Below are 283,004 nucleotides of genomic sequence, written 5' to 3' on the forward strand. Positions count from 1 at the left end.
GTTGAATCCCTGTCTTCCAATTAGACATGGCAGTTGGATTCTCATGTGTGCATTGAATTACAGAGAGATGAACATTGCATCACTAATATAATTGCTCGGGTAGGTAGTATGCATATAAACATGAAGGAATTTTTAAATATAGATAGAGGAATAAATTATACAGTCCTGGGATTTCGGGCTGGAAGGAAATATGGAGAAAGAGGATATTTGTTCCATGCCTCACCTTATAACAAACTAGCGGCCTGATGCACAAAATTCGTGCAAGAGGCTCGGTCCCCGCCGCAGTGGTGACTGCCTCTGCCTCAGCTCCCGCCGCCACAGCTTCGTCCGGAAGATCGTCTGGTCTAATTAGTATATTACACTTTTATTATTATAGATATGGAATCAAGCCTACAGAAGCAGCACTAGCTGGACAGCCTGGCTACTTATAACAGAACCAGACGTAAACACCAGGGCTCCAGGCTGTTCTCCTCCCACCATAGTACTGCTTTTTGTAATTCAGGGAGTTCTGACCACTTAGGGATCCAGGCAGCCCTCATTTTGTTGCTGTTGCTCCCTGAACCTCTGGTGTTTGCCACACCTGCTTGATTTGATCCCCCTGGCTGCCACTTGCATTTTGTTTTATTTTTAAAGCTGAGAAAAATGAGGGTGACTTGTATACAGGCCATGGTTACCCCTAGTTAACTTATTTCTGTAGTGACATTCTTTTTTACTTCCATGGATGAATATGTGAATAAGAATAATTCTGGTATAAACAAAAGTGCTGGCTTGCTTCATATGGAGGGAGGCCCATTCCCAGCAGTTTTGTTTTATTTAGTCAGTGAAGTCCTCAGATGTGTTACTGGAGATGTGAGGACCTGGGGGAACACACCCCAAAAAATGTTAGGGGAAAAATGAAAAACTCCTCAAGATATTTTTTTAAAACAAATGGGGGAAAAACGTCTTATGGAAAATGTTTAGAGTGAATGCAGTATATAAGATATAAAGTATTCACATGCTGCCATGTGGCCTTTGACTCTTCAAAATGATTTCTAAAAACCATGTGATTGGAGGGTGTTAATATGAAATACTGTTTACAGTGTCAATTTAGTACAATCTCTATGTCCCAAAGACAAGTGGAATCCTATATAATAAAAAGCTAATATGCAAATAGACCGAATGGCAGAACAACCGGAACAACCAAACAACCGGTCACTATGATGTGCGCTGACCACCAGGGGGTGTGTGCGGAACATGGCAGGTGTTGGCCACGGTGAGATGGTGGAGCAGGTGAGTGGGGGCACCAGACCAAGGTGGGGCACTGGTCACTGTCATCGGGGCGAGCCTCTGGTGGTTACTGGAAATTCTTTGCTCCCGCGTGCTGCGGTCCTGCCCAGCACTCACACCTGCTGCTGGCGTCTGCCCCACTTGCACCCACTACCAGTGCCGGCCCCACTCACACCCGCAGCCAGCACTGGAGCCGCTGTTCGCACCCGGCACTGGTCCCGATCACTCGGCGCCATCAACGAGTGCAAGCAGCAGCTGCTGGCCCTGATCGCCCCTGAGGGCTTCTCTGCCTCCCCCTGCTCCTGAGGGGCAATCGGGGCAGCAGCTGCCACTTGCACCCGCTGATGGCGCCAGCCCCGCTCACACCCGATGCTGGCACCGGCCTCAATTGCTCCGCATCATCAGCGGGTGCGCGCGGGGCCAGCGCCGTCAGCGCACGGGATTGATGGCAGCGGGAGCGGGGCTGCCGGCAGGCGGGGACCCGGGGCCATGGCGGGAGGAGCTGGGCGAGGGCACAGAGGATGGGCCGAGACCTGCCCTTGTGCCCACCACAGCTTCACAGCCCACAGTTCCTTTCAGGGTGCATGAATTTGTGCACTGGGCCCCTAGTAATAATAATAACAACAACAACAGCAGCAGCAGCAACAGCAGCTAACACTCTGTGCACTTATGAGGTGCCAGGAACTATTCTGCATGGCTTGTAAGGAATCATTCATTTAATACTCAGTACAACCCTATGAGGAAAATGCCATTATTATTACTTCATTTGGTGGGGGGAACCTGAGGTTCAAAGAGGTGGCTTTACTTGCCCGAATACCACCCATTTAATAAGTTGAGGAGCTGGGATGCAAATCGAGAGCTGACTGCTTTCTAGCTTACTCTCCTGGTAGAAATGAAGGGAAAAGCTAGACACACCTGCCTCAGTCATGCCTCTCTCTTGAGGCAGCTCACAGCATCCCTCCAAGCAGTTTTGTTATCCAGTAAAGGGGAATAAAAAAAAAAAATACATGATTTTCTTTCTCACAGATTTGTTGTTATAATCTAAGAAGACAGGGAAGGGAAGTAGTGTTCAATGCACTATCTATGATGAGCCAGGGATTATAGCAGATATATTTCACATAGCATCACTAGTTTTTGCTGTCCCTGCTCTTAAAATTATTTGAGAATTATTGTGTAATTCTCAAAATCACTGTTGCCAACAGAGCCACTGCCATTTTCAGAAGATGGGTTAACTGCCATCTGTTCTCATGTGTGGGTTATTCTTGTTTTCTCTATTGCTTGACTTGTTCAACTGATTTCAGTGCAGGGGGTGGGAGATTATTTTTAAGTAATACATGTTATTTGTAGAAAATTTGGGTAAAGGGTTTGAAAAGGTAGTTTACGAGGTGGAAACTCAAAAGGCCATCAAGCATTGGAAAAGATACTCCAAGTCACTAGTAATAAGAGAAATGAAATAATGATATATTATGTATAGCATTTTAGAGAACTCAGTTATATCAAGTGTTTCAGGGACTGTGAGGACTGTCATGCGTTGCAAATAGAAGCAAAACTGACCTACCATTTTGAAGGGGCATTTGGCACATTAGTTCAAATTAGGGTACTCATACACCCAGGACCCAGCTGTACATTCTTGGCGATGTATAGGATATATAAAACAAATATCCGTAAGACATTTTCCCCCCAATTGTTTTATATATCCTATATAATAAAAGCCTAATGTGCTAAGTGTCCAGTCGTCTGGTGGGCTGTTCATCCAATCAAAGCGTAATATGCTAATGATATGCTAAGGTCACTCAACTGCTTGCTATGACGTGTACTGACCACCAGGGGACAGATGCTCCAACCGGTAGGTTAGCTTGCTGCTGGGGTCCGACCGATCGGGACTGAGTGAGACAGGCCAGACACGCCTTGGAGCCCTCCTGCGGTCCCTCCTGGGCTGGTCAACCTCCCGTGTCCCTCCCCGGCCCCAACCATGAACCAGTGGGGTCCCTCAGCCTGGCCTGCACCCTCTCGCAATCCGGGACCCCTTGGGGGGATGTCAGAGAGCCGGTTTCAATCCGACAGCAGAACAACCGGTTGCTATGATGTGCACTGACCACCAGGAGGCAGACGCTCAACGCAGGAGCTGCCCCGTGGTGGTCAGTGCGCTCCCACAGGGGGAGGCCGCTCAACCAGAAGCCAAGCTTACAGCTGGCGAGCTTAGCGGTGGTGGCTGGAGCCTCTCCCACCTCCTTGGCAGTGCTGAGGATGTCCGACTGACGGCTTAGGCCTAAGCCATCAGTCGGACATCCCCCCAAGAGCTCCCAGACTGCGAGAGGGCACAGGCTGGACTGAGGGACCCCCCCGAGTGTACGAATTTCATGCACTGGGCCTCTAGTATTCATATGTATACACACACACACACACACACACACACGTTTACATAAATACATGTGTATGTATGTATGTACTACTACTACTACTACTAATAGTAATAATAAAAATAGCAACAGCAGCGGCAGCAGCTAACACTCACTGGGCACTTACCAGATGCCAGGCACTATTCTGTATTGCTTATAGGGAATCATTTATTTATTCCTCATTACATTAATATTATTAATATAAAACACACCATAATAGTACATAAGTGGATATTCACACAGGATTATTGCAGTGATAAGAGGGAGTTTCACAGGCTGGTAGATTACTCTAAGAATGGATCAGAGCATTGGGTATTGGTCCCAAATGGAACAAGTGAAGTTGGAACTTGGTCTCTTGTACCAGGGAACCATCCCATGTGAGGGAGTGAATGGCTTTTAATAGGCCAGAGCTGAGCAGTTTCTGATGACTATTCAAAAAACAAGTAAATCAGTGAATGATAGAGTTCTGAACCTTTATCCCTTGTTTTGTATCTGGACTGTGAACAACCTTTAAGAAAGAGTGCATTCCTTTCTGCCAGAGACAAAAAAAGAGCTTCCCGATGGAAGACAGCAAGTCTCTCTAGGCCTCTTACAAAAGCCAAACTTCCCAAGGGAAACGCAGGTCTCAAATCGTTGCACTTGGAGATGAAAATGACAGCATGCTATTGGCTGTTGTTACCATGGTAATCATTGCTGACCTCACAGGTCCTCCCTAATGATTTTCTCAACCTGTTCACTTGTACTGCATAGGCCGTGTGTGTGAGTGTGTGTGTGTGTGTGTGTGTGTGTGTGTGTGTGTGTGTGTCTAGGTCTGTTTGTTTGCTTGGGGCTGGCTAAGTTGTCATGTTTTACTCTGAATCCAGAGTCAGAAGGCACCAATGCCTTGAAGACTGGTGGGGTTGGATTGGGTCCACTGGGTTTGGAAAAAAATCAAAGGCATGAGGAATTCTACAAATCTCTGCAGCTCTCAAAATGTAGCCCTTGAAACCCCTGTTGCTGGCTACTTTGTCTCTTCAGCAGCTCCAGCTGCTCTTTAGAGTAATCAGCCAGTGAGTGATGTTTGCAACTCTCCAACCCACCAAACCCCACCAGCTGGTCAGGAGGGGGTAGCTATTTTAAACTACCCTTCTTTAGGGTTTATTATTAAGCTTTTCTGGGGGAGGGAGCAGCATGGACTTGACTCACCAGGTTGTCTGGTCTCTGGGGGTTGGTTGATCAGTGGTTCTCACACTCAGCTGAATATAAGCCCCTGTTTGGGATTCTGATACCTGTTGTCCAGGTGTGGGAATCACTCAATGGTATAATTTCAAAACTGTCTTAAGACTTTCCAATCCTGAGATTTCCCCAAACCTAAACTGATATTAAAATTTTATCAGATTTTTGCTATGTCTCTAATGAAAACAGTCTCCCCTACATTAATGTATTACTTATGGTCATAGAATGTCATGAGCCTTTACATGGGATTATTCTTCCCAAAAAGAAGGTAAAGAGAACATCTAAAGTGTTGGAGTTAATTTAAGTAAGCATTTATATTAAGTTTTGTGTTTGCAAAATACTTTTTAGTTGCCTCTCATTTATCCTTATAAGACTATCCACTCCTTCTCCCAATGCGCACCTCAAATTTGCTGAGAAATAAGAATTCAGACCAATAGGTAATCTTCCTTGGGCATTGCCCCCAAACCATGTTTTTCACTAGTAGAAGAGCTGATACAGATAAGAGGTATTTTACATCTGAAAAGCAGCTCTTCCAGAACCCACTATGTTCCTTGTGAAATTATAGTGAGACTCCTCCATCCAGGGGCCTGCTTCCCATGGATACAATGGACCGGATGCCAGGGGTTGTCAACTCACCTTAGGGGTGTTTAAAAAGCCTTGTTATGTATTGAGGCAGTACGGTGTGGGGACATCTCCACGGACCACAAGTGGGATGATTGGACTCAGTGCTGGCTCTATCATTTCCTAACAGTGGCCTTGATCATGTCAGTAACCTTTCGCGTAAAATGAAGACAACTGCCGTCCTGTCTCACAGGTGGCTGTATTAAAGGGTAGCATTGATCATTCTTTGCAGCTTCTGAAGGCTTTGGAAATGTGCTAGCTTTATTCACTAAAGTCTGGAGATCCTTCATAGGCTGGAAAAATTGTGTGCATGTGTGTTTTTCCTGAGTCTAGGTGGTCAGGTGTTTCTTTCTCAGACTTCTCAGTCTGAACAAGCTGTCAGTGTGTATCCCAGAATACCAGATAAGAGGAAAAAGAAAAAATAACATAGAAAAGGAAGGCGGGGGAAAGGCAGGTACTCCGCTCCACCTACTCTCCTGCTCCATTCAGCACACTGACTTCATTCAGCAGTTCTTTCCTGCTTTGTATGCAGGGACAGAGCCTCTTGTGATAATGCGCATGAGCAGTGGAGTAAGTATAACTTAAAATAAATTCAGATGTAGTTGGCTGCAGCTGTCTGACAGAGCCCTGGATTTCTCTTCAGCAATGCCATCCATTAGTACCCCGTTAATTTATGGTCCTTAATAATTTCTTCAGGGTAAACCTGAAGTTTACTTAGTTTTATCTATGAAGAAAGGACCCACAGAGCAGATGAATAGTGTAAATATGTTTGCTAGGAAACCTATCAACCTGCTTGGCATGCATCTATTTGCATCCTAACTACATACTGATTATGAGTGATTCTAGTCATTAAGTAGTCCTACAGGGATTTCCACTTGGTAATATTTTATTGTTATTTAATTTGAATTACTTTAACAAAATTCCACTTCTTAAAAGCGTGTCCATAATTCAATATGTGACACATCTCTTCCTTCCATCAGTATGAATTTGTTGTAAGGTATTATTGTAATTAATTACATACCTCACATCCCTTGGATACCATCTGGTATTGTTATATCCTTTGAACAAGACTTTTTAAAAATATATGTATTTTTATTGATTTCAGAGAGGAAGGGAGAGGGGGAGAGAGAGATAGAAACATCAATGATGAGAGAGAATCATTGATTGGCTGCCTCCTACATGTTCCACCCTGTGGATCGAGCCCACAACCTGGGTTTGTGCCCTGACCGGGACTCGAACCGTGGCCTCATGGTTCATGGGGTGACGCTCAATCACTGAGCCACACCAGCTGGGCATGACTTTTAATTTTCCCTTGGTTTCTTAAGATTAAAAATATCTTGATACTTAAATGGTATCTCTAAGATTCAGATGCAGAGAAGATGTGCCTGTAAGAAGCCAACTAGGGAAGTAGGTAATTCATTATCTTCTCTATGACTAGATTCCAGTCCAAGGCAGAGGCCAACTTCTTCCCCTAAAACAGTGATGGCGAACCTATGACACACGTGTCAGCACTGACACGCGTAGCCATTTCTGATGACACGTGGCCGCTGAGGCGGCCGCATGCCGAGGATGAAACAGTTGCTGCTCCTGAGGATGAAACATTTGCGAAATAATGTTTTTTCCTCAAAGTGACACACTACCCGAGTTATGCTCAGTTTTTTGGCCAAGTTTGACACACCAAGCTTAAAAGGTTGCCCATCACTGCCCTAAAAACTTGCTTATATTTCTATAATTGCATCAACAAACCTTTATTCATAAAACTTCTGCACTGTGCTTGACCTATAGTGAACATTGATTAAATACTTAATGAATGCAGGTATGAGAGTACACACACCTTTGGGATTTTCCCTTGTCTTCCATATATACTGTCTTTTAATATGGAGAAGTCTGAATTATGATAGGAACTCTGCAAGAGGATTGTGTTGAAAGCACTACCTATGTTCATCCCATCCGTCTACCTGCCCATCTTTCAAATATTTTGGGGAAACCTATTCCAGACATAGAGAAGAGACAGACCGAGTCCTTGCCACTATGCATGTCCTATTTAGTGTACAGCCACTCAACTTTTAGTAGCGCGATTGGTACAGCCGTTTGCCTCTCACTATACTCAGAGTAGCTATGTGTTTGGTCTAAGCCCTATCCCAGGCATACTCCTGTGGTTATTACTTTGTGCCTGATTGGGCCACTAGTTACAACAAGGCAGGTGCTGTGGGCATAGCTGATCCCTGCTTTATGTTCCTGTCTTTGGTTTTTCACTTTATGCTACAATTGTGCAACAACGGGGGACTCTCCATTAATAGGGATCCACAGTTATCAGTAAATAAAGTAGCTTTGTACTAAACGTAATAGCTAATATTTTTGAGCATTTGCTCTGTTCATGCCAGACACTCTTCTAAGAACATTTCATATATTCTCTTATTTAATCCTTACAGTATCCATGGAGTGTTATTATTATTTCCATTTTACAGATAGGGAAACTGAGTCACACAGGAATACATTTGCATAAGATAAGTTCACAAAAGCAAACTCTTACTCTTCTTAACAGTAAGGCCATTTGGCATCCCATTTTTTTTCAAGTTGTTTCCATATATTATTTTACTAAATCTGACACAGCCATGTCCATTTGTTTACATGGGAGAAGTGAGGCAAATGAGAGTGAGTCTTTGCTTTCGATGGCTCCACAGGTTAAGGGCTATCCAGTCCTTGAACCCAGGCTTCTAAATCCTGGCCCATGACTCTTCCTCCAGAAACATACTGCCTTCTTCCTGCTCATCTGACTAGATCTCTGCTGAAGACTGAGCTGCTCAGTCCGTCTGGGAGACTTGGAATGTGGTGACTTTCAGCAGTTATTGGAAGAACATTAGAAATGTACAGGTTTCATATTCCATTTAGTCTGAGATGTAGAGTATTCTCAGTAAGCACCAACTCTTAACTTTTTCTTTCTGCTCCTTTGTTGGATTAATATCTGGAATCTGCCCGTAATGGCTCTAGAGTGAAAAGCCAGTTCTTTGAACAAAGAATAGGTACTAATTGCAAAATAAATCACATGGTTTTCTATAACTAAACGGGAAAAGCTCACATAAATTTATGTGTCATTTTGATTCATTCTTTCTCCCTTTACAGTACATTTTCAAGGTCTCAGAGACGCTCCTGTCTGTGAAGATGCTCATAGAATCATCTTGTTTTACATACAATGAAAATGGAGAGAGCACTTCTTTTGACAGGAAATTTCACTTCTTGTTACTGAAAACCGTGACAACAGTCATTACGTCTGGCTTTTGGAGGTTTCCTGGAGTTAGGGGAACAATAGACAGTTAAAATGGCAATGTCAAGAGAATTCTGGGGTTTTATAATGAATAACATGGGAAATTTTTTTTCTTTAGTTTGTAACAAAAAAACTAAGAATATTTGAGAGGCCAAAAATAATGAGGCAATGAACTTTAATGCTTTTAAAAATGGAGGGTTCTTTCTAATCTTTGGAAGTTGAAAAAATTTAATTTTATGCCATAGTTCCCATTTTCTTGTTACTGAATTAAAAAGGACTAAGGGAAATTTCTCTTCAGCTGCCCCTGCCTGCATGTCAAGTAATGTACCCCAAGAGACACATTCACCGTTTTCTGTATTTTTAGTTGATTAAATATCATTTCCAGTTCTTGGATCCAGTTTATTGTTTTAATTATTTTATGTGTATGGGGCTTCTGAGGCTTGTGATTTCTAGTTTAGCAGCAATAGTTATTTCTCTGCTTCCTCCACCTCCCAAAAACCCCCAAAATAAAAAAATCTCAAGCATTAGGAAGAGGTGTTTATTTTCTGAATATTGAAAAGTGTGTTTTCACATTTTTAACCTTAATTTATAGGCTCGAATATTATTTCTTAATTTCTAATAAAATTTTGATATCTTTACCGTGTCCAGCCTATTAAAAGTACAAGCTTTATAAAGAATAGGTGTGGCTTGATTATGTTGTCAGCTGATTTTAGGAGCTAGCATTCGCTGTTGGTCTCTGTTCTGAAGGGGCACGAGGCAAGCATGGAATCCTATCAGCAGAACAGCCCCAGGGCTGGAAAAACTCAGTTTATTCCTTGGTCAAGCCCCTCCACCTCTGTGGATTTTCAGACAAAGTGTTTCATTTTAGGGCACCCAAATTATATTATAGATTTTTTAAAATATATTTTATTGATTTTTTACAGAGAGGAAGGGAGAGGGATAGAAAGCTAGAAACATCGATGAGAGAGAAACATCGACCAGCTGCCTCCTGCACACCCCCTACCGGGGATGTGCCCGCAACCAAGGTACATGCCCTTGACCGGAATCGAACCTGGGACCCTTCAGTCCGCAGACCGACGCTCTATCCACTGAGCCAAACCGGTTTTGACATATTATAGATATTATGAGTATTTATTTAGAATTTTTTAAGGAGGTAAAAATGTGGATAGCAGCATCATCCATTCAGGACCATGTTGGTTCTTGATACAAAAATTACCTAAATGAGTAGGACTGTAAGTTAACATATCTGGTTGCTAGCCTGTTCAATAAATCAGTAAATCAATAGGAGGATCCTAAATACACAGCATAATGGATGGGTAAACCTGATTTTCTGAATGGAGGTAGATATACTGATAATTGGACTCTTATAGGTGAGGATGAATGAGATATGAGGTTCCCTAGGAATTGTAATTTTCCTTGAGTTAACCCAGAATGAGTACCTTAGAGCTATCTACCCTTGGGTCATTGTCTTGAACCAGGGATATATATATTTTTTTTTACCTTGGGCAAGAAGAGGCTTCAGTTTGCCCAATAGCTGTGCATGCTACATGCCAGTGTCCTGGGAGGCTGACTTGGCAGCTGCCCTTTTCACAGCCAGCCAGCTCCTGGGTGTGTTTTAAAAGATAAAGCGAAAAAAGCTTAGCCCCTTTAGAGGGGCTGGAACAGGTAGTCGTTGCTAGGCAAGTTAAAGTAATTCAGTGTCCTTGCCAAACTGTCTGCCATGCAAACAGGGAACTTTCAGGGAAGGGGCGTGAGATGGTGGTGAATGTTGGTTGCCATAGAAATGTCTCCCTGATTGGAACAAGACCACAGAGTGGAGAAAGAAAAACGGCTGCATCTGTGGTTCTTTCTGCTTGGCAAAGGGAGCCCAGAATGGGCGGTGGAGCAGAGGTAAGCCATGGGGAGGAAGAAGCGAATCCCAAGGTTCTCTCTAGCGTGTGAATTCTCTGAAGGGAGGACGGGACTCAGCAGATGAGATCCTGGATGCCCTTGAAACTAACTGTTTCTGAAGCTAAAACGGAAGAAAGACTAGGTTAACTCAGGAAAGTTACCTGATGAACTCTCATGCTATTCAGAAGACCTAGGATTTGTTGGAGAAATTACAATCCAGAGTTAAGTCAGGGAGAATTCCAATTAGACTCTGAAATAAACCCAAATTGAAATTAGATGGAGATTTAAAACAGTGACATTTAGTGGGAAAGGATTCTTAATTTGAAGGTGGGCATTTTTTAATGTAAATATGTGCTAAATTATGTCTATTTTAATTCATAAAACCAAGATAGTGATTAAAGATTTGTTAATGGATTATACTGCTGCATTATCGAGTTCTGCTTTTATAAGGAAAAGAAAACACAGTTGACCAACTGCGTGCTGCCAGGATCAAACCTTGGAGACCCTCTGAGCTGGGCTTACTGCCCCATTAATAAGCACCTTACACGTCTGGTGGCAGCTTGCAGAATGACGACAGCTCAGGGCCCAAGCAGAAATAAGCAGCTGTTAGCAAATGTTAAACGTTGGGTGTGCTGTTGAACTTCTCTATGATTAATCGATTCTAAGCTCCTAAGATGGAGGTGATAGCTAACTCTTGCCTCTCTGGGATGCTGTGACCATGGATGCTGCCCTCACTATATATAATTTCTGGGGTGGTATCAAATCTCAAGGTACCTGTGATGACAATGACAGGCTTAGTTTGTCTTCCAGTAGTGATTTAGGTCAAAGGTTTTCTGCTTGTCACGTTACAATCTGAAGAGGACCTTTCTTTAGCTGATAGAGTTTTACTTGTACATATGAAGTATATATAACTTTATTATCATTTGCCATAAATTTGATACAGGTTTATTTCCAGTTGTTTCTTCTTTAGAGCATATACATATATTTATATTTACTTATATTTGGACTACATGTAACTGCTTCTTTACTTTATATGTGGTTTCTTTTTATGGTTCATGTAAAAGAAGACTACCAGAATGTGATATTTATTCTCAAATATTCGAATTCTGGTGACATATTAATACAAAGGATGCCACAGGACCTAGATTAGGGGTCACTGTGTTCTATTTCAGGGCTCTCTCTCATGGTCACTTTCTTTGGTCTAGAACTTCAGTATCATTTTTACTTTAGAACTAATGTTGGGTTGTTGACACAATGAACTGATCTGAGGCAAATTTGTCAACCAAATGCCAAATTTTAATTTATTGGAAGAGTGTAATTAGAAAGACTATTTGGACTCTTCAGATGATATACTTTCCCTAGTTTGATTTTGACAGAGAAGCCAAAATATATACTACCTATAATGTTCTTTAAAAAAAAAAGTAATATTCTTATCTAGACTTCTAGAATCTATAGTAGTGCTGTTCATTGAAAATGTTGTGTGAACCTAAAAGATGAGCCTTGAATGTAATTTTAAATTTTGTAGTAGCCACTGAAAAAAGTAAAAGGAAATAGGTGAAATTAATTTTAATATATTTTATTTAACCCAATATCTAAAAAATTATCATTTTAACAGTAATATAACTACTTATTGAGATTTTGCATTCTTTTTCCTATTAAGATTTGAAATCCAGTGTAACTTTTACATTTATGGCGCATCTCAGTTTGGGCACTAAGTTTTCACAAAAAAACACATGATCTGTATTTAGATTAAAATTTACAGTTGAAAAAATTGATTTATATACCTGAGTTGTTCCAAACATGCATATCCGTTTTTCAATAACTGAATCAGTGTCTATTTCTAAATTTAAATTTAACTGTAACTAAAGTTAAATAAAATTTGAAATAAGATAAAACTCAGTTCCTCAGTCATACTAGCCATGTTTCAAACACTCAGGAACCACATCGGCTAGTAGCGGCTTCCATATTGGGCAGCATAGAGAGGCCTGCTTTTCTCTGGCTTCTTTCCTTCACTTCCACAAACCTTAGATTGGGAGAGCTGTCTGCTAAATCTAAGGGGGAGACGATCTCGCCTTATAAGCCTGGAATTGTAAGTTTACACTCTTAAAAGGAAATTTCCATTCGAGCTGTGTTAGAGCCTGCCTGGAAAGGAGTTATCTATCTGGTTGACGGTACTGTCTCCACCCTTGCTCCCAACCGCACCCCCTCATTGTCTTCCCAGCAGATAGACACAGGCCTACACTGACATTTGCCTCCCTGGGCTCCTCCAGTCCCTGCTCCAGGCTGGTTCATTTCCATTACATCAGTGCATTTCCTGGCTGTCGGCCCCCTTTTATCTTTCTCATTGTTTCATTTTCCACATTGGCTCTAACTTCTGTTTTACCACAGTGAGGGATTCAAATGTCCACATTCCACTTTAGTTCTCAATTAAGGTCATCTTATCAAGTTCCATGTGGTTGATTTATGTTAATTTGAATAACAAAATTTTCCTCCTTTGCCCCTTGACTCCAGATTTGTAGAGCTGGCAGGTCTAGGAAACCTTACGCTCCCCTTTGCCCGTGGAAGTTTCTTTTTGTGGGCAAATCAGGGTTCTTAAATATAGTCACGTGTGGTTAGGACTGTTAACCTTAAAGAACCTCTCTTTTCCTAGGATAGAAGGAATTAAGAAATACTTGGGTAGGTAGGCACATGGGTAAAGAATCCTCTTAGCCTTGCCAGAATGTTTTTGCCCTGCACCTTGCTTTGGTCTGAAACTTGTTTGGTGCATAGTATAATAGAGACTCCATCACCAGGAGATTATAGAGACAGAAGTTCATCAGTTCCAGTTGGGTAGCTGCCACTTTTGAGGGACATCACCAACGAGAGTGTTGAAATTTACTCTTCATGTTGGAACAGATGAAGTGAAAAAAAGAACTTTTCCAGGCCTAGAGAATGGTATGTTATCCAAGACAGTAACAAGTCCTCCTTTGGAAAAAAAAAAAAAAAAAGCTAGTTTAGAAATTAGGAAACATTCTACCTGTTGAATAATTTTAAGGGAATCTGGTTAAGAATACTTATTGTGCCCCTTCCCTCATTGCCATGAGAATCAGGTCATTTTGAATAGGGCTTTGTGGAATGAGTATCTGTGACAGGTAGGAAACCCTGGATGCCAATTCCTGTTCTATCAGCTGTGAGGACTGTGACATCAGGAAAGCCATCAAATTGCTCTGGGCCACACGTCCTACCTATCAAGTGAGAGTGCTACACCAGGTGGTCTTGAGGCCCCTCTCAGTCATCATATGTTTTGGTCATCTAGTCTGATCCCGTGGCTTCTCAGATGAAGAATTCAGAGCCTGCAAAGTCACTTCCTGAGATCACGTAGCAAGCGGGAGGCGGGTCTCTGGTTCTCACAGTCATGTGCTTTGTCCACCCCAAGTAGCGTCATCATGTACTTAGAGGCTGAGCTTGAACCAAATGAAGATATCCAGAACAAGGGCTGGTAATTTTTGCCCCCATAACATTCTTCATTTTTGTCTGTTCCTATTTTGAGGTTGCTGGCCAGGACCTCTAAAACCTCTGAGTTACCTGTTTTTTGCCTCCTTCATATAACTGGTCAGTAATTCAGTTCAGACAGCTCTATGGCATAAAATCCCCAATGACATCTAAATGGGGAGGTATATATATATATATATATATATATATATATATATATATATATACACACACACACACACACACATATATATACATATATATATTAGAGGCCCAGCGCGCGAAATCACGTGAGACCCAGTGTCCTGCTATACTGTGGGACCCAGAGTCCCGGGACCCATCAGTGTACTTCCTGGTGACCAGTTGTTTGGTCGTTCCAGCGTTCTGGCTACTGGCTTTTTATTATATACTAGAGGCCCGGTGCATGAAATTCCTGTCCCCCAGCCTGGCCTGTGCCCTCTCACAGTACGGGAGCCCTGTGATGGATCACCTCAAAGAGCCCTGCCCACCCATCCAGGGCTCCTCGTGGATTGCCCCAAAGAGGTAGACCAGAGCTGGGGGTCCCACCTCCACGGCGGGCACGCAGGTGTGCGGAGCCATCTTGTGACAACATGAGGGCATCACATGTGAGGGTGTGACGACTACTTAGCCTTTTATTAGTAAGGATATCACCAATGACAGTGTTGAAATATATATCCTACCTAATAAAAGAGTAATATGCTAATTGACCATACCTTTGCTATGCCCACAGCCAATCAGGGCGCTAAGCAAATTAACCCAGCAAAGATGGCGGCCCCCACACGCTGCCCCGCCCCCAATCGCACGAGTCCCGCCCCCCGCGCCTCTCGCCGGCCGAATCGGTCGCTGCTGAGGGGGGACCGATCGGGCCAGTGGGTGGCGCGGGCGGTGGGACTCATGAATCCCGCCACCCGCGCCTCCCACCGCTCCAGTTGGCGGGTGGCCAGAGCCAAGGCCTGGGTCCCCGGTGCCGGAGGAAAACTGGTGCCGGCAGCCAGGTGAAGGAAGGTCTATTGCACAAATCTTCGTGCAACGGGCCTCTGGTATATATATATATTACATATGGGTATATATGGCAATTCTTTGCTGCTGAAAGTGCATGATAACAAAGGAAAAAGTAGAATATAGAATTAAATTTGTTCAAATATTTACCATTTAAACAAAAAACAAAGCAAAGAGAACCGAGGGTCCCAGTGGGCTCTTATTGAAGCTTCCAGTGTTGGAGGCCCACTTCCACGTGTTGGAGCAACACTACAGGAAGCTAGACTGACTGTCTCTGCAGGGCCTCTTTCAGCCGGGCAAACCCCACGGCCCTTCATAATCCTTTCGCCTGTCATTCAATTAAAAAAAAAAATCACGAGAGAAACCAAGATGGCGGCATAGGTTAAACACCTAACCTGCAGCCGGGCACAACAATTTCAAAAATACAACTAGAGGTCAGAACGGACATCGTCCAGAACCACAGGAGAGCTGGCGGACTGAATTGCCCACAGCTGGGGGGAAGGAGAAGGCCACGGGGACAGTCGGGGAAGCCGTAAAAGCCTGAGGTATGGAGAAACGGGCGGAGACACGAGCACACGCGCCTGCGGGGAGGATGGAGCCGGAGAGGAGGGGGCGGCTGACGGCCTGGCCGGAGTTCACTGGCAGGAAGGAGATAAAGGCTCCGGAGTGCGCTGAGCACCGGCTCCGATTGCACTGAACCCCATTCCGGGCGAAACCCTGGGAAACTCACTCACTTTCGCAACTCCGCCGCCCCCGCAGGCCGCCCGGCCCGGGACGCTGGGGACGCCGCCGCAGCGGCGGCGCCCGGAGCCCGGCGGCCTCCCAGCACCCGTCCCCGCCGCGCAGCCCCCGCGCGCCTGGTCCCGCGGGCCGCGCGCCCCGCACACCGGACGGAGGCCCGGGCGCCCTCTCCGTGCACCTCCCGGCGGCGCTAGACTTCAGTAGAGTTGACTGAATTCAAGGGATTAAAAAGTATAAATTGGGGGGACGCCGCGGCGGCGACGTCCGGAACACGGTGATGGCGGTGCCTGGAGCTCGGCGGCCGCCCAGCGCCCGTCCCAGCCGCGCAGCCCTCGCGCGCCTGGTTCCGCGGGACGCGCGCACCGCGCACCGGACGGAGGCCCGGGCGCCCTTTCCGTGCACCTCCCGGCGGCGCTAGTCTTCAGTAGAGTTGACTGAAATGAAGGGATTAAGAAGTACAAATTGAGAAGTTTGAAAAAGATGGCGGCGGAGGTTAAAGGCTGTTCTGTTGCCTCGCACCCAGCGAAATCGGAGGGGATGAGGTGTGGAGGTGCGTGGGTCTGGCTGGTGGCGGGGGAAAGGGGCTTTTGTTCCAAACCTAAGGGAGATTAGCTCTCCATCACCCTGAAACCCATCTTCTGGCGAACCGCGGGAGACCCAGATGCCTGCGGGGAGAGGCGGGACTCTTGCAGAGGTGCGCCCAGCAATCAGTGTTTGCTGCGCTGGAGTGCGAAACGAGGGGACTTAGATACATGGAAGGCAGAAGGACCAGACTCACAGCCATCGAGGCTCGCCACACCATGGCCTGTTGGCGCCCTGAGACCCCGCCCCGCCCTGGGACCCGCCCCGCATGTTTTGAAGACCTGCCCCGCAAGTCTTGCAGGCACACCTGCGCCCCAAGCAACGGCTTATGCATGTGGGTGGCCTGCCCTCTGGCAGCGGACCAGATGATCTGCTGTTCTAGTCGGACTGCTCCAGGGCCACTCAGACAGGAGGAAGAAACTACAGTTTTTGCTGTAATCCTTGCTGAGTGCCTAAGGCAGTAGCTGATCTACACCCCACTGGAGACCCAGAAACGAGGGCATCTAGTGGTCTGTGGGAGATGACACCAGATTTCAACCACGTGCATAAGGGACACATTCAACGGGAATATTCAGTGAGCGCCAAAGCTTTGCTGCACCAAGACCCGGCCCATAAACGTGTCTCCTGCACAGCAACTCTTCCTTTATAGACAAAGAGAGCCCCCCCAGTGACACCAACAACAATCAAGACTTAACTATACAAAGGAGGACCAAGATGGAGGCATAGGGCGGAAGCCTGATTGTTGCCTACCACAACAACTTTGAGACTACGACAAGAGAGCAGAGCAGACACCATCCAAGACCACCATAGGGCTGGCTGAGTAGATGCTCTACAACTAGAATAAAAGAGGGGTATGTGGGATGATGCTGATGCCGGTGACCCAAAGACCACACTTTAAGAACTACAGCTCAGGCGACACAAAAGAACTATGGCTCAGGCGATACAACAGCGGCCTGGAACGTGCTCGGCGCAGTTCCCCCGGCGGTCTCCGGCTGAGGGGACGGCTCCACTGGCAGCCAAGCACGGACAGACGAGCCCCTATGAGACATGGGGTGGGAGACTCCGCGCTTGCTGACCTCTGAGTCCGTTAAGAATCTCAACGCCCCGGAAGCGGCCAGGTGCGCATGCTCGGCGACCGGCCACCTATGCAGACCCAAGGGCTGACCCAGCGACGCCAGACTGGCCCACCGCCATGCACCGGGTGCACCGGAGCTTCGCCGAGCTGCCGCCCGACGAGTTCTGCAGCAGCCATACTGGAGCTCTGGAAGGATGGACAGGGGAATTGCTGAGGGGGGATTGACCGGCAGGAATTGGGATCGGGAAGACGGGGCCCCGCTGAGACCCGGGTGCGGGCGGGGTTGCGCGCCTCTGGACTCGGGTGTGGTCACACGCCTCTGGGTATAAGTGAGGCCTCACGTCCCTGGGTCTAGGTGAGGCCACATGCCCCTGGGCCCAGGTGAGGCCGGACTCCGGGTCCGGGTGAGGCCAAGTGCCCCTGGACCCGGATGACGCTGGACCCCATGCCCGGGTGAGGCCAAGCGCCCCTGGGTCTGGGAGAGCCCACACACCCCTGGGTCCAGGCGAGACCATGTGTCCCTGGATCCGGGTGAGGCTGCGTGCACCTAGGCCCGGGTGAGGCCACGTGCCCCTGGGTCTGGGAGAGGCCAAGCGTCCCTGGGTCCGGGCGAGACCATGCGTCCCTGGATCCGGATGAGGCCTCGTGCACCTAGGCCCGGGTGAGCCCAAGTGGCCCTGGGTCGGGGAGAGGCCAAGCGTCCCTGGGTCCGGGTGAGACCATGTGTCCCTGGATCCGGGTGATGCCTTGTGCACCTAGGCCCGGGTGAGCCCAAGTGGCCCTGGGTGTGGGAGAGGCCAAGCGTCCCTGGGTCCGGGTGAGACCATGCGTCCCTGGATCCGGGTGAGGCCTCGTGCACCTAGGCCCGGGTGAGCCCAAGTGGCCCTGGGTCTGGGAGAGGCCAAGCGTCCCTGGGTCCGGGTGAGACCATGCGTCCCTGGATCCGGATGAGGCCTCGTGCACCTAGGCCCGGGTGAGCCCAAGTGGCCCTGGGTCGGGGAGAGGCCAAGCGTCCCTGGGTCCGGGTGAGACCATGTGTCTCAGGATCCGGGTGAGGCCTCGTGCACCTAGGCCCGGGTGAGCCCAAGTGGCCCTGGGTCGGGGAGAGGCCAAGCGTCCCTGGGTCCGGGTGAGACCATGTGTCCCTGGATCCGGGTGAGGCCTCGTGCACCTAGGCCCGGGTGAGCCCAAGTGGCCCTGGGTCTGGGAGAGGCCAAGCATCCCTGGGTCCGGGTGAGACCATGTGTCCCAGGATCCGGGTGAGGCCTCGTGCACCTAGGCCCGGGTGAGCCCAAGTGGCCCTGGGTTGGGAGAGGCCAAGCATCCCTGGGTCCGGGTGAGACCATGTGTCCCTGGATCCGGGTGAGGCCTTGTGCACCTAGGCCCGGGTGAGCCCAAGTGGCCCTGGGTCTGGGAGAGGCCAAGCGTCCCTGGGTCCGGGTGAGACCATGTGTCCCAGGATCCGGGTGAGGCCTCGTGCACCTAGGCCCGGGTGAGCCCAAGAGGCCCTGGGTCTGGGAGAGGCCAAGCGTCCCTGGGTCCGGGTGAGACCATGTGTCCCTGGATCCGGATGAGGCCTCGTGCACCTAGGCCCGGGTGAGCCCAAGTGGCCCTGGGTCTGGGAGAGGCCAAACGTTCCTGGGTCTGGGTGTGACCATGTGTCCCTGGATCCGAGTGAGGCCTCGTGAACCTAGGCCCGGGTGAGGCCACGTGCCCCTGGGTCTGGGAGAGGGCAAGCGTCCCTGGGTCCGGGTGAGACCATGCATCCCTGGATCCGGATGAGGCCTCGTGCACCTAGGCCCGGGTGAGCCCAAGAGGCCCTGGGTCTGGGAGAGGCCAAGCGTCCCTGGGTCCGGGAGAGACCATGCGTCCCTGGATCCAGGTGAGGCCTTGTGCAACTAAGCCCGGGTGAGGCCACGTGCCCCTGGGTCTGGGAGAGGCCAAGTGTCCTTGGGTACGGGTGAAGCCAGATCCTGGGTCCGGGTGAGGCCGTGCGCCCCTGGATCCATCCGGGTGAGGCTGGGTCCCAGGCCCGGGTGAGACCACGCGCCCCTTGGGTATGGGTGAGGCCACGTGCCCCTTAGTCCAGGTGACGCCGTGCCCCTGGGATCGGCCGAGACCAAACCAGAGGGAGTCAGACCTCCATTACCACCATTTGTCCACCATCCAGAGCTGAGGGGTCAGTGCTGACATGTACACATAAGGAACTACTGGACATCGAAATTGGGTCTCAAAAGAACTGTTGGTCCAGGGGGAAGCTCGCTACAGATTGATTCATTTGCCTGTCAGCATAAATATTATTGCTCGTCTCACATTCAGTTCTTATTAGTATATATCTAGTGACATTTGATCTCGTTCATCTAGAGGAAATGATGAACAACATAGACTGAGGAACAAGAACAGAACCAGAAGCAAGGAGGCATCGATCGGACTATCGGGCCTCAGAGGGAGGATACGGGAGGGTAGGGGGAGGGTGGGGGGAGGGGGAGAGTTCAACCAAAGGACCTGTATGCATGCATATAAGCCTATCCAACGGTTAAGTTCAACAGGGGATTGGGGCATGGGTGGGGAGAGGGGTGGGATGGGAATGGGGGGATGAGGACAAATATGTGACACCTTAATCAATAAAGAAATTAAAAAAAAAAAAAAAATCACAACACAGAGGTGCCAAGGAAAGGAAACATATATATGCTTATTTATCTTTATAACCACTGTGCAAGGTAGATAGGTATTCTTTCCATCTTGCAGATCAATAAAAATAAAAGTGCTCAGCAAAGTTATGTAGCTTGCCTTGGGTCACATAGTAAGTGAGCAGGGATTTTATTTGGCTTAAAAATATGATTACTGTCTATTAAGATCCAATAGTAGATGGGCATATGTAAACCTCAGGGATTTCATTTTGGTTCCACTGAATTTGAGGAGGACACCTGATATCACACATAAAATAAAGGTAGATGCAATAATGGAGTAAATTTTATTTATAAGCAGAGGTTGTTAATCTGTATCTCTGGGGTCCTTTGAAGATATTAAAAGCAAAACCATAAAGTATTTTTGGCAAATAATATGTTTATAAACATACCCACTAATCAGCATCATTAATAGTGGCAAAAGGTGTAAAGAATCTTAAATCAAATTTAAATTTCAGGAGTAGTACTTGCTGCCTTTTGGGTGACATAGAGTATCATTGTCTTGTTATTTTAAGAAACCATGTTGTTTGGTTTGGTGGTTCTCAGTCTTTTATTTTTGGGGTACAGGAGAGGATGACATTTGCATTTAATGTCCTTCTCATAGATATGACAACTGTTCCAGACACCTAATGCTGCACAAGAAACTTAGTGTCTTACAGTAATAACCATATTTGTTTTGCTCACAATTCTGTAATTTGGGCAGGACTCAATGGTGACAGTTCATCTCTGTTCTATTCAGCATCAGCTTGGTTGGCTTGGAGGCTGGGGGCTGTAACCTGAAGCTCGCTCACCCACACATCTGGAGCCTGACTAAACAGCTGGGTTCCTCAGGCATCTCGTTTCTTTGTGGTCTCTCCAGCATGACAACTTCAGGGTAGCCAGACTTCTATGCTCCTCTGTGCTCTCAAAGCACATGACCCAAGAGAGAGAAAGTCAGGCAGGAATCTTATCTTTTCTGTCCCACCCTAGGAAATTACATAGCATCCCTACACCGCATTCTGTTTATTGAAGCAGTTACAAAGGCCACTTTGCTTCAATAGCTGTGGAAATAGATTCCATTTCTTGATAGGGAAGTGGAAAGTTTCTGGAAGAGCACGTGGGCTGGAAATATTGCACTGACCACTTTTGGGACATACAATCTGCTTCACAGATGAGTCAGACTATGGATTCTGGTACTCACGCCAGATGTATCTCTGGGCACTTCTCTTTCACACAAGGAAACATATTGGCATGCAAATGAGATGTAATTTATTTCCTTATAATTTAACCCACCATAATTTAACCTTTCAAAAAAGTAAATTATCTGCAAATTTTTGGCCATCTACCATTAGAAACAAATCATTTGTGAAACACTAGTGGATTAGTCCAATGAGGGAGATAGTTGAGACTCTCCCTAAATTTCCCACCATTGTTGAGCTGAAGCCTGTTTAATGTTCCTGAATTGTCCTCTTACCGCTGCTTTTCTACCTTATGTGCAGAGGTAAACAGCTGAATATTTATGTAAACATATATGCATAGAAACCTTTCCATTTGAAACTAAAAAGTGAAGATAATTGCACTTAAAATTGAATGTTTCCTAAAGGGGTTTGTTCTAGCGTTTTACAGCAGCTGCCGCCTCCTCTTTTGGAAATGAAATTATTATTCAAGACAGATCTCTCAAAGTTTACAAAATTAGTATCTTCTCTCAAGCTCTGCGTGTAAAATGTGGGAATCCTGTGGCATGGTACACAACAGACCTATGTACTTAAAAAAAACTGTAAAACATTTCATTCATATAAAAGAATATAAAACCCAAAGTACAGTTGAAAGCATTAAAAACATTAATATCCATGTACATACCATCCAAGTTAAGAAGTTACCATCGCCTTCACTATCCCTAGAGGTCAAATACTACCATCTATACAGTAAAATCCTTCATTTGTTTGGATCTTCCATACAATGTTTTTCATTTCAATTAAAAATACTTTACATAAAGGACTTGTACATTTTTGTTAGATTTTTCCTGGGTACTTTATATTTGTGTTGCTGTTGTTAATGATGTCATTCTGGTTGTTGCTGAATATAACATTCAGTCAATTTCTGCATATTGGTTTTGTGAAAATCAGATTTACTAAATCTTACGAATGATAATTTATTTTTTCATTCTTTTGGGATTTCAACATAAACATCATAACATTTTTTAGCTTCCTGTCTAATTTTCAAATCTTTTGTTTATTTTTCTTATCTTTTTGCCGTCTTGAATAGGGATGATAATAACTGGCACCTGGCCTTTGTTTCTGATTTTTAAAAGAAATTTTTTATTATTTTCATTATGAAGTTTTTAATATTTATTATGGGTTTTGATTGTGGGTGTTGTTTTTTTGGTATGTATCCTTTATCAGATTAAGGAATTGTTTTCTGTTCTTAGTTTGATGAGTTTTAAAAATTGTGAATGAATATTGAATTTTATCAATTTTTCTCTAGCTAATGATTTGATCATATGCTTTTTCTCCTTTACATTGTCATTGGGATGGATGACATTAACCAGGTTTCTAATAATTAATCAACTTTGCATTCCTGTGATAAACAGAATTTGGTCATCATCAGTTTTGTTTACTAGTAATTTTTTTTTTTTTACAACTTTTCACCTTGGTGAAATTGAGCTATAGTGCTTTTTTCTCATTCTATTTCTATCTTAGTTTGGAATCAAGATTATGAGTTGGGGAATGTTCCCTCTTTTCCTATCCTCTGGAAGATTGGAAGAGTAAGATTGGAGTTATTGTTTTATGAATGTCTCATGGAACTTAATCTGGTAAAGAAGCTGTCTGAGCCTAGTGGTTTCTTTGCTGGAAGATTTTTAATTACCACTTCAATTTATTCAAAGGTTATATAGAATTATTCAAGTTTTCTACTTTTTAAGCCCTGTTTGGTAAGTTGTATTTTTCAATAGATTTGTCTACTTAACCTAAGTTTTCAAGTGCATTGGGTTAAAGTTATTTAGAATATCTTTCTGTTTATTAGTTGTAGCATTTGTGGTTATCTTTTTCTTTTCAGCACTAGGATTATTTATGTATTCCTTCTGGGTGTTTTTCCCCTCCTTGATTAATCATGCCAGAGGCTTCTCTGTTTTCTTAGTTTTTACCAAAACCCAATATTTGGCTTTGTTGATAGTTACTGTACTTCTTGTATTTTTCATTAATTTCTTATTATACTTATTTTCTTCTTTACCTTCTTAAGCTGGATGCCTCCCACATTAATTTTGAGCTTTACTTCTTTTCTAATATAAGGTTATAAACTCCCCTGTAAGTATTGATTTGTCTCCATTCCTTAAGTTTTGATATGACAGCTTACAAAGAATTTTTTAGTTTCCACTTTTATTTCTTTGGTTGTGAGTTGTTTAGAAATAATGTTTTTGAGGAATTTTCTAGTTATTTTTTAAATGTATTTCTAATATTTAATTGTATTAGAGTAAAAAAATCTTGAAATTTATTGAAGCTATCATTATAACTTAGTCAATTTTTAGAATTGTTGAATATATCACTAATTATTGCACTCAACATTCTCTATTATTAAAAAGCTTCTTATTTATGCTGTTTAAATCTTCTCTTTCCTTACTGATTTTTTATCTGCTAAAGCTGTCAATTACTAGCAGAGTTATATTACAATTTCTCCCTGTTGATGGGTTTGTCGATTTCTTCTATTACCATATCAATATTTGCTTTGCATATTTTGAAGTAATATTAATAGGTACATACAGATTATAATTCTTGCATGTGTGTCTTGTTCCAAGTTTTAGATGTGTCTTTTACAAGCAAAACATATGGCTAGTTTTTTGCTTATTCATTCGAAAAATGTTTACCTTTAATTGGAAAATTGAGTCCATTTGCATTTATTACAATTAGTGATATATTTACTTTTATTTCTATCACTGTTTTATGTATTTCTATTTATTAATGTTTTCTCTTTTATCTCCCTCTCATCTTGCCTTCTTTTGAATTGATAATTCTTTTTTTCATCCCAATTTCATCCCAAGTTACATATGCTTTATGTCTACTCCCTTAGTAGCTGTTCTTGCTGTTTTAACAGGCATACTTCAGAGTTTCTATTTAATGAGTATATTACCACTCATGCTCCAAAATTTAGACTTTTATCAACTTCTCTATTTTTCCTCCACAAATTACACGTTTTCCTTATAGTTTTAAATAACGTTTGCTTAGTTTCATCCATCTATTTACCAATATCTTCCCTCATTGTTACTTTCTTCCATTTCAGGGTTTGCAATTATTTTCCTTCTTTCTGAAGTATATTCTTCAGAATTTTTTTTGAATGAGTCTTTTTAATAGCAAACTTCATACTCCGTATCAGTGATAGAGATGACTAAGATAGATACCCTCCATATATGGATACCCTCCATATAATTGCAGTGTAAACTAAGTACGGAATCAGAGATCAGGACAAAGTGCTGAGAGCACAGAGAGGAAAGGCTCAGTGTAGGGAGCGTGGAGGGGCATCTCGGGAGGGGCTATAAGTGTATGAGATGGGAAGTTATGGAGGGCATGGGTGTGTTAGTGGAACATTCATCAGCTTGGCGGGCTGGAGCTTAGAGACTGGTTGGTGCCAGATGGAGCTGGAGAGGTTAGCTAAGCTGCTAGCTAGTGGGTTGTGAAGAGTCTTAGATGCCAAACTGAAGGCAATGGAGAGTTGGGGGAGGTTTAAAACAGTGGAATGACATGGATTAGATGCATATTTAGGAGTGAAGTGCGTGACTGCAAGGAGGGCCGTGAGTTGTAATAGTCACCCGGGAGGACTGTGTGACTAAATCAAGGCACAGCAAAGGTAAGGAAGAGAAGAGATGAAATTTTAAAAGATATAGACAAGGTAAAATCTTAATAGCAGATTTAAAGCAGAGCGGATTGGCAAATGTACTCCAAGGACTCTAATTTATAGGTCTGGCAAATTGAGACCAGAAGAGGGGTGGTGTGCGTGTTTGGGGTTGGGGGGAAGGTGCCATTGGGGAAAGAGAATGAGTTCAGTTTGTTACATAAACCCTTGGGCGAATTTTTTAGGACAAATAGTGGGTTGGTTTTAGAAGAATCAATATTTAAGGTATTAGGAATATGTGTATGCTGAGAACTCAACAACATTTTCTGATCATATCTGGCTGTCTTGTTTTTACTTCTTTTGCTTTCTGAGTTAAAATATAGATCTCTGCTTTAGGAATCCAAGGGTCTGTTTTCACCAATAACTAAAGTATTAATTAACAGTTGGATTTCAATTACATTTTAGGTGAGTAATTTGAAATGTTGAACCATCTTCACTGCTCTTTGCAAAATTGTTACTACTGCGCCACGATTGCTCTTGGCTGGTGGGACCTCTTGTTTTGGGTCTATTTTGACCTTGTTTCGGGTCTGTTCACAGGCTCGCAGATGTGACACAGTGTCTAAGAGCATCTGGTAAGACAGGAGAGAAAGAAGACAGAAGCAGAGCTAGGGGGGAGAGGAGGGGGGAAATCCTCCACTTAATTAAAAAAGTATTTGCAGGGCTTATGCTTCCTACCTGCTGTTTTAGCTAGGAAGATCAGGTTCTCCCCTGGAGGTTGCCGCCTGGCCTCCAAACCCAGGTGAGGGCTGGGGCTCTCTTTTTCATGTGAGTCATCCTGGTGATTCAAAGACGTGTCACTCATGTAGTAATTGCAGCGGGCACTGCTGAGAGGAGCTTCTCCCTGCCAGGGCGTGAAGTAGCTCTGACAGCAGGTGTGGTATGTCAGCCTGAAACCCGAGCAGCTCTCATCTTCTGCCAGGGGCCATCACGGCATACGCTAGACTCGGGCATGCAGAGGGCCCCATCACATCCAGGCAATTCTTGACAGAGGAAGGAATTGGCCAGGGAGTTTTGGGGGAAACATTTATGCGCTATGTTTTCTTTGGGGAGTTGTACTCTATCTGGCAGACTCATGATCTAAAATAATCCTTGCCTTTCTGTGTTGTTGTTAGTGGCTGACCCAAGGGATCCTGCTGCGTGGGTCAGCTGCTATTAAAATATCTTATCTTTTAGAAGTGATTCAGTAGGAAAAGTACCAAGTAAAAGTCAATCATTTCATCCTGGCCCAAAAAATTATAAGAAAAAACTTTGAGTTGTTACATTTCAGAATGAGTCCTATAATTTTTTGTGTTACCTGAAATACAATCATGACAAGAAAATGTATTGCTGTATCTGCAAAGATAGGTTTGTCACTCTGAGCACCTACCTCTGGATGGCTTTGATAAGGCAGAAAAAGAGGGGTGGCTAGTGACACATATGAGAGTATCTGAACAGGGTTGGGAGTTTTATACCTGCGTTATCTCATTTAGTCAATTGTGCCTATACGGAAACTCCGAGAAGCTCAGAGAGCTGTCTGTGGTTATTGAGCAGGTACATGGTGGCCACAGTTTAAATCCAGGTATAGTTGGTGGCAAAATTCATGCCACACTCTCTCCAGGCATATTTTTGTATTTTTTTCTCAATTAACAGAACAGATGTGGTTTCTATGAATTAGTCTCAACCCAGCGTTTTCCCTTGATAGAGACACCACCCTTCCATGCCTGCCCCAGGTTCCAGCCTCCTATCCCCAAATGCAGTCTTCAAGTAACAAACAAAAATTTTAAATAAATGAAACCTGAAGAAGGGGCTCACTCCAATGTGCAGCAGCCAGTCCTACTCCATTCCTTGCTTTGTCCTCTTTCCCGAATGCTGGTTAGGCTGTACGTCAGTGATGTTTTTAAGCTATTAAAATGTCTGCTGTTCTTCTCACAAAGACAGATTATACAAGATTCTGCGCAGCAAATACGTCAGCTGTATAAATAGAGGGATTTGTCCCTTATTTTTCCTAGCGATTTAAAATCGACTAAATGCCAAGGATGAGCCAAATGTCAAGCCATCAAGGAAGGCAGGAACATATGAAGGTTGTCGTGGGAGCAGGTTTCCTTGGTGCCAACCTGAAGTAGCTTTTGCATTGTACCAATCTTAGAGAAAACAGCCTTCAATTCACATGGAATATTCTGTTGCCTTCAAGAGTAGTTATAATTACTTGCTTGAACAAGCAGAATTTATAACAATGGGGCTTGAAGACATGCATGGATAGCCTTTTATTATGGAAAGAAGCTGTGTTGTAAAGGTGAAAATGTTAATACTTAATAGTTTTTAATAGCAATTGGAACTGGAGCGTATATCTATGTCATGGTCATTTTCCCTGGGAATTATAGATACCCAATCAAAAGACTAGAGTATTTTTAGCATAAGTTGTCGCCCACAAAGCACATAAAGTGAAGGGCTAGAACCAGAAGTTAGAAGTTATGAAAAAACGAAACAGAAGGTAAGAGGATCACTTAAAAGCAATGACTGTCACATAGCTGTCATTCTTGGGACAGGTGTGATCCCCTCTCCAGTGTAGTATATCACCTGTTTGAGAACCCATAAGGAGTGACTTCCTGAAGAGCCCTTATTATTTTCTCTCCGTTTAACAAAATTCCCAGGAGGGAAGAGGAAAAGAGAGGGACGGGGGAGAATAAATGTGGGACCAAGATTGAGGAAGATCTTTTTGTACATTTGGTATAGGTACTCAAAACTTTCCTGACCAGTTTTTATTTGTTAATTCTTATGCCACCTTGTTGCAGGTCAATGAATTTTGGCAAAGCCCTGAGACCCATTTGTACTAACTTCTAATGGTTTTCTACTAACTTTTTAGAAATGTATGTTCTTAAATTACTCAAGGGCTTTGATTTCCCACCTGTGTAATAAAAGAGGCAGTGTAGGCGGTCTGTTATGTTGTATGACCTGTGACTACAGCAGGTAGGTATAAATGCATTTTATTATCATTTTATGTGCTAGACACACACAATGACTCAGGGAGAATCAGCCAAGGACAGTAGCAAGTAGCTCATTAGAGCTCTGTCTGATCTCTGCTGAGCATGCACAGCCTTCCAGACCCCCAGAAATAAGGGGGATCTTAGCCAGATTCTCTAGTTGTTTCCTTCCCTGATCTCCCTATTAAATTTCTGGCTGGTCTGCCTTTTTGTGCTTGTCTCAACGAGTATCAACATGTCAGGCTACCCACGATGTTAGCCTTTCCTGATGGTTTGCCACTGAGATTACTATTGTTTCTTGCAGTGCTCAGGCAGGAATTTTTCCATGCTCTGCTCCAAATACAGTCAGCCCCCTGCAGCAGGGAAGCAGAACTGCCAGTTCTCACATCCCTCCCCATCTGCTGAGGCTGGGGTAGAATTTCCAGGTGATGGAGCTGAGGTGAAAGGGGCTTAGGGATGGGGGCAACTCTAGCTAAAATGTCACAGACTCCCACTGTTCTTATTGAGATCCAGTAGGTTTTCTTGAATAAATCCTCAATTTGTTATATGCCTTTGGTCAATATCCAGAATATTTAGATGTCTTTTCATTTTTATTTCTTTATTGAGATATAACATTGTAGTAATTGCAGGTGTTCAACATAAAGATTTGATATAAATATATATCATGAAATGATCACAACAAATTTAGATAGAATCTATCACCACACATAGTTACAATTTTTTTCTTGAAATAAGAACTTTTAATAATTTTCTTTGTTATTTTCAAATATACAATACAGTTCCATTGATCTTGTGTCTGTTAACTAGAGTTGTTATGCTGTGCATTATATCCCCAGGATTACTTATGTTATAACTGGAAGTTTGTACCTTTTTAAATTTTGTCCATCACCCACCACCACCACCAGCCTCATCACCGCCTGCCCCTGGTAACCACAAATCTTTTCTCTGTATATATGAGTTTGGTGTGTGTGTGTGTGTGTGTGTGTGTGTGTGTGTGTGTGTGTTTAGATTTGTCTTTCTCTGTTTGACTTATTTCACTTAGCATACTGCCCTCAAGGTCCATCCCTGTTGTGACAATTAGCAAGATTTCCTTCTTTTTTATGGCTGAGTTATATTTATACACACCACATTTTCTTTATCCATTCATTCATTCATTGATGTATGCTTAGATTGTTTCCAGGTCTTGGCTATTTATAAGTAGTGCTGCAGTGAACATGGGGGTGCAGATATGTTTTCAAGATAGTAATTTCATTTTCTTTGGATAAATACCCAGAAGTGGAATTGTTCTATTGTATGGTTGTTCTATTTTTAATTTTTTGAGGAAGCTCCATACTCTTTTCCATAATGGCTGCACCAATTTACATTCCCACCATCAGTGCATGAGTGTTACCTTTTCTCCACATTCTTGCCAACATTTGTTATTTCTTGTCCTTTTTATACAATAGCCATTCTGACAAGTGTGAGCTGATACTCATTGTGGTTTTGATTTCCATTTTCCTGATCAGTAGTAATGTTGAGCACCTTTCATGTACCTGTGGCCATTTGTATGTCTTTTTTGAAAAATTTATATTCAGATCTTTTGCCCCTTTTAAAATATTATTTGGTGTGGGTTATTTTTTGTTTTTTGTTTTTTTGCTATTCAGTTGTATGAGTTCTTTATATATTCTGTACATTAACCCCTAGTTAGATAAATTATATCTAATTTTTTTTTTCCATTCTCTAGGTTACCTTTTAATTTTGCTGATCCTTTGCTATGCAGACGCCTTTTGGTTTGATGTAGTCCCACTTTTGCTTTTGTTGCCTTTGCTTTTGCTAATAAATTTAAAAAATCATTGCCAAGACTGATGTCTAGGAACTTACCCACCTATGTTTTCTTCTAGGAGTTTTATGGTTTCAGGTTTTACATTTAAATCTTTAGGCCATTTTGAGTTGATTTTTATGATGATATAAGATGGTGATCCAGTTTCATTCTTTTGCATGTGGCTGTGTAGTTTTCCCAACACCATTTATCCAAGAGTCTGTTCGTCACTGTTTATTTTTGGCTTCTTTGTCAGAATTAATTGACCATATAGGCATGGGTTTATTTCTGGGCTCTCTATTCTGTTCCATTGATCTTTGTGTCTGTTTCTAGGCCAATGCCATATTGTTTTGATTACTACAGCTTTGTAATATAGTTTAAAATTAGGAAGTGTTATGCCTCCAGCTTTGTTGTTCTTTCCCAAAATTGCTTTGACCAATAAGAGTCTTTTGGTGTTTCATTCCAATTTTAAGATTATTCTATTTCTGTGAAAAATGCCATTGGAATTTTTATAGGGGTTGCGTTGTTCCTGTAGATTGTTTTGGGTAGTATGGACATTTTAACAATATTCTTTCAATACATGAATATGGACTGTCTTTTCATTTATTTGTGTCTTCAATGTCATAGTTTTTGATATAAAGGTCAATTACCTTAATAAATTCATTCTTAGTTCTTTTTTGATGCAAAGTAAATGGGATTAATTTCTCTTTCTGATAGTTATTACTATACTAGAGGCCCAGTGCATGAGATTCGTACACTCAGAGGGCAGGGGTCCCTCAGTCCGGCCTGCATCCTCTGGTAGTCCAGGAGCCCTCAGGGGATGTACGACTGACAGCTGTCATAGGGAGCAGGCCTAAGCTGTCAGTTGGACATCCTTAGCGCTGCTATGGAGATGGGAGAGGCTCCTGCCACCACACAGGCTTCTGGCTGAGCAGCACTCCTCCTGTGGGACCACACTGACCACCAGGAGGCAGCTCCTGCATTAAGCATCTGCCCCCTGGTTGTCAGTGCGCATCATAGCGACCAGACATTCCACCGTTTGGTCGATTTGCATATTAGCCTTTTATTATATAGGATAGAAACACAACTGATATTTTAGTATTGATTTTTGTATCCTATAACTTTACTGAATTTGTTTATTAGCTCCCACAGTTTTTTGTTTGAGACTTTAGGGATTTCTGTATGTAATATATTATCTGCAAATAGAGATGGTTTTACTTTTTTCTTTCTTATTTGAATGCCTTTATTTCTTTTTCTTGCCTGTTTGCTCTGACTAGGACTTCCAATATTATGTTGAATAAAAGTGGCAAGAGTGGACATCCTTGTCTTGTTCCTGATCTTACAAGGAAAAGCTTTCAACTTTTCACCTTTGAGTATTTTGTTAGCTGTGGGCTTGTTGTATAGTGCCTTTGTTATGTTAAGTTAGTCTCCCTCTATACCCACTTTGTTAAGAGTTTTTTTTTTATCATGAATGGATATTGAATTCATCAAATGCTTTTTCTGCAGCTATTGAGGTGATCATACAATTTTTATTCATTTGTTAATGTAGTGTATCACATTGATTGATTGTGGATATTGAGTTATCCTTCTATCCCTGGAATAAATGCCACTTGATCATGGTTTATGATCCATTAAATGTGTTGTTGAATTTGGTTTGCTAATATTTGGTGAGGAGTTTTTAATCTATATTCATCAGAAATATAGGCCTGTAATTTTCTTTTCTTATAGGGTCCTTGTCTGGCTTGGCATCAGGGTAATGCTGGCCTCATAAAATGAATTTGGATTTGTTTCCTCCTCTTTCATTTTTTGGAATAGTTTGAGGATTGGTATTAATAGTTAATACCAATTAATTAATCTTCTTTAAATGTTTGGTAGAATTCACCAGAAAATCCATCTGGTTTGTTGCGATACTTGCATTATTGCAGTGGTCTGGAAATGAAACCACAGTATCTCTGAGGTATGCCTGAATCATTTTCCAATAAAATGACCCAGTACCCCTTGGAGAAATGGCTGAGTCTAGGGCTGGGAAAGGAAAATACCCAATGAGCCTAGAGAATATTTTAGTGCCAGAAAGTAATGAACTGCTCAAGGAAAAAAAAAAAAAGAAAACATGTTAAAAAGACACAGAAGCTAATCTACAAAACCCTTCAGTGGCCAAAGCTGGAGCAATTTTAGCAACAAAATAAATCAGTAATAGTATCATCCAAAAAAAATATCAATGATACCATATTGGTGATTACCAAAGGGAAAGGGGGTGATGGGAGGTAGAAGAGGGTAAAGGGGGAATAAATGGTGATGGAAGGAGACTTGGGGTAGTAAACACACAATACAATACACAGATGATGTATTTTAGAATTGTACACCTGAAACCTATGTAATTTTATTAACCAATGTTACCCCTAATAAATTCAATGAAAGTATAAAAAATTATATCATACTAATATAAATAAATGGTCACAAGGAATAAATATTTCTTACAAAAAATTTCAATTATTAAATATAGAAGAGACAAGGGAAATAGAAAATCATCATTAGAAGACCACAGTAAATTGTTGAAGGCAAGATTCATCAATGAATTCTAAAATCAGGGCAAAACTTTGAGAAGTGGTATGTTGGCATAGATTCAAAATATCGCTCCCAAAATAGTTATTACTATGATAACTGTTGACAAATTCTTTGAGACTTCTTCCTCTAGTAAGTGAAGCTTAATTCCTCTCCCCTTGAATGTAGGTTGGATTTAGTGACTCACTTCAAATGAATAGAGAATGGAAAGGCAACATTAGTAAATTTACAGTGGTGAAACCTGACAAACACCCCCTTAACCAAGTGATCCAGGTGAATATCACCAGTAATAAGCCATGTTGACCTCATGTACACCCTGATACAGTGTGATGAGAAGAATACTTCACCTCTGTGGTCTTCTTCCCTAAAATTCACAACTCCAAATCAAGGGGCGTTCTACAAAATGTCTGACCAGTATTCTTCAAAAGTATCAAGGTCATAAAAGAGTGAGACAAGGAAACACCAAGAAACTGTTAATTGATAGATGGAGACAACTAAATGCAACGTGGGATCCTGGACTTGAGCCAGGAACAGAAAAAGGATGTAGGAGAGGAAAACTTATCCTTTACTGTCTTAAGATCTCTGGCTGGGCTTAAGAATTACACTGACATAAGACTATTAACAAAAGAAAAGCATCTGAGTTTTATTGAATTTCTGGGGTATTTGGATGCCTTCACAAGAGAAAAAAGACCTGAAGAAGTGACCAGAGCCAAAAGCATTTAGACCTCTTAGACAAAGAACTGATAGATTTGTGAAGAAATGACAAGACAGAGGGCTTTGGGCTGGGGGCAATAAACTGTGGGGGAGTAACTAGGAGACATATGGGGTGGGAGAGAAACTAGTAGAAGATAAGGCTTATTTTAGGAAGTTGTTTGTACAGACCCATTTAAGCATCGATTCCCAGTCTCCAGTGATAAAGATGCTCTCTTCCTGGTACAGGGAGGACACCTTCTCCTGGGAGATTTTATGGCCTGTTTTTAGGTGGAAAAGGGGAAGTCAGCCTTTCCTGCATCTGCTGTTTCCCAAGTGCCCTCAGCTCAACATAATCCATAGGCCAAAGTAGCATATTTTGGGGTGGCATGTTCTGAACTCCTTCAGGAACATTTGTGGGGGAAATGAGGAAATCCAAATGAAGTTGTAGTTTAGATAATATCATCCTAATGTTAATTTCTTAGTTTATAATTACACCATGGTTATATAAAATGTTAGCATTGGGGAAGCTGGGTGAAGAGTATACAAGATCTCCATACTGTCTTTGCAACTCCTTTGTAAATCTAAAATTATCTCAAAACTAGGGGCCCAGGTCGTGAATTCCTGCACCTTGAAGGGAACTGTGGGCCATGAGGCTGCAGTGGGCACCGGGGCGGGTCTTGGCCCATCCTCTGCGCTCCTGCCCAGCCCTCCCACAGCGGCCCCCAGTCCCCTGTCTGCAGGCAGCCCCACTCCCACTGCCGCCACTCCCACACACTGACGGTGCTGGCCCCACTCGCACCCGCTGATGGTGCAGAGTGAGTGGGGCCAACGCCGGCAGCGGGTGCAAGAGGCGGCTGCTGGCCCCCATCCCCCTCAGGAGCAGGGCAAGGTGGAGAAGCCCTGAGGGGCAACCGGGGCCGGCAGCCACCTCTCACACCCGCTGACAGCACCAAGAGATCGGGGCTAGTGCCAGGAGCCGGCAGTGGGTGTGAGTGCGGTGCATGGGAGCAAAGAACTTTCAGTAACCACCAGAGGCTTGCCCCAATGACAGCAACCAGCACCCAGCCTTGGTCTGGCACCCCCGCTCACCTGCTCCACCATCCCGCCACGGCCAACGCCCACCATGTTCCGTGCTCTGCCGCCTGCTGCTGACACCAGCCATGTTCCACACATGCCCCCTTGTGGTCAGTGCACATCATAGTGACCGGTTGTTTGGTTGTTCCGCTGTTCGATCTACTTGCATATTAGGGTTTTATGTATATAGATAATTTTAACAGCTTTTCTCCTGCATTTTTCTTGCTTTACATTTTTCAGTACTTGCATTTACAGATTTCACAAGGCCACAATGCACCTACTTATAATCTTAGTTAGGAATTATGGTTTTTCAAATATATATGCTGCCCCAGTTATTATGTAAGCATTACAAAAAAAATTAACTTTTTTTGTAACCTCCTTGGTTCCATACATAATTCTCTTAAAATGTATTCCTTTTTAATGAAAGGATAAGCTAATAGAAATTGATTGAGAAAATGAAAATTATTGAAATATACCTGGTAAATATTCAGTACATGCAGGTTTGTTAGGTTTTTCTTAAGATATTTTTTAACTGTGTCTTCCTTTGAGGGTGAGCTAGGCTCTTTAGTAAATGATTTTTAAGGCAATACAGCACCATTTTCTCAACTATGCTCATATGGTAAACTGTAGAACAATGCCCTCAAGGACTGGATTTTAGAAAGATATGTGCCATAGTTTATATGTATTACTACAGATAAAAATGAGATTGAACATTTGCCTATGTTTTCTAATTTTAAAAATATTTAGGGTTTTTAAGTTAGCAGAAGCCATTACATGGCTGCTTGAATTCCCAGCCAACTGCTTCCCAGGTTATAAAGCTCAACCTCCTATGCTGTAATTAAATTGTGATGGTAGGACGTACATTACCTGAAAAGTTTATGGTTACTACTTTAGTTTTCAGGGAATCCTTAAAAGCAGAATTAAAGTCTGTATAATAGCTGTTTTTCTAGACACAGTTGGGAAATGTGTAGGATAACTTTGGAGCCAGAGAGCCCATTTTTGTTGAGGTTGTGATATTATTGTCTTTTTGTTTCTTGGGGTATTTTTTTAAATTATCCTCAATGAAGGATAATTTAAAAAAATACCCCAAGAAACAAAAAGACAATAATATCACAACCTCAACAAAAATGAGGATACTGGTTAAATCATTATGATTATGGCTTTATTTAGATGATGCTAAGACTAGAAAAAGCCTTGAGGTTTCATTTAAAGGTCTTCTATGCACTTGCAATATAAGTCTACATTATGAACAGGGTTCCATTATAATATTTCTTATATTACATTCCTGATGGAGATCAGGAGAGCTCCTTAGCTTTCAAATATACTGGTAAGTTAAAAAAAATATTTTAACCCAGCATATATGATAAGAGAAGAAAAATGTCTAAATCAAATTAGATTTCACTCTCCGATATTGCTACAGAGAGCAATGACCAACAGGAACATGGGTTTTAGGCCTTTCGTAGTCTTCAGCACCCAAAGGCCCTCAGAAAAAATAGTTCACCTTTCTTAATCTTGGTTTCTTTACCCAAAAAGTGAGATGAGTTAGAATATCTGATCTTTAAAGTACCTTCTAGATCAAGAACATGATCAACTGTTAGCTTAGCCTTTTTATTTTAACAAAGTTGTTATTTTATACAAAAAAAGAGTCACTCCGTGGCTATGAAATGTCTGTAATAGTTTTTAAAGTGGGATGGGGCCGAGGGGTATTATCTATGAGAAGAAGTGGTCTGATGGCACAGACTGTCATCCCTCCAACCGGTTCTGAGATGGCGGGAGGCCACAGTCCAGGAACATTCCCACCTTCCTCTCTAAAGCTGTAATGCCTCCCCTGTATTCCTACAATAAAGCCAAACACCTTCACTTGGCTTTTACAACCTTTCATAATCTGGCCCCGGTTTGCCTCTTTAGACCTCATTATTCCAAACCAACTGTATCAACAGTGAATTTCTCTCCATTTCTTTCACTTGCCGTGTCCTCTCTCTTCCTGGTCTGTGTACCTGATACTCCTTCTTCCCAGAATGCTTTTCTACTGCTTCTTCACCTCTTCTATTTCATTGCCATTTTCCCCAAGATAGTCTTTCTTGAATCCCCTGTGGATCTGGGTAAGGGTACCTTGCTAGGTGCTCCTTTAGCATTGATCCTCCTCTAGCATTAGCACTTGACATGCTGCATTGCACGTGGCTGCTAATTTTCTGTCGCCCTCTTGGGACGGAGGGCAATGGACACTTTTATTTTGCTCACATCCCTAGTACCTAAGACAGTTCCTGGCACCTAGATGCTCAGTAAACACTGGTTGAATGAATGAATGATGAATTGAATGAATGAATTGAGTAATATTAAAGCTGAACTAGGTTACTGAGGAGACTTTCCAAAAACCACTACATAGATGTTCAGTGGGAAAACCACCATGGAAATCAAATTATAATCCACCTTTGAAGCATAAATGTGCTTTGTAGGATCATTTTATCACTTATATTCCAAGAAGAGTCTAACAGAAACTTGGCGGGAGGAAGGATCATTGCCATTAAACCCAGGATTTTAATCAGTGGAAATAAATATTAGCAACAAAGAACCTATTGTACTGCAGTAAAATTAGTCATAATTTGACTAATTTAATGAAGTTAGTTGAGTGACAGATCTTTCTTTTGTATTTATGTTTGAATAGCAATAGAGCAACATAGCAGTTCCTAAATATTTTTTAATTGCAGACTGTCATTAAATGTTGTTAACCAAAGCAGTCTCTGATTTCTCAACTTTGTCAGTTGAGTAATTCCAAGATGCCATTAGAGCATTCATTTTAATTAGAGTCTCAAGTTACAGTTCAGATACAAGAGACTGAAGAAGGTACTTAGCTTACTTGGCCATTCACAGAGCCTTGGTTGAAGGACAGCATTGATTGCTAAGGAACAGCGGTATGATATTCTCATGCAAGCAATTGGTTTGCTGGGAATTCACATTATTCTTCAATCAGATTCTCTCCCCAGAAGGAGCCAGTCCCTCTTTTTTGTTTCCCAATGTAATGACAACATACTGACTTTAGTTTACTTCATCTACTTTGGTTCAGAGTTATCTCAAGCGAACCTTCTTAGGGGCAGAAGAGAAGCTAGGATGGCACACCAGCTTTGATCTTGGAAAGAAAGAATAAAAAGAGGACATCCACCTTTGCAGTTGTTTTGGAAATTGCCACCACCTCTTTGGGCAATGCCTTTGTCACACCGTTCCTCTATATCTCCCCTCAGTTACAAGGGTCATGATTTCTATTTCACAGACAAAGAATTGTAATAGCTGACTTGGGAGGAATGAGAATTTTCTTTTTCAGGGCCTGGAAACTTGCAGGAATTTCCAGACTCTCATTACCTAGGAAAACACTTTGAAGCTGTTTTCTGAAATGCCCTTATCTCAACCTTTAAAAGAGTACCACTTCGAATTATTTCACTATAAAGTGCATGGGGAACACAGCAAGCATTTCCGTTAGCTCTTAAAATTCGTGCAGTGTAGCAGTGAAGGGTAACTTAATTAAAAAACAACTGACAGTGCCATTAAGCTGGTGAGCAAACTAGAACTAATTTCACATGAGTCCTACCTCCAGGCTGCAGAGAACTTCGATTTAATATTTGGTCTTGTTACCTTTTGTACCCAGGACAGAATTTAACAGTGATGAGGGTTTATAGTGTTGTTTGTACTTAAGTAATAGGTGGAATTTCAGAAGAAATTAAAACTAACCAAAGTTTGATTCATGCGGGATCAAGTAAACAACTTCTTCACTGTGTCAAACACCATTCCAAACAAGATGTTCCAACTAGACATAAAATTACAGTCAGGCGACCCAGATTCTATCTTGGCTCCATCATACACTATGTGATCCCAGGTCATGCTCTTCCGTTTCTCTGGAGCAGGTGGATCCCAAAGTCCCTTCTAGTCCTACATTTCATTATATGTTAATATCTGAGCTCAACTGGCTCAAGTAGAAGCATTTGGCAAAATTCACAGGAAAGCAATAACATTAAGTGATTGCCCACCGTGTTTTAAGCATGTTCTAAGTGGGGTTTTTTTCATTATCTCATTTAATCCCCACAACAACCCGATATAGTAAGTACCATTATTATGTATATTACTTAACTTTTACAAATGAAGAAATTGAAGAAAGTTAAGTAGCATGTCCTCCGTGAGTTCAGTCTGTAGTTATATTCAGGCAAATTAGACAAGCTATTAGAGAACTGCTTCCGCCACTATCACCTCTGCTTTTATTCAGACTCGGGTGCTAAACAAGCACTTGCTTTTTGAGTCTTATAATCTTGCCCTTTTGCAGGAGCACTACATTCATTCCAGTGTTTTCAGAAGGAACTCTGCCTCTGGCGGTCTATGGAAATGACAATATCATGGCAAAATGACTTTTAGTGACTTCACAGAGAGAGGAACTTTCAGTGTTGAAACAAAGGCAAATGGAAGTCTGAACCAATGTGTGGAGGCTATTGGAAGCTTGATGCATTGCCATTGGGGTGTGGTGTGATTTGATTTGATGAAAAAGGGGAGCACGGGCATGTGAAGCCTCACACCTGTGAAACATTGCATCTCCAAATGGAGCAGCCTTCAGTTCTCCTCAACAATAAAGTAGTTGATTTAATTTATCTACTTGGCTTCTTTCTCCTGAGATGTTCAAAGCACAGCCTTGGCGTTCAGAAAATAGTGATTCTAAAACGTTACTACAACAAAATAATACCTGAGTCTTATTTAAGGCAAAGTAAACTCTTACTCGGATTTTAAGTCCTTACTCTACTTGACATACTTTTCCACTTGGTGAAAGAAAATTGGACCCATATTAGACCATGTGACTGTGAGCCTGTGCTAGAGACCCATGCAAATAATGGCATTTGAATAAAAGTAAAACTTCAGGATGGCAAGTCCTCTTGGATGGTGCCTAAGAAAGAACTGGTTGATGTTGAACTCATTTTCTTTTCATTAAGGAATGCAGGTGTATGTGAGTCAGGTGAATGAGGCCCCTCTTTGTTCTAGGATGAACGATTAGCCCATCCCTGGGCAGTGGGAGTCTGCTGGAAGGGTAGACAGTGCCAGCGCTGGAGGCAGTGACATGGACCTTTAGAATGTGTAGTCTCTTTAGACTGAGCAGATGAATCCATCTTTGGGGAGCAAATCCTACAATGCCATATGCCAGATACTGGCACTTTCAAATGAGCTTCTTCCTTTAATCCTCTTAACACTTCCTTTATAGATTACAACGGAAAAAGAACAGAGGTGAGTTCCACCCTCCACATTTATCTCTGTTGAACTTCATATATCTTAGAGATTGGTTAGATGTGAAGTAAGTTGGCCTAAGGAAGCAATCTCTTTAGTTCTTTGTTTAACATCAAAAGGTGCCGCATTTTTCATACATAACTTGAAAAATGCTGAAGAGTCGATAGGAGAGAAATTGCCGATAATTCAACCATGCATGGGTGAACCAGTGCTGATGCTTAAGCAAGCCATCCTCTTCCTAAGCCTAAGCGTGTCCTGGAAGGAAATGTGAGAGCACTGTCCCTCTTCCAGCAGTACTTGGAGAACTGAGTTCTCTAGAATGAGGGGCAGGAAAATTAACTCAGTAAATAGGCAGTCGTGAGAGAGGCTATCAGAGTCTGGTGTCCCTGGTTACTGTCCGCTGTTGACCTTTCTGCTAGCTTATAATATCAGCCAGCTACTAATCAAGGCTGGTGAAAAGTTGGCTAACACACAGAGTAGAGCTCAGCCTGTAGGTGTATTTATCAGGCTGTGAACATGGCCAGCCTCACCTGTACAGGGAGAGTGTTGTGGTCATACTGTATCTGGTGGAGTAAGTGATGAGTCACCTGGAAAAGCAAAGCAACAATGCAGGCTTCTAGTGCACTGCTGGTGGGATGCAGACTGGTGCAGCCTCTATGGAAAACAGTATGGAGTTCCCTCAAAAAATTAAAAATGGAATTTCCATTTGACCCAGCAATCCTACTTCTGGAAATATATCCTAAAAACCCCAAAACAGCATTCAGAAAGAATAAATGTACCCCTATGTTCATAGCAGCATAATTTATAATAGCTAATATTTGGAAACAGCCCAAATGCCCATGAGTGGAACATTTACACTATGGAATACTATGCAGCTATAAAAAAGAGGGATCTCTTACCCTATGGGTCAGTATGGATGGACCTGAAAATACTATGCTAAGTGAAAGAACTTTTTTTTGTCAATCTGAGAAAGACAAATATCACATGATCTCACTTATTTGTGGAATCTACTGAACAAAATGAATTTACCAACAAAATAAGACCCGAAGCATAGAGGCATGGAACATAGAAGAGATAAACCAAAGAACTTATATACTGCCCTTGAGAGTGGGTGGGGGCTGGGAGGAAGGTGATAAAGGCGGGGGGGAAGGATGGGAGATATCTGTAATACTATCAACAATAAAAAATAAAATAAATAATAAATCATCAAGATACAAAAAAGGATGCAGACTTGCCATACACAAAGGCAGAACATACATTTTTCCCCAGATTGCATTCATCTCCTCCCCAGATCATCACTGTGACACCCCGTTGTTCCTAATAGATTGTCTTCTGTGATTTTCTCGATCTAAACCAGGTGGTAAGGTGTTCTGCATGTCACTTACTGTACCAGTTGACAATGATGAGTTTTCTTAATTAAGTTAGATAAATCCCCACAGCCCATTTCCTGGAATTTAGATATTCTAGAGCATTTATACACCTGTGCAATTCTCTCAGTTCTCCTCGGCTGCATTTATCCATGCTCTAAATAACTGTCTTATTTTCCTCCAACTGCTCAAGGGGACACACCCCTTTGACTACTTAATCTTTGAGGGTCCTTGTACCTTCCTTGGTATAATTCTTCCCAAGAGTAGAACCACAGGTTTACATTCAGTTTTAAGAAACCCACCATGATAATGATGAACACCTACATAGCTCTAACTCTGGGCCAGACACGATTCCACATGTTCTTGTTAACATTCTCAACGGCCCTATGAGTGGGTGCTATCTCTATTCCCATTTTACAGATGAGGGAACTGAGTCACAGAGAGTTTAAATAATTTACCCAAAATCAAAAAGCTAAAATTGGCACAGCTGGGGTTCAGACTTAGGTAGTATGTCTCTAGGGCCTCTTTCCTTTAACTACTACTCTGGACCCTTTCATTCTGCTTCCACGTATCCCTTTCTTCTGAATTCATCCTCAATCCGTGTGAGGCCTCTTTCTGTTCTATTTAATTTAAGAGGATCCAATGAAGACACAGAGAGAATGCAATGGTTTTGCTCCTGATATCACTGCAAGTAAGAATACATGTTGAGAAGCCTGGGGAGGGCCAGGAATGAAGCAGGAAATTCCTGATTCACAGTCACCTGCTTTATTGGTAGTTGCCCAGGACAGCAGTGATCTCCTAGGGTACTCTTATGAGCAGGGCTGGCTGCTCCCTGGCCATCCTGAGGCCGAAGGCACCCTCCCCGGCAGGTGGGCTTGCCTTAGGGCCCACTTCACCAAGGGTGGGTCACTCGGCTTCAGGTTCAAGTCCTCAACCTCATGAGGATCTAATACGCAGGTTAGGAGTTCCTAGCACTCCCTGGTGAAGGAGAAGCTGGTTCTGGAAGTGGAGCTGGTGTGAGAAGAAGAACTGGCCCCATTCAGTGGACTCATATGAAACAGCTATGTTTGCATGGTTAGTGGGTCTGTGCACGAGACTGTGTAAGCATGTGTGATTCTAGTTCTGAAACCGTAGCCAACACCTGAGAGTTGGACTTGGGTTCAGAACAATATTCCATTTTTATTCTAGATTGTTTCTATAGTCTTAGCAAACAAGAAAGCATTTTTGCTAAGTGGTTTAGTATCTTTTCATTTCCATTATTTAAATCCCTGGTACTTGTAGGGCAAGAGGGTGTAGGTACTGACCAACTTGCAGTGCATGTGGACTTGCAGGTTCCATCCCTGGCCCTGGTTGGGGCACATTTGGGAGGCAACCAATCGATATGTCTCTCTCACGTCAATGTCTCTCTCTCTCTCCCCCCCCCAACTTCCTCTCCCCCTCCCTGCCTTCCTTCCACTCTCTCTAAAATCAATGAAAAAAATATCCTCAGGTGAGGATTAACAGAAAAATAATCTATATATATAAAAGCCTAAGTGGCTGAATGACCAGTTGACTGGTCGCTATGATGCACAGTGACCACCAGGGGCAGACATTCAACGCAAGAGCTGTGGCCTGGTGGTCAGTGCGTTCCCACAGCCAACCTCCCACAGTCCCTCCCTCGGGCCAGCTGGCCCCAATCGGCCCCGATCACCAGCCAGGCCGAGGGACCCCCCCACCTGTGCACAAATTCATGCACCGGGCCTCTAGTAATAAAATAAAATCCTCCAGTGACTTCTTGATTTTCACACACTGAGTAAAATGCAGGCTTCTCCCCCATACCTGCTTATCCCTGCATGGTCTTGTCCTAGCCTCTGCTTGGTGTCATTTTGTGCAGTTTTGCTGTTCTGATTGAACCACACTGACCTTTTTCCTTTTTGAGCACTCAGAGTGCCTGCTGACATTGACACTTGCGTACAAGCTGTTTCTGCTTCCCAAAATGCTCGTCCACTGATCTTCACTTGACTGGCTCCTTCACAGCGTCAGATCCCAAAGTCACATCCGCAGGGAGGCATTCTTTCATTGCCTGGGCTAAAGTGGCCACTCTATGTCTCTCGTTCATTTATTTGTTCATTATCTCTCTGCTCTAAGCTTCGTGAAGACACAGACCATTTATGTCCTGTTCTTGGTTGTTTATTCAGTGCCTAAATAGTGCCTAGAACATAATAGGTGTTCAGTTAATATTTCTTGAATAAATGAATGACACATGGTAAGTGCTCAATAAATGTTAGCTGTTAATTAATTTTAATATTAGAGAAAAACAAGAAGGTGAAACCTTAATATAATAGGGATTCCATTTGATCCCTATACTGTGACATATTCAGAGAAATAGCTGTCCAGCAGAAAAATAAGACTGAAAATAACTAAAATCTTTATTCCCTCAAAATAATGCCTAAGGTGAAGGGTGTATTTTTCACCTATAACAAAATTTGTTAAAATCTTGTCTTGCCATCTTTCTCTCTCTCACAATAGCCAGCACGCATGGCAGCCAGTCCACCAATTTCATCTTCCTGTCTCCCTGCCAACTCCCATCCTAAGAACTCTCCTCCAATACCTGAGGCCTGCTGGGCTCCTCCAGGTGTTGGACCCATTTTCTTAATCAGCGTAACAAAGGTCGGGAGCCAAGCACGCACACTTAGAACCTGGGGTGGGGGTGAGATTGGGGATACTCTTAGGTTAACAGCTTTGTACCTACTACATATACAGCAAAAAAAAGGGAAACTGGGTGACCATTTTAGTGAATTCTAAGCAGAGTGGTATTTCAGAAAGGCTGAACTTACTAGCTCTACTTGGGAACTTTTTATTAGAAACCATACACACAGAGGTAAATCTCTTCGTTGTTGGTTTCCTGCTACAGAGCCGTGACCCAGGACAGGAGGAAATGTCCACCGTCACGGAGTTCCTCCTCGCTTAGAACCATATGGACTCTGATAAGATGTAGTTTTAACTGGCTTTGTTATTTTGTTTTTAACTAGTGTGGGTTAGAGACCAAACCTAGAAGGGAAGGGAGCTGTTCGAGGCAGAGAAAAGAATGAGAAACCAGACAGCCTGACGCTGTAAGGAGACCAACATGAAGAATGACCTCACTACACAGCCATAACAATGACCCTGATCCCTAAGGTGGGAGTCAGGTCCCGTTTTGTCCCTGACTTTTCTCCACTAGTTGGTCTGGCTTATAGAGCCATCCATGCTCTCCTCCATTAGGCTCCGTACGTCTATCACGTGTTGGCAAGACAGACCCTGAGGACACTGGATGTGTCTGGGGGTGCAGGGCAGCACTCTGCAGCGTGGCAGGACTGCCAGAGCAGCTCTCCTGAGCCCTTGGCTTCCTTAACATGCAGCTCCAACCACCTGACCTCAGCTGACTCATCAGGTTATAAGAGGAGTTGGGAAGAGAGATTGTTTCCCCGGGGGGAATCCCGGCTGTATAATAGCTATCATTTGTATGCAGTTAAATGATTTGCACAGCTCAGAGCTCCCAGCTGCATTCCATCTATTTCTGGAAGCGTCTGAAACAGTTTGCTGGGAATGCGGTTACCAAAAGGTGATGTGAGCATTTCAGTAACATCTGGGGCTGGCATTTTCTCCCATCCCATCTAGATTTTGGTTGGAACTCTGCATTCAGGGAACCTAGGTATAATGGCCACTGCCCATTTACTGATCATGTGCCTGTGGATTCTCCCGTTTCTGCCTTCCACAGAATTGAGACTCTCAGCTGCCATTCCCCAGAGAGTGCCAAGGAAAGGGGTTATGCATAAACAGTCAAGAGAGAAAGAGACTCAGAAGGCAGAGGTCGGGAACCCTTTTTCCGAGATGGGCTGCTGGCTGCTTGCCTTGCTTTCCTTTTCCCCCCACCCATCCTCTTAGAATACATTGACATGTAACATGGCCATTACCTTCTCCATCCAGTGGGGGAGAGGCAGGACAGCATGGAAGGCAGCAGGCAGGAGAGTGTGGGAACCACACGTGATTGCCTAGGTTGGCATAGTGTTTCCCAGCCCAGCTTTCACCGATAATGGGTAAATTGCCCCCAAATTCCTCATACACTCCAGGAGTCAAGGAGGTGGGATAAGGAGAGCAGAGAATTACACGTAGTGATGGGTGTCGTGGGTGACCGGGAGGGGTGAGGGAAGGAAAGGCTATTCTGTTTGCCCTAGCCAGACCATCAGGGTCTCTGTCCTGGGGACAGACACTGCCACCTCCTGTGATCTCCCCCAAAATTTTCCCCCAAAACCAGAAAAATCTGATTAAAAGGAATGGCAGCTGCAGACTTGAAGGCTGTAGAGAGGGAGGATATTCCAGACCTTTGCCTCCCTAAGAGGTGGGAGGGGTGATGTTCAGTGCCGGGATCTGTGAGTCTTTGGAGAATTTTGCCATCAACTCTCACCTCTCTCCTCCCTGTGAGTCAGATTAGCCTGGCCACCTGGTCTGCAAAGCTCGGGCTGCTAAAGGCCCTAGTCTGTTCCACACCCAGGATTTGTTCTCTGACCGCTGTGTGTTTGTCAAAGTTCCTGATTTTCAATATCCTCATTATTCCAGGTTAGGATCTGGCCTGTTTCTAGTTACCCTTACCTAGGTTTCATCTTGTAACTTCCAATCAGAGATGCAGTTTATCTGTTCATAGCGCTCTTTTTCCTCTCCTTGCATTAGACTTCGTCTTTTAAATCAGATTGATTTATAGAGCAGATATTGCAGCCATCTTTATGTGTCTGCTTTTGCAAGAACTCTATTTTCTACTGTGTGGCAAGAACAATTTTATTAATCTCTGCAGACAATACCAAGTGTCAAGTCACAGCAAGGACAGTGGGGGCCAGGGTTTCTCCCTGGCTTGACCTAGCACCTGAAGTTCTTTTGGCTCCTCTAAAGGCTAGTTTTGCAGGTCATGGACCACACCAATGATTTAACACAGCCCTTAGCCCTGCCAGACTCATGAGCCACGTATGGAAAGCCTAACACCTTGAACAACTGGATGAGTCCCTAAGAGAAACAGTGCAGACCCATTGGTGAGAATGAATGAAAAGCTTTGTCTTGGAGCTTAAGAGGCCAGCAGGAGGCAGCGGAAGGAACACTGAACTTGTAGTGAGAGCCCTGGGTTTGGGAGCATCCTCACTCTGCCAACTTCTTGGCCACATGATGTGGTTAAGACCTTTTCCTGATACTGTTCAGGTGCCAGTGACTGCTCTGTACCAGCACTATGCTTGGCATTGCTGATACAGTCGCGAATGGTGGTTTTGCAGGTGTGTGTGACAGCCCTGGCTATGTTAGGGGGTTCTTGTGAGAGTCCCTTCTTTTGTTAACTTTAAGAGTTATTTGCACAAGTATTAGTTGCACTGAAAATAAAGTTAGTAACAAATATGTTTTAAAGTCCACATGGGAGAACATTAATGTGCCCAACCAGGGTGCCATGTTGAAGAAAAGAACACAGAGCAGTGTGGTAGGGAGCGCACATTAACCTGGGGAAAAGATTTTTTTTATGTATTTATATCCATGTAATAGCAAAGCGTACAGGCACTACTGCCACTGATACTAGAGATACAAGGTGTTTATTAAGAATAAATTTTGTGACATGCCCCTTGATTCTCTTAAAAGCCATTTTGTCTGTGTTCTCATTAAGCCCCTGGGGGGACTACAGGCTTATAAAGTCTCGGTTCACATAGCATATTTCCTTATCAGTCCTACAGGGGTCAGAAGCAGCGGAACAGAGTGGTTTGAAGGGATGGGTTGAGATCTGTCTTTAGGTCACCCTTTCATAGAGACGAAGAGGCTTTATGCAGGTTTATTTGCTCATTTGGAGCTTGAAAGACAGCCCTTGGGAGTCCTCCTGAGAGGAGAAATACCAAAGGGGAATTAGACCGGGGCAGACTTAGACGCAGTACACATTGGATGATTCAGAGCAACTGAGAAGAACATTTAAAAATCATTAGCTATAGAGAGAGTTTACAAATCAATAAAAAGACAATGTCCATTAAAAGCTCTTTATGTCATATTGATAAGTGAAAAAATAAAAAGACTAGAGTTAGCCTAGTACATATAATCTTCCTTTTGGGAAAAAGAAGCATTTGTGAGTGTATGTATAGAATATTAATTGTGGTTATCATTGGATGATATCATTCTGGGCTTATCTTTTTACCCAGAAAAATAATGATTATAAACAAAACCCTAAAATATCTATGCAGGGAAGGTTCTGTGTGCTGCTCACTATTTTACCCCCAATGTCTGGACTGTACGTCAGAATCTCCCAAGAGAATTTATGAGTTATACGGTTTTCTGAGACTCGCCCCTGGAGATGCTGACTCAGCTGAACTGGTAGGAGACGAGGCTACCAAGGACGGTGGAAGCAGATTCTGACGAAGTCATACTAAAGAGTGTTATCAAAACCATCATTTCCTATATAAACTCCAGGTTCCTTGTATCATGGGGCAAAAATCTGTACTCCAGTTGAAAATTATCCCTCCAAACCTTCCTCCGAGCTCGGCTCGAGTAGTTGCTCTATCTGGGAAGAGTGTATTTAGTTCAGTTTCCCCTAGATGCCTCAGGGGCTCCTGGGACTTGGAAAAGGCAATTATCTATCAAATGCCAGCTGGCTGCGTGTATTAGCCCTGATGAGTAAAAACACAGGGATGAGAACAAAAGCTGTGATTAGCTGGCTGAATAACAACAGGCCATCTCAGCACAGATGTACTGGAAACAGGAGTGGGATACTGGTGGTTGTATTTTCTTGGGTTCATTAACAATGCATTCATTATTTCTGAGGAGACATGGACAGAGGGCTAACATACACCACAGCATTCTCATTTTTATTAAAATAATTCTCCTTAAAATTTCATGGGAAGAGATGTCAATGCTGTTTTCCATCCACTTGTAAAGACTGGTAATATGTGTTTCCTGATTTTTTAAGAATTTCAAACTAATTTTAAACTCCGTTTATGACTGCTATGAAAAACTAATATTCACACTGCCCACCTTTGAATATTAGGGCTATGTGGTATAAAAAAGAAAAAGACAGTGAAGGCCGCCCAAATGTTTTAGGCCACCATTCCATTATTGCTTAGTTAAAGCAGACAAACTGAAAGTTTCTAAAATGCTGCCTGTTGAAACCCTGCTATAGACTCCAGGAACTGGCTGTCAGTTAACTAAGGTATAAAGTGGGAGAGGAGAGATCGCAGATAATTTAAAGCATGATAAAACCAAAACTAGTCAAAAATGTGGTACCAAAATTTTAACTGTAAACATATTTAGTTCAAAATGTATCCAATATTCAGGAACACATTAAGATTTTAAAACATCATCCAAAATCATAAATAATTTAGCTATTGATGGTGTGCAAGCAACTAAACATCATTTTACTTCCTCAATAAGAAAATGGTAAAAATATTAAAATCATAGAGTTTTGAAAGATTGTCTTTTAAAATATACTACTGGTTTGGGGTTTTTGTTTGTTTGTTTTTATGGAGAGATGAAATCCCCAAGATATGATAAGGGATAATACCTAGTTACTAAAATATATTCCCAATACTAAACATTCAAAGATATATATTCGTGCTGAATTGTGGTGATTTTATTTTTTGACAAATGCATTGTCTATGCATAGGTGTGGTTAGGTTAATCTTCAGGCTAATTTATCCACTCCAGATAATCAACAGGTAAACCTGGCTCATGTTCCTAACATTTAGGTAAGTGATAAAGATTAGGCAACTAAAAGAAGTGGTGTTATTAGCAAGTTGCAGCTCTGTGAGGTGAGTTGGTCACCAATTAATTTTTTTTTTCATTATTTTACTCACTCATTTGTGAGCCTAAGGTTCTGACTTTCTCCCTTCTCTGACATCTAGGTAATTCACCACCAGATAGTAGGCAATGGTGATAGCTGGCTTTCCATTCATCTGTGCCTTCACGCATAATCTGTTCACATGTACTAGGTACATGAAGGAAGTTAGCAAAGCTTTGAACAGATACATGTGATGTGCTTTTAGAAAGTAACAATTTTATTTGAGGATGTTGGGGTGGGAAATAATGTAAACCCTTATTAATGGTCAATAATTTAAAAATTATTTTATATTGATATAAAAATACTTTTATATTGAAGTGATATGTATCATGAAATATAAAGCTAAGTGTGCATGGTGTTTAAAGACAAAACTAGAGATTTCGAGGAAATTTCCTGCATAAAGAGGCCACTTTCCATTATACCCAGAAAGTGGGATTGGGGTCAGGTAGGGGGTAGTATATTCACTCTAATTTTCTATTAGATGTTCTTCTGTGATGAGATTGATAAGCAATGCATGGGGACACAAGAAAAATAGCATGGAATTCGATTAAATAGATGCCCATTTAGTGATAGTTATAAAGGAACTCCACTCAGTTATACTTTATTTGAAAAAGCCTAACTCTTAAGTGAGCCAAGCATAAATCACTAATTATCCTGTTTTTGAGGAATCAACGTGAGAATAGTGTAAAGAAAATCAAATGGCTAGATACTCACAATTTCCTGATAGAGAACCATTAGTTTTCTCACTTACCTAGTTTAGTGTCTCATTTACCACTTGGGTGTCAAAAGTTTCCATGACTTAGGCAAACTTGGAATCTTCTGCTAAAGATGCTCTACAGACTTTTTTTTTTAAATATATTTTATTGATTTTTTACAGAGAGGAAGAGAGAGGGATAGAGAGTCAGAAACATCGATGAGAGAGAAACATCAATCAGCTGCCTCTTGCACACCCCCTACTGGGGATGTGCCCGCAACCAAGGTACATGCCCTTGACCGGAATAGAACCTGGGACCCTTGAGTCCGCAGGCCGACGCTCTATCCACTGAGCCAAACCGGTTTCGGCGCTCTACAGACTTTGATGATGATGATGATGATGTTGATGATGACGACGATAATCAACACCTATATAGTGTTTACTGTATGCCAGGCAGTGCTCTAAGTGCTTGCATTTAACCCTCACAACAATCCTATATGATGTAATTATCCCCATTTTCCCATTTTACAGATGAGGAAACTGAGGCACAGAGAGTTCAGTAATTTTCCAAGAGCATGTGGCTTAGAAATGGCAGTACCAAGATTGGACCCTGGGCCATCTGGTTCCAGAGTCCTGCTTTTACACCTTACTTTTTCCAGCTTCTCGTCATAAAAATTATTAAACATTTGCTGTTTACAGGGTTAGAATTCATGAAGTTGTTGGCAGTAATATTGCAGAACTGCTTGGATCACATGAATGGCATTAACAAACGAGAATCTGATAGAATTAGACAACCAGCTACTGTAGGTACTTCCAAAGAGAATTATTTGGCGAACAAAGAAAATAAAATGAAGCCCTGAAATAGAATATTTTATAATTACTTTCATTTTAATTGTGCTATGAATGTCCTGTGTGAAATAAAGCATGTTGTATGGTACTGTTGGGCAGTTCTTTCCCCAAAAAAACAATGCACTCAAAAAAAACAACAAAAAACCATTAAATTTATTCTTTATTCCGAGGCATTTACTTGGCATAGTTCGCAAGATTCCATAGATTCTGAAAACAATTTTCCAATTGTTTTCTGATAAAGACAATCTGTATTAGATAAAGTGCATGCTTGCAAGTTATCTTCAGTTTAGTATTGACACAGGATACTAGACAACCGTAGGACGTTGATGGTGCCAAGGGTCAGTAAAGGCTTAGAGGAGTCTCATCTGCAATCAGTTATTCTATCCCAGAAAAGAGCCCTAGTGGCCTTACCTGTGCCTCTTCACTCCGTATTTCTTTATCATAAGCAGAGAGAACCCTTCTTCTCTTAGTAACATTGGGGCTACATTGTTCCTTATGGCTGCTCTGAACTTGGAAAAGATGTGTGTTTAATTTCACTCTAGTTGACAGCTTCCTTCCTTAGTTCTGTGCCCGGGCAAAATATTGTTGCCAAATAACTAATGCTTAGGGTCACTTCTCCATCACTAAAATTGCCCCTCCCACAGCCTGGTCTCAGAGATTATCCTCTTATGAAGAGACCCCGTTGCAAATTTAAGTGTAGCATTTAATTCATGCACACTTAAACGGAACATATAAAGATTTTCAAGGAGTGATTTTGCTCCAAGAATATTAAGCTTTCAGCAGACTAAATTCAGAAGCACAAATTTCAGTCAAACAGTGGAGGGGGAGATTATTCATTATCACCATACTAATCTTGTACATTGATAACTGGAATAGAGATTAACTGGCTAGCCAACTCAAAGCAGTTTTGAGTCCACTCTTGAGAAGGTCTGCTATCAAGTAGTTTGACAGTGATCAAAATTAAACTTCAGTTTTTATACTTCAGGTCCTGAAAATTTGGAGATGATTGATATTGAGACAGAATCTAAATATTCACAAGTACTTTTGCACATAGCATTGAGTCAAAGATAGTTTTAGCCACAGTGAACCTATGGCAACAGTCTTTACTTCAGATCCCCAGATCTTCCCAACCTAGTATTTCGCCTAGTAGATCTCACCCTGGTCTTGACATCCTCACCTGGCTTATTCTGCCACCGGCCTGCCATTTATTTGTCAGATGTGTCCAGGCCCAATCCTTTCTGCATGTACTTGACTGCTGCCTTTTCCTTTCAGTCTCAATGGAAGCAGAGTCCTTTCTTCCTAATTGGTAGATTGAGTAATCAGGCTGCATAGAGGCTGGGGAAGATTAACTCTTTCTTCAGGACTAATAGTCCTGGAAATATAAAAGATTAAATTTTGCTTTTATCTAGGAAAAAGCATAGGTTTAATTTCTTCCCTGTGAGCTTAACACGTTAAGTGCCATGTCAGTCGCCGGTGACTGACACTATACTTTCCATCGGACCAGTCACTGGTGCCGCCAGCATATCCATGAAATTGGATATCGTGGGCTAAACGGAAAGGAAGACAAAACAGGCTTAGCGCTTAACGTGTTAATTAAAAGTGAATGAGCTCTTTAAAAAGACCTGTTTGGGATGACCCTTTGAAGGAAACTGCCTGAGATTCCAATATGGCTTTATCACTAGACACATTTATGCATTAGCAGACCTTGAGAGGGGAACCCTAGGAATCCCAGGGTCATCCAGTGGTGGCATGCTGTAGTCATGTTGTGGTTTTTATGTCTGCATGTTTGAGAATTCATGGTAAGGCCTTTTCTTTCCATGTTTAAATAGTCTTGTAGCCTTATACACAAGGCCCTATGCTTTTATTTGCCTGTCTGTGCTGGAGAAACTGCCTCAGCCAGCAAACCGCATTCTTCCCTGTGCCAGGAGCATAGAGCCCAGCTGAAGTGTGCTGAATACACCTGTCTTCTCAGTGATGCCTTCTGGAGTCCAGGGAAGATATGTGTCACAGCACCCAGACAGCGTATGTCTTCATTAGATGGCTTTTCTGTAGAGATGCCCCTAATTCAGTTTTGTCCTCTCTGGCACTGGCATCCTCACTGTACTGCCTAGTCCAGACATCTATATATAGCAACAGCAGGTGTTAATCTTTGGCTGGAGGTAGGGGATCCTTTATAATACTAGTTGGTAATGTTTGACCACTCACTCTGGAATGATAAATAAGTAAATATATTAAATAAAAACAGCCCTAGCCAGTTTGGCTCAGTGGATAGAGAGTTGGCCTGAGGACTGAAGGGTCACAGGTTTGATTCTGGTCAAGGGCACATGCCCAGATTGCATGCTCGATCCCAGTAGGGGCATGCACGAGGCAGCCAATCAATGATTCTCTCTCATTGTTGATGTTTTTATCTCCCTCTCTCTCTCCCTCTCTAAAATCAATAAAAAAAATACATAAAAACAAACAAAAAACACAGATAAATGTATGTTTTCAAAGATATGAAGCCAATACATCTTTTCCTCCTCCCCTTAAAGTCTTGTCTCATTGCAGCACCTCATTGTTAAGGCACAGTGAACTTGTGGCTGCAGTGTACGAGACTGGCAAGATGGTGGTCTTGAAAGGGGGCATTGAGGATCAAGAAGCCCTGTTAAATTCCTTTATCCTCCTGAGGTATAGAGAAGGCTACCTGCAGGGCCGAGCTCACAGATTCTTCTGCAGGATGAAGAAGATGTAAAGGAAATAAAAGAAGGTCTGCCTCTGTCCTGGGTAAAGATGGGAAGGAGGAGAATGGAAAGAAGGAGGGAGACAGAGTGGGCACAAGAGGGGCATCTCCAGAGTGCTCTCTGAGCTTTGGTGTTGGGAGACTGAGGAATTGTGGGAAGTGCCGTGGGCACAGGATTCTCTCCCTGTGCTCCTGTTGGGACTGGGAATGGGGAGAGGCCCTTCAGGTCAGTACGGAGCAGCTCAGTGACCACACAGCAAGGATGCTAAGGTGAGAAGCAAAAGCACCAAAACAGATGTTGGGGATGACCATTGGGCTGGGGCCTGAATGCTGTTGGGGCACACTCTGGGGTCTTCAGCCAGAGCTGAGGGTGCACTGAACAGCAAAGGGAGTTGGACAGACCTACCTGGGAGCATTGCTGGAGATGAAAGAAGGGGCCAGGCTGGTACTTTACCATCAGAGGCCAGAAAAGCCCAGGTGACAGGAAACAAGAGGCATTAATGCAGACCAGTGGGTGCCAGGCAGTGCCTAGGAAAGGGCTGACACAATGCTCAGTGACTGCCGCCACCCCCACCAGACACTAGGAGGGCCAGGAGGAGGGGGAAGCGGTCAGGAAATCTGAATATTGTCTAAGGGACTGTTTAAATGACTGGATTGAACATGTAAATTTAAGCTGGATTGGACATTTAGTTACACTAAAAGGTATTACATCAGATGTGATCAGCATTGATTTTTTTTCAAAGTAGTTAAAAATAGAATCATAAATAGTTATTTATGAACATATCTTAAACATTTGGTTTTAATTTAATGTAAATGTACATTCATACAGCAGAGCCAAGACCTTCGCTTTGCATATGGGTCTTCCAATTAGAGTTCTTCTTATTTCTGGCATAAATCTCCTCCATAATGCTTCATCTACAGTTTCCAGTGGTATTTTCATTACCAGATCAATAACTCTTTAGGACACTTGCAAAGAAATTTGAACGTAGAATCTTAGATTTTTTACAATTTTTTAAAAAATGTCCTACAGTTGCCATGACATGTAATTGAAAGCATTGTTAAAGGAAGCTTGCCTTAATTAAGTCTATTCAAAGCATTTGATTTAGTTTTCATACAGACAACTCTCTCTTCACATTAACTTTTTTCTCATTTTGCACTACAGTATATTTAACTAGAAGCCCGATGCACAAAGATTCGTGCAAGAATGGGCCTTCCTTTCTCTAGCTGCCGGTACAGGCTTCGCTCCGGCCCTGAAGCTGCCTCTTTTCTCTCTGGCCCCGCCTTCCCACGCTGCCCAGAGGCCCTAAGCAGCTGGGGTGGTGCGGAATGCCTGCATCATCGCCATGGTGATGACGCAAGTGTCCCGCCCCCAGCCGCTCGGTGCCTGCATATGCAAATTAACCTGCCATCTTTGTTGGGTTAATTTGCATACTCACTCCTAATTGGCTGGTGGGTGTCGCGAAGGTACAGTCAATTTGCATCTTTCTCTTTTATTAGTGTAGATTACATTACATAGCTGAAATAACGCATAGATTTGGGGACACAACTGACTCTTGAAAGCAAACGACATAGAGACACCTCAGAGGGAAACCTGTTACCTACGAGTTATGAGTGTTCCGAGGGAATTGGTCAGCATGAAGTGGAGAAGGAGCGGAGGCTGCTGTTGGTTGGTTACATGGCGATTGGTTAAGAGTGTGACTAGTGTAACGTTTTCTCTCCAACAGCAGATGAGGGCTCACAAGGAAGGCCAGCTCAGTTACATTTTTTAAATTGCATTTTCCCCTGCACTTCTAAGTTGCACGCACTGTGGGTTAAACTTTGAAACCCTACTACATACACCCTGCAATAAATTAATTAAACCATAAATGTTTATCGCTAATTTGTGAAAGGATATTTAGTGGAACATTGATGTTTCTGCTGAAGCTTTTTCATGATCTTTCTGATTGTATGGGGTAAACCAGTAGGGGTTTTCTTCTTATCGATAGTTTATCCTAATTTCTGCTTACACGCCTCCTCAGAGGTCTTTTAAAATTTGATCTTCATGCTGTATGTGTAAGGAAATTTGCTTCCTGCCCCCAATTCTCCAGAATCACAGCTGCCTGCTCTACCACTGAACCCAGGCCTGGCCTGGCTTTGTTGCTCTGGCTCTGTCTATATTTCTCTAATCTGCGTCCTCTCTCAATGCAATGAATGGCCTCTTTGCTTTGACTATAGACTAAATAGGAGGCTATGTTTTATGCTACTTTTGTTGGGAAAGTAACTTTCTAACTGGAGGTCTAAGCTCCAAAAGTTGTTTCTCCATTGAATGGATATATATAACTATCATATTTCCCTCTGCCCTTTACCCTACCTTCACTTCTGCCACTCTCCACAGGTGTTCCTGATTAACTGTACCATGCCCAGTGCCATACCAGCTTCTCCTGTTTCATGCTCAGGCACTATTTACTTATGCAGTAGCCTAATCCCAGCTACCTATGGCCCCCTGAACCTGCAATAGAGTCAGTTGAAGGGAGAATTGGTAAACTCTTCCTTGACATTCCATCCCTATGTGTGTGTGTTCCCCTTCTTGTCTGAGAGCCAGAGGGCCTACTGGTTAACTCCTTACCATGGGTCAGGGGGCAGAACTTTGATGAGTGCTCATTGAGTTCTCCAGCTATGGGAAAACTCTCACCCAATAAAGAGCACATCTCCACTGCTTTTGGCAAATGAATTGTGAACCATTCCAATCTGCCGTGGTTCTTGTTCCGGCATTAAGAAGGGTTCAGCAATCTGGAGAAAGGCTGTATGTAACTGAAGTAAGAATCCAGAGATGAAAGATAATTTTGAAAGGCATTGGGGGTCAGAGGAGCTTTAGCTAAAGGAACTAAGTTCTCCTTGTCTCAGGACCCCTTGCTTTTTATTAACACAAATTGTCCTAAGGCAAGGTGGAGATACACTTCAAAGGGCAGGGTTTCATCTAAGGAGTCCATTGTCAGGTTGGGGAATAGCCTTCGGCTGTTCAGGTGTTTGGCCAGTAAGAGGCAATAACATGTAGATTAAGATGCCCTGAGCTGTCTGGCAGTAAACAATCATCCTATTCAGGTTTGGGGGAAATGCCTTTAGCCATTCCCAGCAGGTGACAACATATGTGACTCAGCCCTTGTTGAGTCCCCAAATTCCATCGACCTTTTGATGAAACTCTTGCAATTATGACATGCTGGAACTGGCTTCCGGCACCAATCTGTCAGAGGATGTCGTCTCTAAAACAGTGTTGACAGCTTTCTCAGGCTAGAGGATCAAGAGGAATAACTCACTTTTTTTGTTGTTTTATTTGGGTGTCATTTTCTCTAGACCCAACACTGATCACTTTATTAGGAACTGTTAAGGGTTTCAACTGTTAGTTACTGTTTGTGATCCATTTGGGGCACATTTCTAAATCATACTTCCAAATCATTGGAGGTAGGAGTTGGTTAACTTCCCTCACATCACTTGAACTGATACTGCTGTTCTGTACCTACTATAAACATAGCTCATAATTTATTTTTTACTGTCCCAGCTCTGAACCACACCTGCAAAGCCATGGCACGTAAAGGTATAGTAACAACCAATGTGCTAGGGTCCATTTTTACTACTTAAAAAAGGTGTAGGCATCAAAGCTCAGTTTAAAACTTAGTCTGCCCTATTTGTAACTAGATACAGAAATATTAGTTGAGAACATGTTGTGTCAAATCTGTGGGAATTGCGTCCTCCGTTGATTTGTGCTATTATCCCTGGAAAGAGCACATAAGGAAATAAGTCTTCCCAATCCAAATTTCCTTTTGATAAAACCTTGGCAGAAGCTTCTCTAATCCTAAGTTTCAAGTCTTTAAGAATAATTTTGCTGGGTGATGCATGCTTTGATATAATGTTTTAAATAACATCATATTACTTCAATACGTCTGAGGATTTAACATGCGAATTACTGTATCATTTCCCCTCTCTCTCCATGTGGGGTGTGTGTGTGTGTGTGTGTGTGTGTGTGTGTGTGTGTGTGTAGAGAGAGATCATATCAAATCAGTTGTCCATGTCAGAGTACCAGACCTTGGGCAAGTCAGTTAACCTCTCTCGGCTATCTTCTCAAATTGTAATGTAAAGGGATAGCACTAAGTTTAGAAGCATTTCATGGTTATACATTCTTTTATTCTAATGGGAGTTTTGGGTTTTTTTACATTATAGTTGACACACATTATATGAGTTTCAGGTGAACTACACAGTGATTCAACATTTATATACCTTACAAAGTGGTCACCACGATAAGTCTTGTAACCATCCTGACACCATACATATTTATTACAGTATTATTGACTATATTCTCTATGCTGTACATTACATCCCATGGCTCACTTATTTTATTATTTTATAATTGTACCTCTTAATCTTCTTTACTTTTTGAGATCATGTGCTTATATGTGCCCTGTACATGCAGACAAATTGGCTAACGTGTATCTCTGAGAGCCTGGGATAATGTAAGTCACATATGTACAAGGACTGTTCTCTTAATGTTTGTTTCATAATTTAAAATATGGAAACTGAGAGGGTGGGTTAAAAGAAGATTAAAATATTTTTTGACTAAATATGGGATCCACACACCTAAACCCAGCTTGCAATGTATTCCTTACTGACCCAGCTAAATCCAGTCCTCACCATCACCCCACCAGTACAACTCTGAGTTGGCAGTTATATAATAGCATGGTGGTGCACAGAGCTACTGCAGGTTAAGAGGTGGAGGAGGAATTCTGGGCCGAGTCTCCCAAGATAAGTAGTAGGATTGAATGGGAACTAACAGGACAGCAAGTTTCCCAGCAGTTTCCTATCCACATTCAGGGCAGTGTCCTGCCAGCTCCCTTTAAGTTTTTTGTACATCAGGGCACCAGCTCTGGAGAAAGAAAAGCACAGGAACAAATAATCACGCACTTTTAAAAAATACACCTCTTGTGCCACTTCTTTCTCGGAGCCAATACAGGCCGTTGTTGAAACATAGTTCTCTGTTTCTAACCTGCTAAGGTGAGAACCAGAGCTAGTCTTTGCCTCCTTTCTCGATTCTCATACCCCATTAAGATTGAAGCTAATTTGTCACATTGACAATGAGGAATGTAATCATTCAAAGCTGAATTAAAAAGGGAATTTATACAGAACAAAACCAATAAGCCAGGCAGCCTTGACATTTAATTTTCTTGGAAACCTTTCCCATTGAACCAGGAAAGTCTGCGCACCACACATTTGCAAAATGAAAAGTGGTGTGGTCGGAGGATAATCTCTGTATAAACGATGGGTGAATAATTTGAAAGAGATTGGCTGTTACAGATGGTCCTTTCTCCTTCCCATGTCCTTCCCCCCACCACCCAACACACACACACTCTGCAATGGCATTTGTGTGTTCCAGCTTTTAAAGGCACTTCTATTTATTTCATTCCCCTTTTCAGAGGTACAGAAGGTTTGAGTTGAGGAATGAATGAGGAGAATTTCTATTTGTTTTTGGCTATTAATTCCAAGTTTGCACTAACTATTAAGAATATTGTTGTTTCTTGGCCTTTAAGCTCACAGGCTCAATAAACAGTATCTGTCCATCTACCAAGAGTTGCCTCAAAATCCTAATGTGAATTATTTAAGACTAAGAGGCCCGGTGCACAAATTCGTGCATGGGTGGGATCCCTCGGGTTGGCCTGCAGGATTGGGCCCCAACTCGGGGCCCATCAGGGCTGGCAGCGCCACATTACCTGCCATGTTCCCCTGGTGGTCAGTTCATGTCATAGTGAGCGGTCGAACTCCCGAGGGGACAATTTGAATATTAGGCTTTTATTATATAGGACTAGTAGCCCGTTTGCACGAAGATTCGTGCAATAGACCTTCATTCACCTGGCTGCCTGCACCAGTTTTCTGCCGGCACTGGGGACCCAGGCCTTGGCTGTGGCCACCGCCTTCTGCCTTCTTTCAGAGTCCGGGCTTGGCCCTGGGCGGTGGCCTTGGGCTCTGCTGCACCCAGCGTCCCTGCGATCCGATCGCAGGCACCCCGCTGGCGCCCAAGGCCGGGAAAGCCTCGGGCGGCTTTCCCGGCCTTGGGCTCCGCCACACCCCAGCTTCCCTGCAACGGTTTCCTAGTGGGCGTGGTTGATGGGCGTGGCTTGGTTGGTGGGCGTAGCTTGGGCGTAGCGAAGGTGCGGTCAATTTGCATATTTGTCTATTATAAGGTAAGATTAGTTCAAGACACTGGTTCTTTAATCTTTAAGGTGAGCTGAGCATATAGAAGAATGGTATTTCAGGATCCATTTAGCTTTCTTGCTTTAGTCAAGATAGGTAATGCTAGTTGTTTCAACAAAAAGTCAAAATCTCAGTGGTTTGACATAAATTTATTGATTACTCACATCCTGATTCAATGTAGATTGGTGGGAGGTGAGATGGGAGAAGGTCCTGTTCCATATGGTCACTTAGGGACCTAGAATTTCTCTATAACGTGAGTCTGCTATCTTCTCAGATTCACCCCTCCACTGGCTTCTCTGTATCTTACAGGAAATGGCGAAGGGATGTGAGAAAGAGAGCAGAGGATCCTACAGGATAGAGATGGGTAGGTCTGTATCCAGGCTATTGACCAGAACTCAGTCACATGGCCACACCTAACTTCAGGGGAACCTTGGAAATGTAATTCAGCTCTGTGACCTGCAGAAGGGAGAAACGAGTTTGGTGAATCCATTGTTTTGACTCTACCTTGGTTTCCTTTCCTCTTGCTACCCACCCATATCTGTCTGTGCACACAGTCCTAGTCCTAGGGTAGTCTTCCTGTGATGGTACCAAGGCATTTAATTTTACTTCTGTAGTGGTTAGGCATATATGCTTTGGCTCCCTCTTTATTCCATTTGCTTTTCTCTGGAAGGAGATGTCCTTTACCCATAGAGGAGGACGTTTCTACTGTCAGGGGTAAACGTGTATAAATACAGACCCTGCTTGAATCACCATATCCTCAAAGTGGAATTCCATAGGGAGTGGATGCTGACTATTCAAAAAATACACATTGGAAGTAAGAGGGGAGCTCATTTATTTATCTATTATATTGGGAAAAGCTTTAAATGATCGTTTCCTCTCTACCACGCTGCTTCTCCGTAGGGAAGAAGAGAAAATTACAGGGCTTCAAGAGACCAAATGATCAAAAGAAAAACAAAGCCAGAGAGATTTCAGCCAAAATGATAAAGGATTAAAGTGTCACCAAGACATCTAGTAACAGAAGATTACTTGGCACAATTTGAGATACAGTGTTCTAGAGAGTTTTATTTATGCTCTCTAACCTTACTCCAAAATTCGGGATCTAAGGAATTCTCAACTCAAGTTGGTTCTTAATTAAGAAGGAATTCTAACATATGAAGGACTTCTTAGATGGGGCCAAAAGAGAGAAACACAAGGAACTGATATGAATCAGGGATTGGCATGTATACTTCAACTTTAGTGAGTCCTTCAGCAAAGCATGGTGAAGGCATAGATTGGCATTTTATTGGGCATGCTAATGTTTCACAGGGGAAATTTCTATCCACAGACATTTAGGGCCCATCAAATATGGTCCTCTTTGCTTTTTCTTGGAATTCTATCTTCAGGAAGGCTGTGGAAAATGAAGTACTGCTTTCTTATTGATTATAATACTGGCTTCAGCTTCCAGCAAGAGAGGCCAGCATTGCAAGAAAAATCCCATCTCCATGGCAACAACGATCTCAACTTTTAACTTGATATCGCATGACAAATTATTTTTTCTCTAGCTTGAAAGATTGCAGATTTGTGAGTGTGGGTGTGCCCTTTAGCTCATCTGGGCCAGAGGGCTAATATCCAGGCTGAAGGCCACCAGGACTTTTAATATGTCAACCTTGATTTTATTTACATTAGGGCAAGAAGTGACACTTAAACCATGTAAGACATAATTTTCTTACCCAGGAACAATAATCTTTTTTTTTTTAATTCCAGAGGTACCTCATGAGTAGAAGAATAGGAAATTTAATTTGTTTAACATCCCAGAATATTGCAAGACGCCCCCCCGAAATGGAGCTAATCCAGTTAATCTGTTAGACATTACCTTTTTTCCCTAAATTCTCCTTCTGCTGTCATTAAGCTCCTTAAAACAGTGTAGCCAGTCCTGTAAGGGACACCTGACCTCATGGTCTAGATAACTGAGCTTCTCTAGAAGCTGTGCTGTGTAGAAATGTCCTGCCATCTATTTTAAAACCTTAAGGTGGCAGCAAGTCTGATCAGCCAGATATCTGCAATAAAGAAGCAAGGACGAGTCTGGGGATGGGAGATTTGACATTTACTGATCACCTGTGCTGTGCGGGCAACTGTGTTGGCTGCTTGAAATACTCAGAGACCATAAAGAAAATTAATCCCACTGTGTGGGAGAACATATTTGCCAATAATATATCTGATAAGGGGTTTATATCCAAAATATATAAAGAGGAGACATAGTAATGAACTGAGAAGAATATGGAGTGAGGAGAAATGAACCAGGCAAGGGTGATGATGCCACAGAAGCTTAGAGTCTGTTTTATATCTACAGGTAGAATCGAGGCCTCCATGCACAATGATGCAGTCCATTGTGACAAAGTTCACATAGACTTGAAAACATCTCCATAGATTTACTTCTACTCTGTGTCATATGGCGAGATAGTGAAATACTTTTTGCTACATATCTTTTGAATTGTGTATTCCTAACCAGGGCAATTTTGCCCCAAAGAAATGGAAATTGGTTCTTGGGAAGGAAGAAAGGTAAAGCAGCTTGAGTCTTAAACATTGCAATAGTTTGTGGCCCTCCAAAACTCAATCCTTTCTAACAAAGTCTTATTCCTCAGTATTTAATTTCTCTTGCTGTGTTCTCTTCGGTATCATACAGGCAGCATTGACACTGAGTTCATGGAAGATACACAGAATATATGCAGTACTACAGAACTATGACAAATGGGTGAGATTGTAATTGGAGGACTTTCTGCCAATCAGCTCCTCAATCTCAGAGTAATAACTTGAGAGGTAGTTGGTGTGTGCCTCTTGGATGCTTTGTGGATGTTGCTTGTGGCTGATTGTCAGTGCTTTTGTGATTTGGGCCTTCAGAATGAAATAAAATTAGTTTACAGTTTACTATTCTATACGTTATTCATCATTAATTTTATAAATAAAAGAAAAATATCGACAATATATAGCAGATAGCTAAGTTAAAAATCATTTACTCCCATCAGGCAAAGTTAAAAATTGAGTTTACTAAAAATAATATGTAATAAATTAGTTTTCTCAAATGATTTGTTTTTTAAAGAAAAATCGTTTTGAATGATTTTTTGAAAATTGATTACATTGCTATTATATTATTATATATTATTAATTTGCATATTTTGTTTCATACATTTTTGCTTATATAAATAAATTATGTTAGAATCAGCAAGTACATTCATATAATTAAGTTAAATGTTAATAACTTTTAATTTAACTTTCAACTTAAAATGTTTATTTAGTCATCTTTAAGCCTTCATTAAATAAAAATAGTAAGCTTTGTACTATCTCTGTTTTTGTATAAAACAGATCTACATGGGACAACATTTCTGCCTTTTCAGAATCACATTTTCATTTAGAAGGCCTCATCCAAATGTCAGTGTGTATCAAGAGCTTGAGGGTGGACAGCACTGGGACACCGGTGGCTAATTGTTTTCTAAGATCCTGGCTCTTCCCCAGTTTGTCTTTTTTGAAGTACTGCTCCGTTTTCTTCAGCTCTTAGACTTCTGAATTTTAGACTTCTGATTTGGGTTGATTTGCAAGGCACAGATGGCTTACAGGTTTGGTTTACCTTTAAGCATTGGCTGTCATTGTAAAGTCTTTTAGGTTCTGGGTGAGAGGTTTATTTGAAAGTAGTTGTTCTAGGATTTAATCAAGTCAACTCTGGCTGCCTGTGTTTAAAATTGTAATTCTGTGAAAGGTCTAGTTCTTACTGGTTGTGTATAACCACAGCATAAACAAGATACGCACTGCAATTATTTTGTTGGTTTCCCTGTCACATAGCCCATTTTTTAATACACCCTCCACATAAGGGGTTACACATACAGCATTAATATTACTAGTCTAAAAAGCTGAATAATGGAACTGTGTTATATTTCTAAATCAACCATTAGAATTCAGATATACCTTACTAAGCTCTCAATAATAGCTGGGAATGCTAACACCAACAATCTGTTTGCACTAATGAACTGTAAACATTTTCCCTACTGGAAATCAATGAATTATAGTAAGTTGGAAGAGACCTTGGTTATGGCTCTTTCTGCCCCAGCTCCCTCTTTCCTCATTTATTGGTCCTTTGAAGATGAAAATGACTTATCCAAGATAACATTTGTAAAATCCTGCCATAACATATTAAATGGATTCGGAAATTCACTTGTATGAAGCAGGGGTTCTCAAAATCTAGTATTTTGGCACCCTGGAGGACTTACTAAAGTACAGATTACTAGGCCCCACCCCCAGAGATTCCGATTCACTGAGTCTAGGGTGGAGTCTGGTAATTAGATTCTCTAACAAGTTCCTGGATGCTTGGTGGTCTGAGGACCACATGTTGAGAACCACTGGTGTAAACCATGTAGTTACATATTGTGATGTCATTGACATGACGAGAGTGAGCCCACGTAGCTAGCTAGCCTAGAGATCAGAGGATCCAACTGTACGATCCAGATCTATCAAGTACCAACTTGGGTTAGGCACCACCTACTGGTGGTTGTCTAATGCTGTGTAAACATCAGTGGGCATGACTTTGGGTCTGGTAGCTGTCGGTGACTTCAAGGACAGTGACATTCCAGCTATCTCATGATTAGTAGGCATTTATTTTGTTGTTCTGATTTGGAAAGATTGAACCATGGGAACCCAGCCTCCACCTCTCTGCTTCCCAACTACTGCCGGCTGCTTCCCTATCAGCCTTGTCCTCAGGATCCTGCATATATCCGTCCCTTCCCCAGAAGATGAGAACATTGGCCCAACCTTGTTTGAGATGCTGGAGAGCCAGTCACATTATATCCAAAATTGTATTGGTTAGGGCCGTGGTCGGCAAACTGCGGCTTGCGAGCCACATGCGGCTCTTTGGCCCCTTGAGTGTGGCTCTTCCACATAATACCACGTGTGGATGTGCACGTACAGTGCAATTGAAACTTCGTGGCCCATGCGCAGAAGTCGGTTTTCAGCTCTCAAAAGAAATTTCAATCATTGTACTGTTAATATTTGGCTCTGTTGACTAATGAGTTTGCCAACCACTGGGTTAGGGGGTTTAAAGCAGCTAATGGTAGATCTTCTGTTGTTTAATGTACTTCTCCTGAAACTCCTGCCTCACTGTCTTCATTCAGCACCATTGCACCTTCCTACCTTTACCCTTTTCTTCTCAAAATCCTTCTTAACCTTGAGCGTTTAGCTGAGATTCTATCTCCTTCAAAAACCTTGCACTACTACTATCCAGGAAACAAAGTTTTTTCTTCCTCTGCTCAATGTCATTTCATGCTCAAACAGCCCAGCCTGTGTGGTTCAGTGGTTTGATCATCAACCTGTGAACCAGGAGGTCACAGTTTGATTTCAGTTAGGGCACATGCCTATGTTGCCCAGTAGGGGGCTCGCATGAGGCAGCCAATCAGTGATTCTCTCTCATTGATGTTTCTATCTCTCCTTCTCCCTTCTTCTCTGGAATCCATAAAAAATATATATATATTTAAAAACAACCTTGCAGTATAGGTGTGATGCCTGTTATACAGGTAGGGTACTGACTCAAGAAGGGTAATATATTCTCTGATTTGTTATAATTTGCTATAATGTAATAATGTGTCTCATACAGCTGGTAAGGACAAAACTGGCTAATGAGTGGTTTTGACATGATGTTCTCTCCCTCTGCTGAAGTGCAAACTCCTTGAGGGTAAGGATCATGTCCCATTTGCTTATATTCCCAGCCCCTGCGACTGACACTCAATTCTTTCCAAAGAAATAAAAGTCCAGGCTCCCTGCTCCTTGTGCTCCATCTTCCTGCCCTGCTTCTCTCTGAGCTGTTGGCTGTGGTCCCCAATGGGAAAAGGGGCCCCTTCTCTTTGGCCTCGCCCCCTGCTACCACTGAGAATTTGCAGCCTTGGCTGCTCACGGTGTTCCCCTCTGAATGCAGTCAGGACAAGGGACATCACTCTGCCTTGGGAACGAGCGATTTAGAGGTGGAAGTGCTTTCAGCTTTATGCCAGGTTCCTAGTCTGCACGTGGCTTCCACACACCCCTAACTTCACTGAACCTCAGTCTCCTCCCTCTCAATCAGTGTCTTCTTGACCTTGGACATCCCTCTGAAGCAAGTGGCAGGGGCAAGTGAGAGGTTTACCAAAGAGAAATTGGGTAAAAGATCACAAAGAGCCCATGTTACATGAGAGGCTATGGATCTAAATATTTAAGAAGTTTTGAATCACTCATTTTCTGTTTCGAATATAACTTGCAAATGTGGTTTCATTTACCATCCCACTTCCTCTGTCCCTCTTAAAACTGCCAGTTTCAGGAATGAGAACCAGAGGGACTGGCTTCACCGTAACTCTTGTTCTCTCTTAGGCCGGGGCAAGGATCCCCTGGGAGTGTCCCCCGGTCCCTCGGGGAGTCTGTTCTAGTATGTTCCTTCAGGGTTCTAATGTGCAGTCAGAGTTAAGAACTGCTAGATTAGGTTCTTGGTTTCCATCCTGGCTTATCATGAGAGCCATCTTGGGTGCCTTTTGAAAACGCCCCATCTAAGAATGTGGGTATTAGGATTCCTAAGAACAAGACCTAGAAGTCTATTTTAAAAATAGGTTCTGACCATCAGCTGGTTTGGGGAGCACCAGTCTTGGTATTTCTTCTAACCCTTCCAGTCATCAGAGCAAAGTAGAAAGAGTTAAGTGAATTATTTAAGGTCCTCACAGGTGAGGTCAAATGGCCTTCATCTATATTCTGCACCTATTTCATATTGACCCACCCTACTCTTGCCCACATATTTTTTTATTTCATTGTAATTTTTATTCAAGCTGTACATTGAACAGATTTTACCTGTCCCATGGAATCGCTTGACATAAATTACATTCATGATTTGAAAGATTAAATCGGAACCACAGATTAAATCTGTCTTCATACAGCTCAAGAATTATCTAAACCCTTATGTGGATTGGAAGGGAAAGGGGAAAAGAGAGTCTGAGGTCAAAAAATAAAAATTAGCAGTACTTTGATATTGTGAATAATTTCACATACTGAAATATATTGCATGTTCAAAGCATATGTGTGGGTTCAAATGTTATTTCTACTTGTAAAACATTCTGATAAGAGTTTTGCCTACATCCAATGGCCTTGCCTCCCCTTCCATTGTAAAAGCTTGGCACATTTTTCAGAAGAAATGTGTGCTGCCCAAAGGAAATACACATATTTTTAGATCCCCAAATTCAATTTCTGACGATGTTTTTCAGGCACTGCAAAAGAAAAGAAAAATGAGTTTGCTGTGGACAAGAAATAATCTTTTTCATAAGCAGTGCAGTGAAAATGATAGAACATGCTCCTTTAGTATTTGGCATTGCTACAGTATCATTTCATTCCCTGACCTCAATGCTCCGTCTTTAATAGCAAAACCATAACAGGGGAAGTGTGGTATGTATTCTTCATCTTGCACTAGAACCTTTCTGTCTCCTGAAATGAGATAAATGGTCTTAATACACCGTTATGCCAGAACAAGGAGGTCTGTATCGTTCTAATAATCCTCAAGTTCCCCATCCTAGTTTTACCCCTTTGCTGACTTCTGTGACTGTGGAAAGCATAACACCCTCCCCCAACAAATGCAAATAAACTCCAGCCGGTCCAGAGGAATAATGAGGCAATTACTTCTCAGTCCTCTAAGCACAATCCACATGACAGTCATACCTCAGAGATATTGCGGATTCCGTTCCAGACCACCGCAATGAAGTGAGTATGGCAATAAAGTGAATCATAATCTTTTTGCTGGTGGGGGGAGGGAGTCTTGTCTTCCATTTGTAAAATACATTTGTGAAGCAAAGTGCAGTAAGATTAGATCTGCCTATAATTGATTCCCTTTTGTAGGCTTCTCCTTAGCATGAGATGAACAATTTTTATAATTCAGTATATCAGTGAATTTGACAACTTAACCACCAATATTTTATTTTTCAAAGAAGTAAATATTAAAGGGCAGAGAGGAGAGGCATTCTACTGAAGGCTCAATTGGTTGAGTGTGAACCTATGGACCAGGAGGTCACGGTTTGATTCCTAGACAGGGCACATGCCTGGGTTGCGGGCTTGATCTCCGGTAGGGGGCATGCAGGAGGTAGCTGATCAATGATTCCCTCTCATCATTGATGTTCCTATCTCTCCCTCTCCCTTTCTCTCTTAAATCAATAAAAAAAAAATAATAATTAATTAATTAATTAATTTAAAAAACAGGGATGGGTAATGTCTGGCCCGGGGGCCATATAAGGCTCACAAAATCATTTGGTCTGGCCCTGCCCAGGCATTAGGGATGAATTAATTAAATGTTTGACCAAATATAGCAGGCTGATTTTTAAGTTGATAATTTTGTGTGGCCCGCAAATCATGTTGTAAAGGTTCCCCACCCCTGCTTTAAAAGTTTACTGAGTGAGAGCCGGGAGCCCAGGCTGCTGGAGGACTGGCCAAAGGAAGCCCAGGTAGAGGGTGGATCTGACCTGCTTCCTCCATCAGTGTTTCTCTCCATAGACGGACACTCTACTCAGTTTGCAAGAAAAGTGCTCATGCAGGTTCTGCATCAGGAAAGCCTTACACACCAGAAATTGCGCAGCCCTAGTCTTGGCCTACATGAACTCATTACTAGTATTTTAAAATAGGAAGAGTCTATGTTTGGCTTCTCTGGAAAATTTAGAGAAAACATTTTTAGAGGACTTTGAGTTTCTTTAAGAAAAACAAAACAAATACCCATTTTGCTGCTGACAGTTGGCTGGAGCAAAAAACCCACTATTCCCTTATTCTTTCTTGTTCACCATCGTCCCAGGACTCCCAGACCTGAGACAGTGGCAGTCACTGTAATTGTGCTCACACTGTTGAGCACCAGTTCAAAGGAAAGTGAAATATATCTTGCACAAAAGTGAGAAAATTTGGAAGATAGGCTAGAAGAGCCATAAGTTTCAAGAAAAAAAAATGAGAGAGAACATCTAGTTATGTATGGAACTGAAGGATATTCCTTTGTTTACAAGGCAAAGCATCTGTATCAAAAGAATTTGACTAAACACTCCATTACAACCCAAACCCAGCCCTGTGGGCACGTGCATCTCTTCGTGACTTAGGGAATAAGTGAGCCTGAGAAACCTTCACATTTGCCTTCGGGAAGTGAACCAACACTCCTGATGCTCAAGCCCTGGGCGGACCTGCTGAATATCAGTGTGTTCCTTCTGTTCTCCCAGTTCTCTTTATCCACAAATGACCAAAAATAGTATATTTGTACACCATTAGCTCAGGAGGAAGGGAGAGACACATACAGTGTGCCAGGCACACAGTAGGTGCTTTACTGTATTTAATTCTCTCAGCAATTCTGTGATTTAGGTAGGTATCAGCTCCATTTACAAATGAGAAAGCTGAGACTCAGAGAAGTTAAGTAACTCACCTAAGATCACATAGCAAAGCTACTTAGTGGCAAGCCTACCTGATTCTTTCCCCTACAGCGTGATGCTCCTGCTACTTACTAAAATGCTTTCCCTGAATTACCACTTAACACAATGACCTTCGCTTGCATTGTGGGTTGATAAGGAGCAACCATATGATAAGAATATTCTGTTTCTACTCTATAAAACTGCTATTGAGGATGCTAATGCTTATCAAAAGATGATCTGTCTAATGATCTTTTCTCAGATTGAGAGCAGAATAGTTTTGTTTTTCTAAACAAAATAAAAAAAATCTACTTCTGTGTTTGCATCCGGAAAAAAAAAAAATGATGCTAGCTATTCTTTTTGCCTTTATTTTCAGGACGCTCTAAGGGAAATGTACTATCCCATTACGTCTGATAGTAAAATTAATCCCCCCTTTCCTCCACATAACTTTGAGTCTCTCTTTCTGATGTCATTAAGGTACTTTGACATGTTAATAATTCCATTGTATAGGGTGCATCTAGGGGTAAGCCTACTCAGATCCTTTTTAAGGAAGATGAAGGTATCCGATATAATAAAAGGGTAATATGTAAATTGACTGAACAGCGGAATGACCAGAATGCCCGTGGCCCCTCGTCCCAGCTGGCCCACCCCTGATGGCCCCCATTGGCTAGGCTGGCTGGACCCCTCCAGTGCACGAATTCGTGCACCAGGCCTCTAGTAAATTATAAATAAGAACCTTAAAGTTCAATGTATACCCCTAAGAGTAATTTCTAAATCAAATTTAAATATGTCATCATCTTGCCTTCTGCTATTGGGAAAGGGTTGCTGACTCGTGCTGAGCGTTTTCTGTGTTGCATGCATTGTCTCAGGCTTGCAGCAAGTATATCTAGTGTTCTTCTACTCTTTTTACAAATAAGGAACCCACAGATCAGAGAAGTCAAGCAACAAGGTCTTGCAGTTTGATCTTGAGCAAAGACCTTGACTTCTTAGTTTCTCTATCCGCGCCTGTAAAATGGAGGCATATACTCCTTTCCAGATTTTTTTGCAGGCTTGTGATGTTGGCTGATATGTCAATTCGCCTGCTCCTCTCCCCCCTCATTTTCTTGGTGGGCAACGCTAACGTATATTGGCCATCAGGTTAATCAGATCTTCTTTTGTCCTAGGGAGATGATAGCCATTGTTCTGTTTTGTTCAAGCTCTACTGTTGGTCATATTTTTGTCAACAGATCAATACATAACCTTGTTTCATATGTTTCTGTTTAAAGATATATTATTTAATATATATTTTGATTTAGTAACTTTGAACTCCAGGCCAACAGCATTATATCATGCCTGAACAAAGGTTATCTAAGATATGCATTTTGGCTAAGGCCCATCACCGTCTTCTGACACTTTTAAACACTAAACAGCACTTCAGCACTGTGCTTGGGGGCCATTTCAAAAAGCACAAAAATGCTGAAAACATGGCACTCAAGAGCCTGGAGAAAGGATACTTGTTCACAGTATAAAATCTGAAACAAGAAGATAACATTGCCTTGTTTGACCTCAACTGGGAACATGGCACGTTGGACAACTCAAATTTTCTCCACTCTGCATCTGTCTGCAAATGATTGCTAAAGTACCAGGAGTATTGATTTGAGGGTTACAGAAAATTAGGGATATTAACTCTTTGCTTGTTATACCTTGAACATTTTTCTAGTTTTTTTATTTGTATTTTTACTTAATTATATTTTTTACTTCTGTAACATTTTATGTAATAGAGTTTATCATTTTCCTTATTGCTTCAAACTTTGATTCCAAGTTAGCAAAGGTTCTCTATTCCCAAGTAATAGAAGAATTTACCCATACGTTTTTCTTCACTGTTTTTTCATTTAAATGTCTGGCCCATTTGGAACTTATGTTGGTGCCTGGTATTTGGAATGAGCACAATTATCTTTTTTTCACATTACTCTGCCATTCTCTCAACAACGTGTATTTAAAGGTTTATCTTTTGCCCACTGATTTGATATGCTGCCTTTATCATATCCTAAATTTCCATATAAAATTGGGTCTATTCATGTGTCAGCATCAAATTGTTTTAATTATAGAGGTTTTAGAGTATGTTATGTCTGGTAGGGCTGGCAGCTCTTTCCTCCCCTCACCCCACCTTGTTGCAAGTTTTTTTGGTTTTGTTTTCCAGGATTTTTTTAGCTATTCTTTCATACTTTTTCTCGATAAACGTCATTTCAAGTCAATTTGTTAGTCAAATATCAGACTTTTGTTTTGGCTTTCTACTGCTTTTTTCTTGCTAAATGGACGTTTTTAATTGGAACATTTTCAGTGGCCTACAAAAGATAAATTTTCTCCCTAGCCAATGGAATGGATATAATGTCCCACTGAAGCCAATGGGAGAGGCAGCCTTCTATTAGGCTCACGCTCTTTAGGGAGGGAGGGGTTCAGGTTACTTGCACCCCCTTGTTTCTCCTGAGCTAATAATCAGCGAGTTCCCCACCTATGCTACTGTCTTTGCGTGTTTAGTCAGATGTTTTCATCACCTTCCTCTTTCTTTTTGCTTTTATTCAGCCTTTTGGCTGTAAAACTCAGTACTTTCTTAAGATTTCATTCCAGAAATTAGTTGTCATCCTCGAAGCTCCTAAATTATTCCCTGAGGCACTCGATACAATTAATGTTTTCAACTACACAGTTAAAAAGAGGCTTTTGATGGGATCTCATTGTGGCTCTCATCCATCCAAGGCAGCACAATTGACCCAAGAGAATCAGCCGAGAAACCATCATTATAACAGTAAGTGAGTTCAGTTAGGTCATAAAATGAATATATAAAAACTCAGTCATTTTCATGTAGAGGCAATTAGGAAATATAATGGAACACAAATACCATTACAGAGGCAAAATGAATAAATACAAAATGCCTAGGAATTAACTCAACAAGACCATAGAGCTTAAATGAAGGAAAAACACTGCAAAACTCCACAGAAAGGCCTAAATAAACATAGTTTTGAATGTATCCAAGGCCATGTGGTGCTTATAGTTGGGCTAGCCCTATGTAACCCAGATGATCCCAAGTGTCCCAGATATATGGGCTCAGTCTTCTCTTGACATGTGAATAAAATGGCTCTAGGCCACACCTTGTAGAAAGTCGAACAGTTTCTCGAAAATCTCTTAAGAACTTCCAGAAATGATCGAGGGGCGTATGTTCTCCTTGATCAATACAAACTAAACTATTTATCTGCTCTCCTGTTACTTGGTCATTCATTTATTCATTTATTTAATCACTGTATGTTTATGAGTACTTAGCATGTCCTAAGCCCTCCGTATATGTCTACTAACCACTGCTTGGACGCCAGTGGCTCCTACCTCTGTTCCTGGTCACCCTAGTTTTGGGCCATGGTGTCTTTTCTTTCATGCCCAGCTGAACACCACCAATACAAGGCTATTTTATATAAGACTTTTGCTGAAGTTTTAAGGGTGCTAATGGTGAATAAGCATTGTGGGGGAGAAGGAAGACAGAGTACATAAATACAAAAAGCATTAAAAAAAAAAAGATGCAAGGAAAAATTAAGTATTACATGTCTTAAAATTTGTGGGTCATTTCCTGTGGAGAAATTCTCACTTTATTCTTAGCTCCCACCTGCTGCTGTTTTCTAGAATTGCCTTTTTTTCTGCCTCTTAACATCTTTTGTCATCTCAGCCTCTCTGATTTCTGAATCACTTAACCCCTCCTTCATAGCCTTTGGGAACTCAAACCTCCTGTTATTTTATAATGGAGAGGAGCTTAACTATCTCTTTCTCTCCTCTTACTCATCCAGATGACACCAGGGGCTCTGGGAACTTCAGTTTTCCTAAGCAAAGAAGTCATTGAACTATACCACCTCCCCCTCCAAAATAATAGCACTTCTCATCTCTGAGAAGAATTCTGGTCTCTGGAGCAACAGTCTAAAATATCATTTCTTTTTCTCCTTACCACACTCCGATTTTGAAGAGATCAGGTCTCTCTTAAAGTAATAAAGCAAGTAGAAGATAATTCCAACTACAATCCTAATGATTATTTTTCTGGAATGTAGTAAAATGATTTAGAAATTAATTTGGGGGGATAAATAAGCTCAAAGAACTAGGGAAATCTTAAAAAGAAGAGTAAAAATGAAGGACTAATTCTACCAAGAGTAATTTAAACACTTATTGTTAGGGTGGAAGAATGAGCAAACAAAGAAGTAAAACCTGATACAAAGTCCAGAAACAGATCTAAAAGAAGTAAAAACAATACCGGAAGAAAGTACAGTCAACTATTTATGTAATCCTGGACTAAAACTTTCTAACCATAGTAGTGTGGTTGTGTGTGTGTGTGTGTGTGTGTGTGTGTGTGTGTGATTCTTACAATAAATAAATAAGGAAAAAGTAGCTTGCTTTATAACATGAATGAACCCTGAAAACATTATGCTAAGTGAAAGAGCCAGACACAAAAGGCCATGTATTGTATGATTCGATTTATGTGAAATGTACAGAATAGGCAAAGCCATAGTAGATTAGTGGTTGACAGGGATTGGGGTCAGGAGATGATGGGAAATGCCTGCTAATGAACATGCGAGTTTCTTTTTAGAGTGATAAAAATTTTCTGGAATTAGGTACTGGTGATAGTTGCTTGACTTTTGAATACACTGACAACTACTGAATTGTATACTTTAAAGAAGAAACAATATCTCAATTCAAAATCTTGAAGATAAATCAATTCTACTTGGGGTACCATGAACATAAAATCCCAGCATGCCAGTAGAGAATGGTTAAAGACTGTGTTAAAGAAGAAAGTATTTAATGACACTGTTAACCCTTTGCACTCGCTTGCTTTTTTCTCGAGCTGCTAACCGTGTCGAGTCATACTCGACATCCGAGTGCAAAAGGTTAAAGTTAGTAAGGCAGACTTTATTCTGGATCATTGAAATAGGTTTAGGGACCACTGCAATGGGATTTTACAGTGGGGATGAGAGATTGGGCTCAAACCCTAATACATTGTGGGCAAGTGAGAATTTAGAAAGGAACAGGGGTCAGGATCGTTGGATGGAAAATACTAAGATAAAACATCAAGACGTTCTGGCTAAACTGACTTGTCAGGATTCTTGCTGAAGACAAGCCAGGGTGATCATCCCCTGCGGGTAGTGGAGGATGAGGGACCTGATCATATATTGAGGGTGATTAGATATTGATTGGGGGGTGGGGGCGGGGGCTCTGGTTAAACTGACTTAGCAGGGTTCTTGCTTAGCAGGAACTAGGTTTGACAAGAAAGTGCAGGGAAGGGCCTATGAAGAAGTTTCAGGAGGAGCCTGACTAAAGCATCTTTGTCAAATGTGAATTAAAATAATTTTTAAAGACAAATGACTACTCCTATATAATAAAAGGCTAAAATGCAAATCGACCTAACAGCAAAAGGACCAGGTGCTATGATGCGCACTGACCACTAGGGGGCAGATGCTCAATGCAGGAACTGCCCCCTGATGATCAGTGCACTCCACAGGGCGAGCTCCGTTCAGCCAGAAGCCAGGCTCACAGCTGGTGAGCATAGCGGCAGTGGCGGGAGCCTCTCCCACATCCCACATCCACAGTAGCACTAAGGATGTCTGACTGACAGCTCCCAGACTGTGAGAGGGTGCAGACCAGGCTGAGGGGACCCCCCCCCCCGAAGTGCATGAATTTCATGCACCAGGCCTCTAATCTACACTAATAAAAGAAAAACATGCAAATTGACCATACCTCTGCCACACCCACAAGCCACGCCCACCAGCCAATCAGGAGCAAGTATGCAAATTAACCCAACCAAGATGGCTGCAGCCACAGAGCGAGCAGGAGGCTTGGGTTTCCCCAGCAACGGAGGAAGCCAAGTTTCCTGCCCGCTCTGGCCGGCCCTGGCCTCCGCTCAAGGCTACAAAGTTTCAATTATAGGAGATAAATAAATCCCAACAAAAATGGCTTCGGCCATGGAGTGAGCAGGAGGCTTGGGTTTCTCCAGCGATGGAGGAAGCCAAGCTTCCTGGCCTGCCCTGGCCTCTACTCAAGGCTACAAATTTTCAACTATAGAAGATAAATAAATCCCAGATACCAGGGCCTCCGCTTGGGTCATCGGGGGCGTGACCGGCCTGCAAACCACCACAGGCCCCTCACCCAGGCTGCCCCACGCCTCAAGGGGACCCCCATCCTGATCCGGGACACCCTTCTGGGAAAACCAGCTGGCCTCCACCTGTGTACCAGGCCTCTATCCTATCTAATAAAAGAATAATATGCAAATTGACCATCACTCCAACACACAAGATGGCTGCCCCTATGTGGTCAAAGATGGCTGCCCCCATGTGGACACAAGATGGCTGCCACAAGATGGCCAGCAGGGGAGGGCAGTTGGGAGGGACCAGGTCTGCAAGGGAGGGCAGTTTGGGGCAATCAAGCCTGCAGGGGAGGGCAGTTGGGAGGGACCAGGCCTGCAAGGGAGGGCAGTTTGGGGCGATCAAGCCTGCAGGGGAGGGCAGTTAGGGGTGACCAGGCCAGCTGGGGAGGGCAGTTAGGGGCAAACAGGCTGGCAGGGGAACAGTTAGGCATCAATCAGGCTGGCAGGGGAGTGGTTAGGGGGTGATCAGGCTGGCAGGCAGAAGTGGTTAGGGGCAATCAGGAAGGAAGGCAGGCGAGCAGTTGGGATTCAGCAGTCCTGGATTGTGAGAGGGATGTCCAACTGCCATTTAGGCCCGATCCTAATGGGCCTAAATGGGCAGTTGGACATCCCTCAAGGGGTCCCAGATTGGAGAGGGTGCAGGCTGGGCTGAGGGACACACACACCGCCCCCGTGCACAAATTTCGTGCACTGGGCCTCTAGTAAATACATAAAATGCAAACTAAAGCAATGCGACAGAACATTTGCCTATTTCCTTGGCAAAGATGGAGAAAAGTTATAAATTTTTCTCATTGGGTAGGTTGTAGTCTAATGGATATTCTCAGATACTGATATTGATGAAGGTCAATTTGGCAACATATTTCAAAAGCTGTAAGTTGTGTCCTTGTGATTCCATTTCTAGGAATTTACTTAAAGTAATGCTGTGTGCCATTTAAAATAAAGTAGTAAAGTAATAGTTACGGGGAGATAAATTTGGCATGTACAGTATAATACATAAATGGAACTGGCCAATAGAAGGGCACAGGAAAGGCTGGAGAGATAGATCATTTGTATGTTCTTGTATCTTCTTACTTATATTTTCTGTTTAGCTATATTTTCCAAATATTCTGTATTAGAGGTATCTTTTGTAACAGAAAATAACAGAAAAGTTGTTTAATATACAATTTCAACCCAAAGATTTTTGGGTTGTTTGTTTGGTGAGCACCATAGTAGAAATGAGATTAGAAATTTCTTGTTTCTCCCAGCCTGTGTGGCTCAATGGTTGAGCGCCAACCTATGAACAAGGAGGTCACCATTCAATTCCAGGTCAGGGCACATGCCCCGGTTGCAGTTGTGCACTCAATCCCCAGTAGGGGGTGTGCAGGAAGCAGCAATCACTAATTCTCTCAACATTGATGTTTCTATCTCTCTCTACCTCTCATTTCCTCTCTGAAATCAATAAAAATATTTTTTAAAAGAGATTTCTTGTTTCTCTTGTTTCAGGAGATTCAGGGGAGATTAATTGGAAGCCTTGAAAGCTCCAAAATCTGATTCTTACTCTCTAGTTACCCATATAATTTTCCTTCAATGGTGTGCATAGTTTTAGGATTTGACCAATTGGCTAACTGGGAGTTTTATAACATACACTGCTGTCAATTAAACTATGGTGTATCCAGTCCGAGAATGTGTCCTCTTCAGAGGCAGGTGTTTTAGCCTTTACAACTAGGATCATGTTAAGTGGAGTTCTTTCCGCTTATTGACTTGATGTAACAGTTGTCTTCTCCCAATTTCCCAGACAGAATCATGAATAAACTGGAGGACAAGAAGGACCAGATGATACCATGAAGAGAAGTTTACAGGCCCTCTATTGCCAACTGTTAAGTAAGTTGATGTCGCCTTCCTTCTCTCCTAGAATATACCAATGTTATTTATTGTTTGTCCAGTGCCAGAAACTTATATACTTTCTGGAGGAAGACCAGGGTTTGGTCAATGGGAGAGGACAGTGAATTTTCCCTCTGCTTCATCTAAGTTACTCTATTGCCTTGGGTATCCATTGTAATGTAGATTCTGTTACAATAATTCTAAATTAACATGTTCAGCATAGTTAGTTCAAGAATGAGTGTCAAAAACACTATTGCTCCTGTTTTTTTGTGGCAGAATAAAGGGTGTTCCAGTGTGACCCTCTGTAAGTTTCCCATGGAGAGGGAATGGTAGGCTGTGTTTTATGGACTTTGTTACTTGGAACCCATTACCATTCAGTATCTGCACAGCCTTTGGCTTGGAATGTTTTGCATAGTTATGCATGTTCTTAAATAATGAGTGTTGAAAATGTAATTTCTTTAAGTTTGGTGACAGAGTGAAAAGTATTCAATTATGACTTTCTGCATGTTGCTCATGTGTTTTGTGGGTTGTGCTACAAAGTGCCAGGTGCTACTTAGTGCCTATATAGCCTTTGAGACTGGAATTGTTAATGAATGAATGTAAAAACCAATACCAGTTGGTGGGTTTGAGGTTCAGACTGACCCACTCCGGGTCAGACAAAAGCCATTGAGTTGGGAAAAGCTGGAATTCATTGTGTTTGTCTGGTTCTTGCCGAGGTAAATAGAGGGCCTATCTTTCTTAGGCTGAGTGGCTCCTTATTAACTTTTTGCCAAGAAAATAGCATGAAAAGAGATTGAGATGCAAATCACCAGTCGGCCCTTAGAATTTAGCAATTCAGGTTATATTGCACCCCAGTTCAAAGCACTTTATCTACAGACAGCATTCTGGATGGTATTCTAATCAACTCATTTCTGCTGCTGAATTATAATCCCTGAAACACAGATCACGTCAACCCGTTTTCAGCCTGGTGGAATGTCGCCAAGAGTTATAGGGACTCTTACGTCCTTTCTCCATGTATTCCATAGGACTGTGGGTTTATTGTTGCTTCTCTTTATTTTTAATGATAAGCTTTCTTGTTAAAGAAAAGGCTTTACAGATTGAAGACGCAATGTCATCAAGGAATGATTAATTCTGCCTTGCTGGGAGAGAGGACATCTGAAGGGCAAATAAGATTACACACACACACACACACACACACACACACACACACACCCTCAAGAAGGGGAGACAGGCTTTGCAGGCAGAAGAACCAGGAAATGAAAAAGAGCACAGTCAATTTGGGAGGCAGCAAAATGTTTTTCACCTATGCTGATTATATGCCCCAAAGTTTGCATAATATTATAAGGCCCAATATTGTTTGAAAGGCATCAGGTGAGTATTCTGTGGTTCAGAGTCAAGTCTTAGGCTATCACAAGGCCCTTTCAAAGTGGAGCATATGCAAAACCTGGAGGGGTTTTCTCAAAGATTATTTGGATCACTTCATAAATCTACTCTGCCTTAACACTTTCCTTGCGAACTCGCCTAGCAATGCAAGCAGCCCAGAGTAGGCAGTTTCCTACTGGTTAGGGGGAAGGTAGATAGTGGCCTTCGATAAACTGCTCTGATTACTAGGTGGCTGGTTGTGGGCTAGAGCCCAGCTTTGTACAGAGCTGGGAGGGTGGAACACTCAGGCATTAGATTCAATTAGTATGACTTCAGAGCAGGATTTTCACAAGCTCATTGAGATGAAGGACTGTTAATTGTAGCATTTTTTTCTCATGAGAGGAATTGGATATTTAGAAAAGTATCTGCCATGCATGCACACACATACACACATAATAGCTCCATATATCATTGGTCAACCAATTAATAAGTTATGCCTAGATTAACAATGTCCACAAACAAAATGTTTTTCAGTGTCTAAAATAGACTTGAGAACTACAGAACCAACATAAATTTAATATGTGACTTAATATAACTCAGCAAACTGATGTTTTTAATTTTGAGTGTGTGTGTGTGGGGGGGGAACCTGATAAAGAGAGTGTTCTGATTATCTTTTGTTGCATCACAAACCACCTCAAAACTTTGTAGCTTAAAGCAATAACAGTCATTTATTTTGCTCACGAATGTGCAATTTGGGCAGGGATTGGCAGAGACTCCAGTGTCTGGGATCTGGGCTGGAATAACTCCAGCAGCTGGAGACTGGAACAGCTGGGGCTGGCCCGACATTTATTTTTCCCTGAGGCCTTTTCACATGACACAGTGGGGCTTCCTCACAGCACAGTGGCCTCAGGGTGTACAGACTTCCTACATGGCAGCTCACGGCTATGAGGCCAGGGCAAAACCTGCAAGGCTTCATACGAATTAGGCTTAGAAATCCCAAGACAGGGCTTCAGCCACATTGTGTTGGCCAAGGAAGTCACTAAGACCAACCCTGATTCAAGGGTGAGGGATTGGACTCCACCTCTCAACGGGGAAATTAGTAAGAATTTGTAGTCACCGTTCGTTTACCGTAGAGAGTGTCTGTTAAAAACAAACAAACAAGCAGTTACTTACTAGTGGACATGAGCCAGTTCATGAGTCATAATCGCCAGAGAATCAGCGCCCTCTTGAGTATCTGCTGTGTTCACAGACATCTGCGGATCAGTTTCCCTGCATCCTCTCTTTTATTTTAAAGGTCCCTGTTTTCATATGAAGAAGTGTTACCATTGAGTAGGTTAAGGACTGGTTCATGTGACCCAGTAGTGAGTGATGGAGCTGGAATTCACACACAGGTCTTTCTGACCTCCTTGTTCATGCCTGTCTTTTCTTCCTGCCTGGCACCTCATCTCTCGCCACTTCTCTCCTTTATGCCCCTACCCCCTACCACACCCCACTTTACCCAGTGGATGCCCACAGTGTGCTCCAGCCACCACAACAGGCATTTCATCCCCCACGAAATATTTAGCTCTGGGTCTGCATGTACTTGTTTCCCTGTCTTCCAGCTGCTTGGGTTTAGGGACTCCATTTCATTCATTCCCCTATCTCTAGCCTAATCTAGACCTTGAACTATAGTGGGATTCAATATGTTTAATGGAATTACCATATTTCATCAAATCTACAATTTCATTCATTGTAAGATATACTGTTATTTATGAACCACTGAAAAAGAAAAAAAAATGCTGCTTGAACTATAAAACTATCACATACCATCAATTACATCTTACAATGTGGAGACACATATATGGATAAAATAGAGAATTACTAGGATGGATTATGGCTAACTGGGTTACATAGTCCCTGAGCTCCTGCCACAAAATTCTGCTTTAGGGCCAAGTTTCAGCAAACCCATCTGTATTCCCAGCTCCCACCCCAGGAAGGCCCTGTGTTACAAGAGAGCTTCCCGTTGGAAGCTGGAGAGAGAGCCGAGTAGCTGGGCTGTCACTAACTAAAGTGGGCTCATGTAGTCTGTCGTCGCGGTTGGTTTCTCCCGATAAGTGAGAGGACATTTTCTCTGAGGTTAAGGAGGAAGGGTTGTTATAAATCGTAACTGACATAGTAGTTAGGTCTAAACAAATTGTTGACTTCAGAAATGTAGGTTCTTGCCCTCGCTGGTTTGGCTCAACAGGTAGAGCATTTGTCCAAGACAGTCAAGGGCACGTACCTCGGTGCCAGTCAGGGTGCTTTGCAGGAGGCAACCAATTGGTGTGTGTCTCTCATCCAGGTTTATCTCTGTGTGTCTCTCCCCCGCTGCCACTCTCTCTGAATACCAATGGAGAAAATATCCCCCGGTGAGGATTAACAAAACTAAACAAAACAAAAATAAATGTGGGTTCTTTTAGATGTTACAGGCAATCATAAAGATACTGCCTTGTGTGTGTATGTGAAATGAGCGCTCTTCACCTCCTCCTCCTCTGGCATGAAGGTGACTTCCCTTCCCTTGTACACTGCCGGGTCCTAACCTCCATGGAGGGGACCGTGTGGCAGCCACAGTTAAGGGCTTGGATTCTGGATTGAGATTGCATGGGTTCATATCCTGGCTGACCACTAATTCTTTCCAAATGATTTTCACCCTTTTCCATACAAAGCATACCAATGGAGGGGGCCTCCCCGGTTAAGCAGCTGTTGGACTGCCTATGCACCACCCCTTGCAGATCCATCGCTCCTGATGCTACTCACAGCGCTGCTCTTGAGAAAATAAAGGAGCTTTCTGCTCCATTTAGTAGCAGAGAGCAGTTCATCCGCCTGCAGTTCTCTCTTGGAACCACCAATGGCTATAATAATGGTAATGACACGTTGGTCTTCTGTCAGATTATGGAAATGGAAGCATCCATTTCATCGACAGTGCAATTTAGTGTTTTAGACTGGATTACACTGATTGGCTTTCATCAGTGTTTCTCAAACCTGCCTGTACACCAGAATCCCCTGGGAGCTTTTAGCAAATCCCCTTGCCTGGCCAGACCCCAACCCAGATCAGTTAAATCAGAATCTTGGGGGGAGATGGGGAGTGTGTGGCCTGGGCATCAGATGATTCTAATGTGCAACCAGTGTTGAGAATCACTGGCTTAGAGCAGTGGTTTAAAGCTTCATCATCCCACAGAATCACCTGGAAGGCTTGTTTAAATACAGATTGCTGGGCCCTGCCCCAGAGTTTCCAATTCAGTAGATATGGGATGGGGCAGTCACTTGCCTTTCTGAGTTTCCACTGATGCTTTAGTCCAGGAACCACACTTTGAGAATCACTGTCTTGGACTTATGAAGGACTACTCTGTGTCAGGAGATGCTCTCAGCATCCCTGAATCCCTTGAGTGCCTGGTGATGAAGTGGATCTTGGAACAAAACCAGGTTGACTTAGGAAGTTAGAGGATGGATGTCAGGGAGGAAACCTACAGAATCACATTGTTGTAGGTTAAAAACTATTGGAACTTGAAGTTTCATGTTACTGGAACGTAGTTTTTACTCTGTTTTAAGGATGAGAAGAGTGCTAGGCATGGACTAGCTAGGGTTATAAAGCAAAGAGAAAACAAGAGTGTGGCCCTTGGCTAGTCACTGCACTGGGCCCCCTTAGGTTTTGATTTTATCTGACTATTTCTTTCTCACTTTATGCTGGGTAATTCTTTTGCAAATCAAGAATTTGTGGCTGGATTTTTTGTTCATTATGAAAAGATTTGCAAATGTTCTCTAGGGAGAACAGGTCTCTGGTTCTGAAGGATAAGTCATTCACACAGAAAAATTGAGGAAGTGACACTTTGAAATGTGACATTAACCCAGGAAGTTTAGGCGTGTTGATTTAATGTCTTTTACATTTTAAATTGTAATTTTTTAATTTGTATGAGTCAACAACTCTTATGCAGATTAAACAAACCTTAATAAGACATTGAAGCAATGCCAGTGAAGACTGAAGAATAAAATATTTTAAAGAAACTCAGTTTTATGACTTCCGGGTACATTTGGAGGGTAGTCATGCTCACACTTAGGAGAGCTGTTGACTAAAGCAAATTTAAATGTTAACTCTTAATGAGTAACTTCCAATGTCTATAGGAATATACTTTTGCTAAGACATGTGGTGTTTGGATTTAAAGGATGCACTTTGAGATCTCACTTCTTCTCTTAATAGTTATGTGACTGTACAGAGTCCTTGACCTCCCAGAACTGCTTCATCTTCCTTAACTCCAGTGCACAGATGATGAGTATAAACATCTACCTTGAGGATTGTTGAGAATTAAGTCAGAAGGGTATGAAAACATTTTATAAGTTGTAAAATGCCTTCCAATCATGGTTGTTGTTTCACTACTGTCCTCAGTTAACTTATTTCTTTTGTTGTTCTATTAGCAAATCCTGCTTAAAAGTTAAAAAATAAAAGAAATGTGAAAGACAGTCTAGCATGTCCTCACCCAGGTTTCAGTTCAGTGGAACCCCCATTAATGCACTTAAACCTCATCCCATGGGGACTGATCTAACATGGAGATTTCTAGCTTATTAGGATCTGGTAAAACTCTGAAGATTGTTCTGAATAAGAGAAGTTTGAGCAGAGTTTTTTAAATGAAGAAAAGGGATTTTTTCCAGAAACTTCATGTTGGCTTTATAATAAGACTTCTCTGAGAGTTTTCTGAAACACTTAATCATTGCCTTTACAAATGAGATGGATACTGGAGATTCTTCAGGCCAGAATCCAAGAAGAACCCAAGAGCTCCCAGCCTTCACACAGAGACTAGAGTACAAACATGATTAATCGTGTGGTTGTCAGGCACTGTGGAAAATTCTGGGGATACAAAGAGATGGAAAGCATAATCTCTGCTTTCTAGAAGCTTCTAGTATAATCAAGAAGACAGGTACAGAAGATGAAAAGAAGATAGTTTGTTACAGGCTATAGTAAGAAGCAACAGGTCAAGCCAGGTTCTTGAATCCAACGTCACTAGTAATAATGATGACTTTTGATCCAACTTCTGATTCTTCTATGTACATTTTAATTGGTCCCAAAGTCGGAGAGAGGTCGTGATTAGTCCCCGTAACCAGCACTACAACCAAAGGAGACTGGTGAAAATGAGCCTTTGTACTTCATAAAGTGTTTTCACATCTCAAATGCGATTTAGTTATCCCGACAACCCTGTCGACAGGCGTAATTTTATAACCATGTTACCATTAAGGAAATGGAAACCCAGGGAAGACAAATCCTACAAGGAACTTGGATCCAGGTCTTTTTACTCCAAGTCTAATGTCCTTTCCAGAGTCCCACCACCCCCATATTTTACCTGAGTCACAGTCCTTGTGACCTACTAGCTAGGCTGGTTGTGCCATCCGATTGTGTGTTTCTTCTTGTAGTTTTTCACCTTCAGTCAGTGAACTTGTCCAGCCTTGCTCTTGCAATATGTCTCATCTGGTTTTAGCAGCTCTGGTGGTTGGTATTTTTGTCCTCCCTGCCCCCACCCCTATGTCTGTTTAAAGAAATAAAACCAGTAGCAGGATAAAGAGAAGGTTTGCCCAGCTGGTGTGGCTCAATAATTGAGCACCAACCTATGAACCAGGAGGTCATGGTTCTTCCCAGTCAGGGCATATGCCGAGGTTGCAGGCTTGATCCCCATTGTGGGGCATGAAGGAGGCAGCCAATCAATGATTCTCATCATTGATGTTCCTATCTCTGTCCCTCTTCTTTCCTCTGAAATCAATAAAAGTATTTTTTTTTTTAAAGAGAGGGTTTTTCTCCCAAGTCAGATATAGGCTGTGGAATATTTGTGAAAAGAAATGTTACAACCCATTAAGGCGATGGGCCATTCCTTTCATAAGCCGACGAATCTGTAGTTCATTTAGCCTCATTATTTTTGAGTTAGCAAGCTCTGGTTGTGCCATCCTTATGGCTATATTTTTAGAAGTCTTAGATTATTATAGCAACTGTGAAAAAGGATGGGAAAAGAAATCTGGCTCCCAGTATACATCCCGCTTGTTTCTTGAATTAAATTTGTCTTTATCTAGCCCTCAAAAAATTCTGCGCCCACCCCTCTGCAGATTGAAGGCTGCTACCCTTGGGTGGCTGCTAACCAGGCCACCAGATGATAAGAGAGGTTCCAGGCCCCTGGCGGCCCTCCTCCGCGTCCAGTTGTTTATTCTGGGTACCAGCTGGATGTGGGAGGGTAGAGGTGGAAAAGGCCAGATAGGAAACATGGATAACAGTGACATCTCCTTCACACTGCCAAGTGAAACATGAACAATTTGTGTCAAGTCTGATATTCTAGTCACGGCACTTAAACCTCGTTCCAGCCAATGTGACAGGAGGCAGAGACAGTCATGGGCCAGCCTGCATCGGAGGAATTCGGGAGGTAAATAAATACGTCAAACAATGGGGCAGCATCAGAGCAGCGAAGGGCAGGGAGTGTTGGCCCTTAAACGGTTTCTCTCACACTCGGTTAATTATAGAAAAGCTTTGAAGGAGTTGGAGTGGGAAATGAGAGTAGGGAATACTCTGAGTATGAAGGACGGAAACTGATGCTTTACTGCCACCTCCTGGGTTCTACAGCAGCCAGCTGTCCCCCTCATGCCTTGCTGTGTCCTCCCCGACCCCGCCTCGGACCTCTGCCTTGATTTCTCCCCCTGGCACTCGTTTCCTGTGAACGAGAGCCCTGTGGGCATGAGAGCCCTGCCAGAAATCCACCTCAGGATTGCCTACTGCACACCCGTCAGCGTCTTCCACTAGGGAACTGGATTCTGTTTTCTGTAAGTCCTCAGCACTGAGGGCCTGCCCTTGACAGGCTGGTCACCCAGTGCTGTGACAGGGAAGCTGACCTAGTCTGTAGCCGTTGGGTATTTCCCAAGCTGCACTAATGAGCTCTCATTACCTGTCCCGGTGAAGGCCAGGTGGCTTTATACACCCCATTGGACTTCCTAGGTTGTCAGCAGCAGTGCTGTTTGCAGCTGGCTTCTTTTCTCCAGCTCCTGCTCCTGCTCCTGCCCCATCTTGGTTTTCTTTCACATCCTCACTGGTTCATTGCTCAGGGGCTACTATGCCTTACTGCCAAGCTCATTCAACATAGATCATTTCCTTCTACAGTTACAGTATTTCAAGAGAAAAAAAAAATGCAAGTTATGGTCATGGGACCAATGAAATATCTGTTGCTTCCTAATTTCTAATGTCAAATCTGGATGATATGACCCAATGAGGGAGCCCAGAAGAGAGGTGATAAAAATATGTTGAAAAAGCTTAGGGTCTCAGAGTAGCACAGAATTAAGAAATGCAGATAAAGGAGTATAAGGAATTAGAACAGGGATCCTAGTGGCTGTACCAATTTGCGTTATCACCAACAGTGCCCAAGGGTTCTCTTTTCTCCACACCCTTGCCAACACTTATTTCTTATCTTTTTTATGATAGCCATTCTGAGATGATATCTCATTAAAACATTATGACCTCTAACTGTAGATGTAGGGACACCTTTTAAAATTCTCAATTCTCTAATTTGTTCCTATTTTTCTTCCTCTTTCCTCTCTCATCTCACAAAGCAGAATTCTTTGGCATTGATCCACTTGTCTAAAATCATATACAGTGCGGGGCAGAAGTGGGATTACAGTTGTGAGTATGAGAAATGCAGACTTTATTCTTGTATTATTTTTTAATCGTTATATTATTTCATACGAACCACAGTAAACCTACTTTTGCCCCATCCTATATCATATCACTGAAACAAGAATCCCTTTGTTTGTCTCACTTCATTTGATGTCTAGTCTTTGATTTGTATAGTCCTGCTGGCATGTCTGATGGGTTAGTGAGCTTCCTAGGATCTCAGTCAGTCCATAGCCAGCCATTCTGTAACCCAAACGGGCACTGAATGAGATTAATAGGTAAATATATGCACTAGTTTTATTTATTCAACAAATATTTGAGTGTCTGTTATTCCATTCCACACACTGTGCTGGATCTTGATGTAACCCTTAAAAAGCAAACAAATAAAATCTTAAAAATCTGAAACTCCCTGAGAAAGATATCTAAAAATTATCTTTTTCTAAGGCAGAGTTTCATGGACATTTATTAAGCACTTAATTTCAATGCACTACAGAGGATATAATGTATAAAGATCACATTTCTTCTCTAAAAGAATTTCATACAACCAACTAACTGATAGTTATTATTTCATCAATATATGCCATCTGCTATAACAAACAACCCCAAGATCACAATGAGTTAACATAAAAATGAAACTAGACCCCCAACTTACACCATACACAAGAATAAGTTCAAAATGAATAAAAAACTTAAATGTAAATCACGAAACTATGAAAATCCTAGAAGAAAATATAAGCAGTGTAAAATTGCAGACATCTCTGGTAGCAATATTTTTGCTGATATATCTCCTAGGACAAGGGAAACAAAGGGAAAAATAAACAAATGGGGCTATATAAAACTAAAAAACTTCTGTACAGCCAAAGAAACCATCAACAAAATGAAAGGGGAGCCCACTGTATAGGAGAACATATTCGCCAATGATACATCTGATAAGGGGTTAATTTCCAAAATATATAAAGAACTCATACAACTCAACACCAGGAAGACAAACAATCCAATTTTTTAAATAGGCTAAGGACCTGAATAGACACTTCTCCAAAGAGTACATACTGATGGCCAATAGACATACTAAAAAAAAAATGCTCAACAGCAGAGAGATGCGCATTAAAACCGCAATGAGATATCACCTCACACCTGCCAGAATGGCTACCATCAATAAATCAACAAACAACAAGTACTGGCGAGGATGTGGAGAAAAATGGAACCCTAGTTCACTGTTGGTGGAAAATAGTTTTTAAAATAGAACTTCCATTTGACCCAGTAATCCCACTTCTGTGAATATATCCTAAGAATCCTGAAATACCAATCATAAAGAATATATGCACCCCTAGGTTCATAGCAGTATTATTTATAATAGCCAAGATCTGGAAACAGCCCAAGTGCCCATCACTAATAGATGAGTGGATTTAAAAAGCTGTGGTATATTTACCCAATAGAATACTACTCAGCCATAAAAAAAAGGAATGTTTACCTTTTGGGGCATCATAGATGAGCCTGGAGATTATTATGCTATGTGAAATAAGCCAGTCAGAGAAATACAGGTACCATATGATCTCACTTGTATGTGGAATCTAATGAACAAAATAGATGATGAATAAAATAGAACCAGAGGCATGGATAAATGGAATAGACTGACAGCTGTCAGAGGGGAGGAGTGAGGGAGGGATTGGTTGAAAGAAGGTGAAGAGATTCGCTAAAGAACACATATGCATAATCCATAGACACCAACAGCAGTATGGTGATGCCAGGGTGCTAGGTGGAAATGGGCAAAGTAGGGGGAAATGGGGACATCTGTAATAGTATCAACAATCAAAATAAATATTTTTAAAAGAAAGGTTTATTTTTCATTCACCCAAAATTTCCAAGCAAATGTTTCTGGTTGGGTGGCTTTCTTCTAAGGTCTGACCAGAAACCCAGGGTTCTCCCATCTTATGATCCCACTATCTTCAGTGCTGGCCTCCAAGACTGTCACAGAAGGGAGATAAATATTGGATTTATTCTCCTCTGCCTGGAAGTAATACGCATAAATTTCTGCTTCCATCCCATTAGCTAGAACTAGTCATATGGCTCCATCTAGATGCAAGGGGACTGGGAAGTATTCTCCATGGGGAGGGAAACCTGAATCTTGGATAGTCATCTAGTCATCTCTGTGTTCTTGGCTGTAAGCATAAAACTCTAGACAGAAGGGTAACTCATGAAACAAGAGAGCCTGCCAAGCAATCAATTCTTCAGAGTAAAATAAAGGCAATAGGAATGCTTCTTAGAAATGACTAGTTCTAACCACTGCTGCTATGGGACTCCTACAGCATTGTGCTCACTAACAGTTTTCTATTTTGGAGTTCTGTTATCATCACTGCCATTATCACCACATCTGTTGACATGAGTACCCTTGAAATAAATGAGTGACCAGAACCACATTCATTTCAAGTTTTGATAGACTCATGGGAATAAATATTGCTGTTCACAGATTAAGAAGGATGAAAGGAAAGTAAAACATGATTCATTTCAACTCCCTGCTATGGTAGTATTAAAAGAGCTGAAACTGTCTGGGTATGTGAGATGAATGGAAACAGGGCCATCATCTGAGGTTATTCAAGTTGTGAGCTACACGACTGTACACATTGTAGGCTGTGTTAATAGGTTCCTCCTTGAGTTATGTGGCTATTCTGTAGAGGACTGAATGGAAATTTTAGCAAGGGAATGGTTAGGAAGACAGTAGTGTTTTAAACAGTATTTATGATACTATCAGAAAACTCTAAAAGGAAAGTTATTTCCTGGGTCCCAGGGATAATATAACTTTTCTTTTAGATTTTTCTGATATAAGTTCCCACCAAGTTTTTCTTTACACAGTATTTAAGGAAGTATTTCCTAAGCAGATATTTCATGTTTCTATGAAGAAATGCAGAGTAAAATCAAGAGGAAGAAAGCTGAGAGTATAATGAGAAACAAAAGATGAAAGGGTTGGGGGCTATGACATTTTGAGAACTAAATGAGCAGATGGGGAGATCTCTCTGGACCTCTGATCATGTATCTGTACGATGGGAGGCTCAGACTAGGAGGTCTCTGACATCCATTATTCAGTGTTCAGAGAAACAATATCAAGCAGCCTACGTTGCAATAGTTGCTGTTTTACCCAAGACATATCGTGTCAGACAGAAGAGGAGTTCTGTGGCAGAAACATTTGAGAGTCAAAAAAGTTGGGTTCTAATACTGCTCTTGCTGTCATTGATTTCATCTTTCTGAGCCTCAGTTTACCCATTTCTAAGGAGTCTCTGTTTATCTACCTATAAAAAGGACATTAAAAAAGAACATCAAGTGGTTTATAAGGTTGTTCCTACTCTTAATATCCTTTGATTCTACACTTTTAAAACAGGTGAATGTTCTTGCTCTAAAACAAAGAAAAGGCCCCTGATTGTCACTAGATCCCCATACCCGAGGCAGGTAGCCTGGGACAAGCTCACCAAAGAAGAAGCACAAGCAAGGGCAGTATGTGGTCTTTTCAGTTAGTGCATCCAGTTATTACTGCTTGTTAAACGTATATTAAACTCTTTAACTTTTTAGCTATAATCAGATTTGCACAGAAAACGGAAGCATATGCCACCCTTCTGATAGGCGTTTTGAATTCTAAATCTATCCATAGGAAGATTTCATTTCACCAGGTTTCACTGTCTACCAAGCTTCCCTTGGTTGGCTGATAGTCATCTTCAAAATGTGTTTTGTATACTTGAAATTTTCTAAAAGAATAGGTCTGAAATATTCTCACCACCAGAAAAAGGTGACTCTGTGAGGTAATGGATAGGTCAATTAGCTTGATTGTAGTCATCATTTCACAGTACGGTATATATGTATATTAAAATTTATCATGGTATACATCTTAAATATATATAACTTTTTTGTCAGTTATACTTCAGTAAAGCTGGGGGGAGAACAAAAAGAAAAAATGTATTCTGAGCATTTTCTGTGCGTACTGGACTGTTGTAGTCATGTGTGATGCCAGCATATCTCATTTTGTTGCTCTTAGCTTTACTGCACTTCACAGGTGTTGCGTTTTTCCAAACAAAAGGCAAGACCCTCCATCAACAGAAAGATTATGACTTGAGTTATTGGAATAGTCACTTCATTACAGTGTTCTGAAACCGAACCTGCAATATCTCTGACATTTGCCTGAATTAAAGAAAACAAAGGAAAAGATAATAGGCCTGATCTCACAGAATTTCTGGTTAATTCCAGTAGGTGTGGGAAGTAGGTAATTGGAAGGGTCATGTAAACTTGGATGCAGCACTATTTGGGATCCTAAACATGTCATGTAAAGAAACACAAGTCATATTCCTATAAAGGAACAAACAGAAGACATTCATTAAATATTTGTAGGTTGAATGAATGTGCCTAAGAAAAATCCACCTGCAAAAAGGCGGCCAATGAATAAACTTATCAGTCATTGTTATGGCTGTTAGTGGAGAAAAAATAGTAAAATATTATGTAGAAGTAAGAAAGTAAAAAATTTAAAAGTGTGATTGAGACATAGAAGATAGTATGAGAAGGCCTAACATAGGTGTAGTTGGGGATTCAAGGAGAGAATAGAGATAATGAGGTAGAAGAAATATTTGAAAACATAATAGCTCAGAATATTTCCTAGGATTTACGAAAAATATTAATACTCAGATTCTAGGAGTACTGCGAGTCTGAAGAAAAAAATAAAAAGAACTCCACACGTGCATATAGAAACAATGAGATGGCCGATAAAGAGATGATCTTAAAAGCAGCCAGAAGAAAAGGTTAGTTATTAAGGAACAATATGTAAAGCGACAGTTGATTTCTCAACAGCCACTATGGCATCCAGGAGACAGTTCAATAATATCTTTAAAATGCTCATAGTTGATAACTGTAAACTTAGAATTATGGACCCAATGAAACTATCTTTAAAGCATGAGAGAAAAATAAAGACATTTTTGTATTTTTTAATCAAGCATTTTTACAGGTAGACCCTCATTTTACAGAACTTCTAAAAGACATGCTTCAGGGAAAAAATAAAATTTTTTTCTCAGAAGGAAGGTCTTAAATGTAAGAAAAAACAAACATCAAAGACATTGGCAAATGATTTTCTGTATTAAACAATATAATGTCTAATTTGTAGGGTTAAATAAAAAAAACAATAAACATACTAGGCAAGAATAGCATTTGAGTTGGGAGGGTTGAACAGAATCAAATTATTCCTTACGGTGTGAGAGGAAGGAAAATATATCAATTAACTTAGATGTCAAGTTAAGTAGGCATGGCAAAATTTCAAGTGAATCATTAAAAGAATAGAAATAACTTCCAAGTAAGTAGAGCACAAAAGCTATTGGAATAAGAAAAGGGGGGGGGGGGAGGAAACAATCCAAAAGAGGCCACTACAGAGGGGGAAATGGGCATGGAAAAAGTTGGGTAAATAGGACAAGGTAGACATAAATATAAATGTCAGTAAACACAATAAATGTCAATGGACTAACCTAACCAGTTAAATGCTTCACAACTCACTTTAAAAGATTACTATAATCTTAATGCAAACGCCAGAAAAGTATAATATGAGAAAGGAAAATTACTGGGTCAATCTTACCCACAAACATAACTGTAAAATCATGGCTTTGTGGGGGGTGATGCCCATCATGAAAGCTACAAAGGACACAGTGCTCGCACCTGTCACACCTGCAAGGACATCATGCCTTCTCCTGGTTTATTTCTCGGGTAAATGTTGGCAGGAGATCTTTATTGATATCAACCCATTTGCAGCTGTCTCTCAATATTCATGACCTGAGGCTGCTACACAGCGCCTGTGTTATATAACAGCACCTCTGTTATGACCCAAGATGTCACAGCCTGATGAGTAATGAGGTGCTTGTGGGAGTTATTGAAGGATTAACTGTAGACTCTTAACCAATCCAAGAGTTGCAGGAGATGAGGTGACATCATAAAGAATTTATCAAAGTGATCCGTCTCTGCCGCTGTGGACAGATTACATTCTCGTTCTGTCCCTGAAAGTTTATAACCAGTCACTGAAGTAGTTACAAATGTATTCTTCATAATCCTTAGAACACCAGTACATTTTTGCATGGTTTAAGTATTGATCTTATCAAGAAATTTGCAATAGTTGGACCTGACCTCATAATATCACTGCCCCTTAAAACTTAACACCCCTCCCTTCAGAACAAAACCTAAAGCTGTATTCTGTTATTTCCTTTAACTGCATCAGCTCTGCCTGTCCTCTATTCAGTGGTGTCTTACAGCTTGAGCTGGCAAATTTAAGTTCAAAAGCTTAGATTTGCCTCTCCTCCTTCCCCTCTCTGTGTGAGCTGTTACTGAGTAAAGAGTACAGGAAGTAGCTAAGTGCTGTGACCATAAAAGGGTGAGTTAGAGCTACCTAGGAGGGTCACACTCTTGTGTCCCTGTGGGAATCTTCACGAACAGCCCACCTAAAAGTTACGTTTTGAGACGGAGATCGCTGTGGATACCAAGTCAGCTAATGTCAGTAATAGACACAGCAGCCCTTTGATTTCTGCGTTGTCCGTGGTCTTTCTGTAGCAGGGACAATTTAGACCTTTTCCTTAATGCTGGCATCTCCACTCTTCGGATCTGTGAATCAGTGAGAGCTTCATGCTCTAACTTACCTCTTCTGCCTCCTCACTCCTGAGACTTCCTAGTGTGCAATGGCAGAGAAATTACTCTTTCCCTGGGGGATTATAAAGGGTGCCCAGAGCACTCTGTTTTCCCATCTCACAAGGTCCAAGCTGCATTAATTTATCATTGAATATTTCCATTTTAAGAAGCTGATAATTCCAATTAATGTTGATGGAGGTTTGAAGCCCAAATATTTTAATGAAGTCATAAATCAAGAAGCCCTCACAGTTTTCTTCAAATGTCCTCACGCAAAATTGTCTTGCAGGATAGGTTTCCTATGGTGCTGTAGCGCCTGCTTCAGGCAGGCAGGAGCACTCCCAGCGTGGGTTTTAGTAAGCTCCACAGGGCACAAGCGGAGTGGAGAAACTTGACTTTGTGGTTCAGGTGTCAAGACACTGCATGCCCTCTTCTCCTCCCATCTCAGACTCTAGCTTCAGCTTTGGCCATGCCTGGCCTTAATTTGCACACATCAGAGGGCCTGTATCACTAACAGATGCCTTTGTTTCATTAGTCTGTCCCTGCCCTTTGTACTTGCAGTAACCAGTTCACCATTCAGATCAGGTCCCAGGTTAATGCCCGGCCTCCACTTACCATAGCCTCATGTACTCATCATTGGAATTCCACAGCTGTTACCTTTATGTGTTGAAATGAAAAAGTGTCTTTTCTGTGGACTAAACTCCCTATGGTATATTTTCAAATGTCTTAAAATATTTACGTACCTATAATCTCAGACTTAATGCAGTTTTCCTGGACTCAATTGATCTCAGTTTCAGCGTATCTGTATCTATTCTATATATTGTCATGTATTATTTAAATGCACTTATTATAAAATGGGACAAGGACAAGCTTTGCAGATTGCCAAAGAGGTTGCCCTCTGGGCAGATATTTCTGTGAACTGCATCACTCATGATCGCCTCCTCCTTCCCACTTTCATTTACAGAGCATTCTGGTACCAGGCGTTACTATAGTAACATGGAAATATTGTTCAAACAAAAATGGAAGAGAGCACTGAGCTTTCATCTTCACTGCATTAGGTTTCTGTGATCTCATCAACCAGGATAGAGGGTCTGGAGAAAACAGGGAGCTCCATCCCGAAAGTTATTGACCGTTATTAGAGATGAGAGCGTTGTAATACTTGGGGATACTGAGAACTCAGTTCATCAGATATTTAGAAAGAACCCACTGTGTGTCATGCCCCATTGGCTGCTGGGGATACCAGGAGGGGAAGATATGGTTGATGCCTTCAAAGAATTGCAGTCTAATAATCAAACTCATTTCACACAAAAGGGCTATTTTGCAAAATTCTTGACATAAATCCCAAATAGAATCCCTTTACTACCAGGCACCCTATTTTTTCCACGTCTCTTGAGAATGGGCTGTTGGCTTATGACTATAAAACAAATGTTTGTCCTGAATGCCCTGCCAATGGGATGAAATGAGAGCCTCCATCTGAAATACCTAAATAGACTTCCATGTTTTGGGAAGTTCTCTACTGTTACAGATCATGGTGATGGTTGATAAAACTTTGCCAACCTATTACTTTGTTCCCTTACAAAGATCCTGACCTGTTGACAATACCCCAGGTGAGATGGGGAGCACAGGTGTTACAAAAATCCCAGACAGTGGTGAAGTGGAAATATATTTTATTGGAGAGAAATAATCAAAATACACTGGTAGTAAATTACAGGGAATGAATTGGAGTGACAAGTGAGAAATTAGTTGAATTCCATTTTCTGCATAAGCAAGTAAGTAGCAAGAGACATTTATGTCACCTGAAGCTAAGTTATTGCTTGAATGTGTGCTCCTTCTGAAAGCCCTATCAGTTTTTCTGGTGTGCTACATATGGTGCTGTTTACTACATTGTTGTCTGTCCTAATTATGGGTAAAGTAAATCATTTCAGTGCTTGGAGAATCTAACTTACAAGTGTACTAGTGAAATTTCTTCATGGATCTAAAGTGTCCTGGTTCATAAATGAGCTCACAATTATCCTGAGTTATTAAAAGGTTAACAATAAAGATTATTTGCTGATAATAACAGATAGCTGATTTATTGGTTTAAGTGAGTAGCTTATAATCTTGTGTTTTCCTCTCTTAAAGGATTTCTGTGTAATAGTTTCTTACACTTACATTAAAAAATGACTCAATTCTACGTATTATTTTTGTGGTGAATAAGAAAAAGCCAAACAAAAATAAGATGTTATAAATTCTTAAAATTTGACCTCACCCCAATCCCTGATGATTGCATCTTTGTTGTTTGACTTATTGGGAGGATGGAATGAAGCTCTGGATGTTACCACTTAGAGATTCTAATTATACTGATTCACTGGCTTGAGTTTAAGTTCTCACCATGAATTCCAGCCTCTGGAAGGATGGACTTTTAAACTGTCAAGTGGCCCAAAGAGTGAGAAGGATAATCCCAAAGCTGAAATGAAAGCTCGCAGGCAGCATTGGGCGAAGCCGAAAAGCCAGTCTGTCCTGCTGTCCTTCTCCAGAACACATGACCGCTGCTAGAGGGTGAGGGGCGGGCGCTCTGCAAACATCATGGCCAGTTAAGAAATGATTGTTTTCTTCCTCTCAAGCCTGACACAAACTACTTCAGAGCAGTTACTTGGTGTGTCCATGGAATAGTCAGTGTCTTATTCTACAAAGAGGAAAACCATGTGAGCTATGAAGTACTGGGGGTCTCAAGGTGAGAATTCTTAGAGTTTAGATAAATAGATAACAGTATTGATGCACCCAAAGAAAGTTATTTTTTAGGTTGGTCTCCCAGTTGGTAATAGGCCACTGCAGCCATTCACATTCTCTTGTCCAAATGACTCAGGAGCAAGACCCTCATTTGTCACTGCTTGTCTATGGTTAGAGATTCATTTTATGAACTTGAAATTGTGACTTTCTCAGCAGGAAGCCAGCTAGTTTGGGATTGAATTTATGTCCACAGATGACAACATCATTTTCTACCAAAGATAACACCATTTCCTCTGCAACTTGCCATTACATTCTGTTTCTTTCTGCTTCGGGTACAAATTTATCACAAAAAGAAGCATCCATGTTCTAAACACATGCCCTGGCTTTTGAAACTTGGAGGAAAAGATAAGACCATGAATTGCAAAATGCCACAAACAGAAGTGGACTTGATGGTTATCTGTAAAACAGGCAATGGAGAAATTACCTACCCTAGAGAAGCGGTTGCTGAGGGGACTAAAAGGTAACGCAGGTGGGCCAGTCAGGAAAACAGGGCAGATATTTCAAGCAGCAAGCAATTGCATGTAAGGAAGTAAGTACTTACAAAATCATTGGAAAGGCTGGGACAGTAGAGGTCGGGGACTGTAAGGTCCAAGGACACAGCACGGTTGCAGCATCCAGAGGTCAGGAACTGTTCCTGCCCGGCCCCAGGGGCCACCAGGGCAACCACCTCAGAGCTCTCTAAGCACCAGCAAAGCAGTGGCCAGGATTCTGAAACACCGAGTACAGCCGCCTCGCTGCTCCTTCTGAACAAGAGCTGACTGCAGCGGCTGTGGAAGCGGGACTGGGGCCTCTGATTCGTGTCTGCCTTTCAGATGCCCACGGCAGGCAGCACACACCCGGGGCACTGCTGCACATGGGAGGCTAGGAACCAGGATTTTAATTTCCAACCTCTTCAGCTGGGAGGGTGGGATAGAGGTTGGAAAAATCAAGTCACATTATTTCCCACAGCAGGAAAGTACTTAACACGGTGCCTGCTAAAGTCTAGTTATTTTCTTGCTTTTGATATTTGTGAGGTAGTACTTTAAACCCTGGTGTCCCAGCCCTCATTGCCAAGGGCTCTTTTGACAAGTTGATTTTTAATGGCACCCAGAGACCCAAAATGACGGAGGGGTTGCTCTCCCCGAGGCTTCCAGTTGGCACTAGCTTGGGGAGACCCTGTTGATTTGGCCGAGAGTGCTGCCGAAGCTCTCGCGGCACAGGTCATGACGGGGTTGCCCTTGGAACACACAGCTTTACTTGGGGGTTCTCCTTCCCAGCTGGGGAAGTCAGGATCTGCAGTTAGCAGTTCCAGGAGAGGCAGTTTGTCCATACCCTGTGGAATTGTGTTGTGCAGTATGATAGCCGCATGTAACCAGTACCAGTGGCCACATGAATTGAACAGCACAGATATACTAGTAAAACATTTTCATCATTGCAACAAGTTCTGTTAGAGCACGGTTAAAGCATCCCTTCACGTGTGAATCAGAACTTGTAGGCCCATCTCTAAACTCTGTGCAACCTTTGCAAGTTTGCTGGAGTATTAATGGCATCGAGCTTTATTCAAGGGCCCCCAGTCCTCTTCCAGTCTACACCTATAGTCCTAGGGCTTTTCCGTGACCTCCAAAGCCACCCTTTGTGGTTGGCAAGAAAAGCCAGGAATATGATGGTGACTGTTGGATACCTCTCTGACCCGTTGACCATTAACCAGAGGTTGGATATCCTTGGATGGAGTCCTTTGGCGGACACCCACTAGGAATCGTCACATCCAGATAGGCGAGGCAGGATCCTTTGATTGTGTGTTCCCTTTTTTTTTTAGCTTATTCCCTTCAGACAGCTGCTACTTCTTGCCTTTAACAGTCTGTGTGTCTGTGGTTTGATGTTCTACCTTGAAGCTTTGAAATAATTCACTTAAAAGTTGCCCTTGAGCTTCCAACATGCTGGAGACAAAGCTACAAGGCAGCACTCCCTTGCAGATAAAATATACCTGTCCTTGGCATCCCTTGCTGAGGCTACAGTGCTGTGATTCCGAGCCCTGCGTGGGGGGAGCCTTTGTGAACCAGTGTTTCTAGCACTCATCCACGCCCACAAGCTTCTGTCTCCACCTTCTGTCCTTGGCAAGCACAGCTGCAATGGGAGAATATCCCAGGTTTGGGCTGCCAAGTAAGGAGGTGGAGTGGAGAGATGTCTACTGTTGGTTGAGCTTCTGCAAAAAGCCTGAATGAGACCATTGAAAATGAATGGACTATTCATACTATTTTCTCTTCCAGTTTCTATAATTCTTTTATATCAAGACAGATGACAAGGAAGGTACATACTTTATTATTTGCCTCCCCATAGAAATGCCTTCACCAGCCTAGAATTTAACATACTTTTGGCATTCCTTGAAAGTGGCTATATATAAAAGTTTCTTGTAATTTTTGTTTTTTAAAAAAGTACCAAAGACATCATTGATTGTGTTGTTTAATGCCTCTTACATAAAGCCTTGTGAGAAAAATTCCCCTTATAATTTAATACTAGGGCAAAAGTTGTCACTAATATGCTACCTCTTTCAAATGTTGAAAGTTGTATAATTCACTCAAATCTCCTTGATCCTTGCCTCCAAGGAAGCTCTTAAAAAAAATGTTTTTGTAACATGCAGTAGTTTCCCTAACCTGGGTTTTTTGGTATAATATCCACCACACAGTATTATCATCACTTGTCCTTATTATTTTACTTTACTATACTTAAGAGTTTTAGTTTTTTATTGTAGTTGTTTTGTTTTAGTAATTATGTGTTCTTGGGGGGAAAACCCTATTCTTCTTGGACATAAATATCAATAAATCAATGGCTATCAACTAGGATAAGAATAGTCACCTATGGAGACTTTTTAAATATGCATGTCTGGAATTCACCTCACATCTAGTGAATCAGAACTGGACTATGTATACATTTTCTTAAATCTCCACAAGTGATTCTGATGTGTTCTCCTAAATAAAACCACTGAAATAACTCCGTGAATGAGTGGTATGATTTAAAACAAAACTGGACATTAAGCAGGCAGTGGATTGAGTCATAGCTGTGTCATGTGAGACACTAGGTTAAGCATGTAGTGGCAAGTACTTAAAGAACTTCCTATGTAAAGGGATATAGTTACTGCGAAGTCATGATTCCATGGAAGTTTCCTTTATTCATTTGTTCATTCCAACACATGTGAGTGCCTACCATGTGCCAGGTACTATAGTTGGCACTGAGGATACCAAGATGGTACTGTCCCTGCCTCTAAGGAGCTCACAGTCAACTGGGACTGTCAGGCATATAGATAATGACTAGACACTGTGATAAATATGGGGATAGAACATGCCCAGGTCATTATGGCAGCCCACAGAACAGGCATCCGGCCAAATCTTGAGGGAAGTCAATAAAGGCTTGCTGGAGGGAACATCTGGAGATCTGGGTTTCAAAGGATGAATAGGAGTTACCCAGATGAGAGGTAGTCTCAGAAGAGGGGCCAGCACGGTGTGGGAAACTGCATACTGTGTACAGAAGTCATCTATTTCTGTACAACAAATAACCCCAAATTAGTGGCTTAAAATAATAAATACTTATTATCTCACAGTTTCTATGGGTGAGAGATTTTGGAGTGGCTTAGCTGAAGGGTTTTAGCTCAAGGTCTCTCATTAGGTTGCAGTCATCTGAAGGTTGACTGGGGCTGGAGGATCTGCTTCTGAAATGTTTCACTCACGTGGCTGTTGGCAGGAGACTTCAGTTCCTACCACGTGGGTTTCTTGATAGGCCTGCCATGAGTCCTCATGAAATGACAGCTGGCTTCTCCCAGGTTGATCCAAGAGAGGGCAAGGCTAACTCCAAAATATATTTTATGACATAATGTTAGAACTCCCACAAAATTCTAGTGGTTGCACAAGTCAGCCCTGTGCAGTGTGAGAGGGGATTACACAGAGCTGTGAATCCCGGATCATTGAGATCTTGAAAGCTGGCTACCACACAAGGACATCAGCTTATGATAGGGAGTAATGGAGGAAGCTGGTAAGGTACAGGGCCAAATCATGAAGTGGCCCAAAGACCATCAGTAACGATGAGACTTCCTCTATAGGCAACACAGAGCCCCTGAAGAAATGATAAGAAGAAAGTTGATATCAGAATTACATGTTAGGAAGGACTCTTGGACAGAATGAAGAAAGGGCCAGTAAGCTGGCACAAAATTCCAACGAGATGATGTGGGCCCAGGTCAGGACAGTTGTGGTATGGAAATGTTGACCTTTGCTACTCACGGTGTCTATGGGCAGGTAGCACTGGCACCACCTAAAAGCCTGCAGCAGTGCAGGCTTCACCTTACACATACTGAATAGAATCTAATTCACATGGACCTAAATGTTTGAGAAATACTGTTGTAGAAGATGCAGTAGCAATAATTAGGAATTGCATGTTGGGGGTTGGGGAACAGGAGAGAAGACTGACTCCCAAGTCAAAGCTGGAAAGCAGATTGTACCAGTAAACATTTTTGCCTCAATCCACAGAAGGAGTCCGGAGTGCTATGGGTATTCACAGTGTCACTAATGTGATATAATCTAATAACAAGAAGGCTTTCTCTTTTATTATAAACTGTAATCATGTAAATGGTGCCAGCAGAGGAAACTTACTGAATTCTTCCTGTTGTAAAGCTTTGAATTATTTTCCAACCAGTTTATTTGTTTCATCTCAGAGTCTGAAGAGCAGATAACCTACGTTTTGAGAAAAGAGGCCACAAAGAACAGAATAATGTGATAAACAGGGATTTGGAAAGCTACGAGATAATGTGCATTCTGGAAAATGTCCCGATTTCCAGATGACCTTTCCAAGCATTGTCTTTCTGGGATCAGATGTGGGAGCCAGCTGACTCCTGGGCCTTGCACAGTGAACGTCTGCCAGGAAATCCATTATTGCATTATGGTCAAGAGGAGCCACCACCATGGTCTCTGCACTTAAATACAAGTGCACTGTGTGACGCTCTCCTGGTCTGCAGGATGGCAAGTGCCAACTGCCATCATGTGCCATGTGTCAACCTTTGCTTTTCCTCCTTTTTTCTACCCAACTGTTTGTAATTAGGAAAATTACGTAAATCCGTTCATTCTGGATCTTAGAACTCATATAAATATGTTAGCCAGTACTGGGAGGAGTGGGGGAAGAAGGGATGGTGGGAAACCTCCAAAAGCTTATAAACAAGCACCGGTACAGTGAGAATACTTGATTCATGGAGGAGGGTGAGCTTCTTCTTGCAACACATTCAACTGCTTTGGTGGCTAATGATTTAATAGCTAGCAGAGCCTTAGTCTCATTGTTCAGACATGAACTGTTGTCCTTGCTAATGAGGAGATAGTTGAGGTAAATCCTTCAAAGAGCACTGAGGTTACAGGCTCCAGGGCAGTGGTCGGCAAACTCATTTGTCAACAGAGCCAAATATCAACAGTACACGATTGAAATTTCTTTTGAGAGCCAAATTTTTTAAACTTAAACTTCTTCTAATGCCACTTCTTCAAAAATAGACTTACCCAGGCCGTGGTATTTTGTGGAAGAGCCACACTCAAGGGGCCAAAGAGCCGCATGTGGCTCGCGAGCCACAGTTTGCCGACCACGGCTCCAGGGGATGGTAGAGATTAAATGGCTGCACCGGGATGCGATGCAGGATGTGTCTACATAGAAGAGGAGCCAAAGAATCTGGTGCTTTCAGCTTGGCCCCTCAGCCTTACTTCCTTCTGCGTTCAGGCCCCTGAGTCTGGTTTCCAGTGGGTCATTGATCACTTACCGAGTCATTTTCAGTTCACTTCTCACAGTGATTTGAAGTTATTTGTTGCCTTTACAGTGATTAGGCAGGTCAATGAGCAGTAAACCTACTGGTAATTACAGAGCCTTGATCGTAGATCTCTAAGCTGCTTGCACCTGTAAACTGCTGCTCTGGGATTGCCAAGGGTCCCTCAGTGTGAGGAGGAAGAGAAGTTCTCAACAGTGCCACACCCCTCCTGAGCTTCAGGGATTTTCATGTCACTGTGCCCACCAAAACGCCTCAGTGAGTGTTGAAAATAAGATCCACCTTCTCTTCATGGAGATTAATTGGAAATAATTCCTTACACAATCTTAAGTCTCTAGAGAAAAACTTAGATGGTCTTTCTGCCCTTTAGATACTAATCACAAGAGAGAGGGAAGCAGGACTTAACAGAATGGTTCCGTTGGCCTCACAGGACCGTCTAGCAAGTGTGTGAGTGCAGGAAGTGTCTCATTTGCAGGGAGAGAGTGATTAACACACCAGCAGCTCCTCCGACTCTCCTGGGAGTGAGCAGAGACAAAGCTTGAAGCTAAATTTACAGAAATCACAAGCAGCCTCACCTAGAAGCAAGCGGAGCTTGTTTTTAGCTCTTCATTCCTCTCTAGCCCATTGGCCAGTCTCGTTCCTGCCTTCTTGCAAATGGGATCTGAATCCCTCCTGCATGCCAGGCTGTATGCTAGGCATGCGCTAGGTCTGAGATGAGTCCTACTCTGCCTCTGTCTTTGAAGACCCCAGATGCTTGCTAAAGATTTAAGTAGGTAAGCAAATAATCAACAGTTAGTGGCAAAATTAATGCATCATAAAAATACATTGACATTAGGTTAGAGCAGGGCTCCGAGAGGAGTTTCCATCTGAGTTTAGTGCCTCACAGTTTCTCAGATTTTCATCAATAAGGCCAACCAGGATATTCCCTCCCCTAGAACTTCTTTTTTTCTTTATTGGAATTCTGATTTGTGTGCTCAGACACTTAGGGCATTGAAGAAGTGTGCTGGGCCTCAGACTGTAAGAACACCAGACATGTTTTAATATCTGAAAGGAGACTTGTAGGAACTTCCCAAGGTGCCGGAAATCCCATAGACGTTCCTCTCGTTGCCGCATAGAATAATCCAACTTTAGACCTGAACTGAACTTCCAGATCAACTCATCCTATTTCTGGCGGATAGGCATCAAAGCTAGGGAGGCTAAAGGACTTACCCAAGCCACATAGCTAACTACAAGCAGAACCGAGTCTCGGACCTGGTCACAGGCGAATAGGAACAAGCTTTACACTCAGAGAGGGGGTGCTGTGTATGAGAAGCACAGAGCTGGGAGGAACCCTAGAGGTCATCTCATCCACCTCCCTCAGCTTCCTGATAAAGATGGAGAAGCCAGAAAAGGTGAACTTCATTTTTTCAACCACCAGAGTCACTGCTCTTCAGGGGTGGGGGGCTTGGAATTGTCTTTGATCGTTTTTTATTGTCACATGACAAGGGAATAATACTGCTAATATTGGTTTCATTGGTGCCAAGTTAGTGCTTGATTTAATGGGCCGGTGCAAAGGATGCTAAACTTATTGGATGAGGGAAACAGTCCTACCCAATGAGGACTCAGCCAGCCTCAGGTGGCAGCAGCACGTTGAGAATCATAGGGTTAATGTGACTTTGCTAAAAGCAAAAGAATCCACCAGGAGCGACGAGGGGACTAGTTCTGGAGTAGTTTACAAAGCAGTAGTTCATCATTGTGTGTATTTGGAGGTGGGTTACAAACACCTCTGAAAATTTATTTAAAACCATTTTTTCCTGGAATCCTTCATGTGCACTCAAATTTTGCACTTAACTTTAATGGGCTTTGAGCCCCTTTAAGTCTCTCCATGACCCCCAAGTTAATATCTCTGGTCTAGAAAGACATAAAGGTAGAAGAAATTAAATGTGTCTATTTCCTTGTGGCTAAAAGAGTGTCTGCCTAATGAAATGAATAATAAATGTGTCTTTTATCCAGACAGACTGTCTTTTGTTCATTCATTAGAAGCTATGAACTTTATCCATCACTTAAGAAGTATAGCTAATAATTCCTAATGAAAGCCAAGTGAACACTGAATCTGCTTCCAGCACCTTCCTTCCCCTTCTTGCTCCCAAATTAAGTGCCGGGAGCAGGACAGAGGTGAGAGTGGGCACTTGCTTCAAAGGATCCTTCGCCCTGAGCGGTGGAGAGTGTCTTCTGAAATAGGGTGTGTCCAGGCTGAGTGTTAGGAGGACTGCGGGGTTTAATTACTAGTTAAGCTATAAATCAAATGTTGTACTTTTTTTACATTTTTAAGTGGGCAATTTCTGGCTCATTATATCAGTTACATGGTGAAATGCTCCATTTCAGGATGCTTGCTGCTTTCCATTTGCAACAGGTAGTGAATTATCAAGTCTCTGGTGCTATTTTGGGGAGGAGAGATGGGGAAGGGTGAGGGCAGGGGTGGAGAGGAGGGACAGGGTGAGGGCAGAGGAGAAGGGAGGAATGAGGAGAGGAGAAGAAAGATGGATAGTTCACTAACACTCGGTGACAAAGGACTTAGGGTCAGGCGTAAAAGTAGGGCCAGCAGACTTTTTGAATAGTTAGTCTTCAGGAGCTCTACCCCAAGTCTCATTTACCCCTGACAGAACCCTCTGGGCATATTTTCTTGTCTATTTTACTAATGAAGAAACTTCATCTCAGAAAGATTAAGTAACTTGTTCACAGTCAAGTCAAAATTCAAGCCCAACCCTGCGTGACCCCCTCAGTCACGGTCGTTCGTCCCACCCCAGTGCCTCCCCAGCACCTAGCTAGTTTAGGTAAATGAGGGAACGCAGTTGATGATGCTCTCAAACAGCCAAAATTATCGACGCAGCAGGCGCCTCCATAGCTTCAAATTACAGCAGCCTCTCCAGCAGAGGACCTTCTCCGCGGCTCCGGGTCCTTCCGGGTCCTTCCGGGATGCTGAGGGCTGCTGACTTTCATTTAGCGTTTGTGATGGTCGTGCTTTCATCAAGGCCAAACAGCATGTGTTCAAGACCGCATCTCATAGGCTTCTTTCCCTCCTCTTGACTTTGGACCTTTCCGTGGAGACTAATGGGGAGACTGAGCCTGTTCAGTGTAGTCATGTGGCTAATGGCTATTATATTGGCAAATGCAGTTTTCTAAAGTCTTTTCTGGCTGTAACTTTTTAAATCTCCCACAGTTCTGTATTTGAAACTCTTGAGGTCCGGTACAGAACTCAGAATTTTTCACTTTTTAATAAATAGAATATTTTTCATATATTATGTAATACCCCCAGGGGGTCTGGAGCAGCACTCTATGAACAAATAGATATCCGTACAGCAAAAATTGTGACACTGCACACTGAGATAAAGACAATACATAGCATCACATAAGTTGAATGTTGCTACCACCTCGCCTTTCCGTTTTCCTGGGTTTTTTCCTTTTGACATTACAGATAAAGGATTGTGGATCTGTACCATGAAAATGGCATATGCTTAGGTTCAGTATTTACTTAGTTGTTTTGTTTATCAGACATCAGCCCAGCTTTAGTGTGGTCATGCAGCCATGGACTTGGCTTAATGGTTGAGTCTTCTCCCTTACTTTGAATCTGAGTAGTGACAGCTATCTCCAGCAAGTTCAAAAGGTGGTCCATGGGGCCTAGGATTGCCAGACAAAAGAGGGATGCTTCAGTTAAATCTGAATTTCAGATAAACAATAAACAATTTTTGTTAGTGTAAGTGTATCTCACACATATTTGAATTTCGGGTAAAGTTTACCTGAAATTCGGGTTTACCTGGGCATGCAGTGTTCTTATGCACTAACTCTGGCAGGTTACAGGCTGCTTCGGCAAGTCAGCGGCCCCTGCTTCTTGCGGGCCGGCTAAGACAGTGCGAGAGAAGACTTCCTTCCTCAACATGTCACATTTGCTCAGACAAAACACACAGAGCAGCCTGGATGGTTAAGGAGACTAGAAATCAAGTGTTTAATTCCAGAATCCAAATCAAGAATGACTAGGAACTTAGTTCCAAGTGTGGCGTTTGCCATCCTCATGGCCTAGGTCCGTGGTCGGCAAACTGCAGCCTCGGTTTGCCACTCTGTTGACTAATGAGTTTGCCAACCACTGCCTTAGGGAAAAACACTTAAAAAACATTTTAATAATGTACTAATGTCTTTAACCTGAAGTCAAAACTTCTGGGTAAGGGTAATGCCTTACGCAGTGGTCGGCAAACTCATTAGTCAACAGAGCGGCAAACCATGGCTCGCGAGCCGCAGTTTGCTGACCACTGGCCTAGGTCATTGCAGGGGCGACAAAGGCTAATCAGACAGACACTCTTTATTGGCTGTCTTAAAGCCCATAGGAACCTTGTCAGCTCATCAGCCAGACCCTACTCATGCAGCCCCTGATTTGTGGGCTTCTTCATTTCCACCAAGGATTCCAGAAAGAAGACCAAGGAGGGTGAATTAGGAATAATCTCTGGGTTTTGGGGGGGGTGTTTTTTTTCTTTAATAAGACATTGACAGTGGCAGGTGTTTGTTGAGAGCATAGCTCCCTCTCTAAATGCCTCAGAAACTAAGGTGCCAAGAGGAAGTGCTGCTTTAAGAACCACCCTCGCCCAGATGCAAGGACGTGGAGACTTGAAACCTGCGTCGAAGGTGTGCTTCCACGCCTGGCTCCTGTAAACAGCATTGCCCCCAGCACTCCCCGCCCAGCTGGGGGCTTCCTCTCTCAGAGAGTCAGCAGAAGCAGGTGGCAGATGTGACAGACTAGGGAGAGGACAGCATGGCATCCCCTCATTCAGTGGGGTACATGCAGGATCCCTGGAACTTTAGTGACATCCTTTCCAGTGACTTGTGAATGTGCTGGGGCAACGGCCGTGGCCTGACAGGAGCAGTTCCAGGTTGAAGGAGACTCAGGGGACATGACGAGTAAGTGCACTGCATGATCTTAGATGGAACCGTGGGTGAGAAAGAGAAAAAAAAAAAAAGAGTTGCTAGGAAGGACATTGTTGAGAAAGCTGGTGAAATTTGAATAGAAGTCATTTTTAGACAGTAATTCTGTCATTGTTGTAACCTGATCATTATTGTACTGTGGATATGTAAGAGAGTGCCTTTATTTCCTCAGTCTTTAAGAATAAAGGTTATTTTTATGGTTTCAAGTCATTCAGAAAAAAATAAAACTCCTCTCTCACATGTACACAGAAATGTGGCAAAAGGTAACTATTGGTAAATCTGTGCAAAGGGTACAGAAGTTCATTGTACTATTCTTATAACTTTTCAGTGAGAATTTTTTTTAATAAAAAGAAAGAAAATTTGGCAGCCTAACACAATCTAAAACCAGATGTTCCAAAGGAGTAACCATGGGAGAGGGTCCCTGACTCCCTAAATCAGAAGCTATAGGTCTGTCTGGCCTTTAACTTCACTTTCAATGTCAGGGATAGTGTGGTATAGTGGTAAGAGCCCACAAATCTAACACACTCAGCCCAGGTGTTCATTAGGGCCCTGCCGTTCCTTAGCTGTTTAACCTTGCTGAGCCTCAGTTTCCTACCCTGTACAATGGGGTACGGTAACTTACCTCACCACTTTGCTGTTAGGATTGGAGGTGATGTTTGCAAAGCCCTTGGCTGAGTATCTGGCATGTAATAGATACACCCCCAAAATTAAATATATTTTTGTTTCCACAGAAAGACCATGGCTTGCTAGCTGCACAGCCTTTCATGTTAGTCAGGAACAGAAAGCAGCAGTCTGTCCCCAGGTCTGTGGACCCGGGACTCAGGCTCTGGCCCACTTGAAACCCTCTAATTGAAAAGCCCAATGGAGAGCCTATTCATGTAACGGCTCTGAGCCGTGTTTCCTAGCAGGCATAATCACTTCGGACACAACCACTGCACGCCCTTTTTAGAAAGCCTTTGAAAATCTCTTCTTCCCCAGCTGCCGCGCAGCGTGAGAAGCGAGATCAGGTTATCAGCACAAAGGTTTGAAAAGGATGAAATTAACTCTGGACTTTAACCTTGAGACAAATGACCTCACAAGACATGGGAGGTAAAGTAAAAAGAAAAGATGTCTGGGGCTGTGAGTGAATGGCATAGACACCAAACTAGGAATCAAAGGTCTGGGATTAGGATGCTGGCTCTGTCATTCACAGGCTGGCGGTTCGAAGGCAAGGCACTCAGCCTATGGCTTCACTGGTGCGGTGAGGATGCTAATGCTCCATTTGTTTGGTGAATTAATCAAGTGAGACAGTATGTGAAGGCTCTTGGTAAACTGTAAAGGGCTATAGAACAGAAAGCCTTGCTCAACGTATGGTCAGCATCCAGGTCATGGGAGAGGGAAATGCGGTCTCTCAGGTCCACCCCAGGCCCGATGAATCAGAATCGACATTTTAGCAACCTTCCCCCAGGGCATGCATCTGCACAGGAAAGTTTGAGACGCTGAAGTAAAACACCACCCTTGAGCTGATTCTTAAGGTGGTACAATTAAAAATGCCTGTTGGGGCTTGCTTAAATCTAGACCTTCTGAATGGCCTCATGATTGCTGGAACCACGGGAGCCACCTGGATGTTCAGTGTTTTGCCTATCCTATATAATAAAAGCCTAATATGCTACTAGTAAGTGTCCAACCACTCGACAGTTTGACCAGTCACTGTGACATGCACTGACCACCAGGGGACAGACGCTCTGACCGGTAGGTTAGCTTGCTGCTGGGGTCCGCCCATCAGGACTGGGTGAGAGGGCCAGACACGCCCTGGAGCCCTCCCAGGGTCCCTCCCCAGCCCGGATCGTGCACCGGTGGGGTCTCTTGGCCTGGCCTACACCCTCTTGCAATCCAGGACCCCTCGGGGGATGTCGGAGAGCCAGTTTCAGCCCAGTCCCCACAGGCCAGGCCGAGGGACCCCACTGGTGCACAATTCGTGCACCAGGTCTCTAGTTTAGACTATAAAGTTGTCTTTCAAGGGTTGGGCAAACCAGCATAGTCTCTAATGAACAGTAAAACACTCCGGGCATTCTAACACAGCTTTTGCCTCAGCACACGTCCAAGTTCCTGGAGTGAGTTTTCTGTACCACCCCCACCATCACCTTATGAGTCAGCTCTAAGTTTTGGGACACCTATTCCTCTCAAGTCCTGCCCTTGGCCTGGAGACCACCATGTCCATCATGAGACCATCCTTAGCTAGGGAACAAATGTAGGACTTAACCCAAGGTCAGCTACAAGTGGGAATTAGGACTGTTTTGTCCAGTCTCCCTTCATTGCTAGAGGTAGAAGGTGGTGATGACCCCCAGTGACCTCTGCTCACCATTATGGTAGATTAAAGGAAAGTCCCGGAGGCAAATCCACAGTTCTTTTCACTTGCTTTACAAGGCTTGGCCAACTCAGAGCCCTCAAGGACAGGAACTCGGGCCTCTATCATGGTTCTCGGCACTTCGCTTAGTTAGTGGGTGTGGTAAATGGCTGCCCAATAAAGGGCTTTGATGAGGACTTCAGCACAATGTTCTATAGATATTAGATGCTCAATAAATAGCCATTGGTTGATTGATAAGGTCAGGGCAAGTATCCTGGTATGCACCTATAGAGGCTCAGAGTCCAGAACCTGTGAGCTCTTCAAGGGCTTATGAAAATGTTCCAGATATGACGATCAACAACAAAATTAACAACTCCAGAATACAGAAAGAAGACTGCAAAGTGAATATTAAAATATGTAACTAGCTGATTGTAATATAATATGTTTTAGAGTTCTGTATAAACTATTTTATACTAGAGGCCCAGTGCACAAATTCATGCACAGGTAGGGTCAGGCCGGCCCGCCCTGATCAGGGGTGGGGAGGCGATGGGGGCGAGCTGGCGGCAGGGAAGGGCCACAGGCGGTTGGTCAACCGGCCCCGCCCCCTGGTCAAACTCCCAGTTGAACTCACAGTTGAATTCCTGGTTGAGGGGACAATTTGCATATTAGCCTTTTATTATATAGGATTGTGGGATGAGAGACTATCTTAACATGTTAAATGTAGCATGGATAGAGCCTCTAAAAATTAGTGTCTAGGGCCTAGAAAGGACTAGTCATAGCAGTCCCGCACCCTACCCCTGCTGCTTTCTGGGGGGACTGAGGCCAACTCACAGGTAAGATCCTAAGAGTAGCAAAGAAATGGCTCAGCAAAAATCAGGGAAGCCAAGATGTTTGAAAATTACAGGGTTTTCACCCTGTCCCTGGGTTATGTTTCTGGTATATTTTTGTACAATCTTTTGTAAGGAGAAAATTTTCTGCTGCTTGTCTTACTATCCTTGTATTGACTAATGGCATGCCCTACATTTTGTGGATTTCTGTTTATTTCCTTAATCACAGGCTGTTGAAGTTGGAGTGGGCTGAGTATAGGAAGGAAGTGGGAATCACATTTTCATCAGTCTTTCCCATTGCCCTATTCCCCTCAAGAAAATAATTCTGTTCTAAATTTCCATTCAGTTACTCTTCTGGGTAATGTACAGAACCAAATGGGAAACATCCCTTTCCTCAGAGAGGCCCAATTTAATAAACATTCCTGCAGACAAGGAGTAAAGGGACCTATGTCAATTCACTTTAGCTCCCCCCTTAAAAAAAAATCTTAGTAGCTTAACACAACCATTTTTTATTTAGCTTACAATTCTGCAGGTCAGCTATGTGTACTGGACTCGGCTAGTGGTTCTTCTAGTGTTAGCTGGACTCTCATGCCTTTATGCTCAATTGGAGGACTGGCTGATCTGGGATGGCCTCACTTGGCCTTCTCTTCCCAGCTTCCTGTGGTCTCCCATGCTCTAGCTGGCTGGCTCAGGCTTATTCATGGAGGCTGAGCAGATGTCCAAAAAAACCAGCAGAAAACACAAGACCTCTTGAAGTCCACCCTCAGCTCGTGCACTGTTACTTCTATCTCTTCTGTTGGCCAAAGCAAGTCCCACAGCAGCCCAGGGTGGGGAAACAACGTCACCTCTTGATGGGAAAAGCTTCCAAGTCACATGCAAGGGGCATAAATACTGTGAAGGAAAGAACTGCCCCCATTTTCGCCACCTACCAGAAATAGAACCCTGAGTGAACTCGGTAACTAAGGTTTAAACTGCCAGGGCAAAAGGGGAGAAGATGCAGGGCAGAGGAGTCACATATTTAAATGCTGTCAGACCGAGGGGGTCGGGGGAGGAATGAGAGCCAGAGCCTGATCAGTCTACTGGAGTTTGGAAAATTGATGATGATGGGACCATGAATGACCAGGTTGGGAAAGGTGTATGGGGTGTCATTTCTCCAGACAGTTATGCTTCAGGCTACGCAGAGGCACAGCATCCAATAAAAATTAACCTTGCAGTAGACACCACAGACAGCTGGGAACAACCACGGCCGCCTGGTGTCTTTTCTCTGTGCACTGTCACCAAAAACAGAGAGGTCTAAACAAAAGGGGGAAAGTCACGTGGCTAAGATAGTGGCAAGCAGAGGTGGCCCTGGCCGTGCTTCTTGTTCATGGGGTGGTGATGGAGAGGGATGCTCTGGTGCAGGGTGTCTCTGCTCCTGATCCTGGCTCTGACGCTAACCAGTTCTGTAACATTGCCCGAGTCACCTTCACTCTCTAGGCTTCGGTTACCTTCTGTACCAGACATGAAAGTGGGTTTAATCATCTCCATGGTTCCTTCCAATAACAGGATTCGGTTTATTGGGCTGAATACCTTAACACATAATTGTTTATCCTAAAAAAAAAAAAAAAATACAAGGGAAAAGTGTATTTTAGACCATTTTAATTCTGGGCTCTAGTGGAGTTTTCCTGCACATAGGCCGCTCTGTCAAATCCAATTTCTTTGAATTAAAAAAAAGTAATTATGCAAATAAGAATCAGAAGGGGCTCTGCACAGAATGAGAAGGCTCTTTCTTTCCTGGTTTTCCCAGTGGCATTTTAGGTGACACAGGCCTCCCTGTTGGAGTCCAGAGATTCCAAATTCTGTCCTCCCCACCCCCACGGCACATCTGCACTTCTTAACAGCCATCTTGTTACTTACATCTGTGCATAATCCCTTCATATCTGACATGCTTAGAAAATGTCATTTGGCTTGGCATTTTAATTCCCTAAGGATTTAGATCACCAAGAAATCTTCTTGAGGGTCACAAGGAAGGCTCGCCTGTGCCTGGCACAGGTTAAGCAACATACCTTTGCTCCGCAGTTGTGCGTTTCCATTGGCCCATTGTAGTTTCATTTCTCTCTCTCTCTGCTGGATGTGAAGTTAAGAATATGTTTACTGTCCCCATCTCCATTCAGCCTTTTGATAAATTGTGAGGTTCATTGCAGCATTGTTTATGACTAGAGGCCCAGTGCACAAAATTTGTGTACTCGGGGGAGTCCCTCAGCCCAGCCTGTGCCCTCTTGCAGGCTGGGAGCCCTCAGGGGATGTCTGACTGCCATGGAGGCAGGAGAGGCTCCTACCACTGCCGCTGCACTCACCAGCAGTGAGCCCAGCTTCTGGCTGAGTGGCACTCCCCCTGTGGGAGGACACTGACCACCAGGGAACAGCTCCTGCATTGAGCATCTGCCCCCTGGTGGTCAGTGCACGTCATAGCAACCCGTCGTTCCGCCATTTGGTCGATTTGCATATTGGCCTTTTATTATACAAGATAGTGAAAAGTGGAATGAACCTAAGTGCCCAGCGGAAGGAACAGTTTAATAACATAGGGCCATGCAAGGGAATACTCATGCAGCAGTTAAAAGGAGCAAGGTTCATTAACCTGGAATATTTTTCAAAAGGTATTGACAAATGAAAAACCCAGAACAATGTGTCTAGTAAGGTATTATTTATGGAAAGGTTAACTTACGTGATGTAGTTCAGGGTAGGTGTACATGCGTGTAACAAGGCGAGATCGCTCAGGAAGGACACACAAACAGGGAACAGTGGCTTTCTCGCGGCAGCAGAATAGATGAGGGTCGGGAGAGTAATGGAATATTTGCCTTATCTGCATTACTTATATTTTTAATAAGAATGTAATCATATGTGTGCAATTTTTAAAAATTTAAGCAAGACTTTTGTAAAGAGTTCAGTGGTGATGGTTTATATTCACCTCTGGGTGTCAGAAAATAAACAAAATGTAGAGAAAAATTGCTTGCTCTTTCTCAGATTAATAACCCAGCTCCCTGGGCATGGAGGTGTTACCATCTTTCTGACGCACTAGCGTGAGGGAAATGAGAAACCAGTATATTCTAACCTGGACAAGAGCCATTGGAAAATGTCTGCATTTCAGGTTGTAATTACTCTGTCATGTCACTCTTGTCCTCAGAGCTAATTCCAAGAAGTGACAGCTTTTCTTAAATACTGTGCAATTTAATTACAATTAACTCCTTACTATTTAATTACAGGTGAGTACTATTTCTTCAGAATCTGGGCAGCCAGGAAGCTTATATAATCAACAGCTTTCCTCTCTACCCTGCTTTTTGAAAATGAGACAGATAAGAGGCTGAGTTCAGGGAACTCATCCAAAAACACCTTTCAGGTTCTGTGATAGGGTCAGTCCAAGTGACTTAATTCTTTACACCTCCAGCGATTACAGCATTGCTGATTACTGATATTTATGACTGGCAATGAGATACTGCAAGTTCCTCATGCAACATTGGAAATTTCAAAGAAAATTAAAATGGTGGTGGCATCTCGTGTTGCTTTCTGTGATTTTGAAAATTATAATCCATATGCCATGTCTTTGGTGCCTCTCAGGTGCCCAGAATAGTGCCTCGTGGCTGCCATTCTGCACAGCACGATTCTAGAGCACCTGACAGGCGGTCTTCCTGGCCAGGGGGCTGTTGAGGGTTGCATCATCCTCCAGGGTCAGAGGAGGAACTTGCTTGCCCTCAGCCAGCCATGTCTTTCTCATCCTCCCAGCGGGTCTCCTGTGTTAGTCCTCAGCTCCCAGGCAGCGAAGAGGCCTCACCGAGTCCCTGCAGAGCATCCCAGGTCTGTCATCCAGTTCCTCCGGCAGCATCATCAGCCTCTATTCCCAGATTGGATTCGTGCTCCACTCACAGAGTTAGCCCTTTCCTCCACCCTCCCACCTCCGGTGGCTCTCCTGGTTCCCAGCATTTCCCAGAGTCCTGTTAGTGTCAGCACAGAAGGACTGTCCTGGGGGGCCACATGGCTTAGGCCTCCGCCTCGGGGTCCTTTTCCTCCCTCTCTCGGGAAACCGTTTTCTAAGCACTAGCAGCAGATCGCCTTGGTCCTTCAGTCCACCCTGAACTGGCTGCCCTCACTGGGCATGACTGACGTTCCCCCTTCACCTTCTTACAGGGCAGGTGTTGATGCCTTCAGCTCCAACCGCCTGGAGGGTCACGGCTTCCGTAGCTACTGAGAGCAGCGACTGGCTGGATGAATTGAGTTGACTTTTTTCCAAAAAAAAAGTGGTTTTTGTCTCTCAGACCATCCCAGGTGAATGCCACGTGGTGTCCCCTCCAAAAGCAGTTCTAATCATAGCACACAGACTCTGTCACTAGTAACGGAGAGAGCTTCTCTTAGCAGGAAACGGGCTGAATATGAGATGGATTGGATGTTCTTCACGTAGACTCTGTTCTCTGCTTCCCTGACCCAGTGTTTTTCTTAGATTTTCGCCTCGTTGATCCCCCTCATTGAGTAGTCTCTCTTTATCTAGTCCCAGCATTGATTCCTGTGCTCCTCTTCATGTAGAAGTAGGCACGGAGGCCGGACAAATAGGAGACTGAGCACACGGAGTGCTGCCTCACTGCCGCTGGAGTTGAGAGTATAGCTGCCGAGATGGTACATGGTTTCTTAATAACGCACCTGCTCTACACAGTTTTATGTGGGGAGGTTCAGGAGCTAATGAGCATGTCACTGATAAAGAGTATGGATTAAAATTCCCCCAAAATCTTATTTATAAAGCCTTTTTTAGAAAGAGATCAAGCCTGAGTATATCTATGGGCATGAGTGACTCAGTCAATGATTCCATTAACCTAGTAAGAACTGTTTAAACAAAGCACCACGAGTATTCAAGTCTATAATCCAAGTTCTCACATGCATTTACTCCCTGAACAAGCTACTGACAAATGTGATTTTACTGAGTCCCTGCCTCCTAAGTTGCATGGAGGTTAATAGAGTTACTTCTCGCACGTCCCTCTGTCTGGCAGAATGTTTTATTTGCTCCTTTGTATGAGATTGCTGGTCGTCTTTGGGTGGAGCTAGGTTGACTTTATGATGTGTCATTGATAGCAGATTACAATACAATGAATGGTGTGAGAGTATGCTGGTAAGATTTCAGAACTTCCCAGTCTAAAATATGCTCTTTGCCTAAAAGAAATAGATGCTAGCTGTAGGTGGTTTAATTGTAAATTTTGTCTTTGAGCTAAATGAAACGCAAAGAATTTTAGGGCTTCTCTCAGATCAGTAAACCAGACAGACTGTAAATCAAAAGATCAATAATGTGTTCAACTTTGTTGAACACGGATAATCATTTAGATTCCATAGCAAACATTCAGGAGAGCTGAGCGGAGACTTTTGCTGTTGTGGCATAAACATCAGCGGAGTGCTTGATGTTCCTGTCATCCTCCCTCACTCCCTGGGGAGCCTCAGGCCGGGCTCAGGGTGATGGACCAGGAGACCCTGAGAGGGAGCAATTTAAGTTACGGTCTAATCAAGCCCCAGAAGGGAAGGGAGAATTATGTGAAGTCCTAAGTGGAAAATAGCCATTGTTTCTTGCCCTCATAATCATCTGTACGCCTCATGCCTGAACAGCTGGATAAATCAACAGCTGTGCCCTCCCCATCAAATGTGTGTGTTCAGGGCAGCTACATGGATGTTGGACCTCTCTCCCTAACCTGATTTTCCTAGTTCTTCCAAAAGTGTGCTGTAACAGATCCACAGCATTCTCATCCACTTCCCTCAGCAAAACTCCACCACAGCCTGTGTGCCCTCCAAGGTGGCTCACAGAAGCTCCCTGTGACCGCAGGTGTTCCTTTATGTGGGGGCTTATCCCTGGAGGGGAGCCCTGAGTGCTCCCTATAGTAGAGCTGCTGGCGCCTGACCCTTCGGGGTGCTCAGCACTCTGCTAAATGCTCTCCATATATTAACCCATTCAATTCTCATGAAAAGAAAACTACGAGGTGCCGAAATATTTACAGACAAACTCTGGGGTTTATGTCCCAGTTAGGGGAACAGAGAATACGGGGTGTGGTGGGGGTACGGTTGGCCATAATTGAATGGTTCTTGGGGCCTTATGATGGGATAATAGGTTCATTGTTTTATTCTGTGTACTTTTACATAGGTTTGAACTTTCTCCATAATAAAAACAAAACTATGAGGTAGCCCTGGCAAGGTAAGGTAGCTCAGTGGGTTAGAGTGTCGTCCTGATACACCAAGGTTGCAGGTTCCATCCCCGGCCAGGGCACATACAAGAAGCAACCAATGAATGAATAAATAAGTGGAGCAACAAATTGATCTCTCTCTCTCTCTCTCTCTCTCTCTCTCTCTCTCTCTCTCCCTCTCTCTCCTCCCTCCCTCTCTCTCCCTCTCCCCTCTCTCCTCTCCCCTCTCCCCTCTCTCCTCTCTCCTCTCTCCTCTCTCCTTTCCTCTCTCCTCTCTCCCTCTCCTTCTCCCCCTCCCTCTTTCTCTCCCTCTCCTTCTCCCTTCCCCTCTCCCTCCACCTCCCCCTCTCCCCCTTCTCCTCTCCCTCTCCCTCTGTCCCCCCTCTCTAAAATCAATAAACACTTTTTTATCCTAGGAGGTAGACACTGTTACTTTGTCTTTCTTGTAGATGGGAAACCTTGCCCTGGTTCACACAGCCCCAGGGGTATGCATCTAGCTGCTGTACCTGTGGTTCTGGGTGCAGCCGTGAGCAGCACTGGATGCTGCAGGATATTTTACATTGTGGGTGGAGGGAAGCATAACAATGCTCTGTCCAAGACCATCTGAACTACTAGCTCAGAGTGGCCGTTTCCACCTTAGATTGAACTACATTCCTATGATTATAGCATATCTTTGGTGAAGCTGGCTTTTCAGCACTTGAGATAAAAAGCAAGTACGTTACCATGTGAAAATCAATGTAGGTGGAACAAAAATTAAGGGTGTTTGTGTCCAGTATGATTCCGAGGTTTGAAACGTCTTACAGTCCCTAATATGTGCACACATCCCATTAAGAAATAAATAATCTGGATTATAGAATAAAATTAAAATATTTTTCTCTCCTGTATATGTATTTCTTTTAAAATAGCCACCAAGTGGTTAGGACATAAATGCGTCTTAAGTTGTCTGGGCCTAAATAAGTGCCCTGCGAACCAAAGTTTTGGGAGTCACTGCACAATACGATGCTGGTAATAGAGCATCTAAATGTTGGTCCCCTGTGCCAGCTCGGCCTCATCACTAAAGGCAAGACAGGATCATTCACGTATCCATTCAGCCAGTACTGAAGAAACACCTCCTGTTTGCCAGGTGCTGTGCTAGACCCAGAGATACAGCAGTGAGCAAGACACAAAATCCCTGCCCTGATGGGGCTGAAATGCCGCTGGGGAAACAGAGAAGAATCGGAATTAACAATAAACATGCATTACCTTAGAGTGTGATAAGTACTAGAAGGGCGCAGAAGCAGTGCAGTGGTGGGGCAGGGAGGTGGTGGGATGTTAGACAAGGTTGCCAGGCAGGGCCTCATCACTAAGGTGGCAGTTTGGTAAAGACCTTAAAGAAATAAGAGAGAACTATCAGCCACTTAGTTATCCCTTAGTGAAAAATAATAATAATGCAGAAACAGAGCCCTGGAGCTAAGTTGCACAGCAAATAGAAAATTAATGGCAACTGGCCTACATCAGATAAATTAATGGAAAAGCAAGAGAAAAACAGTGTATAACTTCTCTTTTCTGTGGATTACCTGACTTTGCTGTTTTCAGTGGAACCCGAACTTGGAGGGTGAGGGGACAAAGGATGTAAGTAATCACACGTGCCGAACCAGTGTGACTCAGTAGCTGAGCATCAACCTATGAACCAGGAGGTCATGGTTCGATTCCCGGTCAGGGCATGTGCCCAGGTTGCAGGCTTGATCCTCAGGGGGTGTGCGGGAGGCAGCCGATCAATGATCCTCTCTCATCATTGATGTTTCTCTCTCTCTCTTCCTCTCCCTTCCTCTCTGAAATTAAAAAAAAAAAAAATCACACCATCTCAGTACCCCCCCTCCCTTACAATGGGAAATGCAGAAGGGCCTGGAGATTTTATGCAAATAAGTCATGTTATCATGATTTGAGATGCTAAATGGCACTAGCTAAAATGCTTAGAGGTTTTAATGGAATCTACACTATACTAACACCAGCTGCTCATATAATAACAACAATATTTTGCTTTTGTATGGAGATGTTTTATGAAGATGGAAGTGGAGGGCCATGCGGGGATTTATTTTTTACTTGAAGGATGAGTAACACACAGAAGTCAGTACTGAAATGTTAATAGCAATTAGAACCATCAGTCAAACAAGCAGTGGGTTGTTTTCCTTATGGTACTCTTTAAGAGCCCTGTAAATGGAAATATCAGAATTTTTTAAAAGTTTAAATCACTACTGCTGAATTTTTTATGGGACCTTCATGGAGCTGTGGAATTTCCCTGAGCCTCACTCAAGAGAAAATGAAAGCCTCCTCCATCATAAGCCCGCCGGATGTCCCACCTCCTTCAGCTGGCTGTTGTCTTGCTCTGTGTCCCTGACGAAGCCGTCAAACTCGAGGGCGGGCTCCTGAGGGGTCTGGAGTCGTGTGGGCACCTTTGCTTTCCATCTTGGCCTTTCTCAGCTCCAACTCTCAGCAAGTTCCAGACCCAGATGACCACTCTACCACCTTCTCCCCTTCCCAGAAGGCTTGGAGTTAATCCCACTGCAGATCATCGTATGTTAAAAGCGTTTCACAAAGCATGATCTGTAGCAGCTCCTTCCCAATCCTGACTGCACAGCGAGTGCCGCCCCCAGGAGCTTGACAGCAACAGAAATCTGTGTTGGGTGCATTTGGGATGAGGCCCAGGAATGTGTGTGTTTAACAGGTGCCTCGGATGATTCTGTTAGAAAGCAATTCGTGGGCATCTTGAAGGGCAAGTAGAAGTTAACAGACTGGCCAAGGGAAGAAGAGAAATTTTGTACACATGGATATAACACTCCATGTGTACATGTGGGTGACGGAGGGTGTGTAGCAAGTTCAACAAAGTGCAGGTTTTCCAGCCGTGCTCCAAAAAAGTGCTCGATTGGGAAGGAAGCTATTTTATACATATCACAGGGTTCTTAATAAGGATTCTTCTACTAAAGGTTTCTTGGCTAAGCGCCTTTCAGGTTCTGCTGCTTCCACCTCACCGGGTGGTGTGTTCCTTGCCCAGTCCTCATCAGGCCCAGCGCCAGCGCCAGCGCCAGCGTCGGGGCTGATCGCAAGCTTTCCTTTGATCTCACCAAGGCGACCTGTTGTTTGTTCTTCGCTTTGGCACCGATTGGCAACATAGCTGGAACTTGGTCCCGGTCTGCTGATGCAATGTGTCAGGCAGGAGCCACCCAGCCCCAGTGCTCTGTGGTTGGCAGGGAGTTTGCATGGTTTTGAGCCTGCCCACGGTGAAACCTGGGGACAGTTTGCATCAAGTTTTTTCAAGCATCTATCCCATTACTCTCCAGCACCAAGGTCCTCTCCTCTTCTGCTCAGAGGGACAGATGCCCTAGCCATAACTCCCCTGTTGGAGAATTCCGAATGTTTTATCAACCTGATCAAACAAAGCTCTGTGGAGAGCTCTGGGCTTGAGCGGTCTTGGCTCCCAGTTCTGTGTCATATGCCACGTGCTTGTTTAACTTAAGCCAAATCACCTGGCCACGTGGGACATTCTCCTCATCTCAGTTTCCCTTTCTATATACTGGCAAAGCAGCATGCTTCACTCTCTGCAGCCAGGAATGATGGGTGAGATCTATGTGAGTGAACTTTGGGAAAGGAGATGTCTACTACAAATGTGGTACTATAGCTTAAGGACCATAAGGAGCAGAACCTTGTGTAATTTAACCTTGTAAGACAAGTTGCTTTTTCTGAGACACAAGAATCTATTTACCAGCAGGCCTTTCAGGAAATGTTAACTCTCATTGAAAGCGTTTATATCTAGACCGCCCGCCATTCATCAAAGGATCTGGCCCCCAGCTTTCTTCCACACCAGATCCAGAGAGGGAGTCAGTCGTGCCTGCCTTTGAATTCCCATTGACGTTAGCACTTCTTTCCATGACAACCTTTATCCCATTCCTCAAAGGCAGAAACCTTCTTTGTATCTGTCCCCAAGCCTAACACAGGACCTGGCACATAGTAAGCCTTTAACCATGTTGGCTATTAAAGAATGAATTTGGACACTGTCCAGCATTAGATTTGATGCACTTTGGGCCAAAGTTTAACACAATACACACTCCTGAATTGGAATGGATTATAAGGATTCATCTTGCCAACTTCCTGCCCTTCTCCAGAGCCAACTTTTAAGCACCTAACAAATTAGGACTCTAATTTTAGCTCCTTCCTGAGAAGGACGTTGAGTGGCTTTGCTGGCTAACTCATCCAGCATGAGCATCCTTTGTGCAGCCGAAGTCCATTTCCTCTTTCTCCGCTTAAATGCAATGGGAGTAGAACAGACCCACATCTTAGGTATAAAAGGATTTTATTTTTTTTTTTACATAATTGAAGTGTCTTCTTATAGAGTCTGATGTAGTTTAGGTTGGAAGCAGGGACAGTCATCTCAATTAGAGTACAACAGAAGAGCGAAGAAACTGTCAACTTGAATTTTAGAGTGACTTCCAATGGCAGCTGGGAAAAGAAATCAGCTCCCGCACGCTGAAGGCGGTTGCTTCAGATTGGAGCACTGCCATCCTTTTGCCAAAGATAGACCAGACTGGTACACAAAAGATCTTGGATTTGTTATGTCTGAATATTAATTTTCTCCTCTGTGCCATGTCTGATGTGATTCGAGTGAATTTAATTAACTGGTAGTGCTTTTTTGGGTAATAAGCATTTGTATTTCTCCTCTTTATAAAAATACAGGACTCATCAGGCAGAAGGAAACTGACAGCATTAAGCGTAAGGAAGAAAACGTTAATGTCCAGTAAAAAATCTTCCAACACTAGAACTGTTTTGAGCTGATAGAAACATGGCTCCTGAATTCTTTGAACCTCTCAGAAAAATGTGGTAATAAAATGGGAGCCACCATTTTTCTGTTATTTGTTTTGTTTTTACCAAAAAAAAAAAAATTTACTTTAGAGTTGAGAAGCCAAATAAAACTATAAAACCACAGAAATGCACAGCACTGTGTCACAGAGCCATCGCCCATGATGACTCATCACAGGATGTTTTCTCTGTTTCCTTCCAATGTGATTATTTCTGGACAATTTAATTTAAATACTGGTATAAGGGTTATTTCTGAAGATTTGCCTCCTGTGATAATTCTCTGCAAAAAGATAGAACCAATTTATTTCCCGAGTACCAATATTGAGATGTATTTTTATTGGTTTGCTTGATTATTTTTTAAACTTCATTCACTACTGATGGAAACTAATAAAAACTAAATGTACATCAACTTTTATTATATGGCTACTCCTGAGATGGCGAAGTCCAGGAAATGGTAGGCCAGCCCATTCCCTTTAATGATGTTGTCTGATTCCCAATTGGGGTAACTTCAGATTTATGAGATTTCAAGCATCCATATGTCCTTACTATTTCCTGAGGAATTGTTTTTAAAGAAGTAAACGTATGTGTCATTTCAATCCAATGAATAATATACACTCCTTTCCTGAAATCAAATTTCACTGACGTTAAGAGTTACTGTGGGCAAAATGGATTTGTAGTTTTTCAAGTTAATTAAAGGCTGTGTTTTCATCTACTTCCCACTATGAACTTTTGTAATAATAAACCATGTGGGAAATTATTAATTTAGATAAAACTTGTAGTGCTAAGGTTACATATTATTAACATATAGGTCATAAGCACTTTTCTCGTGTTTGTTTCATAAAACAGGACAAGGCTGGAGGTGGGTGTAAGTTATCCAAAAGTTTTGACACCGAAAATAGGCACAGTTTGCCCTGAACCCTGAGAATCACAGCTTTCAAGATCTAGAAAGAGGCTTTGGGAGCAACTGCTCTAGAGAAGGGATGGAGAAGTGGGCAGGGCAGAGCCTGCTGGCCTTTGTCTAGTCATGTGATCTGGGGCCCTTTGGCCCAGTTTCCTTATCTGTACACAGAAATGGTGATAACACATATGCCACCTGGCAAGTTGTGAGCATGAAATAAAATCTGAAAGCATTATGTGAGCTATCATATCAAGGCCACTGTCAGGGTCAGTGGTTATTATATTTTATCGAGAAAACCCCCTCACTTTTTCGATGAAGAGCAGAAGTGTCCAGTGACTTGCTCAAGAGCATTTTTTGGCAAAACCAAGCCTGGAATTTAGGATGTCCCAACATCCAGTCCAAGCTCTTCCTATCTCTGAGGGACACCGAGAGCCAGGAGGGAGACAATGAGCCCAAGGCTAGGGCCACCACTGGCTGCTGAGAACTTGGCTGTACTCCTTTGCCTCAGTGGCTGCAGAGGCATAAGCAGTTACAGGCCAGAGGAGACGCTGTTGAATAAGCAACACCAGCACTGGCGTGGGGCCCACTGAAGAAAACAGAGCCACGTGGTGTGGGCACACAGTTCACCAGGCCCCCTGAATGAAAGCAACCCTCTTCTAGCCAACCAAGCAGAATAGAGCTGACTGTAGGAGAACAATCTCTCTTTCTAAAATGAAAGACGAGACAGAGCGTTTTAAGATAGAGAAGGGCTCTGGTCCAAACTCGCCCTTGTCTTCAAAATCCCCCCTTATCTTATTTTCATTCCTGCTGCTCCTAACATGTCTAACGTCCAAGTGTGTGTCTGCCCTTCACACTCTAGCTCAGACATTAACAAACGTTCCTTTTTTTTTTCTTAGTCATGTTTGCTTGCAAACGAATTTTACTAAATATTGAAGGCAGGCAAAAAAAAACAAAAACACAAAAAAACTGAACCCAGTAACAAAAAAAAAATTAAAGCATCAAATCAGAGAAGTTGGGATTTAAATCTCAGGGTATCTAGTAGCCATTACATCATTAAAACAGGAATTGCACATGCACACAGGAGGCAAGGAAGGTACCTAGAGCTCTCATGGGGATTTGCACTTATAGCGTGCGTGAAGTTTCTGCCTGTATTTCCAGAACTCAAAATATCCAGTAGCCAAGCTACCCAGGAAGTATCCTGTAAGTATTAAGCTATTAATACCAGGTTGCTAGGCTGCCAACACACACACACACACACATACACATACACACACACACACACACACACACACACACACACTCTAATAAAAAGCAATAATTTAGCCTTGCATTTGTTCAGCTCTCTGTCCCCTTCCTTGTGGTGAGGTGGACAGGTTGGAGGAGGGACCTGCCTGAGCCAAGGCCACCCAAGTGGCAAGAGCCGGTGGAGCAGGACATTGGTTTTGGGGGCTCTTGGTGGGCAGAGGGGCTGAGGGCCAGCACAGAAAGATCAGGGAAACATGGGAGGGGATGTGTCAGAATGACTGCTAGAAACAAGGTTAGGATGAAAGTACATCCAACTGATCCAAAGGCATCGAATCTCAGCAGCTTTCTCATTAAGTGAGGGGAACAATGATGGACCCCTGGTGATTTCAGCCGTCCCCACTCTCTCGAGGAGCCTAGTCTTTAGCTCTCCAGTTGAGACAATACAACAAGGCCCAGGTCTGAGCTGAAACTCTCAGATCCTCTTGGTCTCTGAAGGAGGTCAGAACACTATCAGGCTAACAGTTGCTTTTTCTTAAGTGCATGCAAATACACTAATAATGCTCATTAGGCCCACAGCTCACTCGAATTTAATTGAGAGTGTTTCATTTGTGTGCCCGCGTAGCTGCCAGGACAGATGTGTGCATGGCTCAGGCATACTTCTCTCTGCCTGAGACAGATGTCAGGGGACTGGGCCATGCTGGAAAAACGCCAGGGTTTATTAGTGACAATAGATTGTCAGCCTCCCTCCCCCCAGTTGGAATTTTCATTTCTGTGGTTAAAATACCATTCCCAGCTCAGAAAAAGAGAGAAAGGTTTTGAGAGAGGTAGAGGAAGACAGAGTGGGGTGAAGGCGGAGGAAAAGTAGAAAGTGACCACGCAGTAGAGGAAAGAGGGAAAGCTTCGGGTCCCTTGTTTCTATTGCTAAAATGACCTAGGTTACTTATGATTCCCCACAGGACTGGGAATCACTGGGGATGGGGAAAGATGAAAAAAGCAGAATCCTGGGGCTGGGGGAAGGGGACATCTATAATACTTTCAACAATAAAGATAAATTAAAAAGAAGGGGGGGAAAAGCAGAATCCTGGGCCCCACCCCAAAGCTACTACGTCTTAAGGCCCAGGGACCTATATATATTTTTAAACTCCCCAGGAGTAGGCTGTAAGAGCCACTGGTTGGGGCCAGCTCTGAGGTTTTTTTTCTAGACTCGAGAATCTTTGCTAATGAGATGGGAGGTGAAGACAGAGGGCAGAACTGTGGTAACCATGTCCCTTTATCCTGGGAAGAAGCTGCCCTCCTGGGAGAGGGGATGAGAAGGAAGGATGCTTGGTGTCGGTGTTTATTCCTTTTGTCAGTTATTTCCCTGATGTGGACAAGTGCCTGGCAAATGAGGGTATTCTATTCCTACCTCATGAGTCTCAAATGCTTTGATTGTTTTCATGTTTTTGTCCATCTAACCTGCCAAGATGCTCTGCGCTCCTGCCCTCTCCTGATGGACCACACCACTGGCAGATCAGAGAGGGGGGAGGAAGGAAGTGCCAAGCCGCTGAGTTTAGTCCCTCTTCCTGGCCCCTGGCTGCTGAGACCTCTCTTTTCCCCTTTATCTTCCACTTTGGGGATATTCTTATGAATAGGTTTCTATTCACTCTGTGCAGAGCAGACAGTTCTGCCAGAAGAAGCAGGTGATCCATTCCAACCAGAGGCCCAGGAGGAATTTTACTCCCACCCCTCTCACCGCCCCTCACCAAAACTTATCAAAACTTTCTTAAAACTTACAAAAGCTAGCCTGGCTGCAGTGGCTCAGGTGGTTGAATGTCATCCTGTGCACCAAAAGGTTGCCAGTTAGATTCCCAGTCAGGGCATGTATGGAAGACAGCTGATGGATATTTCTCTCTCTCTCTCTCTCTCTCTCTCTCTCTCTCTTCTCTCTCTCTCTCTCTCTCTCTCTCCCTTCCTCCCTCCCTCTCTTCCCTCTCCCCCTCTTTCCTCTCTCTAAGCATGTCCTCAGGTGAGGACTTAAAAAAAAAAAGACAACCCATTCATTTATTTATTCACAGCCTTTACTTTCCTTGCCAAAATAAAAAGCTGATACACAGCAAAAGAAACTGACAACAAAACAAAGAGGCAACCAACCAAATGGGAGATGATATTTGCAAACAGTAGCTCCAACAAAGGTTTAATTTTCAAAATATATAAAGAATTCATAAAACTCAACACCAAACAAACAGCCCAGTCAAAGAATGGGCAGAGGACATAAACAGACACCTCTCCCAAGAAGACATACAAACAGCCAATGGATATATGAAAAGATGTTCAACCTCACTAGCAATTAGTGAACTGCAAATCAAAACTTCAGTGAGATACCACCTCACACCTGTTAGAATGACTATTATCTACAAGACAAGTAATAACAAGTGTTGGAGAGGTAGTGAAGAAAAGGGAACCCTTGTTCACTGCTGGTGGGAATGTAGACTGGTACAACTACTATGGAAAACAGTCTGGCGATTCCTAAAAAAAAAAGTAAGAATAGAACTATCATACGACCCAGCAATCCCTCTCCTGGGTATATATCTGAAATGTTCAAAAACATGTATTTACAAAGATATATTCATTGTAGCATTATTCACAGTGGCCAAGACATGGAAACAACTAAAGTGTCCTGTGATAGAGGACTGGATAAAGAAGATGTGGTACATATACACAGTGGAATACTACTCAGCCATAAGAAAGGATGAAATACTGCCATTTGCAACAACATGGATGGACCTTGAGAATATTGTGCTAAGTGAAATAAGTCAGTCAGAAAAAGCTAAGAACCATGTGATTTCCCTCATATGTGGGATATAAAACTGAAACTCATGAACACAAACAACAGTGTGGTGGTTGCCGGAGGGAAGGGGATGGGCTGGGGGTGAAGGGGGTCCTAATATATGGTGATAGGAAAAGATTTGACTTTGGGTGGTGGGTGCACAGTGCAATATACAGATCTTGTAGCATAGAAACCCACGTCTGAAACCTGTATGATAATATTAACCAGTGCCACCCCAATAAATTTAAGTTTTTTAAAAATAGAAGAAACTTACAAAAGCTATACAAAATTACTGGAATGCAAAAGATCCCCGCATTCCCAATACAACTGTTTTCATTGTATGTAGGCCCTGGATAAATTTTCGTATTCATATTTTACATTGAGTACTAAATTATTTTCATGGGACCTTTTCTATGATAAGCATTTTCCTCACTGCTGTATAGCCTCATTCGTGATCTTTGTCAAAACTGCAAAATTCTCCATCTAGAACAGATACCACTTTGTTTATCAAATGCCTTACATAGTTAGTGCTTCTCACACTCTAGGTACATAAATATTACAACATATATAACTCACTTCATCCTCATAATATTTATAAATATTAACTCATTTCACACTCCTCACAGGGGCTAGGCGCAGGTTATTGGAGGCCCAGAGAGGTTAGGTAACCTGCCCAAGATCACACAGTGAGTAAGCGGCAGAGACAGGCATACACTCTTCTGTGCTCATAACCACTGTGCAATGCTGACATTTTATTTAACTACCTTTCTACTGCTTAACACCTAAGGCTGCACATGGTGTTTTAGAATTATAAATAACCGCACCGAACTTCCTGTTACTCGTGGCTTTTTCCTTCTTTCAGTTTATTTGTTTAGGGTAGGTTTCCAGGAGAGCTGCCTGCCCCATGCTATTGGGGAAATCTGAACTGAGGGGATGAAGGACACTCTCCTGTGAGGTTGTTAGTGCTTGGTCATGGCCAGTGTAATCTGGGAACAATGAAGGGAATTATAAAGCTCTCAGCTAGTAAAGGGGAAGGCTTCGGTACTGGATGATTCCTTGCAGCCTGCTGTTGCTCAGTGCCTCCTGAGTGACCTGAGAGCCATACAGCCACTCTTTAAACAAGAGAAACAAATTGTCTTTATTTATGTTGGGGGGAGAGAAGGGGGGGTAAAAACAGAATAACTTAATGGCAGGTAGATTAACCAACCAGTTGGTGGGTTTAGCCCTTCTCCTTTAATCTGGATGTTTTGACGTAGACAGAAGTTGATTTGGAGGTAAAACCAAATTCTCCAGAATTTCTGTTACAGGTGGAGATGGGGTCAGCAGTCTTTTTGGATTGGGTGTTAAGGGGACTTGTCTTGGAGCTGCATTTGCATAGCAACCACGGATTTTTCCTTCTGCGGTACGTTTGTTTAGAGGATGACTTGGAACTCATGGAAATTGTGCCCCCTCCACTGCTTGCCCCACCACTGGGTCAGTCAAGTCAGTCAAGTTATGTGTAAGGTTTTTGGATGACATTGGACCAAAACCATCAGAAAGCTTAGTGGATCTAGGGCTTTCTTTTTTTTGCTTTTTTTTTTTTTTTTTTTTTTTTTTTTTTTTGCTTTTTCTCATTTACGGTACATGTTCTTCTTTGCCTACAGTGGTATCACAAATAGCAAAAATTGAATATGGTTCCCATTCCTCCAGGCCAACATACATCTCCTGGACCATCCCAATATTAGCAATCATACATCTGTTCCCCATTCTCCCCAAATATAAATGTAATTATCACGTATTATTAGCACGTTTTTTTTAAACGGTCTTCCTGTCACATAGAAGTGATCAATCTGAAAACCAGATCTGAAAAAGGTGGAATGTCAGAGTGAGAAGAAAATAGGAAGAGCTGATTTTCCCCAAGTTTCCAGGAAATTGTAATGGGCCAATGAAGCCTTAGTGGAGTGTGTTAATGGCATGGTTAGCATCCATAGGCACCTCACAGGCCTGTACCTTCCCTTGCTCCATAGCTCACTGTATCATTTATCAAGTCACTGAAAGCTTCAGAAGTGTTTGTTCAAGATAGGGAATGTTCTTTTGTGGGGGGAGAGGAGGAGGAAGTTGGTCCTCACCACATTTTAGGAACATAAAATAAACACCTAAGTAAATAAGACCTGAAAGAGAGTGATTAAGGTCCAGGGCTGTATGCAGCACACCTGATGGTGTTGCTTGGCAACCTACAACCAGCCCTGGAGCAACAGAGTACCAGATCAGCAAAGGGAAATTGGGGATGTGTTTAGAAGAGCAATTTACCACCTCTACTGTTTGATGACTATGAATACAACTGGATAAGGGACTCTATATTAAATTATACCCAGAATTTGCCCAGCCGATGTGGTTCAGTGGTTGAGCATCAACCTATGAACCAGGAGGTCACGGTTCAATTCCAGTTAGGGCACATGCCTGGGTTTCGGGCTCAATCTTCTGTAGGGGGTGTACAGGAGGCAGACAATCAATGATTCTCTCTCATCACTGATGTTTCTATCTCTCCCTCTCCCTTCCTCTCTCTGAAACCAATAAAAACATTTAATATATATAAATATATATATAAACATTTAATATATATAAAAAGGCATTATCTGGGAAGACCGCATTATGCTAAACCAAATTCTGGATATATATCATGTAAATGACTGCCATGAAAGAAGACATTTATACTCACAGACCTATAGAAACAGGGCATGGCATGCCACACATGGGCAGTCAGGAGCAAGGAGAAGCATAAGTGAGAATCTTTATAGGGTTTTCATGGGGAAGGATAGGTAAGCAGGGTAGACAGGCTTAGGATTGGCTAGTTTAGATCATTTTACCGGGCTCTGGCCTGTAAGAGTGGTTCCTAGTTGCCTAGACCTGCCTCTGGGGAGATTAGAGCAGAGGGACAGTGTCCTCTACTACGAGGGCCTGATAAATAGAAGTGAATGGGAGTGTGGCTCAGCCTCTCCAAGGCAGACGCCAGGCAAGTGTACTATCTCTAAGAATTCGCTGACCCTGGGAAGGGAAGCTCTTCCTCAGTTCTAAAGGCCCCAGATGCCAGAGTGTAAGAAAACAGAAAATGAGAAAATGTAGTTTATACAGACCCTGACACACACACACACACACACACACAAGCAGAGAGTCTGCTGTCTGTTGTGACGTGAGAGGCATCAGTGTTTCAGGGGCTGGTTTTACAGAGCATGTCAGGAACCTTAAAGAGCAACACTAGAAAGATTTCCCATTGCCTGTCCCTTTGACGCCTAAGGACGCAGTGAGCAAGCCTGCAGTCAGTTCTCACGCCAAGCCAGGTGCCTCAAGAACAGCCGTCCTTCTTTCAGGATCTGCGCGTGGGACCCAAAGAACACGGAAGCACTTTCTGCAGTAGCAGCGTGTGGTCCACGAGACACAGGCTGGAAAGGATAGCTCCAGCAGTGCAGGACTCTTGTCCGATTGTTTCGATTGTCACACAGAAAAGAGGAAAATGCATTTCCCCAGCTCACCCTGCAGGTTGAACCTGAGTTCAGGCCTGGGCTGTATCGTTTCCTATCACGCACAGAGAGCATTGCTAAAAGGCATTATCTGGGAAGACCGCATTATGCTTTGGTGAATTAGCTTCAGGAATGAGAATAAACATTTACAGAGTCTTTTGTGCTTGTCAAATGGTTTACAAGCACTGGCTGGCTCACTTGTTAATAATTACTTTGGAGGATTCTTAACAATGCATATTTAGGAGATAAAAGTGATTATTTGGATGGGATTCGAGGAAAAGACAAGTAACAGGAAAGCATTTAGCACAGTCGTGTTCAGCTCCGTAGTCTCGGCAAGCCTGTACTGACTAACCATCATTTTCACTGCATTTGGTTCCACGTTCCTAATATTCAAAGCACAAATACATACACATTTAGCAAAACCATGTTTGAAGCTTGACATTACTCACTCTTCCTCCTTGTCCTTTTGTGTCCTGATTTGCACATAATGTGGCCGCAACTCAGGAAGCACTCTGTGAGTGCAGCCACCCACCCACCCCCGAGGGGCAGGAGGCCGGGCTCCCTGTCCTGCTGCTGCTGCCATGGATGGCCCAGGACCCGTGCTGCGTCTCCAGCCTCAGTGCTCCTGGCTGTGGAAGGCTGCAGGAGGAAGGTGCAGAGGAAGCATGGGACCCGTAAGGTCCTACCTCTTACATCCAATGAACCCACGGACTTGCCACCCTGTCTGGAGCTAGATTGTGTTATCTCACTAAAAACAGACTGACACGTCACTGTGGGACCACAAAAGCATGTGCACGCACACACACACATGCACACACACACACACACCAGACTTTACACCCTTGGTGGACATGAGACATATTCCAAAGCCACGAATTCAAAATATAAGATTTCATACATCTTCTGAATCTTTTATTCTAATCCACATTTATTATTAGAAACAGATGTTTAGAGCCAACAGTGGTAGAAAATATCTCAAGAATAATTACTTTATTTAAGGTTGTCATTTTGAATGCACGGTTATGTTTTCATGCTAACCATCATTTTGGGGGTACGTACATACTACATACTCTGCCTGTCTTACATCGGCCACGTCAGTCACAGTTCGCACAGGGAGCAATGCCACTCACAGGGAGCAAGTGGGCAAGTCTCGGACCTTTCAAAGGAAATGTTTTATATTGGTGATTAATCTCATGGACAGTGAACTTTATCAAGACCTGCCAAAAACAACTCTTTGGCATCTTCCTAAACATTTTACTATATATATAGAAAATTGTGTAATAAGTTGCTGAGTCGGTATACTTCTGAAAACTCCCTAATGTCCCTCTCCTAAAGTCAGGAAACTAAAGCACTAAAGGAATCTTGTCATTGTTCATTCATTCATTATGCAACCTTAATGAAACATGAAAGCCTGCCTGAGTCATTACAAAACCACATACACCCTTAAAGTGAATACTGTTAATTTACTAACCCAAGGTTGATTTAGGAAGATCAAGTCACATGTGACTATGTGACAGGTCACTTGGAAAAGCTTGACTGCTGTCATAATGAGATTTCAAGGAAATCCAATTTTAATTGATTACCTATTGTCGTTGTGGGGTTTTTTTTTAATCAATTAGAAACACAAATGGTTATATGGTAATGTGGTTGCTGTGTCCTTTCTGCCTAAGCAGGAAACGAGCATCTTTCCATGAATGCCGTTTCGGACTTTACAACTATTCCCGGCTTGGGGCTTTACTTTTCCTGTGTCTTGCTACGTGAGCCAGCATAGCCACGTGGCAGCTGTTACTCCCAAGATGTCTCATGATATGAGAGCCAGCTTCATCAAGCCCTGCTAACAGGGCTCTGACATCCTACCAACCTCTGAGCCTACACCTGCAAAATGGCAGTAATGATCCACTCCATTGCTGTCATGATGAGTAAGAAGGAAGTCTAAGAAAAGGAGCCACCATAAGGCCCAGTCCGTACTGCCTGGCTCAGGTCTTTACCTTTCCTACATGTGCCACAAAGCAGGTGTGGTCATCACATTCCAATAGAGGGCTTGATATCCTGACTTGGCCATAATCATACAAGAATGGTCTGACAGAGTAGAAATCATAAATATTACATTTTCCTTCTGAACTTGGCTAGACTAATTTGTTAAACAGCTTTATTGAAGTATAAATTACAAAGCTCACCCATTGCAGGTATGTAGTTCTGTGATTTTCTTAAGTGCATGGATTTGTGCAACCATCACCCAATTCAGTCACAGAGCATTTCTATCATCTCAAAAAGCTGCCTAGTGCCCATTTACAGCTGCTCGCCTTCCCTTCACCCCAAGGCAAACACTGATCTGCTTTCCTTCTCTACAAATTTGCCCTTCCTAGACATTCTTATGAATGGGATGTACAATATATACAGTCTTTGTAGCTGGATTCTTCACTGTGCATACTGGTTTTGAGGCTTATTCATGTTGTAGTGTTGCATTAGGGTTCTCCAGAGAAACAGAACCAATCGATATGGTAGATATGATACAGGAAGAGATTGATTATGAGGGATTGGCTCATGTGATTCCAGAGAAGTCCTGCCAGTGCCATCTGCACACTGGAGGCCCAGGAAGGCCAGTGGGGTAGTCCCAGCCCAAGTCTGGGGGGAGAGAGCTTTCTAGGATTTGGATAGGAATTGTGTCAAATTTGTAAGTTCCTTTTGGGAGAATTGACCTCTCAACATAGTTGAGTGACTTTTTAAAACAGCTTTTTATTGTAAATAATTTTGAACTTATAGAAAAGTTGTAAGAATAGTGCAAAGAGCATACATATATTCGTTATTCATATTCACTGAATGTTACCATTTTTCCCATTAGCTTTATTATTCTCTCTGTGTGTATGTATGGAAGTATCTCTAAACTAGAGGCCCGATGCACAAAATTCGTGCAACAGTAGGTCTTCCTTCCCCCGGCTACCAGTACCGGCTTCCCTCTGGCACCCAAGACCCGGGCTTCCCTCCAGCCACTGGCAGGCACCCAGGACCCGGGCTTCCCTCGCAGCCCCGGCTTCATCCGGAAGGACATCCGGTCTAATTAGCATATTATGCTTTTATTATTATAGACTACTTGAAAAGAAATTGCATATGTCATACCCATTACCCTCGATTCTTCCCTGTGCATTTCCTGGGAATGACATTCTCTTCATAAACACAGCGCAGTCGCCCACTTCACCAGATTGAACATTGTTGCAGCCCTTTCATCTGACCACCAGCCATCCCATTCTCAGTTCACCAGCTGGTATAAGCTTCCCAGCATCCTTTCCCCTGAACAGGATCCAAGATTCCAGCCGTCGTGTCTCTCTAGTCCGGGGCACTTCCCCAGCCTCCCTGTGCCTTTCAGAGCAGACACCGTTTGGAAAACACATTTTCAAGAACCGTCAGAAGATTTCAGAAAGCATGTATGTTTTCAGTTTGAGACATAGTTTAAAAATGATTTTAAAATTCACTTTAAGATAAACATTCTTCCCTTTTTCTTTGTCTGATGTTTCCTCCTGATTCCGTTCACGTCACACTTTCTGAATCGGAATGCCCCTTAGGAGATGGCATGTCCTTCTCCAGGCCACACCTCGGGAGACACACGCTGTCCGATGCCCATCTGCCCTTTTTGGTATCAGTTTTCCTCACCCAGTCCGGGTGGTGTTTGGTTTCTCCACTATGTGACTACCACTTCCCCCTACATGTACTGGGTCCTCCGACTTGCTTTTGGAACCAGCACTTTAGGTTTTTCGCTGTGTCCCGGGCCGGGTGAGGAACCTCGCCAGGACTTGCAACACTACAAGTAATTGCTACTTCCCCGGAAGGGAGCGTTCATAATGGCATTAAAAACTGAAGACCTTTTTAATGTGTATTTAGGCTTTTCCCTAATGCATGGATGATTAAAATTAGAGAAAGCTGCTACCAACTGGATGACAGTTCCCTTATCCCCTGTAATCTAATACAAGATTAACTCCTTTCCACTGTTCTATTAATATCCCCAGTCAAACACTTCCCTGATTTGATCCCTGCCATGCTTGTTCATGAATAAATGGATGGAGCTATGTTCCTACAGGGTTTATTTATTTTTTTTCCTATTCCATCAAATCAAGATAAAAGAACAGCTTAAAAGAAATGGCTCAGACTTCATTGGAAAGAGTAATACTTGGGGGGGAGGGGGGTGCAGGGAGGGGAATATGTTTTTAATAGCTTGGGAAAATTAAAAGGATGATGACAAATCCAAAGCATGTGCCACCTCTCATCAGTATCTCGGGACCCAGTTATTGGAGAGGGTGACAGCTGAGTTATTGAATTATGTAGATGCTAATTGAAGGCACAGCCAAGCAGGAGGATCTGTTGCCTTCAGAAGCACTTGCAGGTTATTAGCTGTGATGTCAGTGACGGAGCACAGCTTCCAGACCCATCGCCAGGCACGCTCCAGGAAGGAATGCTTGGGTGTCTGGTCTTCACGGTAGCCCTCATTTCTCAAAGTCACTTTTGTGTCTGAGATGTAAATGTTTCCCGTTGTATGTTACACCCAAGGCCCCCAGGGAGCTGTGACCTGCACGCTGAGGCCATTTCCCATCTGGCCCCACAGAGGTCTAGGGCTGGGGGGGTCTGCTGGCGCTTTATACATGGGATCTCTCCTTGGGAATAGTGGCTGGATTAGAATTTGCCTTAAAGGACTGTGGGGCAAGAGCAGGGGGCATCAGTTTAAGATTTGGAATGGCTCAGTCCTTAGAAATGGCCCAAAGGTTCATTACTCTTGATACGGCTCTCTGAGAGAAACAGCAATGATAATAGCAGTCTGGATTTGCAGAGCCCTTTGCCCTTTCAAAGCACTCTTGGAAATATCTCTTTTGAGGCAATATAGCCACAACGCATTGGCTTAAATCTCGGCATCGTCATCTCCTGGCTGTCATCTTAACGCTGTGTAACCTTGCCATGTCTCAGCTTCACCATCTGCAAGATGGAGATGATAGTGGTTCCCTGCACTTAAGTTGTTGTAGGAATTAAATGAGATGCTATTGGTTGAGTGCCTAGAACAGTGCCTGGACACAGTACTGTCATCATCCTACTATCCTACCGAAGGAGGTAAAGGTGTTTACTAATACCCTGTTTTGATGGATGAAGAAGTAGAAGCCAGCAGTTCAGTGATTTGCCTGTGATCACACAGTAACTGATGGGGACCTAGGATAGAAGGAAGCCATTCTGAGCTTTTGAGTCCTGCTTTAGGTCCCTATTGAGGGTCCCTCCTCCCTCCAGTCGTTTGAGCATTTCATCACGTTAAATGGTTTTGAAGCACAGAAAGCCTTGAGCACCCCACCTGGACATATGGAGCAAGGCCTGGACCAGACTGTGTCCCCACAGAAAAGCTCAGCTCCTTACCCCAGCCCCCAAACCCACCAGAGCATGGACCTGTGGTAGCTGCCAGACACAGAGTCAGTGGGGAGCCAGTCAAATGAGGACAGGCACAGCCTAACCCACTGCCCGCCACGCCCAGGCTCCAGCTTCCCCAGTAGAAAAGCTCTCTGATGGCTGGTTCCACCAAGCCCAGCAGCCACGGTGGCAGCAGCAGATGTAAAGACTTAGCTCTCGTTCCGAAGTAAAGACCAAGGAAGCATCTGAGAGATGGGTTTTATAACTTCAGATCTTTGGGGAATGAAATTTAAATTTGACCCAACTTTGACAGTAGACACCACAGAAGAATTTGTTTTCAAAATCACTTTCATTTTTATATTACACATTAGCATGAAAAAAGACAGACACATAATTGAGTGCACACCCAAGTATCACCCAGTTATAAAGAGAGAGAACAGCACACACATGCACAGTGCCACTCAGCTGGCACACATTCTCAGAGCGGACCTCCCAACGACTAAGATCCCAGGGACAACTTAACGCCCTGCAGCCTGGCCTGAAACACACACACAATGACAAAAAGAAACAGGACTAGCCCTGGCCGGTTTGGCTCAGTGGATAGAGCGTCGGCCTGTGGACTGAAGAGTCCCAGGTGGATTCTGGTCAAGGGCACGTGCCTGGGTTGTAGGTTCGATCCCCAGTGGGGGGGCATGCAGGAGGCAGCCAATCAATGATTCTCTCTCATCATTGATGTTTCTATCTCTCTCTCCCTCTCTCTTCCTCTCTGAAATCAATAAAAATATATTTTACAAAAGAAAGAAAAGGGACTAATAAAAAGAGAGACATTGCTTCCAATGATCAGCTGTTCGGGAGTCCCTGTTCCATTAGGTATTTCATTAATCATGCAAAACAGGAAAATAAAAGGAAATACACAAGTGAGGGAGGGAGAGAAAGTGCGTTAAGAAATATATATATATATATATATATGCTCCTCACTATCTTTTAAAAACAAAAAGACTGGAAGAAATGGGCTGAGTGCTTCCCTTGGGTGATGAGATTGTGGGTGTTGTGTTTGGTTTGGTTCCTCTTTCTATAGGTCTCCTCCATATTTATAAGGATGTATTTTACCATGGGAATTGAGGGAAGCACATTTTTAAAATTGGTAGCCACCAGGCCCCAGCTATAACAGTATACACTGCAGAGACCACATCTTTGGCATCATAGCTTAGGGAGCTGTGTGGCACTAGTTTTGTTTCTGTCCTGGTGAGAGAGTGCAGAGCTATCGATTGCAGGTCAGTGTGCCTGGTAATTAACTAAAGAGGTCTGGACTTTAGAACCTGAGGACTCGGCCATGAACGTTGGGAGAGGGGACATAAAAACATGTGTGAACATCTTGGTGCATACAAAGATGTAATCAAACCATATACCTTCCCAGTGCCTCTGAAAAGTGTTGAGAATGAGCCAAGTGTCAGATTCCTCCTCTTACTCACACAGGGCCCAGCTGGCCGGATCCCCGGCAAGATGAAGTGGGAGTCCTTGGTGGGCGTACTTGGCCCTCAATTTACAGTATGTATGACTGAGGGCCAGCCAAAAAAACAGGGTCTTGCAGAGATGCCAAATCACAAGCCAGAAGACCATCCAACTCATCCAAGTGAGTTGGCATAGACAGAGCAGGGAAAGCTGGATACTGAGCCAGGGGACAGGGCCCCCAGAGATCAAGTTACCTAGGGGAGCAAGTCCCCTGTGGGGATCTGCCCCTGGAGTGTGGCCAGGCTGGGGTGGTTTGTGGGAGTGAGGATTGATTCAAATGTGAACTGGAGCTGTTCTTGGGAGGGATTGAAACCAGCATTACAAGTCCTGGATTGGCACTCTCTGTGTTTCCACAGCCCTGTCACTCCTGCCCATCGAAACCCGACAATAGAGAAATTGAAAGGGATTTGTATCCCCCAGGAATACAAGAATTGCTGGTAGCGTATTACTGTGATGGTTTTATTTAAATGTACACCATTCTCTTGATACACAATGCTTGAAAAGCTCTCAGTAAAAATACTGAGCTTTTACCACCTCTGCTAAGGAAGCAATAAACGTCACCTGTAAGGGAGGAAATGGAAGGTTTTTGCCTAATGTTGAAGACCTTGGCAGATATGAATAATAGGATTTTTATAAGAAATGAGATTCTCCAAATTGTGGATAATGGGTTGACAGATTTCCCAGATGGCTTAACGAATCACAGATTGGAAACAGAGCATAAATTAAAGGCAGGAACGTAAACACCGAACCAAAATTTGAAAATAAGCAGAATAGAAATTCTAAGATCATTAACAATTAGTAATTGCTTGTAACGTTTAACGTCATCTTGGCAAGAGGTTATTTGGTATGGATGCCCAGAAGACAACGGAAAAGGCTTTTCCTGGCCTAGTTCACTTCAGCAGATATGAATGGAGAGCTGCCTTCCGTGTGCCACATCTTTCTAGGAGTTGGGAATGCAGAAGCAAACAAAAGGACGAGGTGCCTGCCCTCGTAGAGCGCACGTTTTAGTGGAGAAAGACTAATAAACAGGGATACATAAGCAGTGTGTATGGTCTGGCAGCAGGGGACATGCCGTGAAGAAATCTAAAGCTGAAAAGGAGATAGATGTGTTGAAGGACGGTGCTTCGACTCGGAAAGGGGCGAAAGGCAGCCAGTGGCCCTGATTTCAGAAGAGAAATGGTTTCCGGAGCCGGAGACAGGAACCTCCGGCAAGTCGTTTCACTGTCTGGTAGACATTCCTTATCTATCCATCAAGCAACGTGGTCAGCTGAGGGACCTTAGTCACAAGCAAGCTCCCACAGCCCTGGTCGGCAGTGGCGCTTTGATACATGACACAAGGGAAATTAAGAAACAGATTGGATTTCAAACGTAGGAAGTAATTCACCAAGGAGTGCTCTCCTGTGGCAGTAAAACGAAACCACAGGCTGCCCACGGGAAGGCTGCTGCTTGGGGATGGCTCCAGGCCAGGGATCCCTTCCGAGAGGGAGGAGCCCAGCAAGGCCCAGTGCTGTGGGTGTGTTTGGGGTGGAGGTCGCCATGATCCCAAAGCCTGTCAGGATGCACAAAGGGCAAGAGAGGGGCCAGGAACGTTTCTAAGAGAAGAGCAGCCCCGTTCAGTGAGGGGAGAAGGGAAGGGAGGGCAGGAGATAGGGGGTGGGCATCACAGGTGTGGAGAGGGGAATACGTGTATAAACTAATTCTTTCCAAGTGCTTTTTGGTTGTCCCAATACCATGTGTTGAAAAGCCCCAGGTGGAGGTTTGGGGGAGTGAGTGAAAAGGCGCAGGGATTCAGAAGTACAGATGGGTGGTTACAGAATAGTCATGTAAAGGACAGCATAGGAAATGTAGTCAGTAATATTTCCATAACTATGTGCGGTGCCAGTTGGGTACTGGAAATATCAGGGGGAAGACTTTCTAAAGTATATGAGTGCCTACCCACTAAGCTGTACACCTGAAATTAATACAAAATAATATTGACTGTAAACTAATTGGGGGGAGGGGGATTTTTTTCATCAAAGAGAAAAATCCGTCTTTTTCTTTTGTTCCCAATACTACCTCTATCGTAGACTATTTTTTTCTTCTTTTGGGGGTTTTCTGTTTAGTTCCATTAATCAGTCCCTGATCTCATGTCAGTGTCTGGAGTGGGCATCCCAGAGTGCTAGCAGTCCACGGGGGATGGGGAACCGCATTGCGAACTGCAGTTAGATGTGCGCTTTCCCAAGCGGAGCTCGTTATCACCCTGCATCTTGGACCCTGATATCAGGACGTCAGAGGGAACTGTTTCGGGCGGTGCTGTGCGCCTCGGAGGAGATTAATCATTTGTGCCTGAGTGTAAGGTCAGGCCATGACCTCCTGGCCACACGGAAATCAGGGGGTGTTGGGAAAACGCGAAGCCTGTCCTCTGTAATTAAGTCTGGTAGAGAGCAATGGAAGGCCCTGTAATTGTATCGGGTTTTCCATTCTCCACAATTAACACCACCGCGTGCGCTCTCCCTGACCTGCTCCCTGCGGGCGTGCCCAGCCGGGCTCAGCAGGTGTCTGTCACCCTGTGAGAAGCAGCGGGACTCTGTTTCTACCCATGTGGGGCGAGAACAATGTTATCGGACACTTCCAGGCAGATAGCAGAGGTGGGTTTTTCCCAGCCTCGTCCTCCCCTCTCTCATCTCCTGCCGTCAGGCCAGCTGAAGCTGCAGACAGAGCCAGTGCACCCCCAGAGAGCAGGAGACGGAGGGAAGCAGTGCGTTTCTGACTGTGAGTGTCCGGGATCGTGGCAGGGTCCACGTAATGTAGGACTGAGCCCTGGACAACACCTTCCCAACCTTCTGTGCCGAAGGTTCCCCAAATAATAGGGCGGAGGAGGAAGGAACAAAGGAGGCAGACGGTGAGAGGTACTTGTTCACTGCTCCCTTTGTATCTCCCTGTGTGAACCCGATGCCTCTGTTTTAACCTGATCACATTGCGGTGGTGTTTATTGATTTGTTGGCAGGCCCAGCCCCGCCCCCCAGGAGCTGCCTAAGAGTGTCAGGACTGTTCAGTGGTTTTCATGATCTAGTGTGACCTAGTAGTGAGTGGTGAATAAGTGTTTGAGAAGTGATTAAGTGAGTGAATTTCAGACTGTTTGTGACAGCACTAGTATTTGTGTTGTTACCCCCTCCCCCCATTGCTACATTCAGTTTCGCCACGTTGGGGGTCGGTGGGTGCAAGGGGGAAGGCAAGTGTCTGCTTTTTAAAAAGAAACAAACAGTAGCACCCCCACTATTGCCTGATGCCCTGGCACATTTTCCAGGTCTGTGTCACTAAAGTCAGAGAAGGAATCTTGGAAATGAGGTTGGGCTCTTTGCTGAGAAAGATCAATCCCGTGCTCTCAGCAGGTGACACATTGCAGCATGAGGTCATTGCTGCCTAGAGCCTGCGAGACAGCCAGGCTGTGACTGGCAGAAGAGTTTCCAGGCTGTGACTGGCAGAAGAGCTTTGCTGGGTCTCTGCTCTGCAGACGGGATCTCACGGCCTCTCAGAAAAGCCCCAGAGAAAACAGGACGAAGATCCCAGAAGTGGCAAAAGCCCCATTTCCAGTTGCTCCTTCCCCTCTCGGGTTCACCTCTGAGCAGCTTTGCTAATCACAGAGGAACGTCTTTGGGGAGAGATTTTACTTACCCTTTCCTTTGTTTGCTTAGCCTCATCTTTATTTATTGTTTTCTTTTAAGGCACACAAAAAGTTCAAATAGCTCTTATCACAGCTCGCAGGCACGCAAACTGAAGTCCCTCTGTTCAGCCTTCACCCAAAACTGCCTCCCTCCACAGGCGGCATCCGTCCCAGAGCCACCCTGGGAGGGGATGTTTAATTGCTAATTAAAGGTTTCCAGGCAGTGAGAGGATCCCCTGGGAAAGGCTTATGGGACAGTGTGTGCTTACTTCCTCTCCACATAGAGAAGATGAACTTGATGCAGGGCCCATGCCACACAGGTTCTCTGTGGAACCAGTTTTTCATCCCTCATCCTTTGCATTTGGCGGTGTTGCTTAGGAAAAGAAACTATCACAATAATGTGAGGAGGAAAGAAGCATTAAAAATAACCCCAGCTGTTTATCTACTCTAAAGTGTGCTGGGTACACACAGTTTTCTTCATGAAGACACCTTTTCTAAGATAAGTAAGTTGCCTTTCGATAAGAAGTGTTCTCTTGGCCAGAGTCCATTCCCAGGTGGGACCCCCGGGGCAGTGGCCACTGTGTGTGTGAGACTGTGTTGCTATGGAAGCAGCTTTGGCCAGGGGAGACCCGGGGCAGGCAGAGAAGGGGGAAGAAGTTAAAGTATCAGGAAGCGTTAAGCAGGGGAAACAATATTTTTGTGTGTGTAGTGTGTGTGTGTGTGTGTGTGTGTGTGTGTGTGTGTGTGTGTGTGACAGAGACACAGAGGCAGAGATGAAGAGAGAATGTGTTTTATTTGATATGTGGGTTCTAGTTAGTTTTCTTGGGAAAATCCTTTCCTAGAATGACGTAGGAGAAAATCTTGGACAATAAAACCATCTGGTTTTATAGGAAAGTGTCTGATCAGATAGAGTATAACTTGTGTTTTTATTTTTATTTTATTTTGTTGTTCCTGCTACTGGAGGTAGAATATTTGCTTTGTTTTGTTGCTTTTGCTAAAATAAAATACTGCGTCTTCCTACTGTATCCACCCCTTGCTAGAGAATGGAGCTTGCTTTGTTGCCTCACTCGATTCTAACTCCTGCTTCCTATGCTGACCAGATCGCAACCTGTGTTTTCATCTTGCTTTGTTTTGTTTTAAGTTTAAGGGTTTTATTATCAAAGTCTTGGAAAAGCAGTTTCAGAAGCTGTACCAACATGGCCAGACTGCAGCCTACTTTTGTTTTTACTGCACAAAACGCCTGTAACTAAGAAAAAAGTTGCCTAACTACTTTGCCTTTAACATGGAGTCACTGTGGACATGAGATTGCTACCGCAGAAACAGTAGTAACACCCATTTCCTGGTTTTATACGACTTGAGAGCAAATAAAAACTTGAGAGTACATTACCAAGTACATTTGTCCTATTTTAAAAGCATAGGAAGGTCAACTTAAAATGCACTACCTCCTTTTCCCAACACTTAAACAAATTGATAAAAGGGGAAAGTTGAAAATCAGGACAAGAGATAACTTTCTTTTACAGATGGACCCAGGGATGGGCGGGTAGCTTTCACTGATGTGGGTGTGGAATAAATTATTTCAGGGGGGAAATTCCCAAACACATTATGAAAAAGTATACAACTCTACGTCAAAATATGCTATTTACTCGCTGCCAAAGACAGTTTCATTGGAAATTTTGTTTCTGTAATTAAATCCTAGTTAGCCATCAGAAAAGGTTAGTGCATATATATAAAACCTTTCAAAGTTAAACAAAAATCCAACCACAGGCCTAGAGGAGAATCTATCTCAAATGCTTATTTCCAGGTATAACTATAAGAACGTTAATTTGTCATGTCAGCAAACAAGGCCATAAGCAGACGCATCATGTTGGAGAATTTGAGTGGAGCTGCTGGTCTTGTTTCACCACGTCTGAAATCGGAGGCCTCTAGTAAAGAAACGGGAACCATGAAGAGAGTATGGGAAGCACAGTCCGTAATTCCTGCTGCCATCAACCCGGTAGGAAAGAAGAAAAATGCCGGCACTCAAGATCGAAACCACCTTCTAGGAGGGGGGACTCCCTCATCTTCTTGGCACAGGCGGTCACAAAACAGATGGAGATCACACTCTAAGATTAGGTGGCCATCCAAAAGTCCAAGACGGAGATCTCCTTCCAGAGAGAAAGCTAGAAGGTCAAGGAGCACATCAAAACCCAGAGACAAAAACAAAGAAGACAACTAAAGAAACATTCCAAACCACCACCAGAAAGTTACAGCGCAGCAAACAGTCCAGAAGTGCAAGCCGAGAGAGATACCGCCGAAAAGCAGGAGAGGCACACGATCTCCTAAACGCCCAGGTCTCCAAAAAGAAAATCTTCTCGCTCACCATCCCCTAGGACCGTGGTCGGCAAACTGCGGCTCGCGAGCCACATGCGGCTCTTTGGCCCCTTGAGTGTGGCTCTTCCACAAAATACCACGGCCTGGGCGAGTCTATTTTGAAGAAGTGGCGTTAGAAGAAGCTTAAGTTTAAAAAATTTGGCTCTCAAAAGAAATTTCAGTCGTTGTACTGTTGATATTTGGCTCTGTTGACTAATGAGTTTGCCGACCACTGCCCTAGGAGCATAAAAAGGAGAAGAAACATAGACAGAGAAAAAGCAAAGAGGAATGAGAAGGATCAACAAGCAAGAAGAAGAAAAGGAAAGATAAGGCAAAGGATCGGGAAAGAAAATCAGAGAGTGGTTATGATGTAAAAGTTACACGGGATTACGATGAAGAGGAGCAGGGCTATAACAGCGAGAAAGAGAAGAAAGAAGAGAAATCAGCAGAAGCAGGGCCCTACAACAAAAGAATGTTCTGCGGAAAAGGGAACTGGCGCTTACTAAGAGAATCCAAAGTGAAAGGCGACGATTATCATGAAGTAGCCGTGGGTGAGTGACTGAATATCGCCTCCATGGGAACCCAGCTGTACTCACACACAGTGGCATGCCTGTGTGTGATCTTAATGCTGTATTTGCCCATGGCAATGGACAAATGGTTATAAAGCTCCTGGTATTGATAGTATTCACATCCAAAAGCTTTTAGAAAATGATCCGTGGGTAACCAACTCCTGACACGGCAAAGCCTGAGGGAGTAACCGAGCAGTTTTACGATTCCGGTGCTGCTTCATAACAGAGTGAGAAGCTGCGGGCACCTGCACCAGGCGTAGAGTCTTCGTGTGGTATGATCGCCTTCGTAAGTTAAGTAAGTTCACTTATAGTGTTTCTAGAACTTGATTCATTGCTGTAATAGAGCCTTGTAGGGAATGCACTGATTGCATGTTAATTGTGGCACCTGTTTTTTTAATGAGTTCACGTCTATTAAAACTAACGAATAATAGCTTTATAACAAAACCTATCAGGTTGGAGGAAGAAAAAGATCACTAAAAAGTATGATATTTGGGATTCACTTCAAAATAAACATTCGAGGTGGGAAATAGACATCAGACAAGGGGGATTATGAGGGATCCCTAAAATATATAGTTATTATCATATAATATCTGGCATTTACCTCAGAGCAATGGAGGAGAGGAGGGAAGGAGGTGGGAGTTTAGATGAGACAGTATTGCCAGGAGTTGGTAATTGTTGGTACATGGGCCTTCATAGTATTAGTCTGCCTACTTTTATGTGTGTTTATACAGGTCTGTAATAAAAAGGCAAAAGAAACAGTTGTACACATGTCCCTTAGCCCTTAAATATGGAAGAAAACACAGTAGATCTCAAGGAAATCAGGCCGCGGGCTACTAAGACATTCTGCTAAAAGGGAGATACTGACATTTAGTGTGGTGGTTGCTTTATATGAGGATGCTCACTGTCATCAGATGTCATCATTGGTAATGAAAACAGTGCTGGACTAAAGAAGCCCCTGGTTATGGATCTGATCCGGACTTCATAGGTCTCTTCCACTGCCGATTACTTTGTGGGGATATTTACCATCCTAATGGACTGTTCCTCTGAGGAAACATTCGAAGGCAGAGAAACTAGACAGATGACTCTATTCCCTAAAACCATCAACACAACATCCAGTGCAGACGGCAGTGTGGATTGAAGAGCCAAAGTAGTGCCTTTCTTTGTCTGTCAGAGCCCTCTGGGGATCAGAAGGCGTGTGGAGCTGCCCTTAGCTGCTTTATCAGTTCCATTTATAGACTGTAGGCTGCATATCCATGCGGCCCCCCGAGGAATTGTATTGATTATCACTCCTTTCTCTTCCGTTTCCCCCTGTGTTCCATGATGCACATACTTCCCTGGCCACAAGCCTAATTAACTCTCAAGAATCAGAGGAAACAATCTTATTAATATTCCTCAGGGGAATTCTAGTGAAGGGGGATGGTAGTCTCAGGAACCAAGAGATCCGACCAGAAGTCAATTTGTGTCGAAAATACGTGCTGAAACTTTGAATTCGAACTGTTGGCTGGGGCTTTGAATCATGCTCTGCCTGGAGGAGTCGGGACCCTTAGAGGGAGGCAAGGTCTCCAATTTGCCACTGGGGTATAGCCACTCCTTGTATTGAGCAGGGCACTGCGTGAGAGCCAAATGGCTTCTCCACTGCGTCATCTCATCTCTTGGAGCTTGGCGGAAGCTGCAGGTTTAACCAAGGCTGGAGATGCCACTGGGAGTGCTGCTGTTGAAGAGGGATACTGACTATCTGGAAAGTCACTGTATGACTCTTGCTCTAGTCGAGACAAAAAAAAATTGACAAGAGAGAACTTCTTGGAATCGAGGCACCAAATGTGAATTGGCACATTCATTCCCACCAGCTCTGGGGGATGGTTAACATGCTCACCAAACAGGAAGAGCTGGATGCGTGGAAATATGTGGCGGGAGATTACCCACAGTGAAGCACAGAGACGAGGGATCCCCGTCTCAACCTGGGCTGTCTCCAGAGGAGAGGGAAGGAAGTGGTGTTAGAACACGATCCTTCTGATGCTACAATGATCAGCCTTCTTGGGAAATGCTTACAGCCCCAAGTTAAACTTAGAGCCAGGTTTTGGCATATCCCGAGGCTGTCTAAAAGAAAAAAATAACCTGTACACCGTAAAGCCCTTTTATAGTAGCCATTGATCGCACAGTCACTTAGATTGAGTCTTCTTCCTATCCTGGAAGCTGATTAGTCATGCTGCACAGCGTGCTCCTGTAACCAAGGAAGCATTAGGGAAGTGGTGACCATTAGTGTCACTGTTGGTAACTGTTTCTGGCAGATAAATTGAGAGAGAGAGAGAAGAAAGCGTGCCTCCTGCAGTGCTCCAAGTATAGGACCGCTCCCGAGTGTCCTAGAATCATGCCCCCTCCTCAGTCCCTGACACTAATCCATCAAGACCCCATCCAGGCAAGATTTGAATGACTGCATATGCCATGGTGGTAAGGCCCCAGGGAGCTCTGCTTGGGGGCAACACCCCTCCTTGCAGGGGAGCTTTCCTTCTTGGGGAGCCCGTGGCTTTTTTGCCTCTTATTCTGTGATGGAAGTTCTGGGCCTGTACTGTCCAGCATGGTAGCCAAGAGCCCCGTGTGGCTATTAAGTCTTAATTATTTTTTATCACACACGGACACTTTCTTAATTTCCTCTACAAGCGCCAGTAGCATCAATCTTTTTAACAGAAACCTCAGGTCATTTGAGAGGCCAAACAGATCCAGGGAAATAAGATGAAAATTAAACACTTAATCAAAAGGCACTATACCACCACCTAGAACCTTCCACCACGGTGGCAGTGGGCTAAGATTAAGCTACGGCAAAATAACCTCATGCAACTGTTAAAGAATACACAGCAAAAGGTGAGGTTTGCTTTCCAGAAGACTATGGGACAGTGAGCATTTTTGCCCGAGGAGGTAATTAGCCAGGAAAAGGTCAAGATGGTTGAAGAGCAAACCAAATGGAAAAGGAACAGGTACAAAAGAGACTAAGGGACAGTCTCTTAACAGAGGGTGAGGGTCAGGCTCTTTCCTCCCGAGAAGTATCCGCTGCACTGTGTGCTACCTTCCCGCAGGCCCCCACCTGGGAGCTGCCTACCTCCCAGGGGATCAGCAAGCAGAGCTGGGTTCTGGGCTCCCTAGGGCTCTTGTAATTTAGTATAGACCTGCGAGAACTTGTCACATGTTACGGGGGTGGAGGGACTGGGTTAGCTTTATTTGTTTTTATTTTTATTTTTATTTTTATTTTTCGGTTGGCTCTGTTGCTAGTAGTTCTGAACCTACGAATCCCAGAAGCATTCACGTGAAAAGTAGTCTGAGCTTCCCTAACCCCATTCAAACGCCCACACACAGCACCCTTCAGAGTCTGAAATCTGGCAGAAGCTGAGCTCTCTTTAAAGCTGCAAGGCCCACAAAATTAAAGAAGCTGAAATGAGACAATGCAGATAAGAAACCCGAGCAGTTAGTCTCAATCTGTCTTTCCCTAATTTTGGAGAAACATTGATATACCTGGCATGGGCTGTAGAAAGCTACTGGAGCAAGCTGGGGCTTCTGCTGACTTTTTCATCCAACACCAAAGGAAAACAAGGAGAGGGGTTCGCTTTATTTTTTTAAAGCCTCAGAAGGTATTCTGTTATAAAGGCACATGGCTGAACAGGTAGGAAACAGATTCCCCATTGTGAATTCTCCTGATGGCTTCTGCCAGGATTATGGAGATGTCGAGCACCTGTATTTTGGGACAGTGCCTCATGTTATCCTCCTGAGGGATGGTATTGGTGACCACTACTGCTTCGAAGCAGGCGTTGTTAATGCGAAAAATGGCCGGGCCAGAAAAGATCCCGTGAGTCAAGATAGCATAAACTCTGGTGGCTCCAGCTGCAAGGAGTTTTTCCGCTGCATGGCAGATTGTGCCACAAGTATCAGCCATGTCATCCACTAGAATGGCCACCCGGTCCTTCACGTCCCCGACCAGCACCATGCGGTCCACTTCGTTGGCCTTCTTCCGTTCTTTGTGAATCAAGGCAAAGTCAACATTCAACTGGTCTGCGATGGAGGTGACTCGCTTAGCTCCCCCCGCATCGGGCGAGACAATCGTGCAGTCCCTCCACTCAGAGATATTCTCCCGTATCCACTTCAGGACAGCTGGTTCTGCGTACAGATTGTCCACGGGGATATCGAAAAAGCCCTGGATTTGAGAAGCATGAAGGTCCATGGTGATAATATGATCTGCACCTGCTACGGAGAGCATATTTGCCACAAGCTTGGCTGAGATGGGAGCCCGGCTCTTATCCTTCTTATCCTGCCGGGCGTAAGGGAAGCATGGGATGACCGCAGTGACCCGGCTGGCGGAAGCGATCTTACAGGCGTTAATCATGATCAGAAGCTCCATCAGGTTGTCGTTAATTTCACCACAGCCGCTCTGAAGGATGTAGACATCCTCTCCCCGGACACTTTCGCCAATTTCAACACAGGTCTCCTGGTTGCTGAATTTTGTGGTCAGCACCTTGGCTAGCTCCAGGCCCAGGCGGTCAGCAATTTTCTGGGACAAGTCCAGGTTGGAGCTGCCGCTGAAGATTTTGATGTTCGGCATCTTGGCCCACTACTCCAGGCGCTGTTTGCTGGCGATCACTGCCGCGGCGGGACCGGAGCCGAAGTCAGCCCAGAGACAGTACTGTAAGCTTCGTGTTGCCCCTCCACCATCTTAAGTCTTAATGTTAATGCATTAAAAGTTCAGCACACCAGTAATACTAGCTACATTTCAAGTACATAATAACCGTGTGGGGCTAGTGGCTCCCATAGTGGCAGCACAGATATAGAACATTTTCATTATTGCAGAGAGTTCTGTAGATGGCACTGCTCTGTTCCGAAGGCGGAATTCAGCTCACCTTCTATGACTAGATAAATTTATATTGGAAAAGCAGCCACACCCACCCTTTTATCTACTACCTATGGCTACTTCCACAGTGGGCAGGGTTGACTAGTTTGCAACAGAGACCATTTAGCCCATAAAATTCAAAGAATTTGCTATCTGGACCTTTACAGAAAATACGTGCCAACCCTGCTCTCTACCCTTCCCCCAGAAAAAAATGTACATGGCTACATATAAAATTTTACACGCGATTTTAGGAAATATATGAACCCCCTTACTTCCATCCATATTAACCAAGCTCAGGTGACAAGTTTCTAGGCTAATTACATTTTTCCAGAATCTTCCAACCCCGGTTTCAGGCTACTGAAACCACAAATACTAGAATTTTGTGATTTCAAAAGATTAAAAACATCTTTATAAAGTAATACCACTACAGAGTTCACAGTAATGCTCGGTGTGCATTTTCATACAACATCCCTGATATCCTCTGAGTCTAACTGACAAGCCCACCTCATTTAAGAATCAGACCATTGCCTCTACTTAATATAAACCCTCTCCTACTTTTAACTCTTCCTCGAAGTGTCTGGATTCAATGACTCTTCGTTAGACTCACTACTCAAACCACCTGTTATCTATAGAGAGTTGTCAAAATGTTAAATATTTCCCATCTTTTCCAATTCTTGAAGTCTTCATCAGTAAAACACCTGCATTTAGCCTTTTTCTTCCACTAGCTGTTCTGCTCATGCTCAAATACCTGCACATCCTGCTTCCAGGGACACACTTAGTGAGCTGCCGCCTGAAGATCCTACAGAACATCTTTGCAGTTTTTATTGAGTTACATATTGGTTAGAAGCGAATTTGTCCACATACATGTCCATGTGCACACACCTGCACACACTCACACAGTCTAGAGAGCATAGGTCCCTGATTATTATAATTATAGCCAAGAGAACAGAATGTCATCTGAAGTCCTGGGATGGGGGCACACCAGGGGCAAGAGGTGATAATTGATAGAGCGTGTCTCAGAATGGGCTCTCTTCAGCCCCCAGAGTCCCTAGCATAACACACTGGTCTTTCCAGATCCAAAAAGCTCAAGCCTTACTCTATCACCTTTTTACACTGACAATTTATATCACCATCCAGAAAGAACATAATCTAACAGTCTTTGTGCTTCTATAGAAATGTTAGACCCTCCTGTAGTTTTTTTTAACAAGTTCAGCATCAGCAAGATATGAACATCTTCATTTATTCAACCTGTCGTTCTTTTTTTTGTTTTTAATTTATCAAGTACCTGCTATTTCTAAGAACAGTTCTAGATGTTGGAGATATGCCAGTGGGGGTGGGAAGAAATGTGTTGCCTTGGTAATGCTTACATTCCACTCGAGAATACTGAAAATAAAATTAGTAAAAATAGACATGTAATATGAACTGAGATAGTGTTAAATGTTATGGGGGGGGGGGGAATAAGTAGGTCAGGGGATAAAGGGTGATAGGAGTGCACTTTCATATGTGGATGGTCACGAAGGGTTCAGATGACACTGTGACAGAAACCAGCATGGAGTGCAGGAGGCGACAACAAGGCCAAGACCCTGAGCAGCATGGAGGTCAGTGTGGCTGGAGCAGGGAAAGGGCGGGACAGGAAAGAAAGATGTCAGAGGAAAAGTTGATGGCCATTAAGGCTTGGACTCTTGCTCTAAAGGGTTTTGAGCAGAGAAATAATGTTATCATGTTTAATGCCATCTTGCTTTGAATGATATTTTGCCCCCTACTTTTAAGCCTTCTGGGAAATATCATTATCTCTCAGTCCACCCAGACTGATTTAATTTTCCTTTTATGTGGGTCACCCAGGCACCGAGTTAGGTCTAAGGACCTCAAGCCCTAATTCCCTTCCCCTCAGCCCACCCTTCTCCCCTCCTCTCAGTCCGCCTTTTACTCTAGCTGTGGCTGCAGGAATCAGACACGTGGAGAAGTAACCAGAGAGCACCTGCCTCAGCCGACTCCACATCTTCTCGGTTCTGCCCCGACTTCCCTGCCACGGCCATGTGGGATGACTGCAGGGACCACGCAGCCCTTGGTGGTGTGCACACTCCTGACATGTGAGCACGTTAACATCCTTTCACTAATGAGGGACAGAGCCAGTGGACAGATTCTTCCTTTGTCCCTTCAAAGGACAGTGAGGGACATTCCACACAGCTTCTCCGAGGGTCCCCAGCCAGATTGAACCCCAACTGTCCTTAGTGGCGATCAACTCAACAACACAATCTTTGGTGTTCTTTCTCTCCTTTGCTTTTCACTCTCTTCAGTCAGTCCCCTGCACCTGTTCCCTGAAATCACTCTGCGCGGTGAACTTCAGTTAAGCCATGTCTCAGACTTCTTTTTGGGGAGGAAACTAGGGTAAAACAGCGCTTTTCCCTTCACCTTCCTTACTCTGCTCCTGCCTCTTCATTCAAATGCTCTCAGAGTCAGAGAGACCTTTAGAGAATATTCTTCTCAACACCTTTTGGTTACAGATAAGGAAACAGAGGTCCAAAGAAGTTAATGTGCCTCTGCTATAATTGGTCTTTCTTGTGGAAAGATAAGAGCCAGTGGAAAAATCAAAAACATGTAAGGGGCAACAGAGCTTGGCAGACAGTTCTAAGGTCAAGAATAAGACTCTTTTTAAGAGAGAGAAACAAGAACTAGCCTTTGCCATGGCATAAAAGGAATCGGTGCCTGGGAGCTGAAACGGAGAAGTAAATGTACAATTGTTTTGTAAATAAATAATATGTTTAAGGATGTTCAAAGTTCTGGGTCAATTCTATCTTTCTAGAGAGTTTAGTTTCTTAGCAAGGCAATCCCTGTATTTTCAATGAGCATACTAGTACGTCCTGATGAGATTCCATGCTGCTGCTTTGGGTGAGTCAAGGGCATTCTGAAACAGGTACGGCAGGCTGGGGATCAGGAAGTTGAACTTCTAATTATACGTGGGCCATTAATTAACTCTGTGAACTTGAGCAAGTCATTTTCTCTCTCTGGGCTGTGACTCAGTTCCTCCTTTACAAAATGACTATTAGTCTTAGAATGTTAACTTCTGGAGTGGCTTTGGAGCTCACCCTCATTGTGTAGGTCCAAAGAAGAGAAGTAAGCTGAAAGTCACTGAGTGAGAATCGGGTCTGGCAGTGTCAACCTGACCTTCCTAGCCCTCTTCTGTGGATGAGTTTTGAAATCTTCCCATGAAAACAAGTAATCCCAGGATGGAACTATAAGAGAGTATTTTGGCCCTGAAGGATCCCATAATCAAACTGAGGAGACATTTGGCACACATAAATAGTTATTATAAGACATCAAGTGAGATCCAATAAGCAGAACCACTTTCACTTTTTTGGCCAGTCTGAGAAGCAAGTTGTCAGGAAAATCAGTGAAATTTGCGCACAGCTTTGGGAAAAAAAAAAAATGGGTGGGTGGAAAAGCTCACTATGGATGTAACCAGAGGAAAGCCATGGACATGGGATCAGCCAGGAGGACACTGACTGGATCTGTCCAGCAGGAGTGGGTGGGTGAATAGGGATGATGAGTCATGGTCCTAGGGGAGAAGGAATTCTTTTTGTTTTGTTTTTTAATATATTTTTATTGATTTCAGAAAGGAAGGGAGAGGGAGAGATAGAAACACCAATGATAAAAAGAATCATTGATCAGCTGCCTCCTGCACACCCCACACTGGGGATCGAGCCCGCAATTCAGGCATGTGCCCTGACCGGGAAATGAACTATGACCTCCTGGTCGATGCTCAACCACTGAGCCACACCAGCCAAGCAGAAGGGATTCTTGGGGTCCTTCTTTCCTGGGGATAATTGGAAGCTAAATATAGTGAGGGCCTCTGAACTTATTATTTCAGGCTGTAACAGAGGAAAATGGAAAGTGGAAACTATGACCAGTTCTTTTATGGTAATTAAATAGAGTTAAATCTGCTAATTTATGATTTGTCCTCAAGCAGTTTTTTATTTTTAAATGACATTTCAAGTATAACCAATACACAGTGTCCCTGGCACTAGGGCTAGTTTTAAAATTCAATTAGTACAGCGATTTTCAACCTTTTCCATCTCATGGCACACATAAACTAATTCCTGAAATTCTGCAGCACACTAAAAAATATATTTTTGCCAACCTGACAAAAAATTAGTTATGATTTTGATTGACTTGAAAATATTAATAATAATAATTACCTATCCTTTTTTTTACCAAAGTGACTTTATAAAAAATCAGATGCCTATACTAGTATATAAGGATTTCTGGTACCAAGAATTAACCAATCAGGTGCAACTTTATTATGAGATGTGACCAATAAGATGGAACTCTTATTATATGACCTATATATTTATGGTTCAAGACAGAACATTCACACCAGGACAGCTATTGTTGTGTTGGCTATTGTCATTTATTTTATTTGACAGTCTAAGGGAAGAGAGGTCAGTGTCCGAGAATCAATAGGTACTGCATGTTTTAAAAATTCTTATGAAACTGGGAACACCAATAAGAAAGGATATATGCACCCCTATGTTCATAGCAGCACAATTTACAATAGCTAAGATCTGGAAACAGCCTAGGTGCCCATCAGCAGATGACTGGATCAGAAAACTATGGTACATCTACAAAATGGAATATTATGCTGCTATAAAAAAGAAGGAATTCTTACCATTTGCAGCAACCTGGATGGAATTGGAGAACATTATGCTGAGTGAAATAAGCCAGTCAATGAAAGAAAAATACCACATGATCTCACTCATTTATGGATAATAAAGAACATTATAAACTTGAACAAAAAGATAGATACAGAGGCAGTAAAGCATCAAACAGTCTGTCAAATTACAGCTGGAAGGTTAGGGAGAGATAGGGAAGATAAGAGATCAACCAAAGGACTTGTATGCATGCAAATAAACATAACCAATGGACGCAAAACTCTGGGGGGTGAGGACATATATGGGAGTGGGGTTGGGGGGGGCAATGGTAAGATATGTATATTTTATTAATACCTTAATAAAAAAAATTGAAAAAAATTCTTATGGCACACCTGTGTGTCACAGCACACTGAAAATCGCTGAATCGGTTGAATAATTAAGAACAATTGACATTTTTTCCTGGTAATTGTTTGAAACAGATTGTTTAAGTACAGTTGTTTAGAAGCTGAAATATATGTGGCTCACCCATCTTGATAAATTTCCCGTTTTCAGTGGGATTGGTGGAAAGCTGAGGGAGAGATTCAAAGTTTTGTTTTTGGCACGGATAATTAGAGAAATATAGCCATGGCAGAACATAGCAGTACATATAGTTTAAAAACAAAGGAGCAAGTACTGAAATACTAAAACAACAAACAAAATAGAAATCGTAAAATAGGATGAGAGACGTAAGATCTAACAACATTTATGTCAACAAATGGCAATAGATTAAAGTCCATTGCTAGATGACAGAGACTTTCGTCTAAAACAAAATACAGCTATGTGCTCTATTCACCTAAAGCACAGTGTCACAAAAGATTTACAAATAAAAGCATAGAAAAATTGGACAAAAGTAAAACAGAATATATTTTTAAATTATAAAAACAAATAAAAGAGGCAAAATAACATAGGAATGGCAATATTAATACTGGTTAGAATAAAACTCAAGGGAGGAAAGTTTGGGCTAAAGAGGATTGTTTTATAAAAGGTGTGATCTACAATGAATGTAGAATGTACTACAACATAGCATAGAAATAGAGAGCAAAAGCTAGTAGAAGACAAAGAAAAGCTAGAAAGAAACACAACTGTAGAAAAAGTAGTATACCATATTTAGTCATCAGTAAATCACGGAGTTAGAAATAAACAGGATTTAAATATGCTTAATAAGGTTAATTTGATAGTTGATATGTCAAACTTTGTGCCCTACAAATGATATACTCTTATTTTAAAATATCCATGGATTATTTATTTTTAAGAAATTAATCTATACTGGACCAAAAATTTTAAAACCTCAATAAAGTAAAAAAAAAAAAATACTGAGTATTTGGTACAATAAAAGCTAGGGTTAGAAATAAAAAATAAGACCTGGCCAGTGTTGCTAAGTGGTTAGAGCATTGACCTCTACATGGAAGGGTGGCAGGTTTGATTCCTAGTCAAGGGCACATACCTGGGTTGCAGGTTCAATCCTGGGCCCCAGTCAGGGCATATGTGGAAGGCAGCCAATTATATGTGTCTCTCACATAGATGTTTCTCTCCTCTCTCTCTCCTCCTCTACTTTCTCTAAAAATCGTGAGGGGGAGGGGAAGTATCTAAGGGTGAGGATAAGATAGATAGATAAAAATAAAATCTTAAGTATTAGGTATTAGAGACAATGAAAAGTTTGAATACAGTTTGCATAGAAAATAACAGCAGTGCAAAAATTACATGTCAACTCTTGAGGATGAAAGGTGATTAATATTTTATAGAAATGGCCAAAGCACATGTAAAGGTTGAAGGAAGGTAGATTGGTAATAAATTCTGAATGCAAAAGCAAAGGAAAAAAAAAACCTAAAGGCTCAATGCAGACAACAAATTCATACCCTTGAGAGCTTTCATCATTTAATGAGAAAGAATGAAGATAAGTGACCTATGAATTCAGCTCAAAAAAATCAAAAGGGCAAAATATACTTAAAGCATGAAAAGGAAAATAAAAAATAAAAGGGGAGTATAACTGGAAAGTCAAAAAACAATCACACATGAATATATTCAGGAGTTATATTGTTGAAAAATAGGTAAGTGTGCCTTTGACGAGTCTGTTAAAAAGGGCACACCCACCCACCTCAACCCCCATGGAGCTGGAGATGTGGAGAGCAATCTGATGCTTATCTGGGCTTCAGAGTGAGGAGAGCCTGTTCTTTGTCAGGATTTCTGAAGTGGAAACATATACATTGCTAGTCTTAGTTCTTCCAAAATGAAGGTGAAAGATCCAAGCCTACCAGAGCAGTGACACAGCACAATCTGGTGCGACCTCAGATGTCAGAACCGTCCTGTCCACCACGGAACTGGAAGCCAGGGAGACCCACAAGGATTGCCGCATCTGTGTCTGCTTTGCGCCGTCTGCTCATCGCTGACTCCATCAGTTAGTGTTAGGACCTTAATCTAACGTGAGGTGGGCGTGTGGGGTCCGCCCCAACTCTGTCTCCTTCGGGCTTCTAGATTGACAGAGAAGTACTAGGTGTGCGATTTGAATTGGGAGGAAGGTGGTACATTGGGAGGAAGTAATCACTTCTTCCCCGCGGGGAGGCAGCCGACGAGCCAGCAGAGGAGCTCGCGGGCGTCTCAGTTGCTGTGTTCAGGCCCCTCCTTTCAGAACCAGAATGGTGCTGTGCCCTGCCTACTGCGCAGGGTAATCATGCAGCCCATTTCCCTACTTTCCTTCACAGGCACCAGGCAGGCACGTGCCCGCCCCCAGATTTTGTTTCTGACATTCTGGAGAAGCATTGATTTGCCCGTGCCCTTTAAGGTTGCTTAGCAATGAGACCCCAGGAGGCAGGGTGAGCAGCATGGGATTTCACAGGTGGCTCTTGCTGCTCCCTGTTGCGTTTGCTTCCGCCCTCTGCTTCAGCTCATTTTCATCGTCTTATTCCTCCATGGAGTATTGATCGGAGTTTTTATGCTACAAGACTCATGTCTGTGTCCGTCCTGTCATAAACCAACTGGAAGCCTTTTTAAGAGCATGAAAGGCATACCCAGAAACACATCACATCCATTTGGACGCCCATGTCTGTGTGCCAATGAGGCTCTGAGCTGGGGATGCATCTGGAGATTCAGACTCATCGAAGCCACCCAGAAATCCCGTCAGGCCTCTCACAGACACCTGCCAGGCTGGAGGGGCACAGAAGGAAGAGCCGGCATCCAGAGCATCACTGCACTCAGCCCTCTCTCCGGGGGAGTTTTGGCGGGAAGCTTGTTTACTACAATACAAGGAGTTGTACCGAACACAAGTATTAAGGTTTTGATATTGGATTCTAGCAGCACATCTGAAGGTGGAAGGAACAGGGGCTTGGGGTCAGACAGACCTGGGTCCAAACCTCAGACAGGAGAGTCAAAAGTTCCCTCACCGAGAGAGGTGGCCCACAGTGCGGCGTGGTGCCTCCCCTGCCACTCCACACGCACCCACGCCTCACTAGCTCCCTGCAGCCCCCACCCTGCCAAACAGGCGCCGGCGAGCCCAGCTCAGAGCTGCGTCGGGCGCCAAGCAGCCTCGTAACTGCAGCAGTCGTCGGTCGGATCTTTAAATGTCATCTAGACATTTTTACACAGATATAAATTTCTAATTTTGCTTTTTTTCCTTTACACATTCCTTTGGCATATGTGCTAAGCACATGTTTAAAAAAACTAACTATAGTTCATTTCTGATTTTTCTACTTTAAAATGATCAGCACCTTACATCCTCATGCATAATTCATGGTGTAAACCAGAAGTTCCTTTTTGAGCTCCCGGCAGAGAGGGCAAGTGTGAAGGTACAGTTTGTGGGTCATTCATTCCAAGTTAGGACCCGCAGGAAATCCACTGTCGACCCATTCCCGTCCAGGGCACAGACATCCGGCTGGAAGGGTCTCTGTGTCACTGCACAGCGTTTGGAAATGGCTGCACAGAAGAAAAATGCTCCAATGTCCTGCGCTTCGAGGCTGTTGGTTTTTCCTTTGCTTCCTAGAGTCTGGAAGCAGGACTTTGTTTAAGCACACCTCTTCCTCTAGGTCCGTGGTTCTCAACCTTCCTAATGCCGCGACCCTTTAATACAGTTCCTCATGGTGTGGTGACCCCCAACCATAAAATTATTTTTGTTGCTACTTCTTAACTGTAATTTTGCTACTGTTATGAATCGTAATGTCTGTGTTTTCTGATGGTCTTAGGCGACCCTGCTAGCGGTTCTCAACCTGTGGGAACAGTAGCAAAATTACAGTTATGAAGTAGCAACGAAAATAAGTTTATGGTTGGGGGTCACCACAACATGAGGAACTGTATTAAAGGGTTGCGGCATTAGAAAGGTTGAGGAGGAGGAACCAAGATGGCGGCATAGTTAAACAACTAATCTGCTGCCTCACACAACAATTTCAAAAATACAACTAAAAGACAAAACATCTACCACCCAGAACCACGGGAAAGCTGGCTGAGTGGAAGATATACAGCTAAGAAGAGAAAGGAGCACAAACGCTGAAAAGCTGAGGTACGGAGGCACTCGAATCGGGCCGGTGGCGGGCGGTTGGGTGCGCGGCTTTTCTTCAACCCGCAGGGAGACAAGCTCCCGATCGCTCTGAAATCCAGTTTCTGGGGACACTCGGGGGACCCAGACACCTACGGGGAGAAGCTGGACTCTCGGCCATCGGGTCGGAAAGTGAGAGTGACTTTTTTGCAGTGGTGCGCCCAGCAATCATTGTTTACTGCGCTGGAGCGCGGGGCGCAGGGACTTGGAAACGTGGAAAGGCAGAGACGGCTGACGGCAGCCATCGCCGTTGGCCACGCCCCAGCCTAGTGACGCCCTGAGACCCCGCCCAGCCCTGAGGCCCCGCCCTGCACATTCTACAAACCCGCCCAGGCTCCACACAGTGGCTTTTGCATATAAATGGCCTGTTCTGTGACAGTTCAACCAAATTAACTGCAGCTCCAGTCAGACTGCTCCAAAACCGCCCAAGCAAAGGAGGAGAAAACTAGCCCTTGCTGTAGCTCCTGCTGGGGGACACACAGTACACAAGGGTACACCAAGAGTGTCCACCTCAAGTAACTGGGAGGCTGACCCGTTGAACCAAAAGGACACCTAGTACACAAAGCTACCCTACCAACTCAGGGAAGCAGCGAAAATGAGAAGGCAAGGAAACAGATCACAAACCAAAGAAATGGAGGAGAACAAGCAACTGGACACAGAGTTCAAAACCACGGTTATAAGGTTTTTCAAGAATTTCATGGAAAAGGCCGATAAATTCCATGAGGACCAACTAGAAATTAAACATACACTGACTGAGATAAAAAATATTATACAGAGACCCAAAAGCAGACTAGAGGATTGCAAGAATCAACTCAAAGATTTGGAATACAAAGAGGCCAAGGACACTCCTCCAGAGAAGCATGAAGAGAAGAGAATTCAGAAAGTTGAAGATAGTGTAAGAAGCCTCTGGGACAACTTCAAGTGAACCAACATCAGAATTATGGGGGTACCAGAAGAAGAGAGAGAGCAAGATGCTGAAAACCTATTTGAAGAAATAATGAACGAAAACTTCCCCCACCTGATGAAAGAAATAGACTTACAAGTCCAGGAAGCGCACAGAACCCCAAACAAAAGGAATCCAAAGAGGACCACACCAAGACACATCATAATTAAAATGCCAAGAGCAAAAGACAAAGAGAGAATCTTACAAGCAGCAAGAGAAAAACAGTTAGTTACCTACAGGGGAGCTCCCATACGATTATCAGCTAATTTCTCAACAGAAACCATGCAGGCCAGACGGGAGTGGCAAGAAATATTCAAAGTGATGAATAGCAGGAACCTACAACCAAGACTACTCTACCCAGCAAAGTTATCATTCAGAATTGAAGGGCAGATAAAGAGCTTCACAGATAAGAAAAAGCTAAAGGAGTTCATCACCACCAAACCAGCATTATATGAAATGCTGAAAGGTATTCTTTAAAAAGAGGAAAAAGAAGAAGAAAGATAAAAATTATGAACAACAAATACATATCTATCAACAAGTGAATCTAAAAGTCAAGTGAATTAAAAATCTGAGGAACAGAATAAACTGGTGAACTTAATAGAATCAGAGGCCTAGAATGGGAGTGGATTGATAATTCTCAGGGGGAAAGGGGTGTCTGTGTGGGGAGTATGGGAAGAGACTGGACAAAAATCATACACCTATGGATAAGGACAGTGGGGGGAAGGGGGGGAGATAAGGGCAGAGGGGGGTGGGAACTGGGTGGTGGAGAGATATGTGGGGAAAAAGGAGAAACAATTGTAATCTGAACAATAAAGATTCATTAAAAAAAAAAGAAAGAAAGAAAGGTTGAGAACCACTGTCCTAGAAGGAGGACACTGTAAAGGCATCTTGGGGATTCTACGGTCATACAGATGGAGATGCTCAGTGGTCGGCAAACCACAGCTCACGAGCCACATGTGGCTCTTTGGCCCCTTGAGTGTTCTAATGCCACTTCTTCAAAATAGACTCGCCCAGGCCGAAAACCGACTTCTGCGCATGGGCCACGAAGTTTCAATCGCACTGTACGTGCGCACCCGCACGTGGTATTTTGTGGAAGAGAAACACTCAAGGGGCCAAAGAGCCACATGTGGCTCGCGAGCCGCAGTTTGCCGGCCACTGGAGATGCTGAATGAAGCCCAGAATCCAGAGGCATTCGTCCCGTCACTGAACATTTATTTAGTCAGATGGGCCATGAGCAGGTGGACGCCTTGGGCACTGAGCGGAGAAGGGGGAAGGAGAAGAGAAGCGGATAGGGAGGATATTTCAGATCGGACAGCTGCTCAGTCAGCCTTTAGCTGTGCTGATTTTCCTCCAGGACACCTTCCCCACAATTCCCTTTCACCTTTTCCTTCTCCCCACTCCCACCTCCTTCCTTTGCTTTGGGCCACTCCTCTCCTCCATTCCCATCGTCTTCCAGGTGGATGGTTAGTTTGGATGGGAAGGCAATGGGCATGTAGGGAGAAAGTAGCACAAACAGAAGGCCTTGAAAAAACACTTGGAACTGTAATTGATCAGGAATTAACAAGCCACAATCTGCCGCCTCTTTTTGTAAATAAAGCTTTATTAAAACAGCCACACCTGTTCATTGACATCTTGTCAACAACTGCTTTCACACTACAGTGTCAGAATTGAGTAATTGTGACCGAGACCATGTCCACAAAGCCTAAAATGCTTGCTCTCTGGCCCTTTACAGAAAACGTTTGTGGACTCCTGGTCTAGCTAAGTGCTTCCCCAAGAGTATTCTGCAGAATTCTAGTTGTGCAAAATGTTAGATGGGTGTTACTGCAAAGAAAAGCATTCTCAGTTCAAATAATTTTGGAAACCCTGCTTTTTTAATTATGGAACCTCTTATAGCCTTGGATGAGCTAACGTGCATTGAGAATTTCTGAGAGGTAGCTGACGTGTGCAGCGTTTTCCCAAGTTTATTCGGGGACCCTTTTCCCACGGAGCACTTGGTGGGTATGGAGTTCTTCAAGAACACACTGTGGGAATGGCTGTTCAACAGGATCCAAGATGTATTATTAAGTAAACCCAGGTGTGCCCAGGACACACTCATCTGTATAAAACGTGGGAGGGGAATGTAGTGAAGTGTTTGCTTGTGAATGTTTCAGTTATCTCTTGGAAGGTCCATAAAGAACTGCTAACACCACTCACCTTCCGGTGAGGTGAAGCTGGGAGGGAGACTTTCCCTGTATATATTTTCTGCATTTTGACTTTTGGATCGTGCCAATATACTCTATTACCTGGACAATCAGTGAATCAATCTGTCAATCAACGTAATTAAATTTGAAAACAAATTTTAAATGGTAACAGTTTTGGCAATTCTTAACAAACTTAAGTATACAGTGACCATATGTCCCAGCAGTTCTACTCCTAGGTATTTACTCAAGAGAATTGAAGACATATGTCCACATAGAGACTTGTAAACAAATGTTTATAGCAGCTTTATTCACAACAGTCCTTCTCTGGAAATAACCCGCGTGTTTAGCACCAGATGAATGAGTATACCAATTGGAGCATGTCCGTTTAACGGAATACTACTCAGCAATAAAAAAGGACAAACCACTGAGACAGGCAGCAAATGGACAAATTCCACAGCTGTTTGGATAAATTTCACAGATGTTATGCTGAGTGAAAGCCGGACACAAAACATTGTATCTAAATCCACCGACAGTGATGATAATCAGATCTTTTTTTTTTTTTTGCCTAAAGTGGGTGTCAGGGAGATTTGACTGCAGAGGGCCAGGAGGGAACTTACTAGGGAGATGGAAATGTTCCATATCTTGATTATGGTGGTGGCTGCACAGTTGTGTACTTTTGCCGAAACTCAGCAGTCTGTACACTTTAAATGTGTGGGTTTTAAACATATAAATCATACGTCAATAGGTATGATTAAAAAGAAAGAAATGTCTCCCTCAAAAGGAAGCAGTGAAGGAGGAAGGGTGTTCCATAACTAGAAGATGGGTCTCATCAGTCCTCTAGTGTTGTTCTAAACAGGCTAAGTCTCTGCCGACAGTGTGGGAGCCCCAGAGAAATGGAGAGAAATGAGGAGACCCTGCCCGCATCTGTTCTTTGTTTATCCCAGCCAGCTGGGGTTCTGGGCTGGAAACCAGTATGTGCCTTGGGTACCTGAGCTGTTGGCAGCTGTGGCTGGAGTAAGGGAAGAAGAACAGCTAAGCATATCTCAGTGGCAAGGAACTGCCCCACTCCTGCCCCGCCCCCCGCCTAGCAGGTAGGGGCAGCTGCCTTTCTCCTTCGAAGGAGGGTATCTACAAAGACAGCATCCCAGTTGGGCTGTGGGGATTAGAACTTGGCCTGGGGATTAGAACCCTTTAGGGATGTGCTTCAGTCCTGATCCTGATTATTGTCTTGGGTTCAGTTCAGAGGCAGAGTTTGAACTGAGTGTGGACTGGAGCCAGGCCAGCGTGGAACGGCCCTCAGGAGCCTGACTCTGCTTGTCTGCTCTAAGCCCTGCTGAAGCTAGGAGTCCTTTGATCAGGTGGTGAGCTTACTGGGAGCAGAGGTAATCAAGAATTGCCACTAACGGGTTTTTGCAGCAGGCACTGTCCATAGCTGGGAGAAGAAAAGGAGAGGCAGAGAAGGATAGTAAAGAAAAACAGAAATATATTTACATCTGCATCTTGGCTCCACCTTGAATAAATCCAGTAACCTCTCTGAACCTCCGTTTTGGGGAACAAGACCCACCTCACAAGTTTTTATGATTGATCAATTCATAGGAGTAAAATACCTGCAAACAAAATTGATGCTTCATAAATGTGTGTTATTATGCACATTAGTGTTTCCCACCCATGGATAAATGTACTTTTCAGAATTTGCCAGAATTTTATCTGCCAATCTGCATTTTAGTACCTGCGTTAGGGAAAGAGGTAATAGCAGCCATCTCTGTGGCTGAGGTCATGATGGTAGTTTATCTGGAAACAAAATGCCACATTCCGCTTAGCCCTCAATAAATATGTGCTGAATGTGTGAATGAAGAAGTGAACAAATGGTGGGATGATAGAAGAGAACTCAGGTTTCTCCTCTTCCAGGAAGCATTCCTGGGTTCCTCCAGCTTTCATGGGCCCCCTGTCAAATGGCTGCATATAAAATCTGCTCCATTCAGCATAGTCCTGGATGATAGCCCACCTTCCCTCGTGCCCTCCATGTTCTTTGTATCTGTTCTTGTCTCCTCGGCTTGACTTGGGCGAGATTTTATTAGTGTTTCCTCCAGAAAGCTACCTCCATGTTTACATTGAGTTATTCAGGCATCTAAATCCATATGTTTATACCCCAAAGGAGAATAATAAAGAGGTGGGGGTTGGGTACCCTTATAATCACATAGGACATGGACTAAGATTTCTTTTTTTTTTTACCTCATGGGGTCTTGTGAAGATGAAGATGAAATGTAAGAATCCTTAGCTGAGTGCCTGGCACACGGTAGGTCCCCATCAGTGCAAATTTAGAATTAGTGGTCGTGTCAGCATCAGCACTGGGAGAAGTCGGGATGAGGGGGAGGAAAGCCTTAGTCCCCAAGCACACAGCCTGGGAGGCTGCTTTCCAAATTCAATTGTGAAATCTAATTCGTGCTCAAAAACCTAAATTATAGGAGTACGGGCATCCTGCCTTGAAATGGGGAATCAGGCATTTCACAAGGATGCACAGCTGTGTCGCCGGAGCCGCTTTGTTCCAGGCCGACAGTGGACCTTTGGCAGCCGACAGGGCCGTGCCAGACAGCCTGCAGCCAGCCGCCCGCCGGGCCTGCGAGAATACCAAGCAGCCCTGCAGGGCGCTCCGGGAGAATATGACAGGACTCGGGAGCAGGCGAGCTGTGTGCCAGAGAGAGCAGACAGCCTTCTCTGCCGTCAGCCTCCACTTGGGCCTCTGCCTGCCCACCCTCCTCTCAGACACGGCCACCAGCCCTGCCAGCCTCCTCCCCCTCCTCAGCAAGCTCTTTAGTGAGGAGGAGGAGGAGGAGGGGTGCTAAGAAATGTCCCTCAGACTGTCAGCAAGCCGCAGAGGGTGTCAGGTGAACAGCCCCAGTGCCCTGTGTCGTCGGTGACCCTCGGCACCAACAGGCCAGGGCCTGTGTCTTTTCCTCCTGCTCCTGCCTCTGGGGGATTGGAAGGAGGGGTAGACAGACGCTGGTGTGCGTGGGTCCCAGGACTGTCCAGGGGCTTCCTCGGGTGAGGAGCGCACTGGACCAGACCCCGTGGGCGGGTCTGTAGGATCTGTGCAAAGACGTTGTTATTGGGTTTGTAGGAGACACCATGGGCTTCTCTAAGGCCTTCCAGGCCCTTGATGGGGCTGCCTCCCAACAGTGTCCTCCTGTCTGTCTTTCTTCCCCATGGCTCTTGTCAGAACCTTCCAGAGCACGCCCCCTGCCAATGCTGGGTGGGGCTCGTCCCTACAACCCAAGTCCTGGCAAACCCTCTCACCCAGCCCTTTATAACTTGGGAAGGAAACGAAGGCCAGTTTGCTTACGTCGCAGGAATGGAACCTTCCGCGTGGGCGCGGCGTGGGCTAGGGTCTTGGGAGGGCTGTGCAGGAAGTGGGTCCACCTCAGCCTTCACCAGTCTCTGTCCGCCAGACGGGCTGGCCGTTTGAACCGGTTGTTAATCACCGAAACAAGCAAAGTATAAATGGGACAAATACACACATGCGCACACACACACACACACCCAAACTGTCACATCACCGAACGCACATTACTTACTGCTTTCTGTGGTTGACATTGTCTACAAAGAAATAAGCATCTATAATTTTGTAAGCATTCGGCTGCCAATAACTCAAGCGCGTGGAATTACTTAATTAAGTATTCTTTTATTCTCACGGTTTTCAGAAAACTGTGCTCCTAATGCGAGTCAGACAGTGAGCCCAGTTCTGGGGCTCTCCGTGCTCAGGAGCCTCCCAGCCCCAGGGAGTCCCCTAAATGCAGCAGAAACTAAAACCACAGTTACCTCCTGATGCCTACCTGGCACTGTGTGGGGCCTCTCGCCCCTCGGTCTCATATCCCCACCCCTGACCGTGGCCTAAAGTCAGGCGTTATCATACTTATTATGCTGCCGGAGGAAGCAAAGCTGAACTGATTCGCCTGAGGTCCCACAGCTCGCCTGGTTGATCCTACATCCCACTGACCCCAGGCCCATGCCTTCCAGCCTCACCACTGAGGGCTCTATGGGGGGATGGGCCACAACATGGATGGGCCACAGCGCGCCCAGGGAGCCCACTTTCTGTCCAGAAGAGGCGAGGGACCCTGACCTTGTTACGACACAGTGACAGTTCAAGTTGGGTTCCTAGCAGGAAAGGGGTTGTGGGCGGGAGTGCTCAGTGAGGATGGATGTGTCCGTGCCAACACCTCGTCTGGCTTCCATGTGTGAGGGACAGGGCAGCGCGGCCCTTGGTGAAGATACAGACGCTCTGATTTCCATGCAGCCGCTTCCCTGGTCAAGAAGGTCGTAACTGTTTATATCACGTGGGTAGCCCTGACCCTGACCCCTCCGTTGGAGTGTGAACAGGTTAAAGAACTGTGTGTTCAGGTTGTTAGACTCCCTGACCATTTCACCTCCATGCTCCACACTTTGGCTCTGCGAATATTAAAAAAGGTGAGACTCAGGTGGAATATAGATCGAGATAGCCATGCTCATGGAATTTTCCTCCTCTGTCTCTAAGTAGGATCCAAAGTGGGTCTGTGGGTGCAGATGTCACCAGGGAGCTGGCAAAGCTGCCTGCAAACCTCCCTTCAGCTAAGTCCCCTTCCAGGACCTCCCCCTGGATGTCCTCACCCTGTCCCTGCTGTCTCATCTCTGTGGAACAATTTTTTCCATTTTTTTTTTTAACTTTGGCATAATGTTAAGCTTGCAGAAAAGTTGCAAAGGTAGCCCTAACCGGTTTGGCTCAGTGAGTGGCTAGAGCATCAGCCCTCGGACTGAAAGGTCCCAGGTTCGATTCCGGTCAAGGGCATGTACCTTGGTTGCGGGCACATCCCCAGTAGGAGGTGTGCAGGAGGCAGCTGATCGATGTTTCTAACTCTCTATCCCTCTCCCTTCCTCTCTGTAAAAAAATCAATAAAATATATTTTTTTTAAAATAAGAGAAAAAAATAGAAGTTGCAAAGGTAAATCAGAGAGTTTCTATATATCCTGTACCCAGTGTCCTCTGCTGCTCGCATCTCACGTTGCTATGGCGCATTTGTCACAACTAAGGATCGAAACTGATAGATTATACTTAACTGAAGTCCATTCTTTATTCACATTGTCTTCATTTTTCCCTCATGTCCTTTTCCTGTGCCAGGACCCCATCCAGGAGACCCCATTACATTGAGTCGTTATGTCTCCTTAGGTACCTTGTAGCTCTGACAGTTTCTCGGCCTTTCCTTGTTTTGATGACCTTGACAACTGTGAGGAGTACTGGTCAGATATTTTCTAGAATGTTCCTTAATTGGGCTAAGTGTTTTCCTTATGATTAGACCGGGGCTGTGGGTTTGATGACGGGAAACTGCCAAGGTTAAGTGCCACTTTCCTATCAAGGGTACTCGCCGTGACTGCATCGCTGTTGGCGTTGACCTTGACCACCTGGCTGAGGTAGTGTTTGTTGGGTTTTGTGCTGTAAAGCATGGAACATTTTTACGAGCCTTTTCCTTTTATTTGGGAGAACACAGGGCAGTCTGGACTGGTGCATTTGTGTTCTTGCCCGTGATGTCAGCGAGATGTTCCCTGAATGCTAAGGATCCTGTTCTTTTATTAGAAGCTGAGTTGACCTTTTCAGGCATCTCATTCTGACGCTCATGCTCATTGTTTGGGGGAAGTCTTTGAGAGAACATCTTTGTTGTGTGAGTTTGTGCCGCTGTCATAGTTGATTTTCTTCCCTTGTAAATTGGCAGCTCCATGAAGGAAATGGCCATGTCTTCAATGTGTGGGCTCCACATGCTCTATACATATACTGCATACATACACATATTAAAGTCATGTCAACATGCGAGCTCCATGCACCAGCCTCTAGCCTCCTCCCAGCCCACAAAGTGCACGTAAGCCAGAAGCTTCATGGTGCTCTTAGGACACATTTGCTCCTTTCTTCCTTGGAAGCTGTAGACAGAGCGATCGTGATGCTGTAGAAAGAGCCCAGAATCGGGTGTTTCCCTTTCCTGAGTCTGGGCAGGAGCAGAGGCCAGTAGGGGGTCCAAATCCAAATTAGCCTGTTGAGCGCCGGCACTGGAGACTGGTGTCGAACCCCAGAGTGGCCACTGGTCAAGCAGCAACTTCCCTTCTACACAGAGGGTGTTCCCGTCCCTGTTGCTGCCTAGCAAACCCCAAACCTTCATGGCCTAACAATACTCATCATTCATTTTGCTCATAAATCTGTCCTTTGGGCAGGGAGCCCTTGCCTCTGCTCCACCGAGACCCACTGGGGGAGCTCGACCGGGGCTGGAAGACCCACTTTCAAAGTGGCTCATCCCGTGGCCGGCAGTCAATGCTGGCTGTCCCCTGGAAGTCCAGCTGGGACTGAAGGTCAGGGGCCTCCGTTCCTTCCACCCGGGCCCCTTCATGGGCTCCTCACAGTGTGGCGCTGGCCTCTGAGAGCAAGCACCAAGAATGGGGACCGGGCAGGAGCCGTCGCTTTTATGCCTGGCCTCAGCAGTCACGTAGCATCTCCGCAGCCATCATCACCACCCGCCCAGGTCCCAGGGGAGGGAACTCAGACCCACCGCTCACTGGAAGCTGTGTTTTTCATTGGGATCATCACAGCTGTTATGTCATTGCCTGCCTGCTCACGGGGGACATTGCTTTGGATCAAACATCTCTGTCCCTAGGGTCTCAAGCATCCAGGGTTTTAAATTCTAGCACTGCTACCTGGTGGTTGCCTTGACTGTAGACAAATGACTTAACCCTGTGTTAGCATGGATGTGATGGGAAGTCTTGGGCAGCAAACATCGTTTTTGCCTATTTCCTGCTCTCAGGAGAGGGCCTGTGGGGGTGTGGGTGTGTGTGTGTGTGTGTGTGTGTGTGTGTGTTCACGCATGCATGTATGTGTCTCTGTTAGGGAGCTGTGATCTGTCAGCCCCAGAGCTGCAGCACAAGGTAAATTCACACTTGCCAGAGGTCACGTGTGTGTCTGGGGCACATGGGCCCCATCTCACATGGGTTTCTTGCTCGCAGCGCTTTGAGATTGTACTCTGGGAAACACAGACATAGACCTCATCCATTCAACTGTTGAGTCAGTGATCTCCAGACATTTCTGGAACCAGGTGATGGCCTCGGGTAGCTGTAAGCACCAATCAGAACCTGACCTTTAGCCCTGTGACCAGAGCCACATGCCCAACAAGACTTGATGGAAGGGAACATTTGGGATGTGGCTGCCTGGAGAGAGGGCAGCAGCAAAGATTTGTCCCCAAAACTCCTCGCTTTCATAAAGAAGCCGGGGTCACAGCATGAGGACCGCTTACGAGCAGTCCCCCACCTTACCCTGCAGTAATGAGTTATCTGTATTTCTGAGTAAGAGAAACTGCTCCGAGGCATGAATTTATGTTTGGTCTTTAAAATGAAAGGGGACATTGAGGTTCAGAGCCCCTGGAATACTGGAGTCACAGTGATGGAAGGAGAGCACGGTACGTGCAGGGTGTTAGTGGGATTGGGAGGCAGTGAGCTGGCCCAGGTCCCTCGCAGCCCCAACCCCGTATAGCTGGCCTGGGCTAGGGCCAGTTGTTTCGTTGTGTTGGGCTTCTGCCTTCTCATCCATAAGGTGAGAGAGTTAGATATCAGAGAGTCCTAATTAAAAGTCCCTTCCAATCATAAGACGATCCTCTTGAAATTAGAAAGCTCGTTTCCCGGCAAGATTGTACATTACTGCCCTGTAGGAAGCGGGCTCCCTGAGGGTCAGACTCGGTGTGCTATGGATACTCCTTTCTTGTGTTGTTGAAACATCAGATGCAGACGCTGAATTTCCAAGTGTCTGCTTATCTATGGCTGCCAACAAACCACCCCAAAACAGTGGCTGAAAGGAGTAAGTTATTTTATTCACAGATGTTAGGGTTGACTGGGCCCAGCTGGGGGCTCCCACTTGGGGCGTGTTGTGTGGTTGCCATCCAGCAGTGCTGGGCCGGGGTCATACTCGGCTCTTCATTCTGATGTCTGAGGCCTGGCTGGGGCTGGAGCAGCTGAGCCCCCTCTCACTCTCCACTCCCTCCACACGGCAGCCTCTACATGGGGCTGAGGCCCCCAAGAGAAACCTGCAGAAGCTGTGTGACCCATTCTACTCTGGCCTCGGACATCATGTGGCGTCACTTCTGCTCCGTTCTGCTCATTGAGGGGGTCACACTGGTCCACCAAGGTTCAACGGGAGGGAGGGAGGCAGACCCCACCTCCTGGTGAGAGGCGTGTCAAGAACTTGCAAATACCACACATCAGGGAGGGCCTACTGCTGCTTACCAATGGGGGTGGCTTAGAAGGCCTCTCAGATGCCTTCAATGGTGCCATGGGGGTTAGAGGCAATGGAGAAATCGCTGGCAGTAGAAACCTAGTCTAATGGGAAGAGATGCTCTACTTAGAAGAACATGTTTTAAATTATAAGGAAAATGAGCTAGAACTCTGTTTCTATGTGTAAGGGAAAATGTATGCATGTGTCTTGTATGTATGAGTAAGCAATTTTAGGAGAAAAATTTTACCTAAGTTAATTAATTAAGCAGTGGGATACCAGGCTCCGGGAAGAGGAGGAAATTAGAGCAGGGATTTCCAGCCCTCTTCCTGTACTACTCCAAGTCCCCTCCTCCCACCCCTGTTAGTTGCAAAATAAAGTTAATTGGCTGGATTGTTCAAAGAACACCCAGTGTGTCCTCCAGAGTCCTGAAATGGAGAAAGAAGAACACAGGTAAGAGGGAAGAAGAGTCAAAAGACCGATGATAGAAAATCAGTTCCCAAAAGATTGTGGGTCATTGCATTTTATTGTACCCAGCAGCCCGCGGGGTGGGCATTGAGAGAAAGTTGAGACTATAGACCCTAGAGCCAGGCAGCCAGGTTCAACTCTCAGCGCACCATTCCCCAGCTGAGTGAGAGTGGGCTGGTCCTGCACCTCTCTGTGCTTTTCCTCGGGCACAACAGGGAGCTAATAGCACCTGCCTCATCGGGTTGTTGTGAGGACTGTGTCAGGACAGGCCTAGCCCTGCAAGCAACACGTGATGTGTAGGAAGCACCCAGTTCATTTTGGCCATGGCTCTCTTCAGTTCCCTCCTTGCCTTTGCCTGATGCAAATGTCATGCCCAATATGGACAGTGGGCACCCGACCAAACAAACAGAAGGAGCGGGGCCTTTTCTTCCCCCTGGGTCCTGGGATCATGGATGCATTGGAATTCTAGGTAGGAGGAGGCCTGGGTGGACATCTGGGCTCCCATCAATCTGTGGGTTTCCACCCCGCACACACTCATCCTTATCCCGACATGCTTTAAAAATCGGTTCCACATATAAAGCACGTCAAGCTAGATTTTAGTTTTAGTCTCACTTATATATTTGTAATTTGAACCTCAGAGGCCATTATGCAAAACAATGCAAATGATATGCAAAGAGGCCTGGAGCCCCAATTGTGGGGAGCAGAGTGAGCAGGCCAGCACAAAGGGCCCTGGGTGAAGATTTGCATCTGCTGAGAGGAAGGCCTTGCACAGCTATTGTGACAGTATGCTGCCCTTTGCCTTCAGTGGTTAACCTTTCGTGCCCAGGAGGAGAGGTAAACTCGGGTCTGATTTCCATGCTGAAGGTGACAGTGGAGGTTGAAGGTGTTTGGGCACTGTGACATTGTAGTAGTTTTTATGATGCAAATGGAAAGTTGCTTTGAAATAATAGCTAAGATCCAGACTCTGGCCCCCACCAGTTGTGTGTTCTTGGACAAGTCACTTCCCTCCCCCACTCTGGGAAATGAGGGCATTGCATCAAGTTACTTCCCAGGACCCTTGCACTGTGACAGCTACATGTCTCCCTCTGGGTGAAAACCCTTTGCAGCCAGGATGACATATCCACTCATTGTACCAGAGGTTTATTCTGCATCCAAAGAAGAAATGGCTAAGAGGTCACGGAACAGTCCTTCTAGAGAAAACTGACTTTAGGGTGTGCAGAGGCCAACAGATTTTCTTTTTTCTTTTTTAATTTCTTTATTGATTAAGGTACCACATATTTGTCCTCATCCCCCCATTCCCATCCCAAACCCCTCCCCACGCATGCCCCCACCCCCCTGTTGTCTGTGACCACTGGTTAAGCTTATATGCATGCACACAAGTCCTTTGGTTGATCTCTTCCCCCTTACCCCCACCCTCCCCTACCTTCCCTCTGAGGTTTGACCAACAGATTTTCTTACATTGTGAGACTGACACAAGCAGGGTTTCAGTCATGTTTCCAGCTGGGAGGATTTTAGCCCCTGGAACATTCCTGGTGGGAAAGTCTGGGGAATTTCTTTCCTGAGTGCTATAAAGACCAGGATGCATTCACCCCTCTGCCTCCATAGCACTGCGAAAGTTCTGGAGGCCAGAGTGGTCCCCCCTAGGCCTGTCACTGGAATCAGCTGGGGGCTCTCTGAAAGCTTGGCAATACCCTTTCCGCTGCCACAGACCATTGTGTCCTTGGCCTCCACCCCTGGAATCTTCTGAGCCCTTCAGTTTAACTCCAGCTGTTATGGCAGCCAGCAGGTGGGCCCAGGTGGGACTAGACAGCCCCTCTCTGACTCAGCCCATGGGCGGTGCAGGAGCAAGGAAGTGCAGTGGAACAAGCCCCCATGGAGCCACGTGGGCCAGTGGGGATGGGAGCTGCAGGGTGTGCTTTTCTTACCGGGATGATTCGAGGGGCGTCTATTCAGCTCCTCCCAGGTCCCAGCGAATGTGAGTTTCCCTCTCTAATCAATCAGCTCATACCTTGCCCTCGGATTGATTTTCCCCATTTCACTCACCTCAGATCAGACCCCATGGCTGATCACTTCCCCAAATGAACTACCTGCACACAAGCCCCTGCCTCCACCTCTCTCTTTTTTTTTGGGGGGGGGGGCGGGGAGGGCAGGTCTCTAATGTAAGACACTTACTTGGGCTGCCATAACCAAGTACCACTGACTGGGGGCTTGAGCAACAGAAATGTGCTTTCTCACAGTTCTGGAGCTGAAGGCCAAGGTCAAGATGCTGACAGTATTGGATTCTAATAAGACCTCCTTCCCTGGCTTGCCGAGGCTGCCCTCTCACTGCGTCCCCTCTCGGCCTTTCCTCCGCACAGGTATTCGAGCATCCCTGATGCTGCTCTCTGTGTCCTCATCTCCTCTTGTCAGGACACCAGTCAGACTGGATTAGAGCCCACTCCATGGCTTCATTGTATCCCAGTCACCTCTCTAAAGGTTCCATCTCCAAACACTCACACTCTGAGGTACTGGGAGTTAGGGCTTCAGCATGGGGACTTAGAGGTGCACAATTCAGTTCATAACAACACTTACATTGAAACAAGGCCCTCAGGAGCCAAGCAGGGGCTTATAATGGAACTAGAGGCCTGGTGCACGAAAATCGTGCATGGGTAGGGTCCCTAGACCTGACTGGCGATCAGGGCCAATCTGAGAGGTGACCAGTGGGGCAATCGGGACCAGGCCCCTGCTGGCACCCACCTTGGCCGGCCTGGCACCGCCCACTCGCTGGCCCCACCCCCCACTGCTGCTGCCAGTGGCCTCCCTCTGCTGGGTGACTGGCGGGGCAATTGGGGGGGCCCCCTGCTGACACCTCCCTTGGCTGACCTGTGGGCTGGGGGCAGCTCCTGCGTTGAACATCTTCCCCCTGGTGGTCAGCACGCATCATAGCAACCAGTTGTTCCGTTTGGTCGATTTGCATATTAGGCTTTTATTATATAGGATGTCCCTCAGAACATCAGAGGCCTCGATACCGATTCTTAGACCACCCCTGTGGTTTAAGCTGCAGAGGGGAGGCGGACTGAGCCTGAACTGGTTGGAGCACAGCAGTACGTTCCTCTGTGGATGCAGCTCCCATCCCCTTCTTCCTCCTCCTGTGCCATTGGTGCTGTTTAACCAGGAAAAACATGCATGTGGGATCCAGCCCCGTTTCAAATACTTCTGATACTGTGGGACCTCGAACGTGTTACTTAATCTCCCTGAGCCTCAATGTTCTACCCCAGCGAGTGTTTGAGGACTGAATCACGCGTGAAAGACAGGGGTGGGGTAGCTGCTTGGTAACTAGTTTTCAGGACTGGCTTGAACAAGCAGCGCACACTGCTGATGTCTGGGCTACGTCACGAATGAACGTTTGGAAAAAATAGGTTGTTTAGGGCAGATTGTTCCTAGAGATCATGGGTGCTACAGTCTCTATTGGAGCTACAGTCCTCAGCCTCCCCTAGCCCCTCACTGAGAAGTGAAGTGCAGGGTGAGGAAGACACTGGTCCCCTCCAAGACCGCACACCCCACCTAAGTTGGAGGTGGCCCCAGGGTGGTCCGGGCCTCAGGTCCAAGGCCTGCCAGGAAGTGATCTCCCCTCTCTGCTACCCGGAAGCTCACCAGGCCCCTGCCTTCCCTGTCAGCAGCTCCGCTGACTGTCCCAGGAGCTGGCCAACAGCCCTGCTGGAATGTGGTGGGGGAGGGGGACCTGAGAGAGTGGCCAGATGGAAATGGTTTCTGCTCCGCCATTGCCAGGCGGCCAGCAGGGCTGAAGGAGGGGCGAGAGAGGGACCCAGGGGCTCGTGGGAACAAGCAGGAGTCACAGGTCGGGATCAGGCTCGGAGGCCGCTCCTGGGCGGGGCAGGCCGGCTGTGGCCAGGCCGTGTTTAGAAGGGTGGCTGGTGTTCCGGTCTAGCATCTGAATAGATCCTCTGTCTCCCACGTATGTGAGTATCATTTTTAAAGATGGGCACATGCCGTTGTGATTAATAAAATCCACACACATTTCAACTTGTTTTTAAATTAATGTTTTTCTCCTTGTACATTTTCTCAATGAACTAGTGTGTACATTTTACACACTGACCAGTGGGCAAAGCCCATGACCTTTTTAATGCTCTAAAGCAGCAGTCGCCAACCATTCGGACCTCACGGACCATCAGTGGTCCGCAGACCACCGGTTGGCGACCGCTGCTCTAAAGGGCTCCCCGACTCAGAAAGCCTGGCCGCCACCAGTGACTTCCCACCGAGTTCAGCTGCGTGAGCGCCACAGGGAGCGCAGGGGACACCAACGACACCGGAAAGCCAGCGGCCTCCCTGGGCCACCCCTCCTGGGGGAGGCTGGGCCCACCATCCTGCTGACAAAGCCGCCTGCAGCCACCAGCCGCCCAGCCCAGCACCCACTCGGGGAGCCACACGCAGGCCCCCCAGACCGCCCGGCTCTGCCCGCACTGGGGCTGGCGGTTCATGAGGCTCTGTGCTGGCCGCCCCCTCTGGATCCCTGACCCCCTGCCTGTCACCCTCCAGTGGCACCGAGACGCCCCTGCGTGTTGTGGGATTGCTTCTGGATTTGCGGGAGCCTGAGGAGCAGGTCATAAGTGGAGGGCTGAGGCAAGACGAGGGAGCTGGTCAGCTCGGCCCACCTAGGCCGTCCTCCCTGGACCCAGCGCGGCTCCCACGGAGCGGGCCGGGGCCTCCTGGCTGCAGAGGCCGCGGGCGCTCGCTGTTCGAGAAGCTGCCTGGGCGGCGGGCTGGTGGCGTGTCAGAGGCTCTGGGGAAGGAAGGCCCGGCCATCAGCTGGCTCTGTCCCTGGGCTGGGGCTCCTCCTGGCAGTGCCTGGTGGCACCTCCCTAACAGACCGGCCTCATGCGGTCAGGGTGGCAGCCAGACCTCAGGGATGCCGGGGTGCTTCCCCTGAGTTCCGGGGTCACAGGTTCTCGGCCTCTCCCGGCATCTCACCTCTGCCCTCTGTCTCCCTCAAGGCTTCCTCCTGACCTTGGCGCTGACCGAAGCTCTGGCGTTTGCTGCCCAGGAACCATCTCCCAGGGAATCTCTTCAGGTCCTGCCTCCCGGCACCATGGTGACCCCACCGCTCAGCTCCACCAGTCGCTCCGCCCTGGTGGCCGCCCCCTCCAGGGTGACCTTGAGCCCCCGTCCCAATGGGCCCTTCTCACAGGCCGAAGCCGCCGTGGCAGCAGCAACACCCTATCCAGAGGGACACCCTCCTGCAAACACCGCCTCCACCACGATGGCCACAGCCACCGCCCGCCATGCTGACGGCCCCCGGAGCACAGGGCCCCTTCCTGCCGCCATGGCCACCACCGCCTCCCGCCCAGAGGGCCGCCCCCCGGGGGAGGCTGGGCCCACCATCCTGCTGACAAAGCCGCCTGCAGCCACCAGCCGCCCCAGCCCAGCCCCCACCCGGGGGGCCACACGCAGACCCCCCAGACCGCCCGGCTCTGCCCGCAGGGGGGCTGGCGGTTCACCCCGCCCCGTCCTGCCCGCCCTCGGGGGCCCCTCGGGAAGAAGGGAAGGCCCGCGGGGCAGGAACCAGAGCTCGGCGCACCCGGGGCAGGAGCAGCCCCCGGCGAGAGCCTTTCCCGTCTTCAGAGGCAACACCACAGGGTCCGCGGAGCCCGAGCCCCCCACCCGCCCCCCCTGGAATGACTCCTCCTCGCCACAGACCCAGACGGTGGCCGCAGCCACGGCGCCCAGCAGGACCACACGGGCACCAGGCACCACCCCGTCGGGGCGCACGGAAGCCACGCCGGGCCTCAGAGCAGACCAGGGGGGTGGTCCTGCCCTCACCAGCCCGGGAGGGCAGCCGGACGCCGCCACAGCCTCAGGCGCCCCCGCCAGCCCACAGCCTGCCCCAGTGCCTTCTCTGCGCCCTCGCGGCGACCCCCACGACAGCTCCAGCCGCAGTGACTCCTGGCTCACTGTCACCCCTGGGACCGGCAGGCCTCTGTCCGCCAGCTCGGGGGGCTCCAGGGCCGCCCCGGGGCCCACCCAGGCTGCCTTCGATGCCAGCGTCTCAGCCCCTCCCCAGGGGCTTCCTCAGGGAACATCCTCAGCGACACCCTCCGCCCCGCGGGCCCCGGCTCAGCCCCCCGGGGCCTCAGAACGCACTGTCTCCCCAGCCGAGGAGGAGGCCGTGGCCGCCCCCAGCATGACCGCCCGGCTGCCCCGTCCTCTGTCCACAGCGGTGTCCACGGCCACAGGGAACTTCCTCAACCGCCTGGTCCCCGCGGGGACCTGGAAGCCGGGCCCGGCCGGGAACATCTCCCACGTGGCCGAAGGGGACGCGCCCCAGCACAGAGCCACCATCTGCCTGAGCAAGATGGACATTGCCTGGGTGGTCCTGGCCATCAGCGTGCCCATCTCCTCCTGCTGTGAGTGCCTGGCCCTCCCCCTTCCCCCCCACCTCCTCTTCCTCCTCCACACCAGCTTGCCCGTCCCCAGAACCCCCTGGCCCAGGGTTGGACAGTCCCTACCAGGTGGTCGGCAAAGCTGTTCAGAATCCCAGGAAACAGGTGGCATGACAGGGATCGTGGTTCTCCCTGCCCCTGGTCCTCAGCTCTGCCAGCCACAGCTCGATGCCCGCTGGTCATACAGGCACCGCTCCCAGGGGCGGGGAGGACCCCGCAGGGAGTCCAGTGTCCCCTGCACGTTGCAGGAAGAATCGCCGAGCCGGGAGGCAATGTGGCTCACTCGAGACCCTAGGGTTAGTGAGAGGCAGGCGGGGAGAGGGCCCACAGCACCTGTCTTCCAGTCCAGTGCCCCTGCCATGGCACCACCCGGCCCTCCAGGGTCGCCTGCGACTGCCTGTAGTGACGTGGCAGCGAGGAGCCTGGGTGAGACTGGGCACTTGGCAAATTACAGCAGAGCCCTCACCCCCTCTCCGACATCCCTTCCACATTCCTCCCTGTCTGCCCTCTCCTCCCGCATCTCTTCCCCTCCTCTGTCTCTCTAACCCCACGAGAGAAGGGCAGAGCAGCCGTGGTCTTGCAGGAAGTTGTCAGCCCTGGCAAACGGTGCCTGTGGCTAACGGAGGCCTCAGTCACCTGTGAGCTGCGCCGTTCGCTCCCCCCGTTCTGTGTGCTCACGGTGGTGTGAGCTGGATGCCGCGTGGACCTCACCCCTGTCCTCGGCTTCCACGGGCGTTGGTGGGGAAGGGCTCTCCCCAGGTGACCGGCACTTCCTTGCTGCTGCTTCCCCCCACACCCCCTCCCCCACCCCGGTGTCTCCATAGAGAACCTGATGCCGTCACTCAGGACCGAGGGCTTCCTTTATGTCTTCGCCAGGGGCTTGATCCGAGATTCTTAGTCTCTCTGATAACCTCACAAGAATGCTCACTGACCTCAGCCCCACCCCACCCACCCCACACAGCTACCATCCGGCCTCCCTCTGAACCCTCCGGGTGAGGAACCCCCGTGTGCTCACTCGTGGGACAGCCGTTCTCCCTCGGGTTGTTACCCTGCTCTCTTGGGGGCCAGAATTTGCCTCCTTGTAATTTTCACTCCATTTCCTAAGCCATGCCCTCTGAAACTACACAGAACCAGTCAGTCTGCCGGCCCCACAACATTGGAAATGGCTCTCAAGGCCAGTCTTCTCTTTTCCCAAGGTCAGTCTTTGCTCGCCTTGTTCCTGCAGGTCCCTCCATGGGCTGCATGGCCCCGGCCCGGCCCCCATCACGGCCCCTCCAGTGGCCTCCAGCCTGTCCCAGCCCCCCAGAAGGGAGAGGACAGCGTCCCACATGCCCAGCCACGCAGAGGGGCGCGGTGGTCCTTTGTTCAGGCAGCGCATCCTGGCATCGGCGTTGTGGGTTGTGCTGACCGTCACGTCTCAGCCTGGGCTCACCCGCTCTAGAGGAGCCCAGCCCAGAACCTTCACACAGAGGAGGCCGTAGGCAGGTCGTCTGGCCATCAGGGCAGGAGTGTGTGCCTCTAACACGGCATGGTTTCTGCTTGGCACTGCGCTGCAGCCAGATCTGTTTAATCTGGATTCTGGATCCTCTCCAGGAGCTGCCGCTCCGGCTCTCTGTCTCCTCCCCGTTGGAAAGCAGAGCAGACTTCCCCTGTCAGGGTGAGCCGCCGGTCTGCTCAGGGACCCAGGTCACAGAAAAGTGAACATGTTTGCAGGTTTCAGGTTTTATTGTTTCATTAGGCAGCTTTATCATCGCTCATGGAAACACACGTGTGTTCTTTTCTTTTTTCCTTAATCCTCACCCGAGGATATGTTTATTGATTTGAAAGAGAGAGAGAGAGAAACATCAATGCGAGAGACGTTGATGTGAGAGAAACATCAATCGATTGCCTCCCGTACATGCCCAACCAGGGATCGAACTCACAACCAAGGCATGTGCTCTGACTGGGAACTGAAGCCTCAACCCTTTTGGTGCACGGGACGACGTTCCAACGAACCGAGCCACACCAGCCAGGGCCTCATGTATTCTTAAAACTGATGGTCCGCTTCTAAAACAGAAGAATGAGCCCTGGCCGGTTGGCTCAGGGGATAGAGGGTCAGCCTGCAGATGGAAGGGTCCCAGGTTCGACTCCGGTCAAGGGCGTGTACCTCAGTTGCAGGCTCCTCCCTGGCCTTGGTTGGGGTGTGTTCAGGAGGCAACCAATTGATGTGTTTTTCTCACATCGATATTTCTCTCTGTCTTTCCCTGTCTCTTCCTCTATCTCTAAAAACAATGGAAAAATATCTTCGGTGAGGATTTAAAGAAAACACACACACACACACACAAAGAATGACAATGAGAAACTATTGCACTATTGGCCAATAAATAATTAACCATGGTCATAGTAGGAAGTAACCACCTTGGAGACAGCTTTCTGATTTTCCATCCCTCACATGTGCCCAGAGGCTCTGGTTTAGAAAGCGAGTTCCCGTTATTTTTAACCACTCCAGCCTTAAGACAGACTCTCCAGAGGGATGAAATAAAGACAGAAACAAACACGCTGGGCGAGGAACACCCCTACGGGTGGGGGTACGTCACCAGGTGAAGACTTCCCCGGGGCCCCAATCGCACGTGAGTCCACCCAGATCTGGTGGTGGAGTCTGTCTGTCTGATGGGACACGCTATCTCCCGAGGGCCAAGCCCTGTGCAGTCAGCGATGTGTGCTGTGCTCCCCCGTCCGGAGCCCTCTCCCCGCCGGCTTCCTCTTTGCCTGGGCTGGACAGCAGGAGGAGATCTAGCCTTTGCCCCTCCAGGCCACACCTGGGCTTTGCCACGCTAGTCCTCTTGCTGTGTGTGCCTGTGAGAGCAGAGCAGATCTTACCGCAAAGCCAGGAACCCCGGGAGCTGCCTAAGCCGTGCATAAGCACATCGGCCACGGCACACGCCAGGACACCGCCTGGCACAGCACCTGCAGAACGCTTCTGGCACAGCCTTCAGGCGCTGGGGCTAGGACAGGTGCTTGGTCGCGGATGATATGCACCTGTGTTCAAAGCGGACCCTGTAGCCCCGTGGACCTCTGACCCCACTTCCTTAGGCATCTGTCCTGCATTTCCACTCCCCTGAGCTCACTCACCAAGGCTCCTGCCTCGGCCTTGGCCGCCTCCACACACAGCTGCTGTCCTCAGTCATGGCCCCGACTTCTCAGGATCATCGGTCACCTGGGAAGGCCCAGGGGAGAGGAGCATTAAGAGAGAATACTTGCCCTGCAGGACGCGGTGCTCTTCCAAAGCACAGGTGTGTGCAGATGCAGACTGTTTTTACGGCTGCACCCCAGGCCGAGGGCTCTGTCTCGGACCTTCCCAACACCAGCATTTATCCAAAAGCCCACTCGGCAGCCTCTCAAGAAGGGCCCCCTACGTGGCCATTTGATGGGTATCTCAGGCAGTGTGGGTGGTAGGCAGGACCATGCATAGATTCTCTCACATCTGGCTTTTCAGCCCGGCCCTGGCCCTGCTTTTCTCCACCCTCCAGAAGCCAGACTCCAGATGGCGGGGACCCCTGAGCAGATGGGTGGGTGACTCCCCTGCTCTGGCAGAATCAGGGGGCAGTCTTAGCAAATCTCAGGCCTGCCCAACAGGGATGTCACCAGTTCCCTGCCCGCCCAGGTCAGAGCCCCACCAACAGCCAAAGGACAGGTGAGCCAGCCAGAGACCGCCACACAGGGTTTCGGAGGGCTGAGGAGTGGGATGGATGGATCCAGGCCTCCCTGGGCTGGGGCAGGGAGCCATGCGGCTCCTGAGCTGGTCTCTGCTGCCACCATCAGGGCACACGGTCCACCACCTCCCGCCGGAGGCTCTGGGCCTGGTGCTGCATGGACCCTCCCTCGCCTGTCAGCCCTCTGGGTTCTCACCAGCCCAGTTTTGTGTCTCTACCAGGCTCCCTGGCCTGGCCTGCACATGCCACATCCAGCTGCGCATGCTTTCATCACCAGCCCCTGTGTGCGGCCGTGGGTGCTTTGCCCCAGAGCGTCCGCTCCCTCCCACCGTAGGGTCCGTCACCGGAGCATCCGTGCAGGGTTCACCGACCACAATGGTGTGCACAACATGGCTCGTGGCTGTCTTAGTTGTTCTGAGAATGGTAGTCAAGTCCGAATGTGTGTGTACCTTTTGCCACAGGAGATCAGGGCGAGAAGGAAGTGTGACCTGGGAGGCTTCTGAGCCAGGTGAACAGGGAGGGAGCAGCCTTCGGCAAGGCAGGGCTGTCCAGGGGTGTCCTCAGCTGACCGGCTCATGCCCAGGCTCTCAGCTCTGCTCCGTGCTGCCCAACCAGCGCCCCCTGGTGGGGACCTCCTGGGCATATTCCCTCGGGCCAAGGTGGGGGAGTCAGGCAGTAAGTCCCAGCCTGGCTCCCCCAGGTCCATGGCCTCATCCAGTCTGGCCGCCTTCCACACGCTGAGACCTCCCCTGGACCTCCCCCCTCAGCCTCCAGGCGGGGGAACGATTGCCCACAGCCTGGCTCATCGCACTCCTGACCTCCCCTTCCCTCCAGGGCCCGGTTAGTCATGTGCACAGTGAAGGGGTCATCCTGTCAGCGCTCCCTGCTCTCTCTCATTTCCTAACTTTAATCTGCATGGACCGCTAGTGAGGAAGCCTGGGTTGGGAAGACTTGGCTTGGGGACCAAACACACCTGGACATCATCCCAGCTCCCCACTCGCAGCCTGTGAACAAGTTACTTAACCCTTGGTCCAGTGCCTTCTCCCCTGAAACACAGGGCCGGTGTTCCCTGTTAGTCCGGGGCCTTCCGGGGGCCGACACCAAAACGGGGTTAGGCCTCAAGAGGTGAAATATAAAGGGGCGGGGCTGGAGCGCAGGGAGAGCCTCGGGCTGCGGAAGGAGCGGGAGAGCCCAGCTGGCGTGGCTCAGTGGTTGAGTGTCGGCCCATGAACCAGGAGGCCACGGTTCAATTCCAGGGCAGGGCACATGCCCAGGTTGCAGCTCGATCCCCAGTAGGGGGTTTGCAGGAGGCAGCCGGTCGATGTTTCTATCTCTCTATCCCTCTCCTTTCCTCTCTCTAAAATGAATTTTTAAAATATTTAAAGAAAAGGAAGGGGAGGGAGGGAGGGCTGGAGGAGGAGTCTCGGGCTGTAATTCAGTTTGAAGGGCCAGTGGAGTCCTCAGGCCACGGGGCGTCCCTGTCCTGCCAGAGCAGGCCTGCCCCGGTACCCGCCGCCGTCCGTCGTGGCTGGGAGCAGCCGGGGAGCACGGCCTCGGCACCGACGCGGTGACAGGTCCCAGGGCAGCAGCTGGGCCACCCCCCCCCACACCCCCCGAGCTGAGCTCCCTCAGCAGGGGATCTGAGCGCAGCATTTTCATGGCTGCCGCACCCACTCCAAAGAGACGACGCCTCTAAGGCCCATCGCAGGGCCTGCGTGGAGAAGGTGCTCCGTGCGTGGCAGTGGTCGTGTGGCAGGTACGGTTCATCCTGCTGTTGGGATTTGCTGTGCCTTCTCCATCAGGCCTGGGAGCACGTTCAGCAGGTGTTCGGGAAGGTGGAGTCCTCAGGGAACCAGCAGGAGTTCGTTTCCATTTCCTGTCACACAGTGAGCCTGTCCCTGGAACCGTGCCTCCCCCTCAACGCCCCCAACACAGGGCCCAGGGCTCCTTCCTGCCACACGTCTGACAGGTCCGGGATGATGCCCACGGCACTCCCAGGAGGCCCAGAGCACTTGCTGAGTCCGCACTCCACTTTAGAACGCGAGGACGTAGAGATCGTGGCGTCCTGGGGAGTCTTCCCAGCTGTTGCCTTTGGAGGAGCGGAGCAGTTGGAGCTTCTAACTGAACTGGAAGCGGGTGGCCGGCACCTGTGTTTGCACAGAGCTGTGTAGGTGCAAAGCGCCTCGTGTGCTAAGGTGCGTCCCCTCCAGGGTCCAGGGCAAGATGGAGCAGCAGGCATCAACCCGAGGGTCACAGAGACCTGGGTTCAAGTCCCAGGAATGAGCTGGGTGAGCAGGGCCCATTGTGTTAACACCCAGGAGCTTCCGGCTCCTCTCCTGGACCTGGGGAGGAGGAACAGCTTCCTTAGCAGCCGCTTTGTGGGTTAAATTGGGCGGTAAGGCACCCAGGTCAGCGCTGGGGATACGTCAGAGACGCCACACGTCTGAGCTGTACTTTTCTTTCCTGGATGGAAGGCCAGTCGCTGAAAGAACGAGAGTTCTAAGCCGCAGGTAGAGCCTTGGCCTTGAGCCGGCCGTGGCCTTGAGTCACGCAGCCCAGATTTCATCCGAGGTCTCTGTCGTGGAGGAAGCCGGGAGAACGAGGTGACTCTGTGACTTACGCACCTGTTGCGTGTCCGGCAGCACGCTAGGCATTTGCGTTCATGGTCTCTAACTTTCCTTACAACCCTGTGAGGCCCCGGTAATCAGCTTGGTGAAGTGACTCACCTAGTCTAACCCCTGGCAGAGCCAGGCTTGAACGCAGGTCTCTGGACTCCAAGCCCACGCTCTGTCTGTCGCCAGGCCGGCTCCCACTGTGGCAGGGCAATGCGCCTGAGCGGCCCTGGGAGCCGCTGAGAGAGATGTAGTCAGGACGGGAGCACTGACAACACATGAAGGAGAGAGAGGTGGGAACAGAACCCCCTACTCCAGCCCTCAGGCCGCCCCACCAAGGCCACCCTTCCCACAGGACTCAGGGTGGGAGGGGTCAGGGGACCGAATTCTGCAACCTGTGCCGGCCCAGGTTCACAGCCTGGCTCCTTGGCAGCCTCGCCCCTCCCTACCCTCTCTGTGGCTGCCGCCAGCTTGACTCCCCAGGCTTTTGCACACCCAGTCCCAGGGGCAGGTGGGAAGCAGGGGCAGGGAATAGAGACAGCAGAAAAGGGAGAGGGGACCTGGGGACTTGCCCCGGGCCTGCCACTCACACCTGTGACCTGCGGCCGGCCAGCCAGGTGCTCTGGCCATGGCTTTCTCATCTGTGGAGTAAGGCGGTGCCCTAAGTTAGCAGCTTTTCAGGCCGCGTTCTACAGCTCCACACCCCCCCCCCCGCCCAGCCCCCCATTCCCTTCAACCAGTTGAAGAAAGGACTCTTCAGAAGGAAGGGCGGGAAGGAGGAGGAAACGCACAAGTTTTCAAAAGTCCATACCAGCCAGGCTCAAATTTCTTATAGCTCAAATATTCAGACATTTCCTTCATATTTTAAAACCTTTTAAGGGGACCCAGAAGGATGGTGATTAAAAGAATTAAAAGTCTTCCTGATCAAAGCAGATTGGATGGCATGGAAACTTGCCTGATCTCTTGACCTTGTCTGGAGGTCTTCTCAGGTTGAGACGGCAGCTGGGATGAGAGCTACAGAATTCCTGCATCCGGGAGAATTCCTCCCACAGAGGGCTGGGCGTGGGCCCTGAGGTCGCAGCTGTGTGGGTGCCAGCTTCTGCAGCTGCCCCACACCCTGGCACACACAGGCTCCCTGGTGCTGGCCAGTGGGCTGCTGTGGACAGAGATGGTCCTCTGCTGCCCCCTGGTGGCCATTGTCACCGTGGGTCCAGCCTCTGGGACAGCTCAGCTTAGGGCCCCCTCTCCCCAGCACAGGTGGTTGGCACCTCCAGGATGTTGGGTGCATCCTGCCCACCCCTGGCCTGGAGCTTCAGCCACCTTACAGGCCCTGGTGATGGCACACCTGGGCAGGAGATGCCCGGTCTTCACTTACGGGCTTCTCCCCGAGAGGGATCCTGTCACCCTTGGCATTGCATCACCTGTTCCATGTGGGAGCCTAGACAGCCATCCCAGCTCCCCCACCACAGAAGCCTCCCTGTGGCCCCAGTCACTCTGTCGCCTGGTTCATCAGCAACATCCAAACGTGTTCCTCCCTCCCTGGGGCCCCCGCGTCTCAGAGGTTGGACAGACAGGTCGCACGTCAGGCTGTGGCACGTAGAAGCCCCACCAGGCCCGAATGTGCTGCCTCGGCCTTCAGAGTGTCTGTGAGGCAGGATCACGGACAGTGAGCAGCAGGCATTGGAGTCCAGGTGTCAGGGTTCGCTCTCGGCCGCCTGTGGGGATCCAGGGCTCATCTGGCTCTGCCCCGCTCTCTGCCCCCCTCCCCTCATCAGTCCAGCAGAGCCACTCAGAACACACGTGCCTTCTCTGCAGCCACGCTCTCCTCCCACCGAATGAGTGTGGCCTTTTCTTGGAGCAGACTCCAGGAGTGGCGCTGTAGTGCCCACAGATAACTGAAGTTACAGCCCAGCCTCCTGCCCCCTGGCCTGTGGGCACCGCCCTAAACACCGCTCTGGCATCTCCTGCCTCTCCTCCACACTCACCGCACCCCAGCCATGCCAGTCTTTTCTCACACATCAAGCTTGTCCCTACCTCAGGCCCTTTGCACATGCTGTTTTCGCTACCTGGAACACATTGCCTCCCTTCCCCCGCATTCTGTTTTTAGCCCTCGTTCACCTCCTAGGGAAGCCTTCCGTGATGACTGAAGCACTCTCTCCCCCAGCTCACCTCCATTGTCTCTCCCTTCGCCCTGTGTTATTTTTCTGAACAGTTGTCACTATCTATATTTACCTTATTCATTCATTGTTTTATGTATGTATTGTCTGGACCCTCCATACACCCCTAGAAGGGAAGCTTACAAAAGCAGGCATCCTTGTCCTTCTTCCTCCCCAGCCCCTGGCACAAGGCACTCGGCACACGTAGGTGTTTGTTGAATGAGCACGGGAGTGAATGAATGGGGGTCGGTGGCGGACTGGGTGGCCATCGCCGCGCTCCTGGGGACTGGCCTCGGTCCCTCGGGAACGCTGCTCCGTGCTGGGCCCCCTCCCTCCCTAACGTGGACCCTCTCCGCAGCCGTCTTGCTGACCGTGTGCTGCCTGCGGAGGAAGAAGAAGGCGGCCAACCCGGAGAACAACCTGAGCTACTGGAACAACGCCATCACCATGGACTACTTCAACAAGCACGCTGTGGAGCTGCCGCGGGAGATCCAGTCCCTCGAGACCTCTGAGGTACGGAGCCCCGGCCCAGGGTGCCCCTGGAGGTGCTGGCCCCACAGCCCGGAGAGCCGCAGGCTCCAGAGAGAGCTGTGGAGGGAGCATCGGCCGTTTCCAGGCGCCTTGCTCCTCGGGGCGTGGTCCCAGCAGCACCGGAGGCTGCGGCCCCGCCCAGCCTGGGATCAGGGTCTGCCCTTCAGCGAGAACCCAGGTGCCTCGTACACACGGTAAAGCTTTGGAGTCACTGTCCCTGGGAACAAGCCAACAAATACTCGCAGAGGACCCGTGTTCCTGTCCGGGGGCTGTGGAGATGAGAGCTTGCTCTCAAGGGGCCCAGATTCCAACGTGCTTGGGGTCTGAGCCTCATGCATCCTTCCAAAACAAAGCAGACTAGGGGAGATGCAAGAGGCGTTACAGCGAGCTGTGGGCACCCGAGGAAGTCTGCACAGGGGACTTAGCAGGTGTCCCCGCAAGGGACGTAGCCGAGGGGCATTTGCCCGACACGGACCTGGCTGGCTTGGGACCCAGGTCTCTGGCTTGGGCGCTGTGCCCTTTCCACTCTGCAGGGAAGGTGGGTAGAGGCCAGGGTGCAACAGGATTGGCAGGTGGATGGGCATGGTCTTGAATGGGCCTGAATGGACTTCAGTCGTGGGCAGCAGAGGGTCATTGAAAGTTCTGAGTTTTGTGTGACCTGGTTTTAGGACGAGGCAGAGGCTGGCCCCGCTTTGAGTGTGGGCTGCCAACCCCTGAGCTCTAAATTCCTCCTATTCTCTTTGCAAAATTGGCCCATGAAAACCGAAGTGGAAAGGCAGTGCTTGTGCGCGTACTACGGGAAGGCCAGGAGTCTCTCCGACCCCGAGCACAGGCCACCGTGGGCACAGCCAGAGGCCCTGATGCGGAGGCTGCCGATCGACACAGCTCGGGGTTGCGCACGAAGCTCCGTTTGGGTTCAGAGTGAATTTTATCGGCTTCCCTCCCGGGAGGTCTACTCCCCTCTTTGTGCTTTAGTGCGGGGTGGGGAACGTCCGGCCCACAGCCCTGCAAGACCCTGGAAATCTGCCAAAACTGGTTTGGCTCAGTGGATAGAGCGTCAGCCTGCAGACTCAAGGGTCCCAGGTTCGATTCCGGTCAAGGGCATGTACCTTGGTTGCGGGCACATCCCCAGTAGGGGGTGTGTAGGAGGCGGCTGATTGATGTTTCTCTCTCATCGATGTTTCTAACTCTCTATCCCTCTCCCTTCCTCTCTGTAAAAAAATCAATAAAATATTTTTTTTTAAAAAAAGAGAGAGAAAATCTAAAAAAAAGAAAAAAAAGACCCTGGAAATCATTTGCCCAGGCGTTAGGGGTGAGTTAATCAAATGTTTGACTAAATATTGCAGGCTGTTGTTTTTTTTTTTCAATATATTTTATTGATTTTTTACAGAGAGGAAGGGAGAGGGATAGAGAGTTAGAAACATCGCTGAGAGAGAAACATCGATCAGCTGCCTCCTGAACACCTCCTACTGGGGATGTGCCCGCAACCAAGGTACATGCCCTTGACCGGAATCGAACCTGGGATCCTTCAGTCCGAAGGCTGACGCTCTATCCACTGAGCCAAACCGGTCAGGGCCAGGCTGATTTTTACGTTGATAATTTTGTAGGACCCGCAAATGATGTTTGGATGTAGGATCCAAATGGCCCGTGGCAGAAAAAAAGGTTCCCACCCTGATCTAGAGCGATGCCACCATTTGTCCCGCCTCCCTGGGCACGCGTGTGCACCGCAGACCACCCACGGTGATCATGGGTCACAGGGTGTGCTCACCGCCTCTGAGCTGCCCGCTTTGGAGGCCGCCAGGAGCATTGCCCAAGCACATTCGTGGGTGCCTGCCCCCCTTAGGGTGGACGAAAGCCGCCGAACACACGTCCCGGCCGTGCGAGCACGTGATGCCCAGAAGGTGCTGGGGAACTTTTCCAAGCTTGCGTTCCTCTTCCCTCTTCCTTCCCACCTCCTCCCTTCTCTTCTTTCTTACCTTAGCCGCTTCCTACATACCTTTCTCCTTTTCACGCAGAGAAAAGTCTCTGGTTCCCCTGGGCGGGCACCTGCTTTGTGAGACTGTAAAAGGACAAGCCGGGTCCAGCCCCCACAGTCCCTCCGCAGCTCAGCCCGAGAGCCGCGGAGAAGGCTCTGCCCGCTGACATGCCCCGTCGTCCTTACTGAGAGGGCTGGCGGGTGTCACCCTCAGGTGGGCACTCGGCCAGTTCCCGGCGCTCAGGGAAATTCCCGTCATCAGAGAAGACATTTCACCAACAAATGGCCTCTCCCTCCCTTCATCTCTTTATTCTCCATAAAGCAGCACATATTGCTCAAAATTACATGTTTTCCTTAAAAAGAAACTTCAGAGAATTCACTGTGGCCTCCGAGAGAGAAGACATGCAAGCAGGTCTGTCTTAGACCAGTCAGCCCCTGGCCTGCGGCTCAGCCTCTGCCCTGGAACCGCCCGCAGGGCCTGAGGCTCCACCTGTTTAGAACTGGAACAAGCGAAGCCTTTTCCCCTGAACCAGCTCCCCAGGCTGAGTCAGTACAGCTGTCCCGTGGCCCTCGGGTGTGTGCAGCCCTGGGCAGTGCCGTCCCGTGGCCCACGGGTGCTGGCAGCCCTGGGTGGTGGGGCCACAGCCCTTCAGATGCCCAAGCACTGGAGGGCCTGTTCCCACTCCTGGAGACAGACTGAGTTGTCCACTTCCACCTACAGTGCATCCCACAGAGATCCAGACCCTCCGCACATCTAGTTCTGCAAGAAGTGGGGCCAGGATTCTGACCTGACCCTGGGAGGACTCAGGAGGGGGGCAGTTAGCCCGTGGAGGCTCTGACATGGGGGTGGCAGGACAGGAAAGAGGTGGACTAGTGTGGGGTGTGTCAGGGAGGAAAAGCAGCAAGGTCTCCCAGAGGTCTGTGAGGGAGAGGCAGGAAGAGGAGTCTGTGGCCCCAGTGGACCACAGTTTGCCATATGGTGTGTGTGTGGAGCATGGTGAGCTCGCTCAGACTTCAATGAGGAGAGCAATCCCATCTCAGAAAGCTGAGGTGGGGGTGACTCCGGAAGCAGGAAATCTTTTTTGAAGCCGCTGTAAAAACCTGAAAGAGCAGAGAGGGCTGTGCACCTCGGCACTGGCAGGGAAACGGATGAAAAATGTTTACCCACAATCGGTGGGTCCCTTTTTGTAAGAAGGGCCACCCGGTGAGCCCTCCCAGCTCACGCCATCTCCTCCCTGTCTCCCCAGGACCAGCTCTCAGAGCCGCGCTCCCCAGCCAACGGCGACTACAGAGACACGGGGATGGTCCTCGTCAACCCCTTCTGCCAAGAAACACTGTTTGTGGGGGGCGATCAGGTATCCGAGATCTGACCGCAGCGCCCCCGCTTTGCCATGCCCTACCTTTGGGCTCTAAATCATAACTATACAAATATATATTATAAATATAACCTTTGTGTAACCCTGACTGAAGGAGAAACATTTTCAGCTTTTTCTCTCCTAAGAATTGTCAACACCTTTTTTATAAGTGTGGTTTAAAAAACAACTTTACAGAACGACCCGTGGCTTTATAAAATAAAGGTATTTCTAAGCAAAGCACTTGCACCGATTGCTTCTCTTCATAACTGTCCTTGAGCCCTCGCGGGTCCCAGCAGCCTGGGCAGTGAGGGAATGTCACGTGCGTGGCCCCCGAGGATTCTCAGAGCTCGGGTCCGCTTGAGTCCATGTGACCCCGGCCACCCCTACACCAGTGAAGGCACCTGGGGGAGAGGACGGCAGAGTCATCCCTGCAGCAGGAAGCGGACGGGCACCCGCCGCCGAGGAGCCCCCGGCGCCTCACACTGGCACCACTGACTGAGGGTAACCCCTCTGAGCAGGCCGGGGACCCCCGAAGTTCACCGGGCATCCTGAGGCCACGGCCCCCTGACACCACACAACGGGACCCGCCGCCGTGCCGACCACAGGCCTGCCTTTCCCTGGCGAAGAGAGGCTGCCCTCCGACAGGCACCCGCCCGCCTCCCCGGCAGCACCCACGTCTGCGTCCCACACTGTGCCTTCCACCGGAGAGGGTGCCGATGCGGACCCGCCCGAGCTGGAGGCTGCTGGCCCTTCCTCCAGCATCACATGGTCAAGGGGGCTCAGCTTCTAGGGGTTCAGCTTCGTTTCTCAGAAGGCCACCGGAGAGCGCCCCTGAGGAGGCGCTTCCGTGAGAAGCCTTGACGCTGTACCTTCTCAATCGTCCTGCGGTCTTACGGGAACGAAATGGCCAAAGCCATCGCTTGGGAGAGGAACCATCCCATCCTCCTCAGCATTGACCCCCGATTGGCTGTCAGCACATGGACTCGCCACCCGGCTCTCATTTCCGGTTCCCCCTTCCTTTCCCCCCCCCCCACTGCTCCCTCCCTCGTGGGCAGCCTCCCCGACCCACACTGTGGGTGGCAGACCCTCGGACACACGCGGGCTTCTGCATTCTCTCCCTCTTAGGTAGGGGCTGGGCCGGGAGATTAATGCTGGGACGCTTCCTTTCTCTAAAAGAAAAATAGTTTGATAGCATATATTTTGAATATAGATGTTCTTATAGTCAGACTGGGGATCGAACTTCAATGTTGGCTCATATGTCTGTGTTATCGCTGTGGTCTTCGTGTCATGACTCTCTTCTTTCTTCCTTCTCCTTTGAAAAAGATGGCCTTCAGAAACGTGTGTTCTCCGTGTCGTATGGACGTACCGGGCTTGAGCTCCGTGGTTATCTCTCTGTAAAGACGCTTCGTCCTACACAGACGCAGGTTACATGTTGCCCCGAGATTCCTCCCCAGTGTGCTGCTGTCTGCCATGTTCTCCTGGTCGTGGGATTTCTGTCAGCGACTGCATTTACTCTGTCAATGTGTGTGTGCATATAGAAAGATACCTGTTTGTAAACTTTATATATAACATATGTAATCGAAGATGCATATGTTATATATACATATGTGGATGTATGACTTATTTTTCCTTATCAACAGAATTCAGCTACCATGTATATATAAATAAACTTATTTTATTAGCCAGAGGATTCCGTTGCTAATACATGTTGTATCCTTTTCATTTTAAAATAGCTTTTAAGTCTCCTTTTAGTACCCACACCACCTAGTATCCAGCTCTGTTTTTCATCTACTTTAACCATAAATTGGTTGTTGTGAGAATGATGAGCTAATAGGACTAGCCGTTTATTGTTTGATAAGACAAGTCCTTTAAAACATGTTTGTGATTTCTCCAAAAGAGAATCATCCCTCCTCAGGACTGGGAGGCACCGGTGTGAATGAGGGCACATCCCCTCCTCCCCCACCCCTCCCCGGGACTCGGGGCTTCGTGGTCAGTATCAGAGGAAGCTGACGTTAACCTGGCCGTGAGGGTTACGATTCTGTAGAGCGTAATCGTACCCATGCAACCTCTGGTTTGAGCCCTTCCTTTAGCCTTGAGCGATACACCCTGGAATTCACAAGAATGCAGCTCCTCGCAGCCCAGTCAGCGCCCCCTGTGGGAGGATGTTGTCATCGCAGACTCACAGGCCCTGTGGGCAGCCTTCTTGGTGCATTAGCGAGGCAGAGCCCAGGCCAGGGCCTGGGAAGGAAGGTCCGGAGAGGTGAAGCAGGCTGGCCAAGCCCACACAGCGGGTGAGCTTCTGTTCTCTCAGGAAGAAGGACACTAGGGAGGGACTTGAAGCTGCTGCCAGGATGAGGGGGGATGAAGGAAGCAACAGGCCTGGTTTGTGTCTCTCGAGCCCCCGGGGCTGCCTCCGCCATGGCTGGTTCACGGCTGCTTCCCTCCTGTGTCACCTGGCTGGACCTTGTCACACAGTCGCACACCAGCACCTGTAAGGATGTAGATAGAAAGCCCTGAAATTGGCCCTGGGAATACCTGCATTGGTTAAACCCTGGGTCAGCCACTTGTGATCTGAGCCTCAGTTGACTCACCTGTGAAACGGGGCTGCTTGATGCCTGCCTTGCCCTCACTTAGTGAAATACGCACAACCCCAGATGAGCCACCCCCACAGCTTGCAGGGATCCAGCCCCCGCCACCACCAGCAGGAAAGCCTGGGAGGTGGGGCACATGACCCTGCAGAGAATGTGCGAGGGCCTCTGCACACGGCCCTGGACGGCCGGCTCTCTTTCAGCTCCGAGAGCGATGGAAACTCATGGAAAACAGCAGACAAAGCAGCCCTGGGGACAGGGAGCTTCCAGAGAGGCCCATGACCCGGCCCCAGCGCCCCCGGGACTGCACACCAAAAGCCGCTGGACTCTAAGCCCGGCAGGCACAGAGAGGCAGAAGGGCGATGAGCTCAAAGCGAGTGGTGGTGGATGCGCCCACCCGTGCCAGCGTGCCCGTCCAGAGGCACGGGGCGTCCTTCAGGGGGACACGGTCATCGTCCTCCTCCCTGGACAGCCCCCCGGCCTCCAGGACCAGTGCCATGGGTGGCCTCATCCGAGCACCCAGGGTCTACGTAGGGATGGCCTCCCATGGGTACACAGGTGGCCTGGGTGCCCGCGTGACCCGCCGAGCCCTGGGCATCAGCAGTGTCTTTCTGCAGGGGCTGCGGAGCTCAGGCCTGGCCACAGCGCCGGCTCCCGGCCTGGGGAGGGACCCCGATGCCGCTGAAGACCTGGGGGGCTGCCTGGTGGGATACATGGCCCAGGTGCATGCCCTCGAGCAGGTCAGCCAGGAGCTGGAGGCCCAGCTGCGGAGGCACCTGGAGAGCAAGGCCGGGCGTGCGGAGCACTGGGGCGCCCTCAGGGCCTCCTGGGCCAGCAGCTGCCAGCAGGTGAGTGCCGGGCTGTGCCCAAGGGCTTTGTGGAGGGCGGGACGGGAGGCTGACAGCTGAGGCAGGGCACGGGGGGCAGGGGAGTGAGTGGTCGGAGGCCAGAGACACTGACCATAACCCCTCCTACTTTCATGCTAAAAACACTAGACGGTGAGAACAGCAGTGACGATGACCACTGACGGAGGCGCACGAGGGCCGGGCCCACGAGCGTCCCTCTCCATCACTGTCTCCCCGGGCGTGCACAGCAGTGCTGTGCTGTGGCTCATTCACTGATCCCAATGTTCAGAGGAGGAAACGGAGGCACAAAGGGAAGTTCTTTGGCCAAGACCTTGCAGCGAGTAGGGGGTGCAGCTGAGAATTGGACCTGGAATTTTCTGGCTCCAAAGCTTGCATTTGTGCCATTACCTCGGGCTGCCCCGTAACCTTTGTGTTAAGAAAGGGTTTTTACAGCCATGGTCACACGGAGTAGCTTCGAATGGATTAGCATTAAGAACAATGAGTGGAAAAAAAAAAGAACAATGAGTGAGTGAAGGTGTGTTCTGGGCCCTTGTCCGATAGAAATAGGAGCCGCGTGGATAATTTACAAGTTCCTATTGCGCACAGTAAAAAAAAAAAAAAAAAGGTAAAAAGAAGCCGGTGAAGTTAGTTAATACTGGTAGTATGTCTTACTTAACTGAAGGTATTTTAAATGTGATTTCAACATGTGTTCAATGTAAGACAGTAAGGGGTCATTTGCCTTCAAATAGGACTTTCAGCAGCGATGGCAGTGGCCTGTGTGCACACTCCCTCCTGGTGGCCCCTGGCCAGGTGTGGCTAATGCGACTGGGGAACGGATGTTTTTATCTCATTGCATTTGGTGACTTTGCATGGCCGCCTGTGGCTGGCGGCTGTCTGACGGGCAGGGCAGGACCGAGGCTTCCTCCGCCCTCGCTGCTTAGTCAGGACCTGCGCTGGGTGCTCTCTGCAGAGCTCGCAGCTCGCCCACCACGCCCAGCCTGCAGCCTGGGCTCTAACACTGGGACTGCAGCCAGCACCGCACATCTCATCCGGCTCTTCCTGGTGGCTGCCTTCACCCTCCCCCACCCCCTCCTCCCGCCCCTGCCCTCCCAGTGCCGGCCTTGGGATCCCTCTGCGCTCACTCAGCCTCTCACCCAGCCAGGAGCCGCCAGCTCACACCCCGTGCGCCCTGGGGCCCAGCACGCAGCCCCCAAGACAAGGTGACAAACCTTCTGTTGTGTGTGGCAGGGTGATGCTGAGCAGACACCCTCAGGGGCTCCCCCTGTGCCCCGCCTGCCTCGCATCTCATCCCAGGATGCTTCCCCACGTCAGTCAGGGCCAGCTGACAGCACAGGACCCATGGCACACACTGTCCTCGCTGCTGGGCCCGGGCTGCTGTTCATTCGCAACCAGCTGGGCTGAGGGAGAGCTGCCTAGGGCAGCCTGGGCCTTAAAGCTGCCACGTCTCAGGCAGCCCTTCCTCCGAGATTCACTGCAGCCGCCCTGCTTCCAGTCCTTGTGCCGGGTAAACCCCCGAGCTGTGCCCGGATTTCTGCAGGGCAATTTCTTGCACTCTGATGCCACACAGACGCTTCACGAGCCTCTTGCCCATTGACCCAGCTGCCCACAGGGTGGCACCGAGGCTCAGTACTCTGGGGGTGAACTCCCCTCCGTGGGTGGGAGCGGCCAGTCTGCAGGAACGGCGATGCCTGGCCACTTCCCCACCCTCGGCCAGGAGGTGGCATGTCGGTCCAGCGGCTGACGGACCAGGCAGTGCCCCGAATGGTGGGGCAGGACCCCCCAGGTGCCGACCAGGGTTGCACTCGCCCCTTGAGTATCCCTGTGCCTGAGGGAGTACGAGATTAAATAGCAGAATTACTGTGAGAAAAACCATAGAAAATAGGACAAAGCTTTCCCTTTTAATAGTCTTAAAGGCATCTTTCTTTTCTCTCTGTTTTTTTAACAAGGAGCTCCACCTTTTTTTATTTTTCACAATAAACTGAGTAAACTGAGGCTCAGATCACAAGACAAAGCAGCCCTGGGGACAGGGAGCTTCCTGAGAGGCCCGTGATCCGGCCACAGGGACTGTTGCCAGTCTTGGCGAGGGTTAATGTACATGAAGTCCCTTTTCCATGCCAAACCTCTCTCCCCTGCTCCTCCGCTGTGTGAGCGCCTCTCGGCCACTTCTCCGGCTAAGCAGTGACGATAGACAGGAAATGCCCAGGTGGTGGCCACGGAGGCCACGGAGGACCCGGCGCCCGGCCATCGCCGGGGCGGAAGGTGGCCCTTCCCCTCCCCAGCTCCGCCGAGGGCTCCTGGCTTTTCCTGCCCAGTGAGTGGTGCTGATGATAAACTCTGGCGACATCAGGCCCTTTCATCACATAGGCCGAACACAAGACTGAAAGCAGGCAGCGTCCCTGCCTCGGAGCTGCGGATGGGCGGACGGGGGCAGAGGAGGGGCAGCCCAGAGGCCGCCCAGCTCAGGCTGTGAGCCAGGCCGGGAGGCGCTGCCCGGGGAAGGAAGGAGCCCTGGAGGCTTGGGTTTCCACGGACATGAGTGGGCTCCATGGGCGGCCACGGCAGCCAACACCTCCGCAGCAAAGGCTGTCGGCTGGAGAAAGGAGAAGTCAACATGACGGAGAGGCCAGAGGATTCGAATGCTAAGTGGCCTGCTGCTCACAGCCCGTTTCTGTCCCTGGCAGAGAGAGAGCCCACACCCTGGGGTCTGCCTGTTGGAGAAACTTCCGGACACTGAGACAACTAGACCACTGGGGCCAGGGTTCTCTCCGGACAGAACCTGGGGTCCCAGCAGGGTTTTTTATTCTTGTGTTTAAAGAAATAAGAACTAATCCTTCCCCCGCTGAATAAAAACACAGGCAGCAGGGTCATTGTTCACATTTCACCACCCGTGTCCCCGAAAGGGGGTGGGGTGGGGCACCACGAGCCCTTTTAGAATCTGCAAAAGCCTGAACACATGGACCCGAGACTAAACCACTCCTGTTTTCTTTTGTGTGTGTGTGTTTTGTTTTGTTTTTATAAATATATTTTTTATTGAGTTCAGAGAGGAAAGGAGAGGGAGAGATAGAAACATCAATGATGAGAGGGAATCATTGGTGGGCTGCCTCCTGCACGCCCCCTACTGGGGATCAAGCCCACAGCCTAGGCATGTGCCCTGACCGGGAATTGATTGAACCATGACCTCCTGGTTCATAGGTCGATGCTCAACCACTGAGCCACGCCGGCCCAGCCCATTTCTGTTTTTTAATAAATGCAATTTATGTGATCAGAGCAGTCAAGTAAGAGAGTTTACTCTGCTAGCTGAGCTATAAGGGACACTAAAGTATCCTTAGGCCGAAACCGGTTTGGCTCAGTGGATAGAGCGTCGGCCTATGGACTCAGGGTCCCAGGTTCGATTCCGGTCAGGGCATGTACCTTGGTTGTGGGCACATCCCCAGTAGGGGGTGTGCAAGAGGCAGCTGATGGATGTTTCTCTCTCATCGATGTTTCTAACTCTCTATCCCTCTCTCTTCCTCTCTGTAAAAAATCAATAAAATATATTTTTAAAAAAATAGAGTATCCTTAGAAATGTAACTATGCAGAGAAAAATATGTCCAGGAGAATTCCTCTTGGAGGGAGTGATAATAAAACTGGAAGAAATATTTTGGTGGAGCAGGGAGGGGAGGGACAGGAGGCTGCTCCCAAGGACCTGGTCGAGTAATAAAGGTGGCCACTAAGTGCTTTCCAAGGAGGGTGGCTCCTGATTCCTGGGGCCTCTTGTTTTGTGATACGTAGGGGTCTAGGAGGGAGCGGAATTGCTAAAGAAAATAGGGCAGACTGAGCCCTGTCACTAGGGGCCCCTTTCTGTGCTCTTCCCAAACACGCTCAGCCACCCTTACGTCTCTTAAAGGGTGAGATCCTTGTTGAAGAATTGGGGGGCAGGGGAGTGAGTCCAGATGATGAAAATTGGGCTCTCCTGTTGCTTCTTCTATGCTGAGCCCTTCCTTGTTTCACTGTCCCCAGCCTTAATACACATACCCTCAAAGTAAAAACGAGTTCGCACCCACCCTCCCACGGGAGCTGGGCGACAGGGGCGCTATCTCCACAGACGTTTGCATCGCAGACGTGGCTCCGGGTTGAGGAAGCGTTCTGGGTTACAGGGACTTCTATCTCAGGGGCAGAGGAGGGATTTGTAATTCCACGTTTCCTTCAGTAATTGCCTAAGAAAGGGACATCAGGGGCCCCTTGTCAGGTTTGGACTGGAATAAACTGTAACTTCATTGGCAGCTTGAGTTTTCTCGGTCGGGCAGGCATTGTAAGGGGCTGGGGTCATCCCCGGGACATGGTGTGGGACGGGGTAGAAGCCAGGCCAGAGTTTACTCAGGCCCCCTCGTGTGGGGGGCTGAATGGCATTGTTTATTTTTTTTAATTTTATCTTTATTGTTGAAAGTATTACAGATTGCCCCCTTTTTCAAACCCCCATTGACCCCCTCCACCACACCCCCACCCCCAGGCCTTCACCGCACTATTGTCTGTGTCCATGGGTTATGCGAATATGAATGGCATTGTTGATGCTAAGAGTTTTTTTTAATTACTTTATTGATTAAGGTATCACATATTTGTCCTTATCCCCCCCCCCATTCCCATCCCAAACCCCTCCCCACGCATGCCCCCACCCCCCTTTTGTCCGTGATCACTGGTTAGGCTCATATGCAAGCACACAAGTCCTTTGGTTGATCTCTCTCCCTTATCCTCACCCTCCCCTACCTTCCCTCTGAGGTCTGACAGTCTGATGCTAAGAGTTTTGCGGTTCTCACCATGGAATGTCAAGCTATCGGAGGTCAGTGCGTGCCCCTCCCCTCTCCCAGCAAGTCCCAGCGCTCCAAAGGCAGCCAGACAGACGGACAAATGCAGACAGAGCCTGGCGGGCTGCGGCTTCAAACCGGAACCCTGGACTTAGGGGCAGAGAGCGTCCTGCTCCTTGAATATTTCAGAAGTGGAACAGTGGGAACAAGCCGGAGGTCCGGCAGCTAAACGACACAGCAGACTCCCCGCTTCTGTAAGAAAAGAACAAGGAGGCTGGGAACTAGTACATATATTTTTATTGGTTTCAGAGAGAGGAAGGGAGAGAGAGAGATAGAAACATTAATGATGAGTAGGAGGTCTCCTGCACGCCCCCTACCGGGGATCGCACCCTCAACCCTGGCATGTGCCCTGCCCCGGAATTGAAAGGCCGACCTCTTGATTCATGGGTCTATGCTCAACCACTGAGCCACGCTGGCTGGGCGGCACGAATATATATTTTTGAGTAAAATGGCAGCTGCAGAAACATGCTCTGCTACTCTTCGTGTTAAACAGGAGGAGGGCGGGCGACTCTCTGCAGCAGGGCGAGGGGCGGTCAGCTTGCTGCTAGTGAGAGGCTGGTGGCTGGGGGCTGTATACTTTTGTGGCACTGTTAACATGTTTTATCTTTAAATAATAATTTTTTTAAAAAAGAGAAGTAATAAGTAAAATTCCTGCCAGCAACTTGTGACAGGGGAGGTCAGGGCTGGGGTTCCAGCCAGGCCCAGGGCCGGCGCAGCCCCGCAGCCTCACAGAGGCACCAACGCTGATGATCCACACAGAAGAGAACAGGGGGGACCTACTGGGCGACACCCCCCAGAGCTAACTTAGAGCTGAGCCCAGGCAGCTGCGCCAGCGTGGAGGGCTGGGCCCAGCGTGGTGGCCGCTGGCGGGGGACGCGGGGAATTATTGAAAGAACCGCTGACCCAGGCAGAACGGCAGCCGCCGCGCTCCCCAGAGCCTGTGCGAGCCACCGAAGTGGAGGACTCAATTTAGGAAAATGAAACAGTTTATCGTGCGTCGGCTGGGGGAGCGCAGACAGACTCATTCGTCTGGTTGTAAACGAGCCCCTGGCCTGACTGTGGCAAAAGCATTCATTATTCAGCAGAAAGGACAAGGGATTTCAGCTGTGTCGGCAGTGGGTGCAAAAGGGTGCGGGGTGGAAGGAGGCGATGGGGGGCGGGGGGGACGGGGGAAGGGACTCCACCCCAAAGCTGACCTGCTGTTGGAGAACAACTGCTCGTTTGTATGTATTTATTTCAAGGGCCAGAGAGTAAGCATGGAAATAAGTCTTAGGGGAAATGCGGCAACACGGAGAAAGTTAGACGCGGGGCCAAGTTATTCAGGCGGCAAGTACCTGCCTGACTCCCAACTGCCCACACCTGCCAGCCCAGCCCAGCGCTGGCCCCTCCCCCACTCGCCGCCCCAGGCCCTCCTCCCCGGCTGCCCGGAGCTTCGGGGCATCATCCCGGCCTTGAACTGTGGCATCTCCATTCCCACCCCCAGGTAAGAGCCCACTCCTCCGGCTGCTCCCAGCCAGCTCGGAGCAGGAAGGTTATCTGATAAATGAATTTATTATAACGTATTAGAGCCTGGTGTGTTTAGCCGCCTAATGAAGGTGAAAGCAGCTTTCTCGCCGTTGGGAGGAGTAAATGAGACAGAAAGTGCAGCTCCTGGGGCCCCCAGGGCGGCGTCTGCACCCCAGGCCAGCCCCGCCCGGCGCTGACCCCAGTGGGCAGCCCAGGGCAGGCTCCTGAGTGACGAGGTTGTTGGCCCAGATCTCAGCCACCCCCTGGAGGGGCACAAAGGCCCTGGGATTTCTCCGGGTTCCCCTCCAATGTCCCCGAGCAAGACCCAGTCCTTTGATGATCAGACTCTAGACACAGCCACCCACTCTTTCACTCTGGCCTGCAGGTCTCAGAGGTTGACGTGTCCCTGGGAAGGTGGGAATCTGCTGCTGTAACAGAGTCGGGCGAGTGGCTCCAACAACAGGAACTTATCTTCTCACAGCCCTGGAGACCGGGGATGGAGACCGAGATGCCGGCGGGCTGTTTCTGGAGGCCTCTCTTTGGGCTTAGATGGCTGCCTTCTCCCTGTGACTTCACATTCCTTCCCTTTTGACATCTGGGTCCACATTTCCTCCTCCTCTTATACTAGTAAGAACACCCTTGTGGCATCATTTTTACGGAGTTACCTCTGTAAGGGCCCTGTCTCCAAACACAGTCACATCCGGTGGTGCTGGGGATAGGACTTCAACATAGGGATCTGGGGGGACACCGTTCAGCCCATCACACCCATTTTATAGACGAAGAAACCGAGGCCCGCAGGGATCAAGTTCCTCGCTGAGCTGGTGTCCCAGCCAGGACCCATTCAGCATACTGTCTACCCCGAAACAGTAATGAAAGCCTCCTGCCGTCCTCGTTGTAAGGCCCGTATCAGTGCTGTCTCCAGCCCCCGCCCCAAAGGGTGGGTGGGTTTGCGTAGACGTCGAGTGCCCACCGTGTGGCAGAGTTAGCATCTCAGCAGAGGCCGTCTCTGTGAGGAGCTGAAACCGCGACGTGCCTCCTTTGTCTCCCCTTCTCCGCCTCGGTTCACGCGGAGGAAGCTGCCGCGAGCAGTGATGGATCCTCGCCTCGCCGCTGTCACGGGCACTGACTGCGCACAGGAGGCTGGGCGGCCTCCAGCTCGTCAGCCCGCTCAGAGCTGGGCCTGAACGCTCCACAGCTTGGCAGCCCCCCAGGGATTTCGATTTTTCTTTCTCAGTGAATTTAATGCTCAGAAAAAATGTGCTGAGCGGTTGGCCCTGGAGGCAGAATGTCTTTATCTGAGCAGCGTGTAGCAGCACACCTGGCGTGCTCCCCTCCACCGCGGGAGGTGGGCACCCACGTGGTGGGGCAGGCCTCCTCCTACAGCCCACCCCTGCGTCAGGCCTTGTCTCAGGCCCCTGCAGGGTGACCTGACCCCTCCCACCATCACCTAGTTCCACTGCTCCCGGGAGATCTGGGAGTCCATGGTGGGAGGTGAGAGGCGTGCCCAGGGTGAGGGGTCCCCAATGCCAACCCCCAGGGTCCTGGGTCAGCGGAGGAGGCCTGCACCTGTTAAAGCCAGGCAGAGCTCAGCCCCTGTGGCTCAGTGGTTGGGCATTGAGCCATAAACCAGGAGGTCATGGTTCAATTCCCTGTAGGACTTCAGGCTCTCTCATCATTGATGTTTCTCTCTCTTTCTCCCTCTCCCTTCCTCTCAAAAAAAAAAAAGAAAAAGAAAGAAAGCCAGGCAGACTATCCGATGGGCAGACAAAGTCAGGCTTATCCATTGGCTGCAGCGAGGGAGAAGCAGGCTCGGCGGCCGGGGACAGACATCTCAGGAAGAGGGAGTGAGGAGGGCTTGTTAGGAGGTCTGGCTTGTGCTGGGTGGTGTGAGGGGGAGTTTAAGAGCAAGTTCCTGTTCTGCATTTGAAGCTGTGAAGAATCTGGGGCAGTTTAATGATGGGGCATCTCACAGATTTTACCAGGAGGCGGGAGGAATGGAGCCGGCCCCGGCTGCCACTGTAAACAGCTGTCCCTCGTCACTTGTGCTGACGGGACGAGGAATGCTGATTTTTGTGGCTGCAGAGTGTCCTTGCCTGAGACTCTGTTAGATGTGACCGCAGTGTGGCCTTGTCTCTGTCTCGCCCACGAGGATCCCAGAGTGACCGTGTCTGGCTGTGGCTGATGCTCTGGGAAGGCTCCGTGCAGGTGCAGCTCTGTGGCCTGCCTGCTTCTGCCGCTGCGCTGTCAGGGCCTGATTCTACTTCCTGGGCCTCCTCCTGCCCCGCGGTGGGAGGGGGGACTGTGGACACCGCTGGCGTGCAAGGCTCCCCGCCCCCCCCCCCAGCCCCCTGCAGCCATGCAGGCCTGGAGGCCAGGGCGGAGGCGGAGTTTCTTTAGGAGGCAGGGCCCACCCTGTGCCCCAGAAATGCCTTTCACTCCTGCCCGTTGGCCCCTGGAGGTCTCTCTCAGCCATCATGTGCCTGAGCTGTGAGGGAGCAGGTGGTGGCTCAGACAGCCTTCATCCACTGTATCCCGGATGAAGTCCAGGCCCAGCTTCATCAGAACCAGAAGTGAGGCCCCGTGGGTCACTGGCCCCTAAGCGTGAGTTTCCTTGCCTCTAAGTTGAGCACAAATGATCCCTCCCTGGCAGGACTGCTGTGAGGCTCTGAGCGAGTGCAGGTGAGCTGGGTGAGCGGCAGGAAGGCGGGACCCAGGCACTCTCCTCCCTTCCTCCCTGCTCTTTCTCTGGCCCCTGCACAGTGCCTGGCACACAGCAGGTGCACAATAAACATTGGTTACATCAGCGGATGGAAGTGCCCAGCAAAGTTGTCAATCAACAAGCGAGAGCTCTTTTTTTCCCGTCCCCCCCCCCCCGCCCCCATATTTGCTCTGGCACAACCTTTATTTTTTTGTATTTTTTAAAAATATATTTTTATTGATTTCAGAGAGGAAGGGAGAGGGAGATAGAAAAACATCAGTGATGAAAGAGAATCATTGATTGGCTGCCTCCTGCATGCCCCCTGCTGGGGATTGAACCTGCAACCCATGCATGTGCCCTTGACCGGAATTGAACCTGGGACCCTTCAGTCCCCACAGGCCGACGTTCTATCCACTGAGCCAAACCAGCTACGGCGCCATACCTCTCTTAAGCTCCTAGGGCTGCTGTACCAAAATACCACAGAGTGTCGCAGAACAGCGGCAATCTATTCTCTCCCCGTCAGGAGGCCGGAAGTTGGAGATCTGGGTGTGAACAGAGCTGGCTGCTCTGAGGGCTCCCAGGGAGAATGCGTTTCACCCCCTCCTTCATCTTCCCCCCACGCTCCCCACCCCCCGTTCTTCCTCTGGGGGTGGCCGGCCACCCTGTCATTCCCTGGCTTGTAGCTACGTTACTCCGGTCGCTGCCTTTTTTCTCCCCGTGAATCTGCGTCTGAACTTCCCTCTTCAAAGGCCCACCCTCATGACCTCATCCTCACTCGACTGTCTCTACAAAGACCTGCTTTCCAAATCAGGTCACACCCACAGGTGTGCGCCGGGGGGTCAGGACGTCGGCCTACGCTTTGGGTGGCACACAACTCAACCCATGGCGGTAGCTACTGTTTTTTCCACGTCGTCATCCTGATTTCCAGCATTCTGCCCTGTTTCCTCAAACCTCATTCTAAGAGGTCGCAGACAGACCAGAATTTCTGCAGCTGGTCACATCACCCGCGCTTCCTTTTGCGCTTGACAGGAGATCCCAAATCCCATCAAACCACATGGAGCTTGTGGTTCTCAAAGGACCGTCACGGGGCGGAGAGCCCGGGAGAGCACTGTCCACAGAAACACAGTCGGCGTCCCCGAGGGGCTGGGTGACCGTGGACAATCACCCCCCCCCCCCCCCTTCAGCTTCAGTTTCCTCCGTGTTAGAGGAAGGGACTGGGCCATCCTGACCTCTCCCTGCGGAGCGCAGGGGACAGGCCAGATTCCCTGTCCTCACTCCGCGAGCAGGTGGTCACGTCACCGCTCTCCTCACAGGCCAGCCGACACCAGCGGCAGCTGCCGGGCCTTCACTCTGACCCCCTCAGGCTCCTGACCTGTCAAATGAGAGGGGGCGACTCTGATCTCCAAGCCTCCCGTAGACCTTCCCGTCCCTGCTCCTCATTATGGGGGAGCAGTGGGAGGAGCCTAAGGAGGAGCCCTCCAGGGAGCCCGTCCCTAGTCCTTTGTGTCTCAGCTGGTTGGCCGGCTGCCACCTCCTTCATTTCCGAGGGTCAGGTGCGGGCCTGTGCCCCACGCTTGATGAAGCAGCAGTTTAGTAACCACCCCTCCCCCCACCCCACTCACACCTGCCGGAATAGATCCCAGGTCTTGCCAAATGGCAGTGAAGGGAGAAATTGGCAAGACGGAGGGTTTACTGAGAGGAGCACAGCCCACACCTGATCTAAGTTCACAAAAACCCAGGTGCAATTAAGCCCACAAACAGCTGGGATTGCCACCTGGCATAGCCCCCAGCCTCCTGCCCGACCTGAAGCTGGCACCTAGGGTGAGCCTGCCCTGCCGGTCTCCACACGGCAGTCATCTGGGCCTACGCGTTACAGTGAGAATCCCAGGAGCAGGGGTGTAGTCTGTCCTTCCTGAATCTAACACCCAGCACAGTGCCAGGCACAGGGAGAGGGAGGGAGGGACGGGAGGGAGGGAAGGAGCGGGAGTATATCACAGGGATTAATGGTACACGCTATAGAGGCCAAAATAACTGAATTCAAATTCCGGCTTTGCCATTGACCAACCTTGTAATCTAAAACAAATTCCGTAACCTCTCTGAATGTCAATGTTCTCATCTGTGAAATAATATTATTTACTGCACAGGATTGCCAGTGTAATTGGGGATTAAATCGAATAATTCGCCTAGGGCACATAGCATAGTGTCTGCCCTTGGTGAGCACTCAAACGGTGGCAGCAATTTCTGTCATCGTTTGCAGTAGTGGATGATAACGACTTGGATGGCATGGCCCTCCCGCTACCATCTGCCCAGCCAACTCCTCAGTACCCCGGGGAGAAGGAATTACCACCTGCACAGGGGCAATGAGGGATGGACCCTGGGCATCTCAGACGCATCCGACTTTGTGGTAGAAATCCAAGAGTGGCCTCCAAGCCAAACCAGAATGGCAGGCAGGGCGACGCCCTTGGAAATGGGAGAGTCCCGGGCCTCCGTTCCAGGTCTCTTAGCACGTGGCGCCACCTTCTGGCTGCTCTGGGAACTAACACTGCCAGTCACCCAGCTGCAAATGTTATTTGTGTCAAGTACTGAGTACCTATAATTATCCCTTCACTGCGAAGTCACCCGACCCTGAGGGGCCGGCCACACAATTCATGCCGCCCTGCAGGGACCGTTCGCCTCAGAATTTCCACGACAGTGCCCAATTTCCCGAGGGTTATAAATCAACCAGAAAACTTCACTTTGCCCAGAGACTTTGCATATATTAGCCAGTAAGCCTGTTCTTATTCTCTCCTGCTTTCTTTTGGGCTGGGAGAAACCAGCCCCCTCCTTTTCTCTCTCAGTTGCATCTTCTGTGGCTTTGGGTTTTAGGTCAGAGCTTGAGGGTGGAGTCAGGGGTCCTGGGTCTCCCTCCCCCACCTCCACCCCTCAAAATCTCAACTCACCAGACACCTTGACCAGCTAGCTCCCTAATCTCCTGTCTGCCATCATGACTCCGGCCCATTTGAAATTTAAAGGAGAATAACAAGAGTGGGAAAAGGCTTCGTCTGAGGCAGAGATTAGGCTGCCTCCTCAGTCTGTGGTGTAATTAGCGTCACGTTGTAAGGCGGCTGTTGGCATGCACTGGCCCCACCTCCTTCCTCACCTGCAGTCTTGACAGTTAATCTCATCCACAAACACCCTCATTTGTTAATCTCATCCACAAACACCCTCACAGAAACATCTAAAATAACATTTGACCCAATATCTGGGCCCCATGGCCCAACTAAGTTGACCTATAAAATTAACCATCACATACTGTTTCCTTCTGTGACTTGCTGTCTCCACTCCTCACGTTGGGTTTGAGATGTGCCCAGGTTGATAGCCATAGCATCCTGTTGTGTGTATACCACAGGTTATGTGTTTTTCTCTTGGTGGATGTAGGTGGCTTCCAGATTCCTCCATCACAAACAGGAGGGGGCATAGACCTGCTTGTACACACCCAGGAGGGTTTCCCTAGGTCCGAGGCGGGCCACATCCAACCAGCCACCTGCTTTTGTCCGTAAAGGTTGATTGGCATACAGCCACACCCATCCACGTACTAATCGCCCATGGCTGCATCCTTCCTACAGGGGCTCGGCTGTGCAGGTGCAGCCACAACTGTGGGTCCACGAAGCCTCAACTATTTCCTAGCTGGCCCTTTTAGAACAAGTTCCGGCCCCTGCCCCTGGTCAGCACCTAGGAGTAGAATGAGCTGGGTCCGTCCCCCGCTTTTATATGGCACTAGCGTTCCATTGCAGGAAAAATCCTGCAATAGGATTTCCTGCTGCACTCTACCCCGCCTCCGCTCCGCCCTTGTCACCCGCCCCGCCCTTGTCACCCGCCCCGCCTTCTCCGCCAGCCCGCCTGCTTTTCCCTTCGCCCCCGGCCCCACCTCCGCTCCTCCCTTGTCGCCCGCCCCGCCTTCTCCGCCAGCCGGCCTGCTTTTCCCTTCGCCCCCGGCCCTGACTTCGCTCCTCCCTTCTCCTCCCCACCCCCGGCTTGCTTGCTTCTTCGAAGCTTTACTCCCTTCTGCAGCTCTTGGCTTCTTTCGACGCTGTCTTGATATGCAAATTAGCCGCCATCTTTGTTGGGGTAATTTGCATACTCATCCTGATTGGTTGGTGGGCGTGGTTTGGCTGGTGGGCGTGGCTTGGGTGTAGTGAAGGTGCGGTCAATTTGCATATTTGTCTATTATTAGATTAGATTGCCAAATCACCCCCCAAGTGGCTGCACAATTTCACCCTCCCAGAAACGGCGTGCGAGGGCTCCACTCCCCTCACACCCTCACCTCCCAAAGCGTTGCCCCCCCTGATGCTTGTGAATTGGCTTCTCGATGCTATTTCACACGATTGGCTCTTTAAACGTATATCACTCATTCATTGAACAAACATCTACTCAGTGGTTACTACGTGCCTGGCACTATCAGGATACAGCGGCCCCGTTTCACAAGAGAAGACACAGCCCCGTCATGTTAGGAGCTGTGCATGTGAACTCAAGCATGTGGGGAGGCGAGATGGTTGCCCGTGGCGTTTGCAGCCGTGTCCTGGGGACCATCATGAACTCGCTGATGCTGTTCTGCAGGCCTGCGGATGCTCTGTGGGGAAATACAGCAAGGACTTGGCTACCTGCCCACAGCTTCTGACAGGCGGGGCACCGCCGCCGTAATTCTTAGCAGGAAGAATCTGTCTTTCACACAGGCATCAGAAGAGTCACTTAGTAATTAAACTGGGTTTTTTTGTCTTCCCTTTGACCTTAGAAAATAAAACACCTGTGATTACAAGAGAGAATGTGAGAAAGAAACTGTCCATAACTGATGCAGTGAGAAATAGAGCTTTCTATTGAAAGTCGCCCAGATGGCCTGGCCAGCGTGGCTCTGTGGTTGAGCATCGACCTATGAACCAGGAGGTCAGGGTTTGATTCCCGGTCAAGGGCACATGCCTGGGTTTCGGGCTCCATCCCCAGTAGGGGCCGTGCAGGAGGCAGCCCATCAGTGATTCTCTCTCATCATTGATGTTTCTATCTCTCTCTCCCTCTCCCTTCCTCTCTGAAATCAATAAAAATACATTTTAAAAAAAGAAAGTCGCCCAGACAGCCGATGAAGGGAGGAAAAGGGAGGGGGCGTGGGAGGGAGCTCAGTCTTCGTTTGTTGGCCAGAAGGTCAGTACCCGACGCCTGTGGCTGATACCTCAAGCAATGAAGAGACTTGTAGAAATATGGGGCAAGCTCTGCACAGATGAAAAGTCGAATGTGCTGGGGATTAGGAGTCGGGGGGAGGCGGGTGTCGGCAGGGAAATGCTTCTCTTTACCAGCTGTTTTTGTCAGTATTGTTGAATTTTTTTAACCAAATGGTATGTGTTGCTTTGATAATTCTTAGTTAAAATGCAAGAAGTAATCGAGCCTGGGCTAGTGACAGTTAGATGAAGCGGTATGGGCGGAGTCACCTCGGAGATGGGAGCAGAGGCTGGTGCCAGGCATGGGGCTGGGTGCTGAGGAGGCAGGAATGAGAGGTGGTGCCCGTCCTGGGGACACCCAGGTCCATGGTGGGGAAAGACAGAAAGAGATAAAAAAAAAATTCCAGGGTGGGTGGGAAGTGATCAGCCAAAGAACTCGTAAGCAGATACGCATACCCCATGGGCATAGACAATAGGGTGGTGAAGGCCTGGGTGGGGGGTGGAGGCAGGCTAGAAGGGGTCAATGGGGGAAGAAAGGGGACATGTGCAATACTTCCAACAATAAAGATTTAAAAAGAAGAAGAAATTCCAGCATGACCACCGCAGGGAGGGAGAGACACCCACGGGGGATATGGGGAGTATAGAGGATACCCAACGCAGCCTGAGCGGGTTTTGAAGGGTGGACAGGAGTTTATCTGGCCAAGAAGGAAAACACAGAGGCTTGGGTGGTATGGTTAGGTCTTGACATGCAGAGGTAGCAGCCTGAGTCCGGGTCTGGAAGCTGGAAAGGCCTTGGGAAAACAATCCAGTTCATAGCAGGGGAGTGAAGGAGAAATAAAGCTAGACTGAAGAGCAAGGGCCCAATGCAAGTTCAAATGCGTATCTTAGTAGCCAGCAGAAAGGAGAATGAGAGGTTGGAAAGCAGCTGCTCCCAATCTGTGTGTGTGTGTGTGTGTGAGAGAGAGAGAGAGAGAGAGAGAGAGAGAGAGAGAGGTCACAGAGGGAGATAACTCATATTTCATTAGGGCCCCTGAAGAAAATTGAACCCTGACAGGCTGGCTCACAACAGCAAAGCCCTCTGACACACACCCAGGACTACCTACTAATATAGAGTGATGGGTACGCCTGCCTCGGCCCAGCACTGGCACCTGCTGTCCACAGCAAGCCCTCCGATTGCAAGGCAGCTGGAGGCAGGGTGCTGGGGAGCCCAGCACCAGCTCTGGGAGGGGTGGCGTGGCTTCCCCGGAAGGTGAGGCCTAAGGAACTTTGTCCACGTCTTGACAGAAGGCAAACTCTAGGGACCAGGTGCTCTTTTTTTTTTTTTTTTTTTCTTAGGCAGCCAGGTGAGCGGTTAGGAGCCAGCAGTCCCAGGGACCAGGTGCTCTTGATTGTCCAAGAATGGGGGGTCACAGCACGCACCGGCTCTGGCCTCCCACCCCACGCGCACCCGGCCCTTCTATAAAGGTGTTCTCTCTTCAACCAGAGCACAGTCTGATGGGAGGTCAAGGCAGGTTTGCAGGACACTCGGAAGTGTTCATTGTCCTGGCTCTAGCCCTCCGGTGTCCCCGACTCTCCCTGGACTCCCAGGGCTGGGGCTGTGCTGGGGGTGAGCTGTCCCTGAGACACTCCTCTCACCTGCTCCACTACTGTGGCAGGTCCCCGCTCCACTGGCAAATGCAGTCCTGACTCGCTGCTCGGGCTTCATACTCTCCATCCCCAGGTAACAGCGATGAGGTTCAACCAGAAAAGAGAGGAGTAGGGCTCACACCAAGGCTGGATTGTGTGCAGGAGTGGAGTGAGCACAGCGATGTGGGGAACCGATCGATCGTGTCCTGACTCGGGAGATGAGGGAACGGAGGTGCTGAAGGTGACCTCAGACAGGAGCCTGCTGTTCCTGAGGGGAGGAACCAGGTCTTGCTACCTTGGTTCTCCAGGAAGAGGCGGCACTGTTGCTGGGCCCGTTCATTCACCTGATCCCTACCGAGCCCAGGATGAGACCACCAGCAGGACAGAGGGCAGTGCTTGACCTCAAGAAGCTTATATTCTGGTGGCAAATACCAATAAATAGAAACTGATCATAATCACAAACCATGATAAGTGTTTACAGAAAGCTCACAAGGCAGGAAGGGGCAGAGTAAGGGAGCTCCTACCTCAGGTGAGGTCATCAGGATGGGGGAGGGGAGGGGAGGTCCAGGCTGAGGGGTGAGCACACGCCAGGGCCTTGAGGCAGGAGGGAGACTGGCATGGCCCAGGAGGAGCAGAGGCCCGCATGGCCGGAGCCTGGTGAGCACTGGGAAGATTGACAAGCATGCAGGGCCTTGAAGGCCACGGTCAGAGCTGGGGTTTTAGTCTAAGTACTAGAGGCCCGGTGCATGAAAATTCATGCACTCGGGGAGGCGGGGCAGGAGGGTCCCTTCCCTCAGCCCAGCCTGCACCCACTCGCAGTCCAGGACACCTCGGGGGATGTCCACCTGCCAGCTTAGGCCCGCTCCCAAGAGCTCCCGACTGCCAGAGGGATGTCTGACTGCCAGCTTACGCACAACCCCCCGGGGAGCAGGCCTAAGCCGGCAGTCAGACATCCTTAGTGCTACTGAGGAGGCGGGAGAGGCTCCCGCCACTGAAGCTGTGCTCGCAGTAGTCAGCCTGCTTGTGGCTGAGCAGAGCTCCCCCTGTGGGAGCGCACTGACCACTAGGGGGCAGCTCCTGTGTTGAGCATCTGCTCCCTGGTAGTCAGTGCCTGTCATAGTGACTGGTCTTTCCGCCGTTAGGGTCAATTTGCATATTACCCTTTTATTATATAGGATAAGAAACACCTCTAAAAAGTTTTGATTTAATTTAATCAGAGTGGCAATGATCTGATTTGAAGAGAGAGGGAGAGGGAGAGAGAGAGACAGAAAGAGAGAGAGAAGCCGGATGAAGAAATGGGTGGAGGAGAGAAGAACAGAGCAGAGGTTAGGACACAGCGTGGTATCAGCGAGCAGGATGGTGCCATGCACCAGGGTGGTGTCCGTGGAGCTGGGGAGAAGTCGAAGGATCTGAGATACACTCTGGGGCAGAACTGACTAGACCTGGTGTGGGATTTGATACGGGTGATAAGAGAAAGTTAGATGCCAAGACTCCCCGGTTTCTGGGTAAACATTGGTGCTATTTACTGTCATGGAGGAGATGCGGGGGGGGCGAGGGGGCAGGAAGAGAAAAAGATTTGAAGGCAAAAATCTAAAATTCCATTTGGGGTCTTTCTGAGAAACATCTGAGAAGAGCTGTCAAGGAGAGTGTGAGGGCGCATGGGGAGAAGGAAGTTCTGTGCTGGAGATACACGTGCAGGTGTCATCAGCACCTGCATTTGAATCCACGTGGACAGATCGAATCACTTAGGGCCAGAAAGAACAATTCCCAAGACCCATCTGGAGAAACTCCAGCATGTAGAGGCCAGAGAAGGGAGAAAGAATTAATGAAGGACGCCCAGCCGGTGTGGCTCAGTGGTTGAATGTCGACCTATGAACCAGGAGGTCACAGTTGGGTTCCCGGTCAGGGCACATACCCGGGTTGTGGGCTCGATCCCCAGTGGGGGGTGTGCAGGAGGCAGCCGATCAATGATTCTCTCTCATCATTGATGTTTCTGTCTCTCTTTCCCTCTTTCTCTCTTTTCCTCTCTGAAATAAATAAAAACATATTAAAAAAAAAAAAAAGACTTAAGGAAGGAGAAGGTCCATGAAAATGGCCAACGGGGCGGGAGGAAGGGCAGGAGAAAGGTGTCATGAGAGCCGGAGGGGGGCAGTGACGTCTGTGAGAAAGGCCGCTGGGCGGTCACCATGAGCTCGGAGAAGCCCCCGCTCAGCTTGGTCCCACATGGTCCTCACCATCGGGATGGAGATGCACCGTCTCTGGGGTACGAGGGGCAGGTGATGACTTCTTGTTTAGTTATTGCTAGAAGCAAGTCACGCTGAGCGTTTGTCCTAAACGTGAAAGTCGCTCGGATGCGAGAAGGGTTTCCAGGGACTCCTGCATCATGCCCCCGCGCCAGCCCAGCCTAATTTCCCAGGAGCCCCGTCTTGCCCGCCTCCTCCCCACGCCCGCAGCTCTCGCTGCTGGGATGCCAATATCTTTAACTCCAACTAAAGCATTCTCGTACCCGGGGGCCCAACGGGTGACACTTTTTAAAATGCTGCTCGCCCTTGCCCTCTTCTGACACCACGATGGTCAAATCTCTCAGCCGCCACCTCCAGCTCCTTTTATTTTAGTAACTGCATCCAGGTGAGGACGGCAGTGCGAAGGGCTACAATCCTCATCCTCCTAGTGCCGGCGACTTTTCAAAATGACTGTGGACAGGAAGAACCGAACGCAGAACAAAGTCAAGCCGCCAGATAGAAGTCTTCATTCAACCGCGGTGCCGCCGGTGCGTGCCAGGCTGCACGCACCCATCAGGCCGGCGGACAATCGTGGGACAACTGCTCTGTATGAAGACAAATAACAATAATAACAACGGCTGCCATTCACGGGCTGCTCACTGCGCACCAGGCAGGCAGCCAAGTGCTGTTCAGGCCGTGGCTCGTTTGATTCTCCCAAGTACCAGGAGGTGGGACGTATCATCATCCTCGTTTCATGGACGAAGAAAGCAAGTCTTAGAGTTCCCCAAGGGACTGGCCCAAGTGGTGAGAGGAAGAGCTGGGCTCGAGAATAAGAGAAGACTGCCGTTGTCTACCGAGTGTGCAAGGTGGGGCCTGTGGCGTGGGGGATTAGGGCAGTGGTCGGCAAACTCATCAGTCAACAGAGCCAAATATCAACAGTACAACGATTGAAATTTCTTTTGAGAGCAAAATTTTTTAAACTTAAACTTCTTCTAATGCCACTCCTTCAAAATAGACTCGCCCAGGCCGTGGTATTTTGTGAAAGAGCCGCACTCAAGGGGCCAAAGAGCCGCATGTGGCTCGCGAGCCGCAGTTTGCCGACCACTGGGGTAGGGGCTCAGATGCAGGAATGGCCCAAGGAGGGAGGAAGAGTCAGCACCAGGCACCTCGCAGCTCAGGCTAGAAACCTAGGGCCGTTCTCGGCTCCTTTGCTCACTCTCCCCACAACTGCTACCTCACCAAACACTGTCCCATCCCCAACATGCGTCTTAAACTTGTCGGCTTCTCTCCACCCTCCCTACAAGCACCCTGGCCAACGCCGCCAGCATCTCCCGGGCAGCCCCCTAGCTGGGCCCTGAGCATCGCCTCCTGCCTCTCACAATCCCCCCTTCCCGCTGGAGTCAGGGGTCTCGCCTGCTCAGAACCTTTTCGTGGCTTCCGAGTAAATCCCGCCTCCTTTCCATGGATCTCAAGGCCTTCCCGCCGTGGCCTGGCCTCCGCTCCATGGCCTGGCCTTCCTCCCTTTCTAACCACCTCTCTCATAAGAGCTGCTGATGCCCCTCCAAGCAGCACAGAGCCCGGCTCACAGCAAACAGTCATGGGCTGAAGAAATGAAGGCGAGAATGAGTGGGTGGATGAATCAAAAAGCTTCCCCGAGGCCAGCCAGTGTGGCTCAGTGGTTGAGCATCGACCTATGAACCAGGAAGTCACAGTTCGCTTCCCAGTCAGGGCATATGCCCAGGTTGTGGGCTCAAACCCCAGCGTGGGGTGTGCAGGAGGCAGCTAATCAATGATTCTCTCTCATCATTGATGTTTCTATCTCCCTCTCCGTCCATTCCTCTCTGACATCAATAAAAATATTTTTTAAATAAAAGCTCTCCAGAGGCAGCCATGTTTGAGATGAGCTTTAAAGTGGGGTGAGTTTCTCAGGTGGAAGGGCGAGAGGTGTGAGGTGGTAAAACCAGGTGTTTAGATACAGGCAGCCACGCAGACGAGGACCTGGAGGACTTCCCGGAGCAGCCTGGGAGGTGACATGAGCAGGCCTGGAGGCCGGTCGGTGCAAAGTAGGGGTTCTCCGAGTCTAGTGCACCTTGTAAGCCCCTCGAAACCTTGTTAAAGCAGGTTGTTGGGCCCCACTTCCAGAGGGTTAGCGTCTGAGAAGTTGCACTTCTGACAAGTTTTGAGGTGGTGCTGCTGCTGGTCCGGGGACCACACTTTGAGAACCAGAGGTGCAAGGCCTGCTGAGGAGGCCTCCGCGTGGAGGGGCAGGGAAGACGGCGCCAGGGAGGTGAGCAGCTGGAGCTGACAGAGGCCAGCGGTCAGCCTGCCCTGTCCCCTTCCCGCACCATCCCTCTCAGAACAAATGGGAGCCTACCATGACCTCTGACCCCCATTCTCCTGGTCCTCACCAGTTCTCCTCGGCTGCATTTATGCTTTGAAGGAGTCTCCTGTTTCTCACTCCAGTGAGGCTTTGATGACTCTTTTACTAGTAAAGACTGCTGAATAGCTCAATTGGTTGGAGCATCATCCAGATACACCAAGGTTGCTGGGGGGTCAGGGCACATAGAAGAATCAACCAATGAATGCATGAGTAAGTGGAACAACAAATCGATGTCTCTCTCTCTCTCTCTCAAATAAATAAATAAATAAATAAATAAAATAAAATAAAAATAAAAATGCTGCTGAGGAGATAGGCCCAAGACGACCTAATCTCACACTGCAATTCACACTATTGCTGCCGTGGCTAAGTGTCTGGTTTTAACAGGAGACCTGGCATTACGTCATGTCGCCTTGAGGGTAGGATTTCTGGCTCTATATTGGGCAGAAGGAGGGGGAGGAGGAGGAGGAGAGGGCCTCCTCTGCTAGCCTTCCCAGACCCCATGTGCAGGCTGCCAGCCTGGCCCTGTGCTGTGGTTTGGTTTGGTTTGATTTGGTCAGCATTTTCATACCCAACAGGGAAGATACGTCTTTATCTTCATGATGTAGCCCAGATAGGAACCTGTAGTCCTGGCTGCTCTATGTCACAGGAGGAAGACAGAAAACAATCCTCCACAGCAGTCTCTCTTGATTCTGATGTGCCTTTCAGTTTCCAAAGCTGACGACAAATATGCACGCTATCAAGTCACATTGACCTGGTTCGGCATTCTGCCCCTGCCACGCTCCAGCCATGTGATTTGGGGCCACTTACTTAAGCTCTCGGAGCCTCAGCGTCCTTATCTATAAGATGGGTGTGCTGAAAATCCACATCAGAGCGGTGCCAGGGCGTTTAGCAAAGTCGTGAATGTTAAGTATTTAATAGAATGTGGGGCTCAGTCAGTGAGTGTTTCACAATCAGCAATCCAGGCATAGAACAGGTTTGCCAATTGCCCTGATGTAAATATTCCCACCACGGCTGATATCAAGCTAACAACATGCTGTCACTGAATGAAGGGTTGAGCACACCCTTATATATGCAGAGAGGACAGTAACACATAGTAAAATAATTAGGAAGCGGTGAGTTTTCATGACCTTTGCATTTTGCGTATTTATCACCTGTGTTTTTGAAATAATGTACTTAGTTGTAAGTTCACATAATTAAAATTTTCATGACGGCTGTGTTTAACAACCAGCTCACAAAACTCCTGGGATATTTACTATCTGCTCTCACAAGCCGGTCCCAGCCAGTTCCACCAGGCCATGGGCCAGGCACTTCCCTTTCCTCTTCCTTTCCTTACCCAGGTAGAAACAAAGATGCTGCCTGTTCCACTGCAGGCTCCAAGCTTTGCTCTTGGCCTTGGCCCCATCCCAGTCCTCGGCCCATGCTCAGCCTCAGCCAAGGCCCAGCCCTCACCCCGCTGCCTGCCTGGCCCTTCCCAGCGCTGGGATGGCCGAGCCTCTGCTAACACCAGAGAGGACGTAGCCCCTGCTGGGCTGGGCGCCTGCGGGAGAACCATGAAGGGCCCTCTGTGGCGACAGGGTGGGCTGCGGGTCATTTCAGGATCCCGCCCGCGAAAGAGATGGAGAAGCCCAGCCAGCCGGCTGCACTTTGGCAAGTGAGAGCCTGTAATTAGCCTCCACTTGAGACTTGAATAAGCCCCTGGTTGGTACTAACCAACAGTAAAGCAGGAAGGCTGTGAACAAGCCTACCGGGGAGTGATCTCTTTGCTCGAAAAATCCAACTCTAAAGCTCTTTAAAAACGCCCAGATCCTGCCCTGGCCGCCTGGCTCAGCTGGTTGGAGTGCTGTCCTGAACATCAACTGGTTGCAGGTTTGATTCCCGATTGGGGCACATGCAGGAGGCAACCAATTGATGTTTCTCCACCACAGCAATGTTTCTCTCTCTCTCCCTTCCTTTTTCTCTTAACGTTGCTGTGACCTTGCCTCCCCTGTTGTGTGCCTGTTCCAGGTGGGCGAGGCTGCCTTGGAAAATGCCCGGCTCATGCTGCAGACAGAGAACATCCAGGCGGGTGCGGATGCCTTCAAAGACAGGTAATGTTTTGCCGCAGAGGGGAGTTCTGCCCCCCTCTGCCCCCCTCTGCCCCCCTCTACCCCCCTCTTCCCCCCTCTGCCCCCGCCCCCACCGCCCCCCCCCCCCCCATGCCTCCAGACTCTTGGGGACTCGGGTAATGCTGTCCGGAGTCTGCAGCATTCTCCTCCAGCCACATGGAAGGCTGAGGTGGGGAAACAGTCCCAGGGAGAATCCAGAGCCAAGATGGTCAGGCCCAAACCCTCCTTGTAAACACAAACGTGGCCCCAAGGGCTCAGAGAGTTTGCCGAGTGGACCATATCCTGGAGGGACCAGGCTCCTGGAGAGGTGAGCAAAGCAGGGCTCCGGAGGCCCAAGGGGGACTCTTCCAACTTGGATCAGCAGGGACCAAGCCCAGTCATATGGGTGGGTTTCATTTCGCTGGAAGGACAGGGCTTGTTCCCAAAAGGAGGAAATGTTGATAGAACACAATCCTTCACCCTGGCAGGTTTGGCTCGATGAATAGAGCATCGGCCTTCTGACTGAAGGGTCCCAGTCAAGGGCATGTGACTTGGTTGCAGGCTCAATCCTGGCCCTGGTTGGGAGGCAACCAACTGGTGTGTCTCTCTCACATCAATGTTTCTCTCTTTATCTCCCCTTCCCGACCTCCCCCCCCCCCCCCCTGCTCCCTTCCATTCTCTAAAACTCAATGGGAAAATATCCTCGGGTGACGATTAACAAAAACAAAAGAAGAATACAATCCTCATAAAGAATACACTTGGATAGAAAAGTTAATCCTACATATAAAACACTAGAAAAATGCTTAGAAACTGTCTCCCAACTCCCAAGTGCGGATTCAAAGATGCAGGTCTGCCCTGAGGGAGGTCTCTGGTGGCCACAGGGCTCCGTCCTGCATTCGCTCATTTACTTCTTTTAACTGCAAGGTGCATGAAAGCAGGTGTGGCCAAATGGCAGAAGATACAAACCAGGAGGGGGGTGAAGAGTAGAGTGACAGAATCGGGGTTCAAGATGATCCCAACACATGGGAACAATGGCCCAAGGCCACTGAAAGAGGACAAATATGAGCTCCTACTTTGGGGCTCAAATACCAGGTGCCCCAGGGAGGACTGGGAAGTTGGGCTTAAAGCAGCTCTTGAGAAAAATGCTTGGGGGAGACCCAATATTAGTCAACAGCAAATACAGCTGGTCAAGATCAAACAAACAAACGTACAAACAAAAACCCACAAAGCAAATCTGAGGGTCCATGCTGAAGAGCATTAAAGGGATTGAACAAAGGGACAGACAGTCCCATGGGACTCTGAACTGATCTGGCAATATCTGGAGTTTTGCGTTCTGTATCACATTTTAAGAAGGGGATAAGACCAATGAGAGCATTTATAATCATTCCACAAATATATCTGGAGCCTGGAGCTGGGTGCTGAGGATACAAAGAGAGAAAGGTCATAGTCCCTGCCCTCGATGATGAGGGATGTGGAAACCAATTTATGTCAAGAATGGAGGAAGGGTCCTAACCGGTTTGGCTCAGTGGACAGAGCGTCGGCCTGCAGACTGAAGGGTCCCAGGTTCGATTCTGACCAAGGGCATGTACCTTGGTTGTGGGCACATCCCCAGTAGGAGGTGTGCAGGAGGCAGCTGATCGATGTTCCTCTCTCATCAATGATTCTAACTCTCTATTCCTCTCCCTTCCTCTCTGTAAAAAAATCAATAAAATATATTTTTAAAAAAAAAAAAGAATGGAGGAAGGAACTGGGAAGGTATAACCTGAGGAACAAAAGGCTTGGAGAGGTGGGCGGTGGGGAGGGGAAATGAGAGAGTAACAGAAGAGACAGCCTCTAAGTATGTGTGGGACTGCCAGAAGGAAGGATTAGACTGGTTTTGGTTGTTCCGAAGGGTGGAACCCGGTACTTTGCAGATTCGTATAAGAATGGAGATTTAAGCTCTTAGGGGGAACAATTTACAATGAGTAGAGCTGTCCAAAAATGGAAGGGTGGCCTTGAGTGGGGATGAGTTGCCTGTCACTGGAGGTATTCAAGCAGAGGCTACGTGATCACTTATCACGAATGCTATCAAGGGACTGTCACTGGGTAGGAGTTTGAATAGTTGAATGCTAAAGTCCCTTTAAAATTCTAAGACACTAAGACGCTTTCTGGAATGAGGAGTGTGAGATTTCTCCTTTCCGTGAGTGGGTTAAGGTAAGCTGTGAACGTGGGCTGAGTGGCACAGCTGGGGAGAAGGCCAGGGAAGGAAAGGAGTGACACGGGGAGACATTGGCAAAGACTGCTGGGTAGCTTTTAGAAAGAAGGCCCTGTGTAAACCAGAGATGGAAAGAGCTCAGAGTGGGCGGTTTCAGACTCACGAGAGTGCGTGTGCGCGCGTGCACCTGTGTGAGCGCGTGTGTTATTGAGTAAGTTGTGAGTTTGCCAACTCTGGATATTTCACGTCTAAATCCAGCTTTCCCATTCCGTACCCTTCCCACTCAGCAGTAGCGGAAGGAGCTGAGCAGCAGCACCTCTTTAGGTAAAATACAAACCGTCACCTCTGAGGCCCAGACCTGGCCCTGGTCCCTCACCTACACAGGCCACTTGGCCCCTGGAGGCTTTGAGTTGGCAGCCATGGTCCTGAAACTCCACGTGGGCTCTTTGGAGATAGAAACCACATTCTTCATTTTGGGGGCATTGGTACATAGCTCGGTACTTGGCAGATTCTCGGTAACAGTTGCTAAAGGATCCTCAGGTGGAAAGGTGACAAATCAGAATAATGATGACAGGGCCTGACCCCTGAACTCCTGAAGCTCACCCTAGAGGTCCATGCTTCCAGTGCCCCTTGAGGCTGGCCCTGCGTTAAGCCAGGTTATCAGAAGTTGACAAGAGTTACTCTCATTTTAACAAATCAACATGCAACAATGGCATTCACCATGTCCTTGAAGCTGCTGGAAAAGTGATTATCTAACACTCATTGTAAACTAGCACACAATTGGCCTGTTGGTGACATTCATAATCTGACTAGTGGCCCGGTGCAGGGATTGTGCACATTGAAAGGAAATTAATTAGAAGAAATATTTTAATATTGCTATTCGTCCTTTCTCTATAATAGAAGTGTCAACCAAATTCACAATCAACAATGACAGATAGAAACACACACGTGCGACTGGCATCAGCAAGAGCTTTATATGTATCACACATGCGTGAGTTAACTTAGCCTTTTATATATAGAACTAGAGGCCCGGTGCACAAAATTTATGCACTCGGGGGATCCTTCAGCCTGGCCTGCACCCTCTCATAGTCTGGGACCCCCAGGGGATGTCCGACTAATGGTTAGCACTGCCACAGAGGCAGGAGAGGTTCCCACCACCTCTGCTGTACTCGCCAGCCGTGAGCCCGGCTTCTGGCTGAGCGGTACTCCCCCTGTGGGAGTGCACTGACCATCAGGGGGCAGTTCCTTCATTGAGTGGTCTACCCCCTGGTGGTCAGTGTGTGTCATAGCAACTAGTTGTTCCGCCATTTGGTCAATTTGCATATTAGCCTTTTCTTATATAGGATAAATTTGCTTAATTAGACCTGCTTTCTGATTTAGCTAAACTTTTTCCAGCCCAATGAAGCACTCCAACTTGTCTTTCAAGTAATTGTCAGTAGCACAGCAGTAAATATCAACACAAAGCAGATTATTATTGTAGATCACACAGGAAGAACAAAGGGTAAAATATTTAACTGTAGCAGTGTTTGACTATATTCTACGCAGTAAGAAAATCTGAAGTCATTTTCAAGGTCCACCATTTCTTACTTCTTTTCAGTCAGGTCAAATTTCTAAACTTTCCAAATCTCCATTTTCCAGCTAATGAAAAGAAAAGAGGATTCCACCTAGTCTCCTATCTACTCAAGGACTTCTGTGAGGATCAAATGAGATGAGGCATGGGAAAACACTTCACAATCATTTGGTTAAACTGTAAAATGTTTGCACCTGGCTATAAAGCAAGTCAGGTTTCTGGGGTGAAGAAATTCCAAGAAGGCTAGCTGCTAGGGAGAGGAAGCCAGGCGTTGCTACGTGATGTCATTACCCAGCGCCCACAGTGACCATTTCAGGTTGGGCTGGGCTGTGGGTCTTGGCAGCTTTGGCTGTGATTTGATGGGCTGTCACTGGGGGGGAGGGGGGGGCGGGGGGGGGGGCTGTGTCCCACTTGGGGGAAGCCAAGTGTTGGTTTGTCAGCACCAGATCCATGGTGCCATTTATTTTTAAATGGCCAGTGCGCGTCACAGCAGCTCCTGCATTTAGCACCTGCCCCCAGTGGTCAGTGCACATCATAGCTACTGGTCGGACGGACTCTTAGCCTTTTATATATATAGATTATTTTCTCCTCTCAGTCGCCTAGCTATGCTGATTAAGTTCCTTTATCTGCAGATATGAAAATGAGCAGCCATTTCGAAAGGCAGCGGAAGAGGAAATTAACTCTCTCTATAAAGTCATCGACGAAGCTAATTTGACAACAATGGACCTGGAAAGTCAAATAGAAAGCCTGAAAGAAGAGCTTGGCTTTCTGTCAAGGAGCTATGAAGAGGTAGGTGGGGCTGGGCTGACGCTGGGTTGGCTATACTCACCTGTCTGGCCAAGCTTCAAAGCACAGGTGATGGGCCCTGGCTGGTGTGCTCAGTGGGTTAGGCATCGTCCCATGCACCAAAAGGTTGCTGGTTCAATTCTGGTCAGGGCACATGCAGGGGTTGCGGGCTCGACCCCCAGTGCGGGGGGGAGAGGGGGCGCACCCAAGAGGAGGGGGTACAGGAGGCAGCTAATCAATGTTCCGCTCTCACATCAATGTTTCTCTCTTTCTCTCCCTCTCCCTTCCTCTCTCTCTCTCTAAAAATCAATAAAAATATTAATAATAATAATAATAATAAAAACATAGGTGATGGTAGCTCACCTGGGCCTCTCCATGTCTCTTGCCCAAGGCTGGTAAAATGCTTACAGTCCCAATGTAGGGTTCAGGCTAGCAAGATGTCTCATACCCAAAAGGCTTCAGAGCCAGGTTGCTCTGAGAACTGGGGGAGGCAGCAGGTCCAAGTACAAGCGAGGGATGACACGAGTGTTGAATTGAGGGCATATTCCATACCTCAAGGTGTTCAGCTTCAGAACTTTGTCTTCACTCTACAGGACAAACAGAATAGCTCTGAGCCAGGCTGTGGTTTGCACACACTCACTGGTGGAATTAAGTCAGATCCCTGAGTGACAGGACAGAGGGGACCTCCCACGGCAACGTGCTCCAGCCCCACACTGATTCTAGACCACCTGCCTCGTGCCACTGTCTGATCCGAGGCCTAAAGTGCTTGCAGTTGAAAAGGTCAAAACTCACGTAACAGTCTCATGTCAGGAAGCTCCCTCTTCTGTCCGACCTTAGGCAAACCAGGATCCAGGCCCACTTCCTCCTGCTCTTGGCGCTGGAGTTTTCCACACTCCCCAGCAGTAAGAGACTCCACAGTTATCCTCAGAGCTCTTTCAGCTTACTCTGACTTTATGAAATGCCTAAGTTTCATCTTGCTGTTCTTGCCTACTCTGTGTCGTTACTTAGCTAGTTATTTGGAGTTTTGCTTGGGCCCGGGCTTGTGAAACCAGCTGAGAAATGCATCCTGGGGAAAGAGAACACAGCCCCTGTGCTGGGAAGAGGATCGGGGACTCTGCCAGGGGCTGGGAAGCCCCACGTTTGGCTTTAGCGGAAGGAGAAGCAAAGTGTTGCCCACAGCCTGGCCGGTGTGGCTCAGTTGGTTGAGCATCACCCCGTCCACGGAAAGGTCGCCGGTTCAATTCCCAGTCAGGGCACATGCCCGAGTTGCAGGTTTGATTCCTGGTCGGAATGCACCCAGAGGCAGCCAATCAATGACTCTCTCTCACATTGATGTTTCTCTCTCTCTCTCTCCCTCTCCCTTCCTCTCTCTCTAAAATCAATTTAAAAATATATTAAAAAGAAAAAAGTGTTGCCTACAGAACGGGGCTTCTGCTGACGACAATGCCATGTCTTCTTTCCCCCGTGGAACTCACCTGAGTGCACTGTCATTTTCAGGATGTGAAAGCGCTGTATAAGCAGCTGGCAGTGTCTGAGCTGGAACAAGTGGACGTCCCCCTGGGCGCTGGGCTGGACGACGTCCTTGAGACGATCAGAATTCACTGGGAGAGAGATGTCGAAAAGAACCGGATGGAAGCAGGAGCCTTGCTCCAAGCCAAGGTGAGCGGTGGGGCCCGCACCCTCCACTCTGCCCTGTGCAGAAGGAGGCCAAGCAAAGAGGGAACGCGGTCAACGTGCGAAGGAAGAAGTGCAGCTGTCTCGGTCCCAGTGGGCATACATGAAATGCGTACTAAGATAACAGTTTTTTGTTTGCCTGTCTAAAAACAGAAAATGTTTAAAATGGTAATAATCCTATATCAGTGGTCGGCAAACTCATTAGTCAACAGAGCCAGATATCAACAGGACAACGATTGAAATTTCTTTTGAGAGCCAAATTTTTTAAACTTAAACTATATAGGTAGGCACATAGTTATTAACTTAATTAGGGTACTCCTAAGCTGGCCTTTGCTAAAAACTCAAGGGGCCAAAGAGCCACATGTGGCTCGCGAGCCGCAGTTTACCGACCACTGTCCTATATGATAAAAGACTAATATGCAAATTGTCCCCTCAACCAGGAGTTCGACCGGGAGTTCGACCAGGGGATGAGGCCATGGCCCCTCCCTCCAGCCAGCCTAGCCCCCAATCGAGATGATCGGGGCTGGGCCAGCTGGACCCCACCCATGCACAAATTCGTGCACCGGGCCTCTAATAATAATAATAGTTCTGACAAGTGTGTAGAGAAGGAGGTTTTCACCTATATTTCAGGAAGCACTTCTATGACCCGTTTGCATAAGGAATTTGGTGCTATGTATCAAGGGTCTTACAATGCCCCTACCTACCAGTTGAATAATCTGGACACGATCCTAAAGATGTCATTGAAAATACAAGTAAAGTGTACATCCAAGTATACTCACTGATGCATTCATTACAAGAGTGAAAATGTTTGGGGAAATAACACATAAATGTTTAATAATAGGATAAAGACCAACCGTGCAATGACATATCAGACAGTTATGGGAAATGATATTTGTGAAGCATTTCTAACAGCCTGGGAAGTGCGCATGCAGTAAGCATGAGCGTGCAGAGTGGTGCATACCAAGGCCAAAAACATTTTCTGCAAAGAACAAGGTAGTAAATAATTAGGTTTCTGGGCCAAATGGTCTCTGTGGCAATATTCAGCTCTGCCACTGTGATGTGAAAGCTGCTGGAGACAATAAGTAACCAGTGAGTGTGGCTGTGTGCCAATAAAACTTTATTTACAGAAACAGGAGATGGGCTGGATTTGGCCTGCGGGCTACAGTGTGCCAACCCTGGTGTATACAGTAGGGTAAAGCATTCAAACAAAGAAACCAGGCCTCACGGAATGATTAGAAGGAAACCACTATAATATTCATGGTGCTAGTGGTGGCTGTCTTTGAGTAATGGACCTTTTGAGTACTTTGAAACGTTTTTCTTGCTTTTGAGTATTTCTTGAGTTTTTCTTAAGTAGTATGAATTCTTTCTATTCGTGGAAGAAAATGATTTTTATTAAACTTCATAAATAATAAAGGAATTAACCAGAAATAGAATGCACAGGGTTTCTTCCTTCTCCATCCCCTACCCATGTATGACTGGGATTTTGAGGCAGAGGATGGAAAGGGCAGAAGAGGGAGGACAGCACGAAGGAAGTGTGAAAACTAAGGCAGCTATGTGAGATAAGGTGAGAGGGCTGCTCCTGCGTCCTGGGTTGCCATGGAGCGCTTCTCAGCCCCGACTGCACAGAACTATGTCAGAGCATTTTCAAAAGGGCCCATGCCCAGGCCCCATTCAGGACCAAGTAAATCAGAAGGAGAAGAGGGACTTTGTGGTTCTCTCTCTCTCTCTCTCTCTCTCTCTCAATCTCTCTCTCTCTCTCTCTCTCTCTCTCTCTCTCTCTCTCTCTCTCTCTCTCTTTTGAGAAGGAGGAAAAGAGAGAGAGAGCAATTTGTTGTTCCACCCAGGCACGCACTCACTAGTTAATTCCTGTGTGTACCTAGACCAGAGATCGAACCCACACGTTGGTACTTTGGGACGATGCTCCAACCAACTGAGCTACCCAGCCAGGGCTTTGTAGTTCTGTAAGCTGGGCGATTTAATGCACAGCCAGGGTTGAGAAACATAAAATATATAAAACCCACCAAAAGCAAACCAGGAGGACCTTTTATTTTCTGTCTTCTCCTGCCCCCTTCACTCCCCTGCCCCAAGGACCAATAGGAACATTCCCAGCAGGGTCTTCACCAATTCTGGAGCCTTCAATGTTCTCCAGCCCAGAAAACACCTTCCATTTCCCCGCTCCCCCCGCCCCCCATCCCCTTTTCAACAGCTTCTCTCTTTCTAACCTTTAGTTCCTTGGCCAGGTCACAACAAACACTTTTATGGCAAATAGTGCCTGGTAACCCCACAAAATGCAGCCCCCACCCCAACCTGGTGAGAGGTGAACAACACAGAGGGGAAGCAAAACCCAACCGTAGATGTGATTGGGGTCCATTCCTTCTTCTTTAGGAGAGTCATGAATATTTATAATTAATGACCCTAGAAACCGTCCATTTCCACTCCCTCGCTTTAGAGGTGGGGAAACGGAGACCCAGGGAGAGCAGGGGCACTCGGTGGGTGTGTGTGGCTTCATTTAGTTCTCCCAGCTCTCCATCCAGGGACCTTTTCTCTGCCTAAGGCTGTTATTTCTCCCTGGCTCTGCCCCCAAAGCTAAACCTCGGTGGCCCAGCCGTTTGCAGCCTTCCTTCTGTCCCAACACTCCTGGGGTGTACACAGCGCTGTAGTGTTTATTTCTTTTGAGGAAGGAGTGGGTGGGGGGAGCACTGTAATGAACAGGAATGTATCCTGCCTAGTGTGGAAAAGAAAAAGAAAAAACTTGGTCATTATTATCCACCCCTCACCCTCTTGAGAATCATCACCAGCCCAACAGTAATCCAAACGTTAATTCTGAACTGACTCATCCGCATTGTTTTAATCGAGTAATCTGAAAGCCACATCTCAGAGAACACACACCACGCTTGTGTACGTGTGGCCGATGCTGCCTGGGCCCCTTGCAGAGAGGCCGAGCTCTGAAAATATTTGCAGAAGGAGTGAATTCCTCTGACCGTCAACAGAGATCAGAACTGACAGCCAGAAGTCCTCCAGTAAATAGTTTTGTCAGCTGCAGTCAGGCCCTGGGGGCTGACATCAGCCCATCCCGAGCACCTCTTGTCCGTGTCTTGGCCGCAAAGCGTAAATGTGAAATAGCTTAGCACGCACGGCTTTTGAAACCTTTTGCAGAGAGAAGACAAACGTGTGTTTAATTCCCTTACAGCCGGGGAGGCTGAAAATTCATGGACGTGATGAATGTATGTCTTTGTTTAGGTGCCCCCAGAAACCGATCCTGAGACAAATATTGAAGTGGAGAAGTGGAGGTAGTTGACTTGGACATTGGAGCGGGGGAGGGGAGAGTGCCAAAATACCAGGAGAAGGGGAAGCAGAGAAGGGACTCAGCAAAGAGTATGTTATCCAACCAGCTACCACTATGGGAGCCTGGAACATACCCCACGGGGGTTCTGGGGAGCAGAACAGAATACAGGAGAGGGGAAGGCGAGGAAGTGGGGTACTAGCACCAGCTCCATCAGGCCTCTGCCGTGCGCTAGCAGAGGGACCCTCCCGTCTTCGGAGAAAACCCTCAGGCAGAGGTGCAGAGCCCACAGCAACAGGAAGCTGGGAGGACTAACATGGTAAGGCCTGAGGGATAGAGGTGGATGCCATCAGCACTTCCTACCACTGATCTGCCAAGTCCTTTTATTTTTTTAATTGAGATAAAATTGGTATATAACATTACATAAGTTTCAGATGTATAATCAATATTATAATTCGACATCTGTACACCGTGATCACCACCAAAAGTCCAGTTACTATCCGTCACCACACAGTTGACCCTTTCACTCATATCGCCCACCCCTCAAACCCTCTTCCCTTCTGATAACCAACAACCCGTTTTCTGTATCTATGGGATTAATTTTATTTGTTTGTTTTTTTGGTTGGTTTTTTTTTTTTTTTTTTAGATTTTTACATATAAGTGAAGTCATCTGGTATTTGTCTTTCTCCATCTGACTTATTTCACTTAGCATCATGCCCTCAAGGTCTATCCATGTTGTTGAAAATGGCAAGAATTCGTTCTTTCCTAGGGCTGGTTCATATTCCATTCTGTATCGATTCACCCACAGATAAACACTTAGGCTGCTTCCTCATCTTGGCCATTGTAAATAATGCTGCAGGGAACGTGAGGGTGCACATAGCTTTTCGAATTAGTGTTTTCATATTCTTTAGATAAATACCCTGAAGTAAAATAGCTAGAAGATATGATAGTTCTATTCTTTTTTAAATATGTATATTTTTATTGATTTCAGAGAGGAAGGGAGCGGGGGAGAGAGATAGAAACATCAATGATGAGAGAGAATCATCGATCGGCTGCCTCCTGCAGGCCCCACACTGGGAATCGAGCCCACAACCCGGGCATGTACCCTGACCAGTAATCAAACCGTGACCTCCTGGTTCCTTGGTCGATGCTCAACCACTGAGCCACACCAGCTGGGCATCTTCCTCTTCTTTGGTCTCCAGCGTGTGCCTGGCACATGTCGTAGACCTTCAATAAGTGTAGTCGAGCATGTGCTGGGTATAAAAAGCCATGCCAGAGAGGATAGAGGGGTGACTGAGAAGTTGTACTCACAATCTAATGTGGCGGTTGGCTGGGGTGCAGGTGGGAGGCAATGGATGGAAAGACCACCTTCCCCGGGCAGAAAGGGGTGTGCGGTGAAAGCAGCGTCGGCAAAGCATTGAGTGAGCCCTTTCCACGTGCCAGGCAGTGAGCTAAGTACTTGATAGGTGTTTTCTCATATAATCTTCTCAATACGACGTCGGACTGTGGTTTTATTCATTTTATAGAGGAAGAAACTGAGGCACAGGGAGGTTAAGTAACTGACCCAAGTAGCAGAGCTACGATACAAACCCTACTTTCTTACTGTTGACATAAGAATGTCCAAGCTTATAGAAAAAAAATATATATATATATGAGTTTATTTGAGCCAAACTGAGGACATCCCCAAAAGCAAGATCTCAACGGACTGAGGAAATACTATGGAAAATGGCAGTGTTGCAGTTCTTTTTATGCATTTGGACCAGAGGAGGGAAATAAGGAGGATTCCATGAAATCCACTGATGGTAGATCAAGGAGGCGGGAGAAAGCAAGGTGGGGAAATCTCTGATTAGATAAAAAGAAAAATGGAGAAACACATAGGACTACTTTTACATTACCTCGGGCTGCCTCTGTAACCTTTGTGTGTTAAGAAAGGGTTTTTACAGCCGTCATCAAATGGAATAACATGGAATGGATGTCGAATTAAAAACAATGATCGTTAACCTTGAACATGTACTGCAAATAGGGATGGTGTACAGGACGCAACAAGATCATGTGCTCCCTTGAGGGTGGTTAGCCCCCGAGGGGGTCTGGAAAAGAGGATTCCTTTGGCATCTCAAAGGGCTGTTAACCTAGATCCGTGGTCAGCAAACTCATTAGTCAACAGAGCCAAATATCAACAGTACAACGATTGAAATTTCTTTTGAGAGCCAAATTTTTAAACTTAAACTTCTTCTAACGCCACTTCTTCAAAATAGATTCGCCCAGGCCGTGGTATTTTGTGGAAGAGCCACCCTCAAGGGGCCAAAGAGCCGCATGTGGCTTGCGAGCCTCGGTTTGCCAACCACGGACCTAGATGAACAAGAACAATGGACAGGGCTCAAAACAAAGACAAACCTTTTATTAAGGGAGTTCCATGCCTGGGGTGTGACTACCACCATGACCTGCTCAGTTAGGAATTTATGATCAAATCATCCCGCAAGGTTACTTTCCGTCACGGAGCCTGTCAGATTCACTAGAGAGCCCCTCCCTGAACTGACACCCTCACTGCCAGGCTGACCTACACGGATTACGCGGAGTGGGGAACGAAGATTCCTTTTCTTAATGAACAACCGTGCCCTGTCTGGCTCAATAGTCAGTGCACCAAAGGGGCATGGGTTTGATTCCAGGCCCTGCTTGCTGGGATGCATGGGGGAGGCAATCAATCAATATCTCTCTCTCTCTCTCCCTCTCTCCATGTCCTCAGCTGAGGATTGAAGGAATAAAAGAATAAGCAGTGACATCTTGTAGAATGTCCGAGGGGCTAGATGCCTATGCCAGGCTCTGTGAGCATCTTTCCAAACCAAGGCCCCGTGCCCTCCCCGCGGGATACTATTGCTCTGTGATACTAGACTGGGAACCGGGGTACCCCCAGGGCTCCATGGCTTTGCCTTTCTCCAGGATAATGAACGTAACGAGGTGACTACGATCCTGGGAGGCCAAGCCACTTAGAACAAAGCAGTCAGTGTGCTCTGCAGCGGAGCGTGGCTGTTTTTCACCTTTACCAAACCCAGGGAGCTCCTGACCCCCCCTCAGCGCCTGCTCAGGGCAAGGCAGGACACACACACACACGTTTCAGCCGCTGCACGTTCAGCCTGCGTACGTGCTGCTCAGCACACACCTGCCTCGGGCCTCTCCACACGCTGCCTCCCCCCAAGCTCTCCCTCTCCCCTCACACAGCTCAGTGGCATTTCTTCCGACTCCAGGTCATTGCCAAGGAGATTTGGGGAAACGGCAATGCTCCTCAGCAAAGGGGGCTGGGTTTGGAGACGGCTTTTCCCCCTCCATTAGGAGACTCTCACATGCTCCATTCTGACTTACTCGAAAGCGTGCTGCTTTTCTTCTCTCGCATCCATCCTTCACAGGCAGTGACATGAAAATGTAATTTAAAAAATTTTTTTTTTAATTTGAAGTTTTTTTCCCATATTTCAAAATGTCCACATGCCCCAGAAATATACACGGAGTGCAACCCAGCTCCTGCGCGGTGGGGCCAGGATTTCAAGCTGGTTTGAAGGCCCGGGGACCAACATATTTGAATCTCATCACACATCCTAGCAACTGCGCAGCCGAGCAACGAAACAGCCCTGCCTTCCTAGCCTCGGGGTCTGGAATCGCGCACCTACTATGTGGTCTGCGAGGAGAAACCCGAAGGCACTGGGTTGAAATGGAAATAGAAGTAGAGTTATTGCAGTAACTAGAAAGCATAACTCTAAAAAACCACTGGAGAAGGACAGGTAATACTTCTAGGTGAGTTCAAACGCTCAACTGTTCCCAGATGCAGGGCGAGGATGTGGGAAGCGGGTTTCAGAAGGTAGGAGGCACGATATAAAATGGCACTGAAATCCATAGTGATCCAATCAATTTCTTTTTCTCTTTCCATCTTAAGTAAACTGTATAAGAAGGCGTCCTTTGGTGCCGGTGGGTCATTAACACTTCTCTTAAACTTGTTAATCTCGCCTCTCAACAAAGAGAAAGCAGGCTCTGGGACCCAGCTGCTTGGCAGGCAGTATTTGCTAGAATAAAATATTATTGATTTGGGTGGGGTTTTGTTGTTGTTGCTGTTTTTTGTTTGGGTGTTTTGTTTTGTTTTTACTTTTAAATATATTTTTTATTGCTGATAGTATTACAGATATCTCCCATCCTTCTCTTCTCCCCCCACCCTCCCTTCCTCCCAGCCCCTACCCACCCCTCCAGGTGATTTGCTTTAATATTATGAACTTGTTCAGTTATCTTCTAGGTATGGCAAGTATAGCAGTTCTGCCGGCTTCTGTAGTGATCTAGGCATTTGCTTCCAGGGACCAGGCATCACATGGCAGTTTTACATGCAGATTCCCGGGCCCCTCAGGATCTCCCGAATCAGGACTTGCACTTTCACAAGAATCCCCAGGCGATGCCGATGCACATTAAAATTTGAGAACAAATTTACAATTTCCATGTTATGCACATTTATTTACAAAGAAACAGTGAAGCCCTGGCCCGGTAGCTCAGTTGGTTAGAGTGTTATCCCAATACACCAAGGTTGTTGTGGGTTTGATCCCCAGTCAGGGCACATACAAGAATCGACCAATGAATGCATATATAAGTGGAACAACAAATCAATGTTTCTCTCTCTCTCTCTCTTCTCTCTCTCTCTCTCTTTCTCTCTTCCCCCACCCCTTCCTCTTTCTTGCTCTCAAATCCATAAATAAAAATTAAAAGAAAAAAGCAAATTGGAAAAAAAAAAGTGAATTGGTTAAAATAAAAACAGTTTAATTAGCATTCAGGTGTGTGAAAAACTATGCTGGTTGTCCAAGAATGTTTGGCAAACACTTGGATACAGCATCTTCCTAGTGGCACTAAGACATAGGGATTCAACCCTCCAGACACCAGTACGTACCACTGCATACAAGCCACTCATTGTCTGGGCTGAGAGGACCTGTGGCTATAGCCTTGGCCAGCAGCTCTAGCCCAGACCCGCCCGTCAGGGCTTTGAAACATGCCCTCCATGAGCTTGGCGTCCACTCTTGCCCGGCTCTCACCCATGGTGTCCTGACAACTGCTCTCAAGGGGTGGGGGTGGGGGGGTAATGTAAACATATGTACTAAACGCCAATCAAATTCACAATACCACTTAGAGGTGGCATAGAATTTTGGCTGATGTTTTATTTATCTAATTTTAGGAATAACATAAATTTTAAGATAAAATTCTTTGCTTTTCCATTTACACCTGTAACTTCAATGTGGCTTGCTATTTCTTGCAAAACCCGCCAACCGTTTTTATAATTGTGTCATCAACAATAGTATCATAAGATCAGACTACAGAAAAATGTTTGATTATTAATATCTGATTATACAAAAAGTCACTCACATCCATGATGAATGAGGATAGCTCTGATGCGAATTTTGGTTGATATTTTCATTAACCTTAATGAGTTCATTTGTCAATGATGAAAAAAAATTTTTTTTTAATATAGGAAGAAGGAGAGAGAGATAGGAACATCAATGATGAGAGAGAACCATTGATCAGCTGCCTCCTGTACACCCCGCACTGGAGATCAAGCCCGAAACCCAGGCATGTGCCCGACTGGGAATTGAACCGAAACCTCCTGGTTCATAGGTAGATGCTCAACCACTGAGCCACACCAGCTGGGCAATAATGTAACTTCTTTATGAATCAGATAATAGTTTTCAAATATTGGAAAAATATTCTTGCTAATGTTTGTGCCATTCCCAATGTAACAGCTACAGACATGACCCACTTTTAAGTTTAATCTGCACTATTAACATTTTCTGCATCCCTTTTTTAAATCTAGACAGTCTATAAAATAGTAATTCAATCTGATTTGTGGAGTTTGCCAATTTCCATGGTGTCAATACTCTCACCCTTATTTCAGACGACTAACTTGATGTGAATGAGTTGGGAAGAGCTGGGCAGGAACACATCATTGACTCCCACCACACAGGTACCATCAATGTAAATAAACCTCAGTAGCACAGATAATGATAAGATGTAAATAATTAGCCAGTGGTGTGTTTTGAGTATTTATTACCATTTTTAAAAATATATTTTTTTATTGATTTTGAGAGAGAGAGGAAGGGAGAGGGATAGAGAGATAGAAACATCAAAGTGAAAGAAGGCATCCACTCGGGATCGAGCCAACAACCCGGGCATGTGCCTTGACTGGGAATCGAACTGGTGACCTCTTGGTTCCTAGGTTGACGCTCAACCACTGAGCCGCACCAGCCAGGCACCATTTTTTTTTAATATAACTTATTTAATTGTGAGTTGATATGATTTAATTTTTAATAATGGCTGTGTTTAGCAACCGGCTTACAAAATTCCTGAAAATTTAACAGTCGGCTCTGGTACGCTGTTAGGAACCGGCTCCAGCTCACACTGCCCCGGCCTCTCTGTGTAGCCGTGTTACCTGATTCCATTGGTCAGGACACCCCCCTCTCCTGCCTCCCACCCACCCACACAGCCCTTCTGGCCAGGCCCCACTCCAAAGAGAGAAGGAAGAACAGGGCTACTGATCCCAGGAAGACAATGAGGGTATTTTAGAGTGATCCACCTTCACTTTGGGGAAGACAACCCCAATTTCAGGGCCTTAAGTTGATGAATTGGTGGCAGTGGCAGCACTGAGCTCTGGTTAAGGGCAACCCTCTGGAGTCTGCGGCTGCGCTTGAGTCCCGGCTCTGCCCCTCTTAGGCCATATGACCTGGAATAAAAAACTCAATCTCTCTGTGCCTCAGTTTCCTCGTGTAAAATGGGAACAATAATGACACTTGCTTCATAGGGTTGTAAAGATTAAATGAGATCATGGACTAAAAGTTGTTCACATAGTGCTTGGCACCGAGTAAGAGCATCACACACATCAGTTATCATTAGTAGTAATCAAGTCATAGTGGCTTTTACAAACTCATGTATTAGCTAATACTACTTTCCACATACAGAAAACATATGCAGCCCGGCCAGTGTAACTCAGTGAATTGAGCATCACCCCATGAACCAGTTCAATTCCCAGGCAGGGCACATGCCTGGTTTGCGGGCTTGATCTCCGGTAGGGGGCGTACAGGAAGCAGCCGATCTATATTTCTCTCTAATTAATGTTTCTATCTCTCTCTCCCTCTCCCTTCCTCTCTATCTAAAAAATCAATAAGAACATATTTAAAGAAAACACATACAGCCAATGTTTGCATGCTTTTAAGGTTCTAAAGGCTTCTACATGCATAACCTGTTAGAACCGTGGTCGGCAAACTGTGGCTCGCGAGCCACATGCGGCTCTTTGGCCCCTTGAGTGTGGCTCTTCCACAAAATACCATGGCCTGGGCGAGTCTATTTTGAAGAAGTGGCATTAGAAGAAGTTTAACCCTTTGCACTCGCTTGCTTTTTTCTCGATTCCTTTATTCTACTCGGGATTTAATTTTTTAAATACCCCAGATTTTACAAAGCGCAGCAGTAGAATAAAAAACTGGAGTTTCTTTTCATACAAACTTATTTATTTGGATTTTTTTATATTTCAAATTATTGATACATTCAATACAGTTCGACATACGAGCTGCTACCGATGCTAACCGTGTCGAGTCATACTCGACATCCGAGTGCAAAAGGTTAAGTTTAAAAAATTTGGCTCTCAAAAGAAATTTCAATCATCGTGCTGTTGATATTTGGCTCTGTCGACTAATGAGTTTGCTGACCACTGTGTTAGAAGCCTCAAGTGACTCACGAGACAGTCATCATGTGATTATTAATCTCCACTTGTTGTCATTGCATTCTGTGGGCAGGGGACTATGTCATTGCATTCTGTGGGACTCAGAGAGGCTGAATCATGGCCCAGGGACACACAGCCAATGACCAACCAGTCGGAGCTGGGCCCACGGCTCCTGTTCTCCTTGAGCAGATCCCAAGCCTTTAATGGGCATTTTTGTTGAGCTCCTTACAGCCCTTAAACAGCAAGAACTGGAAGAACTACTACTGAGATAGGAGCCTCGGGTTTCTTAGCCAGTCAATTAGGTTGGACTATTTTTGCACAATTCTATAAATAAGTATTCGTACGTAGTAAAAATGGTCAATCAAAAGAGCCAGTAACCTAGGAGACAAAACAGATTTCTCTCCTACATCACGGGCTTGGTGACATGCCATCAGACCTGGCTTGAAGTTATAGATGTGGGTGATCTCTCATTTTTTCCCTTTTCCCCGACAAAGGGCAGAGTCGCAATGACCTGCTCCCTGGATGTATGGGGAGGAATCACCATATGTCCATCTCGCTCAGGGAGAAGGTTCAAAATACAGACCGTCCCCTTGATAGTCACAAGTGTGACCAGACATGTTTTTTCAAGGAAACGTATCCGATCAAGTTGGCTAACGATTAATCTGCCTTACAGTGCTGGGAGGGGTTACAAACTCTCTGAAGGGCAATTTGGCTACGCTTATCAACATTGCAAAGCCTGCCCTTTTGACTCAGCAATTCCACAAGAGGAATTTACTCCCCAGAGATATTCCCACGTAATCAAGATGAGGTCTGTAGGTTATTCTTTGCACCATTGATGGTAACAGGCAAAGACGGGATGGGGTCTTCTAAGTAAGGCAATACTACGTGGCCGTTAAAAAGAATGTAACTGGGGGGGGGGAGAGGGGGGCTAGAAGGGGTCAGTGGGGGAAAAACGGGGACATATGTAATGCTTTCAACAATAAAATTTAAAAAAAAAAAGAATGTAACTGATGGATATATGCTGATATGCTAGAATAATTTCTAAGATATAATAAGCACCAAAGCAAGGGGGAAGGTCGTACATATTTGAAGTATTTCTGGAAGGAGGTCTAAAAAATACTATTAATTACCCAGAAACAGGAGAACTGGGTAATTAGCGCTCAGGGAGAAAAGGACTCTATAATACTTCCTACCGTATATCCTTTGGAAAATCTTTTGAATTTCATTCTATTTGCATGCGTCATGTGTTCAAACTGAATAAATGTTTGTATACAGGCCGTTGTGGGCGCCTGTAGCCAAAGAGGGATTTTTAAATCCAATAGCCGTTTCCCCTGAGCTAGAAGCAGCGGGGAGGTCGTCAGAGAGGGGGGAGAGGGAAGGCCGGGTCCGGGGCTCCCTCCTCCCGCTCACCCGCCGCTCCCTGTCCGCAGCAGCAGGCGGAGGCCGGCGGGGCGCAGGGCCCGGAGGAGCGGCTGGCCGCTGCCCGCAGGGCGGAGCTGCGCAGCACCGCGTGCCAAGTGCAGAGCCTCCAGGCGGAGACGGAGTCCTTGCGGGCGCTGGTGAGTGGGCCAGGAGCCACCTGGCATTGCTTGGGACAATTCTAACTCTCCGCGGTTGAACTGTCGTCACACGGGTCACCGTGTGCCCGGGGCTTTCATCTCCCAGCCTAGGGGTCTGAGGCCTGAGAGGACGATCCCACACCAATCACAAGGGTAGGAGATGGGGCGAGCGCCCGGCTGCTGTGAATGTCGGCCACTCATGCCCACAGACGCCCCTTCCCAGCTGCCCCTCTTCGCCAGAGAATGGCCCTCAGCCAATCAGAAGACACTTGAGGTTTGAGGGGGCGGGGGTCCCACCTTCCCAGCCAATGACCGACTCACAGGGGGTTTAAAAGCCCCGCTCACTTGCTTCAAAGTGGAACCAGGCCTCTGGGGTAATTCACTCTTCAGGGCTCTATGGGGTCAGGCTGTGGGGTCAGGCTTAGCACCTCCCCTGCCCAGCCCTGTCCTGCTTCCCTTGCTCCCCCTTTCCTGGGAGCAACTCCTTCATTATTCCCACAAACCAGGATCCCTGTGGCAGGCTCTGCTTCTGGGGCACCCAACCTAAGACACCTGGGAAGCTCCTCAGACTCGCTGTGGTTTGTGGGCGGATCTCTCACATCATTAATTATTATTATTAATGTAAACGATTATTAGTAATACAGCGGTCCACCTCTGCTCTCTGGGGTGGACTAAAGTTCTATTAGGTTGTCAAGCACAGCTACTCCTGGATGCCCTCCAGGGGCCACGTGTACCGAGTCAACCACAAGCGAGTTGTGCACACCAGCGGGCACGAAGGGGTTGGTTCATGTAATCCTGGCGTAGCTGAGGTGGTCTAGTCCACTGAGGCCCAAGAAGCCCTCTCTCCCATCAGCCTCAAGTCCTCGGGCTGATCAGATACCACTGATGATGCCCCTTTCTCCCACCACACCCCCCATAAACCTGCATCTCAATTTTGCCACCCAAATCCGCTCCATCATCAAGCCACCAGTCAGGCCTGCCATGAAGTTAGCTCAGGCATTTATCCTAGTAGTTTCCCTCAGGAACAGCTTTATCTCTGCCTGTAGCCAAGATCATCCCATCACCTCCGGTTCCCTCAAGTGTCTTCCGTTCACTTGGGTCCATTGTCCTCCGGCCAACAAGGTCACATGGTGCCCAGCCGGCTCAGGACAGTGCTCAGTCTTCTTGCCACAACATGGCATGCATCTCATTGCTCCACTTATTTTTTTATTGATTGATTGACTTTTAGAGAGAGAGGAAGAGAGAGAGAGAGATATTTGTTGTTCCACTTATTTATGCATTCATTGGTGCTTCTTGTATGTGCCCTGACCAGGGATCCACCCTGCAACCTTGGCATATCGGGACAATGCTCTAACCGACTGAGCTACCCGGCCAGGGCCATCGTTACTCCACTTCTGTCCCACTCAGTCTCTGATGGGATCTGGGTCAGAGCAAGGGGGTGTGAGTAAAGGATCTGAGGCGAGAAAAATCAGGAAACTGCAGTTTAAAGCAATGCTGCTTTCACTAAACAAACAAAACAACATCTAAAAGCAATGGCATTATTCACTCAGAGGTATGTGAATGTTATGTAACCAGTTTTTTTCACCTGCCATAACCCTTGATAAACACCCTAATATCAGGGGTGCTGCCTCTCGCCTCTGTAGCTTTAGGCACAGTGAAGGGATTGCCATTCCTTCCCCAGATGTCCTTGTGGCTGCCAAAAGTGTCACTCTTCTGGCGACAGAGAGTTCCAGGCAAAAGGTTGAGGACATAGTCTCAAGCCAACATCATAAAAAAAAAAAAAATCCCAGATGAGTTACTCCTCAGTGGCAGGTGGCCCATCACTCAGCACACATTCCACACACGTATACTGGGCGCCTGCGATGTGCAAGGCCTTCCCTTAGCCCCTGGGGAGGCAAATCTGAATGGGGTCGTTCCTGTCCTCTAAAAGCTCAGAACTTGGTTGGTAATGAAAACCTGTGCACAAATGACGGAACAAAGCAGAGGGCAACTGTGTTCCCAGTAGCTGCTCCCTCCAGCTTCTGTGCTCAGCAAGCCCCCAGCAACCCTCACCTCTGCCCCTCAGCAGATGCTATATCACCTATATTTTTCTGCAGATAAAACTAAGGTCCCCCAACATGAGGTCTCTGGTTTCCATTTCCCACTTCAAAATATCTCAGAAGCTAAATTTATCCACCATCCCTTTCCTTCATAGACTCCCCCTGTCTCGTGCTGCACCCCCTGGGCATGCCTCTACCCACTGTCTCCTCTCTTCTGCATTTTCAGGGTCCCCAACCCCTGGAATCGCCCGAGCTCGGCCTACAATAGAAAGCCCTCCTTTGCCAGAGCTTCATGTTCATGTCCAGATTTCGCCCTTTCCTTTCCTGCCTCGAGCCCGTAATGTGTTCTTCCCATGGCTGGAAGGAGACTCCTCCCCTCAAGTCTGCCCACCTCCACCTGCCCCTCTTGCCAAACCCTTGGCACAGGTGAGGTGAAAACACGGAAGTGCGACACCCACCGAGGAGCCTAGATCCTGACTCCCACAGCTGGGTGATCCTCCCACCCGCCACCCACTCAGGTTCAGGGTGGTCCGTGAGGTGAAATCAGCTCTTCCACCAGAGTCACATTAACTCCTTGAGGGCAGGGCCCAGGCTTCCTTACTTTTATGTCCCCAAATTGCTTGGCACAGTGCCCCAAGTTTCCTCAAAGTGACACCTACAGTAAGAACATGCTCATATGCAGAAGTGGGCAGGACCGTGACTGCCATCCCATTTTGCAAATAAGAAATCCGTGGCTCGGGGATTTTCCCATGAACACAGTAATAAGTGCAGGAGCCAAGCCCTTCCGGCTCTGTCTCTGTCCTAGACCACAGCCAGCCTATGGGATTGGGGGTTGGCGCTCCGGCTCTGCAATCAAATCCTGCTTCCTCTACTCACGAGCCGCGTGACGCTCCAAATTCCACTTTCTCTCTTTCACGTGGGGACCTACCTTGGTCATCCTCTTTATCTGCTGTGTTACCGGCCCCCGGTCAGAGCAACCTGTGCACACACAAGGCCCCCACAGCCGAGCTGACGAGACGTCCAGCCGCCTTTTCCAACAAGATTCCGTGTAGGAGCAGCCAGGCACCAATAATGGTGCTTGAGGCCTACAAAGCTCTGTGTTCAGTCAAATCAGGAACTCAAGACCAGAAACCACAGATCACTGTTTTACTTTCTGGAGGGTCTATAACCCAAGGGCATCCCTTCCCATTTCCATAAGCTGGGGAGTGAGCGTGCTGCTGTGACCCCGGTATGCTCGCTGGTGCTATCCATGTCCCCGAGCAGGCCAGGGCTGGGGCACCCGCAGCAGTGGCCTCATCATGGTCTCTCAGCTCAAGCGTCTCTGTGGGAAGCAGGCCAGGATGTCAGGACTCAGGGGGGAGAACTGGGGTTTGGGCAGTGGGTCCTGAGTCATCAAAGGACCCTAGGCCACATGGAGCCAACACTGTAAGCCGATGACCAACCATGGCTCTGTAAAACATTTTTCCAAATCACAGGTGTTACAGGTCCGATGTCAACAATCACTACTCACAAACCAAGCTGGGCCGGTCGTGGGTGCCGTGTTAGGGACCCTGGAGAGCTTGGGGATGAGGTTAAAGCAGAGGGGAGACAGGCCCGGAGTTGGACTTTAGACAGAGCACCATAGCTTCCATGTGGGGAATGCAGTACAAGCAGGAACTAGAGGCAGAAAGAGGAGCTAAGAGGCCACTGAGGTCCCCCTTGATGAAAGGTGATGTGCATCCATCCTGGGCATCGGTGGCTGGAGAAGAGAGGGCACACATGTGAAAACCTTTCAGAACATATGGGGGGCGGCGGGATCCAGTAATGATTGCGTTTGGGAGAGAAGCAAGAAGACCAGGGATGTGTCCTTCCCCAGTGTCTAGTTCTCAGGAGTTCACCTGCTGAAGCGCAGGATAGGAAAGACCAGCAGGTCCGTTGTGGATGCCTTGATTTGAGGTGCGCTGGACTGCACATATTTCCTCCAGTCAGTAGGAAGCTCCGTAGTGGGTCAGGGCTTGGAGAGAGGAGAGAAGCCTGTGCTAAAAGAATCACTGCAGGAGCCATTGGCAGACCGGCTGGGGAAATCATGAGTGTGGGAGAGACCAACTGACAGGCCCGGGACACACAGTTCAGAGAGTAACAGGTTCAGGGTGGGGCGGTGGGGAACCCACAGGGAAGGGGGAACCAGAGGAAGAGGAATTGGCCCAAATGGGCACCTAAAACACTAAGGAAACAACTGCTGAGCATAGAAAAGCCAGAGACGTTCACTGTAATTCTGATCATCTGGGGAAGGGCGCAGAGGAGACAGCATTTTAGCTGAATGATGGGTGGGGTTTCAGCCGTGGAGGGGATAGGGCCCCCCAGGGGGTGAGAAAAAACGAGCAAAAAGGCCCAGAGGCAGCTCAGAGAGCAAGGTTTCTTTGAAGAAACACCTGCAGACTGCTTCTGTGTGTGTGTGTGTGTGTGTGTGTGTGTGTCAGTTTCTCTCTCATTTTTTTTTCCTCTCTCATTTTCTCACTCATCTCTCGTTCTTATATCTCATCTCTCTCCCTCTCCTTCGCCCTTCTCTTCCTCCCACCCATCCCACTCCATGTCTCCCCCACACACATCCACCCCCCACCTCCCACCCCGACCCCCATCAGAAGGATCAGTGAATTAGACTAAACAAGAGCCTGGCCTCCTGAGGATTCATGATTTATACACCAAGCCACGTCAACCTAGCAACCGACCAGACCGATGCCAGCCCCTCCCCCTGCTCCGCACACCTCCCTCTCCAAGGGCCCTGCCTGGCGGCCGTGAGTTTGGACGTGTTCCCTCTTTTGTAGAAGCGAGGCCTGGAGAACACTTTGCAGGACGCCAAGCACTGGCATGACCTGGAGCTGCAGAACCTGGGAGCTGTGGTCCGCAGGCTGGAGGCGGAGCTCCAGGAGATGCGTGAGGAGGCGGAGCAGCAGCGGCAGACCCGCGAGCATCTGCTGGCGCACAGGTGCCAGCTGCAGAGGGACGTGGCGTCCTACCACGTCCTGCTGGACAGGGAGGAGAGCCGGTAGGTCTCTTCTTACTTAATTATAAAAGGAGCACAACTCGTCGTTTAAAATATTTTATTTTTCAAACACTATAGAAGTAATTAAGATAGAAGAAATCACCCCAAAACACACACACACACACACACATACACACACACACTCCCATAGCCTCACTCTGTCCTTCCACAAATATATAAACAAATACATATTATAAATGTGCATGTATACATAAATGTGTTACACCTGTTTATAATCATATAAACAGATACACACATGCACACGTAGACGTGCCTATAAATGTTAAGACATATCTAGTGCAGCAGGTTCTCCAATAAGGTCAATTTAGTTCAACATCATGTCATTATAACGTTGATGAGATGCCATAGGAATTTAACGCTTGTTTATATAAATTATTCTGTAGTAGAACTGGCTTCCTTGTACATCATTTCATCATAGTTCCCAGAACCTATTGACAATGTCACGTGAGGACTTACTGTACATACATGGTATCTGTTAGGAATGCATTCAGCTGCATGTAATTGAGCCTACTTAACGGGGCTATAAACCAGTGCACCTGAAGTTTAATGTGCACCCAATACCTGGGCATCTCTTTAAAATGCAGATTCTGCTTCAGTAGGTCTGGGCTGGGGCCTGAGGTTCTTCATTTCCAACAAACTCGCATGCAAGTCAGGCCTATCCTGCCGGCCCACAGACCACACAGGGAGCAGCCAGGACATAAACCATGTTTATCTGAGCGTTCCAGAAATGAGGTGGTCCAGGCTTCTCAATGATTTCATTAGGTCCCAAGCTCTTTTCATCTTTCTGACATACCACTCCTGGTATATTGGCTTTTTTGTCTTCATCTTTGTTCCACATGGTGGCCAAATGCCTACCACAGCTCCCGACCTCAGGTCCTCACTCATGACAAGAAGAAGGAGGAAGGAAGAGAGGGCAGCAAGAACAGCCTTTCCCTGGGTAACCTCTTTATCAGTCAGTGAAGGGGAAATGTGCTGAGAAGTCCTCTAATGGACTTTGCCTGTTATCTCATTGACCAGACCTGCTCACATGGCCTTACCTCCCCGCAATGGTTCTGGGAAAGCAACTTTTTCCAGCCTCTACACTGGAGAGAGGCAAGGATAGGAATGACATACATATGTCTAAGTATGTATATGAATGTATGCGTGTGTATATACACACATATATACATCGATGTATATATGCAGTCTTTTTTTATCGGGTGAGGACTACAGGAGCTTTTGCATGAGTTTTGGGACTAGTTCCTTGCCAGCTCTCTAAGGAAATCCAAGCCTTTATTTGATCATAATTCTATATCTTCATATCTCCCTCCAAGGCCCCATCTGTGGCATACATTGAATAAGGAATAGAATATCAGTTCTAAGAGATAACTTAGAGATTATATAGTCCAACCCCTGTGATTCCAGCAAAACTACAAAGGCCCTGAACAGAAAAGCGGTTTTCTGTGATCACACGAGGAGGTGGAGCCAGAGCTGGGACTCCGAAACATCCCTTTCTTCAGAAACAAGAGAGCCACGGGGAAGCAGCCAGCCCTTCCTCCTTTCCAGCGGAAAACGTGTCATCCAGCTCCTCTCCCACTGTCTTTTTATTGGATTCATTTCTGTGGACTATAAAAGCTGGATGTTCCTGACCAAGCTCATTTTTTCATATGCCTATGAACATCTGAATAAGTGCACAAATTTGTTTTAAACATAAAAAGTGGTGAATTAAGCTGAATATTCTTCAAGAATATAAGAATACCATTTAGTGAGTGCCTGCTGTGTGCCAGCACAATTTCAGATTCTCTGTTCTCTTCATTTCCCCTGAAACCCTGCTAGGACTATATCATTATCTCCATTTTACAGGTAAGAAAGAAAGCCTCAGAGAGCTTCAGTCATTTGCTCAAGGTAACTCAGCTAATACCTGTGGAGCAGGGATTTGAAACCCAAGTTGGCCCTGGCCAGGTAGTTGGTTACAGCATCTTCCTGATTCAATTTCTGGTCAAGGCACATGCAAGAAGCAATGAATCCTATATAATAAAAGCCTAATATGTTAAGTGTCCGGTCACCCATCCAACCAATCAAAGTGTAATATGCTAATGATATGCTAAGGTTGCTCAACCGCTCACTATGACGTGCACTGACCACCAGGGGGCAGACGCTCTGACTGGTAGGTTAGCTTGCTGCTGGGATCCAGCTGATCAGGGCTGAGTGAGACAGGCTGGACATGCTCTGGAGCCCTCCTGCAGTCCCTCCCTGGCTGGCCAACCTCCCATGTCTCTCCCTGGCCCCGATTGTGCACCAGTGGGGTTTCTCGGCCTGGCCTGTGCCCTCTCACAATCTGGGACCCCTCAGGGTCTGTTGGAGAGCCGGTTTTGGCCCAATGGCAGAATGACCGGTCACTTTGACGCACACTGACCACCAGTGGGCAGATGCTCAACGCAGGAGCTTCCCCCTGGTGGTCAGTTCACTCCCACAGGGGGAGCGCCACTCAGCCAGAAGCTGGACTCACAGCTGGCGAGCACAGCAGCAGTGGCAGGAGCCTCTCTCATCTCCATGGCAGCGCTGGGGATGTCTGGCTGACAGCTTAGACCTGAGGGCTCCCGACACAGGCCAGGCTGAGGGATCCCTACCCCCCGAGTGCATGAATTTCATGCACTGGGCCTCTAGTCTATATATATAAAAGGCTAATATGCAAAGTGTCCTCTCAGGAGTTCAACTGGGAGACTGGGAGTTCGATCACTCGCTATGACGTGTGCTGACCACCAGGGGACGGCGCAGAATGAAGGGAGGACCCAGCCGGCAGCTGAGAGCCCGGATCAGCCCTGATCACCAGCCAGGCCTAGGGACCCTACCCGTGCATAAATTCCGTGCATCAGGCCTCTAGTGAATGTATAAATAAGTGGAACAACAAATCAATCTCTCTCTCTCTCTCTCTCTCTCTCTCTCTCTCTCTTTCTCTTCCTCTCTTTCAAATCTATAAAAAAAGAAAAATAAAACCCAAGTTGTCTTATTCCAAAGGCCAACTGCTTTCCACGAGATTCCTACCTTTCCTGTAATCTTATTGTGATCTCTTTACTAATTTTCAATCATCCATAGCTTCTCTCACTCAAATGTGTTTTTGTTTATTTGTTTCAGCTAGTGGAGAAACTTCTTTTCATGAAGAAAATGCTGCCTTCTCACCAAGTGGTCGATGAAGTGCCTTGAGGAGTCTTCCCCACCTGCTCCCACATCTACCCCAAACAGCCTCCCATCCCCCACCCTCCCGGAGCTGGATTCCCTGCTAGATTCCCTTGAGCTGAAAAGCTTCCTAGGAGTGGAGAGGGTTCTTTGGCTTTAAACTGAAGTAGTCTGTGGCTTGGGCATCCTCCCTGTCCCTCTGCCAATAAATGCTTTGTGTGCAGCTTCCAGTCTGACCACCTGTTCAACTCACTACCGGGTGGAGATGGTGTCACTTTACCTGCCTGGCCTTTGCTTGTGGAGCCATCCTTGAAGGCTCTGGAAAGTTCCCTGAGCATGATGCCCTCTGCCTCTCCGCCCAAGGATCAGCTGCTTGGGCAAGCACTGTGCTCAAGGCTTGCAAGTTCACCACGGTTTGGGGGCAAAAACAGCACTCTTGTTAGAGGGGAGTGGCGTGGCGCTGTGTTGCATGTACCATAATTACAGGCATCGCGAAGCATTCAGACCTCTTTAATGTGCTCTGCATGGGTGTTTACGTGCAGACACACACATTTCACTGCTATTGACGGAGGGCCCCTCAATCAGTTTAAAGGGAACTTCAATGTAGGTCTGTGGGGGGTTAATTAGTCTGTGGTTGCTTACTTCACTTCTAGACTCAGAGTTTGCTTCCACCGTGGGAGCCGAGCCAGCCAAATATAGTTCCTGAATCTGCCACCTACCCAGGCAAGGCTCCCTGCCTTCTGATTAAAATTGAAACCAGCACCTGTGTCCTCGCACCAGCTCTCAGCGCCTCCCAAACCACACACACACACACACACACACACACAGCCCGACCTCAGTTTCTTAATTCTTCCCTCACGCTTGTGTCAGTCCACCTGTCACACAGAATCCCAGACACAGTATCCAAGCTGAGTCTTTGTCCTCATCAAGTGCGGACCCAGACAGGGGGCCGTGTCCACTGTGGGCCAATTTGAAGACACCCTCCCCCCCAGTACCTGCACTTCCAAACAGCCAAGGCCAACACAAACAAGAGAAACCTTGTTTCCTCTGCAGGAAGCTCGGAAGAGAAGCAAAGTAAGAAAGGGGGTCTCCTGGCTGAAATGGCTCCAACCGGGGTTTTCTGTTTGCCTTCCAGGGCAGCCAAAGGAATCGTATTAACGAGTCACTTGGGCAGGACAGCTACTGAGTTTGCATGAGGCCTTTACATAATTCTGTTTGTTGTTTGAGGCACAGAAATAGGCAAGCCCCCACCTAAAGCTACATTTCAGCAAATCACCAATACCTCCCTGCTGCACACTGCGGGGCGGGGGAAGGGGGGCAGAGGGAGTGGGAGGGGGGAAGGATGTAATTAACCACTGGGTGTAAGGGCCTCCCAGCAAGACACAGTGTGCAGCCAGCCTAGCTCTGTTGCATGCACCCAACACTAAGCTCTGTTTCTTTTCTTTCTTGTTATGATTACTTTTTTTTTTTTTTTTGCCCCCCAGCCAAGGCTGAAATCCCTAACCTAAACACAGCTGGAGGGCCCGGAAGGTCAGCCATTCAGTGGCACTTCTGTGTCTGAATGGCCACGCGCTGCCCAGAGCCTGGAAGCTGTTTGAGCCACTGCAAGAGGGGAGAATGGACTTGCACCCCTCCTCAGTCCCCACCAGCCCGCAGCTGGGCCGGGCCGCACGCCGGCCTCCTCGGCTCTGTAATCTCAAGAAGCAGCAGCCGTAAATCATTACATTAATCATCCTTTGGCAGCCAGAGCCGAGGCGGGCTGGTGCGTCCAGTTCTCAGCACAGGTTCTTGCTGTTTCTAATGAGGCTTCATTACCAGGTAAGAAAAGACTCCGCTGGCCCTCCTGACTCCGACTCCGCCAGGGCCTTATCTAACTCAGGCTTCCTGGCAAAACACCCGGTGCAATTACACTCTGGCGGGGCCAGCGACAGCAAGGACAGGTGGCTGGGAGGCTGCGGCTGTGGGGCCGCAAGGACAGCGCGGTTGCTCTGGAGCCGACCGACCGGAGAAGGCTGCGGTGGAGTCCTCCGAAAACAGGTAACGCCACTGGCCTCCAGCCTCGCTCCCAATGAGATTGCCAGAACATTCCTGGGCTGTCAGACCAAGGCGCTAAGTCTCACCTGCATTATCATCTGTAACACTCCTGAGCACCTACCGGTGCCCAGACATTCTGTTGGGCGTGGGGATTCCAGCATCAAAGGGAGACACGCAAGCATGTCACACTCGCGGGCCACATGCCTGTCAGACTCGCTGGGGAGTCCAGGTGTGCACATAAAAGCAGACACAGAGCAAAGCAGGCTGAGGCTCACGCTGCCGTGTGCATGACCCCATCAGTGTGTCACAGACGGCACGAAACAGACATCCCGTCAGGTCTTTGTTGATGTTGGGTAAGGTGATTCAGCAAGAAGCATCAAGCACCGTGCTGGCGTCTGATTGTCTCTATACCCTGCAGAGAGTCTACATTTTTGCAGGTTTATTGAGATAGAATTGACATTCGGCACTGGACAGGTTTAAGGTCCATTGTGAAATGATTACCACAGTAAGTTAACATCCATCATCTCATAGAGATAAATTTTTTTTTTTTCCTTGTGATGAGAACTTTTTTTTTCTTTTTCTGTGTGATGAGAACTTTTAGGGTTTACTCTGTTAACAACTTTCCTAGGTACCATACAGCAGTGTTCACTAGTCATCCTGTGTACAGTACAGGCCCAGTACTTATTAATCTTCTCACTGGAACTTTATACCTTTTGACCACCTTCCCCCAATTCCTCTCTCCTCCTCCACACCCAGCCCTGCTTCTGGTAACCACAAATCTGGACTTTTTTTTTTATATGAGTTTGAATTTTGTTTTTAAGATTCCACTGTCTGACTTATTTCATTTAACATAATGCCCTCAACGTCCACCTATGCACCCAACTTGTTTCAAATGACAGGATTTCCTCCTCTTATGGCTGAATAAACATCCAGTGTGTGTATATACATATACAAACATACATAAAATAACACAACTTCTTTATCCATTCGTCCGTTGATGCAACACTTAGATTGTTAACATGTCTTGGTTATGGTAAATAATACTGCTTAATGCTGCTATGTTCGCGGGGGCACAGATAGCTCTTTCACATAATGTTTTCATTTCCGTGGGATATGTTCCCAGAAGTGGAATTGCTGGAGAATGTGGTAGTTTTAACGTTTTGAGGAAATTCATACTGTTTGCCATAGTGGCTGTACCGGTGTACAATCCCCCCAACAGTGCACAAGAGTTCCCTTTTCTGCATATCCTCGCCATCGCTTATCTCTTACCTTTCTGATGATAGCAATTCTAACTGATGTGAGGTGATGGCTCATTATGGTTTGATTTAGATTCCTCTGATAAATGAGTGATATTGAGCACCTTTTCATGTACCTTTTGGTCATTTGGATATCTTCTTTGGAAAAATGCACCCATTTTTTAATGGGATTGCAGTTGACCCTCAAACAATTCAGGTTAGGGGTGCTGACCACTCCTTGCTGTGCAATCAAAAGTCCACATATAAGTTTTGACTCCCCCAAAACTCAACTAGTTGGCCCTCAGTATCTGCAGGGGATTGGTTCCGGGAATCTCGTCGGATACCAACATTTGTGGATGCCCAAGTGTCTTAATATATAAAATGGTGTAGCGCCCTAGCTGGTTTGGCTTGGGGATAGAGCATCGGCCTGTGGACTGAAGGGTCCCAGGGTTTGATTCTGGTCAGGGCACATGCCTGGGCTGTGTGCTCGACTCCTAGTGTGGGGCGTGCAGGAGGAAGCCAATCAATGATTCTCATCATTGATGTTTCTCTCTCTCTCTCTCTCTCCCCTTGCTCTCTGAAATCAATAAAAATTAAAAAAAAAAAGATCATGAAACTGTTAGGAGGCTGGAATATTATGCATTTCTTTTAAATGCATGTTTCAGTTTTATATAGTATCAATTGTGTCTATACTAAAAAACAATTATTAGCACAGTTAAACTTTTTCCCTTTTTCTCTCCCTCTAAATATTTTTATCCTATCATTTTTACTGTATCAGGGTTTATTTTATGCACATTCTTTTCTGCAACCCATAATTCATGTTGTTGTTCAGCCTTAGTCTACCTATAGTTAAACGAACTTATATTTAAATGGATACTTTTACCCAGTATTTTCATTCCTGGATTCTTATTTTGCGTCATCTCTTGTCTAAATACATTTGCCTTTAAGGAGTTAGTTCTAAGGGTTGATGTCTGACAGGTGCTTCACCTCCTGGCTTCTTTCATGTTTGAGATGTCTGTTTCTGTTATATTTTATGAAGAACTTGACTGGGCACAAAGTCCCTGGGTCATACATTGTTTCCCTCAGAACTTGGCAGATATTGCTTCATAGTTCCTTGGATCTACTATTGTGAAAAGTCCAAGGCCGATCTAACTCTTTACCCCCTCTCTTCTTCCTGGAGACCTGAATGTTTTTCTTCCTGCTTCAAGTTCTTAAAGAAATCAGAATATGGACTGCTCTCATTCCTAATCAGCTTTTCCAGTTATGTGATATGTTGTCTCTGCCTGAAAATTCTATTATTCTTTGATTTCAAGACAACTTTTTAAAATTCTTTATTGATTAAAGTATCACATATTTGTCCTCATCCCCCCATTCCCATCCCACACCCCTCGCCACATGCCCCCAACCCCCTGTTATCCTTAACTGCTGGTTAGGCTCATATGCTTGCACACAAGTCCTTTGGTTGATCTCTCCCCTTTACCCCCACCTTCCCCTACCCTCCCTCTGAGGCCCGACAGTCTGATCCATGCCTCCTTGTTTCTGGGTCTGTTCTTGTTCATCAGTCAAGACAACTTTTTTGTATCATGTCTCTGTGTAGTTTTTCTGTTCCATTTGTTCACGTCTTTATTTCAAAGCCATCAAAGGATCATCTTTGCTCTCGTCTATGTCTTTCATCTTCTCTCTAGTTTGAAAAATCTTTTTCTCTCTTTTCTCTGCATTTATTGTGACTATCTCAGGCCTCTCCACCAAAGTTTGACTTCCAGCCATGACTACTCATAACTACAGAGTGGGGTGAAAGTAAGTCTACAGTTGTGAGTACATAAAACACAGTTTATTCTTGTATATTATTTATTTATTATTGTATTTTTTCTTTTTTTTTCTTTTTTTGAGAGAGAGAGAGAGAGAGAGAGAGAGAGAGAGGGAGGGAAAGACAGAGAGAAATATTGATGTGAGAGAAACACATCGATTGGTTGCCTCCAATCAGAGCCCGGGCCAGGGAGGAGCCTGCAACCAAGGTCCATGCCCTTGACCAGAATCGAACCCAGGACCCTTCAGTCCACAGGCTGATGCTTTATCCACTGAGCCAAACCAGCTAGAGCTTTTATTGTATTATTTTTCATACAAACAACTGTAAACCTACTTTTGTCCCACCCTGTATATTGAGTTTATTAGATACCTAATAGTATTAAACTTTTCTTTCACTCTGCAATATGCTCTTCAACCCATTCTGTTGTCTTAGCTTATTATCTCATAGATCTTATTATATTAGAATAATATTCTACATGTTCATGTTCTTATAGTGCAAAGCACTTACGGAGAATATGCCTGTTTCCGTGTGGTATTTTCATCTGTACTGGTACTTTTGTATGCCATTTGTATTCTAATCATTTGCTCAACATATAGCTTCTACTGCAAGACAATGTTTTGATCTGGCGATACCACAAAACAAAATAAGTTCTTACTTTCATTGTGCTTACATTGTGTGTGTGTGTGTGTGTGTGTGTGTGTGTGCTTGTGTGTTGTGTATACATAGCATATGTGTTTTGGGGTTTGCAATGATACGTTTATATAATTACTGTGTCATTTCTTGACATTTTTCTGTTAGTTAAAACTGGCTTGTGCTGCCCAGATCTTTCATTTCTCTAATAAAGTGAGATTGAATTTTCCTTGACATTTATTTTTTTCACATCATCTGGAACCAGTTTGAATTCCCTTCAGGGCTTCAGATTAAATTATCCATGTTGAGTTTAATCCACTTTTCTGTAGCCCTAGAATAGAGTTGTTGTGATTAAATTTATGGACTTCAACCTTACAAATGGGAATTCAGTTTGTTGTCATAACAAATTCTTCTCTATAAATTTAATTTCTAATTACAAATTATATAACTACATTTTCAAAAAGTTTTTAAAAAAGAATAAAGCCACCTATATATGATTCTATTGGAAAATAATTTTGTAACTTTTTTTTTAGTAACTGGACCATTACCTAAAAATGAAAAAGCTGAGGAACCATTAGAACAAGCCCATGGTTTCTATGGTAACCTGTAAATGCATCCATCATATGACTCTGAAAACTCTTTATTGACTGTTGAGAAGCAAACTACTAAGCTTTTCCTAACAGTCCCATACAAATGAGCAATCCTGAAGGTATCCCATATCTTAGTTGTATTTCATGACAAAAAAAATAACCATTTTTAATGTCTATGTACAAGTGTGATTTCATTTGTGTCCAAACTGGAAATATGGCCTCCACCTGCTCCTTTGTCTTCCTCTCGGTCATAGATCATGTTGGTTTCTTGGGTGGAATGGAAAGGAGTGTTGTCAAGTGTCAGAAATAAAATATTTCCGCTGTAGGCTTGTCTCCAAAACCAAAGGAGAAGGCAAGAGCCGGACCGTTAGCAAATTCAATAGGCAAAATGGCCGCAAGCATCTGCAGAGAAACTTTTCGAAGGGGCCTTACAGACTCTCAAAGGAGCCTAGCACAAAACGATATCACCCATTCGGACTAAAGAACACTCCTGAACACAAGCAAAACAAAAAATAAAAAAATATCTCCAGTTTCCTGGCAACCAGGGCAAGAAGGAAAATAAAATAGGTGTCAGACTGCTTTTTGCCTCATAAAATGAATGTTTCCAAACTCTTGGAAGGCTCAAAATTTCTTCCCATCTTTGAACCCTGAATAAGAATTTTTACATGGATCCTTATGTATTGGATCACGGACGATGGAATACACAACATTCTCAGTAATCGTTTTAACAAATAAACTAGGAGAGATCTATTTATAACTCCTTCTTCTATGACCCCAGATAGGAAGACAATAAAGCAAGATGTAGTTTTATGAAGTCAGTGCTACAAAGGGAACTTGTAAGAGTCTTGTCTACATTAATGAATCCATTGTGCGACTTTGTTCTCACCCAGGGTTCTATTTTCCACTGCCTGCCTTTGTACGTTTTCTCTGATTCCGTTTCCCTCTCGGGGATATAAGCATCATCTGTTACAGGCCATTGTTCCACTCACCACTTTGACAGCCAGAACAGAAGGAGTAAGCTGTTGTCGGAGGCAGGTCTGGTGAAAGCAGGAAGCAGAAACCCTTTTTCCTCTGATGCTCTCTCGCCTCTCATGACCTTTACATCCGCCCTCCTCTGCGTCCTCGCTGCTCCCTGAGCTCACAGCTTCCCATGCCACGTCCTAGCCAGGCTTCCCTTTTCAAATATTGCCACGGCTTTGCGGTTACCTCCTCTTTATATTTTCTAGCAACACCTCTCTTTCTTCAGGGCTGAGTGCAGCAGCAAAAAGAAATTATGGCCCTGGCCGGTTTGGCTCAGTGGATAGAGCATCAGCCTGTGGACTGAAGGGTCCCAGGTTCGATTCTGGCCAAGGGCACATGCCCAGGTTGCAGCCTCGATCCCCAGTAGGGGACATGCAGGAGGCAGCCAATCAATGATTCTCTCTCATCATTGATGTTTCTCTCTCTCTCTCCCTCTCACTTCCTCTCTGAAATCAATAAAAAATGTACTTACATTTTTTTAAAAAAGGAAATCATGGTTATCAGTCCAGGTTCAGTCAGAGACAAGGAACCACAATGAGCTCTGGGATCGGGGGTTTGGAATTAGACCTTACACAATGATGGGAGGAGCTGGGACGTGGCCGTAGGGAAGATGGAGTGAGATCAGAGTCAGCCTGCCAATCTGCACATCTGCTGTCGAGGTGGGGTGCAAAGGGAAAGCGGGTAGAGGAAGCCGTAGGAAGCTGTTGCCGGCGTTGGCTGTGGGCCCACAGCCAGGCATCCTGGGATGGGCCTGGGCTGCTGTTGGTCACCAGGGTCCGTTCTCGCTAGAAGACCTGGTCTCGGAGTGCAGGAGGGCCAGGGCAGGCCGGCACCGCTGGCGCCTCTGTGTGTCACTGCATCTGACCGGGAAGGCATTCTGAGAGCAATGGCGGCTGCTTCTCTTCCATCACCCACATTTCATGCGAGTTCCTCTTTTGGCCAGCTCTCCGCTGCAGCCATACAGGAAGGGCATTCTGGAAACGCAGCTTCCAGTTTAACCAAGTTGCCAATAGAACAACTCAGTGGAGTATGTTTTGAGAAATTCATAGAGTTACAAATGCCTGATGTTCTCTGCAAACTCCCCTCAGAAGGATACTTGACAGTGAGGAAGAAACTTATTCATTCAAAGGAGTCTCAGGCACTGGCGGGCCAGTAAGGAATATATTGGGAGGGACATAAGGTCCCTGCTGCCCTTGTTGTGTGCTCCAGGCTTTGCAACTTTCCCACCAGCAAATCCCTAATCACCGAGGGCAGTCCATGTAGACTCCAGAGGACTGAGCTCACAGCCCAGAGGGGCCCACCACAAGCTCACAATTTATTGGAAACCTTCTATGTTACCTTCATTATTCCTGCAAACCTTGTGCCTTACTTTGGAACATAAATGTACTTGTTTTGGTAGGCAGATACATTTTAAGCTGCTTGGGAAACATATCTCTTAACTTTTGCTTCCCTAACCATTCAGTTGCATGAAAAAAAAAAAAAAAGCTGCATCCATTTATCCTATGGCTTTGAAAGCCCCAACCTTATCACCATGAGTCCCCTGGAAAGGGCAAACCCAAGGCTAAGAAACATGGACGTTCCCTGGAGGCTGAACCAATCAGCCACTCCCCTCCAAACATGCAAAGGTTCCGACTACTCTAATTGTTAGATGGGACAGGGGTCTCAAGGTCTGGGCAGTCCTAAAAGTTATGTGTTGCTGAATGTTGCATAGTCCTCTGTAGATGCAGCTGGAAACAGAATGAGCTGGCAGGAACTCAACCAATGAACTAGCCAACGGCAAAGAAGAAATCAACATGTAATTGACCTAACAGTGTACACAGGTAATGACTCAGCCTTCTGGGAGACAGAGCTTTGGACAAGAACCCCATCTCCTTTACTCCTGCAAAGTAAATGAAACTACCTTGTAGCTGTTTTTGAGTAGAGCATCCCAAGCTTGGAAACCCTTCAGTGCCATAACATCAGGGTCAAGTCCAATCTCCCTAACCCAGCATCCAAGGCTCCATGATCTGGGCTCACCAAGCCCTGTCTGGTTTCCTGTCACTCATCATGTACTTTCACCTCCCGAAGTCTCCCTTCCAGCACACTCCCGTGAGCCCCTGACCACCTATGCTCTTGCTTCCATACCCTTCCTTGTGCTAGTCCTTTCCTCCGCCCCATGCCTTTGCCTGAAAAAACCTTCCTCAGTCCTCAAGACCCAACTCACATGCCTGTGACAGCCCTGGAGCACCCCCGCCCCGCACTTTTATTTGTGCCATTAGTGCAGCCCTTTCCACTCTGTAATACCTGTTAGTGTTTTGCCTGGTTTCCCAGGTAGCCTGTGAGCTCCTCAGCGGCAGACACTGTCAGAAGGCCATTTTCCTCTTTGTACTTGCAGTTGGATTTGGAAGAATCACAGGAAAAACCAGCCATGGTGACTCCACTGTCCTCTGCCAGTGAGTGGTACAAGGTTGGACGCATGACTCAATTCTGGTCATTTGGGATGTATAGACTACACACCAGGAAGCTGAACCAAAAGTTTCATGTATCAGTACTTACCCTTACTACATATAATTCACATCGGTGTTTTCTATTCTATTTCATTTGGTTCTATTTCCTTTTTCTAAATGCCAGTTGTAGCCCAACAGAGCTCATGAACCATCAATATCTTGTGACTCATAGCTTGAAAAAGCTTGCACTCCACTCTCATACTGTTTGACAAATATTTGTTGAGTGAATGGCTTGGGTGTAGAGACAGGATAGGGACATCACCCAACACAAATATATTCAGTCAGATAACTATCAGTTTCATCTGTCTCTTTTAACAACTGAAATAACATGAAAAGGAAACGTGTTATTTTAGCAAGATGATGCCAGAGGCTTATTGAATATTTTAACGTATCAGTTTCCTAGAAAGAATGTGGTACAAGCTTTGATTTTACATTGCTTTGTCTTGAATAAGTCTTAACATTCCATCCTTCTTCAGCAGTTCTTAAAGACAGGGCATGATAACATGCTCCAGAAAACTCAGGAGCCCATGGGGCTAAAATGAGACAGCTCAATCTCTTAGGTCTGTGTTGACTCTTTCCTCCTCAATTCATCAAACATGAGCCTTTCTCTGGGTTTCCTTAACTGTGTGCTAGGGGGAAATGTGAATTTCAAGCTGGCTAAGTAGATAAATAGTGGCTACCAAATTAGTCACAAAATGCAGATCAGGCGATTTATATATGCTATTGGGCTGATTTAATATCATTCTGATGCCTGTAGGCTTCTGAACCCCTAAACAAAGATGCTAATACATAACTAGATCTTCTCAAATGACACTGAGGGGCTGGCTGTCCTGTCCATCTACATTTGGGGATCAGTCTAGATAATGAAAAACCTTCATTCACTAGGAACCTCTGATAACCAACTGTGCACTCACTGTACATTCAGCTGGCTTCACACAGCCCTTGGTCAATGATGGATGAATAAAGGCCTGCAGGAAGGAAGGAAGGAAAGGAAGGAAGGAAGGAAGGAAGGAAGGAAGGAAGGAAGGAAGGAAGGAAAGAGTGTTATGATCTCAAATTAAGGAAGAAGCTAGGAAACCCAAGCTCTCAGCTCAGAACAGGAAATGAAACAAGAAGAGGAAGGGCAAAAAACAGTTGAGGATATAGGGCCATGGTGTAGTGGGAAGGGCTCTGAACTGGCAGGTGGAGGGTATAAGTTCTGTCAATCTTGGTGTCTAATCGATGATTCTCTCTCATCATTGATATTACTATCTATCCTTCCTCTCTTGGAAATCAATAAAAACAGTTTTTAAAAAGTATACCATGAATAAGGGGGGAGGGACTACTGTGGTATAAAAAAGAATATCTACAACTACCTGGGCAGGGGGGACTATTAAAACGCTCCTCCTTTTAAAGTTACATATGTATGTGCGGCTGGCATTTCCTTATGCAAAGGCATGATGAGAAAGAACCTAGGACCACCACACGTCAGGACAGTCGGTGCCATTGTCTTAACTCATCCTGAGCTGCCACCATTGCTTTGGCCCCATCAGCGTAAATACAAACACAGTGAAAAAGGAAAATAAAGTCTTAGTACTAAATTGAGAAAGGTCTAACCTCACACATTCCCTTAAATAAGTGGGGAAGCACTCCACTCCCTAGTGTTCCTGGGCCCATACTTTGAGAACCACTCAGGAGAGTCTAGGCAGCCTTAAGCTCACACACTTCTCTCTCTCTCTCTCTCTCTCTCTCTCTCTCTCTCTCTCTCTCTCTCTCTCTCTCTCTCTGTGTGTGTGTGTGTGTGTGTGTGTGTGTCTGTGTCTCTCTGTGTCTCCCTTTCTCATTGGTTGTCTCAGTTTAGTCATTGGCAAACCCTGGAAGAAGTAGATTCAAGGTAACACATTTGGCTTTCTTTGAGATCTTCAGAAGAAATACTGAAAATATGAGCCAGATTAATATCTTTCTCTTTCTCTGATGACCTAGTCTATAAAAATGATACATTTTGGTATATTTTAGTCATGTTTTATGAAGTCTCTTTTTCCTCTCTTTTTTTCCTGCCATTTTTTTAATGTCCTTGTATTAGTAAGAATAGTGTTGCCCCAAAATTATCAGGATTCCTGAACTTCATAACAGAAATTCCAGCAGTCCCAAAGGCTTCTGGGAAATTCTTGACCTGAAAGGGAAAGGAAATTCCCTTCTCCGGAAAAGCCTCCTGAGTATTTCTATCTGATTAAAATGGCCACATACAGCTTGGGCACAAGAAAACAAAGCCCCACAGATGGGGATTCCAGGCCTTCTATTCCTCTGTCCCCCTACACACACACACCTGGAGAGGGGTCATTTTCTCTTTTTTCTGCTCTTTTCCTACTCCCAGCTTTCAAACTGCTTTCTGACCCTGGCATTTGATTATCTCTCCTCCTTCTTGGTTAAACTGACTATGGAAATTTTACAAGATTCTGTCACTTAATCCTCTGGTATGTGTCATCTAATCTTTTTTATTGAATTTGTTGGTTAATAAAATTACACAGGTTTCAGGTGCACAGTTCTGTGATACATCACCTGCATATTGTACTGGGAGTTCACCACCCCGAGTCAAGTCTCCTTCCATCATCATTTATCCCCTTTACCTTCTTCTACCTCCCCCGCCCCCTTTCCCTCTGGGAATCACCCTACTGTTGTCGGTGTCCATGAGTTTGTTTGTTGTTTTTGGCTTAATCCCTTCACCTTTTTCAGCCAGTCCCCCCAACCCCCTCCCTGTTTAGTTATTCCTGTTGGTTTGTGAATTTGACTTAGACCTGTGGTATTTGCTATTCTTCACCTCCTATGCCACCAGCTTTCTTAAATAATCTAAAAATTAAAAGCCTTCATCAGCTCCTCACCCATGCACCTGTGGGAGACCCTTTCTGTAGTGTCAGCCTGGCTCACCCCACCCCTTCCTGAGACGGCCTCTCCCACCTTCAGGAATGGGGCCTGGCAGCCAGTTTTTCATCAGGGACTCCGCCCTCCCCGACCACAGCTGTTCGGGCCAAGGGTGGACGCCTAACTCAAGACGGTCAATCCCAAGGACGTGGAATCGGGCCTAATAAATGAGTCAGGTTTTTTTGGCTCTTCAGTCAAAGATGGGCCAGCTCAGGAGCTGTGGGTGGGCAGAAAAATCTAGACGGCTGACCTATTGTGGAGAGGTAGGAAGCAGGTGTGCAGAGAGGAGAGACAGAGCCCTTGAAGATTTGGAGAGTCAGAGGAAATCTCTGCCTTGGTTCCCAAAGTCTCTCCAGCTCCTTGTCCCAGGCCTGGGGAGACCCAGTTTCCTGTGGGTTTCAGAAAAGCCCGTGTATGCTCCAGAAGACTCCCCCTTTTGCTTAAACTGGCTCCAATTTGACCAAAAACCACATTGCCCCTACTGTCCTTCAAGACTAGGTCCAAATGACCCCTGCTCTAGGAAGACTTTCCTGACCCTTTCAGCCAGAGTGACCATTTCCTATCCAGTATTCCTATACTACCACATTCCCCTGTCCCTCCGCAATCACCCTAAGCAACCATGGTCACCCTACTGGATAAACTACCACATTCCCCTATATACTACCACATTCCCCTGTACCACCACAGTCCCCCTACAGTACCACAGTCACCCTATAAACTACCACATTCCCCTATAAACTACCACATTCCCCTTGTACTACCACAGTCACCCTACAGTACCACAGTCACCCTATAAACTACCACATTCCCCTATAAACTACCACATTCCCCTGTACCACCACAGTCCCCCTACAGTACCAGTCACCCTATAAACTACCACATTCCCCTATAAACTACCACATTCCCCTGTACCACCATAGTCCCCCTACAGTACCAGTCACCCTATAAACTACCACATCTCTCCTGTACTGCCACATTCCCCTTATACTGCCACAGTCACACTCCCATCACTGCCCTTGGGCCCATGAGCATTATCTGTTTTCTCATCTGACTTGAGCCCTCCCATGACAGAGACAATGTCCCATTCAAACCCCTTCTCTGATGCTTAGAACAGCCCCTGGTACCTCATAGGTGCTAAATAGATCTTTTTGAATGAGTGGATCAGTGAGATAGTGAATCAGTGAACGGGGAAATCACTTGACTATTATTCTCTCCCTCAACACTGCAAGTTTGACATTTTTTTAGCTGCTTATGAGAATTAGAACACAAGCAGCATGAGATCAGGCAGCCATCCTGTCACCAGTGCGGCCCCAGCACCCAACACAGCTCCCAGCAGGGCAGACAAATGTTTATTGAATGAATGAATCAGTTAGTAGGTATTCAAGGAAAGAAAAGGAGAGGGTGCTCGGGCGGCAAAAAAATCTAACTCTTAACCTCCTGGAAGTCCTTGCCCATGGATGGTAATTTTCTAAATACACTCCATAATTCTTGCCCTATTATTTGCATTCCTTTTTAAAGAAACGCTGCAGAGGAAATGAAGAGTTATAGACCCCGGGTTGCTCTACTCCCACCCCTATTACTGCATTCCTGAGCAAGGCAGATGTTCACACACACACACACACACACACACACACACACACACTCGTCCTGCTGTTAGTTCTTCCTCTTCCTCATTGCAGGAAAAATGCAATTCTCCAACAGTAACTCACCTTTCCTGCTGAGGAGCTCTATCTATCTATCTATCTATCTATCTATCTATCTATCTACTATCTATCTATCTCTCTCTCCTTCTCTTCCTTTCTCCCTCTCTCCCTCTCTCCCTCTCTCCCTATACTTTTTCCTTCTGATGAGTCTGGGCCCTGAAATCCCTTCCCCCACCTCTCACCATCCATTCTGACTGGGAGCCTCTGGTTCTTTGTCCCGGTGCTGGCTGAGGTGGGAGAAAGAAGTGTGATTCTATTAATTCTCATAACTGAGTGTTTACTGAGTGTCCACTATGCGTCCTGTCTGTTCAGGAGTTACTGGGAATATACACAGATGCCACAGTCCCTGTTGTCAAATGACTTAGCTTTATGGTGAAAATAAATATTTAAATCCCATGGAATTAAGAGCAACACCCTTGCCCCAAAGAGGTGGCTAAATGGGATTTTAAAGAGCTCTTCTCAAGGAGTTATGAATATATTCACAGAGCTAGATAAATTTAGACAAACCTAGAATGCTTGTAATAACATGGTATGTGGATATTAGATTGCTAAGACTGCCATACAAAATACCACAGACTGGCACACTGGGCGGCTTAAACCACAGAAATGTATGTCGTCCCAGTTCTGGAGGCTGAGAGTCCACGATCGGACTGTTGGCAGATTTGGTTTCTTCTGAGACCTCCCTCCTTGGCTTGCCACCTTCTCACTGTGTCCTCACACGGTCTTTCCTCCATTCGCAAGCATCCCCTGTGTCACTTTGTGTCCAGATTTCCCCTTCTTATAAGAAGACCAGTCAGACTGGATTAGGGCACACCCCAACAGAATCATTTAACTTGGTCACTTCTTTAAAAGGCCCCATGTCCAGCCCTGGCCAGTTTGGCTCAGTGGATAGAGTGTCAGCCTGTGGACTGAAGGGTTCCAGTCAAGGGCACATGCCTGGGTTGTGGGCTCGATCCCCAGTGGGGGGCGTCCAGGAGGCAGACAATCAATGATTCTCTCTCATCATTAAGGTTTCTTCTCTCTCTCCCTTTCCCTTCCTCTCTGAACTCAATAAAAATATATTAAATAAATAAATGACCCATGTTCAAATACACTCACATTCTGAAGTGCTGGGAGTTATGGCTTCAACATATACATTTTAGGGGGACACAATGCAACCCATTACAGTATATAATAACAAGCACATTAGAACCAACAAGAATCCTATATTCCTATATAATAAAAGGGTAATATGCAAATTGACCCTAATGGCAGAATGATCGGGAATAACCGGTCACTATGATGCACACTGACCACCAGGGGGCAGATGCTCAACACAGGAGCTGCCCCCTGGTGGTCAGTGGGCTCCCACGGGGGGGCGGGGGGGCGGGGGGCTCTGCTCAGCCACAAGCCGGGCTGATGGCTGTGAGCGCAGTGGCAGTGGCAGGAGCCTCTCCCGCCTCCTCGGCAGCACTAAGGATGTGCAACTGTGGCTTAGGCCCGCTCCCCGGGGGACATCCCCTGAGGGCTCCCAGGCTTCCAGAGGGATGTCTGACTGCCAGCTTATGCCCGATCCCCTGGGGAGTATGCCTAAGCCAGCAGGTGGACATTCCCTGAGGGCTCCCAGACTGCGAGAGGGCACAGGCCGGGCTGAGGGACGCCCCCGAGTATCTGATAATTGGATAATGATTTAACTCATCCAAGAAATAGATACTGAGTGTTCACAGAGCCAGGTGCTGACACACTGGGTGCTGATTCCTGTCCACAGTAGAGTGAGGGCAGGGGGTTAGACAAATTGTAAGAGAGTCAGGCTAGCATGGTGCATCCATGCACAGGCTCTGTAAGCAGACTTCCTTTCTTATGAAATTGCTAACTGGATGACTGTGTGAACTGTTTTAACCTCCCTGCACCTCAGTTTCCTCGTCTGTAAAATGAGGTTAATAATGGCACGCACCTCCTAGGCCTGTTTTGAGAATTAAATAGTTGTAAAGCACTTAGAACAGTAGCTGGCACATAGAACTATGTGAGTGGTAAATAAATAGATTTGTGAACCTCTAGAGACTCAGGCATTGAAAATGAGCTTTGAGACCTGGCCAGTGTTCTCAGTGCTTAAGCAGACGGCCTATGCACTGAAGGATCATGGGTTGATTCCAGTCAAGGGCATGTGCCTGGGTTGCAGGTTCAATCCTGAGTGCAGGAGGCAACCAATTGATATGTCTTTCTCACATCCATGTTTCCTCTTCTCCCCTCCCCTACCCTCTCTTTCCCATTAATGGGAAAAAATATCTTCAGGTGAGGATTAACAAAGAAAATTTGGTTTGTGGCCCTGGTTGAATAGCTCAGTTGGTTAGAGCTTCGTCCTCATAAGCTAAGGTTGCTGGTTTGATCTCTGGTCAGGGCACATTTAAGAATCAACCAGTGAAGGCATATTAAATGGAACAACAAATCTCTCTCGGTATCTCTCTATTGCTCTCAAATAAAGTTTAAAAATTAAATTTGACTCACCTTTTCTAGAATGTTATGTAAATGAAATCATAGAGTATAAACTCGTGTCTGGCTTCTTTTGCTCAATACAATGTTTTTGAGACTTGTCAGAGTAGTTGTGTGCATCCATAGTTCATTCCTTTCTGTGTACTAGTATCCCATTTATGGATGAACCACAGTTTCTTTATCCATTCACCTTTTTTTTTTTTAAGAGAGATCTTTTTTTTCTAATATTTTTTATTGGTTTTTAGAGAGAGAAGAAGGGAAAGGGAGAGAGAGATAAAAACATCAATGAGAGAGAAAGTCATCGATTGGCTGCTTTCTGCATGGCCTCCACTGGGGAATCGAGCCCACAATCTGGGCATGTGCCCTGACGGGAAATTGAACTGGTGACCTCTTGGTTCCTGGGGCGATACTCAACTGCTGCGCCACACCAGCCGGGCTATCTATTCACCTTTTGATGGACATTTAGGTGCTTTCTAGTTTTGGGGTATTGTGAATAAAGTTTGTTTTGTTTTAATTTCTGCAGTACTAATTTGATACTGGTATGGAATTCACTAGCCACTAAATGAATAGTTTTACCTAAAATTTTTTTTTATATATTTTATTAATTTTTTACAGAGAGGAAGAGAGAGGGATAGAGAGTTAGAAACATCGATCAACTGCCTCTTGCACACCCCCAACTGGGGATGTGCCCGCAACCAAGGTACATGCCCTTGACTGGAATCGAACCTGGGACCCTTGAGTCTGCAGGCCGATGCTCTATCCACTGAGCCAAACCAGTTTCGGCAGTTTTACCTAAAATTTGATTTTGCACTAAGAAAAAAATTTTCCATCAAACAAGTTGATAGTTCAGTCAACCAATCACTCATTCAAATAGCCATCTTATCTAATAAAAGAGAAACATGCAAATTGACCATACCTCCGCTATGCTCACAAGCCATGCCCACGAGCCAATCAGGAGCAAGTATGCAAATTAATCCAACAATGGAGGAAGCCAAGCTTACTGCCCGTCCTGGCCCTGGCCTCCACTCAAGGTTACAAAATTTCAATTATAGAAGATAAATAAATCCCAATAAAGATGGCGGCAGCCATGGAGCTGGAGCCAGCCAGAGGCTTGGGTTGCCTCTGGTGATGGAGGAAGTCAAGCTTCCTGCCTGCCCTGGCTGGCCCTGGCCTCCGCTCAAGGCTACAAAGTTTCAATTATAGAAGATAAATTCCAGATATCAGGCCTCCACTTGGGTCACTGGGGGGTGTGGCTGGCCTGTAAACCACCACAGGCCCCTCACTCAGGTCACCCCATGTCCCAAGGGAACCCCAACCTTGATCTGGGACACCATTCAGGGCAAACCAGCCGGCCCTCACCCGTGCACCAGGCCTCTATCCTATCTAATAAAAGAGTAATATGCAAATTAACCATCACTCCAACATACAAGATGGCTGCCCCCATGTGGACACAAGATGGCCGCCACAAGATGGCCAGCAGGGGAGGGCAGTTAGAGGCAATCAGGCTGGCAGGGGAGTGGTTAGGGGGTGATCAGGCTGGCAGGCAGAAGCGGTTAGAGGCAATCAGGAAGGCAGGTAGGCGAGCAGTTGGGAACCAGCAGTCCTGGATTGTGAGAGGGGTCCCAGATTGGAGAGGGTGCAGGCTGGGCTGAGGGACACACACCCCCGGGCATGAATTTCGTGCACCGGGCCTCTAGTTTATTCAGTAAACATTCAGCCATCACCTACTATTACAACTAGTAATGATTTGGTGATATTGCTTATTGAGTACAGGATCAATAAATGTTAAGGTCACCATGCTTAGAATCTTACTGGGATTATCTCATTCATTTCTCACAACAGTTCTATAGGGTAGGTCATAACGGGTCTCAGCTTTAGGTATTTCTTAACCCTTTGCACTCGCTTGCTTTTTTCTCGATTCCTTTATTCTAATGCTAACCGTGTCGAGTCACACTCGACATCCGAGTGCAAAAGGTTAAACCATAAAGTGCTATGCAAATAAAATTGCATTTTTTTTTCAAACAAAGGAATTTTATATACACTTTAGATTTTTCACTTATGTATTGGCCTTCCCTTTCCTGATGAGGTTTTGGTACATCTCTTCTTTAACCAGGACCCAAGAGCCTGTGACATTGCTCAGGCTTTTATGCTTATTGAGGTTGAAGTGGCACTTGGGTGACACTGGGAGGAAGACATCACACTCCAGCATCCCTGGTGTCAGAGCTAGATTGGTATTCACGCCAGGCACACACCGAACACTTCGACTTCCAGGCACACCATTGAGCCAAGGTGCTATAAAAGTCAAATAAATAAGAAAACCTCGGAAAAGCCCAGGGCAGTCCTGTCCTTATTCGGCACACGGAACTATAGTTAACTTTCTCTGAGTCCCTACTGAATGCTAACACCAGGAACTGGGAGGAGAAAGGAAGAAAGAAGAGACAGAGGAAGGCTATCTTGACTCTTGAAGTGTTTAATTAGTATGAGAGCCAAGAAGAAGCAGAAGAATATAGGGTGTCCCCCCCCCAAAATGTATATACCCTTTGATTAATTATTAATTTCAATGGGTTAAATCTGAAAAGAAAGAAACATCAATTGAGCTGTTAAGTGTGTATGCATGTTTGGGGACACCCTTTAGTTATCAAGAAAGTATAAATACAATAAAATAAGAAATTTAAAAAAATTTAAAAATTAAAAAAAAAGAAAGTATCAATAAAAGGGGAAAACTAGCATTTCTTGAGCTTCTACCAGGTGCTAAGGAATGTGCTCGTGGTCGGCAAACTCATTAGTCAACAGAGCCAAATATCAACAGGACAACGATTGAAATTTCTTTTGAGAGCCGAAAACCGACTTCTGCGCATGGGCCACTGTACGTGCAAGCCCGCACATGGTATTTTGTGGAAGAGCCACACTCAAGGGGCCAAAGAGCCGCATGTGGCTCGCGAGCCGCAGTTTGCCGACCACTGTGCTAGTCCAGTGGTTCTCAAACTTGGCCAGCCATCAGAATCACCTACATAGGGGCTTGCCGCAACATAGATTGCTGGGCCTGGCCGGAGGGGCTCAGTGGTTGAATGTCGACCTATGAACCAGGTGATCACGGTTTGATTAGCGGTCAGGGCACATGCCCAGGGTTGTGGGCTTGATCCCCAGTGTGGGGCGTGTAGGAGGCAGCTGATCAATGATTCTCTCTCATCATTGATGTTTCTATCTCTCTCTCCCTCTCCCTTTCTCTCTGAAATCAATAAAAATGTAGTTTTTTAAAAAAATAAAGAGGCCCTAACAGGTTTGGCTCAGTGGATAGAGCATCGGCCTGCGGACTGAAGGGTCCCAGGTTCGATTCTGGTTAAGGGCATGTACCTTGGTTGCAAGCACATCGCCAGTAGGGGGTGTGCAGGAGGCAGCTGATTGATGTTTCTCTCTCTTCGATGTTTCTAACTCTCTCTACCTCTTCCTTCCGCTCTGTAAAAAAAATCAATAAAATATATATTTTTTTAAAAAAAGAAAGAAAAAGAAAGAGACATAGATTGCTGGGTCCGACCCCTTGAGTTTCTGAGTCAGTAGATCTGGAATAGAGCTCAATAATTTACATTTTTTTACAGGGCTATCAGGGGATTTTATTATAGGTGGATTGGCCATAAAAGTACAAACTGTCATTTTTAGCTCTGTTACTTTTTTACACTTAACTACAAAAAACTTAAAAAGGTATGAATCTAAAAAAAAAAAAAAGGTATGGATCTCAAATGATGGCATATATATCAGAAGGTTAGTAATAACTAACATTCAAAAGAATGTATCTGTGGAAAATCTTTCAAATGAACACAATTTCAATATCATTCTGAATAGATTTAAATTATATTCATTCTGGAACTAGTAGTACCATCCTTTGCTGGTGGCTGACTATAAGATATCATACTGAATAAAGTAAGCAGATATTTCTTATGATATGTATTATTTTCCCAGTTGGCATGTTCATCCAGAGATTTTCTTATACAGTTCTTTAATTCATCAATTCCTTTCCACTAATTGCAGAGGTGGGGATATGTTGTAACTCCACAGTCCTCTCTGGAATCCTTTTTTGTTTTTTCAAATAAATGCAGAAAATCTGTAGGATTCTGGAGTTGGTTCATCAGTACATGGAGTTTATCTTGGACATCTAACAAGTCCATTGTATTAACAGCAGAAATGCAGGTTTTGTCTGAAGTTTCTCTTTGTACAACACCAACTCTTTCATAAGCAGTAATATAGTTTCAAAGGCAGTTCTGTATTGATTTAGGGATGAAAGCTGAAATCCAGAAATATTGACAAAAACAGAAGGAATAGCTTAGTTCTGTCTACATGCTTGAGGAATATGTGGCCCAAGCCTTTGTTTATAGGTGCTCCTTCTATTAAACCAGGAAGATCTGCTACTGTTATCTGTTTAAAATCTTTATACATCTTTCCAAGTTCAGGCTTCACTGTTGTAAAGGCATAATCTAATGGCAGGTTTTGCATGAGAAATCTGACTTAGCAAAAAGGATTTTCCAGCATTTGGGAACCCACTAGGCCTACATCAACTATAAGTTTTAGATCGAGGTGAATTATTTGTTTCTGGCCTTTCAAGGGCAAGACACTTATAAGTAATTTACCACCGAGACCTCCTTCAGCTACCAAAATTCTGTCTCTCTCATTATTGAGTCCTCCTATCATGTTAGCCTTTCCATCAGTTATGGACATACCCACAGATACAGGAATTTCACAATCTCTTCCTTTGGAGCCCTTTAGGGCACTAAGCTGACTGCCTGCTCCTTCTCCAGCCACAAACCATTTCTGAGCATATTTGTCTTTAAATCGTTTTAAAGTCATTCCCTTATGAGCTGCAACACAGACATCACCACCTTTTCCACTTCCCACCTAAACAAGGATAACCATCCCACTCCTGCCTCCCCTGATGAAGTCGCGTTATCAACGAGGTTTCCATCCTGTCTGAACAAACGCAACTGCAGTGCACGGGGACTGCGATGGGCCAGGACTCCAAGGATTCACATCTTCAGCAAGCGTCCAGGTGGCGCTGATGCTGCAGGTCCAGAAACCACACTTGGAGATCCATGCGAAGTTGGTAATCTGTGCCAGATGCATATCTTATCTCATTTAAACATCTCAAGAGCACTGTGAAGTAGGTATCATTATCCCCATTTTGCACATGAGGAAAGTAGAATCCAGAGAACTTTCATAGCCCACAGCTAGTGAATGCCAAAGCCAAACCATGCATTTAAGTCTAACTCCAAAGCTTACAGTTTTCTTGCTATTTCACCTACCACCCCCCCACCCACACACACATACACACACCACCACCACCAACACCACCACCACCACCAACACCACACACACACACACACACACACACACACACACACACACACACACTTCCTGGAAAAGTAGACCTAGAATATTATCTGAACTGGTCAATGTTGTCAGAATCTCCAGGGGTTGACAGATGTTAGTTAAAATACCTATATATTTGTTGATATTGTGTGTGATGTTCTTAGAGTTCTTCGTGGCCTAGCAGAGATGGGACATCTGTTCGTACGCTCGGTAAATTCCAATGATGCTCCTGAAACAGGATCTATACTGTTCACCAGAGTCACCTTAGTTAGTAACTATGGAAAACAGGTCTCCAGGGTTTCAGAGTAAACAGGCATGGTGACATCATTTCAGATCACATGCTACTAAAATAATAGATGGTTAACAATGTTTTCCAAAGGATCCAAAATGGAGGAGTCCGTGATCCTGACCAGAACTTCCCCATCCTTTGACTCTAACTCAGAAGGCAAAAATCTCCTAGGTGACCTGCCACCTCCACTTCCTCTACTTCCTCCTTTCATAATGATGGAACCTTGTTACAAATCAGATTTTCATCTGACTGTCCCGCTTCCCCTTCCCATAAACCTCCTGCTACATGAGAAGTAATCCTATTAAAATGTATAGCCCTAAAATAAAAATGTATAACCCTAGCTGGTTTGGCTCAGTGGATAGAGCGTGGGCCTGCAGAGTGAAGGGTCCGGGGTTCTTTTCCAGCCAAGGGCACATGCAGGCTTGGTCCCCAGTGAGGGGCATGCAGGAGGCAGCCAATCAATGATTCTCTCTTATCGCTGATGTTTCTTTCTCTCCCTCTCCCTTCCTCTCTGAAATCAATAAAAAAAATATATATTTTTTTAAATGTATAAAAGCGAACACTTCAAGCTTAAGTAGGTTTTCTCATGTGAACAAAGGAATCCTATCTTCCTGTTGAATTTTTGTTGTCTAAAAGACTTTAATTCATACACAAATTACCAATTTAAGGAATTGGAGGGAAGATATTACTATAGATTCCACAAAGGTTAAAAGGATGATAAGGGAAATTTATGAACAGCTTTGTACCAAGACATTTGACAACTTTGATAATATGGCCAAATTCCTTAAAAGACACAAACTATCAAAGCTCACTGAAGAACAAAGAGATAACCTGTATATCTATGAAAGAAATTTAATTTATAGTTTAAAACCTTCCCACAAAGAAAACTCCAGGTCCGGATATCTTTACAGGTGAATTCTACCAAACATGTAAGGAAGAAATAATGCCAGTTCTATACAACTTCTTTTGGTAATTGAAGTTACTCCCAAGTAACTCTTGAGGCTAAAATTACATTGAAATTAAAATACTTTAGTTCAAGCTGAGATCAAAGACTGCACTATTAAAGGGAGAACGATGTCTTCAATCCACTTTTGTTGTTGTTGTTGTGTGTGGTGTAAGATAGTGTCCAGTTTCATTCCTTTGCATGTGGTTGTCCAATATCCCCAGCACCATTTATTGAAGAGACTGTCCTTGCCCCACTGTATATTCTTGATTCTTTTGTCATAAATTAGTTGACCATACATGGGTGGGTTTATTTCTGGGCTTTCTAATCCACTCCATTGATCTATGTGTCTGTTTTCATGCCAACACAAGACTGTTTTGATTATTATAGTTTTGTGCTAGACTTTGAAATCAGGGGGCGTGATGCCTCCAATGTTGTTCCTTCTCAAAATTGCTTTGGCTTTTCCAGGTCTTTTATGGCTCCATACAAATTTTATGATTTTTGTTCTATTTCTGTGGGGGAAAATGCCAGTGGAATTTTTATAGGGATTGCATTACATCTATAGATTACTTTGGGTAATATGGACATTTTAACAATATCAATTCTTATTTGTGGAATATCTTCCTACTTATTTGTGTATTTTTCATTTTTTTATTATTGTTTTGTAGTTTTCATTGTACAGGTCTTCCACTTTTCTTGGTTAAATTTATTCCTGGGTATTTTTTTATGCAATTGTAAATGGCATTGTTTCCTTACTTTCTCTTTCTGATACTTCATTATTAATGTATAAAAATTCAACAGATTTTTGCATATTGATTTTTATCCTGCACCTTTGCTGCATTAATTAGTTTTTTAGTTCTAACAATTTTTTGATGGAGTCTCCAGGGTTTTCATGTTTTCTGCAAAAGTGACAGTTTTACTTCCTTCTAGGATTGATTACTGATGTCTGACATGGGCGTGATGGGACAGTGGTAGTACTTTCTATCCTAATCTATATATCCCCTCTTTTAGAAATGAAGGCTCGATAGGAAGAAATAAGATCATTTAGTGTGGGTTTAGGGACAGAGTGTTGAATATTACTATGGAGTCAGGGCAGGTTCAGAATCAAAGTGGTTATTTTTCTTTTCTTGTCTTTAATGACCATTCCCAGTGTTGAAAATATGCAAGAAAATGACACTTTCAGACAGTTTTTGAGAATGTGAGTTGGCACAACTTTCCTGAAGGACAATTTGACAATATGTAACAAAGGCCTTAATAGTTTTCACACTCTTTGACCTAGAAATTTTACTGCCAGAAATTATTCCAGGGATGTGCAGGGAGACTTAGCAAAGGTTGTTCATGGCAAGTCTGTAATAATAGAATATTGGAGACAACCTAGGGGCTTGCCTATAAGGGATTAGCTAAATGCATGTGCTATCCAATCTATGACCTGCAGTCATTTGATTATTACAGAATACACGAGGGCTTGGAGAGACGTTCATGACATATTATTGAGTGGGGAAAAAACCCCACAAGTCTGAGAGTAGTATATTCAGTAAGTCTCGTTGTCTATTTTTTTTGCCAAAAGGAATTTATACATATAAATATAGACATGGAAAAAAGGTCACAGTAGGTACAGCAAAATGATAACAGTTAACATTCAAATATTAATATTACCTGGTGGTAAAATTAATTTATATTTTCTTCCTTTTGCTGATCCGATTTTTCAAAAATTTCTCTAAGTAATTCATATTTTTTAAAGGAAGAGATTTTAATAACAAGTACTTTTAATTCAGGTGGCCGGATAAAAATACACCATGGGACATATTTATACTACAATCTTATTCATTGTTTCTCTGAAGTGTAAATATTAGTGCGTGTCCCTTTCTTATTTTTATTTGCTAAATCTGGCAAGCCTAGGTTTAATGCAAAGTAATCAAAGGAGAGATCAAGATGCTGGGCTCGGTGTGCTGGCTCCTTTGAGGATTGGGGAGGAATTGATTGATCCAAGTCTTATAACCAGGAAATAGGACACATGGACTAGGAAAGGAAGATCAATTTGGAGCCACACAGCCCTTACCTCCAATCTGGACTCTAACACCACCGCCCTCCCGTCCCCCAGCCCCACTCGCTGCTCCACAATCCGGATGTCCTGGGGCAGGTTCCTTGTCTCCCCTGCGCCTCAGTAATAATGCCTCGCGAGGATCAAATGAGAACATGTGGGTGAACGCACTTTGCAAATTGCAAACTGCCAAGCAGCACGTTATTATCATGTTAGTAAATTACACGCACAAGGACATGATGAACAGGAACAAAACATCGCCGCAGACAACCGCGGGATTGTTCCTTGCAGCAGATTTTTGATGGCTCTCTGAGGTCAAAACAACTCAAGGTTTAGTCGCTTCAGGACTGAACCCATATATTAACGTCTATCCAAATTGTCTTTACGAGCCTATTTATAGATGCACTGATCATTAAATATTGTTGGAGCTCTTTGCCTGTCACAAGTCGGTTGTTAAATTGCTTGGCAAGCAGCGTGGGATGAGTGGCTCCGAGGAAGCCCGTGTGGTGTACGAGCGTGGCAGCTCATAACTCCAGGCCCTCACCTTATCCTCACACACGAGTGCTGGTCACCTTGGAAACTGCCCTATTCTACATGCAGAGCACAGAACGCCCCAGCTGACATGGAATTCAGCAGCAGCCGCCTTCTCTGCTGGTCTCTGTTACTGAACACCCGCCAGTGCCTCTCAAGCCACTTCAGGGAGGATCCGTGTGGGGCTTCAAGGATCTTTTAAGGAGGAAATTAACACAGGAGGTTGGGGATTAAAAACAAAAAACATAAAATGAGGGAGAAAGAAATTAAGGGAGAAGGAAATGTAAAGATCAGAAAGAAGAAAATGAGATTATTATCCTATTTTATAGATGGGAAAACTGAGGCCCCGAGGTCTAAGGTCACATAACCAGTATATATCAGAGCTGAATTTCAAATCCAAGAAAAATAAAATCCCCGAAGGAGAAAACAGTTCCCCCTAAAGAAGCTGGAATTTTCCGATGTCCAGAACAGTTCCTCATGGGAATCGGATATTCTGGAAACAACATGTAACTTGTTAGTGAGGTGGAATGGCACAGAGGAGAGAGACAGCCAGAGACAGCCATCTGCAAGCCAGGAAGAGGGCCCTCACCGAGAACCTAACCCTGTCCTAGCCGGTTTCTCAGTGGTTAGAGCTTCAGTCCTCAGACTGAAGGGTCCTGGGTTCAAGTGCAGTCAAAGGCATGTACCTCGGTTGCAGGCTTGCAGTAGGCAATCAATCAATATGACTCTATCACATCAATGTTTGTTTCTCTCTGTCCCCCTCTCTTCCACTCTCTAAAACAATCCATGGAGAAAAATATCCTCGGGTGAGGATTAACAACAACAAAAGAAGAACCTAACCCTGGTCTTGGACTTCCCAGCCTCCCGAACTGTGAGAAAAAAATATCTGTTGTTTAAGCCACCCAGTCGATGGTGTTTGTTATAGCAGCTTGAGCAGACTAAGACGTATGCTAAGTCTATGTTTAATTTATTACGGATCCGCCGAACTCTTTTCCACAGTGGCCGCACCGTTTCCCATTCCCACCGTCAGTGTTTGAGGGAGAGAATACCAGTGTGGAGTCCCAGCACCCTCAGCCTGAATCTTAGTTCCGCCACACACTTAACAGAGTGACATCCTTCCGTAACCTGGGTTTCAGTTTCTCATTAGTCAAACGGGGATAACAGAGCTGAGAGGGGATTACATAGATGGCGTGAAACACTCCTAGCACAGGGTGCCCAGGAAATGTCCGTGGTTTCCTGGTTGGTGTGGAGAGAGTCTCCAAATCCCAGTGTGGGAAGGAGTTGGACAGGTACAGCAAATGAGTTCCTGGATTACCATGGCAGGGTTCCACGTCGTGTGTCATGCCCAAATGTCCCTCTCACTGCTCTCCGTAGGGCAATGGGAGCCGGAACCAACCCTGCTGGGCATCAGGATGGCATTTCCCAAGCGTGTTCTCAGAAAACTGGCTTTCACGGGGTGCACATGGCGGGTGTCGAGGGGAAGAAGAGTTCTGAAGGCAAATAACTTGGCGAGACACTAGCTTAATAACACCAAAGCAGGTTTCTCTTCTGCAGGACTTCTCGGAGCATGGAACAGAGTTACGCACTTTAAAAATCTCCAATGAGAAATGGAGTCTGCAGCGTTTCCTAAACCTCTCCATCCTGGGAGACCTTCCCCAGCTGGGAAGGCTGTGTCCAGAAATGGGGCATCTGTCCACACAGCAAGGAGACCACAGACAACAACCTAAGGAGGCCTCAGCCTCGAGTTCTCCATGCCCCAGACTGCTGCATTGTAGACCTTCTGTCCTTTCCAGCTTTACCCCAAATGGCAACTTAACAGACTGCAGCCACTCAGTGTCCCCATGCAAACCTGCTGCGTGAAGTCAATCTCCAAGTTCAAGTTCAAGGCGTTACATCATCTGAGGCTGAGGGAAGAGGGTCACCTCATCAGCACTGAGGAAACTGGCCCTCCCATCCCCACCCCTGAAGCAGGTCCTGAATACAAGTGGGCAGAGCTAGGTTTCCCTTCTCAGCCAGGTCTCCGCTGCGGAGTGCAGTAAATTCCCAGAGAGCTGACCTTGGGCCCTGCGATTACCCTTTTGTATGTTAGTGTACTTAAAAAAAAAAAAAATCCATGATACATTTGCAGGCTGTCACTAAAGGTGTAAGGAAAGGCTAGGACCTGGGACAGACCAAAAGCCTTAGCAGTTTCCTGAGACGCAGGGCAAGGGGCTGGGGCCTTGTTCCAGAAGAACTGACCTCCAGGTTCACAGGTCGTGCAGATACAAGCGAGTTCTACCCTGCTGCTGCCGCCACGTCAGGCCATGGTGAATAATTTCACCTCAGATGGTGACCAGAGAGTAAAACAGTTCTCACTTCACATACAAGCTTAGCCGGAATGTTTTGTCCTCGGGGCACTGTGGACACGGAACGCTTTGAACTAGAACGAAGAAGAGAATCCCAGGATGACCCTAAGACAGTAACCACGGGAGCCGACCGATCTTTATTATAAGCACCTACGAGGTGGCAGACACGTGTAGTCCAATAGCCAGAGAGAAGGGCCCAGTGCGTAGGGCTAGGATGAATCCTAGCCCGCCGGGGACCACCGCCAGTTCCCACAGGCTGCTTGTGCAGCTGGACTTGGGGAAACTGAGCGATGTCTGCAATGTCAGGAATTCGGTCCACCCCGTCCTTGCCCACCCTGTCAGAAGGCTGCAGCTGCGTTGAGGCCCTGGGAAGATTCACTCAAGTGTAAAGTTAGATGTGGATTTGCTTTTCTTTCTGTCTTTTTTTTTTTTTCTTTTTTTTTCAATTTCATATGTTCCCAGATTCTTACAAAATAATGACCCAAAGGTGAACTGGTAAGTAATTACATTTTATATCTCTACTGTCAAGAAAACTGTTCCTATGTCATCTCTCCCTCCCCACATACCAAATGATAGCCAAGATTGTTTTTGTCTCTGAAATTAGATGTTCTTATTTCTTGTTGGAAGTTTTTATTTTTTATTTAATTCTTTTTTGTTAAATTTATTGGGGTGACATTAGTGAATAAAATTATCCAGGTTTGCCCTGGCCGGTGTGGCTCAGTTGGTTGGGCACCATCCCATACATGAAAGGGTTGCTGGTTTGATTCCCAGTCAGGGCGCATGCCCAGATTGTGGGCTTGATCCTCGGTTGGAGGCGAGCAAGAGGGAGTCTATCGATGTTTCACTCTCACATCCATGTTTCTCTCTCTCCCTTTCCCTTCCTCTCTCTCTAAAATGATCAATTTAAAAAACTTTTTAAAAAATTATATAGGTTTCAGATATACAATTCTATAATACGTCATCTGTATATTGTGTTGTGTGTGTATTTGTATTTCATCAACACATTTGAAGGGAGCAGGCACTGCAGATGGCCGAAGAAAGTCTGGCCGAGAGCTCTCCCACAGTTGATTGGCCGCCTCCGGCATGTCCCCTACTGGGGATTGAACCCGCAACCCAGGCATGTGCCCTGACCCAGAATCAAATCGTGACCTCCTGGTTCATAGGTCGACACTCAACCACTGAGCCACGCCGGGCGGGCGGGAAGGCTTTTTTATTGCAGTAAAATTCACATAACAAAAATTTGTCATTACTGACATTTAGTACATTCCCCAAATTGTGCAACCATTTTACCACTATCGAGTTCTAGGACATTTCCCAAAAGAAGCCCCATACCCATTAAGCAGTCACTTCCCATTACCCCTCCCCGTAGCCCCTGGCAACCACTAATGTGCTCTCTGTCTCTATGGATTTTCCTATTCTGGATGTTTCATATAAATGAAATCATACAAATAGGTGGCCCTTTGTGGCTGGCTTCTTTCTAGTCCATGGTTTAGGGACGGCCTGAGCTCACAGTGCTCTTCAGGATGCGCTGTGGGGTCCCTCTGTGGAAGAATAATGTGGTTCTTGTTAAAATGAAAGTTATGGTTTCAACCCCAGACGTATAGAATGGGAATCTTTTGTGGAGAAACCCTGGGATTTATATTTTTAAAACACTTTCCAGACAATTTTGATGGCCCCAAATTTGAGAATCACTGAACTGGAAGGGACTAAAAGAAAGGTGAGAGATAGGAGAGTAAATGCCTAAGGTTGATGAGGCCAAAGAGCCACCCTCATGCTGAACTGCTGTCAGCTTTCTCCCCTGCTCTTGGAGTGGGAAGGAGGAGTTAGGTTTTGCTTTGGGATCCAAGTGCCAACTGGGGTCACCCTAAGGTCAGAGTGGCACCACCTCCTCCTACAGGACTGGGAACTTCCAAAAGATAAGGGTACTTTTATGACCCTCGGGGACTTGTGCACAGTGTTTAAGAACTTCCACGCGCTGTTCGTTTTTGACTGATGGTGGTTGTTTTGAAATTTGAAAGTATAGCAAATCAGTCATAAAGCAATGACTGTTTATGTGCATTTTCACAGCATTAAGCAATGCTTCTTTGTGCTGAGAATCAACATTATTTACTTTGGGAATCTTTCCCAGATTTCTGTTAACTCATTCACACATAGTTTCTCCTCCCAGCCTTGTGACTCAGTGAATTTTTCCCCAGCTGGGGCAGGCAACAAGGAAACTGTCATATACAGACCCAGACTAGTACACTACACTCCTAAGGATCATGGAAGACCGCCCTGCTCCAAGTACACCCCCAGATCAGCATTTTCCCTCTTCAGGCTCTGCGGGGACTCCTCTAAGAATGAGGAGCTCCCCACCTGTTTTGGTTCTCCATTGCGTGTAACAAGTCTCACCAAACCTTAGTGACTTAACACAACACCATTTTTAAAATTTTTCTTAAAATACATTTTATTGATTTTTTTTTTACAGAGTGGAAGAGAGAGTGATAGAGAGTTAGAAACATTGATGAGAGAGAAACATCGATCAGCGGCCTCCTGCACACCCCCTACTGGGGATGTGCCCTCAACCAAGGTACATGCCCTTGACCGAATCGAACCTGGGACCTTTCAGTCAGCAGGCCAACACTCTATCCACTGAGCCAAACCAGTTAGGGCAACACCATTTTTTTTAGTTTTCACCACTCTTTGGATGACTCAGCCCAGATGAGCAGTCCTGTTCCATGAGATGCTGTATGGGGCTACAGCCATCCGGGGGCTCAACTGGTCGGAAGAGTCCAAACGGACTCCATGGCTGGTGGCTGATGCTGGGAGCTTAGCTGGGGCTGTTGACGGAACTGTCTGCATGTGGCCTCTTCATGTGGCTTGGGCTTCCCACACTATGGCAGCTGGGCTAGGAGAGAGAGGAAGTGGTTCAAAGAACTGATTTGGGGTTAGACCCTAGTTCTAAGGCCTTGGATAAATTTCTTAATCTCTTGGAACTTAAGCTTCTTCACCTACTGAATGAAGACAATGCCTTCCTCATCAGATTGATGTGAAGAGGAATCGAGATAATATATGCAAAGCCTTATACACAGTGCTTTGTAAACAGGACTGGATTATGACCATGGACACACGGACACCTCATCCTGAATGTAGGTGCTAACTCTCTCCATTCTTTTTCCCAGGCTCCTATGGATTCCTGAGTTGCCACCCCTGACCTGAAAAAAAAGGGGGAGGTTGCCCTTTCTAATGGGATCCTTCAGAACTAAATACAGAAATCAGAAACTATGACATGACTCTTTGGAATTTATCTTAAAGGGGAAAATAATCTTACAAGTGTTGTAAGATGTTTGTAGAAAGATATTTTTTTGCATAAGTGTGAATAACATATTATCAATAGCATGTTATCAACCTAAACATCTACTAGTATCAATAGGGGATAGGATCTAATACATCCATATTCACCTGGATATTAACTGCTTTTAGAGTATGGAGCATCTGATTAGCCTTCCTCTTGGGGGGAAATTTAAGACAGTAAAGAAGCACCCCTGCTTTCTGCTACAGAAGTGGGGAAAAGGCAGCTACAACCACTCCCTGCTCCCTGGAAGGTAAAGTACAGGCATGTGAGCCCAGTGTGGCCAGTGAGATGCTCCTGCCTAAGGCTTGGCCCACAAAGGCACAAAAATAGTTAGCGGTTGCCAACTTGGCAGTGGAGCCTAAATGCCATCCGTGTTGGTGGAGCAGAGCCATCTCAGTGACCTAGACTGCTCACCTTGGAACTGTTTTGTGCAAGAGAAACACACTTCTGTGTTCGTTGAATCACTCTAAGTTGGGCTTTCTTTGTTACAGCAGCTCAGCTTACCCTACTTGTGGCCATTTTAAAACATGGCCACAGATTCCTTGGCACTCCGCCCATTGAGAAGCACAGCCCTTGTCCACGCCCCTTGAATGGGGGGCAGGCTGATGACTACATGGTCAGTGACTGTGGTGGAAGTGACTTCCCTGTGAGGAAGCCCAAGCCACACAGAAAGGCCGGGTATGGGCACTCCTGCCAACTGTCCCAGCTCAGCCCAGGGTTCAAGTCATCCCAGCCCAATCTCCAAACATGTGAATGAAGAAACTTCCAGTTAATTCCCTTACCCCAACCCCGCCCCAGCCTTCACCTCACTCCCACTTTGGGTTTTTCCAACTGAAGTTGCAGATGTTGTGGCATCATCCCTGCAGTGCCGTGCGAGTTCCTGACCCACAGAGTTCATGAGCATATTAAAATGGTGGTGGCTTTATCCCACTAAGTGTTGTGGCTTGTTCCACTGTCACAGCTCATGAAACACTAAGTAACACATCATAGACCTCTGAGTTATCCAGTACTCTCCCAAAAAAAACTCCTCTTTGCTGATTACGTTAACCAGAGTTGGTTTCTGCTGTTGCAATCAAGAATCTTGACAATGAAACACTACACAACCCTTAAACTGATATAACTCACCCAACTAGTGTGGCTCAGTGGTTGAGCGTCGACCTCTGAACCAGGAGGTCATGGTTTGATTCCCAGTCAGGACACATGCCCGGGTTGCGAGCTTGATCCCAGTAGGGGGCATGCAGGAGGCGTCTGATCAATGATTTTCTCTCATCATTGCTGTTTCTATCTCTCTCCCTCTCCCTTCCTCTCTGAAATCAATAAAATAATATTTTTTTAAAATTGATATAGTGCTACATAAACTGTCACAAAAAGATGTTCACAGTTTAGTTTTAAGTGAAAATGGCAAGTTCTAACACAGTAAATTTTTGTAAAATAATTACTTTTGCATAGAATAAACTCTAGGATGCTATGTACCAAAATTATACAGTACCGTATTGTCTTCAGATATTGGAATTATAGGGTTTTTTCCCCTTATGTTGACCTGTGTTTTCTAATTATTTCAAATAATGAACATCATTACACAGAGAGTTGTATAGTTTTTAAAAATTAAAAATTTTTTAAATAAAGCCAGGGTTATAAATTGAGGAATTTGAGAGTGCCAGGAATGCCTCTTCACCTCTGGGAAATTTATACATTCCCCAAGCAGAGACCCCGAAGCACAATCTTTAGGGAGTGTGGTAGCCCCTGATAACTCCTCCCTTTCCTATAAGCATATGCTGTTCCTCACCTCTGGAAGTAGAATTTATTTCCCCTTTGTTAGATCTGGGCTACCCCTGTGACAGCTTTGGCCAGTGCAATGCAGCGTAAGATGTTTGAGGACTTCCCATCTCCAACCTTAGGAAGACCGGAGGCTTCTGTTTCCTCCCTCTTACATTCTTGTCCTTGGGGTGTTCCCTCTCAGAACCTAGCCCCAGCCGTGTGGAAAGGTCACGTGGAGGAGAACCAAGGCTCTCCCTTGGCAGCCTCAGCTGCGCTCATGGCCAGCAGCCGGCACCAGCTGCCAGCCGTGTGCGTGAATCCTGTGGGTTTCCTGCCCGTGCAGACCCAGGGGACGGTGGCTCTAACCAACACCGGGTGGGGCTGAGCCCTGTGAGATCCCAGACTCATGGGAGGTACTAAAATGGTAGTGTTTTTCACCACTAGATTTTGGGGTACAATGGTAGCCAGCCTTCAAGATGGCTCCTTCTGGTACTCACACCCTCTTATAGTCCCTCTGCACATCGTACCAGCCAGGGCTGGCCTGTGTGACTACCTGAATGCAGCAGAAGTGATACATGGTATGTTACTTCCAAGATTAGGTGATAAAAGACATGGTTGCTTCTGTCTGGGTCCCTCACAGATCACTCTTCCTGTCCATGGAGAGAAGTCCACATAGGATGATCGACTGGTCGCCGTCTCACATCCTGAAAACCCCCTCAGTCCTGGGCCAACTGGGATGGTCATCCAAATCCACATGATGAGGAACTGGGGCCTGTGGACAGCAGTGAGCAAGAAACCAAGGTCTCCCACCAATAGCCACGGGAGGGAACCGCTTTGGAAGCAAGTCCCAGCCTCGGTCAAGCCCCAGGGGACAGCTTGACTGCAGCCTCATGAAAGACCTGGATCCAGAACCCCAGGTAAGTTGACCCCTAGAAACTGTGTGAGATATTAAAGCTTAGGCATTTTAAGCTGCTAAATTCGGGTAATGTGTTAGACAACAATAGATAACTTACACAGATGGTGTGTTACAGCCTAAGAGGTAACAGAAAGGAGGAGCATTTCAGATCGGGTCCTGCACCCTGTTTTAAACAGCTGCGATGCTCTTTCTGTTTGGGGAATTCTTCTCCTTTCCTGAAAATCAACCTGAGGGAATTTTGCTTTTCGAGTTCCTGAAGAGCAGAGCAGAGCTGGGCGGGGCCCCTGGCTGCCACTGGGTGAGCTCATTCCAACTCTAATTGTTTTCCAGGCTCTGACAATAAATCTCTGGGGCTCACACGGTCCTCCCACCTCTCCATTTCCAAAAGCTCTCAGAGGCTGCCCTGATTTCCCCGAAGGCCGGAAGTGCTCACCTGGGCCGCTTAGACAGACAGCCTTCTCTGCTGGAAAGCATCCCCTGGGCTCCAGCAACATGGCCATCTGGGTGCAGAGAGCCATGCACAGGGCGCAGGGCGTGCACATGGGCTGTGGGGACCTGGGGGGTCTTGATCTAAAATCTTTCCAACGAGGCACCCAGGTATTGGAGATTTCACCTGTCAAGTGTGATTAATTCACATGGCACGGAACATTTATTTATTCAGCAGCACCTCCTTCTGAATGAGTGTATGGAAGACATTCTTTCCTGCCCAGGGTCGCAGAAGAGCAGTGGGAACGCGACCCAGGGAGGCACAGAAGGCAAAGCTAACCTTGGCTCCACCTCCTAATGCTGGGTTAGACTGCCCTTAGGGCTGCAGTGCTGTGCACATGCAAGCACCCAGCATGCTCCAGGGCAGGCTGCTGTGTGCACCAGGGATGCAGGGAACCGTAGCAAAGTAGATGATCATACAAGTAACGTGGAATGAGCTGTTAGTTTCTTGGCACTGTTGTAACAAGCCACCACAAACTGGGTGGCTTAAAATATCAGGAATTTATTCTCTTCTAGTTCTGGAGGCTAAAAGCCCAAAATGGAGATGTCAGCAGGGTTGGTTCCTTCTGAGGGCTGTGAGGGAGTCTGTTCCAAGCCTCTCTCCTGGCTTCGGGTGGTTTGCTGGCAGTCGCTGGCGTTCCTCCGCTTGTCCGTGCATCACCCCGATCTCTGCTTTCACGTTCACGTGGCCTTTTCCCTGTGTGCTCATTGCTGTGTCCACGTTTTCCATGTTAGTGACCTCATCTTGAGTTGGTCATCTGCAAAGAGCCCATTTCCAAATAAGTCACATTCTGGGAGTGTGGAGTTAGGATGTCAACATCTTTTAGGAGAAGACACAACTCAACCCATAACTGATGAGCATTTAGTAAAAACAGTAAATAGCCATGAAATTCCAGGCATTTGACATGATAGTCATTTTATATACACTTTTTCCTAACCCTCACAATAAGATTTCCCAATATTACAGGTCTTATCCTTACTCACATAGCTAGAAAATATAGGTTCTGGAGTCAGATAGCCTGGCTTCATCACTTAGCTGGGAGGCCTTGGGCAAGTTAATTAACCTCTCTGTGCCTCTGTGTCCTCATTGGTAAAGTGAGGATAATAGTGCCTCCATCCATGCTGAGTTGTTGAAAGAATTTTAAAAGATAATGCACAGAGCCTGGCACATCGTAATTACTGAACTAATGGTAGCTGTTATAAGTAGTGGAGTCAAAACTTAAATCCTGTCCTCAGCCAGCTGTGGTTCAGTTGGTTCAGCGTCATCCTATGCACCAAGAAGTCACTGGTTTGACTCCTAGTCAGGGCACATGCCCACGTTGCAGGCTTGATCCCCAGTAGGGGACATGCAGGAGGCAGCCAATGGATGTTTCTCATCAATGTCTCTCTCTCCTTCTCCCTTTCTCTCTCTCTCTCAAAATCAATAAAAACATATTTTTAAATGCCTTTTTAAAATCACTAAAAAACAAAAACATAACAACAACAAAATCCCATACCACTTAAATCCCTATCTCCTTAGTTCTGATTCCTTCCCTCTTTCCTCTTAAATCCAGCATGACTGGGTGTCAGCCACTCCTGCATCCATGATCTCACTGCATCCTCACAGTACCCCCTGGGAGGTGAATACTTCTGGGTATATTTTCTGAATGAAGGAACTGAGACACAGAGAAGTAAGGCGACTTGACCAAGGTCACCCAGCAAATAAAACATTCTAGTCCAGCTCTGCTGATTCTAATATTTTCCCCACTATGTTGCCTATCATCTAGGACACAGACATAATAGTTTGCAAATAACCTCTGGTAAGTCAGCTGAGATTATGTGTTTTTGGCAGTGACCACTCCGAGACGATGGCAGGAGTCTGTTTCCATGAGAGTCAGCTCCTGGCACGTTCAGATAACTCAGTCCAGCAGATCTGCTGTTAATTCTTGAGAAGATCCTTGAGAAGGAAGATATCTCTCCTCTTCCTCTCCCTCTCTCATTCTCTCTCTCTATCTCTCTCTCTCTCACTCTCTCTCTCACTCTCTCTCTCTCTCACACACACACACACACACACACACACACACACACACACTGCCTATGAGGCCCCACCCCTGGGACAAAGCAACTAACCATTGAAAGGGGATGGTTTGTATAAGATTTTTTAGTTAGAAAGCCTGAAGAGTGAGAACCGGTTGCTAACCCCAATCCAAAGCTCCTTTGCAAACCAGTGCTGGGCAGAGAAGAGTCCAAAAGACAACAACTAAACGTCAACACCTCAGTGATGGATTCTCTCAGATTTGTCAGGACAGAAAGAGAGCCCAAGCAGCTAAGTCCTCAGGGGCCTTTCCCTGGTCCTCCCTCCATCACCTCGGCCACAGCCGCTTTTCCACACACAATTCAGCCTACAAATATCTAAGGAGAGCGGACACAATGAAATGGCTGCACACAGGCCTCGTCTGGCCCATAGACAAGTTTTATGTAGCCTGCACACAGCTTTTTTAAAAATTGTTTTTATTTTTCTTAATTGAAGAGAGAGAGAGAGGAAGGGGGAGAGAGAGAAGCATCCACTTATTGATGCATTCATTGGTTAATTTTTGTATGTACCCGGACTGGGGATCAAACCCACAACCTTGGCATATCAGAACAACACTCCAACCAACTGAGCTACCCAGCCAGGGCAGCCTGCACACAGCTTTTAAGTAGTTGTTAGCATTTTAAAAGGAAGACGTGTCACATAGAATCTGTGGATTTATTTATTTATTTATTTATTTATTTGCTTCTTTTGCAAAACCAAAGGTTCTGGCCAAGTGCCTCTGATCCCTGTGTGGTAACTGAGGTGAAGTTGAGTCGCTGCCTCCAAGTTGCATTTTTATACCCAACCTACTTGACTCTTTCATCTTCCCTGCCTGGCCCCATAAGTCATTTGAGTTTTTAACTAAGGCCTTTGGCCTAACAAATAAAATACATCTGGCCTCACCTTAGCATTCAAAAATCTTCACAGTATGCCTTATTCAGACTTAACCACCCATTTCAAATTTATTTACACCTTCATTCCCAAACAGGTTCCTTATTCTCTCACATTCATGCCATTGCTAGTGCTTTTGTATTTCCTCTAAGATGCCTTTCATCCCAACGTGGTCTGGGAATTCTTCCACACCCCTTATTTATTTGTTTGTTTGTTTATTATTTATTTAAGAATTTTTGTGAGTTTATTTGAGCCAAGCTGTTGACAGTTGTCGGGAAGCAAAATCTCAACAGATTGGGACAATGCTCCGGAGAATGGCAGTTTTTATCTTGTTTTATACATTGCAATCAAAGAAGAAGGTGTAAGTGGGTTACATGATAGATTAGGGAGGCGGGAGAAAGCAAAGGGGGGAAACCTCTGGGATTGGATAAAAAGTAAAATGATAGACACATACTTCTTTTACTTAGGCGGGGTCAGGATAATTCACAGCTTCCACACCCACTAATGTCCATCTGAACGGAAGCTTCCTTTCTGTTGATGGGCCAAAGCACCTTGTTCTTTTGAACTACTTGTTCTGGATTTTCACAGCATCACACATTTGCATAATATAATTTCTCTTCTTGTAATTCACTTCCTTCCTGGTAAATTACTCCCAATGAGCCCAGCCTTCAATGAATGGGAAGGCCATCTTGACCCTCCAACCAACCCAGTCACCCGATAAATACCACTGAGTGGCCTCAGTTAATGCCACGTGGAGCGGAATAGTTGCCTGGCTGAGACTTGTACAAATTCCCGACTTTTTGACAATTGTGAGAAATAATAACAGGGTTGTTGTTTTAAGCCACTAAGTTTTAGGCCAGTTTGTTACATAGCAATAGATAATTAGAACAGTTTGGAAAGTAAAAAAGTCTTTTTTTTTAAATTTTTTTTAAATATATTTTTTTATTGATTTTTTTTACAGAGAGGAAGGGAGAGGGAGAGAGAGTTAGAAACATCGATGAGAAACATCAATCAGCTGCCTCCTGCACATCCCTTATTGGGGATGTGCCCGCAACCAAGGTACATGCCCTTGACCAGAATCGAACCTGGGACCTTTGAGTCCGCAGGCTGATGCTCTATCCACTGAGCCAAACTGGTCAGGGCAGCAAAAAAAAAAAAGTCTTTAATCTTGTTAATTATTTTCTTCAAGTCTTTGTTACAAAATTAAATATATGTATAATACATATACAAACACACACAATTTATTTATTTATTAATTAAATCTTTATTGTTAAAAGTATTACATATGTCCTATATTTTCCCCCATTGACTCCTAGCCTGCCCCTGCTCCCCGCTCTAGGCCTTCACCACCCTGTTGTCTGTGTCCATGGGTTACGAATATATACATACAAGTTCTTTAGTTGATCTCTTCCCACCCACCCACCCTCCCCCGCCTTCCCTCTAAGCACACAATTTAGAGAAGTAGGAGTGGCCTAATGTTATTGAGCTCCTAATTTCATTTCTGCCTGGTACTTTCACATGCATTATCTTATCTAATACTCAGGATAATCCAGTTTACATTATTATTTACATTTTTAAAAAGAAGAAGCCGATGCCCAGAGAAGTTAAGTAACTTGCAAATGATTGCATAGCTCATGAGTGGGGGAAATGGGAACTGAGCGCCCAGTTCTATCCAGTTGGGATACCCATGTTTTTGTCACCATCTCACATACCCACACCACCTCTTTTGGCTCCTCAGACAATGATCTACATTCCACCAAATGTGGCATCATATGTGGTTTTCCATGTTGCTGCAAAGCCTTCAAAGCCTTCCTTTTAAATGGCACCATATTATCCCAACTGTAGTTTATACACCATTTCCTATTGTTGAGTATTCACATTCCTTCCAAATCTTTTTGCCATTAACAGGAATTCTGGCTCTGGTTGGTTAGGCTCGGGGGATGGAGCATCAGTCTGCGGAGTGAAGGGTCCCAGGTTCGATTCCAGCCCAGGGCACATGCCAGAGTTGCAGGCTCAATCCCCAGTAAGGGGCATGCAGGAGGCAGCTGATCAATGATTCTCTCTCATCATTGATATTTCTATCTCTCTTTCCCCTCTCCCTTCCTCTCTGAAATCAATAAAAATATATATATTTTTTAAAAAGGAATTCTGACAGTTGCACCAGGCTGATAAGAGTAGAAATGAGGGAGGGGTGGGCCATTTGCGGGGGTTTCTTTGGCATTACAAGCGACCTCATCTACAGAACTCCTCCTTCAGCTCCCTGCCCACATACCTGCCCTCTCCACCCTGACTGTCTTAATGAACCTGGTTACACAGTCACCTAAGGAGAAGGTCATGTATCGGGTGGAGCAAAGAGAGGGGAGAAAAACAATCCCTTGGAACTCACACCCATTCAGGCCAGATGAGCTCATCATCACCTTTTAACAACTTTATCCATCTTAAATAGCTTTGACAGCCGGAAAAATCAAGATTATGTCAGGATCCTGGTTGGTTTTGAAAAGATTATAAATCCTCTTATTTCAAAAGTGCCAAGTGAAAGGATTATAAATCCTGTTAAGAATTTTAGCTTTTATCCTGAGAGTAACGGTGGCCATTGAATGGTTTTAAACGGGAGTGATGACCTGGGCTGATGTTTTGATCTAGAAAGAACACCTGGTTTGGAGGGCAATAGGATTTAGTGATAAAAGGGATGGAGGGTGGGGGACAGGGAGGACTCCAGCATGACCCTAGAATACTCCCAGGACAGCTGAGTGGGTAGGATAAAAAGCAAGAAGGGAAGGGAATCATAGGATAGTAGTTCCTTTTTGGACCAAATGAACTAAGGGTGCCTGAAAGCAGGGTTTGGAGAAGGTGGACTTCCAGATGCTGTTCCTAGGATTCCTGCTGGCTGCCTAGAGACTCAGACTAGGAGGGAGGGCCACATAGGCTAGGACTAGGCCAGTCCAGGGAATTAGAGGGTTCTAAAAAGCCACAGCTGACCCAGCAGGAGAACTGGGAACAATGGGGAAGACCATGTTCCAAAAGGCATCTTCAAATCAGTGGCTGAGATAGAAATTTCCTCTAATATTATTTGGGGAAAATGCTAGAAAGCTCAGTCCTTAACTCGCTCTGTCTGCACCTCCAAAAGCAATTTTCCAGAGCCTCTGTAGTGCATTTTTTGTTCTTTTTGTTACCTTTCTTTGCCTCTTACTTTGCTACCTGTATTTTTTCTTTTGCCTTCTATTTAAGCCTTTTGATGGGGATTCCACCCCCCCCCTTTCTTTGCTTCACATAAGGTATCTATATATATATAAAAGGCTAATATGCAAAGTGCCCCCTCCAGAGTTTGACCGGGAGGCTGGGAGTTCGATTGCTTGCTATGACATGCGCTGACCACCAGGGGCGGCGTGGAATGAAGGAAGGCCCTGGTTGGCAGCCAGAAGGAAGGCCCCAATCAGCCCTGATTGTCAGCCAGGCCTAGGGACTCTACCCGTGCACGAATTTTGTGCACCGGGCCTCTAGTGTAAAAATAAACCTATAAAACACTAAACCATCACATTACCTCTCAAAACATATTCAGTGTCCACCAGATCTTCAGAGGGGCCTTGAGTCTCATGGGGGGAGCCAGATGGGGCAAAGTAGGCAGGTCTGGGAGAAAAGCCTCCATGAAGCACAGAAAGGGGCAAGCATGGACGGGGGCACTGGGGACAGTGTTTGCAGTGAACTGGACTGAAAGCACAAGAAGTCCTCAGGACCTCAGAAGGATAGTAAATTCTACCTGCATACATCGACTCGGCTTCAATAGAGGCTGGCCAGGCAAGACCAGATGCCACGTAATTTTTATCCAATTGTCACATATTCAGGGGTTGAGAGATTTTCAGGCTTCACATTTTATATATATATATACTAGAGGCCTGGTGCACAAAATTCATGCACGTGTGGAGGGGTGTCCCCTCAGCCCAGCCTGCACTCTCTCCAATCCAGGACCCCTCAGGACCCCTCAGGGAATGTCTGACTGCCGGTTTAGGCCCGATCCCTGCCTGATCACCCCTCACTGCGCCCTCTGCCGGCCTGGTAGCCCCCAACTACCCCCAACCCCGCCGGCCTGGTCACCACTAACTGCCCCCCTGCTGGCCTGGTTGCCCCACACAACCTGCTGTTCAGTCGTTTGGTTGTCCCTCACTAACCCCCCTGCTGGCCTGGTCACCCTACGCAGCCTGCTGTTCAGTCGTTTTTGGCCCTCACTAATCCCATGCTGGCCTTGTCACCCCAGGCAGCCTGCTGGTCGTTATTGTTACTTGACGGTGTCCCAGACAATTTGCATATTCCTCTATTATTAGTGTAGACATGTACATACATACATATTTATTTATTTATTTACTTATTTATTTATTTATTTCAGGGAGGAAGGGAGAGGGCAAGAGAGACAGAAACATCCATGATGAGAATCATTGATTGGTTGCCTCCTGCATGTCCCCTCCTGGGGATTGAGCCCACAACTGGGGCATGAGCTCCTGACCGGAATCGAACCCGGGACACTTCAGTCCACAGGCTGACACTCTAGCCACTGAGCCAAACCGGTTAGGGCAAGGCTTCACATTTCCCACACAAAGGAAATGAGACTTCCTGGGAAATGTGAGGTGCTCAGGGGCCTGGGAATTGGGTTGGGAAATGGTGATAAGAAGTCTTTGAGCAATTGTGGCTCTGCTGTGGTTTGGAGTGAGATCTGAGTTGCTTTGCCATGGATGTGAGGGTAGAGGGAAGGGAGAGAGAGGCAGAGTCCCCAAGAACCTTTAACTTTGCCATTTTACTGAGAACCTGCACACTGAGTTAGTCTTCATTGAGCTTCATTTAGTAGCAGGTTCAATACACAATGTATAATTGTACCTTATTGATTTACATAAGTTTGCAGGTGTTTACAAGTCCATGACTTACTTTTTATTCCTCCAGGGCCAGATCCACAGGTGCCCAAAGGCAATTCCTCTGCAACAAGGGGGAAAGCCCCAGGCAGCCCAACAAAGCTTTCCCAGTGTCTGTCCTTGGGCATTCCTCAGGCTGGGCTTCCCTTGGCAGGGCGAGGTCTGCCTGGGGCCAGGGAGGGGTTGGAGGTGGGTAGACCCCAGAATCACACCATCTGGGATTAACTCCGAAGCTGGAGGTCGAACCAGAGTCATCAAAATGCTTTCTTCCTCTGTGTCATCACTCGACAGGCTAATCAATGATTGTCTGAGGATACTCCTGACCCCTCCCTCAAACAGCAGACTGTGGAGTAGGCCAGTGAATCCAGTTCTATTTGGGCTGAGAGGACAAGGGATTCCCCCGCTCTAAAGACCGAATGGGGAGCACCTCTGGAGGAGCCTCACAGTCACTAGGTAAATGGGGTCCCTTGTAGGAGCTTTTTGATCCAGCCATTTGCTGCTCACTCACTAAAAACTGTAGAACCTAGAGATTTAAGAGAAGATATCAAATTACCAAGCAATTTCATATTTAGTAGTTGCCAGTACAAAGCATGAAACTTGAACTTCTTTTTTCTTAATGGTCAACAAATGTTTAGTGATTGTCTACCATGGGGCAGGAACTCAGCTAGCAGACACTAAAGACCCAGAAATTAATACACACAGAGTAGGGGAGGACAGATAAAAGGAGTAGTCTCCCAACCCCCCATATAACTACAATTCGTGATACTTGTCTTGTAATATTAATATCAATAATACCTAACATCAATTGGGTTGACTATTTGCCAGGTGCTGAATTGAGTGGTCTTCAATTCATCCCCTCATTTAGTCCTTACAACTCCATGAGATAGATGTGTTTATCATCCCCACTTTAAAA

The 283,004-nt window shown here is 46.2% G+C and overlaps 3 protein-coding genes and 2 pseudogenes across 3 annotated transcripts; 3 read left to right on the plus strand and 2 right to left on the minus strand.

The window, feature by feature from the left end:
- The first annotated feature begins 76,435 nt into the window (after positions 1-76,435).
- On the plus strand, positions 76,436-186,364 carry TMEM108 (transmembrane protein 108). Its single transcript, XM_028129059.2, has 4 exons — positions 76,436-76,475; positions 172,583-173,992; positions 182,847-183,001; positions 186,242-186,364. The coding sequence occupies exons 1-4, from the start codon at positions 76,436-76,438 to the stop codon at positions 186,362-186,364; spliced, it is 1,728 nt and encodes a 575-aa protein (XP_027984860.2).
- LOC129147150 (serine/arginine-rich splicing factor 11-like) lies at positions 140,599-141,645 on the plus strand (annotated as a pseudogene).
- LOC103296474 (ribose-phosphate pyrophosphokinase 1-like) lies at positions 145,233-146,454 on the minus strand. Its single transcript, XM_054729633.1, has one exon. The coding sequence runs from the start codon at positions 146,238-146,240 to the stop codon at positions 145,284-145,286; it is 957 nt and encodes a 318-aa protein (XP_054585608.1). The 5' UTR covers positions 146,241-146,454; the 3' UTR covers positions 145,233-145,283.
- A 2,935-nt stretch (positions 186,365-189,299) lies between the features above and the next one.
- On the plus strand, positions 189,300-239,414 carry BFSP2 (beaded filament structural protein 2). Its single transcript, XM_054708044.1, has 7 exons — positions 189,300-189,785; positions 212,267-212,349; positions 216,743-216,899; positions 218,394-218,555; positions 231,010-231,138; positions 235,982-236,202; positions 239,335-239,414. The coding sequence occupies exons 1-7, from the start codon at positions 189,300-189,302 to the stop codon at positions 239,336-239,338; spliced, it is 1,242 nt and encodes a 413-aa protein (XP_054564019.1). The 3' UTR covers positions 239,339-239,414.
- Positions 239,415-260,090: 20,676 nt separating this feature from the next.
- LOC103299754 (GTP-binding protein 10-like) lies at positions 260,091-261,360 on the minus strand (annotated as a pseudogene).
- Positions 261,361-283,004: the final 21,644 nt, after the last annotated feature.

The sequence above is a fragment of the Eptesicus fuscus genome, chromosome 18 (assembly GCF_027574615.1).
Source record: "Eptesicus fuscus isolate TK198812 chromosome 18, DD_ASM_mEF_20220401, whole genome shotgun sequence".
NCBI lineage: Eukaryota > Metazoa > Chordata > Mammalia > Chiroptera > Vespertilionidae > Eptesicus > Eptesicus fuscus.

Bases quoted from the DNA above. Each gene is read 5' to 3' on its own strand.
- TMEM108 (XM_028129059.2), top strand. From the start codon at position 76,436: ATGAAGAGAAGTTTACAGGCCCTCTATTGCCAACTGTTAA. The intron at 76,476-172,582 runs GTAAGTTGATGT...GTCTCCCTCAAG, and splicing joins CCTCTATTGCCAACTGTTAA to GCTTCCTCCTGACCTTGGCG. The intron at 183,002-186,241 runs GTACGGAGCCCC...CTGTCTCCCCAG, and splicing joins AGTCCCTCGAGACCTCTGAG to GACCAGCTCTCAGAGCCGCG.
- LOC103296474 (XM_054729633.1), bottom strand. From the start codon at position 146,240: ATGCCGAACATCAAAATCTTCAGCGGCAGCTCCAACCTGGACTTGTCC.
- BFSP2 (XM_054708044.1), top strand. From the start codon at position 189,300: ATGAGCTCAAAGCGAGTGGTGGTGGATGCGCCCACCCGTGCCAGCGTG. The intron at 189,786-212,266 runs GTGAGTGCCGGG...TGCCTGTTCCAG, and splicing joins GGGCCAGCAGCTGCCAGCAG to GTGGGCGAGGCTGCCTTGGA. The intron at 218,556-231,009 runs GTGAGCGGTGGG...CCCTGTCCGCAG, and splicing joins GAGCCTTGCTCCAAGCCAAG to CAGCAGGCGGAGGCCGGCGG.